General features: G+C 34.7%; 5 protein-coding genes and 1 long non-coding RNA gene across 21 annotated transcripts; 4 read left to right on the top strand and 2 right to left on the bottom strand.

Moving 5' to 3' along the window:
* Positions 1-745: 745 nt before the first annotated feature.
* Positions 746-53,069, bottom strand: LOC105219273 (muscle calcium channel subunit alpha-1). 6 transcript variants are annotated; one of them, XM_029044931.2, is made up of 32 exons: positions 52,383-53,067; positions 50,005-50,398; positions 47,841-49,279; positions 47,399-47,630; positions 47,168-47,273; positions 46,971-47,110; positions 46,716-46,822; positions 45,255-45,407; positions 45,005-45,186; positions 44,418-44,937; positions 44,132-44,357; positions 43,860-44,070; positions 43,431-43,756; positions 43,229-43,287; positions 37,991-38,108; positions 37,096-37,225; positions 36,762-36,928; positions 36,147-36,234; positions 24,965-25,072; positions 21,062-21,169; positions 18,545-18,597; positions 14,334-14,480; positions 13,680-14,151; positions 13,403-13,486; positions 11,694-11,753; positions 11,427-11,615; positions 11,123-11,368; positions 10,410-11,069; positions 9,670-10,100; positions 9,061-9,101; positions 3,434-3,552; positions 746-3,272 (listed from the first exon to the last, which is right to left on the bottom strand). In XM_029044931.2, exons 1-32 carry the CDS (start codon positions 52,390-52,392, stop codon positions 3,108-3,110), a joined length of 7,491 nt encoding a protein of 2,496 aa, XP_028900764.2. In that variant the 5' UTR covers positions 52,393-53,067; the 3' UTR covers positions 746-3,107. The 6 variants fall into 6 exon arrangements, with proteins under 6 accessions (XP_028900764.2, XP_054091485.1, XP_011193591.2 ...); XM_054235510.1 differs by lacking the exon at positions 37,991-38,108 and adding an exon at positions 42,758-42,884 and having other exon boundaries at positions 52,383-53,066; XM_011195289.3 differs by lacking the exons at positions 24,965-25,072; positions 37,991-38,108 and adding an exon at positions 42,758-42,884 and having other exon boundaries at positions 52,383-53,069.
* Positions 53,070-60,622: 7,553 nt separating this feature from the next.
* Harbi1_6 (uncharacterized) lies at positions 60,623-73,737 on the top strand. Of its 6 annotated transcripts, none has more exons than XM_054235525.1 (4): positions 60,632-60,760; positions 68,695-72,411; positions 72,467-72,692; positions 72,745-73,737. In XM_054235525.1, the coding sequence occupies exons 3-4, from the start codon at positions 72,662-72,664 to the stop codon at positions 73,653-73,655; spliced, it is 942 nt and encodes a 313-aa protein (XP_054091500.1). In that variant the 5' UTR covers positions 60,632-60,760; positions 68,695-72,411; positions 72,467-72,661; the 3' UTR covers positions 73,656-73,737. The 6 variants fall into 6 exon arrangements, with proteins under 6 accessions (XP_011193598.1, XP_054091500.1, XP_011193597.1 ...); XM_054235527.1 differs by having other exon boundaries at positions 60,635-60,760; positions 72,284-72,411; XM_054235526.1 differs by having other exon boundaries at positions 60,635-60,760; positions 72,257-72,411.
* Positions 73,612-74,675, bottom strand: LOC105219286 (uncharacterized). Its single transcript, XM_054235533.1, has 3 exons — positions 74,454-74,675; positions 74,174-74,393; positions 73,612-74,106 (listed from the first exon to the last, which is right to left on the bottom strand). Exons 2-3 carry the CDS (start codon positions 74,355-74,357, stop codon positions 73,763-73,765), a joined length of 528 nt encoding a protein of 175 aa, XP_054091508.1. The 5' UTR covers positions 74,358-74,393; positions 74,454-74,675; the 3' UTR covers positions 73,612-73,762.
* A 5,261-nt stretch (positions 74,676-79,936) lies between these two features.
* On the top strand, positions 79,937-117,795 carry Ephb2_1 (ephrin type-B receptor 1-B). Of its 6 annotated transcripts, none has more exons than XM_054235612.1 (17): positions 79,937-80,160; positions 80,242-80,457; positions 81,929-82,587; positions 82,652-82,731; positions 82,791-82,971; positions 83,022-83,126; positions 83,215-83,595; positions 83,661-84,605; positions 84,662-84,838; positions 90,969-91,016; positions 93,749-93,877; positions 93,932-94,027; positions 94,073-94,464; positions 94,519-94,665; positions 94,723-95,052; positions 96,718-114,509; positions 115,279-117,795. In XM_054235612.1, exons 3-16 carry the CDS (start codon positions 81,939-81,941, stop codon positions 96,820-96,822), a joined length of 3,765 nt encoding a protein of 1,254 aa, XP_054091587.1. In that variant the 5' UTR covers positions 79,937-80,160; positions 80,242-80,457; positions 81,929-81,938; the 3' UTR covers positions 96,823-114,509; positions 115,279-117,795. The 6 variants fall into 6 exon arrangements, with proteins under 6 accessions (XP_054091587.1, XP_054091591.1, XP_054091590.1 ...); XM_054235613.1 differs by having other exon boundaries at positions 79,957-80,046; XM_054235615.1 differs by having other exon boundaries at positions 79,938-80,457; positions 94,094-94,464.
* Positions 117,796-153,008: 35,213 nt separating this feature from the next.
* On the top strand, positions 153,009-155,479 carry LOC128923137 (uncharacterized). The gene is made up of 2 exons (XR_008472183.1): positions 153,009-153,915; positions 154,685-155,479. It is a non-coding gene; the product is annotated as an uncharacterized LOC128923137 (long non-coding RNA).
* Positions 155,480-237,327: 81,848 nt separating this feature from the next.
* Positions 237,328-239,067, top strand: LOC128923136 (putative nuclease HARBI1). Its single transcript, XM_054235618.1, has 3 exons — positions 237,328-237,446; positions 237,505-237,872; positions 237,929-239,067. The coding sequence occupies exons 1-3, from the start codon at positions 237,343-237,345 to the stop codon at positions 238,507-238,509; spliced, it is 1,053 nt and encodes a 350-aa protein (XP_054091593.1). The 5' UTR covers positions 237,328-237,342; the 3' UTR covers positions 238,510-239,067.
* Positions 239,068-243,793: the final 4,726 nt, after the last annotated feature.

The raw sequence follows: 243,793 nt of genomic DNA, 5'->3' as shown, positions 1-243,793 counted from the left end.
TTCATGCTAAAACAAAAGTTTCCATTAGGTGCGGTTGATGTAGTTCGGTAAATTTTAGCAGTTTTGCTTCTTCGGCTTCCACCAGCGGGTACTCCATGGAACACTTTAAAAACTGGAGAACACAGACGGATGTACTGACAAATATCCGAAAATCAAATCGTCTCGTTATCCCGATCGTTTTGATATACTTGTACATTACTCTATATCTGTGTATCTGTTCAATATGTTGCAAGAGTATAATAACTTACATATATAAGAAAATATGTATGTCTAAAAATATGAGAAAAAGCTTTGAAATGAATACTCTTAGTAATGATAGATGCACTTCGTAATTTGTTATATTTTTTCTAATCTTTAAAAAAATCCAAAGTATATAACAATATATAAATGTAACATATAATCATTTGCTGACGATTTTTACACTTTTTATTACGCAAAATAATGGTAAGACCTTACAAAAATATTAAGAACGAGTAGTGTAATGTGTGTTTAATGATCCCAACTGTTTACATATAGGTCGTTTCTGTCCTTTTCAAGTATGTTGAATTTCTTCATACATTTATATTATTTAATTTGCGTGCATATATAGCGTATGTATATATATATACAAAGACAATTGCAATGTTAAGTAATAATATTAGTTATTTGTTTTAAATTTCTCGTATTTAAATATAAGGTTCTCAAAAATTACAGTCAAAGTTATATTTATAGTCTTGTATATTATATTATATGTTTTTTAAATATATTTGCACATATACAGCTAAGATGGTTAAGGCCAAAAAGTTCAATGAGTAATTTAGTATTTACATGAATATATCGCTCATTTACTTGAATAGTGTCACAACTCAAAAAAGTCGATTTTTCAGAAGAGCGATTTAAAGTTTTCAATTGTCTCCAATTTAGCAAATATAGAATAATGTCATCAGTTTATTGACAAATCTAGTGGCGTGTAATATATTAAATAGAATGCTGAACATAAATGGACCAAATAGAGTGTACTAATAATTTTTCTTGGGCAAAACCGTGACCAACTTTGAAGTCAAATGTGTCGCTTTTGCTGAAAAAAAAAAAAAATAATTTAAAATTTAATTAATTTTTCACCAATATCGTTGTAATACAAAATGTTTCTGAAAAGAAAACCAAATTCACCAGAAATGATAACTAATTCGGGTAGAACTGAAAAGTGTCGTTATTGTGGTTACAAAATAATGCAACATAACAAGTTTAATAACGGCACATTCTTATTTCACGGTTTATTTTTCTACGCATCGGAATGGAATTTTTATACAATATGGACGATGAAATTGCGCACATTTCTGCATACTTAACTCAAAAATCGTGTTTTTTGAGTTATGACACTATTCATGTTAATGAGCGATATGTTCTTTTAGGTATATGAATGTGCAATGTGATACAAATAAGCTCTAAACTTAACGTACTTTTGTCATTATATTTTACGCTTTATTATGCTTCCGCGGGTAAATTGAAGAAAACGAGTTTTAGAGGAACTTTAATTAAGTATTTGAACTCACAAAAACATCTGTTTCCTTCGAAAATGAGTTGGGAAATTGGTGAGCTGAACAGTAATGTTTGATGTCCCAAAATCAAAATAAATAAGGTTTAAAAAATCAACTTTGAATATCCATATTACATACATACGTGATATTTACGTGCTAAAGAAAATGTCTTGTTTTTCAAGCTCGTACTACAAATATTGCAGACTAAAACTAAATGTTCTTTAAAAATATATTTTTCCAAATTTAATTATTTAATTTGCACATAAAAGCCTTATACATACACTGCCACTCATCATTTAGCACAAAGGAAAGGGAAATGATCACAGTTATCTTTGAATGAAAAAGCTACTTTTATTCTGAAAAATATGAAGCTAATGAAAAACTATATCAAGGTTTCTTCGCAATCAAGAAAACTATGGAAACACTTCAAAGCGGTAAAAGTGGGTGATTTTTTCTGCTGGTAGACGAATATTACTGAGAGATTTCTGACCGGTTTTTTTTTCCATGACCGTTTTAATTTGCGACTTACTGCTTCATACTTCTACCAGGCAGAATACCAGCCTCTTCAAAGTGCCAAGGAACATGTGTACCAAGTTTCATCAAGAGATCTCAAAATTGTGCTCAAATTATCACTTTCAACTACAGACGGGTGGGACTGACAGACACCCATCTGATTTTTTCGTCACGTCACCTTGATCATTTCAATATTGAAATTGACTATAAAAAAATAAAAAAGGGGAACATAATTGTGTACAATAGTTTATTGTTTCTTTCATCCATGTTCTTCTTCTTCCTTTCTTTCCTTTGTTTGTTGGTGTTTGTGCGCTAATTTGATTAGCAGTGTATGTAGTTTGCCTAACTATACAGACATTGTAATTATATTAGAATAATTGTACTAACATGATTGGGAAAGGTTTTCCTAATTAAAATTACGATTATGATTAAATTTTCTCTTTATGGTTAAATTTTCTTGTTTGTAATTCGCAAAATTTTCTATGAATATTTACGTGGAAAACTCCATCGAAATATGTCGATTTCTTACTATTACCAAAGACGTTTAACAGTGTCCAGTTATTTACATATATAAAATGTAATTTTTTCGCTTAAAAATGAATGTAATACAAATAATTTCATGTCTTATAATTTTAGTGTACTTCTACGTTTTTATGTTTAAACATTATACCAAAAAATTTAGGTCTAAACAAATTTAATTATTGTTTATTTGTTTTTTACATTTTTGTATATAAATACAATTACATTTGTTTATATACGGATGCGTTTTTCTGTACGAAAATACTTCGAAAGGAAAACAATCAAACAATAATTACGTATTTGCATTGTATAAGTAATAAAGGAAATTTAATTGTAAAATGTTTACCGTCGTTTATTGTAAAGTTAATATTTATCTGAAAAGTCAAAGGGTATTTTAGTAACTTGGCGAATGTATTCCTTTTGACTATGGGCTGTAGAATTTTCGATAGTTTAAGCTTCTGAAATTTCTTGGCACTGTTGGTTTTTCATTTTCCAAAATGTTCGTATAGGGTTAACTTATGTAATTTGTATTTATCTACATGTTGTGAAAATTTAAAATTATATAAATGATGACTGTCCAGTACTTCGTTCGCTTGCTAACAATTCTCGAGCAGCTAGATTCATTTCCTCCAACGTCATATCTAAAGCTTCTTGTATTTCTCGAGTTGCTTGACCAACAAATTCTGAGTCGCAATATTTTCCAAGTCCTTCCGCAACAAGTACCTGCAGGAATACATTATAGTTTTTGCTGAGTTAAATAATCTTCATACAAATATTCAGTAAAACAAATATTTGTTGCATTTCCTTGACAAAATGTATAACTGTTTTCTTATTGAATTAAGTATTCATTTCTATACCAATAAATATAAAATATCATTACACACCCCGCCAACAAGACTTTCTGCTGGACCGTTGACTTTAGATATAGTTGCTGAAGGACGGTGGTCATATGGGCTACCTATTTTTGTTAGCATCGCACGATCGCGGCCACGAATACCATTTGCTGCAATTTAATTAAATAGGTAACATATACGACTCTGTAGTAAATGTATATTTAAAATATATAAATATATATTTAAACACAATTTAGAGGATTAGTGTCGAACTCAACTCGAATATCTACTTGCAAGCTACAAACATATATCCATATTACGAGTATATTATCACATTATTAGTACAGCATTACAAATCATTGTAAATACAATTTTTTCAGATTCATTTCCAGGGTTTGCAATCAAATTAAGTATTGCCTCTACTATCGCATTTTATGATATCGAAGGTAGGTTACCTTTTCTACCCTTAACAAGTAACACAACTTATTTTCCTGTTTTCGGCAAAATTGAATTAATGCATAGAATGAATGAACTAATGGATTTGTATATTTTTTTTCTCTACTAATAATAATGTTTTAAATGCCAAATTTAACAAGTAAGGAAATACTAAGTTCGGGTGCGACCGAACATTTTATACTCTCGCAATTTATTTATGTAACTTTATTAAGATAACACACAATTTGACCCATATATTCGGCATAAAGTCCAATAATAATAACGAAAATCATCATATATGGTATATGAGGGCTGATGTAATTCCTAAACCGATTTCACTAATTTTCCCCACCAAGCTAACCTATATACAAGACTATATGCTCACTTAATTTTGCTAAGATATCTCACATATTAACTGATATATGCGGAATAATGCCCGCACATAATTAGGTATATGGGAGATAGAGGAAGTTCTGATCCGATTTTAATAATTTTTGGAAGCAACAGATGATATACGGTATTCGTATAAAGTTTTATTTCGCTATCTAAATCAGTTCCTTATATATATTATAAAGTGAACGAATCAGATGGAATTCAAAATGGATTTATATGGGAAGTTGGCGTGCTAGTGGACCGACTTCGCCTTCATCCGTGTTGTCAGGGTGTCAAGAAAATATTATGTACCGAATTTCATTGAAATCGGTCGAATAGTTCCTGAGATATGGTTTTTGACCCATAAATGGGCGACACCACGCCCATTTTCTATTTTGTAAAAAAAATCTGAGCGCAGCTTCCATCAAAATTTAGTGTTACTGACGTTTTTCATTAGTGAGTTAACTCACTTTTAGTAATTTTCAACATAATCTTTGTATGGGAGGTGGCGTGGTTAGTATCCGATTTCTTTCATATTTGGACTGTATAAGGAAGTGGCTAAAAGAAATGACTTCAGAATGCTTGGTTTATACAGTTTTTTTGGTTTGCAAGATATATATTAAAAAAACCGAATTGGGGGCGGGCCCACGCCCAAGTAAAAACAAACATCCAAATGTGCCCTCCCTAGTGCGATCCTTTGTACCAAATTTTACATTCATAACTTTATTTATGGCTTAGTTATGACACTTTATGTATTTTCGGTTTTCGCCATTTTGTGGGCGTAGCAGTGGACCGATTTTGCCCATCTTCGAAAGCAACCTCCTCAGGGTGGCAAGGAATATATGTTCCAAGTTTCATTTAGATATTTAAATTTTTACTCAAGTTATCGCTTGCACGGACAGACGGACATACAGACAGACGGACGGACAGACATATGGATTTCAACTTCACTCATCATCCTGATCATTTATATATATAACCCCATATCTAACTCTTTTATTTCTGGGTGATACAAACAACCGTTACGTGAACAAAACTATATGTTGCGAAAGTATAAAAATAGGTAGATGGTATATACAAATATATGATAGATTTGAAATTAAGACGCACACAATAATTATTTATTTCACTCAGTATAACACAATTCGTGAATTCCATAAATAATGTAAAACAATACAAATACAAATTAAATCAATTGCTCCAGAATTTATTGCGTTTTACAAAAAATGTGCTATTCATATGCCTACTAATTGTTAATAAAATGCTAGTTTATTCCACTGTTCGTAAAATAGGAATGTTAGTTAGTCTTACGAAAGCACATACACAGATATGGATATACAATAGTAAAAGTAATAAGCGCAAATCTCAATATATTCAATGCCAGTGCAAGCAGCTTAGCCAAGCCACAGGAGTGCCGCTGAACGATTTATCGCGGCTCGTATTAGTTTATTATTCTGCCTGTCTGATTATCTATTCTAATGGAAATTTTTTAATTTCTTACTAATAAATATCGTGAACTTAGGTTACTTTTATATGCACGAATTACTCAGCTCTATTGTGAGAAGGCATGGTTGGCAATGATATTGTCTTCCGTAGGACATGCTGTACAGATGTACATGTGCCTTTCAACTAATATTTAATTTATATTCCCTATATAAAAACACGTACAACTGTACCAGGTATGACCTTGGAAATCAAGATTTAGAATCTTCAGCAATGCAATAGCTCTTCATTGCTATAAAATTTAAAAAATAAGAAATTTCTTGTTCCCACGTAATATGTATAACCAAACATCATTCACCGGACAAAAATCTATTTAAATGCACACATACATTTATAAATACCATATTTAAAAGAGTTGCTTTTAATTTACAAAAATATGACATTTGAATTGAAATTCAATATACAATTCAGTTTATGAGTTACAAAGATTTGCATACAAAATGTTTTTACAATACCAAAAAATAATACAGTAATGTTTACGTTCTTACGGCATAACGGTTACGACCAACTTACGTTATTGCTAAAAACGAAATACTTTTATCCGAATATAGCATCTAAAACATCTGCTGACAATTATAGTGATAATATTGAAATCAAAACATTCGACGATGTAAAAAACCGATTAGATTTATTTAAGCGATTGCTATCGGCTTTTAACATTTACAGATGTACATAGTATGTATTTATATGTATCGTCCGCGATATTTATTTATAATAAAAAAATAACTAAATTAACATAACTGATTAAAAAATACATAATAAAATTTATTAACCTGAGTGTAAATTATATTTAAAAAAAATTGAAATTAATATGCAAATAAAGGTGAATAAAAAGTTTAAAATTAAAAAAAAAATATTGTTGGTAAAAAATTAATTGTGTTACAATTATATAACAGTCTTACCAAACGAATATATGTATTTTCGAACGATCACATGCATGTAAAGGAAATGTTGAAAATTATAAATTGTAATTTTTTCAAAAACATTATTTAGATTTATGAGGCATTGGAAATTAATAATGTGGTTATAAGAAATTATTACCGATTGTTTTGAAGCGATTTAGAGGTTATAGGCGTAGTCATAGTCACATACGAATACAATAGTTAGGTACAACATGTAAACGCGGTTTCCGAAAAAACATATACGAACAAAGATTTTCGATCCAAATAAGTTTTATTATGTACAACAGTTCGGATCGAAGGAAATTTTGTGGGAAACGGTTAAGAATAAAACATGTCATGTTTTAGTAATAAAATGTAATTTAAACCTGTTGAAATGCGTATGACGAACTTCCATATTTGTTAATGTTGAGAGTGTAGCGGCGTTATCACCGACGTTATTACTGCAGGTTTCGGATGCAAATATTGGCAAATACACTGAAATACTTATACAATTTTTGGCACCCTTTTCATTATTAACCTAACACAAATGAATTCTAATAACATTTCGTTTTCAAAATTTCAAATTCAATTAGTCGATTCTCTCGGAAATTAGAGTACGGAAAATTGTGATTTGTGGTTGAATATATATATATATATATATATATATATATATAAGTATTTCGAATGTATTAACGGTGGGTAATGCTACATTTGTTCCTGTTTATATATAAAATCATACAAATTAGTATATAAAGTTTTATATAAAATAATGTGTATATATTTTAATATATACGTTTGTAAGAATGTTTCCAATGCGATGGTTCAGCAATACGAGGTCCTTTGACTCAAACCATTGGAACTAGGAGAAAAAAAATTGTGGGGTTTATAAATTTGTATGTACTTTTCACATAAGATCATTGAGAATCGAGTATAAAATTTATTGAATCTATGAATTTATAAATCACTATACTTTACATTTGGCTACCTAATAAAACCTTTTTTGCTAAATCACTAGTTTTTAATTATGACACTCACATATAATGAATAAAGGCGAGTATTTTGCATATAAGAAATTATTCTTCAACGATTGCTGGTGTTAAAAATATTTGTTAGTGGAATTGTTGTGTTGGCAGATGCTATTGCAATGTTATCTAGTTTTATTGTGCGATATGAAAAATTTATTATTAACACTCGACATACCGCTCCACTTTGCGTATTTATAACCACCATATTATTTTTAATGAAAGTATAAAAAATTAAAGACCGCACTGATCTTCATAAAACTTAAGAAAAACGCCCGTAGCTTAAAAAAAAATCTAATTTTATGAAAGAGAAGTCCATGTCCAATAAAATAAATCGCTTGCAATGGTTTATTGTTGAGCAGGCTAGCTCTTTATGTTCAATGCAAGACAGAGAGAGATTTACGAAATCTTAATAATAATATTATTGTGGTTAATAGTGTCAGAAAAATTGTAAGAAGCTTAAATAAGAACGCCTTCTCGGATTACTGAGGCTCTTTGCCAATCAATACTACTATTATAAAGAGGAAAGATTTGTATGTATGTTTGTATTGAATAAACTCGAAAATTACTGTGCCGATAAAATTATTTCACTATTGGAAAGCTACATTCACCCCGAGTAACATAGGCTAGATAGTCGAGTAACGAGTGTTCGCAGCTGCTTGCTTAACACAATTTCAAAACCTGCCAAGTATGCGCTTGAGAGTCGAGTACGGAGCGACTTGAAGAACAAAACATTATATTAGAAATATACAAGCTCGCATTAGGGCTTCGAACTCTGAGCGTTCCCAACACCTTCATAATCAGAGAAAAAGACATCGGACACCAAAGATTATAGGTCGTAATCAAGTTTTAGCTCATTGCAAATAAAATATAATTTCATGTTCGAATTTTCCTTATTTTACTTTTTTTAAATGACCCCACGCAAGAAACGGCAAAGTACATACAGAACATTGTGTGTAAAATGGTTTGACTTTTGAAATGTTTGTTTAAACCTGTGCGAAGCCGGAGTGGTCCGCTAGTATCATCATATTTGAGCAAATGTTTTGAAGTGTCCAAGCTTCAATTGGTGCTTAATTATAGTCAAATCTTTTATCTGCTTAATTATAGTTAATATCTTCAGTAAGACCAAATTATAGTGCAATATTATTCTTCAAAGTATAAATGCTGTACTCAGTTTAAAATTGCACTGAAAGATAGTTCAAAAAGCAATTAATAAAGGGGTTAGAAAAGTAATTTTAATTGTATTTCATAAAACAAGTTAGTACAATTTTTTTATTATAACCATGGTACATAATTGGAAAGACCACAACAAATATTAGTAGAATTGTGGATTAGATGCAGTGTTACTGTATTAAAAATTAAGGGCTATAAAAAGAAACCATTAAAATTTCATTAGGAAGCAAAAAGGAAAGTCAACAATATAACAAACGGTTTTAACCAAAGGGTTGCCTTCCTATTATCTTACCATTATTGTAATGGTGCAATGAAACCCCGGTAGTAGAGCTGCTGAAATGGAATTCCGGTATAATCGTAAAAAAACATACTCAACATAAATCAAATAAAAATATCTTTAGAGAATGCGACCACAGCCTGTTTTACAAAAAATCTTATCTACTCGCATATTTATTAATTATCTTTGCAAGTATATGTGTATATAAATTATAATTAGTTAAAGATTAATAATCTAAGGATCCAGAAGGGGATTAATAATCCATAGTAGGCTATATTTTAGTATTTTTTTGGAGGTATTGATAATCACAATGTGCTTTACTTGTACAACATAAAAATCCGGTAATTCGAAGCCATACACAAATGAAAATATTAATATTTCCCGGAATAGATCGAAATAGAAACATAAAATATGCTAACTTGTAGTCTTTGTTGGATAAATATTATAAGATGAAATTTGAAATATAAAACTAGTATACTCTGTATCTACTTCACTCATATATGTTTCTAATTTAAAAATATAATTTGATTGTCTTAATTATTACGATTCTTCACATGGAGACTAATGAATGGAAAGATTTTTATTAATGCTCATTTGACAATTGCATACTTGGTTAATACTCACTCATAAGACTGTGTTGTCGCAAAAGGACTTTCCTGATTTGAGATACGCCCTGAATTAAGAGTAAGTGAGGTGTTACCATCGTTGCCGCTATTCATGACAAGTGGACGCATGGATATGCTCTCGCTAAATGTACGAATTTCACCAGGAGCGGTAAAATCATGGTATTCAGTGGAATTACTGCCCTCAGTCGGTTGAGAACCAAATCTTGCTTGCATGAGGCTTTTAGTAATATGATTTATACTATCAGATACATTACATCGGTTTGCGTCGTACATCGCATTTGTAGCGAACGAGTCAGCAACAGTAGGCGTAGATTCGGCACTACCAATATTGCCATTGAATTGCGATTTTTGATTTTTCCGATCATGTCTAAAGCTGTTACCGTGTCGTCGAAAAGATGACCACACTGTACCAAACAGGGTATGGTGTCTCTATAATGTATAAAAAAAACATTATGATATAAGCTAGTTTAGTAATATAAATGTAATTTTGGTGAAGCGCTTATTTCTGCTATAATTGACGGAATGGAGTTTTCGATATGTTTCAGTTCGACATACTCCTATCGTTTTTAGCCATGTCCATCTTGTATGACACTGTTAATCATATCTTGTAATTTACTGAATGCCATAATAACTTTTTTGATATAATTCATTCCCGTTTTCCAAAACTTACAAATCATTACATTCTCTTCAGAACCGCTAGTATACACCAAACCCGCGATATGAAAATAACATATTTACCCTGTGCATCGGCTCTGGCTCCTCAGACAGCTCGTCTAAGTTTCCGGAAATCGCCCGTTTCAATGCTGGCGATACTTCATGTAAAGTTCGCAATCCTGCTTGCAGTGTTATAGTAGCATTTTCAGATTGTCCTTCTTTACCTTCCTGTTCCTTTCGCTTTTTAAAGCGTCGGAAGTAATCCTGAATTAAATATGTGGCATAGAATTTCCCAACGGTAACCTCGTCATCATTTCCTGGTGGAGGTACTACCTGATCCAAAAGTTTTGGGCTTGTACGTTTCCAAATTTGTTTTATTGTTGCACGCAATTCGGCATTAGCTTCGTCAATATTTCCATCCGTTTTTATGCTTAGTGATGTTCTTACAACTGCAAACAGGGTTGCATTGAAAAGAACAGTACCGTCAGAGTTTAGAGGCATGTTCATAGAAACTAGTCGTTTGCAAGCCATTCGATGTGGACATAGTTTACCAAACCCTAGTGGAGGTGATATTTTACGGAGCAGCGTAACAACATCTAAATGTTTTATGCGACCTTTGGCATCCGGATCGTATTCACTCCAAAGGCGGATGAATTCATCCAGATGATGAGGTCCAAGAATCGACCAATCGCGTGTCAGATAGTCAAAATTATCCATAATGACAGCAACAAATAAATTTATAATCTGAAACAGTTTTAAATCATATAAGCAAATTATGATGAATATTAGCAACTTACAAGGAAGGAACAAAGTACGTAGAAGGATATGAAATATGGAAATGCTATACTTGATCCACAATCTTTAGTCTCAGAGGATCTCGGATCGCAATGTACATCTTTGTCGGTGGAGCAAGACATCATAATTTCTTGCCATCCTTCACCTGTTGCAGAACGAAAGAGAACTAGTACTGCCTGTGGAAATGTTTGGAAGTTATTATTCCGATGTATGGCGGTTTCGTCATTCAAGTTTATTTTTCCGAAAACCTAATGGGATACATTATTTTTACTTAGTCAGTCATTGTGTTATAAAGATTGTACATGCCTGCATTCCGATTACCGCATAAATAAAAAACAACATAATTATGAGCAATGCTACATAAGGAAGCGCTTGGAAAGATTTGATAAATGTCCACAGCAATGTTCGAATTCCTTCACCTTTACTTAATAATTTAACCAAGCGCATAACGCGGAATAAACGGAAAAAGTTGATTGATATCAAATTTGATCCCGTCTGTAAAAAACGGTTTAATCGCCATCATTAAGTAATAGTGGATATAGGTATCAACAACTATATAATAATTTGTCATACCTTGGCCTTAGCTTTGCATCCTTCTACAATATCGCAAGGCGCTGATGTATTGTCCTTATTCTAAAACCAAAATATGAAACATTTAGGTATTATATCTTTAATAAAGCAATTTAGTAAGGGCTAAGTTCGGGTACAACCGAACATTTTATACTCTCGCAATTTATTGATATATTTTTATTAAGATAACACACAATTTGACCCAATTTGAAAATCCTATAATTAGGTATATGAGACCCGATTTTAACCATTTCTTGTACAGAGACACACTATTAGAAGGAACATATTTCCTCTGAATTAAATTAAGATATCTGAGAGATTTACCGAAATTTTCCATGAAAAATTACCATGGGGCACTGAATTCTTCATATTCGATATCTGGGGCTGTGAAAAGTTATAGTCCGATTTCGACAATTTTTTCACAAGTGATGCCACAGATCATATACAGTATTTGTGTAATGTTTTATTTTGCTATCTTCATTGGTTCCTAATGTATATATTATAAAGTGAACGAATCAGATGGAATTCAAAATTGAGTTACATGGGAAGTTGTCGTGGTTGTGAACCGATTTCATCTATTTTCCACACGTGTCATCAGGGTGTCGAGAAAATATTATATACCGCATTACATTCGAATCGGTAAAATTTGAAATAAAGGATCGCACTAAGAAGAAGCATATTTGGATGTTATTTTTTTAGGAAAGTGGGCGTGGCCCCGCCCCCAAATCGGTTATTTGTATATATCTCGCAAACCAATGAAGCTATATAAACCAAATTTTCTGCAGTCGGTTCTATTACGTACCTCACCACACACCATGAAAATAGTTGAAATCGGATAATAACCACGCCCACCCATACAAAGGTTAGGTTGAAAACTACTAAAAGTGGGTTAACTCACTAACGAAAAACGCCAGAAACACTAACTTTCACATAAGAAATTGCTGATGGAAGCTGCACTCAGATTTTTTTACAAAATTGAAAATGGGCGTGGCATTGCCCACTTATGGGTCAAAAACCGTATCTCAAGAACTACTCGACCGATTTCAATGAAACTTGGGTTGTAATAGTTTCCTTACATCCCAATGATATGTTGTGAAAATAGGCGAAATCTCTTCACAACCCCGCCTACTTCCAATATACCAGAACTTTGAAGACGATCTGAATCGTTTACTTTACAATATATAAAGTAAGCACTAGTGAAGATATCGGTGCAGAACTTTGTACAAATACTATTTTTATAGTTTGGCAGCCCCATTCTAAAAATCGCCGAAATCGGACCATAGGTTTTCAAGGCCCCATATATCGAACATGAGGACATCGGGCTTCTAACCTAATATTAGGGTTTCCAACTTTCGATGGACTTTATACAATATATATGACGAATATGTGGGTCAAATTGTGTATTATTAATATTAATAAAGTTAAATAAATAAATTGCGAGAGTATAAAATGTTCGGTTGCACCCGAACTTAGCCCTTCCTTACTTGTTTTTAATTCGTTTAAACTTTTATGTAAACTAAAACTTTTATAAATCTTTTTGAAATTGAATAATAAATATAAGATTTATAATGTTATTGGCGCAACCATTTTTTCGTGCACATACTTTAACATATTGTTGTTACCTACATAGTTTTACTTCTATGAAAGTTTATTCAATACATCAAATGACAGTAAAAACGTGTGAATTAGTGTAAAATTACTTTTTATCTTACCTTAATTTCGGAATACACAATGTCAATAAAACTACCCAGTACTATTATGAAATCAAAAACATTCCAAGCATCTCCAAAGTAGTTCTAAAAGAAAATTTTATATAAAAAATATAATTTCGGAATATTATATTAATATTAAATTCTTATCCACTTATGGAAAAATAAAAAGTATATATTTAAACCTATTTGACTGGTTTTCTCTAATACTAATCCAGTTAGATATAGAGTTATATATTGTAAATAAAATTTACTTACTATGTTTTGAGATTTTACGTACCTTAAAACGAAAAGCTGCCAACTTGAACACGAATTCCAGCGCAAATACAGCAGTAAAAATCATATTTAGAGCATCTAAAAGCTCTGTATACCACGGTGGTTGATTATGATATTTCATTGCGAGAGTCACAGTATTAATCATAATTAAAATAAATATTGTGTATTCAAAAGATGATGACGTAACAAACCACCATACTTTATACTGAATGCCATGTTTTGGTATATAGCGCCTTACTGGTTTTGCTTTAAGCGCAAATTCTATGCAATTCCTTTGGTTTTTGTCCAAATCACAGTTTTTGTATTCTTGTTCACCTTCATTTTGAAATGTTACAATAACGAAGCCGACAAAGATATTTACCATAAAGAAGGCTATTACAATAATGTAAATTATGTAATATGCGGCAACAATTGGACGGAAATTATGTATTGGTCCACCATCTACTTCATTGGAATCAATCGATACATATAAAAGCCTGTAAAAAGAGAAAAAATAATATTAATATTACATGTTGCGGTAGTATAAAAATTCTAAAATCAAGCTATTATTATTAAAAAACGGCAGAAGCAAAGTTATAGACCTAATATAATAAACATTTGTTTACTATTCACTAAACAATAGTATTAGTGCAATTTAATCGCATACAACAGTACTTACGCTGGCCAACCTTCAAATGTTGACACCGTGAACAAGGTGAGCATTGCTTTTGCTACATCATCGAAATGAAATTTGTTTTTATCCCATGCACGCTCCATTAATCGCGGCTTGTGTACATCTCCATCTTCATAAATCAAGTAGGTACCACTATTTAAAGAAACAAATGTTAATATTAATGACACTCGTATGTTCGAAGACATACACATACAAACTATAGTGCATCTATGTATATTTGGGTTATATAACAAATATTGTTTTCTCATGTTACTCTTATATAGAGAGTGATGGCCAATTTTTTTTTGCAATCAAACTGATTTAACCTTATCAGTGTGGCCTTAGGCCTGGAAAATCCACAACTGACCAGATATTCATCATGCGCCAAATCTTGGAGAAGACCCGTGAAAAGAGGAAAAAAATTCAAACTCTACTAGTCGCTTATCATTCCCGTCCTGATTTATGGTGCAGAAGCGTGGAAGATGTCAACATCAGATGCAAGGAGTTTTCGAGGAAAGTTTTGCGCAAGATTTATGGTCTTCAGAACATTGGCAACGGCGAATACCGCAAACGATGGAACGATGAGCTGTACGAGTTATACAACGACATTGACATAGTTCAGCGAATAAAAAGACAGCGGCTACCCTGACTAGGTCATGTTGTCCGAATGGACGAAAACACTCCAGCTCTGAAAGTGTTCCATGCAATACCCGCCGGAGGAAGCCGAGGAAGGGGAAGGCCTCCACTCCGTTGGATGGACCAGGTGGAGAGCGACCTGGTTACACTTGGAATCTCTAACTGGCGTCGAACTGCGACGGAAAGAGAGGAGTGCGCGCTATCATCGATTCGGCTATAACCGGCTAAACGGTTTCCACGCCAATCACATACATACATATCTACTTTACTTATGAATATGTTGTATTCCCTCTGTATACGTAATCTTTGAAATATAATATAATCTTCCATTTATTCCATCCATCATGGATAGCCTATAAAACTAATTTTAAACAAGTAAGGAAAGGCTAAGTTCGGGTGCAACCGAACACTTTATACTCTCGCAATTTTTATACTCTCGCAACCTGTTGCACAGAGTATCACAGTTTTGTTCACATAACGGTTGTTTGTGTCACCAAGAAATATAAGAGTTAGATATGGGGTTATATATACATAAATGATCAGGATGACGAGTAGATTTGAAATCCGGATGTCTGTCCGTCCGTCTGTCCGTCTGTTCGTGCAAGCGATAACTTGAGTAAAAATTAAGATATCTTAATGAAACTTAAAATCCATGTTCCTTGGCACCCTGAGGAGGCTGCTTTCGAAAATGGGCAAAATCGGTCCACTGCCACGCCCACAAAATGGAGGAAACCGAAAACCTATACAGTGTCATAACTAAGCCATAAATAAAGTTATGAAAATGAAATTTGGAACATAAGATCCCATTAGGGAGGGGCACATTTGGATGTAATTTTTTTGGAAAAGTGGGCGTGACCCCGCCCCCAACTAAGTTTTTTGTATATAACTCGCAAACCAATAAAGCTATATATGCCAAACTTTCTGCAGTCGTTTCTTTTAGCCATTTCCTTATACAGAAAATGGAATGAAAGAAATCGGATAATAACCACGCCCACCTCCCATACAAAGGTTAGGTTGAAAATTACTAAAAGTGGGTTAACTCCCTAACGAAAAACGTCAGAAACACCAAATTTTACATAAGAAATGGCAGAAGAAAGCTGCACTGAGATTTTTTTACAAAATGGAAAATGGGCGTGGCGTCGCCCACTTATGGGCCAAAAACCATATCTCAAGAACTATTCGACCGATTTCAATGAAATTCGGTATATAACACTTTCTTGACACCCTGATGACACGGGTGGAATATGGGCGAAATCGGTTCACAACTACGTCTACTTCTTATATAACCCAATTTTGAATTCCATCTGATTCGTTCACTTTATAATGTAAGGAACCAATGAAGCTAGCGGAATAAAACTTTACACAAATACTGTATTTGAGCTGTGACATCACTTGTGGAAAAATTGTCAAAATCGAACCATGACTCTTCAAGGCCCCTGATATCAAACATGAAGAACTCAGTGCCTAAGGTTAATTTTTCACCGAAAATATAGGTAAATCCCTCAGATATTTTAATGTAATTCATTCCCTCTGAATTTTTTTCTTATAACAGTTTCTTTCTGTACCTGAAATGGTAAAAATCGGGTCATAACTTCCCCCAGATCCCATATACCTAATTATAAGTAATATTAAATTAAGTGAGCGTATAGTCTTCGATACATTGTATCTTGGTGGTGAAAACGAGTGAAATCGGTTTAGGAATTACCTCAGTCCCCATATACTATTTATGATGATTTTCGTTATTCTATTGAACTTTATGCCGAATATATGGGTCGAATTGTGTTGATTTTATAAAATTACATCAATAAATTGCGAGAGTATAAAATGTTCGGTTACACCCGAACTTAGCCCTTCCTTACTTGTTTAAAGAAATTTTATTTACATAACACACAAATTTACCCATAAATTCGGCATATAGTTTAAGAAAATAACGAAAATCAGCATATATGGTATATGATTATATACAATTATGTATATGGGAGCTAGGAGATGTTATGACCCGATTTTAATAAGTTTTGGAAGAAAACTATTTCCTCTGAATTACATTAAATTATCTGGCAAATACCCATATTTTCGGTTAAAATTTACTCTTAGGAGCTGAGTTCACCATGTTCGATATCCGGGGCATTGAAAAGTTATAGTCCGTTTTCGACAATTTTTTCACAAGTGAAGCCAGATATGATATGCACTATTTGTGTAAAGTTCTTTTCCGCTATCGTCATTCCTTATGTATACATTATAAAGTGTAGGAATTAGATGGAATTCAAAATTGAGTTATATGGGAAGTTGTCGTGGTTGTGAACCGATTTCATCCATTTTCTGAGTGCAGCTTCTTTCTACTATTTCATTGCATTACAAATTAGTGTTTCTGACGTTCTTCGTTAGTAAGTTAACGCACTTTTAGTAATTCAACCTAACCTTTGTATGGGAGGTGGGCGTGGTTATTATCCAATTTATAATTAACTAAGAAGCTATTAGAAGGTGGGGCCACGCCCACTTTCCCAAACAAATTACATCCAAATATACCCCTTCCTATCCTTTATTCCAAATTCTACTTTTATAACTATATTTATGGCTTACTTATGACACTTTATAGGTTTTTGGTTTCGCCATTTTGTGGCAATGGTCCGATTTTCCCCATCTTCGAAAGCAACCTCCTCTGGGTGCCAAGGAATACGTGTTCCAGGTTTCGTTAAGATATCTCAATTTTTACTCAAGTTATCCATTGCACGGACAGACGGACAGACTGACATTCGGATTTCAACTCGTCTCGTCATCCTGATCATTTTGATATATGTATATAACCCAATATCTAACCCGTTTAGTTTTATGACTTACAAACAACCGTTATGTGAACAAAACTATAATACTCTCTTGGCAACTTTTGTTGCGAGAGTATAAAAAATATTGTCAAACGCACATCTAAGTACCAGTGTTAATTCCACCTTCAGATCAGTTTCTTAACATCTAGTTATCAAAAGAAGCGAAGGGCTGTAAAATTAAACTTTGATCAGTGAAAACTAGGCTGACATAACTCAGGCTTAGAGCGCTACTACTTATCCGAAAGCGCTACATTACACTTTTTCTGTACCCTAACTACCCGGTCATATTCTTTCTGAAAGTTGATATTCCGGTCAAGTTGCTTTAGACCTCCATTGAACTCCTGGTCAATACAAATATAAAACTCATATATATTTCGATAAAATGTTACGCTTTGTTTTATTTATGTGAACGAGTATTTTTATTTTATTTTAGTGGCATAAAATTGGAAATTTTGATATAAAGTTCGTTCGTACTTTTACTTTTTAATAATTTACACTGGCTAATTAATAATAATTGTTCAAAACGAGACAAATTTCGTTAAATGGAGAAGTTGCGGTTTTGCTTACAACTCAAGCTCTAAAAACAGCGGCCGAGTGCAGATTGCCATCAAACATTAAACTCAACTTATGACAAGGATATATAATATATGTATATGTACTAAGTATATATATATTAAATATTTTTTATCATAGTAAAATATTATTAATATGTTTAAAATCAATTTTGAATGCTTTATATAACATAAATAATTTACTTACAAGCAGTCCTCTCTTTTCATTTTCGAGCCATCCGAACATAAACTGAATTTTCCCTAAATTTTTGGGAAGTAATGGAAAAATAATAATAATATAAATAGCGTAGTTTAGTAATTGTGGCTGCAAGCATTGAATGAGTTGCATAAGAAACCCTTTTGAGGTACATAAAAAATATAAAACATTAGGCAAACATTTGCAAGTCGAAAACAATACGAGAATTTCGATTAAACGTCGGGTGTCGCTAAATCTTCAAAATACAATACTAAAAATATAATGTACAAGGGCTTTTTATTTAAATTTGATGATATAAGTCCAATAAATGGCAATTCACATATATGTAATAGTTTTAGATACACGTTTACATAGACACACATATCACTTTGTTATTATATTGTTATTTTTTAATATTATTACATAAGATTTTGGCAACAGTGATTTATTTTCCATTCAAAATGCTTGTATGTATCTGTTTATGTACATATTAATGCATTTGCATGTTATACCAAACATTCGTTTAACGTTAAATTGAAAGCTGTGTTTAGTAGCGAAGGGGTTACAAAATGCAAGAGCAGCCAATTTCCTTTAATGCTATGGTATGAGCTAACGTAGCACAGCCCGCCTTTTACATACATATATAATATATGCGAGTACTACCGAAATGACGATTCTTCGACTAGTGCACAATGGACATTGGGCATAACTTAAAAGTAAAGTTTGCAGCAGAAAGTCCAAGTTTTATGAGTGATAAAATAATCGATCATCCCACTCTATTTCAACCTTTTGAATTAATAAAAAAATAATGCCTACTTGTTAATTAAGGAGCTAAATATTACTGAGGAAGGAATAATACTGTAAATATTGTGATAACAACGGTTACAACAACTATGTGAATGATGATTGTACGGGATATAATCAAATAAACAACTTCTTAATTTGTCTATTAATTGTTCAATTGAATCCGAGTTTAAGACAGTATTCTCATATTAAATCCATGTGGCCGAGATTCATGTCTACAACTGCCGTTTAGTACTTGATGAGTTGATAACATTATGCTAGGAGAAATTCGTTCGGTGGTAAATTGTTTATCTTGTTTAATTATACCATGATCCCACCATAGAAACTATAATTGACGTATTCGGAATATGGGAGAAAATACTATGGTTGCAGATACCTTATTAGTTGCCGAGGTAAAATATCACCTTCATCACTTTATAAGAACGGAGTTCTTATTATATGTACAGGGAAAAAATCTATTTTAAAAATACTATTTTCATTTCAAAATTTTGATAAATAAATAAATTGAAAAAAATTTCTACCATCGCAAAACTTATCTAGTTATATTTGCATTATATTTTACAGTGATACCCTTTGAGAAACGGTTCATTCAGTAGTGTCACTGTCATTCTAATAATAATGGTTACAGATTATACTTTAAACTTTTCAGCTTATTTGACTTTACAATTGCAAACACAAGCATTAAGAAATATATGGAAACATAACTTAAGAAAATGGTACCTCTCAATAATAATAACTAAAGAGCGAAATTAAGAGCGAATGGTCGAAACGGAGCATTATGGAAGCAGTATATATTGTAATGAGAGCAGGCGTTATTATAAGGTAAAATGGCATCTTACTTTCATAAAACTATCTCAGAAATTTATCGTTAATTTCGGTAGAAAGTCAACCATAAGCACTGAGGTTAATGTTCGGTATCTGGGGAAGAAAGGTAGATAATTATACACCTCTCTGTAATAGCGCACTCGAATTCGAGTAAAGTTTTTTTCTTAAAAACTAATTATTGACATCCTTCGTGAATGTTTTTAGACTCTGGACGTGCAAAAATTCAATAATTACTACAAAACAGTGGATAAATATGTATAAACCAATGCGATATGGCTATACTTTTAACACAAACGGAACAAGGGCAAATATGTGAAATTAATAATGTTTAAACTTCAAAACATAATATAAATGTTAAAAGTAGCGAGAATTTGAAGAAAATTGGTTAAATGTGGTATTAATCTCTCAAGATCTCGATACTTTTCAAAGAAAGTTTTTGTACAATGGTTATATGTATATTGTAAAGTCAAATAAGTTCATAGAACTGAAAATGATGTTTCTGCCGATTTTGCCCACTTTAACCTTATAATAAGGGGGTATTACGCTATGTATTTATTCATACAATCGAAGATGGAGTAATACCGTAGCCGTGAAACAAAACCTTATTATCTTATCTTGTAGTATTGAACCTTACATCTTTCTCGATAATTTATTGTATTGCAAATAGCGGAGCAAAACGCTTTACAAAATTTGATATCTAATGAATAACAATATACTCGGTACAAGCCCTTTAAAACGCATATGTATTTTTTAATTACAGAATGTTTACAAATATCAGATCATAAAATTAATCCACAGATGTTATTAGTTATTGCAACCACATATGTATGTACATTTGTACAAACAAAGGCCCGACTTCTCATCTATGCAAACAACAATTAAACGACCATAAAAATTTACCTTAAATAATTGCACTCCAATGACAGCAAACATAAATTGTAGCAAATAGGTAACTAGCATAATGTTACCAATTGTTTTTATCGCAACAACAACACATTTTACAACATACTGAATAAGTACGAGAGAAAATTAAAAAATATATATATATTTTTATATTTATACATTATATTATTTATGAATAATTTAATGAAGTATATTTTTTTAATAATTTAGAAAAATGTAAATCGATTAATTAAGTAATAGGCGCGGCGATGAAAGAGTTGATAATAAATAAAAAAGCCATAGGTAAATAAACCAAAAAAGGATAAAAACGATGGAAGGAAGAGGAGTCAGTAGCGTGGAAAATATATTTGTATGATGACATGTTCCGAACCAGCAAAACAATTGAATTTTCAGTATCATATTTGATAATATAATATTCATTATAGATTTTATATAAATATGTATTTATTTCATCGTAGTTGTTTGTTTCGTGGTTTATATTAAACATTATTATAAGTTGTAAGTGCATGTAAGTATATGGAAAGAAACGAAAAAAAGAAAAGAAAAAGGACGTTATAATTATGGAGAGGCATCATTACATACATATCTATGTCTAGAATTATTTAGGGTATTACAAATTATTTCAGAAATAATGATAAGTTAATTTTATATAAAATGCATATATTTCATAATACAAAAAAATGTATTCTAAGTAGTTTTATAACGCATAATACATATTATTTAAGGAATACTATTGATAATGACATAATTATTTTATCAAAAAATAATCAATGAAACCTTATATAAAATTAACTTTAGACCATTTTTGATAATTAGTTTATTCATATAATATTTATGTCACTTTTATTGTGGGAAAATCTACATAAATATTATGCTTGAAGTAAATATGTAATATAATCAATTCTTTTAACATTTGTGTTTGCGCATGCGCCATTATTAAATTTTCTTATTTCCATATGTTAAATAACTAATACAATATGAACATTTTAGTCTTCATTGCAACACAGTATTTGAATTGTAAATTTATTAATTTACAGTTAGTTTTTGGGAGCCACTAAGAGATATCGATAATAATACTATACGTAAGCACTCACCACAAAAGATATATTAAATATATGAATGCTCGAAAAGTGTAATGCAAAACACCTCTTTTAACAGTTACTTATGTCAATATCAATAATTAATTAAATATATATTATATTAAAATATAATTAATAGTAATAATTTTAATAAAATTAAGTAGTTTATAGTATTCGATATGATGTTTTGCTAAACTGAAAAAGAGGAGTGCGTGGGGCTAACTTGTGTGGATCAAATTTATTCAAACTATATACATATGTATATAAATTATTGCCCAACTACGTTTTTTATGTTATTTAAATGGTATTTATCACTGATATTAATCACTGTAGACTTTCATATACGATAATATTAGATATATACATATTCTATCTATAATTTCAAACATCAGGAACTCGATTGAAAGGCATTGGTCTAATTTTCTAACTGTAAATCCCTCTTCGGTTTCTAGTAACAGTATATGGTATTACTTATTATTATAATAATTCTTTTAACAAATACGTGTATATTAAGTCAGTATATTTAAATTTTTTTTCTTTTTACGAATAACATTCTTTAAATGTACACACGAGTGTCCAGAATTTGTCTAATGCTTTTAGATAAGGAATATCACATCGACTTCATCGCGATTTAGTGGTTTTGTTTTGTGATCCATAGTAAGCTCAGAGATCAAAATGGAGACTTATTTTCGGCGGAAGCCATATTTTTTCTAAAGGTTGTGGTAATTCTACAAACAAGTTATATTAGCTCAACTAGATCAATACTAGTTTTATTGAAAACGTAGGACGTGCTCTAAATTAGCTACAGTATTTCGGCTACTGAGTATCCGATTGACATTATTTGATAAATTATGTACGTATTACCACCATCAAATTTTATAGTATACAGAAATGTCCAATGTGTACAACCATTCAGCTCAAATTGTCTGTAGTATTTTGCAAATTAGCAGCATTAATAATTTAAATATTTTTAGAGAAAATGTCGATAGTATGTTTTTAATTTAGTTATGAACTTTTCCACTTGAATCAGAAGTTCATAGTACAAAGTTCAGAAACTACTAGTTTCACAGATGGATGGTAGTATGTCAAATACAATAAAGTAGTCTTAATGAATATGAGATGAAAATTCATTGCACATATGTACAAACTTACTACGAATACTTACAGAATTTTTAAACCTGTTTCTACTCACTTATTTTAACTTAACCACTATTTTTTCTAAAATTACTAAAAGGAATTAAATTATTATTACGGATATAACTACAATAGATTATAAATGAAAATCCAAAATTTAAATAATTTTACAAAACAATGACTTTATTTTTGTACCATTTAACTGCCAGTTTTATATTCAATCTGTAATATATATTGTTAGCATGCATTATCTAACTGTAAGCATAGTAAATAATAGTAAATTATTGGATAATTTTATTATATACTTGATTAAAAATTACTACTGCTGGTATTCTAGTGATTTACCTTTATAAATGACTTGGCGGTATTTACAATGAGTTAAATAACAGTTAACATTAAACATAGAGATAGTTTCTTTCACGTAAATATAGGTATATGTTGAGAAATACATATGTTGAATATTTATTTCATGTGATCTAAGTATCTAAATTGCATTTACAATCTTTCAAATACAAAAAGCTGTATATTTGTACACTTAATGGAAGGTATTTCACTTAAAAAATTTCAACTGAACGCTTTTACCCTTTTAATAAATACATAGGTATAAGATGATGATTTAAAGCAGCATATTATATTAATAAGCAAATCTTAAAAGAAGCTGTTAATAATTAATGTCAAAGTAAATAACATGGTTTTATTTAAAAAAGATAATAAACAAATGCAAACACATGTTAGTAGAATTAATATAACTCCTTGAAACATAAGCTAAAGAAAAAACGGATAGAGGTACATATGAGCCAGTATATACCTTATAACGAATAATAACTTCCTCTTCGTATACACTCAATAGTGTTTAGTCTCTACGTGAACGTGATTATGAAAATAGTTTTGGACTGATAATTAAAAAAAACATACACTTTCTGAGAATATGTAACCATAATTATTTACTCTGGTTAAACTTAGTACCTATCAAAGAAATCAGCTTCAGAGCTGGCCTTCATATTTGATGACGGAGAAGAAACATTTTACTACAATTTCCAGTTATAAAATGTTTTTGAAATTTAAAAACATACCGCATGATCTAAGGTAAACATAGTTATAATGAAAACTTCATTAACTTTTTAACTTATGACCAAATGAGTGTTTACGAAAAGTATGAAATTATTATTTTTACATATATGTGTATATACAATTGTCTTTAATATTGATATCAACTGTTATCAATCATTTTAACTACTTAAAAAAAAATATTCGTGTAATTTTGAAAGTGGTATTGATTGTTAATTTTGCTAATTATCAAATAATTTTTTTACAGCACGCAAAATCATTTTTAATGAATGTTACTTAATTCGTTTGGCCCAGTATTTAAGCCAGAATTATTCAACTGATATTACATCTTTTTAATAGTCGTCAGAAACTTTAAGATCTTTAATGAGAAAACCTAGATCGGCTTGATAGTTGCGTATATATATTATAGATAATAACTGTGTACTTTATGAGTACTTTGAGGCAATTACACGTCTCAGCTTTCAAAATCACATTCTTTAGTCGTTTGTTAATATAGTCAATTTCTTATTGTTTAATTTTCAGATGAACTCTTCAAAAGGATATATCTTTACAAACTCGAAAAAATTAAATCAATATAAAGAAAGGAACACAAAATATCAAATAACTCACAAAATCATACCTTAAATAACTGGACTCCTATTACGGCAAACATGAATTGCAGAAGGCAAGTCACTAAGACAATATTTCCGATTGTCTTGACAGCCACTATTACACATTGAACTACATGCTATAATAATATAATTTTATAAAGACAAAATAAAAATTGTATGTTTTAGTTCATATTCACTATCTCCATAATACTATGAACATAAATATGTATTTACATAAGCCTTACTTATGTATTTATGTACTTATTTTATTCTTGGTCCTTAATGCTCTATTCTTACTTTTATAAGTTAATAGCTTTATTTAATTAGCTCATTTTAATTTGTAATTTCATGATTGCCTGCCTAAAGAGGAGGATATGATACAAGTCTAATTTGTAGAATGTAGACAACTGCAATTGAACATTTTTATCCCAGGTGTACTTTATATTATTCTTCGATCATCTTATTTGAGAAATTTCTCATTTCTATCCCTTAGACAAACTGGACCTCACATATGATATACATACACTTATGAACAAAATAATAGATGTGCGCTTAGCTGTTGTTTTTGGCCAAATTTTATTCTAACTGTTACTTTTTTTATTCTTTTATATCCTTATGATGAAGGGGAAATAGTATAGTGGTTTTATAAACAAATTGCATTATTCATTTGAAAATTTTGCATTTTGGACATTAGTTATCATTGTTTCATTGAATTAGCTTGGCAAATAAAATAGGTGTAAGTACAATATTTAAACAAGTAAGGAAGGGCTAAGTTCGGGTGTAACCGAACATTTTATACTCTCGCAATTTATTTATTTAACTTTATTTATATTATATAATACACTATTTGACCCACATATTCGTCATATATATTGTATAAAGTCCATTGAAAATTGGAAACCCTAATATTAGGTTAGAAGCGCCGAGGTCCTCGTGTTCCTTAAAAACCTATGGTCCGATTTCGGCGATTTTTAGAATGGGGCTGCCACACTATAAACATAGTATTTGTGCAAAGTTCTGCATCGATATCTTCACTAGTGCTTACTTTATATATTGTAAAGTAAACGATTCAGATCGTCTTCAAAGTTCTGGTATATAGGAAGTAGGCGTGGTTGTGAAGCAAAACCCATAAGTGGGCGACGCCACGCCCATTTTCCATTTTGTAAAAAAATCCGAGTACAGCTTCCATCTGCCATTTCTTATGTGAAATTTAGTGTTTCTGACGTTTTTCTTTAGTGAATTAACCCACTTTTAGTAATTTTCAACCTAACTTTTGTATGGGAGGTGGGCGTGGTTATGATCCGATTTCTTTCATTTTTGGACTGTATTAGGAAGTGTCTAAAAAAACGACTGCAGAAAGTTTGGTTTATAAAGCTCTATTGGCTTCCGAGATATGTACAAAAAACTTAGTAGGGGGCGGGGCCACGCCCACTTCCCCAAAAAAATTACATCCAGATATGCCCCTTAATAGTACGATCCTTCATACCAAATTTTATTTCCATAGCTTTGTGTATGGCTAAGTTATGGCACTTTTTGTGTTTCGCCATTTTGTGGGCGTGGCAGTGGTCCGATTTTGCTCATTTTCGAAAGCAACCTTCCTATGGTGCCAAAAAATAAGTGTGCCAAGTTTCATCAAGATATCTTAATTTTTACTCAAGTTACAGCTTGCACAGACGGACGGACGGACGGACAGACAGACATTCGGATTTGAACTCCACTCTTCACCCTGATCACTTTGGTATATATAACCCTATATCTAACTCGTTTAGTTTTGGGTGTTACAAACAACCGTTATGTGAACAAAACTATAATACTCTCTTTAGCAACATTTGTTGCGAGAGTATAAAAATAAGTGGTTATTTCGAAGTATTTATCATGTCAATATAGTATTGGAGTATTTGCAATTTGATCTTCCTTTGAACACCATAAATTGAAAAGATGAAATAATTCAGAATGAGTCCTAGAAGCCACTGCACCGATATAAAGTATCGATTGGTAAAAAAGTTGCGTTATGAATGAAAAATGCACTAATTCACTGTCACTGATTCACACTCAGTATGTTAGGGCGATCGTAAAAAAAATCCAAGAAAAACAGACAAGATCGATGATCGCCGTATGCTTCTAATAGCAAGAAAGGACCCTTTTGCGACTTGACGAAAAGTTAAATTAGCTCGCGGACAATTTGGCATCCATTAGGGAATACAAGGATTCAAAGTACAACAATATTATTCTACGGATGGTTAATATACAGAAGAGGAAAGTTTTGTTGCTGAACACAAAAATTGATGGGGACCCACTGGAGGTGAATTATTATATCCAGGGTTAAAGCTAAGATTAATAATTATGGAAATGATGTGAAAGGACTCTTTGTCGGCCTAAAGAGAAAAAACACCACAAAGTAAATTAAGCTTGTGGGCGGAAACATAATGGTATGGGGATGTTTCCCCTGTCAAAGTGTTGGTCCGTTATTCTCTATAAAGGACATAATGATCTCCATTGAGTACAGGGATATTTTGCAAAATGTTAAGCTGTTTTTTCAGAAAATTACATGCCATAAGAAGGTGTTATCAACAAATTAACAACCAGAAACCCGGATTATTGCTAATTTCTGAGTGGTTTGTGGAGGAAAATGTGACCTTTATGGCAAATGTGACCTGTAATGGCCTATTAAATCCTCTGATCTAAACTTGATTGAGAACTTGTGGAGTGGCTTTAAGAGAAGATTGGCAGCCATTCCATTTGCAAATTTGAGGCAAAAGTGTTTGAAAGCAAAGGCATTAGCCCATTGGAAAACTACCAAAAAATTATATACATGATCCATGCTGAATAGAGTCGGAAAACTGGTGAAAAACCGTGGAGGATATACTGATTATTAAAAACCCTTAGGCCAAACTTAAATTTTTGGTTTTTATTTAGAAACAAATATTTCACACCTATTATTTTGATCAATGGTATTTCTTATTATGAAAAAAAAAATTCGACAAGAGTTGGAAACAAATATGTTACGATGAGTAAAACACAATTTTAGGGCAAATTGTATACTTACGCAATCAAAGGCGTCACAGATATTGGGACTGCTTTAGTTAAACAAGTTATTCTTTATTCGCCGAAATTGTAAATACATTGCAATCATACTTGGTATCTTATAATTTCGCCTAGTAGCCATTGACTCAGTAAGTTTCATGACTTCAGCTTACTTCATGTCCGAGGAATTTGTATTAAAACCAAATTTTCAATTGTTTATTCTCTAGGGAAGGTTTATACGCGAGAACATTTTTTTCACGCAATGTTATTAAGAGAGCTCTAAATTTCACCTCATTTAATATTTATTATGTAAGTTAACGTATCATCGATTAATAATCGATTTTGCTCCCAATTATCGTATGCTGGGTTATATTGGAGATCACTTTTGCTCCCCATTTCATATGCTGGGTTAAGTTAGTATTGATGCTTGGTGTTAAAATGCAGGCTGCCAGCAACCTTGCATTAACAACAAAGTAAATAGCATTGATGACCTTCGCATTCCTCAATTTGAAGACGCCAAACAACAAGACTCCAGCACCTTTGGTTGAATAATTGACATAACAGTAATGGCAATTTTCAATGGAAAAATACTGGCGCTTGTTGGCGAATGTCAGTGAAATATTGAATGCAACAAGCGATCATCAAGCATTCTCAAAGTGGACATCAACGAGAGGAGTCATATCCTCATAGTGTAATTAGTTTTAATTATTGAAATTAATAAATAATTAAAATTTAGAATAAAAGTGAAATTGAATAAAAATATATTTTACAATTTATTATGGAATAAATGTAAAAAATATAATTGGCGCCCAACTCGCAGCAATTAAAAGAAGGACCATATCATCCTGAGAAGCTGCTCTACCGAAAAGGATCATAGAATCCTGAAGCTGATCTACCGAAGAGGATCATAGAATCCAGAAGCTGATCTACAGAAAAGGATCATAGAATCCAGAAGCTAGATACAAAAAGGATCATAGTATCGAGAAGTTGTTTTACCAAAAGGATCATCGAATCCAGAACCTGTTCTACAGAAGTCAACAAGGATCATAGAATCCAGAAGCTGTCGAAGTCAAGAAGGACCATAGAATCCTGAAGCAATAAGGATCATTAGACGCTGTCCCGATGCACACAAATACCTAATATAGGATAACGAAAAACTGTAAGTGATTTTTTAAAATACGTTTAAAGTGGATTAAAGTAAAATAGTTAAACTTGATAATTAAACTGTGAAAAAGTTTAAAAACAAAAATTCGAATTAAAACACGTGTTTATAATTGAACATATTTTCGAAATTTAAAGTTAAAATTTTGCGACATTTTCTGTAAAAGCTAGTGAATTTGTGACAAAAAATGCTTAGTTTTTGTTTATAAATAATATTTGAAACTTTTCTAAAGTGCGGAATATTCAAACAATTTATTTCATTTTTTCTAAACATTTTTGTGAATAACTTTTGTCTTTCTGACATTTAAAGAAAGTATAAGCTTACTTTGAGAATTTGTATTGTATTGTGATTCCTTTTTCGCTGATAAAAAACTCGTGATTGTAATTTTGAATTTAAATCTTTTTCGATAATTTGAAGTGCCAATACTTTTACAGTGGCATTTTCAGGAAAATTTTGATGGACTGAAGAAATTCATACTTTATAAAATGAGTGTCAGTGAAGAGAAGGTCTTGCAAATTGTTGGTGAAACCATTGAGCGCACTAAGTTAGAATTTGCAGAACAGTTACGTCAATTAAACATAGCAGTTTACAAATTACATTCACCAAGCATAGAAACATACCAACCGGTTGCTATAAACCCTTTGGTTCAAGATAATGCCAGTTTGGACTTGATTAAGTCTTTACCTGAATTTAAAGGTGATTCCGTTTCATACCCAGGATGGCGAAGTTCAGCGCAATTCGCTATGAATTACTACAGAGAGGGTTCAGAGAGATATTATATTGCTACGGGCATTTTTAGAAATAAAATTATTGAATCCGCTAACTCCTCCCTCGCATCCTTTAACACTGTTCTAAACTTTAACGCAATAATCGCTCGGCTTGACCAGACTTATTCAGATAAAAGACCGCTATATGTATTAGAGAATGAGTTAAGCGTTTTAAGACAGGATAATTTGTCTATCACAGATTACTACAATAGAATAGACAAAATGTTATCTTTAATTATTAATAAGCAGATTATGACCTATAGTAATGACAATGAGCTCTTAGCTGCTTTGAACGAGCGGGCTAGAGATAACGCTTTACGTGTTTTCATATCTGGTCTTCGAAGACCGTTATGTGATGTCTTATTCTCGGCTAGACCAAAAGATCTTCCATCAGCCTTGGCAGTTGCGCAAGAGCTTCAAACCAGTCATATGCGTTATGAATTCGCAGAAGCATTTGCATTGGGTAACGCAAATAGGCCTCGTCGATCAAGACCATTTTTACAGCAATATTCGTCGGAAATAGCCAAAGGCCAGAATTTAAATAAACCAATCCCAATGGAAGTTGATAATGGTTCAAGCTTCTACGGGCAACATAATGATTTACGAAATGTATCTTTTCCGCAAAAGCCGTTTACCCCTAAATATAGCTTAGAAACACATAATCCCAATCCTTCTCCACCAGTAGCATTTAAACGTAGTAATAATCAATTACTATCTGATCGTTCGCCATTTCACAAGATACAGAAAGTAAATTTTATGCCAGAGGAAGAATTTCCTTTAAATGATTATGAACACCAAAGCATTGATAACGATTATAATCGCAATGAAGGAGCTCAGTATACTCATGATGAAGTTGTCACAGTATCAGAATGTGAGGATGAAATCAATTATTTAAACTGAATTCGCTCCTGCCTTTCATAACTAAAAAGGCTAGAAACGGTCAGGAGCTTCGCATTCTTATTGACACAGGTACGTCAAAAAATTATATTAAGCCATTACCATTTATTCAAGGAATTAAAACATTAGAAAACAGCTTTACACTAAAATCGATAAATGGTAAAAATATAATTAATAAAAAATGTCAAATAAACATATTGGAAAATACCTCAACGTTTTACTTATTACCAAGTCTTAGCACGTTTGACGGTATTATCGGGTACGATTTTTTGAAACAAATCGATGCGAAAATCGATACTGTTAGAGGCTATTTATTTTATCCACAAGGTAAAGTAAAATTACGTTTTCTTTCATGTGACCACGTAAATCTAGTTACCATAGAGGAAGATTCAGTACCAGTAAAATATCAGTTACAATTTCGTAAGATTATAAATAAAAATGTTAATGCTTTTGCTGATGCAGATAGAGCTTTACCATACAATACTAGAGTCCAGGCCCGAATTCGTACAACTACAGGTGATCCAATTTACACCAAAAGCTATCCCTATCCGATATCCGTAGTACCTTTCATTAACAATGAGATAAAATTGCTTCTTAAGGATGGTATCATTCAAGAATCTTGTTCGCCTTATATTTCCCCTGTGCATCGTTTCTAAAAAAGGTGTTGATGAAAATGGAAAGCCCAACTTACGTATGGTAATTGATTTTAGAATAATCAATGAAAAAACGATTCCTGACCGATACCCCATCCCAGATACGTCCGTGATATTAGCCAACCTAGGAAGTTCAAAGTTTTTTACAACTTTAGACCTAAAATCAGGATTTCACCAGATTATAATGTGTGAACAAGATAGGCAAAAAACTGCTTTCAGTATTAACAACGGGAAATACGAATTTTGTCGGCTACCTTTTGGCTTGAGGAATGCGCCCAGTATATTCCAAAGGACTATTGACGATGTTCTACGTGAGGTTATAGGAAAATTCTGTCATGTTTATGTCGATGACATAATCATATACTCCCCTGATGAAGAATCGCATTTGAAACATATCGATTATATTCTGCAAAAACTTGCAAATGCTGGAATGCGCGTGTCGCCGGAAAAGTCTAAATTTTTCAAAACGGAAGTGCAGTTTTTAGGGTTTCTTGTTTCCGAAAAAGGTATAAGAACTTGCGCAGATAAGGTCCGTGATATCATTAATTATGAAACTCCCAGAACGCTACGTGCCTTGCGTTCATTCCTTGGCCTGTCCGGCTATTATCGGCGTTTTGTAAAAGATTATGCCTCAATTGTCAAACCTTTAACTCTCTATCTTCGCGGTGAAAATGGTCGGGTTGGTACAAAAACTTCAAAACAGATAAAAATCAATCTAGACGACGAAGCCCTACGAGCTTTCGAAAAAATTAAGGATATTTTAGCATCCGAGGAAGTTTTACTCCAATATCCTGACTATAACCAAACATTTGAACTTATAACTGATGCCTCGTCCAAAGCACTAGGCGCGGTATTGTCACAAAAAGGTCGCCCAATAACTATGATATCGAGAACACTTTCGAAGAGTGAAGAAAATTATGCTGTAAATGAACGTGAATTACTTGCCATAGTGTGGTCATTGAAAACACTCCGCCATTATTTATACGGCATACAGGATATCAAAATTTTTACTGACCACCAGCCGCTAATATTTTCGATGTCAGAAAAAAATCCAAACAACAAAATGAAAAGATGGCGCGCGTTTATTGAAGAATTTTCGCCTAAGTTTTATTATAAACCCGAAAGTGAAAATAAAGTAGCGGATGCACTATCTAGGCAGTTTTCTCACAATTTAAATGAGACTGAATCTATTGAAACTGTGCACAGTGAAATATCGTCCAGTAATGTAATAAAGACAGTAAGGAGTTCCGTAAATCAGTTCAAAAACCAGCTATTGTTATCGAAATCAAGCTCATGCAGTAGAAGGACAAAGATTATTTTTCAAAAAATGATTTGACATACGATCACTTACAATTTAGTTGAAGAACTCATTCAGTGTTTAAAGTGCGCTGTTAACCCTAACGTTACCAACGGAATATACTGTAATCTTTCCATATTGGGTGAAGTACAAGGCTCTATATTATTAGCTTTTCCTGGTGTTAAATTTATTCATACTGAACTCCTCGTCATAGATTTAATCAATAAGGAAGACCAACTAGAAACTATGGCAACAGAGCACAATAGAGCCCACCGAGGGTTACATGAAAATGTTCAGCAAATATCTCGCGAGTACTTCTTTCCAAACATAAAAAAATTACTTAAAACACTGATTGGAAATTGCAAAATTTGTTTAGAAAATAAGTACCAACGTAAACCACCGGATCCAGTGATAGGGCGAACTCCTATTCCTAACAAACCAGGAGAAATCGTTCATATTGACGTATTTATAATTTCTAAACATTTATTTCTGATTTAGATAAATCTGATGTGTAGATAAATTTACTAAATTTGCTATAGTGAAGCCTATTGCGTCTAGAACCATGATAGATATCAGATATTCACTTTTAGAAACTTTGTTGGTATTTAAAAATACAAAAACTATCGTTTCCGACAATGAGAAAGCCTTAAAATCAACAACTATTATGACAATGCTTAGAGATAATTTTCCATTAGTCAGTTTTTCATACCAACGCTCCACAGTGAAAGCAATGGTCAGGTGGAAAGGTTTCATTCCACACTACTTGAAATTATTCGATGCATAAAGAAGCAGCAGCAACTTGATGATATTATTGAATTAGTACTATTAGCAACGCATAAGTATAATTGTAGTATCCATTCCGTAATTAACGCTAAGCCAATTGATGCGTTCCATGAGAGTTCAGAAGAATATTTAGAAAGTCTAAGAAAATTGTTAGTTGCAGCTCAAGAAAAAACTTTACAAAGGTGTAATGTAAATAAAACGTTAAGAACATATGATCCAGGTGAAAAGGTTTTCTTGAGGCGGAACAAAAGACTAGGCAACAAATTGGATAAAGTCTTTGTAGAGAAAATTATCGAGAAGGATATTGGTGCCGCAGTTTTAATAGACGGCAGAAGGATACACAAGAGCAATCTTCGATAAAGCATATAATTGCTGTAAACAATATAATAGAAATAAATTGACAAACTGAATTTAAAATATCAAAAAAATCTAACCACTTTTTTCATGTTTTGAAAGATCATATTTTTGTATCGCTGTAAAAACTATTAATTTAATAATCTAACATTGATCGTTATATAAAATTTACTGTACTTAACATAATTTAAGTTAATGCTCCCGCAAATATGTAGAATACTAATAACTGCACCAAAGTGCGCCAATCAACAGAAGCGTTCAACGTCAGCAATAGCCCGGTACAAAAGCAAATTTTACTTCGATCCGAGGACGTTCGATCTTAACAAGGGGGGTAGTTAACGTATCATCGATTAATAATCGATTTTGCTCCCAATTATCGTATGCTGGGTTATATTGGAGATCACTTTTGCTCCCCATTTCATATGCTGGGTTAAGTTAGTATTGATGATTGGTGTTAAAATGCAGGCTGCCAGCAACCTTGCATTAACAACAAAGTAAATAGCATTGATGACCTTCGCATTCCTCAATTTGAAGACGCCAAACAACAAGATTCCAGCACCTTTGGTTGAATAATTGACATAACAGTAATGGCAATTTTCAATGGAAAAATACTGGCGCTTGTTGGCGAATGTCAGTGAAATATTGAATGTAACAAGCGATCATCGAGCATTCTCAAAGTGGACATCAACGAGAGAAGTCATATCCTCATAGTGTAATTAGTTTTAATTATTGAAATTAATAAATAATTAAAATTTAGAATAAAAGTGAAATTGAATAAAAATATATGTTACAATTTATTATGGAATAAATGTAAAAAATATAATTTGTATAAGTTAGTATCCAAAATGGAAATATTATTATGACTAATATTATTATTTGAATGTTAATACAAAATTCATTCATATTGTTTAAATACACTTTCGTTATCTTTGGCACATTTGAATGTTTACGTGACGTATAAGAAATTAGTATGGTTTAAAATATCAATTCGAGGTTATATTTAAATATACAATACTTTAATGCTTAAGTTAACTATTCTTATTCTACAGAACATTTTATCATAAGTATGTTTGAATAATAAATAAAATAAAATTACAGCAATATGTACACGTTGTGTTTTAAAATACGCAATATTAAATATTAATTGCACTAAATTGAATTACTTAGATAAAAATACCTAACTACCGCAAAAATCTATTTGTTTAAAATATTGAAAAGTACATTGTTGGGCACATAATAATCATTTCTTTTGGTCAAGTAGCCCCTTGCAGAATTAAATACTTTGTATTCTCTTTACAAAAATAATTGTAATAAATAAATACAAATACAGTTGATCTCCTTTTTGCACGGTTAACTGGGACAGTAAATTACTCGTGTAAAAAAAAACCGTGCAAAAAAAATCAAATTTTTATATAAAACTCACTATTGGGACCAATTTAAGAAAAAAATCGTGCAAAAAATAGAAAACGTGTAAAAAATATCTAATTTTACATGAAATTCTATCTATTCGTTCAGTGAGAATTTTCACTGTTGTTGTTGTTATAGACTTTTCTGGTATTATATGTATGTACATATTACTGTTAGAAGGAACAAACAACAACTATTCTGGGAATAGTAAAAACATAATACTTTTCAAAGTTCCGTCATTAATCGCTGTGTCTTCTTTTTTCTTACTTCTTCATACAGCTTCATTTATTTGTTTACGTATTGAAATTGTTTCAACCTTTTCACTGGCTATCGAATCTAAGATTTGTATTTTTTAGTTTAAACCTAATTTAGAATTTATTAAATTCTATTAACAGCAATGGATTTGTGACGTATTGACGGACGGAATTTTGATTTTATTGCAAAAAAGTATACAATTAAAATAAAAAATCCGTGTAAAAAAATAAAACCGTGTAAAAATGGTAACTGGGAAGTGTTCAAAAACACCGTGTAAAAAAAACCGTGCAAAAAAAAACCGTGTAAAAAGGAGATCAACTGTATACATAAACGTATGTATGCGTTTACCGAAAAAATACACCAATCTTATATACATTTTTTTAATAATAATAACATCTGCGAAAGAAAATTCAAACCCCTACAGACGTATACAACTTATAAAAGAAATAAATATTTTATGAGTACCTAGTGTTGATTTCACACATTCCAGTTATATACTATTAATTTTTATAAATTATTTGTAAACTTGTAGGCATATTATTAGTTAAATATAACGTAAAGTTGTATAAAAAAATATAAAATATATTCATAAAATAGTCACTTTTTCCTTACCTTGAGTCCTTTGGCACGATTAATAGCACGCAGAGGCCTAAGAACGCGAAGTACTCTTAATATTTTCACGAATGAAATCGCATTCGAACTAAAATTAGAAAGGAAAAAAGAAAATTTGTAATGCTAATATATATAAGGGAAAATAATACTTAATGTAGAAGAAAATGCCATTTATAGTTATAATGCAAAAAAATTATTGCTTAAACGACCCTTTGGAATATTATGCTTTTATTTAATATTAACCTTATTTTAATTTAGTTTATATCACTAGGAAAGAATTCTTTGTCAAAAACCGAAATTTATTTTGTTTTATATTAAAAATAACGAACAGAGATACCGTCATTGGAGATCTATAACTCGAGAGACAGGAGTTTGGGTGAAATATCATACAAATGTTAATTTTAGAGCGATCGCTCAGTTATATCAAAGGCTTTTCAGCATATATAGTATGTATGTGTATATGAAACTTTATTTTAACTGCACAAATTCTACTCCCAATTTGAGTACCTAATGATCCTATTAATCCGAACTTAACCGTTTCTACGTTTATACAAAAATAGTGTACATAAGTATATAATTTCATTAAAGTTCAGTAAGTTATAGCGAAACACTTACCTGGACTGAATTGATATTAAGGAAACGCAGACTACAAGTAAATCAAGAAGATTAAATGCAGATCTACAAAAGGCTCCGTCGTGCAATACGAAGCCATATGAAATCAATTTTAGTAACAGTTCTATTGTGAAGACACCCGTGAAAAAAACATCAAATTTGTTAAGTACCTGTAAAATAAAAAATAAATTGATGATCAAGTGTGCAAGCGGTTATTCATTATTAAGAAGTACTTTGCAATCAAAAATAGAATTGAAACAAAAGGTACATCGTATTATGAACAAATTTAGATTAAAAAACAAATTTATTTTTAAATAGTTTAACTTTTTATTCATACTTTGTTGCGATCGGCATTTGGCCGTAATGGGTCCTCTGCTGCCAACATTGCCGATGAGAACATAATACAGCACAATATGACATTTCCAAAGTTACTATGATTACAGAGCCAGTGACAAAATACCCGAAACCTGTACAATTCAGAAAAGACAATCGGTAAGTTCACAGAATGTGAAACGGAATATTTGCAAAAATTGTGTTATAGAAATAAAACCCATACCAATAATTATAAACATGCAACTAACATGTGAGACCTTTCTAAGTGTTCTTTACATTGATTATATGCAAATTTTTGTATACTCTGTGCAACATTTTGCATAGTTTTTTTCACATATTTTTTTTTGTAACACCTAAAACTAGTCAGATATAGCGTTAAATATATAAAAATGTTCGGAAAGACTAGACGAGTTTAAATCCGAATGGCTGTCTGTTCGTCCGTCTGTGCGAGTAAACGATAACAAATCCGACGAAATCGAACTATAACTTTTCAAAGTTTTTTAGCGCCATTTTGAACAATAGCCCGATTTTGTCCATTTGCAATTATTGGATTGGATTGGGATAGTGCCAAAGACAGATAGACGGACATACCGCAATCAAGATTTTAACTCATCTCGTCATCATGAACCTTTTGATATATACAACCCTATATATGTACATATAACCGTTATGTAAACAAAACTGTTATACTCCCTGTACAATATGAGCGTAATAACCAATTTAGTAAGTAAGTTAAATGTCGTAAAAAAACGGAATCACTTGTTTATGTTTAATCGAAATATATGCCTAGCTAAGAAGACAATTTTTTTAAATTCTTCAACAGCTACAAGCTGCAAGCCTATACCTGTGTTAAAAACAACATAGCAACATAAACTAAAATCAATAAACAATTTAAAAACCTGTTCGTTTGAGACATTATGAAGAAAGATGAACCCTCTGGAATGGGCTGAATTTTTGTAGCTGTATTGACTTCAGACATACGTCTTGGTCTGGCTGTAATGACATCTTCATCGTCTTCTTTATATATATGTATATGGATTTAATTGATTTAGTTTTCGAAGTTTTAGGAGTTATTCCAAATGTTGTTTGAAATCAAACCATTTTTGAAAATAAAAAATATAATTTGAAATAGCATATAAATAAGGAATAAAAATGTAATAAACAATGCAGATATATATTTTGTTCTATTTAGAGAGAGAATAAAACTTTTACTGCTTAGGGAGCAATATTATGCAGACAAGCCAAATACTTCTTGTTTATGAAACTGGTAAAAGTATGTGGATTTTAGTTCTACGGACTTTAATTCTTTTTTTTTTTTGGTATTATTATATGCATATATATTCGAATGCGGGAACGTGTGAACAGACACTAAGGAATTGGAATATGAATTGAATGCAAAAATTATAGAAGAACAAATAACGACTGAGGTTTACCACTAGCTTTTGTTGTTCAAAACTACTAGTGCAGTAACTTCTTAACGGAAAACACCAGAGACACAAACTTCTATTATATGACCACTTATGGGTCAAATACCATATCTCAGGAACTGCTCAACCAATATCATCAATATTTTGTGGAAAGGGGATCTCTTACTCTAATAATGTAAAACTGTGCTAAAAATGGACAAAATCGAGTCAATACTTCCCCTAGTTCCCGTATACATATGAATGGTTCAATCAAATATGAATCCAACTATGTTTTATGAAGTAAACAGAGAAATTTATATTTCAAAATTTAATAAAATCAAAAAAGTGAAACAAATATACTTTAAGTGACAACGACGGACTAAATTTCAAAGGTGTAAAAGATAAATACAGTGACAGACATTCGTTTAAACGCAGCCTTATTTTTCATTTTATTCCTTCTTTCTCTTTTATTAATGTCCTGCTTAAAATAAATTCTTGCTAGGCTAACGTGAGTTTGTTTGTAGTGCAAAAACCTTGGTTCGTTGTTGTTGTTATATATAATGCAATTTTTTTAATAATATTGTGCTGAAAATATGGCGTGTAAAACTTTATATTCGCCAGATAAATCAAATTAAAAATCAAACCACTAAACAAATTTTGAACCGCATAAAAAGTAAAAGATTGTGTTTTCCGATAATCTTTGGTGGTGGCAGCGTTATGGTTTGGGAGGCATTTTAATCGAGAGGTAAAGAAAAATAATGCTTTATTGAACTGTATAAGAGCTCAAATTGGGCATTAATGGAATCTTAGGAATATTAAGATCATACGAAACTGAAACATTTAGTGAATTCGATGCCAAATCGTGAAGTTATTAATAACAAGTAAGAAAAGGCTAAGTTCGAGTGCAACCGAACATTTTATACTCTCGCAATTTATAGCTACATTTTTATTAAGATAACACACAATTAGACCCATATATTCGGTATAAAGTCCAATAGGAGAACGAAAATCATCATATATAGTATATAGGCTGAGGTAATGCCTGAACCGAATTCTCTCATTTTCTTCACCAACATACATTATATCTAAGATTATATGTTCATTTAATTTGGCTAAGATATTTCCTATATTAACCGATTTATAAGCTATTAAGCCCATCGTATTTTTAAAAATCCTTTAACTAGGTATATGAGAGCTAGGGGAAGTAGTGACCCGATTTTAACCATTTCTGGTACAGCGACACACTATTAGAAGAAAAAGACTTTCTCTGAATTAAATTAAGATATCTGAGAGATTTACCGATATTTTCTGTGAAAATTTTTATAAGGCATATTCGATATCAGGGGCATTGAAAAGTTATAGCCCAATTTCGTAAGTTTTTTCACAAGTAATGCCACAGATCATATACAGTATTTGTGTAAAGTTTTATTTTGCTATCTTCTTATGTATATATTATAAAGTGAAGGAATAAGATGGAATTCAAAATTGAGTTATATAACTCCCATATGGGAAGTTGTCGTGGTTGTGAACCGATTTCATCCATATTCCAAACGTGTCATCAAGGTGTCAAGATAATATTATGTACCGAATTTCATTGAAGTCTGTCTCGTAGTTCCTGCGATATGGGTTTTGCCCCATAAGTGGGCGATGCCACGCCCACATTTGTAAACAAATCTGAGTGTAGCTTATTGGGGGTCGGGATTACGCACACTTCCCCAAAAAAGTTACATCCAAATATGGCCCTTACAAGGACGATCCTTTGCACTAAATTTTACTTTTATAACTTTATTTGTGGCTTAGTTATGACACTTTATGTGTTTTCGGTTTTCACCATTTTGTGGGCGTGGCAGTGGTCCGATTTTGCTCATTTTCGAAAGCAACCCTCGCACGGTCCCAAGGAACATACCACCAAGTTTCGTAAAGACATCTCAATTTTTACTGAAGTTATCCGTTATACGGACGAACGGACGGACAGACAGACATTCGGATTTTGACTCGTCTCGTGACCCTGATTATTTTGATATATATAACCCTATATCTAACTCGTTTAGTTTTATGACTTACAAACAATTGTTATGTGAACAAAACTATAATACTTTCTTAGCAAATTTTGTTGCGAGAGTATAAAAATGCAATATCAATTAATTATTGAAAACTTAATAAATATGAAAATATGAGACATTTAATTGATGCGTTTAAACGAATGTCTGCCTCTTTTTTATCATATTACAGTAAAACCTGCAGTTCAGCACTTTTTGTCCAAGTTATGCGAGTGTCCATGTTATAAAGAAATGTTTTTTTTCTTATTTTATTGGCTTTATTTAAAAAACTGAGCAAAAACGAACATTGAACTCAATAAATATAAAAAAACACAAAAATTAACACAAATCAAATATGCGTAATTGTGTAATAGCTAATCCATAAAAATAAGAAAAATTGCATTAAATATAACAACAACAATTAACCTTGGTTTTTGCGCTACAAACAAACTCCCGTTAGCCTAGCAAGCAATACAACATATAATTTGTTTTAAGCAAGTCATTAATAAAAGAGAGAAAATGAAGCAAAATGAAAAATAAGGCTGCGTTTAAACGAATGTCTGTCACTGTAAATATGTCAATATAAATACAATCAAAATCTCTCTTTGGCTGTCTGCATAAGAATGTTTTAATAATAGTTTTGGCGCAATTCCTTGAGAAGGGCTGTCTATAAAAAGAAAATTAGTACTCACGGTTCGTTGCATTTTACACGTAATGTATGTATTTGATTATGAAAAGAATTATTTAAATTTGAACAATTTAATGTAATCGTTATAAGAGGGCCACTTATTTTCAATCGCTTTTGTTACGAGTTGATTAATTTTGTGGTAGTTGTTAAGATATACATATACATCTGAGATTCATAACGATATCTCAATTTTTGCAAAAATGGAATTTTATATACATAGATAGCCAGTCTAGTATCTTCCTTTTTGATGCTAACAAAAACCGTTACATGAACAAAATTAGTCTACTTTGTGCAACAATGTGAAAGAAATTCAAATGTGGCGACAATTGTATTATTTCCAGTAGATTATGTATTGTCCGAAATAAAAAAAATTAAAACACAATTTATGCATATTCTGGATACAGTTAGTACAACGTACTTAAGATACATTGTAAAATATTTTAAGTAGGTTTAATACCGTTCAGTTAACTAAAACATATCACGAACTGTGAGTACAATTTTCCCTTAGATACATAGATTTCAAATAATGTACATATTTATAGCTAACTTTTCATTAATGTAACTTAAATGTGAGTAAGGCTAGATGACATAATTTAATTAACTCAACATATAACACATTAATAACTTAGTTAATAATTACAAATTGAAATACATAAATAAACGAGTATGTGCAAATGTATGATGTAGTTCGCATCTGGTGAAAATTATACTACACAAGAGAAATAATAGTTTAAAACTGAAAGTCAACTGAAATCTAACTAGATGAAAAATATACACAATACAACAAATAAGTTGTGTTTAAGATGTAGAAATGATTCTGATCTAATAATTTTAACCGACCGCATAAACGGAAAACGGTTTTATTAACAAAAATAGTTATCCCCAAAAATAATTTTCCTTTAAAGTATACATATGTGCATAACCCCAACTGTATACGTGAAATGCCAAAAAATCACATTGCAGTAACATAATAATGATTCATTTAACGTCGCAATTATATAAATATGGCAATATAAGTTAAACGAGCGTTCTGCGACAATATTGCTATATGTCTAATATTTTATCATTAAAGATTTGTGCTGTTGATTTCTGAAACAAAACCGTGAAATGTAAAATAACACATACATATTTTAATATTACCTCAAATTATATTTTAATCTTATATTTTAAAACAAATAAACGCTTTGAATTATCACCTGATTGTGAATTGCGTAAACTTGCCATCGTTGCCACTGAAAAAGGTGCCGCATATTTGCAAGATTGTCGTCAAATAAAATGCATGTAAAAATGAACAGCTATTTTACAATATTGCTATTTCGTGATATTGCCATACGTTTGCGCGACGTTAAATGAGTACCACTAATTTTACAATGTTAAAATTATTCATACTGCAATTCTAAAACATTTCTATTATTTTGAATATACTAAAACTTTGCTTTCTTTTTTGCAACATATATTTTCATTAAAGTAATGTGTAACAGGTATGTTAAAGCACATGCACAAAAAAGCTGCTTGATGTCTTTGTTTAATTACCTGTTTGTGTTACTAAATATAAAAAATGAACTTCCTTGTGGCATTGGTTTTTTAGTCTTCTTAATGCTGATTTCAGAGAGACGTCGAGGTCGTGCAGTTGCTCGAGGTGTTACTTCGGAACGGGATTCTAAACATTGTTAATAAGGATTTTAATGATAATGAATATTACCCTAAGCGCTCAAATTTTATAAAAGTTAGTTGGAAAAGCATTTATGTTTATAAATTTCATAGGAATACATCTGACTGTGCAAATGCATGTACATAGCAATTTACATAATGAATGAATCTATAATTTGTAGACACACATATATTAAATAAAATAATTACTTAAAATTTATCTAAACAAAAGTAGTTTCAAAGGTCTTAAAGTCTCCTTTAGATTTTGCTTAATTATTAATTACTTAATTATTAAACGAAATACTTAAAATTTCCAACTTGTGTGGTTTAAGGTTTAAGGTACTGCAGTCTTACCTTCCTGATCCTCATCACATATTTCATCCTCTTCATCTTCAGAAGGAGTCTCCTCATCCCTGATATTACATATTCGGGAAATAAATATACATTGATTGGATAGAAAATAATGCATTTCTTGTTGTTAAAAACTCAAAAAAATATTTAGATTGCTATATGGGTATACCGTCGGTGGTGAATAATTCACCAAAAATGTACTTACAATTTTTCAATTTCAATACAATGTCCGTCCACATCGATTTCTATATTCATATTTTCCTCTTCCTCACCTTCAATAGTTGGAGTAGGGCTATGCGACTTGTTATTTTTACCATCATCGATTTCTTCTTCCTTTTCGATTGTTGTTAAAGAATCTGCATCAGCCAGATTATCAACAGCAATGGCCAAGAAAACGTTCAGCAATATATAATTGCCGCATATGAATAAAATTATAAAATATATGCATGCCAATGCTCCAAATGTCTTTATTCCTCCATAGGCAAGTATTCCGTCATACATGACAACGTTCCAGTCCTCACCAGTAAGAATCTAAAACGTAAATTTGACAAAAGATTAACGACTATTTTGCTTTCGAAGTCAATAATTCGGTATCTGGGCCTTGAAAAGTTGTGGTCAAGTATACAAATATTACCTGAAATACAGTTAATAAACTTTGCCAAAAGCAATCGAAATTCCAACGAGGTTTTTCTTCTGACGGTTTAAAGTTAAATTTTCCTCCAAAGACTTGCATACCCAAAAGAGCAAATATTACTATGAAAAGAAACAGCAATAGTAAAAGGGAAGCGATTGACTGTATTGAATTCAATAATGAAGCCACAAGATTAGAAAGAGATCGCCAATATCTGTAAAACAAATAGATAAAATTTACAAATCTTATCCGACAGACAGGCAATTTCAACTTACTTTGTGACCTTGAAAACTCTTAAAAGCCGAACACAACGTAATACTGATACTCCCAACGGTGGCATTATACCGGTGTTTGTTAGTATTGTTTCCGTTATACTACCAATCACAACAAAACAATCGAAACGATTAAACAACGACACAAAATAGCCTTGAAATCCCAAACTGTACATTTTAAGCATCATTTCACAAGTAAATAATCCAATGAAGAAAATATTTGTATACTCTGTAAGTCGAATTTTTTGATGATATGACGACTGAGAAGAAATGTAAATGAAATAAATACCTTGAAAGTTATCAAGCCAAATTGGTTGGTCGTAATGTTCGGTAGCAAGTACACCGGTATTTAAAAACACTAACATTATAATGAGCCAATAAAAAGCTTGAGATTTTACAGCTTTCCTACAGGACCGCCTCATTCTACGGTTCAGACGATCTATATCTTTTTTCTTCTTACGCCACCAAGATTCAGTTGTTTGAATTTCTTGACATTCTTCTTCCATTTGATCCATTGAATTTGTCTCATTGGCTTGTTTTGTTTTTCCATCTTGCATTAAACTTCCGTCGACATCTGGTTCAATATCTTCCGCTTGGGTAATCCAATCAAGATAGCCGCGCACATCCTCCTCGATCTGTTGTTTCTCCCTAAGTTTTTGAAAGTCTCCACGATTTTTTGCTTTTGTACGCTCTTTTGAAAATTCACCAGACAGCACACCAAGAATTAAGTTCATTACGAAAAAAGCACCTAATATAACCATTGAAACAAAATAAATCCATTGCCATGTACTGCCCATGGCATCTTGAATCTATTACATAAATATGAATACAATAAAGTTACAAAGGTTAAATCAATATGTGGATGGTCTATCTTACATTATATAGCACATCTGTCCAACCTTCTAAAGTAACACACTGAAACACGGTCAGCATAGCCAAACCAAAGTTGTCGAAATTAGTAATACCATAATTGGGGCCGTCCCATTTTTCATGGCATACATATCCTGCTGCACATTGAAATCCGTTTCCACAGGGGTGTTCATCTTTCATATATTCGCCTTTATTTGATAAAATAAATAATACAAATTATAATATTATTTATTACATCCTCATATAAATGACTAACCAGTGTCAGGACGAAGACAAGTTTTGTGCAATTTTCCAGAAAACAGTTCTAATCCAATGATTGCGTATATGATAATGACAAACAAAACTAGTAAAGCAATATGTAACAGCGGTATCATTGCTCGGAGGATCGAATTCAACACAACCTGTAAGCCTTTAATTAATGGCAGTTAGTTAAACATTTATTTATAAATAGAAATCGAAAAAAATAAAAAAATATATATTGATCTTTAATAATATAACAAAAAGCTAATACTTCCACAAAATATTTTAATATTATATTATTATATACATGTTGTAATATACACTTATGTATCTCATTTTTATTATTCGGCCCTATTCCCGTTGTCGTTGTCGTTTTAATAGTCGTTTCTAAGTCGTTGTCGTTCTTATCGTCGTTTCGTTCCTAAATTGGTATTCTTGAAGTATATCGTAACGCCTAAGAAAAGTTATCGAAATTTGTCTACATATTTTATATAGTATACTTTAAGGAGCTCTTTTCCCATATAAAAATTTCTTTCTTATGCAACGAGACACATTTTTAAAGCAGTCCTTAATGGATTTTATGCTATCTATATTGACTCTAAACAACGTTATCACTTTAATTATTTTACTTAAGTACAGCAATGTTAGTCTTCCATCTTTATTTGATTTTTTAAAAGAAGTAGTGGTGACATCTGCGTCCTCCAAACTTTTTTCTAAAACATGTTATACTTCCAGCGTCTCATGCTCCTTGCTTCTGGCTAATCCGACTACTCTAACTAGTGGTCCAGCCAAAGGAGACATGGGTATCTGTTTATTAACTCCTCCTCTTGTTGGAGTACTATTTTTTTCTTCGTTTTGAATTTTAAGATCTTTCATATCTTAAATATATTCTTAAATATTAAAAATGCAGTTTTATTAATGCCAACAATTTCCGACGAGAGATGGCGGTGGAATGGATTTATTTTTTTTTTTTAAGAAAAAAATATCCCTCCCAAAAAATCGAAATTTAAAGGATTTATCCCTTTTCTAAAGTCTTTGGCATATGCAGGATATTTTTCCATTTCAGAAATTAAAATTTCAAACTGTCCGATTTGGAATTTTCATCTTCACTTCAAATATTCCTTCAAACAACCGCGTCGTTTCTATGTCGCTCACAATTATAGCAACGACAAAAAACGACTGTTTCTATGTCGTTTCTATAGTCGTTTCAAATTGGGGAATCTCAATTTATTTTCGATAAATGTCGTTAACGCCAACCGGAATGCCAAATAGGCGTTTTTAAGTCGTTTTAAAACGATAACGACAACGGGAATAGGGGCGATTATCACAATTTCTACAAATGGAAAATTCTATTGGATTTATTTTTCCTCAATAAAAACAATAAAGTTTTACAAATTGAGTCTTAATTACGGCGAGTTTATATTGTACTATTCAATTTATGTGTTACCATATTAATAAAGTTCACGAAAAAACTTACTTGGGACACCAGAAACTAGTCGAAGAGGTCGTAAAACTCGAAAAGCTCTTAGAGCTTTTACATCGAAGCCTTCCTTCATAAGATTCGAAAGAACAGTACTTATCATGCTATCAAAAAAGTATTGGAAGCATTATTATCATTAAATTCTTTACTTCTACTACATATAGCAATGTATAAAAGAGTTAACAAAACATTAGCAATACATTTTTATCATATAATGCAATTTAACTGAACGAGTACACTACTACTACTTACCCTATAACCACAATAAAGAAATCTAAAATATTCCATCCATTTCGCAAATACGAGCCGCTATGTAGTAAAAATCCATACGCAATTATCTTCATTACACATTCTGCTGTAAATATTACTAAAAATATGTATTCTATCTTTTCCTGTAAGGAAATTTAAAAGGATAATAAACATTATTGTATTGAGATCATAAAACATACCAAAGCCTGATTGGTTACATTAGAATCGCTATATGGATACGGTGTATAAACTGCTAAAGCAACACAATTTGCAAAAATGGTTAATAATATCAAATACTCAAATGGTCTGTATTGATTGGAAATGTACGTTTTACAATTTAGGAAAATCGTATGAAATCTATATTCCGTATGCATGTACATTAGTAAATACGATTTATTTTTTAGCATAATATTAATATTTAAAAAGGATGCTTCCACTCGACTATACTGATACATAAGGCGCGAAGTGGGTTTTTTACCCCCAAACAAAATAAAACTCTTTGAGGGCGATCAGGTTGTGGTTTTCCTCCTCTTCTTTGTGGTCGCTTTTGCGTTGCATTAATCCCTGTCTTTTGCTGATTTATTCCACCTCCAATTATTGTGCCATTTATAGTTTCTGGAATGTTTGATGTCCCAAGATTCTCAGCTCCTATCGGTCCATTTGCTAAAAATTTAAACGACCACGTTTCAAAGCATAAAATAAATTAATGTCAATGTCAGCAATCGCTTAGGGTATTGAGTTTGACTTTGCTACTAGAATACTCAACTGAGAAACAATATAATATGATATATTATATAATATAATATATTAATATGTCTCAACGTATCCTTTGATAAACTTATTATTCATACTCATAATATTTTTCAAACATACCAATTGTGTGTTGCGTTGTTGGCTGTCCTTTATCATAACTTTCATTGCCTACTAAACCATTGTTGTTTGTCCGCTTAATTGCTCCTCCGTCAGATCCACCTAATTGCTCTCGATTACTTTCAAGATCCATGTTTCCATAAATATCTTTAGAATGTTGGTCAGATAAGAAAGTCTCTGATATATCAAAATAATTCTTGGCGTTGTCTTCGTTTACATAAAATTTTATTAATGGATGCGATAAACAATCAATTTGTTTGTTATGGCTCCAAGTCTGGAATTCTTTATTGCAAGAGTCTAATTTAGTGTTTAATTTTTCGATCCCTCCGCGCCCTATAAAGACGTCAACATTTGAATTTTCTGAAGTTAAATCGATTATATTATCTTCCAAACTCCCACATTCAGCATCGGAGTCAGCAAAATAATCCTTTGAACGCAATAATTGCAGTTCGCTGCAACTATCACAATCAGTGATATCATCTGAACCGTGTCTTAAAATCGTTTTAAGTTCCGATATAGGTGCTTGTGATTCTATCTCAACCAAAAAATTTGATTTACAGTCGGAATAACTTTTTTGGGTTAAAAAAGTCTGCTCAGGTACGTCCCAGCTTAGCCGTATAGTTTTATTATGTTGGCACTGGTCTTCAAGTTGAGAATGATGTAAAGCCGGTGGTTGAGCTTCCGCAATGTTACTTGAAGAGTCACAATCACCCAAAAAACTGCTTAATATGCCAACACCAAAACCATGCAATGTACTGTTATCACCTGTTATATCACAATTACAACTATTACTACTACTGCTACTCCTACTTCTACTCCTGCTTTTAACAATATTTCGTTTGTCGGTGCTACTACTGCTACTTTCACTGCTATTTACGTTTGCATTAATTGTGTTGCAGGCATTTTCTAAATTATCGCACTGATTATTATAGGATTTATGTCCTTTTCCATTGGTATTTGGTTTTATGTTATCGTTGCTATTCGTGTAGCTTTTTTTTGGCGAAGCTTTTGAAAGGTCTGTTATTTGTTGAGCTGACTGTGATTGCTTTCCTTCTTGTAGTGTCAAAAACTGCCTAGTAAAATCTTCATTACTACTTGAATTTATTGTTTTTACGATGTTATCACTAATTCTTTTTTTAGTTTGTTCGCTGCTAAACTTATTTTTTGACAAATCTGTGTCAGTGCTTGTTAATTTGTAAATTTGGCTAGAACTCTTGGGAATTACTGATATTGATGGTACTTGGGTTAAATATATCGCTGAGTTTGCGTTTGAGCGTCCATATAACTTCACTTCTTTGTTAGTATCGATTGATTTTCTTTTGCTTAATCTCCGATCATCATCGAAATTTCTATCTGTTTCATCCAGCCATAGATCAGTTGATTTACTGTTGACATCATCCGTTTCATATACTCCGTAGTTGGTAACCAAATATCGTGTTTGCCTAAAAATGCAGGATACAAGAGGATGGGTTGGTCTTTACCAATTTATTATAACTTAAAGATATCCCACACCAAAAGGAGCAGGATTGTACGAAATGGAATTCATTGATATGTTTGAACTGAACCTTAAATTATAAGTACATAGAGTGCTCAGAAAACAGACTGAATGAAATGTATGAATATCATTATAAATTATGCATGGTGAAACACGACAAATTACTGAATAATTCTTATTTCTTCTCTTTTTACTCAATACCAGCCATGGCCTTAAAACATTTCATCGACAGCGAATAAAGACGATCCATTCCCTTATTTCTAGAAATGTCACTAGGAGACAAGCCGAACCGATATTATATGTGAACACTCAGCAAACAACGCCGTTAGAAGCGATAAACTTTCAATGTTTATAAGGAAAATATACCCAACTTAATTTCATTAATACGAGTATATGCATTTTGCAAATTGGCTGATATTTTCGTTACAAAATTAATTGGACCAGTTAAGTAAAATAATCTGATGAAATCAAAAATGGTCTCATGTGGAAAATGTGCAGGTTTGGTTGTAAAATCTAAAACTATATCAAAAGGATGTCAAGTGAATGTTATTTACTGACTGACTACATTTTATGACATCTAGTTCGGAACTAAAGAAACATATGCTGGAAAAGTTAATTGACATTGCTACGCTTGGCTTAAATTAAGTATAGTGCTATATTTATTTTACTTACTTTGATGGAGATTCGGTATGATATTGTTCAGAAACCAAATCAATACTTTCTTGGGAAAAATGGTTTCTGACACAAAAGCTGTTATCATTGATTTTATTTCGCCCACTTTGTTTTAAAGTAAAATTTTGATTTCCGTAGATAAAAAGTGACCCACACGGTATATCGATTTCTTGACTGCTGTTCCTTATGTCGTTTTGTCTTTTAAAGCTATGTTGAGGTTGACGCTGATGGATTTCTAATTCCGAAGCTATTGTATTTATATTATTAGTTTGATTAAGGTTTTCAGTTTCTCGCCTACGTCGTATATTTGTATTACTACTATTATGTTTAAACTTTCGTTCGAACTCCTCTAACACTCCATTTGGACTCGGTTTATGTTGTCCACATATCTCGTCTGAAAACACGAAGTAAACATAATGTAATATTTTTAATGCATTGTCAGCCTATATATATATATATATATAATATATATATGTATATTCACGTTTGTACGTTCACTAATTTTGATACAATATCTTACATATTGACCGATATACAGTCATATATCCCACCGAATGTTGGAATTTAAGTATTTGAGTGTTAAGAGAAGTGTTGACCTGGTTTTATCAGGGAAATATACTCTCTTAATATCATAAAATGACTCATAAATGGACCGATAGTTTCTGTATAATGTCAGCCATAAGCACTGAGTTCCTCATATTCGTGGCAATGATCCGATTTCGCCTATCTGCAATACCAACCCTCTCACAAAGACAATTAACACGTGTACCAAGCTTCATTCAGTATTCAAATTTTTATTGATGTTAAAGGCTTGCGTATGGACAGACAGACATCCGAAATTCAACTCGTCCCTTCAAAAGACGAATTCGAAATTGGATAATAACTTCTCAAGACGCAAGATACCGAATATGACGACCTCAATATATTTAGCTTAAACTTAGAGGGCGTCTTCTTCTGATACTAATATGTCCTGGAGCTAAAATTAAATAAAATCGGATGAATACCGAATACAAGGATCAAGTTGGCTTTATTTCGTATGTTTCGGTGAAATATAGGTGTGGAGTGGGTAAAATGTTCTCATATACTAGCACCCATATACTATATATAATGATTTTCGCAATACTAGTGTAGTTTATGACGAATACATGGGTCAAATAGTGTGTTATCTTAATATAATTGCGTGACAAGTTCTCGCCATATAGACCATCCCTAGCCCTAATATAACCAATATAATGATGAGATCGATATATTAGCGTTCATACATACAATTATCTTGACTTCCTTATGTTGCTGGTTGAAAACAGACTACAACCTCGCCTATTTCTTGTATGACACCATTTTAAATTCAAAAAATTTTAATAAGAGACCGGAGCTTTGGTCACACTATCCTCCATTTTCAGAAAGGCTGGGGCATGGCTCATCAACAATCGACAATATTTATTTATATTTAAAAACTTGCAAACAGATTTACCTCCCTACTGTGATTTCCTGTGCAAAATCCAAGTTTTTTTGATGCAAAGCCAACGTTTTCAGAGTGCCAAAGGACTTCGGTAATATGTTTTGTTGAAATATCTTAATCTTTACTCAAGTTATAACAGTTAACCGACTGACAGACATCGTTTCGTTTCTCTGATTATTCTTATATAAATACATATATGATCCTTTATCTATTTAATTAGTAACTTTGGATATCATGGAATTTAAAATGGACTAGCACCGAACACTTCTGCGTTAAACTAGAGTGAATACCAGATGAAAAATAGATGAAATCGAATCATACTACTTAAACTTATATTTAATAAAGACATACTATATAACAAGAGTTGTAGAAATCAATTCGTTCGATTCGCAACTAGTTTTTATATTCACAAAGAGATCTGGTATTACTATTAAATTATTATATTTATACATTATTATGCTTATCATACATTAGTTATGATACTAATTGGGTGCACACACACTTAACACATACACAATATTGTAATCAGAAGCGTTGATTGCTAAATCCATTATAAACCGAAATTATCTTTATTGATTGTCTATACAGGTACATATGTTAATAACAATAATATCGCGTATAAATAACTTCAAAGGGCGAAAAAATATCAAACTCACGAATGACTTCAAATCTTCTTGTATAACCATTAACTTTAAAAACAAAGGGTGGTTTTCATGTATTCCTATTAGCTTTTTGGGTTGATATAATAATATTAATGTGAGTCATTTGAACAGTAAATCTCAATCATTGTTTATATATATATAATATATCAATGTACTTATTATCAAATAATTAAGAGGACCATTTACCCTCTTACCATTATAGAACAGGGACACACATTTTTTGATACAAAGAACTCATATTTTACAGCATAAAATACCTTTTTTCATAGCGTAGGTGGTTTAAATCGGTTTTAATCAATTGGTTCCAAAAGCACCAGCTATTTCTCGCCTTATCTGTGGCGTTTTGCTCTTACTATCGAACTGTATATAAAATGCTCAGTATCTACAGGAATAGGATGTATTAGCATGCAGCAAGCCGTTACTTATGTATGTGTATAAGTATACAGAATTTCCCTTCAACGCAAATTCACAACAAATGAGCCATAAGTAGATTTTCGTTTCGGTAAACTTCCGACGTTAATTACTTTACCGTATATGACTCACAAAGTTAGTAAAATATTTTTTTGTGCGTATTGATAATGAAACCATAAATGTATGTAGATATTGATTGCAAAATAAAATGGGGGAATCGTATTATATCAAAACTGGCACTTCCTATCACAATGCACTTCCTTTTAATTTTCTGAACAAATAGTATACAAATATTTATGTCGATTCTTTCCAAACTAGAAAACGTATCGAACATTCTTAGTTTTGCTTTTTTTTTTAATTTCTGTGAGCATATATTCCATTCTAAACTATTGTCGTTAAAAATGTTTTCGAGTTCGTTTTGTATATAGTTAAACTGAACGCTGAAAATTTTTATTTTATTATGAATTTAAGAGCAAAAAACTTATTGTGACTTGCACGCATTATCTTTTCCTTTACCACGCATGGGCAAAGATGCGTACGGAATATAAACAACGAAACACAGTTACACATACATCTGTATGTACGTTCACAAAATGTGCTAACGATAGGGTACTTCGAAACCAAAACGATGAATAATCGTTACTGTATATTTACAGGAAATTAACTAAAAACAAGTAAGGAAAGGCTAAGTTTGGGTGCAACCGAACATTTTATACCCTCGCAATTTATTGATATACTTTTATTAATAAAGTTCAATAGAAAAACGAAAATCACCATATATAGTATATAGGTATGAGGTAATGCCTGAACCGATTTCACTCATTTTCATCACCAACATACATTATATCTAATATAGACAGTCAGATCCGGATTTGAATTTTACTCGTCACCCTGATCACTTTGGTATATATAACCTTAATCTAACTCGTTTAGTTTTAGGACTTACAAGCAACCGTTATGTGAACAAAACTAGTATACTCTCGTAGCAACTTTGTTGCGAGAGTATAACAAGTAAGGACTGACTAAGTTCGAACATTTTATACACCACCAATTTAAAAGACTCTTGGCGATGAAATTTTTCCAGGTATTCACAAAACTTGAACAACACCCAATAAGGAAATGCCAAGTTCGGGTGTAACCGAACATTTTATATTCTCACAATTTAATTATTTAATGTCATTAAGGTAAATACACAGATCGTCCTGTATATTCGCTATAAAATCCACTAGAATAACGAAAATCATTATAGATAGTAAATGAGAACTGAAATAATTCCTGGATGGATTTCAACTATTTTTACCACCAATCTACATTTTATCCAAGATTTCACGTTAACCGAAATATACGGTATAAAGTCCACCTTAGGTTTGAAACAGGGACCGTAAATAATGAATATCGTTCCGTTTTTTAAGTAAAAAAATCAATCACTTAGAATCATTACACAAACAAAATGATAACGCCATTGTAATCGTTTTTGGACGATCTATCCATTTCCACCATGATTTTTTAAAATCCGATATAATGATTATTTGTGATTTTTATTTTTTTATTGCTCAAAAATAATGATTATTTATGATTTTTATTTTTTTACTCAAAAATTATGATTTTTTACAAATTACTCAAAATTAATCATTGTTTTGTGATTTTTATAATAAAACTTATAATGATTACGGTCCCTGGTTTGAAAAAACATACTTGAGTTATATGGGAGCTTGAAGAAGTATTGACCTTATTTTGCGGGTCCATGCACACTTTGGCAAAAAAAATTCACCCAAATAGGACCCTCCTTAGTGTTATTAACTGTACCAACTCCACTTTTTATACCTTTGTTTGTAGCACTTAACAGCGTTTCGGCTAACGCCATTTTGTGAGCGTGGCCCATCGCAATACCAACCCTCTCAACTGTTATACTCTGTGGAAAATGTTGCGACAGTATGAAATCGTATGATATCGATATTCGTTATTCGACAAACTAATGAATAAGTACAATCATATTTGATATCATATTAACTTATAATATAGGTCATGTACTCACTTAGTTTCATTACTATATTTTGGTGCACCAGGTCCAGAGATATTTGTATCAAAATCAATCTAACATCATGTTGGTTTATTCATGACTATATTGGGTTTTTTTGGAGTTAGAGGAAGGTCTATACTCGAAAACTCGTTGTAACGCAATTTAATCAACACAAATCACAATTTGCCACAAGTAATCGGAATAAAGTTCACAGGTATATCGAAAATTATTATTTATGGCAAATGGGACCTGAGGACCGTGGACCGATTTCATTATTTTTTACCACATGACTATAGTTTATCCGAACCTATAATGTTAACATAATTTTGTTAGCATACTGAAACTTAGAAGCACTAAACCCCTTATAACTATATGATATATAAGAGCAAAGCGAAGTAATGACCAAGTTTTACCCATTTGAAGTACCGATGAATATTATTATAACGAAAAGATATCTCAAAGGAGATTTAAAGTCACATTAGGCAGTATAGGTAACAGGGACAGTCGGGCATTTGAAACGTTACTCAAAGGCTGCTCTCTGTACTAGTACACAGATGGCTCTAAAACATCTGAAACCTCGTATGAAACTTGCAGTGCCAATGGGCATGTTCCCTAGCATATTCCAAGCAGAAGTCTATACTATCTACCGATGCGCCGAGGCTAAAATGGAGCGCAGATATCGGAATGAACGCATTGCTATTATGAGGGGCACTTAAAGCTATCTCTCCTTTTGAGACAAAGTCCCGCTTGGTCAAAGAGTGCATTGATAGGCTCAATACTCTATCTTTGAAAAACAGTGTTCACCTAATCTGGGTGCCGAGACACAAAAGGATAGCAGGGAACGAAGCGGCTGATGAACTAGCGCGATCGGCAGCCTCAACTAAGCTGTTTGGCCCACAATTCTTTATAGCAGAACGGCCACACACAATTGTTTACAAGAATGCAAAGCTCATGAGAAAATGGTCTAAAAAGGATGAATTAGTCCAAACCACCAAAAAAGGTTATGTTGTCTGTTTCGTGAATTTTAAAGGGAATTGTGATCACGAGTGATGCACTCAAACAGAACAGGTCAGAATTGGTAAATAGAAAAAGTGACGCCAAAGTTGCCATGTTGTATATTAGTTAAAATAATATTTATTATTGTTGCTTGACGTACAAAAATTTTAAGAAAAATTCATATATATTTTTCTTTTGAAATTTTGGAAAAAATTTAGTAGAAGGATTTAAAAAGGAGCGCGTTTCCAAAAAACCCGTATCAGTGCTATATGAACCCCTCGCAGCTGAGGATTGTTTACCTTTTTAAACTCATTCTTTAGAAATGTAATGAACATATCTGTCACGCAATCCTATTAATTAATAACATTATTTTACTATAAATTTCGTAAGAAAATCAGCATTGCGAAACTAGGCAAAGGCAATAAATACTTTAAATTGTTTAATAAACTATTTCTGTTCGGAATACGTACATATGAAGGCATATACATATATATTTTTTACATACCGCTACATACGTACATGTATGTATATATAGACACGTACATATTTAGATACACATTTACGTATAGTATTTTTGATGCAGTCAAATCAACCAGTTCTAAACTACTTCACAACTACTTAAATTATATCCACCAAACTTGATTTATGTATTAGGTTGTCAAATATCTCCCTTCCACCTTTTTGTCTTTTGAATTTCGTGGCTATGTATAAAGCACTACAGAGCTCGTATCTGGCAATACTATACATCTTTGAAAGGTCTTGACATAACCTACAAAACGACGCTATGCATGATTAGTTTGGATATTGCGTTCAACAGTTATAGACGTGTAAACATGGAGTTCACTAACGCGTGAAACTCGAGATATCACCCAGGAGATGGGAGTGAGTCACCAAACCATTTTAAACCCTTTGCAGAAGGCTGGATACACAAATCATCATCATGTTTTGGGTGCCGCATGATTTGATGCAAAAAAACCTTCTAGACCGAATCAACGCCTGCGATATGCTGCTGAAACGAAACGAATTCGACCTATTTTTGAAGCGAATAGTGACTGGCGACGAAAAATGGATCACATACGACAATATCAAGCGAAAACGGTCGTGGTCAAAGGCCGGTGAATCGTCCCAACCAGCGGCCAAGCCGTGTTTGGTGGGATTGGAAGGGAATCATCCACTATGAGCGGCTCCCCTATGGCAGAGACGCTTAATTCTATCATCTACTGCGAACAACTCGACCGCTTGAACCAGGCGATCGATCAGAAGCGTCCAGAATAGGAAGGGTGTAGTGTTCCACCAGGACAACGCCAGACCACACACTTCGTTGATGAAGCTACTGGAGCTCGGATGGGAGGTTTTATCGCATCCATCATATAGTCTGGACATAGCACCAAGTGATTACCACCTGTTACTGTCCATAGCGAACGCCCTTGGTGGTGTAAAGTTGAAGAAGCTTGTGAAAAGCGGCTGTCCGAGTTCTTCGCAAATAACGAGGAGGGTATTATGAAGTTGCCGTCTAGATTATCGAACAAAACGGCGCATATTTGAACTAAATCCGATCACTGTAACACTTTTTATAAATCATTGAATAAAGAACAAAAAGGGCGGAAGGGAGATATTTGACAGCCTGCGCCAATTACCGTGGGATCAGCCTCCTAAATATCGCATACAAGGTTCTATCGAGCGTACTGTGTGAAAGACTAAAGCCCACCGTCAACAAACTGATTGGACCTTATCAGTGTGGCTTTAGACCTGGAAAATCGACAACTGACCAGATATTCACCATGCGCCAAATCTTGGAGAAGACCCGTGAAAAGAGGATCGACATACCACCTTTTTGTCGATTTTAAAGCTGCTTTCGACAGCACGAAAAGGAGCTGCCTTTATGCCGCGATGTCTGAATTTGGTATCCCCGCAAAACTAATACGGCTGTGTAAGTTGACGTTGAGCAACACCAAAAGCTCCGTCATGATTGGGAAGGACCTCTCCGAGCCGTTCGATACCAAACGAGGTTTCAGACAAGGTGACTCACTATCGTGCGACTTCTTTAACCTGATGCTGGAAAATATTATAAGAGCTGCAGAGCTAAATAGAGAAGGTACAATCTTCTACAAGAGTGTACAGCTCCTGGCGTACGCCGATGATATTGATATCATCGGAAGCAACAACCGCGCCGTTTGTTCTGCTTTTTCCCGCATGGATAAGGAGGCGAAGCGAATGGGTCTGTAGGTGAATGAGGACAAGACGAAATATCTCCTGTCAGCAAGCCAACAGTCGGCGCATTCGCGTCTTGGCTCCCACGTCACTGTTGACAGTCATAACTTCGAGGTCGTAGATAATTTCGTATACCTGGGAACCAGCATCAACAACACGAACAATGCCAGCCTCGAAATCCAGCGCAGAATAAGTCTTGCCAACAGGTGCTACTTTGGACTGAGTAAGCAATTGAACAGTAAAGTCCTCTCTCGACGAACCAAAATCAAGCTCTGCAAGTCGCTTATCATTCCCGTCCTGCTTTACGGTGCAGAAGCTTGGACGATGTCAACATCAGATGAGACGACACTAGGAGTTTTTGAGAGGAAAATTTTGCGCAAGATTTATGGTCCTCAGAACATAGGCAACGGCGAATACCGCAGACGATGGAACGATGAGCTGTACGAGTTATACGACGCCATTGACATAGTTCAGCGAATAAAAAGACAGCGGCTACGCTGGCTAGGTCATGTTGTCCGAATGGACGAAAACGCTCCAGCCCTGAAAGTGTTCGATGCAGTACCCGCCGGAGGAAGCCGAGGAAGGGGAAGGCCTCCACTCCGTTGGAGGGACCAGGTGGAGAGCGACCTGGTTACACTTGGGATCCCCAACTGGCGCCGAACTGCGAAGGAGAGAGAGAGGTGGCGCACTGTCGTCGATTCGGCTATAACCGGCTAAACGGTTGCAACGCCAATCACATACATACAATATTTGACAGCAACCCTGCAGAAGTTGGTATTGCAATTGGGTAATATCGGAACACTGTCACGATAGCAGGATGTCGTTAAGCGAAAAGTTCAAAGCTGATATAACTTAACTACAAATTAAGCTGCAAAATGGAATTCGGTACAAAGGATCACAGCAGGGCATCTCGGGTTTAATTGGGGCGAAGCCCTCTAATAAATTTCATTTACATATCACACAAACTACTAAAGCTATCTCAAATGAATTTCCTGAAAGTACTTCCCTCTAGCACTTCATCATACAGTGTTGAGTTGAAATCAAATAATAACCACGCCTACTTCCTATATAATACCATTTGAAATTCTATCTGGTTGTTGACTTTACAATCGTATCATCATGATTCTCATCTAAAAGGGTTCGAAATTGGATTATTGAAATGCAAATGTCATTTTCTCCTGTTACTATTGTGTCCTGATGTCAAAAATGAATAGAATCCGGTATACATTACCCAAAAAACCCATATGAACTAGTGGACTTTGCACATCGATTTGTGAGTTATCTTGAGAAATTTGTTTTAAAATATGTTCTCCCGCATACTTTAACTTAATGCCAATGGTTAAGGCGCTATACCATTGTGACATTTTGAAAAAATCGATTTTATTTATTTTTTGCTTATTCGATAGTTAATACTTTCAAAATCCTGTGAAAGCGGTAAGGTCATATCTTGAATAAATTTTGAATGACAGAGTTCTAAATAGCGACCGCTCGCAGGCATAAGCCGCCATAGTCGAAATTTTAAAGCATTTTTCTCGAAACGACACTTCTCCAAACTGCTGACAGCTAACTCAGCAAGAAATTGACCGATCAACCGAAACTGAATGTTCTTGAATTTATTTACTATATAATGACCAACGATCTCTTTGATATATTGTCAATTTGGGATTAAAAAACTACCTTTTTTGCCTAAAAAACGAATTTTTTTTCAGAACTGCGCCATTTCGTTAATTTTTGATATTTTTTTGAAAAACAATAAGGTGGGGTAACATTAGTTATGTATGGAATCAAGCAACCTTTAGTCTACCACACATATTCCCAAAAAATTATATTTTGTCTTTTGATATTTGTCTATACTGTACTTACCTGAATAGAAGATATCGCGATATAATAAAGTGAGAATATTTCGATTAGCATTATGTCATCCCTTAATAAGGCTATCTTAAGGAACATATAATAAATTTAGTGATTTGTTTTGATATAAATATTCCGGACCTGGAATAAAATGTAGTAATATACTAACACTATATATATTGCAATCCATCCGTTTCATAGAATAATGAATATTGAATTCAAATGCAACATTTGTTATTATAAATTTTGCCAACTCCGTACAATATTCGGTTATACACGAACTTTGTGCCTTTTATATGTTAATAACGCATGAATTATGAATTCGGATTTCGATCAGAAATAACCAGTCATAACATGTCAAAACAGTTTTAGTCTTATAAATAAGATTTATAAAATGGTTCTGTAATTGATAAAAATCTAGTGTTAAGTTTTGTTGATTTTTATATAGGAATTTCCTTACTTTTGGATGTTTCACTGCAGAGTATTTATGGATCACCAAATAACGTCTAAACATATGGGCAATTTGGCATACATGTGTGTATATCTTGCCTCAAGAGGAAGTGGCACCCAAAATTATACACTCATGTGTTCTTTGCGTTTTTGTGCTCTTCGTTTCCTTATTCTCTATTAGAGCATCACTTTATCTGTTTTTAAAAACTACATGCTTTATTTTAGTACTTAACCGTTTTTATCACAGTATGACGTTTTTCTACCATATTCAGTATTTTCAACACTCTTTAGTATCACACAAAAATATTAACAAAGAATTTTTTAAGTACCGAATCTAGATATAAGTGAACGTTGCACAGGCGATCGTCAACTTCAACAAATATACTGACGAGCTAGAATAAACATGCCATCATTCCACCACACTACAGATACAATACGGTCACAACACACTTTAAATTTTCATCTATAACATTGCCGGGGCATTTACATATTTATATATAAATACATATGTAAATGTGTATATACATATAAAATTGAATACATACGGATATTTTTTCTCAGCTTTCCTTCAGTAGTATTACAACTTTAAAGAATTCTGAACAATTTTCTTAAGTAGTAGTAAAGTCAAAAAATTTCTACATAGGTATAGTGGATGGCTATCGACGCACCTAGGCCTTAGGAAGCCCAATGTGATAGGTAGAAAAATTACACAAAAATTAAATTCTACTATCTATAGCGTAAAAAATAGTGTATTAGTAATTTTTGTAATGCCCTAATTTTAACGTAGGTACGAAAATGAAACAATATTTGTATGCAGTTCATAGCAAATTTTGTGCCATCAAAACTTGCAAATTATAAGCAAAAATATAATATATTTGAAAACTGTGTAAACTCATTTCTGCAAGTTATGTATTTAAGTTTTGAAACATTAATTCAACATTACTTTGGTGTACGGTGTGTTGTGACTCTTGTTTAAATTCTCAACAAAACAATCTACGATTATACTATCGTAACATGTTGCGCAGATAATAACAGTTCTGTTAACATAAAGGTTGTTTGTAACACCTAAAACTAAACGAGTTAGATAAAGACTCGTCCGTGTGAGCGATAGCTTGAGTAAACTGTACTGTAAACAGTACTGGGGATCACTACAAAGAGGGACATCTAAAGACTTACTAACAAAAAGACGTCGGAAACACACATTGTTTTTAGAAAAGATGGTAGAAGAGGTACCCAAACTGGTATACAAAATTGGAAATGGGCAGAGCACCGCCACGTTTTTGCGTCAAAAAACCAAAGCATGGAAACTACTCAACCAATTACAACCAAATAGTGTACATGATATTTTCTCGACATCCTGATACATATTACGAATAGAAAATGCTCTATATAAGGAACACAGTGGCCGAAAATATCGGTAAATCCCTCAGATATTCTAAAGAAATTCCGAAGAAATATTTTAATTATAATAGTGTTTCTCTGTGCCAAGAACAGGGGAAATAAAGGCTTATAAAAAGTGTTTTTTAGATATAGAAAAAAAAACAAAATTTCAGAAAAGCACAGGTTTATCTTTTATAATATTGTTCAATTTTTGTTGCATTAATTTTTTGTCTTTTGGAAGTTAATTCCAAAAACTACTTTGTATCTTGCCTACGTGGTAATTGTGGAAGATTGTGTAGTTTGCCTTGGCTACTAAGACTAGATTTTATATTACGATAAGCTATCAGGCTCAGTAGCCGAGAATACGCACTTAAAAGCCCTGTACATATTTGACAATTATTTTGAAAGTACTTGGCAGCAATTTCTGCAGTAAAAAATACAAGTACGTGACAAAAAAAAAAATATTTTAATTAAAATATAAAAAAGAACTATGTTGAGTAGTTATGAATTATTTTCCATAAGTCGGTAAGGAAGCTTAAATGTCAAATTATTCGACGGCTAATTAGAGATCGTTCCAAACACTTGTGAAGTACGCTAAAAATTAAAATTTGTTGATTTGTTATGTTTACTATTTTTTTATAATTTAAAATAGTTTTGAAAGATATTTGGGTGTATGAAACAAAGCATTTTCATACTTGGTGGTCGTATTTTCAACCGATCAACTGCTGTTCTTTCAATTTTGAAGAATTACGCAGCGCTACGATTCTTTGCTGAAGGTAGCTATCAGAAAGGCCGAGGAAATGACTTCGGCATTGCACAACTTAAATACAATGTGCGATGTTACAGAAGTGACCACATTTATGCATAAATAAGTGTAGAAGAGCAAAATGTATGTATGTGATTGGCGTTGCAACCGTTTAGCCGGTTATAGCCGAATTGATGATAGTGCGCCACTTTTCTCTCTCCTTCACAGTTCGGCGCCAGTTAGAGATCCCAAGTGTAACCAGGTCGCTCTCCACATGGTCCCTCCAATGGAGTGGAGGCCTTGCACTTCTTCGGCTTCCTCCGGCGGGTACTGCATAGAACACTTTCAAGGATGGAGCGTTTTCGGCTATTCGGACTACATGACCTAGCCAGCGTAGCCGCTGTCTTTTTATTCGCTGAACTATGTCAATGTCGTCGTATTACTCGTACAGCTCTCGAAAACTTCTAGTGTCGTCTCATCTGATGTTGACATCGTCCAAGCTTCTGCACCATAAAGCAGGATGGGAATGATAAGCGACTTGTAGAGTTTGATTTTGGTTCGTCGAGAGAGGACTTTACTTTACAATTGCCTACTCAGTCCAAAGTAGCACCTATTGGCAAGAGTGATTCTGCGCTGGATTTCGAGGCTGACATTGTTCGTGTTGTTGATGCTGGTTCCCAGGTATACTAAACTATCTACTACTTCAAAGTTATGACTGACAACAGTGACGTGTGAGCCAAGACGCGAGTGCGCTGGCTGTTTGTTTGATGACAGGAGATATTTCGTCTTGTCCTCATTCACCCCCAGATCCATTCGCTTCGCTTCCTTATCTAGGCGGGAAAAAGCAGAACTAACGGCGCGGTTGTTGCTTCCAATGATATCAATATCATTGGCGTACGCCAGGAGCTGTACACTCTTATAAAAGATTGTACCTTCTCTATTTAGCTCTGCAGCTCGTATTAGTTTTTCCAGCATCAAGTAAAAAAAGTCACACGGTGTTGAGTCCAATCAGTTTGTTGACGGTGGGCTTCAATCTTTCACACAGTACGCTCGATAGAATCTTATATGCGATATTTAGGAGTCTTATCCCATGGAAATTGGCACAGATTGTGGGATCTCCATTTTTATGGATTGCGCAGAGCGCCCTGAGATTCCAATCGTCAGGCATGATTTATTCCGAGCATATTCTGCAAAGAAGCTGATGCATGCACCTAATCAGTTCTTCGCCGCCGTAATTGCTATTCGAATTTCTTCATGGTCGGGTAATGGAAAATCTGTTCCATCGTCATCGATTGGGGAATCGGGTTCGCCATCTCCTGGTGTTGTACTTTCACTGCCATTCAGCAGGTCGGAGAAGTGTTCCCCCCATAATCCCAGTATGCCCCGGACATCAGTTACCAGATTACCACCTTGGTATCTACATGAGGATGCTTCGGTCTTGAAACTTTCGTTAAGTCGCTTCATTGTTTTATAAAATTTTCCAGCATTACTTCTGTCTGCCAGCTTCTCAAGCTCTTCATACTTACGCATTTAGGCCTCTTTATTTTTTAGTCTGCAGATGCGTCTGGCTTCCCTCATCAGTTCTCGGTATCTATCCCATCCCGCACGTGTTGTGGTCGTTTGCAATCTTCATCGTACCAGCTCGTTTTTTGTCGTTGAGTTTGAGAAGCCGTTCCACAGTTCCCTTATACCGGGATGCTGATGAGTGCTCTCAGAGAGCAGGAGTGCAAGTCGAGTAGAGTATTTTGTGGCTGTCTGTTGCGATTGCAGCTTTTCGACGTCGAACCTTCCTTGTGTTTGTTGACGGGCGTTCTATGCTACACAGAGGAGGGTGCGTAACTTCGCTGCAACCAAATAATGGTCCGAGTCTATATTTGGTCCTCGGAGCGTACGCACGTCTAAAACACTGGAGACATGTCTTCCGTCTATTACAACATGATCGATTTGGTTACACGTGTTTCGATCAAGAGACAGCCATGTGGCTTGTTGAATTTTCTTGTGCTGGAATCTGGTACTACTGACGACCATATTTCGCGCTCCAGCGAAGTCGATCAGCCTCAGGCCGTTTGGCGATGTTTCGTCATAGAGGCTGAATTTTCCAACTGTTGTGCTAAAGACACCTTATTTACCCACCTTAGCGTTGAAGTCGATAAGCACGATTTTGAGCGTAGGTGCGTTCTAGGCGCTCATAGAAAGTATCTTTGGTCACATCGTCCTTCTCTTCCGTTGGGGCGTGGGCGCACATAACCGATATGTTGAAGAACCTCGCTTTTATGCGAATTGTGGCTAGACGTTCATCCACCAGGGTGAATGCCAGGACTCGGTGACGGAGTCTCTTTCCCACCACAAATCCAACACCAAATTTTTGCTCCTTTATATGGCCGCAGTAGTAGATGTCACAAGGATCCGCCTTCTTCCGTCCTTGTCCCGTCCATCGCATTTCTTGGATGGCGGTGATATCAGCCTTTTGTCGTATGAGGACATCAACCAGCTGGGCAGAGGCACCTTCCTAATTAAGGGTCCGGACATTCCAGGTGCATGTCCTTAAGTCATTATCTTTAAAACGTTTGCAGGGGTCATCAAAAGAGGGGTGTCTCATCCGAGGCTTTCGTCGATTTTTCATTGGTACTTCGTTTTTACGTGGTGGGTCCCAAGCCCTACGCACAACCGCAGAAGCGGGCTTCGCCTTCTCACTTTAGCTCACCTCCAAACGGCTGTTTGTTGGCTACCCAGAGGATACTTGGTCTAAAACCGGAAGTCGTGAGCTGCTTGAACCATGTGGAGAAGAATCGTTTCTGGCCACTGAAGTGAATGACAATCAAAAACTTTCCTCACTTACGTGAACTTCTACACATGATTTCATCATCCAAGAGCAAAATATTACTAAAATAATAAATAATAAGCAATCAAACAGAGCTTCCGGGTGTAATCCGATGTAGGAATGGAACAGATGTGCACATTTCAGCACCTAAAAAAGAACTGCAACATCTGTATATATCTATATCTGTATGTATGCATGTATGTGATTGGCGTTGCAACCGTTTAGCCGGTTATAGCCGAATCGACGATAGTGCGCCACCTCTCTCTCTCCTTCGTGTTCGGCGCCAGTTGGAGATCCCAAGTTTAACCAGGTCGCTCTCCACCTGGTCCCTCCAACGGAGTGGAGGCCTTCCCCTTCCTCGGCTTCCTCCGGCGGGTACTGCATCGAACACTTTCAGTGCTGGAGTGTTTTCGTCCATTCGGACAACATGACCTAGCCAGCGTAGCCGCTGTCTTTTTATTCGCTGAACTATGTCAATGTCGTCGTATAACTCGTACAGCTCATCGTTCCATCGTCTGCGGTATTCGCCGTTGCCAATGTTCTGAGGACCATAAATCTTGCGCAAAATTTTCCTCTCGAAAACTCCTAGTGTCGTCTCATCTGATGTTGACATCGTCCAAGCTTCTGCACCGTAGAGCAGGGCGGGAATGATCTATATCTACAGAAGTAAATAAAAATATTTGCCTCTACCATTATTTTCCAGTCGTATGTGGTGACCTGAATCTATTTCTTTCGACTGCAAAGCCATTCCATTGTACCTCCGGATGGTTTTGCATTTATTTTAAATACTATTTAAAAGAACTCATCCAATTATTATATATTAACAGGTGTAAATTAATAGAGTTTGTTTACATTTTTATCTGTCAAAATGGGGTTTATCGCTATTGCCAACTACTTGTTTTTGGGAAAAACCTAACTATTGTGAATGAAAAAAAGCGATGAACTGGCAATGCCTCTAGTTCAATATACAAGCTTTGTTAGCTTATGAGAAGCCAACATAATTATGTTGACTAAGTCTTCTAAGGGGGATGGGGTCATATGTAGTTCACGCACGTGAGGAAAGTTTCTGATTGCCATTCACTTGGGAGTGGCCAGGAACGATTCTTTTGCATATGACTCAAGCACCTCACGACTTCCGGTTTTTGACCAAGTATCCCCTGGGTAGCTAACAGACATCCGTTTGGAGGCGAGCTAAAGTGAGAAGGCGAAGCCCGCTTCTGCGGTTGTGCGTAGGGCTTGGGACCCACCACATAAAAAAATCTCCCCAATGAAAACAAACAACGAGCCTCAGATGAGAAACCCCCCTTTTGATTGGGGTTTTCGAGAGAAAGATTTTGCGCAAGATTTATGGTCCTCTAAACATTGGCAACGGCGAATACCGCAGACGATGGAACGATGAGCTGTACGATTTATATGACGACATTGACATAGTTCAGCGAATAAAAAGACAGCGGCTACGCTGGCCAGGTCATGTTGTACGAATGGAAGAAAACACTCCAGCTCTGAAAGTATTCGATGCAGTACCCGCTGGAGGAAGCCGCGGAAGAGGACGACCTCCACTCCGGTGGAAAGACCAAGTGCAAAGTGACCTGGCTTCACTTGGTGTTTCCAGTTGGCGCCAAAAAGCAAAAAGGAGGAATGAGTGGCGCGCTCTGGTGGATTCGGCTATAATCGCTTAAAGCGGTTCCTACGCCAAATATATATATATATATATATATATAAGTCTTCCATACAAAATAAGCTAATAGCTTAATTTGCTGGGCAAAGAAAACACGCCTAGTAAAGAAACTGGTCTTGATGAGTAGTCTGCTTTTGACATATTTCGCTACAATATTGAGGGTTGATAGTAATAGATAATATGCAAATAAATATAGTTTCTCAATTTGAGAAAAATATAATACAAAGCACCCACGCTTTTTACCCAAAAATACAAATATTTTTCGTTAATTATTTTTTTTAGCATATATTAAGAATTATTTTTAATTTTTTAGTTTGATGTGGTTTAAAAGCGTGTTTTTTAGTTTTTTTTTAAACTACAGTGGAACTTCTCTAACTCGAATCACCATATTTCACAAAAAAACTTCGAGTTATAGAATTTTTCATTAAAAAATTATTTTTTTTAAAAGCTTTAAAATATAGATTTATACACAGTCTTATTTATTTACTACCATAAAAATTGTATGTACATACGTTAAAACATGTATTCTGTAATTTTGTTGGAGTTTTTTTGTTTGAGTTATGTAAGGAAATTTGATATCTAAACGCTATTGCCAATTTAAAAGTTCGAGTTATGGAAGTTCCACTGTATATTTATTTTCAACTTTTTAGTTTGATGTTAAGCTGTAAGCAGTTCTGCTAAACGGGGAAATCTCAAAATCGATAAATAGGCGATATCCAGTTTTTACGCAGAACCTTCCTGTTACTAATTGGCTTTTATAGAGAAGTTTTGGAACATATGAACATATGTTATTCACATAACTTACAGGCGTTACATACTTTTAGGGCACTTCCTTACAGTGTCGCTCAAATATTTTAAGTACCACTAACAAACAGTTACAACCATTTAAAGATGGAAAAGCATATTAAAACGAGTTTTCTATTGCAGTTGCTTTTCGGAAGAGTTTAATGTAGGCCTTGTTTTAATGACCACCAAAAGTTCTTCCTATTATAAGCCTGGCTTTGCAATTACACAATTAAATTTTATTACCTGAAAGCCAAAGGTTTTGCATAATTTCATATTATTTCTCTTGGTGTGCTTTTATTTTTACATTTTTGTTATCACACATTTTTGTTAAGTGCGTCTTTGCATTTTAAATACCCTGCTATATAAGTATGCACAGCTTTTCTATAAAAGTATACTTTCATTAAGTATATGTATTTATATACATATGTTGCACACTTTTAAGCGCATCTTTTTGCTGAGTTGCTCTAACTTTTGATCGCCTCTTGCAGTGGATAATGTTACAAACATACATACATACATACAAGTGAAGCTAATAAAAGCGTATTAAAAATGGCGACTGGCGATCAGCAGCCTTTCATATTCGCCAGTGGCCTCTCTTAATGTATTTTTCTGGCTTCGAAGGCGACTGGACTCAGCCTATTATAGATACATAATATGGGTGTAAATGAAATTTGTTAGTACTATTTTCTTGACACCTAGTTGTTTCGGATGGATAATGGAACCAACCGCCATCCATATAATAATGTCAGATTGAATGAATGGTTCAAATTGTCGAAATCGGACTATAGCTTTTCAATGCCCAAGATATCAAAAATGCCAATGTATAATTTTTGTCGAAATAAACAAAAAAATATATATTTTATTGAAATTCAGCGAATCGTCTTCTAATAATGTTTCTCTGAGGTAAAAAAGGTTAATATCGGGTCATAACTTCCTCTAGCTCTCAAAATTTAGGTTTTTCAAATATCCGGTGGTCTTTATACCGTATCAATTTATATGTGAAATATCTTAGTAAAATTAATACAATATATATAATTCTAGAGGACTTTATAACCAATATATGGATGAAATCGCCACAATAACAAAATAACGTGTGATAAATGGGAATTGGGGTAATTCGAAACAGATTTGAAACATTGTCGCGACAAAAAATAATTAATTTTACATCACATTATAATTTATTTCGTTACTTTCATTGAGATTTTTGTACACCGTTCCAGAAATGCACGAGATGAGTGTCCAATCCCGGGGACTTGAAAAGTGTGAAAGAGTTCAAAGCCCAGGTAACGTGGCGTTTATCCATAAGAAGGTGAGATCCTTGAAGCTTGCCAAGGGATGCTCTTTTTGTTTATTGATTTCTTGGGAAATTAGCATCCCAAAGAAGCTCCAGCTGATTCTTGCCCTTTAAGTCCCTTCACCAGGTTCATTTCTCAAATAGCCAAAAGGAGTTAGGTTTTTAGCGAGGATGCACCGAAATCTCGAGGGCTCCTGGCAACGCTCCGCGCTTTCGCAGTAGGCTCACTAAGAAGACCGTTTTGACTTCGTAATCTCAGACGTAAAAATGGCAAGTCCCACCTTATACAAAGCCCAGTCGCCAAAGCTGATTTCCTAGCTGAAGCCGCAAAAGTGAGCGACACCTTACACCAAGCCGATCGCTGTGCTTTCGCCGAAATCACCAATGTAGTCATCTGGAGGAAGCAGAACCGTCTTCCAGGTGTATGAAAGGGTCATTGCTACAGTGGGTCGACGACATCGAATAATACTCCGACCAGGCAGACCCCTTCACACGTTCACAGTGGAGCAATTAACACTTTCTTTGACTCCCTCCCAGTGAATAGCGTCCTTGGAGTCAAACCACCGCCTATTGTAGACGACGAGCTCGAGTTGTATTGAGAAACAAGAGTGAAAACACAGACAAAATGCACACAGTATGAAAAAAATTATGTAAAACAAAAATTGTTAATCCCCAATCGAAAACAATTAACAATGTGTGTTTTCTTTTCAAGAATTTCACATTATTATATCAAAATTATTATATCGTGTACGAATAAGTACATATTCACATATTGCACATGTATCACAATGAAAGTGATTCTTAAAATCGCCATCTATAAAATGATCCATTATAATAATGCGTATTTTTAATTAAAATTTTTTGTTTTTTACAAAAAGTTTGCTATTTTTCCAACTTTTTTGTTGGTTGGAAGAGTGAAAAAACTCTTTATACACGATTGTTATATTGTTATTACAAGTTAATATTGTAACGGATTTCCAAAAATCTGTCGTTTACTCTAAAACTCTACCCTGAGTTCGATCACTAGATTGTCAAATAAAAGTCACACTTTATGGATATACACTAATCTTAATTTCCAATTCCTTATAACTTAACACTTTATTACTCAATACTCTACTTTACAACTCTAATTTATAACTTATTTACACTTTGCTCGACAACTCTCTCCTTAGAATTGTCCTCACTCGACAACTCTCTTATCAGAACTGTGTGTTGCTGCCAGTCCGACAGCCCTTATATAGTCGATTGCTAGCGATACATCGCCACTCGAACATTCTGGCAACTACGAGTATCGATGTCTAGATACATCTGGCAAGTTATCGATTTCGATAGTCAATTCTAGTTTGTTCTGGTGTCATTTTCGTTACACTGCCCTCCACTTAAGTCTGATCGTCCCGATTAGACATACTTCCAGAACCAAACGCTTAGCATTTCTTCCCCTAATTCGTCTTCTAGGACACTGTCGTCCTCCTTAACATTCCTATCTCCATTGGCGTTAATCCTAAACTTTAAATCATTCCGTAACCAAAAATTATACCCGCAGTCGTCTACCCCGATGATTCCTGGACAAGCCAGGTATATGGACATTCTCTGTACCTGTGGTAATACCTGTCCACCAGCTTTCTAAAATGCTCTTCCAAGTTTCGGCTGAATCTTTCCACCATGATATCGGATCGTGGATGTGATGCAGCTTCACATATTTTCCGGACACATTGCTTCTGGCACATCTCCCAACTTTTGATGACTATGTCCACCATCTCGTCAGTCTCTTGGCTTAGAATTGGATATTTCTCCGTCCTAGCCATCAAACCACTCCTGTTTCCCGATCTGCTGGTGGGTAATGGACCAGCTACAACCATGGCAAATTGCTCAAATGGCGTTCCCGAACTGTACTGCTTCATCTGACCATATCTCTTGAAACTCGACACCTCATTTGCAGTGCAATCTCTCATTGATTTACGACACTCAACCCAACAAAACTAATTCCTCAACCTTCCCAAGGTTTCCGTGATTCTTATGTGCACTTCACTTGGACCTTTGTGCATCTCGTAGCAAACTTTAGGTGATCTTTCGTTTCGAACAACCACTCGATATAAGCAACCAGCCACCAACTTAAAACTGTTCCACTGTGCCTTTGCGACTAGTGGTTCTGCAGACATTTCATCTTTTTTTGGACGTTTCACAACTGGAGCTTCATCTTGAGATTCTCGTTCCTTCATATCCCAATCTTTTATCCATGACACGTCCGTCTTCTCTGGGCTCACCTGCGTCAATATATGTGCCTCCTGCTCCTTCAATTGTGTAGACACCTGTGCTTAAACCTGCGATGGTACACACTCTCCATACACTTCCAGCTGTGTTGACACCTCTTTACTTTTTAAGGTCACCTCCATCGACTCCTTCTCTTTCAACTGTGAGGACACCCCATTCACTTCCAATTGTGTTAACAAAATATCTCCATGCACTTCATGCTCTTCAAGCTGTCTTAACATGTCTGCTCTATTTGAGGTCACATCCATTGACTCTTCCTCCTGTGTTGAGGAAATCTGCCCATGCGCTTCCCAAGGCTTTGACATACGCGCCTCATTCGCTTCAGTCTGTGTTAACAAAATTTCTTCATGCTTTTCCAGCTGTATTGACACATCCGCATTATTTGAAGTCTCATCCATTGATTCTTCCTTCTGCTTTCCCAACTGTGAAGATACGCATTCGCTTCCGACTTCCGCTCTTTTAACTGTGAAGAAAATTGAGCTGATATTTGCGTTGATAGCTCTGTTATTTGGTCCTTCATCTGTTGGGACAACTTTGTTGTTAAGCGTGTCTCCTGCACTTCAAACTGGGATTTCATCTCCGATGACATCTGGGACACTGCAGACATGCTCATGTCATCTTCAGTTAACTGAGCCATTATCTATTCTGAAAGTTTTATCTGGCAATCTCACTTCTGACACCAACTGTAACGGATTTCCAAAAATCTGTCGTTTACTCTAAAACTCTACCCTGAGTTCGATCACTGGATTGTCAAAATAAAGTCACACTTTATTGGCTATACACTAATCTTCATTTCCAATTCCTTATAACTTAACACTTTATTACTCAATACTCTACTTTACAACTCTAACTTATAACTTGTTTACACTTTGCTCGACAACTCTCTCCTTAGAATTGTACTCACTCGACAACTCTCTTATCAGAACTGTGTGTTGCTGCCAGTCCGACAGCACTTCTATAGTCGATTGTTAGCGATACATCGCCACTCGAACATTCTGGCAACTACGAGTATCGATGTCTACATACATCTGGCAAGTTATCGATTTCGATAGTCAAGTCTAGTTTGTTCTGGTGCCATTTTCGTTACAATAGGCGTGTTTTATTTGACCAGCAAATTAAGCTATTAGCTTATTTTGTATGGAAGACTTAGCCAACATAATTATGTTGGCTTGTCATAAGCTATTATAGCTTGTATATTGAACTAGAGGCATTGCCAGCTATTCGCGTTTTTTCATTCACAATAGTTAGGTTTTTTCCAAAAAAAAGTAGTTGGCAATAGCAATAAACCCCATTTTGACAGATGAAAATGTAAACAAACCAAAATTATAAATTCTGGTAAATGAGCGAAATGGCAAATTTAATAAAGGATGCGGTAAATATGTATATTAAATTAAAATAAAAATAAATAAAACCTGTTTTGTTTTCAGTTTTTTTGTACTGAATTATCAAGTTCAAATATAGAAGAAGATGAGGAAGTAGCAAATATATAAGCTGCTGTAGCGGCTGAATCCAGTTCATCATCAGAGGATTCAGAAGAAGAACATGTAGAGCATCCGAAATGTATTAATTTTGTAGATACCATCGAAAATTTTGAAAGTGATGATTTCCAGTCACATTTCCGGATGAATCGGAACACCTTAAACTATTTAATAGGTAAGAATGACTATAGTTTTGTAACTTTTCTATAGAAGTATTTTTTTTGCAGCGAGATATGAAGAAAGTGAACAGCATGTTGCAACAACGTCAGGAAAGACGAAAATCCCTGCGAAGACAATGGTGTACATGTATGTATGGTACCTAAGTAACACAATTACGTACCGGCAACTTGCCATATTGTTCGGTGTTACAAAATCTACTGCATGGCATATTGTTCGACGGGTTGTCGCATGGATTATTTCAATAGGACATGAATTCATTAAGTGGCCAACAGCAGAAGCATTGGAAGACACAACACAGAAATTTTTACAAAGGAAAAAAATTCCAGGTGTAATTGGTGCTATTGATTGTACTCATATAACAATTAATGCACCAGTTAAAGATAAACATATTTATTTTGATAGGAAAAGAAACTATAGCATTGTTCTACAGGGTATTGTTGACGCAGATCAAAAGTTTATAGATATATACTGTGGCGAACCCGGGTCTTATCATGACTGCAGAGTGCTTAAAAGGTCAGCATTTTATAGAAAAGCTGAGAGTAATATGGAAAATTTATTTCCAAATTCTACCTCCATTCTCGGAGACTCGGCATACCCTTGCAAAAATTATCTCATACCGGTGTTCAAGGACTATGGTTCGCTAACACGTGAGCAAATGTGTTTCAACAAAATGCATTCTTCTGCAAGAATTGTAGTGGAAAATGCATTTGGCGCACTTAAAGGACGTTTCCGAAGACTTCTTAAGTTTACAGAGCGCAGAGACTTATGTTCAATATCAAATTTAGTGGCAAGCGCATGTATTATCCACAACATATGTATTATGGTAAACGACGATACCACTATTAGTAATGATATTGAAAGTGCCGAAACAGAACCAGTCCCGGCAGCAGAAGGGGAGAGAGAAGCAAGTGGAGATCGTCGTAATCAGTTGCTTATGCTCTTAACTCAAAACAACTAAATGTTTTAAGTAGCATTTTATCTTTTAGACACATATGTACATACATGCATATATAAAACCATAATAAAACAATTTATTTTACTTTAAAAAAAGTTAAATGCTGTGTTTTATTCATTACTAAAACATTGTTGGAGAAGCTTAAGTTTCTCTTCTTCTATTTTTAGTTTTTTTTGTTCTATTTCCACTTGGACGTTTCGTTTATTAACTAAATCTTCCATCATTTTGTACATTTTAGCCTGGAATTTCTCTTTTTCTTCAACACTTCTTTTCTTTAGTTCGAGTTTTTTTACGAAGTATCGCTCTCTTGCACTTTTGCGATATCTAGGAGATGGACTAGCAATCACTGTGTGCGGCTCTTGAATTTGTCTGACATTCCTACTCTGCCTAGATGTACTTGGTTCGTCTTCAAGTGTTGGTGAAAACTCGATCAGCTCCGTTAACGACTTGTTAACTACGAACGAACAGAAAATTACGATTTAAATATGGGCAACACATAATAAATAAACATTTTAACTTACCATATGTTTCAGTTAGAGCCTCTTGGGGGTCTGTCCCGATGTTGATTGTATGATTGACGGATACCATAGAACTGTCGCCAAAAATATCGTCCATCTCCTGCATATATGGTACTGTGCACGGAGAAGTCCCGGTCTGCCTCTCATTATCTTTCGCGGATTTGTATGCACTCAAAAGTGTTCGCATTTTCGCGACGAGAGCAGCCGCATTGACCGTTGTATCCTGAAATACAAATATAATAAACATTTACTGAGCTGAAGGTGCAGCTAAAAGCAGCCTTACCGTAAATCATTGAAATATCATGTCTTCTAAAACATGCTCATATGCAAACTTTTTCTTTCGTGAGTGTACGAACTCCTCCTTCCTCTCGCTGTAGCACTTCAGGAAAAGTAGTGTCTCGTTTTTTGTCCAAACTTTTCTTTTTCTGTTTGTAAATATATAAAAATAAATTTATATTTATGTATATTAAAAATTCGTTAAAACATTTATAAATTCTAACTTACATTTTCTCCATCTCGTTTATTTTGAAATAAATTGAATTTCAGTTGACAGTTCGTGTCCGTATTGCCAACACAATTCATTTTTAAGCGAAGATATGAAATAAGCTAAATGCGTTTTATTTGTCCACGATTTAGCTATTAGCTTGTGGTGGTCAAATAAAACACGCCTAATATATTTTTCACTTAGAATTTAAAATAATAATGAAGCACTGCCGCTCACTTCCACCTTTTGGCTTGGTTCTATTTTTACGTACTACCGTGCACTGGGTCTTTATGACATCATGTGAAAAAGCTAACGGTAAACTAATGTCGTAATCTTGAACTCTATTATTCTTGGTGTTGCACCATTTTCTTTGGTGGAGAAATACTTAAATCTGCGAAAAAATATTTTTCGGATCGCACTATGAAGGGGCATATTTGTATGCAATTTTTTGGGGGAAGTGGGCGTGGCCCCGCCCCCGCCCCGCGAGTTATCTCGCAAACCAATTAAGCTATATAAACCAAACTTTCTGCGGTCAGTTCTCCTACGTACCCCACCATATACCATGAAAATAGTTGAAATGATAATAACCACGCCCATCTCCCATACAAAGGTTAGGTTGAAAATTACTAAAAGTGAGTTAACTCAGTAACGAAAAATGCCAGAAACACTAAATTTCACATAAGAAATGGCAGATGGAAGCTGCACTCAGATTTTTTTACAAAATGGCAAATAGGCGTGGCATCGCCCACTTCTGGGTCAAAAACCATATCTCAGGAACTACTCGGCCAATTTCAATGAAACTTGGTTTGTGATAGTTTCCTTACATCCAAATGATATGTTGTGAAAATAGGCCAATTCGCTTCACAACCACGCCTACTTCCTATATACCAGAACTTAGAAGACGATCTGAATCGTTTACATTACAATATATAAAGCAAGCACTAGTGAAGATATCGGTGCAGAACTTTGCACAAATACTATGTTTATAGTGTGGCAGCCCCATTCTAAAAATCGCCGAAATCGGACCATAGGTTTTCAAGGCCCCATATATCGAACATGAGGACTTCGGTGCTTCTAACCTAATATTATGGTTTCCAACTTTCAGTGGACTTTATACAATACATATGACGTCGTAGATAATTCGAGGTCGTAGATAATTTCGTATACCTGGGAACCAGCATCAACAACACGAACAATGTCAGCCTCGAAATCCAGCGCAGAATAACTCTTGCCAACAGGTGCTACTTTGGACTGAGTAGGCAATTGAACAGTAAAGTCCTCTCTCGACTAACCAAAATCAAGCTCTACAAGTCACTTATCATTCCCGTCCTGCTTTACGGTGCAGAAGCTTGGACGATGTCAACATCAGATGAGACGACACTAGGAGTTTTCGAGAGGAAAATTTTGCGCAAGATTTATGGTCCTCAGAACATTGGCAACGGCGAATACCGCAGACGATGGAACGATGAGCTGTACGAGTTATACGACGACATTGACATAGTTCAGCGAATAAAAAGACAGCGGCTACGCTGGCTAGGTCATGTTGTCCGAATGGACGAAAACACTCCAGCCCTGAAAGTGTTCGATGCAGTACCCGCCGGAGGAAGCCGAGGAAGGGGAAGGCCTCCACTCCGTTGGAGGGACCAGGTGGAGAGCGACCTGGTTACACTTGGGATCTCCAACTGGCGCCGAACTGCAAAGGAGAGAGACAGGTGGCGCACTATCGTCGATTCGGCTATAACCGGCTAAACGGTTGCAACGCCAATCACATACATACATGACGAATATGTGGGTCAAATTGTGTATAAAATAATATTAATAAAGTTAAATAAATAAATTGCGAGAGTATAAAATGTTCGATTACACCCGAACTAAGCCCTTCCTTACTTGTTATCATTGTCAATGGTCTAAATATATTAAACAAAATTTGGTAGCACTAAAGCTCTGGTGGATGGGATCATGTGTAGAAGTTCACGTAAGTGAAGAAAGTTTTTGATTGTTATTCACTTGGGAGTGACCAGAAACGATTCTTCTCCAAATGATTCAAGCAGCTCACGACTTCCGGTTTTAGACCAAGTATCCTCTGGGTAGCTAACAAACATCCGTTTGAAGGCGAGCTAAAGTGAGAAGGCGAATCCGCTTCTGCGGTTGTGCGTAGGGTTTGGGACCCACCACATAAAAACGAAGTACCAATGAAAAATCGAAGAAAGCCTAGGATAAGACACCCCCCTTTTGATGATAATGATTTAAGGGCATGCACCTGGAATGTCCGGACCAAATATAGACTCGGACCATTATCTGGTTGCAGCGAAGATACGCACTCGCCTCTGTGCAGCAAAGAACGCCCGTCAACATATACAAGGAAGGTTCGACGTCAAAAAGCTGCAATCGCTACAGACAGCCACGAAATACTCTACTTGACTTGCACTCCTGCTCTCTGAGAGCACTCATCAGCATCTCGGTATAAGGGAACTGTGGAACGGCATCTCAAACTCACTGCGTACCGCTGCGGCCGAAACAATTGGATTTCGGCAACGACAAAAAACAAGGTGGTACGATGAGGATTGCCGTCCCGCAGCGGAGTGAAAACAGACTGCCCATCTCGCAACGTTGTAAACGACCACAACACATGCGGGATGGGATAGATACCGAGAGCTGAGAAGGGAAGCGAGACGCATTTGCAGACAAAAAAAGAAAGAGGCCGAAATGCGTGAGTATGAAGAGCTTGAGAAGCTGGCAGACAGAGGTAATGCTCGAATATATTATGTAAAAATTAAGCGACTTAACGAAGGTTTCAAGACCGGAGCATCCTCATGTAGAGACCAAGGTGGTTATCTGGTAACCGATGTCCAGGGCATACTGGAATTATGGAGAGAACACTTTTCCGACCTGCTGAATGGCAGTGAAAGTACAAAACCAGGTGATGGCGAACCCGATTCCCCAATCGATGACGATGGAACAGATGTTCCATTACCCGACCATGAAGAAACTCGAATCGCAATTACCCGCCTGAAGAACAACAAAGTGGGGGTGTCCGATAGGTTACCGGCCGAGCTATTCAAATACGGCGGCGAAGAACTGATAAGATGCTTCTTTGCAGAATATGCTCGGAAGAAATCATGCCTGACGATTGGAATCTCAGGGCGCTCTGCCCAATCCATAGAAATGGAGATCCAACAATCTGTGCCAATTACCGAGGGATAAGCCTCCTAAACATCGCCTATAAGGTTCTGTTGAGCGTAATGTTTGAAAGACTAAAGCCCACCGTCAACAAACTGACTGAACCTTATCAGTGTGGCTTTAGACCTGGAAAATCCACAACTGACCAGATATTCACCATGCGCCAAATCTTGGAGAAGACCCGAGAGAGATGAATCGATACTCACCATCTTTTCATCGATTTTAAAGCTGCCTTCGATAGCACGAAAAGGAGCTGCCTTTATGCCGCGATGTCTGAATTTGGTATCCCTTCAATACTAATACGGCTATGTAAACTGATGTTGAGCAACTCCAAAAGCTCCGTCATGATTGGGAAGGACCCCTCCAAGTCGTTCGATACTAAACGAGGTTTCAGACAAGGTGACTCACCATCGTGTGACTTCTTTAACTTGATGCTGTAAAAATTTATACGAGCTGCAGAACTAAATAGAGAAGGTACAATCTTCTATAAGAGTGTACAGCTGCTAGCGTACGCCGATGATATTGATATCATCGGAGGCAACAACCGCGCCGTTAGTTCTGCTTTTTCCCGCATGAATAAGGAGGCGAAGCGAATGGGTCTGGAGGTCAATGAGGACAAGACGAAATATCTCCTGTCACCAAGCAAACAGTCGGCGCATTGCGTCTTTGCTCCCACGTCACTGTCGACAGTCATACCTTCGAAGTGGTAGATAATTTCGTATACCTGGGAACCAGTATCAGCAACACCAACAATGTCAGCCTTGAAATCCAGCGCAGAATCATTCTTGCCAACAGATGTTACTTTGGACTGAGTAGGCAATTGAAAAGTAAAGTTCTCTCTCGTCGAACCAAAATCAAACTCTACAAGTCGCTTATCATTCCCGTTCTGCTTTATGGTGCAGAAGCTTGGACGATGTCAACATGAGACGACACTAGGAGTTTTCGAGAGGAAAATTATACGCAAGATTTATGGTCCTCAGAACATTGGCAACGGCGAATACCGCAAACGATGGAACGATGAGCTGTAAGAGTTATACGACGACATTGACATAGTTCAGCGAAAAAAAAGACAGCGGCTACGCTGGCAGGTCATGTTATCCGAATGGACGAAAACACTCCAGCTATGAAGGTTTTCGATGCAGTACCCGCCGGAGGAAGCCGAGGAAGGGGAAGGCCTCCACTCCGTTCAAGGGACCAGGTGGAGAGCGACCTGCTTACACTTGGAATCTCCAACTGGCGCCGAACTGCGAAGGAAAGAGAGGAGTGGCGCGCTCTCATCGAATCGGCTATAACCGGCTAAACGGTTCAATGCCAATCACATACATACACTGCTCTGAACACAAAGCTGACGACACGACACGGCGTAGCGACGGCTGACTACAAATGTCGCTTTGAAGTCCGCGTCCTGAACTTTTTGAAGACGGCAGCGACATATGAAATTAAACATTTCTAATTTGGCTACAGCGACAACTACAAGCCTGTTGTCGCGAATTCGTGCTGTTGTCTAAAAAGCTTTGCGTATAAGAACGCGAGTATTTTAATTTTTGATAGATGTCGCTCGTCGCTTGTGATCGACTAAGTGTTCGTCACTTAACTCAAGCGGCGATAATTTTTAATGAGTTATCGTAGTACAACTTTTTTGTTGCTTTCACACAGATACAGTCTTCTTTTTCCTGTTGCTAGAACAAGAGTAACCAAGATGATAACAAGGAAATTACTGGTAGGCTATGGACCATATGATAACTAACTTTTACGCGTCTTGCAAAGCTGACATAATTTGTCAAGAAAATAGAGTATCTAATAATTTTATTATATTAGTTTTTTGTCTTAAAAAAGTATGATATGGATGAATTGCACTATGTACAAACTTATTACAGATATATTAAGAAAAATTGTTAAATAACATAAGTTTGTATTCTGGAGATTTTATTTAAAAAATCATGTAAATTAATATTTATTTCTATCATATGTTTTTTGTTCTTCAGTATCAGTTAGTCTTTATTATTCGTTTTTTTTTTATGTTCCAAAGTAACAAGTAGGTGCAGACGCCATGTAAGGCTTGCAAATTGTTTTAGAATACAGGCGCTTCATTAATTTTATTCACCGCCGATAGAAGTGAGTGTGCTCCGGTGGAGTGGTATTAGAAAGTTTAATTGTTTTCTTTTTGTGTATATGCAAAATCGGCTTTGGTTCTTTATATCATTAATTTAAGGTAACTTGCCGGCAATAAACTTGAAGTGATTAAATTATTGTTATAAAAAATGTACATTCAAAATTATATGTGGGGCTTTCGAAGAAGTACCTAAATATTGAAAATAAAATAAAGGTATAAAGAAGCAAAAAATGTGTATAATATGAAGACATTTTTCAAACAATGTAATGTGATCGATTATATGTAAATGTTTAGCATCTTCTTGGCACATATGTGGAAATGTAAATAATATAAACATTGTGAATGCAAAAGTATGCAGTATGAACTATACGTCTAACACATCATTTAAAGTCGAATTTCACATCGGAATAAGTGATTTATATTTATGATGGAAAGATTAAATATGGAGAGACATCTATAAAGAGTTATGTCGGTGACATGCAGCTAAAACCTCTTCTCTGTTAACACATGGTATGAAACATTTTATTACACCTTAATTAGTTTTAATACTTACTAATTAAGGTTTACCATAAACATTGATTTGATAATCTTATTAAGCGAAATCTTTTTAATTATACAGAGTGGTGTAAATATAATCTTAATCTTACTAATAAACCTCAGTTGGATTCGCTATAAAATATTGTTTTTCTATACTACCACCTGATACAAACAATACGAAATAAACAAATTATAACTTAATAAAAATCGTTATCTTAAGTGAAATAGTAATTCGGGTGTATTAACTGAAAGATAGTTGTTTCGGGATCGCGAAATGTAAACAAAAATTTTGTAAGCAAATATATATATCTTACTAGCCATTACTGTTTTCTTAATTTCTGAATTAAAGTTAGTGGTAGTAAGAAATTTCGGATCAAATATTTTACCATATATCATTGGATATAAATAAAATCTATTATTGAATATGAATTTATGATACGGAATATTGCTTTGCAGTTTTGTTTGGATATTTGTTAAATCATACCAGCGGAGGTGCTAATTTCCGACCTTAAGATAAAAATATTAAAATTCAAGATAATCCGCTTACTGCTAGGGTATCACATATAATGTTATTGCATGTGATACTACATAAGTTAAAATTACTTTGAACTATGAAGAATTAACTTTGTTGTACATTGCTAAGTAGTGTGAAATATACATAATTGACTTGAGTAAGTGTTTTATACTTATGGTATAAAGTTTATTGTGTAGATACATCTCCGTTAAAGAGGTATATCGGTGACTTTCAGCTAAATCCAATATTCTTTTTACTCATACCAAAAATCATTTTACTATACTTTATTTTAATTTAATATAAAGTTACTCTACTGTAAGCAATAAGTTTAATATCGCATACGTAGATTTTTTTCAATTAAGCAGAACTGTAGAAAATATTTCCAAAATATGCTTTAGTAATGCCGAGGTTGCTGTGCAACTAAAATGTTTATTGTTTTTCTGTACCACAATATCATATAAACAATTTTTTGAATACATTGTATTTAAAGATATTTACAATATCTAGTATGATACGATAAGTGATTTTAAATGAAATTAGTCAATTGAATTATGCTTCTTTTGTGATCTGTGGTAGGAATTCCAATTATTATTATAATCATATTTCCCGAAGAACAGCTACTATTTTACTTGTAAATTTTTTTGGAGCTAATACTTTTTTTCACGATATCTAAACATCGGTTTTTAGCATGGAATTCCGGAACAAAACAAAATATTAATGATAAGAATAATTGCTATTTTTACCATATTCTGGCCAAGAAATTAAGCAAATAAAATGTAAATCTGCGATGATACTAATGTAGTGCATAGTTTAATATATTGAGAGCTAAATTATTTTAAAAGTACATATTTCTTATATTATAAAGCAATTGCATCATTGATCACAACTTATAAACAAATCTGTCTACACTCATATTTTATTGATTTTCAGAATTTTATCAATGGATTGCGCGGAAATATTAGGCCTCCATTTTAAACCAACTTGTGTAACACTGCAATGTAATGAAAAAAGAAATGCAAACCACCAAGTTATAAGAAGTAGAGGAGTCGCAACATCAACGATTAAAACCTTTCCAGTTGAAAATATAAGAAGAACTTTCAATATAGAGACAACTGTACGTCATCCTATTTTCAAATTAAGAAGACTTCAATTAAAACAGTCATCCGTTGCTGAGACATGCTCGATACAATCACCGATTAACGACTGCTTAGGTAGTGCTAAATCGCATATAAGTACTTCCAGATCAAAGATAATTTCTTCCAATGTGACGTTGTTTACAAACAGTATGCCTTTTACATCAAAGGCAAATACTAATTTACCATCATATTTTGTAACCAACAACGCGTTATTATCACCTCCAAAGTTAGAAAGTTCCGGCCAGAAAATGCTGTTTATCAAAAGTATTGAAATTATAAAGAAAATATTGCTCATTCAAATTTTGACCAGAATAACAGCGACAGAGAGCACTTATGTAATAAATTCATCGAAACATCCATTAAAATTCCTGATAATGAAAGTACGCAAAGTATTATTTGCTTTCGCGTTTTTTACTTTTGTATTTCACTTTGATGTTGTTTTATCTGATCAAGGTAATCGCTTTTTTGTTAATTTTTTTCATATTCTAAATTTTATTATTTGTTTATGCATTTAAAGTTATTCTTCTGGATACAACAAGAGAAGCTACTTTGGAGTGGACTCGTTATCCTTATGGACCACAAGCTCAAACTCCAGGAGTATGTATTTGTTTTTTGTCTTTATGTGATGTAAATATCTCATTCTAATATTTTTGCAGTGGGTGGAGGAATCATTTACAGATTTTGTGAAGGGCATTAATTGGCGAAGCTATGTGGTTTGTGATGTTGCATATAACAATGTCAATAATTGGTTATGGTCTCCATTTATTGACCGGGGGCCTGCGAACCGACTATACATTGAAATTCAATTTACCATACGTGATTGTTCCCTATTTCCAGGTAAGATAAATACACATAATTTTGCGAAAATGACTTATTTTGCTTTTTAGGAAATGCACTGTCATGCAAAGAAACGTTTAGCCTTTTATTCTACGAATTTGATGCTGCCACTCGAGAACCTCCACCCTGGCAAACCGATAGTTATAAGTTAATCGGTATGTAATAATTATACTTAGTTGAAATTTTCGACTGACTAATTTAGAGCCAGTAACACGCAGATTAAACATATTCTTGATCTTCTAGCTCGAATAGCTGCTGGTGAAGGACGTTTCAATCAAAATTCTGATGTTGACATAAACACTGAAGTCAAAAGTATAGCCGTAACCAAGAAAGGTGTTTATTTTGCTTTCCGTGATCAAGGGGCTTGCATTAGTGTATTAGCCGTAAAGGTTTACTATATCACTTGTCCTGCAGTAACAGAAAATTTTGCTCATTTCAATGAAACGCCAACGGGCAGGGAAATCACAATAATTGAAAAACAAAATGGTACATGTGTTGAAAATGCGGAACCATATGAGACACCTACTTACTTGTGTAAAGGAGATGGTAAATGGACAATTCTAACTGGGGGGTGCCACTGTAAGGTTGGCTATGAACCAGATTTCTCCAATAAAACTTGTAATGGTAATTATTTTGTACTTATCCTAATTATATAAAAGCAAATATTCAATAATTTCTTTTTTTTTCAGAATGTCCAGTTGGAAAATTTCGTTCAAAAGAGGTTAACAAATGTGTACCATGCCCCCCTAATTCAAATGCACCGAAAGTTGGGGCAGGATTTTGTAAATGCCTTCCTGGTTATTATCGGCATCCACATGATGGAAAACATATGCCTTGTTATAAACCGCCTGGACCTCCCACAAATTTAACTTTATTATTTGTGGACCAAACAAGTGCGATTCTATCATGGAATGTGCCCACAAAAGAGTTTTCAGAATCACAACTTTCTTTGAAACAAACTAAATACCGCAGTGAAATTATGTACAAAGTGAGATGTCTATCGTGCTCATCCAATGTTGTGTACAACCCAGCATCGGACACATTTAATGAAACAAAATTAACCTTAACTAATTTAGAGCCAGTAACAACGTACACAATTCAAATTCATTCTCTAAATGGTCTTTCATATCTAATGGACGCGGACAATGGTAGCAATGATACTTCTGAAAATCATAATAATGCAGGCAACTTTGAATCTTTTGACGCAACGCCTGAAAATCCATTAATGTCTAGTAATGGAAAATCGGCGGTCAGTTTAGTAAACAGTCAGGCTTTCGACTTAAATCAAATAAAGACTGAATATGCTGATATTACATTCAAGACAGAGTCTGCTATTCTGTCCACAGTATTTAATGTTCGCATTGTTGCGACCACAAGTAGGGACGTAGATTTGGTATGGGACAAACCTGTGCAAAGCGATTCTCCTATTGAATTTTATGAGGTACGTTGGTTTCCCAAACCTGAGTTGGATTCAATCAATAAAACAGCGTTGAATACAAAAGAAACTAAAGCGCACATTGAAGGACTCGCTGAAAATACGGAATATGGGTTTCAAGTTCGTTGCAAGACATTAAATGGATATGGTACTTACAGTAACATAGTTTATGCGCAAACCCACCAGGGCGTGGATTCTGGTAAATAAACTACAGTATTATAGTCTAAAATACAGTGTATAACGTAATCTTTGTAGGATATGATGACTCTATACACATGCGTATTGTTGCGGGTGCTACTGTTGCTGTTGTTTTTATATTAGTTCTAGTGATTGTTGCAACAGTATTGTTCTTGCGGTCAAAGAATCAAGACGATCTTGATAAAAAGTCTAGCAATCACTTGCCATTGCCTCTAGATTACGCTAGCAATGAAGGTAATGTACAATATTATTTTTTTTATATTTATTTAAAAGTATATTTAATGTTTGTCCATTAATATGGCATATATAAATTCATAACCGAAAATTCATCGTTGTAGATTTTAAGGGGACCCCCTTTCTCGATTTAAAATTTTGACGATTTTCAATGGGCTGGTAAATGAACATAAATTATTTTTTAGGGTTGTAACTTTGCATACATTTATTTCAAGACTTATATAATTTTTTTATTGTTGTCTTTGTGATCGAACAAAAGCCCTTTTTTCCGGCGTCGCATGTGATTTCCGCACACTGGAACATCTGAAACAAAAAATTCCAACGGGATTAGATAGAGTTCATGTTTGACTCTGGTATGAACAAGGCGGACCTTTGATTTTTTTTTAATCGCCTTTTTTCAGCCACAAATCAAGCTGAAATGTAAAGAAGGTCTTCATCGATTTGATTTATCCTAGTTCATACCATAGCTATATATGTATAGAATAACTTATTAAAATTTGGAACCGATTGGATAAATAGGTTTGAGTAACCTCATGCGCCAGTCGTAAAAACACTGTTTAGAAAAACGCGTTTAAAGTTTTGAGAAGCAAATCCTTGGGTATAAACCTACCTACGTTCTCACGTAGCTGTGTATTTTCTTTCCTACTCTTTATTATTGTAAGTAGGGTGGACTAGAAGCAGATGTTTCAGGCAGGTGGTCACAAAATATGCCGAAGGGGAACACATGAAGGGGTAGGGGCACTAATGAGAACTAGGTACCTGCGAGGTGGCCCATGCGTAGGGATGCAAACATCGTGAAACATTTTTTCAAACATTTCTTCAAAACCCATCGAAATCAAAAACATCGGCCATTAAAACATCGATACATCGAAACGTCGATGTATTTTTGAACTTTTTAACCTATTTTAAATTAAGTGAGAAGCTAAGTGATACAGAAGCAGAAATAAGTAGCATAAATATATGAAATGTAGTAGGTCTTAAGCTGATACCTTTTATTTCACTTAGCATTATGTGTCTGATAAAGTTTTTTCCTCAATAAATAACAGAATTTCAAAACAACGACATGGAAAGTTTTTTCACTATCATTTCTTTTCGATTTTACTTCTGCGTGATAGTTGCCGGTCGTTTACTCGGCACTAAAGTGGCCACAATTGTAAATATTAATAAGCCTCAGGAAACACAGTATTCATGTCAACTCAAACTCTATTGGCTTCTGATTGGTAGGGGTAACAGCCGAGATACACTTTCTCTTCAACCTTCCGTCCCTGTAATTGTACATAAATTTGACAGCTTACATTTCACCTTTTGGTGGACCAAATGTTTATTCTGGTTCCAAATATCAAACGAGTATTCTGTTTCACACTCATCCGAAGATTCCGTTGTATCATCGCGCGATTCTTTGAATTTTTTATGAAACAAAAAAGTACTTCTTTTAGCCATAGCATCTTTAAAATGCAGTAATTTGAATCTCTGATCTAACGCAGTAGCCTACGCCATAATTAAATTGTATAAATAAATCATAAAAGTAACCGCAGTATTGTTCAAGCGCACATTCCCTTAACGAATTCTCCGAATTTTACAAAAATCGAATCCCAATGTAATAAAGCGTATCCAAATAGAGGGTTTCGAGTCAATACCTGAAAAAGTGTGAAGGTGCGAAGTCAAATTTTTATATAAAACATCGTTGAAAGTGACATCGATGCATCGATGTTTTTATATTCGAGACATCGATGCTTTTATTTATATTGACTCGGAATGTATCTGTGATCGTCAGTTGTGCATGTCTGACACAAATTTCCCATATATAATGTCTGTATTGGTAATTCCAAAATTATGATTTTATTTTTAAAATAATCTGGAATTAAAAACTAATAATGAAAATAAATCGTAACGAAACTTCACTTGAACTACGTCTAAAAATATACTTATAGCGTTTTCTCTACTCGATGAAAATGCTGCCTCATTGTATATATATATTTATATATATTTGGCGTAGAAACCGCTTTAAGCGATTATAGCCGAATCCACCAGAGCGCGCCACTCGTTCCTCCTTTTTGCTTTTTGGCGCCAACTGGAAACACCAAGTGAAGCCAGGTCACTTTGCACTTCGTCTTTCCACCGATGTGGAGGTCGTCCTCTTCCGCGGCTTCCCCCAGCGTGTACTGCGTCGAACACTTTCAGAGCTGGAGTGTTTTCATCCATTCGTACAACATGACCTAGCCAGCGTAGCCGCTGTCTTTTTATTCGCTGAACTATGTCAATGTCGGCGTATAACTCGTACAGCTCATTGTTTTATCGTTTGCGGTATTCGCCGTTGCCAATGTTCTGAGAACCATAAATCTTGCGCAAAATTTTCCTCTCGAAAACTTCTAGTGTCGTATCATCTGATGTTGACATCGTCCAAGCTTCTGCACCGTAAAGCAGGACGGGAATGATAAGCGACTTGTAGAGCTTGATTTTGGTTCGTCGAGAGAGGACTTTACTGTTCAATTGCTTACTCAGTCCAAAGTAGCACCTGTTGGCAAGAGTTATTCTGCGCTTGATTTCAAGGCTGACATTGTTGGTGTTGTTAACGCTGGTTCCCAAGTATACGAAACTATCTACTACTTCAAAGATATGACTGTCAACAGTGACGTGGGAGCCAAGACGCGAGTGCGCTGACTGTTTGATGACAGGAGATATTTCGTCTTGTCCTCATTCACCACCAGACCCATAAGCTTCGCTTCTTTATCTAGTCTGGAAAAAGCAGAACAAACGGCGCGGTTGTTGCTTCCGATGATATCAATATCATCGGCATACGCCAGCAGCTGTACACTCTTGTAGAAGATTGTACCTACTCTATTTAGCTCTGCAGCTCGTATTATTTTTTCCAGTAATAGATTGAAGTCGTCGCACGATAGTGAGTCACCCTGTTTGAAGCCTCGTATGGTATCGAACGGCTCGGAGAGGTCCTTCCCGATCCTGACGGAACTTTTGGTGTTGCTCAACATCAGTTTACATAGCCGTATTAGTTTTGCAGGGATACCAAATTCAGACATCGCGGCATAAAGGCAGCTCCTTTTCGTGCTATCGAAGGCAGCTTTAAAATCGATGAAAAGATGGTGAGTATCTATTCTTGTCTCTCGGGTCTTTTCCAAGATTTTGCGCATGGTGAATATCTGGTCCATTGTCGATTTTCCAGGTCTAAAGCCATGGTCATAAGGTCCAATCAGTTCGTTGACGGTGGGCTTTAGTTTTTCACACAATACGCTCGACAAATTGTCGTATATGTATTGTATACTTATGCTCAATTACATTCTGCAAAAATATTAAATTTGTTAAATTTTAATAGTACAAAAAATGATACCCTATCATGGGCAACTCTCACTCACACGTTTTGTGAAGAGTAGAAAATATTGCACTTAGAAAAGAAAACACTATTAGTTTGGCATATTCGTTTCGGCAGTATCGATAATTACATGTTTTCTGGACTCCGCTCTATTTAAACCAATTACAACGCCGATTGTGCCCTTTACTAATAATTCTTTGTCATTGGCATAGGCCACATATGTTACATTATAGGTGCTCAAGATTTTTACTAAGAGCTATATATAAGAGCAAATATATATATATATGATAATGTGCATCAATAACAATTCAGTGAAATGTAATCTTAGCTCTTTCAATCGCGACATAATCGATTGTTACCTCGTATCTGACCGCTAAACGTTCGTGGCGAGATGCGATATGTGATAATATACATATGTATATCTATACTAATATTATAAGGAGCAAAGATTTGTATGTATGTTTGTAATGAATAAACTCAAAAGCCACTGTACCGATTTCAAAAATTCTTTCACCATTAGAAAGTTACATTCACCCTGAGTAACATAGGCTATAATTTTTACTAAAAAGGATTAGGGATCCTTATTAAAACATAGATAAAACTATTGATAATAGAACAAAACTACGTTCTACAATATTAAATAACATATCAATATCTATTATAGTTATGTCACAATAAGTGTTTTACATAAAAAAAATACATTTAAATACCACCGCTATAGAAAATTCCTTTATTTATACTTTGGTATTAATCCTTATCAAAATAACTTACATAAAAAATACATTTAAATAGAACCGCTATAGAAAATTCCTTTATTTATACATTGGTATTAATCCTTATCAAAATAAATGACTTCGTATATAAGACTGCTTTAATTTCAATATATAAATTATTCAATTTAGTTATTCCATTACGGATTTAAAAATGTAAGTTATTTGAAAAATGGTGCGTAGTCCCCGCTTACGCCGATCGGATAGACGCCATCATAACGAGGCAACTCGACAAGCAAAAGTTTAAAGCTTACCAACCAATCGATAGCCAATGTTGTTGGGAAATTTTTTATATGGCCATTTGATATCTTGATCGTTCTGTTGCTGCTGAAGCGCATGTTCGAGCTCTTGAACCATTTAAAATTTTGAAGATCATGAAAAAAGTGTATATTATTGTAATTTATTCGATCTACTGCATTTTAAATACACAAATATTTTATCATTTTATATGATTTTTACAGAATATAGATTTCTATAATACAATTTTTCATTTCATTGGTTTATTTGAGATTTGATTTCAATGAAAAATATGTACAATATGTACATATGACGACAATTAAAAATTAACTATAAACATTCGTTCGGAATTTGTACGAAAAGGACTTTCATTGGTTGCGTACTAGGGCAATATTGTCACCCAGGAATGATAGCGTCAACGAAATAAACAATCTAATAATTCCAAAAGTTAAGGGATTGAAAGATAATTTAATTGCGACAACCGACACCGGCCCAGCAGCTGGTCAACTAGCTTATAGATTTCCAATCATATTTAAACTGCTTCAATTTCCAATGAAAACAAAAATTAATATAGAAATAATAGTGATAGTGACATTTTTTATTATTTGATTATTATAACAGACAATTTGACACACATATTCGACATATATATGGTATAAAGTCCAATTAAAGTTTGAAACCCCAAATATTAGGTATATGGAAGGTAGGGGAAGTTATGACCCGATTTCACGCATTTTTGGCATGGAGGCTTATTAGGAGAAAAATATTCCCACTCAAGTTTTTCAAAATATCTGAGAGGCTTTCTTATATTTTCAGTAAAAATTATTAGAAGTACTGAGACCCTCATGTTCGATATGTTCAATGGGGCCTTGAAAGCGTATGGTGCGAGGCGTGGTTGTGAACCGATTTGGCACATTTTCAAAATATATCATTGAGATACCATGCAAGTGTTATGAGCCGAATTTCATTAAAATTGGTAGAGTAGTTTCGGAGATAAGGAAAATGAGTGGAGCCATGCCTATTTAAAATTTTGTATACCAATTTGGGCTCTTCTGTACCACCTTTACGATGACATTTAAGGTTTTTGGTGTTTGTCCTTAATGAATTAAAGCAATTCTAGTAGTTTTCAATATAACCTTTGCATCATCGGATTATAACGATTTCTTCAATTTTTGGATTGTATAAAGAAGTGGCCAAAAGAAGAGAACTTAGAGTTTTTCTGTTATAGGTTTGAAAGTTTGCGAGATATGTACAAAAAACTTAATAGGGGACGGGGCCACGCTCACATAAAAAAAATACATCCACATATGCCCCTGCCTAGCGTGATCCCTTGTGCCAAATTTTACATTTGTAACTTTATGTATTGCTTAGTTATGACACTTTATAGGTTTTAGGTTTTCGCCATTTTGTGGGGGTTTCAGTGGTCCGATTTCGCTAATGCCAATCTTCTCATGGTGTCAAGGAATATGTGTACCAAGTTTCATTAAGATGTCTAAATTTTTACTCAAGTTATCGCTTGCACGGACAGACGGACGGACAGACTTCCAAATTGCAACTCCACTCGTCATCCTGATCATGTATATATATATAACCCTATCTCTAAGTGCTCAACATTTTAGAGGCAACTTTAGAAGAAGCTGAATGATGATGTTGATTGTTTAACAGCATTGCTATCAAATATAATCATCTACTTACAAAAGTATACCATCAAATCTGTTGAATTATATTTAATTATCCATGTTAATATTTAAATGGAGTTTTTATTTATCAAAAGATTTTTATATCTAAATTTTAGTTCATGCCATGGATACTACGCCAATCGTTAAAACCATTCAATCTAATGGTAATTTTTTAATATATTTTTATTATTTATTAATATTAGGTTTTTCTATTTTAACTTAAATGGTTAATACTAAATTACTTAAATAGACAACATTCTACCAATTACGCTTTTAAAATATTAAACTTTTGGGATAACTTAAGTTCGGTTAAAAAAGTATGTGCCATACTAATTTTACTCCTTTTATAATAATAGTGACCATAAATATTAACCACATAACATCACAATTAGTATACTAATATATCAAAAATACATGTTCAAAATATTGTATGTTAATTCAAAAGGGTATAATAATTGAGTGTATCTCTCCGAAGGCATTTTGTTCACCAGATATTTTAACCAAGGATCATACCTTTATACCTGGTTAAACTTTGAGAAGCGTCTCAAAATTAGTTTTTACAATGTGATTTTTTGCCAGATCAGACGACTTTCCGACATTTTCATTTTTGGACATTTAAATTAAATATTATTATTTTTTGAACTTTTGATATTAAAAGTACCATTTTAAATCTCTGTTAACGATATTATGGTTTATTAAAACCACCAGTTTTCGAATTTTCAGTTATAAAGTGAATTAATGCGTTTCAACATCCATTTTTTTATTATTTGTCCATGAAAAATTAATTTCTCTGTGCTGCAGTACATAAAACATATCTTAAAATATTTTTAAATTTCGCGTTTCCGTTTCCGTTTATATTTATTGTTTTATCATTTATTTCTATCCTTGCACGATGGTTAGAAATATATCTGTTATTATATTTTTTTTTGGCAGCATTTTAATTCAGAATTCGAGGAAATTGTACTAGCTTATAGATTCTTTGTACCGGAATACATTTTGTTGACAGTTTTTATTTTCGGTATTCACTACCTCTACCATGCACTCATCGCTTTTTTGCTAAGGCGTCAAAAAGCATGACGCACATCTTCCTAACCATACTTGTACATATTAACTAACTCTATACTAACTAACAATTGTTTTGCTTTGCCATGTTCCATAGAACTGTGAATACATTGGTGGTATATTTCAGCTCTTAAAGTAATAATAAATTAACAATTTTTTAATAAAAATGTTATCAGGCTTTTTACTACTATTCAATATATACTAGTGTGTTACAACGCTATATTTCTTAAGTACAATTCCAGAAAATATATTAAACTATAGCTACAGTGGCTCACAGCCAAAATGATGCAGCAACTAAATGAAATCACTTAGTAAAAAATCATGTTTATAATTCGAAATTAAAAACTTTAACTAATTTATTGATTAGGTACATATGTATATGTGTTATCTTTTAAATAAAAAAAATGCAAAAATTATTTATTTTTTACAAGCGTTAACTATAATAAATCGGCTGATAATAATAAATGTTTTATTACGAAAGTGACTCCCGTTGGATTGCACGGAAAATACGATAAAATCCCCATTTAAGTGCTCCAGCTAAAAGCAACGAAATTGAAAATATCCTTGGGAAGAACAGTCATCACAAAACCACAAGAAGAATGCTCAGAGAAGCTGATTTAAATGGGCGCACAGCCCGAAATAAACCATTGATGTATGCTGAAACTCAAAGTGCAAGGATGAAAGATGCAAACGAACAGTTATATAAGCCTGCAAGCTTCTGGAATACCGTAATTTTTGCAGATGAGAGTAATTTCAACCTCTTTAGATCGGATAGAAAAATATATGTATGGATAAAACCAATTGCTGAGCCACAACCTCAAAATCTACGTAGTAAACATGGTGGAGAACATGTTATAGTGTGGGGATGCATGTCGTCTTCTGGTGTCGGGAATGTGGAATTCATCGTTTGTAATATGTCCTAGAGTGTGTATCTGGACATTTTGAAACGAAATTTGCTACAAAATGCCTCGAAATTAAATACTTTTGATAACTTTCGGTACTAGCAAGATAAAGATACGAAGGACATATTCGCAGTTGTGCAAAGTTAGCTTATTTGGAACTGTTCACATAGTACAAACAGCAGGGCAATCTTCAGATTTGAATGCAATTGAGAATCTGTGGTCAGTTTTGGAACGAGACATTCGGAAATAAAAAAAACATTAGAAATAAAGCCGACCCCTGCAAACAGAACGGAATAAAACTGCTCTAAAATATAAAAAGGAATTGGTAGAATCCATGCTGAAACTAATGAAAGTACTTATTGATAGTAAGAGGCATCCCACAAAGTACTAATCGACCTAAAAATTTAGTTGTGTCCTTAAAAAATTGCAATATATTTTGTTTTTTTTTTTTTGTTACTGCATCATTTCGCTGTAAGGTGCAATATAAGTATAATATTTGATTTTGTTGTAGATAAATAAAATAACTATAAAATCTGATTTTTTAAAGCAAAGCATAAATTTAATGTGCACTTCTGCCACTGTAAAGTAGCATTTAAAGTTTTTGGAAAATGTATTTAGGTGTCAAGTAATACTTGCTTTAGTATTTCTTGTATGGTTGCATCACTTTGGCTGTGAGCCACTGTATATGCGTACATAAATATATATTACCGAATTGCTTATGGTGTTTTCGAAGTGAGGCGTTTTTCATTACATTCGTCATATTTCAAGTTCTATACATAAAAATCACCACAAAAATATGTTTTAGACACGGTTTTTCTAGAAAAAGTGCTCTTATTTAGAAAACACAATTAGCTTTTTGGATTATATTATTTATTGCTTAACTATTCCTTAATGTTTATGTAATTTCATATTTAACCGTGCCACTTTTTCAGTGACTACACCTTTATTTGGAAATAGTCGAAGTTATGTTGACCCTCATACATATGAAGATCCTAATCAAGCCATACGTGAATTTGCACGCGAAATCGACGCTAATTATATAACAATTGAAGCTATTATAGGTAAATAATAAAACATAAATTTTATGCAATGTAAACAACAAAAATTATTGTTAGGTGGAGGCGAGTTTGGTGATGTGTGTCGTGGACGTTTAAAAATCCCTCCTAATTTTGTTCAAGATATTGATGTTGCAATCAAAACTTTAAAACCAGGTACCTTAGCTTAAACATACACTTTAGCATACACGTTTACGTTAGTGGTAAATAACTCTGCTTTAGGTTCATCTGAAAAAGCTCGCTGTGACTTTTTAACAGAGGCTTCAATAATGGGTCAATTTGATCACCCTAACGTCATATATCTTCAAGGTGTGGTTACTCGTTCCAATCCCGTTATGATTATTACCGAGTATATGGAAAATGGTAGCCTCGATACGTTTTTACGGGTAAATGATGGGAAATTTCAAACTTTGCAGTTAATTGTCATGTTACGTGGCATAGCCAGTGGAATGGCGTATCTAAGTGACATGAATTACGTCCATCGCGACTTAGCAGCTCGAAATGTGCTAGTCAATGCTCAACTTATATGTAAAATTGCGGATTTCGGTTTATCGCGCGAAATAGAAAATGCTAGTGACGCGTACACAACTCGGGTATGTTAATAAAACTTTAAAACCTAGAAACAGTACTGATTTAAAATTCCATAGGGTGGTAAAATACCAGTTCGCTGGACAGCACCGGAAGCTATAGCTTTTCGTAAATTTACGTCGGCATCAGATGTATGGTCTTATGGCGTGGTTTTGTGGGAAGTTATGTCGTATGGGGAGCGGCCTTATTGGAACTGGTCAAATCAGGTGGGTTATATATCACGAAATAAAGAATTTGGAGTTCAAACAGTTCTGCTACTTTAGGATGTCATAAAGAGTATAGAAAAGGGTTACAGACTTCCGGCCCCTATGGACTGCCCGGAAGCATTATATCAATTAATGCTTGATTGCTGGCAAAAGCAACGTACTCACCGGCCTACGTTTTCAAGTATAGTTTCAACTTTGGATAATTTAGCCCGACAACCGCAGGCACTGCTAACAACAAGAAATTCACCCGAAAACGATGGTTCACATATCTTAGAAGGACAGCGTGGTCACAACATATTTATAAGTACAGACTTGTGGTTGGAAAACATTAAAATGTCCCGCTATTCACAACATTTCAAGGAAGCTAATTTGGTGACTGCCCAACAGGTATATATCTTAAACTGCACTGCATTTATTATTTTGAATTTGTTATAATTTCTTAAATTGGGTAGGTATAATATGTGAATTTGATTTTACAATTTTGACAGTTGATCAATTTCTGATCTGGACTATGTAGTTACGGAAAAGTAATACATCAACTGAAACCACAGCATAATTGACTCTAAAAATATTTGGTTTAACATTTCATCACTTTTTTATTTATTATTACTTTTGAACTAGACTTTAAATTTAATTTCAACCTTTTTTTTAACTAGACTTTGCATTTCATATATATGTTCTCTATTTATTATGCATATCAACACTTGTTACTTGAGATACATCTTCAGAAGCGAATTTATTGAGGCTCCCTGGAGCCTGAGAGAACTAGAATCGATAGTATTAGTATTTGAATTTGAAGGCAAAACTTCATTAACCTTAGAAGTCGACTTCGTAATTTTCACCGTTGTACTGCTAAAAGTATTATTTTAATCCTAAAAATTATTGTTTCTCTTTGTTTAGGGGAGTCCTAAAGGTTTTTCAAAAAATTTTCCTGAGAAGATTTCTAAATTTATTATTATACGAATTTGTTCACATATTTTGAAGCTGCTACAGCAGATCACCAGGAACCCCTCCCAAAATAGCATTTTGCGGTGACCACTATATCTCTGAAGTGGATCATCTGAAATGAAATAATCAAACGGATCGACTAGTCTTGTAATTAAAACTGATTTTTTTGTTTGACAAAATGGCGGCTTCTAAAAAAATCAATTTTTTTACCATAATTTTGGCCTTAAATTGTGTTAAAAGAATTTCATCGGTAATAAAAAGGCTTCGATTTAGTCCTAGAAAATATACTTCAGAATTTTTGTGTAAAATTTTGAAACTAATCGGTTCAGCCATTTCCGGCTTTCAAAACGCAGTTCGAAGCACAACACGCCACTCCGGCCTACTAATTTCAAATGCTGTGACCCGACGTTACAATTATGCGTGTAACTTCAAATATAACCGATTGATTCGAAAATTGCACAGTGTTTACTTGAATACTTGTACATTAAGAAAATTAAATAAAAAATCGATTTCGTAACCTCTTGCGATATTCTCGTATAAGTAAATTGCATATCAAAATGTTTTTTCTGACACGTCGTAAAATAACTGATATATTAAAACAAATGCTTCTTATATGCAACAATATTATTAATTCCATAGTTTCAAACAAAGTCGCATATGTGAATGTTTTGGCTAAAACAATATTTTATTGAATACTTTATTACAGCGAAGTAAACGAAAATGAAGGTCGTTGTTATAAGTTAATAATAAGGTTCCAATTCATAAGCGGTTATATATTTGGTTTAGAAAACATTTTTATTATTAGTGCTTGCCGCCATCTGATCTGTTTCCACGCTCTTATAAAATCATTTAACAAAAAATTCATGATATTCATCAGAGAAATTTCAGATACTTCACTTGTTCAACGTCATTTTAATTGTGCTTACTGCTATTACCTCCTACTTTGTAATCTTTATATTTGTAATGTAATTGCCACTGCTTTGTTGTGCCTGTTTTAACAGCAGGCGCTCGTGTAGCATTTATTCATATAAGTTACTAGTGTAATGCATTATTTATACATTTGTAGAATAACGGGTCGCATTAATAAAACATTTTTTCTTATAGATCTCTCGGTTAACGGCACAACAATTATCCGATATGGGTATAACTTTAGTAGGACATCAAAAAAAGATTTTACATCAAGCCAGACAGTTGGACACTATAATTTAGAAAAAAAAAGTATTTGTAGACTCATTCAGTGTATATATAACATTATTATTATTAAAAAATCGTTCAAAATAATAAGTATTATATTATCTGAATATGCGCGGATAAGCATAAGAAATTCGTTAAAACAACTATATCTTTTTATTTATTTTTAATATCACTCGTAGATATCTATAATCTACTACATCAACGTATTTTTTATAAATATTTGTACTCAAGGTTTGATTTCTAGACAATTAGCTCTTTAACCGAGATATTTTCTCAATGCCATGCCATGGAAATATAAAATTCTTGTATGATACATTTGAACACATCTGTCTAACTCCACTATTTAAACCTAAAATTTGGGTTATTATAGAAAATATGTAATAAGGTGTAAATAATGCAATTGAGATATTGATATAAAGGAATTACTTAAATTGCATGTATCCCGTACGAACATATGACAAGTGACCAGTTTTCCACTAGTATATTATTAGTCTGGGTTTCAAATGAAGAGAAGTGGAAGAAATTAAGTTTAATTTTTCAATACTTTACTGCTTTTGAATTATTCCCAAGAAGAGTTCAAGATGAATATTATCTAAATAAATTGTACAAATAACTTTTACCAAATTAACATTCCTGCTGCCAGTTTAGCATACCAATTACAAACTTGCTATTATTTTGCATAACATTTTTTAAATCATGCATTATTAAATTTGTCGCAAAATAGACAAAAATAATCGAAATTAATTTGTTGTGTTGAATACAATATTATAACGGGTAGAATAACTTTAATTACTATCGCTTCAATATTTTTCTTAGATTATTTATTTTTCAGAACTAAGAACGGTATATTGATAATAGGTAAAGGAGAAGTATATCTATAAATTTTCATTGACGTCCAAAATTATAATTTAATTATATTTCAGTTGAAGTAGATCTTTAATGTTTTTGTTGCTGTTGTAATGCCATGAACTAATAGTGTTGTTGTGGAATCAGAAATAGTTTTTAGTAGGTGTAATTAATTCTTATAAAATTGGTTTGAAGTGCGGATTAGAATACTTATTGCAAAAAGACAACAATGGAAATGCAGCGGATTATTACGATTCCGTAAAATTTTTGTTTTTTACTTTATTCACAATTTTTTCTTTGTATAAAGCTTTTGAGTTTGAAATTTATGAAATTCTTTAATTTTTATTTTGTGAGTTTTGTATCATTAATAAATAATGACATGGCACTCATTCGAATATTAATTTTGCTTATATTCCAAAAGTAAAAGAAAATTCAATCTACATTTGATTCCACTACAACCCTGAATAAAAACTCACTTATTCTAAGAGTAGCATTTATTGTGCAAATATTGGTTCTCTATTCCCCATCGACCTATCGGTAGATAATCTACAAAAGCTCTCTGAATTTCAATCGTTAGCCAAGATGTGACAATGTGTTGTGTTGCAACTATAATACACATTCCACAAGTTGGCAGTCCTTCGCCGGTTAAAATTTGCGGACCATTCCGATTAGCTAGACCCGAAACGGATTATTTAAACATTACTTCGTAGTGATTTATGTCCAATTTTCCTTTTAATTCAGCTTTGTTCTTTCATATCATTATTTGGTCTGTCTGTATTTAATTTATTTTTTCGATTTTGTTTTCAATTAGTATATTTTAGAAAGAGTGTGCAATCAAATTCTGGTATATTTCAATACTTTTGTTGATGATAACATTTATTAAGTTATTTTATTAAAGCGTCCATCTGATAATTGATACCTATAACGGTTTGGACAGCCATGAATTGGGATAAGTAAGCTGGACCTGTATCTTAATATGTATCATTCTTAAAAGATCTTGACATAATAAATAAATATATTTGAGTAAGTTTTTTAGTTATTTTAAAAATTATATATTAATAAAAAATTAAAATATGGTTAAGAAAAAAATAAGTTGCTTGAACGATTGAGAATTAGTGAGTTTTGATAATATATTATTGTATATGCTTAGAAGAAGGAAACTATTTGGTTTGGTATTATTTAACTATTCTTGTCAATATGGCTTGGTAGAAGCAATATATGGGCTTGCAACTTATAAGTGCAAAAGCAAAATACAAATTACTAAAACTATCATATAGAGGAATTAGTTACATAAGTATTTCGATATTTAATTCAACGCCTCTGAGTACCCGCTATAAAAATCAAAAATTAACTATAAAAACCAAAACTTAAAAGTCAAACGTTTATGTTTTGCAAGTAATGAAATAAATATTTACAATATCGAATAAACTTCAAGAAAGGGGAAGGCGTGTTACAAAGCAATATTTGAGTAGAGTATATTGAATCGTTAATTATAACTCTTCTTCAGTTTGAAATTTTTAAATCCTGTGCTATATATAGTATATAGTTCTATAATGACAGAAATACATATTGTACTCTTGCACTTGACTCTTGTAATTAATCGTTAGAGGATCGAAACGAAAATTGCTAATAAAATATATACAATAAAAGCAATACATTTTATATCATAAAACTAAAAGTGTTCATGTTTTTACAAAAATAAAAAATAAATTAAGTAAAAACGGTAATCGCAATAGTATCCAATTGTGATATACTGGGAAAAAAACTGAGGATCGCAAACTTAACCTGATCTACATTACGACCCGGGAATGAGATTTGTACGTCAGGTAACTACTGAATACAAACTTAGCCGTTGTTAATTTCAGTATATTCTCGCGCCGCAGCTAGTCGTTTTAAATGGTAAGATCACTCTTAATATTTTACTAAATATATATTATAAAACTATAAAACACGCTTTAAAAATAAATCAAACTGAAAAAATTAAAATAATTCTAGATATAAGCTGACAATAATAACGCTATCGACAAAATCGACTTTTTTCTGGAATGTATTTAGTTTTCAAATAATACTTACTTTAGTATTTCTTGTATGGTTACATCACTTGGGTGTAGTGATGAGCGATATTGCTATTTTTGAATCACTGTGATTTCAGTGATTGCTATTTTTAAATCACTGTGATTTTGTATTGCTATTGCGATCACAACAAAAAAAAACGAATTTATGAGAATTTATACTCCACATTTTTTTTTTTTTAATTTTTTACATTTACATTTTTATTAATTTTAACAAAATCCAAAATTTACCTGCTTTTGTAATAACAATTATTTAATTAATAAATTTTAGGTACATTTAACTGCTTTTGTAATCACCGTACCCAAAATTATCAAAATCACAACTAAAATTTCTACTGTGATCACCGAACAGTGATTGCTACTTTCGAACTGATATTGTTACTGGACAGTGATCGCTATTTTCGAACTGATATTGCTACTGAACAGTGACTGCTACTTTCGAACTGATATTGTTACTGAACCGTGATTGCTACTTTCGAACTGATATTGTTACCGAAAGCGATTGATACTTTCGAACTGCTATTGCTACTGAACAGTGATTGATACTTTCGAACTGGTATTGCTACTGAACTGTGATCAAAGAACGTATAATAATAAGAAGGAGCAAATGTTAGCTATGCCAAAATGTTATTTGACATTAGGGAACATCGAAAAAATTTCGAACACTATAAAGGCACACACCACTCAAAAGGGGAACAAATCGAATATGTTTACCACTCGATAAGGGAACCAAGCAAGTGTATACCACAATATAAAGGAACATGAGAACAGAGATTGCTTGCGCAGCTGATCTTGCTCATATGCATTAGGGAATATTAGATAAATTTGTAATAAAAAGCAATTGACTTATGGGAGAATGTAAAAATAATCAAGGTAATTCTGATTAATTTTAAAGTAAAATAAAATATAAAAAAACATAAAAATAAAATTGTAGAATTTCTGGCGGGATTTGAACTTCGGCAAAATATTTCATAAAGTTGTCCTATGCAGGAACAGTGATCACATTGATCTCTGGTTGTCTATGACAAACCAAATTCATTTAATTAAGTATGTATGTAAATTTATACTGAATTCCATATTTTTTCTAATGCCAACAGAGATGTACACGCATGCAAGCATACACACATACATATGTTCCTCACAATTCCTTCTAACGATTACTTGCAAAAAATGAATAAAAAACGCGCAAGTTACACAAACAACAACCAATCGTATGCGCAAGTGCTTTATGATTGGTCAATATTTGCGCTTGCGCTACATATGTATTCTAATTAGAACATTTGAATGTTTCTGCTACAACAAAAACAATTTCATTCATAAGGAACGCGCGTCTTCCAAAAAGTAAAGTGCGTGATCTCGCAACTCAGCGTCGCACTTCTTTTTATGGGCGCCTGGTAAAGCAAAAATCGTTTTAGTATGATGATAATGCGAAATCTTCTAACGAGGGATGACAAAAATTTATTTCAATTTTAAGAGTCAACCAACCATTGACCCCCGCATATTCAAGCCGCCCACAAGTTATTTCTTCACGACGATGCTAAAAATCAAGGTTGTTCACATCAGAAGTGAAAAGTGGCAACATAGCCCTTCCCAAATATAAAAGATTCTTCAATCAATTCTGTGGAGGCTTGCAAATCAATGTTCAGAAGAATGCATATCCCTTATCCTTTATTTTCGATTTAGCCTATTTTAGCTGAAACTCAGCGGCATGAAACGTAGGCAAATCGAACATTACATTACTATAAAAGTAGCGTATGCCACAATTCAAGAACAAAACCCTGCAAAAGAAACAAATGTGACAACATAGCCGACATTGCCTCTAGATTGTCGATTTGAAATATTTTTGTCAATTCCTAGTCGACTCGCACAATTCGACATCAATATGTATGTGAGCACATCTGTACGTTTGCGGGCAAAGTTGTCAGGGGTAAGGGAAGCGGTCATTTACTTATTTGCAACATTTTGCTACAACTCAACAACAGCACAATGTAGCGTCACGCCGCCTTCGCGCAAAATCGCCGTTACACCTTCGACACAACACCATGGGCAGAGGCGTTTCAACGGAGGGTTTTCTATAAATGCTAGATACCTATTTGTATTGCGAAGTATTGATATATTAAGGGGTCATTTAATTAAGAATATATGAATTCAAAATAATTCTTAAATTTTGTTCAATTCTGTATAATTTAATCCAGTAATAAATATATCAGTAGGATCATTAGGGGACCACTCCGCCTCGACCCCTCCTTGCCATCGACCATCAACTGTACTCGAGGAAAAGGCAAAAGTGACGACAAGCGTATGTGTATTGATTAATGTGTGCGTGAATCTGAATTGCGTTCATTGGCATAAACGTTTTGCTGGATTTTTGGCAGATGAGCAAATATTTTCATGAAATATTATAATTATTAAAATAAAGAAAATATGCTATTGAAATTACTATATAAAGGTAGATCTGCAAAAAATCCTTTAAAAAAAAGATGATTAAAAAAATTCAGTATTACAGAATTTGAACATAAATGCTCGGAATCGCATTTCGTTAACTCCTTCGCGTTTACAATCTGCGCTATAGCGAAAATGAAAATGCGCGCGCCTTAGTCAGTGTTTTGTTCAGATCACTTGCGTCTGTTTGTATCATTGTTCCCAGTTCGCTGATGCTGTGGTGTACTTTTTTCTTTCGAAGTGACGAGTTTTCGATGTTCCCTTATAATTTCGCACTCAAAAAGTTGAGAGTTAACATTTGCTCCTTCTTATTATTATACGTTCTTTGTCACTACTTGGGTGTGAGCCACTGTATATGCGTACATAAATATACTGAGGTAGTCAAAATTATTTACACATCGAACGTTTTTTACAAGTTTCACAGAATAAACTTTTGCTTGTTGTTGTCACAGGGCAACAAAAATATTTGTTGTTGTAAACCTTGATCTATTCCTGAGCGAATGAAGTCAGTTTGGCTAGCATAGCTAGAAATATGGCAGAGAAATACGCAAATGAACTGATGACTCGCAGTTGTCAAAAGTATTTACACATATTTTTTTTTGCGTCAAAAGTATTTACACACGAATTAAACTGTATTATCCTGTTCCTAATGAATGATCATTTTATAAATTTTAATGTTCAGTCAAAGTTCCAATTCTAAGACGATAAATTCATAATTGGTTACATTACCATTGGCATCTATAACAGCTTGCTTTATGGCCCGAATTGGTTCAACCCAATTGTGCGCAAAGTTAACAGTTAATTTAGACCAAATGTCGGTAATTTCAGCGTTTTCTGTTATTATATTTATTGTCCTCTGATATTTAACGAAATCTCAAATATTTTCAATAAGTTTTGGTCAAGCCTGTGCAGGAGGTCAACGTTGAACGTTTGAAACTTTTGTAGGTAAAGATCCTTTATGAAATGGAGCATTGTCCTGTTGTAAAATGTAGTAAATAGTTGGAAAAGGCCGAATAAGCACTACAATGGCATGGCCATGTGATTTCTGATATATCGGGATGATTTAGGGTCCCTAAATTACTAGCAAATGTCCAAAACTTATGTAAGGCCTAATCCGCATATTTCTTATTTTCACGTGATAAAAGCAAAATTCACATTATCTCCCCACGACAATCTCTTGGATCTAATTTAAGGCAAATTACTGGCATATCGCTTTTTTATTTTCGGAAACCACTTTCCACAAAACGTCAGTTATTTATGTTAACTTTTTTTAATTTCCTCAGCAGTGTAGCATCATTGACTGTTCATGCAATATGTTGATTCGATGCTGATGCAATATTAACAGGACTAATTGTGGGATTTTGTATGACAGTTCCTACTAATCTTCTGCATTTCCTTTGAGTTATCACAGGTTTCCGCCCAGTAATCTTTAAATTGCACTTGCAATATTTCGTATACTTTTTTTAATAACATTATGAACAGTATTCCATCAAATTCTATAAATTTTAACTAACTCCGAAGCCGAAACCCCAGTCTTAAACTTAGTACGATCTAGTTAAATATATACATACATATATAAAAATGAAACCCGTTTTCCGTTGTCACGACATAGCATGAAAACGGCTTGACCGATTTGGATGATTTTTTTTTTTTTTTGCTGGATTTTTGGCAGATGAGCAAATATTTTCATGAAATATTATAATTATTAAAATAAAGAAAATATGCTATTGAAATTACTATATAAAGGTAGATCTGCAAAAAATCCTTTAAAAAAAAGATGATTAAAAAAATTCAGTATTACAGAATTTGAACATAAATGCTCGGAATCGCATTTCGTTAACTCCTTCGCGTTTACAATCTGCGCTATAGCGAAAATGAAAATGCGCGCGCCTTAGTCAGTGTTTTGTTCAGATCACTTGCGTCTGTTTGTATCATTGTTCCCAGTTCGCTGATGCTGTGGTGTACTTTTTTCTTTCGAAGTGACGAGTTTTCGATGTTCCCTTATAATTTCGCACTCAAAAAGTTGAGAGTTAACATTTGCTCCTTCTTATTATTATACGTTCTTTGTCACTACTTGGGTGTGAGCCACTGTATATGCGTACATAAATATACTGAGGTAGTCAAAATTATTTACACATCGAACGTTTTTTACAAGTTTCACAGAATAAACTTTTGCTTGTTGTTGTCACAGGGCAACAAAAATATTTGTTGTTGTAAACCTTGATCTATTCCTGAGCGAATGAAGTCAGTTTGGCTAGCATAGCTAGAAATATGGCAGAGAAATACGCAAATGAACTGATGACTCGCAGTTGTCAAAAGTATTTACACATATTTTTTTTTGCGTCAAAAGTATTTACACACGAATTAAACTGTATTATCCTGTTCCTAATGAATGATCATTTTATAAATTTTAATGTTCAGTCAAAGTTCCAATTCTAAGACGATAAATTCATAATTGGTTACATTACCATTGGCATCTATAACAGCTTGCTTTATGGCCCGAATTGGTTCAACCCAATTGTGCGCAAAGTTAACAGTTAATTTAGACCAAATGTCGGTAATTTCAGCGTTTTCTGTTATTATATTTATTGTCCTCTGATATTTAACGAAATCTCAAATATTTTCAATAAGTTTTGGTCAAGCCTGTGCAGGAGGTCAACGTTGAACGTTTGAAACTTTTGTAGGTAAAGATCCTTTATGAAATGGAGCATTGTCCTGTTGTAAAATGTAGTAAATAGTTGGAAAAGGCCGAATAAGCACTACAATGGCATGGCCATGTGATTTCTGATATATCGGGATGATTTAGGGTCCCTAAATTACTAGCAAATGTCCAAAACTTATGTAAGGCCTAATCCGCATATTTCTTATTTTCACGTGATAAAAGCAAAATTCACATTATCTCCCCACGACAATCTCTTGGATCTAATTTAAGGCAAATTACTGGCATATCGCTTTTTTATTTTCGGAAACCACTTTCCACAAAACGTCAGTTATTTATGTTAACTTTTTTTAATTTCCTCAGCAGTGTAGCATCATTGACTGTTCATGCAATATGTTGATTCGATGCTGATGCAATATTAACAGGACTAATTGTGGGATTTTGTATGACAGTTCCTACTAATCTTCTGCATTTCCTTTGAGTTATCACAGGTTTCCGCCCAGTAATCTTTAAATTGCACTTGCAATATTTCGTATACTTTTTTTAATAACATTATGAACAGTATTCCATCAAATTCTATAAATTTTAACTAACTCCGAAGCCGAAACCCCAGTCTTAAACTTAGTACGATCTAGTTAAATATATACATACATATATAAAAATGAAACCCGTTTTCCGTTGTCACGACATAGCATGAAAACGGCTTGACCGATTTGGATGATTTTTTTTGTAGTTTTCTAATACTCTGTACAAGGCTCTTACGGAAAAATACAGTGGAACTTCCATAACTCGAACTTTTGAATAGGCAATAGCGCTTAGAAATCAAATTTCATACAAATTTCCTTCCATAACTCGAACTTCTATAACTCGAAGTTCTCCATAACTCGAACTCTTGAAATGGCAATAGAAGTAAAATTTCACACAAAATTCATTCCATAAATCGAACTTTTTGACCAGGGCATAATACAAAATTTAAAATTTTACTATCAAGGCATATTTTAAAAGAGCATCTCTATATCTTATGGAGGCAAAAAAAATATATGATATTATACTTATGGATTGCATAAATCAGGTAACAATGGTATGGGATACAGACGTCAAGAGCCAAACAATTGCAAAGTGCTACAAACAAAATTACAGAATAAATATTTTAACAGATGTACATATGTATGCTTTATGCGAAGTAAATAAATAAAACTGTGCATATACAGCTATATTTTACAGCTTTTTGAAAAATTTCATGTTTTAATGAAAATTCTATAACACGAAATCTCTCTAACCCGATGTATTTTTGTGATTCGAGTTGGAGCAGTTCCACTGTATTAAGAAAATCTCGCAAAAAGATTGAAAAATATACATTTAATCCTTATATAATCATTGAACTCCTCCCAAACGGCTGGACCGATTTCACTAATTCTTTTTTGTGTGTATCCCAGGGGAATTAAGGATGGTTCTTACGGAGAGAAAAATTAAAAAAAAATTGCCTGAAAAAGTATAAAATTCACATTTTTCTAATCTTCCATGCAAACAATTTGTATTCTATAGATAAACAAGTAAGGAAAGGCTAAGTTCGGGTGCAACCGAACATTTTATACTCTCGCAATTTATTGAAGAAATTTAACCAATACATATATGCGGAATAAAACTCACCTTATTTTTGAAAAACCTATAATTAGGTATATGGGAGCTAGGAGAAGATACTTTTGAAAAACCTACAATGAGGTATATGGAAATGTTATGACCCGATTTTAATAATTTTTGGAACAGAGACACACTATTAGAAGAAAACAATTTCCTCTGAATTAAATTGAGATATCTGAGAGATTTACCCATATTTTCGGTTAAAATTTATCCTTAGGCGCTGAGTTCAACATGTTCGATATCTGGGGCCTTGAAAAGTTATGGTCCGTTTTCGACAATTCCTTCACAAGTGAAGCCAGAGATTATATGCACTAATTGTGTAAAGTTTTATTCCGTTATCTTCATTGGTTCCTTATGTTTACATTATAAAGTGAAGGAATAAGATGGATTTCAAAATTGAGTTATAAGGAAAGTAGTAGTGGTTGTGAACCGATTCCCATTTTTTTGTCCAGGGTGTCAAGAAAATATTATATACCGAATTTCATTCGAATCGGTCGAGTAGTTCCTGAGATATGGTTTTTGACCCATAAGTGGGCGATGCCACGCCCATTTTCCATTTTGTAAAAAAATCTGAGTACAGCTCCCTTCTGCTATTTCTTTTGCAAAATTTAGTGTTTCTGACGTTTTTCGTTAGTTAGTTAACCCACTTTTAGTAATTTTCAACCTAACCTTTGTATGGGAGGTGGGTGTGGTTATTATCCGATTTCAACTATTTTCATGGTGTGTGGTGGGGTATGTAAGAGACCCGACTGCAGAAAGTTTGGTTTATATAGCTTTATTAGTTTGCGGGCTTTATTATTACAAATAACCGATTTGTGGGCGGGGCCACGCCCACTTCCCCAAAAAAATACATCCAAATATGCCTCCTCCTAGTGCGATCCTTTATTCCAAATTTTACTTTTATATCTTCATTTATATATTAGTTATGACTCTATGTGTTATTGGTTTTCGCCATTTTGTGGACGTGGCAATGGTCCGATTCTGCCCATTTTCGAACTTGATCTTATATTTGTGCCAAGTTTCGTCAAGATATCTTAATTTTTACTCAAGTTACAGCTTGAACCGACGGACAGACATCCGGATTTCAAATCTACTCGTCATCCTGATCACTTTGGTATATTTGACTCTATATCTAACTCTTTTAGTTTTAGGTGTTACAAACAACCGTTATGTGAACAAAACTATAATACTCTCGTAGCAACTTTTGTTGCGAGAGTATAAAAACGAATTGCTGTTCGTTAGTCTCGCAAAAAGTCGAGAACTTCCACACCGATCTGTCTAATTTTTGTCTTGAAATATTCGAGCATGGTCAAGAAAGGTTTAGAAAGTAAGTAAATATAGAAAATTTGCGCGGAAGATTGCAATAAGAGAACTTTATATGATTTGGCAACAAAGTTAAAAAAAAATTTAAAACAAATAATAATAATATTTTGAAGGTAGTCATTGTTGCTTTGTTAAAATATTTTTGTCAATGTTCAATTGTATAAGGTTGTGTCGATAGACCAAAACAATTTGTAACAAGTGAGGAAAGGCTAAGTTTGGGTGCAACCGAACATTTTATACTCTCGCAATTTAGTGATGTAATTTTATTAAGATAAGGTGCATGCATCAGCTTCTTTGTAGAATATGGTCGGAAGAAAGCATGCCTGACGATTGGAATCTTAGTGTGCTCTGCCCAATCCATAAGAAGGGAGACCCCACAATCTGCGCCAACTACCGTGGTATAAGTCTCCTCAATATCGCATATAAGGTTTTATCGAGCGTATTGTGTGAAAGACTAAAGCCCACCGTCAACGAACTGATTGGACCTTATCAGTGTGGCTTTAGACCTGGAAAATCCACAATGGACCAGATATTTACCATGCGCTCATGACTCACCATCTTTTTATCGATTTTTAAGCTGCCTTCGATAGCACGAAAAGGAGTTGCCTTTATGCCGCGATGTCTGAATTTGGTATCCCTGCAAAACTAATACGGCTATGTAAGCTGACGTTGAGCAACACCAAAAGCTCCGTCAGGATCGGGAAGGACCTCTCCGAGCCGTTCGATACCAAACGAGGCTTCAGACAGGGTGACTCACTATCGTGCGACTTCTTCAATCTATTGCTGGAAAAAATAATACGAGCTGCAGAACTAAATAGAGAGGGTACAATCTTCTACAAGAGTGTACAGCTCCTGGCGTATGCCGATGATATTGATATCATCGGAAGCAACAACCGCGCCGTTTGTTCTGCATTTTCCAGACTAGATAAAGAAGCGAAGCGTATGGGTCTGGTGGTGAATGAGGACAAGACGAAATATCTCCTGTCATCAAACAAACAGTCAGCGCACTCGCGTCTTGGCTCCCACGTCACTGTTGACAGTCATAACTTTGAAGTTGTAGATAATTTCGTTTATCTGGGAACCAGCATTAACAACACCAACAATGTCAGCCTTGAAATCCAACGCAGAATCACTCTTGCCAACAGGTGCTACTTTGGACTGAGTAGGCAATTGAAAAGTAAAGTCCTCTCTCGACGAACCAAAATCAAACTCTATAAGTCGCTCATTATTCCCGTCCTGATGTATGGCGCTGAAGCGTGGACGATGACAACATCCGATGAGACGACTCTTGGGGTTTTCGAGAGAAAGGTTTTGCGCAAGATTTATGGTCCTCTAAACATTGGCAACGGCGAATACCGCAGACGATGGAACGATGAGCTGTACGATTTATACGACGATATTGACATAGTTCAGCGAATAAAAAGACAGCGGCTACGCTGGCTAGGTCATGTTGTACGGATGGAAGAAAACACTCCAGCTCTGAAAGTATTCGATGCAGTACCCGCTGGAGGAAGCCGCGGAAGAGAACGACCTCCACTCCGGTGGAAAGACCAAGTGCAAAGTGACCTGGCTTCACTTGGTGTTTCCAGTTGGCGCCAAAAAGCAAAAAGGAGGAATGAGTGGCGCGCTCTGGTGGATTCGGCTATAATCGCTTAAAGCGGTTCCTACGCCAAATATATATATATATAACACACAATACTGACCCATATATTCATAAAGAAGAATATAATAACGAAAATCATCATATGTATATTGTATATGAAGACCGTGGTAATTCCTGAACTGATTTCACTCATTTTCACCATCAAAGCATAACGGGAATAAGGGCAAATTGGCAACCTGTTAGTCGGCTGTAGGCAAACTGTACATTCGGCATTGAAATTACTCCTTAATTGCAAATCAACGAAACCCCGGTTTGCAAAATCGCCAAAAATAGCGCTATAGCGAAGATTCTCCAAATATGCAAGTTGATAATTTGGGAAGTACGGCGCATAAAAAATCGCTTATTTATACATACAAGTGTTTTTGCAAAAAGATCAAACTGCGATTGTAGAAGCAGTTTTAGATATTGGAATTGGTAAAGTCACAGTTGACACCTCGATGGATTAATAACATTTCAAACAGATTTCTGTCTCTTTCCGGCCATAAAACAACAATATAATACCCATAATTGGCTGAGTGAACCCCATAATTGGCTGAGTGAACGACCAAGATTGATTGTATATCTTAGCCACAAAACGTGTGGCCGGGTCTGCTAGTAATCGATCATTCCTTTGTTTTCAGCGTTTTATTTACCAATTTTCATATTTTAAGGCTGAGTTAGGTTGTTATGAATGCAATAGAATCCAATTACTAGTCTTGCTCAAACCAAATCAAAACGTAAAGGCTAAATCGCCGTGTGTAAATACTTTTGACGCAAAAAAATGTGTGTAAATACTTTTGACTACTGCGAGTCTTCAGCTCATTTGCTTTTTTCTCTGATATATTTCTAGCTATTCTTCCCAAACCGACTTCATTCGCTCAGGCATACATACATAGATCAAGGTTTAGAACAACATAGCATTTTGCGATAACAACAACCAGCAAAAGCTTTTTCTGTGAAAGTTGTAAAAAAACATAAGAATCATCACAAAAATATGTTTTAGACATTGTTTCAAATATTTCTTAATTTTTATGTAATTTCATATTTAACCGTACCACTTTTTTAGTAACTACACCTTCATTAGGAAATCGTCGAAGTTATGTTGACCCTCATACATATGAAGATCCTAATCAAACAGTTGAAGCTATTATAGGTAAATAATAAAAACATAAATTTTATGCAATGTAAATAATAAAAATTATTGTTAGGTGGAGGCGAGTTTGGTGATGTGTGTCGTGAACGTTTAGAAATCTTATTTTGTTCAAGATATTCAGGGTTGTTGTGGAATCTGACAGTTGTCGGAATCAGAATTCAAACCGACAAAAAATTCTGGTTCTTGTCATGAATTCTGATATTAAATTCTATTGATTTTAGGTGTCATGGAAACCAATTTTAGCGGTTGAACTATCAGAAACAAACCAAGAGCTTTAGGGCTGACAGATTTGAGACATTTTGTTCAAATTTATTTTGATTTGCCGTTAAAACGCTTTGGAAAAAATATAATTATTATTAAAAAATAAGATAAGAACGCTAAATGATGTAATTATTTAATTCAACGGAAAAAATAAAATATTCTAAGACTTTTACAAAATAAGTAATTCAGATTAGATCATGGAAATATCTAACTTTTTATATAAAAGTTAAACAATATACAGTGGAACTTCCATAACTCGAAGATCTCCATTACTTGAACTTTTACATTGGCAATAGCGTTTAAAAATCAAATTTTCTTCCATAACTCGAACTCTTGAAGTGACATTGAAAGGCAATTCCATACAAATTTCCTAGAAGTTTTTTTGTGGATTATGGTGATTCGAGTTAGATAAGTTCCACTGTACATATACACTTAAATATGTACATTTTTACATACAATTTTTTTATGACTTTATTTTAAAGCGCCATTGCCAAATAAAATAAAAGCTGAAATAATTTCTCTTTTTAATTATATTTTTTTGGTTTAATGAATCTTTTGAACTAATTATATGATTATAATCCAAAAACATGTCTTGCTAATTTTTCCCCATGAATAAATAGCAGAACAGCTGATTCGAATATTGGTTTGCTTATATTCGAAAAGACGAAAATCCAATCAGATTCTGTGACACCAATGAAAATCAGAATTGGTTTGGCATTGTGACATTCAGCAAATCTGTCTTGGATTCCACAACACCCCTGATTGATGTTGCAATCAAAACTCTAAAACCAGGTACCGTAGCTTAAACATACACTTTAGCATACCACGTTTAGTGGTAAATTACCAAAGAACGTATAATAATAAGAAGGAGCAAATGTTAGCTATGCCAAAATGTTATTTGACATTAGGGAACATCGAAAAAATTTCGAACACTATAAAGGCACACACCACTCAAACGGGGAACAAATCGAATATGTTTACCACTCGATAAGGGAACCAAGCAAGTGTATACCACAATATAAAGGAACATGAGAACAGAGATTGCTTGCGCAGCTGATCTTGCTCATATGCATTAGGGAATATTAGATAAATTTGTAATAAAAAGCAATTAACTTATGGGAGAATGTAAAAATAATCAAGGTAATTCTGATTAATTTTAAAGTAAAATAAAATAAAAAAAACATAAAAATAAAATTGTGGAATTTCTGGCGGGATTTGAACTTCGGCAAAATATTTCATAAAGTTGTCCTATGCAGGAACAGTGATCACATTGATCTCTGGTTGTCTATGACAAACCAAATTCATTTAATTAAGTATGTATGTAAATTTATACTGAATTCCATATTTTTTCTAATGCCAACAGAGATGTACACGCATGCAAGCATACACACATACATATGTTCCTCACAATTCCTTCTAACGATTACTTGCAAAAAATGAATAAAAAACGCGCAAGTTACACAAACAACAACCAATCGTATGCGCAAGTGCTTTATGATTGGTCAATATTTGCGCTTGCGCTACATATGTATTCTAATTAGAACATTTGAATGTTTCTGCTACAACAAAAACAATTTCATTCATAAGGAACGCGCGTCTTCCAAAAAGTAAAGTGCGTGATCTCGCAACTCAGCGTCGCACTTCTTTTTATGGGCGCCTGGTAAAGCAAAAATCGTTTTAGTATGATGATAATGCGAAATCTTCTAACGAGGGATGACAAAAATTTATTTCAATTTTAAGAGTCAACCAACCATTGACCCCCGCATATTCAAGCCGCCCACAAGTTATTTCTTCACGACGATGCTAAAAATCAAGGTTGTTCACATCAGAAGTGAAAAGTGGCAACATAGCCCTTCCCAAATATAAAAGATTCTTCAATCAATTCTGTGGAGGCTTGCAAATCAATGTTCAGAAGAATGCATATCCCTTATCCTTTATTTTCGATTTAGCCTATTTTAGCTGAAACTCAGCGGCATGAAACGTAGGCAAATCGAACATTACATTACTATAAAAGTAGCGTATGCCACAATTCAAGAACAAAACCCTGCAAAAGAAACAAATGTGACAACAAAGCCGACATTGCCTCTAGATTGTCGATTTGAAATATTTTTGTCAATTCCTAGTCGACTCGCACAATTCGACATCAATATGTATGTGAGCACATCTGTACGTTTGCGGGCAAAGTTGTCAGGGGTAAGGGAAGCGGTCATTTACTTATTTGCAACATTTTGCTACAACTCAACAACAGCACAATGTAGCGTCACGCCGCCTTCGCGCAAAATCGCCGTTACACCTTCGACACAACACCATGGGCAGAGGCGTTTCAACGGAGGGTTTTCTATAAATGCTAGATACCTATTTGTATTGCGAAGTATTGATATATTAAGGGGTCATTTAATTAAGAATATATGAATTCAAAATAATTCTTAAATTTTGTTCAATTCTGTATAATTTAATCCAGTAATAAATCTATCAGTAGGATCATTAGGGGACCACTCCGCCTCGACCCCTCCTTGCCATCGACCATCAACTGTACTCGAGGAAAAGGCAAAAGTGACGACAAGCGTATGTGTACTGATTAATGTGTGCGTGAATCTGAATTGCGTTCATTGGCATAAACGTTTTGCTGGATTTTTGGCAGATGAGCAAATATTTTCATGAAATATTATAATTATTAAAATAAAGAAAATATGCTATTGAAATTACTATATAAAGGTAGATCTGCAAAAAATCCTTTAAAAAAAAAGATGATTAAAAAAATTCAGTATTACAGAATTTGAACATAAATGCTCGGAATCGCATTTCGTTAACTCCTTCGCGTTTACAATCTGCGCTATAGCGAAAATGAAAATGCGCGCGCCTTAGTGTTTTGTTCAGATCACTTGCGTCTGTTTGTATCATTGTTCCCAGTTCGCTGATGCTGTGGTGTACTTTTTTCTTTCGAAGTGGCGAGTTTTCGATGTTCCCTTATAATTTCGCACTCAAAAAGTTGAGAGTTAACATTTGCTCCTTCTTATTATTATACGTTCTTTGAAATTACTATGCTTTAGGTTCATCTGAAAAAGCTCGCTGTAACTTTTTAACAGAGGCTTCGATAGTGGGTCAATTTGATCACCCTATCTTCAAGGGGTGGTTACTCGTTCCAACGCCGTTATGGTTATTACCGAGTATATGGAAAATTGTATCCTCTATTCGTTTTTACGGGTAAATGATGGGAAATTTCAAACTTGGTACTTAATTGTCATGTTACGTGGCATAGCCAGTTGAATGTCGTATCTAAGTGACAAGAATTACGTCCATCGCGATTTAGCAGCTCGAAATGTGCTAGCCAATGCTCAACTTATATGTAGAATTGCGGGTTATAGACTTCCGGCCCCTATGGACTGCCCGGAAGCATTGTATCAATTAATGCTTGATTGCTGGCAAAAGCAACGTACTCACCGGCCTAAGTTTTCAAGTATAGTTTCAACTTTGGATACTTTAGCCCGACAACCGCAGGACCTGCTAACAACAAGAAATTCACCCGAAAACGATGGATAACATATCTTAGAAGGACAGCGTGCTCACAACATATTTATAAGTACAGAAATGTGGTTGGAAAACATTAAAATGTCCCGCTATTCACAACATTTCAAGGAAGCAAATTTGGTGACTGGCCAACAGGTATATATCTTAAACAGCACTGCATTTATTATTTTGAATTTGTTATAATTTCTTAAATTGGGTAGGTATAATATGTGAATTATGCGTGTAACTTCAAATATAACCGATTGATTCGAAAATTGCACAGTGTTTACTTGAATACTTGTACATTAAGAAAATTAAATAAAAAATCGATTTCGTAACCTCTTGCGATATTCTCGTATAAGTAAATTGCATATCAAAATGTTTTTTCTGACACGTCCTAAAATAACTGATATATTAAAACAAATGCTTCTTATATGCAACAATATTATTAATTCCATAGTTTCAAACAAAGTCGCATATATGAATGTTTTGGCTAAAATAATATTTTATTGAATACTTTATTACAGCGAAGTAAACGAAAATGAAGGTCGTTTTTATAAGTTAATAATAAGGTTCCAATTCATAAGCGGTTATATATTTGGTTTAGAAAATATTTTTATTATTAGTGCTTGCCGCCATCTGATCTGTTTCCACGCTCTTATAAAATCATTTAACAAAAAATTCATGATATTCATCAGAGAAATTTCAGATACTTCACTTGTTCAACGTCATTTTAATTGTGCTTACTGCTATTACCTCCAACTTTGTAATCTTTATATTTGTAATGTAATTGCCACTGCTTTGTTGTGCCTGTTTTAACAGCAGGCGCTCGTGTAGCATTTATTTATATAAGTTACTAGTGTAATGCATTATTTATACATTTGTAGAATAACGGGTCGCATTAATAAAACATTTTTTCTTATAGATCTCCCGGTTAACGGCACAACAATTATCCGATATGGGTATAACTTTAGTAGGACATCAAAAAAAGATTTTACATCAAGCCAGACAGTTGGACATTATAATTTAGGAAAAAAAAATTATTTGTAGACTCATTGCGTGTATATATAACATTATTATTATTAAAAAATCGTTCAAAATAATAAGTATTATATTTTCTGAATATGCGCGGATAAGCATAAGAAATTCGTTAAAACAACTATATCTTTTTATTTATTTTTAATATCACTCGTAGATATCTATAATCTACTACATCAACGTAATTTTTATAAATATTTATACTCAAGGTTTGATTTCTAGACAATTAGCTCTTTAACCGAGATATTTTCTCAATGCCTATAATACATGGAAATATAAAATTCTTGTATGATATATTTGAACACATCTGTCTAACTCCACTATTTAAACCTAAAATTTGGGTTATTATAGAAAATATGTAATAAGGTGTAAATAATGCAATTGAGATATTGATATAAAGGAATTACTTAAATTGCATGTATCCCGTACGAACATATGACAAGTGACCAGTTTTCCACTAGTAAATTATTAGTCTGGGTTTCAAATGAAGAGAAGGGGAAGAAATTAAGTTTAATTTTTCAATACTTTACTGCTTTTGAATTATTCCCAAGAAGAGTTCAAGATGAATATTATCTAAATAAATTGTACAAATAACTTTTACCAAATTAACATTCCTGCTGCCAGTTTAGCATACCAATTACAAACTTGCTATTATTTTGCATAACATTTTTTAAATCATGCATTATTAAATTTGTCGCAAAAAAAAAAAAAAAAATAATCGAAATTAATTTGTTGTGTTGAATACAATATTATAACGGGTAGAATAACTTTAATTACTATCGCTTCAATATTTTTCTTAGATTATTTATTTTTCAGAACTAAGAACGGTATATTGATAATAGGTAAAGGAGAAGTATATCTATAAATTTTCATTGACATCCAAAATTATAATTTAATTATATTTCAGTTGAAGTAGATCTTTAATGTTTTTGTTGCTTTTGTAATGCCATGAACTAATAGTGTTGTTGTGGAATCAGAAATAGTTTTTAGTAGGTGTAATTAATTCTTATAAAATTGGTTTGAAGTGCGGATTAGAATACTTATTGCAAAAAGACAACAATGGAAATGCAGCGGATTATTACGATTCCGTAAAATTTTTGTTTTTTACTTTATTCACAATTTTTTCTTTGTATAAAGCTTTTGAGTTTGAAATTTATGAAATTCTTTAATTTTTATTTTGTGAGTTTTGTATCATTAATAAATAATGACATGGCACTCATTCGAATATTAATTTTGCTTATATTCCAAAAGTAAAAGAAAATTCAATCTACATTTGATTCCACTACAACCCTGAATAAATACTCACTTATTCTAAGAGTAGCATTTATTGTGCAAATATTGATTCTCTATTCCCCATCGACCTATCGGTAGATAATCTACAAAAGCTCTCTGAATTTCAATCGTTAGCCAAGATGTGACAATGTGTTGTGTTGCAACTATAATACACATTCCACAAGTTGGCAGTCCTTCGCCGGTTGAAATTTGCGGACCATTCCGATTAGCTAGACCCGAAACGGATTATTTAAACATTACTTCGTAGTGATTTATGTCCAATTTTCTTTTTAATTCAGCTTTGTTCTTTCATATCATTATTTGGTCTGTCTGTATTTAATTTATTTTTTCGATTTTGTTTTCAATTAGTATATTTTAGAAAGAGTGTGCAATCAAATTCTGGTATATTTCAATACTTTTGTTGATGATAACATTTATTAAGTTATTTTATTAAAGCGTCCATCTGATAATTGATACCTATAACGGTTTGGACAGCCATGAATTGGGATAAGTAAGCTGGACCTGTATCTTAATATGTATCATTCTTAAAAGATCTTGACATAATAAATAAATATATTTGAGTAAGTTTTTTAGTTATTTTAAAAATTATATATTAATAAAAAATTAAAATATGGTTAAGAAAAAAATAAGTTGCTTGAACGATTGAGAATTAGTGAGTTTTGATAATATATTATTGTATATGCTTAGAACTATTTGGTTTGGTATTATTTAACTATTCTTGTCAATATGGCTTGGTAGAAGCAATATATGGGCTTGCAACTTATAAGTGCAAAAGCAAAATACAAATTACTAAAACTATCATATAGAGGAATTAGTTACATAAGTATTTCGATATTTAATTCAACGCCTCTGAGTACCCGCTATAAAAATCAAAAATTAACTATAAAAACCAAAACTTAAAAGTCAAACGTTTATGTTTTGCAAGTAATGAAATAAATATTTACAATATCGAATAAACTTCAAGAAAGGGGAAGGCGTGTTACAAAGCAATATTTGAGTAGAGTATATTGAATCGTTAATTATAACTCTTCTTCAGTTTGAAATTTTTAAATCCTGTGCTATATATAGTATATAGTTCTATAATGACAGAAATACATATTGTACTCTTGCACTTGACTCTTGTAATTAATCGTTAGAGGATCGAAACGAAAATTGCTAATAAAATATATACAATAAAAGCAATACATTTTATATCATAAAACTAAAAGTGTTCATGTTTTTACAAAAATAAAAATTAAATTAAGTAAAAACGGTAATCGCAATAGTATCCAATTGTGATATACTGGGAAAAAAACTGAGGATCGCAAACTTAACCTGATCTACATTACGACCCGGGAATGAGATTTGTACGTCAGGTAACTACTGAATACAAACTTAGCCGTTGTTAATTTCAGTATATTCTCGCGCCGCAGCTAGTCGTTTTAAATGGTAAGATCACTCTTAATATTTTACTAAATATAGATTATAAAACTATAAAACACGCTTTAAAAATAAATCAAACTGAAAAAATTAAAATAATTCTAGATATAAGCTGACAATAATAACGCTATCGACAAAATCGACTTTTTTCTGGAATGTATTTAGTTTTCAAATAATACTTACTTTAGTATTTCTTGTATGGTTACATCACTTGGGTGTAGTGATGAGCGATATTGCTATTTTTGAATCACTGTGATTTCAGTGATTGCTATTTTTAAATCACTGTGATTTTGTATTGCTATTGCGATCACAACAAAAAAAAACGAATTTATGAGAATTTATACTCCACATTTTTTTTTTTTTAATTTTTTACATTTACATTTTTATTAATTTTAACAAAATCCAAAATTTACCTGCTTTTGTAATAACAATTATTTAATTAATAAATTTTAGGTACATTTAACTGCTTTTGTAATCACCGTACCCAAAATTATCAAAATCACAACTAAAATTTCTACTGTGATCACCGAACAGTGATTGCTACTTTCGAACTGATATTGTTACTGGACAGTGATCGCTATTTTCGAACTGATATTGCTACTGAACAGTGACTGCTACTTTCGAACTGATATTGTTACTGAACCGTGATTGCTACTTTCGAACTGATATTGTTACCGAAAGCGATTGATACTTTCGAACTGCTATTGCTACTGAACAGTGATTGATACTTTCGAACTGGTATTGCTACTGAACTGTGATCAAAGAACGTATAATAATAAGAAGGAGCAAATGTTAGCTATGCCAAAATGTTATTTGACATTAGGGAACATCGAAAAAATTTCGAACACTATAAAGGCACACACCACTCAAAAGGGGAACAAATCGAATATGTTTACCACTCGATAAGGGAACCAAGCAAGTGTATACCACAATATAAAGGAACATGAGAACAGAGATTGCTTGCGCAGCTGATCTTGCTCATATGCATTAGGGAATATTAGATAAATTTGTAATAAAAAGCAATTGACTTATGGGAGAATGTAAAAATAATCAAGGTAATTCTGATTAATTTTAAAGTAAAATAAAATAAAAAAAACATAAAAATAAAATTGTAGAATTTCTGGCGGGATTTGAACTTCGGCAAAATATTTCATAAAGTTGTCCTATGCAGGAACAGTGATCACATTGATCTCTGGTTGTCTATGACAAACCAAATTCATTTAATTAAGTATGTATGTAAATTTATACTGAATTCCATATTTTTTCTAATGCCAACAGAGATGTACACGCATGCAAGCATACACACATACATATGTTCCTCACAATTCCTTCTAACGATTACTTGCAAAAAATGAATAAAAAACGCGCAAGTTACACAAACAACAACCAATCGTATGCGCAAGTGCTTTATGATTGGTCAATATTTGCGCTTGCGCTACATATGTATTCTAATTAGAACATTTGAATGTTTCTGCTACAACAAAAACAATTTCATTCATAAGGAACGCGCGTCTTCCAAAAAGTAAAGTGCGTGATCTCGCAACTCAGCGTCGCACTTCTTTTTATGGGCGCCTGGTAAAGCAAAAATCGTTTTAGTATGATGATAATGCGAAATCTTCTAACGAGGGATGACAAAAATTTATTTCAATTTTAAGAGTCAACCGACCATTGACCCAGGCATATTCAAGTTATTTCTTCACGACGATGCTAAAAATCAAGGTTGTTCACATCAGAAGTGAAAAGTGGCAACATAGCCCTTCCCAAATATAAAAGATTCTTCAATCAATTCTGTGGAGGCTTGCAAATCAATGTTCAGAAGAATGCATATCCCTTATCCTTTATTTTCGATTTAGCCTATTTTAGCTGAAACTCAGCGGCATGAAACGTAGGCAAATCGAACATTACATTACTATAAAAGTAGCGTATGCCACAATTCAAGAACAAAACCCTGCAAAAGAAACAAATGTGACAACAAAGCCGACATTGCCTCTAGATTGTCGATTTGAAATATTTTTGTCAATTCCTAGTCGACTCGCACAATTCGACATCAATATGTATGTGAGCACATCTGTACGTTTGCGGGCAAAGTTGTCAGGGGTAAGGGAAGCGGTCATTTACTTATTTGCAACATTTTGCTACAACTCAACAACAGCACAATGTAGCGTCACGCCGCCTTCGCGTAAAATCGCCGTTACACCTTCGACACAACACCATGGGCAGAGGCGTTTCAACGGAGGGTTTTCTATAAATGCTAGATACCTATTTGTATTGCGAAGTATTGATATATTAAGGGGTCATTTAATTAAGAATATATGAATTCAAAATAATTCTTAAATTTTGTTCAATTCTGTATAATTTAATCCAGTAATAAATATATCAGTAGGATCATTAGGGGACCACTCCGCCTCGACCCCTCCTTGCCATCGACCATCAACTGTACTCGAGGAAAAGGCAAAAGTGACGACAAGCGTATGTGTATTGATTAATGTGTGCGTGAATCTGAATTGCGTTCATTGGCATAAACGTTTTGCTGGATTTTTGGCAGATGAGCAAATATTTTCATGAAATATTATAATTATTAAAATAAAGAAAATATGCTATTGAAATTACTATATAAAGGTAGATCTGCAAAAAATCCTTTAAAAAAAAGATGATTAAAAAAAATTCAGTATTACAGAATTTGAACATAAATGCTCGGAATCGCATTTCGTTAACTCCTTCGCGTTTACAATCTGCGCTATAGCGAAAATGAAAATGCGCGCGCCTTAGTCAGTGTTTTGTTCAGATCACTTGTGTCTGTTTGTATCATTGTTCCCAGTTCGCTGATGCTGTGGTGTACTTTTTTCTTTCGAAGTGACGAGTTTTCGATGTTCCCTTATAATTTCGCACTCAAAAAGTTGAGAGTTAACATTTGCTCCTTCTTATTATTATACGTTCTTTGTCACTACTTGGGTGTGAGCCACTGTATATGCGTACATAAATATACTGAGGTAGTCAAAATTATTTACACATCGAACGTTTTTTACAAGTTTCACAGAATAAACTCTTGCTTGTTGTTGTCACAGGGCAACAAAAATATTTGTTGTTGTAAACCTTGATCTATTCCTGAGCGAATGAAGTCAGTTTGGCTAGCATAGCTAGAAATATGGCAGAGAAATACGCAAATGAACTGATGACTCGCAGTTGTCAAAAGTATTTACACATATTTTTTTTTGCGTCAAAAGTATTTACACACGAATTAAACTGTATTATCCTGTTCCTAATGAATGATCATTTTATAAATTTTAATGTTCAGTCAAAGTTCCAATTCTAAGACGATAAATTCATAATTGGTTACATTACCATTGGCATCTATAACAGCTTGCTTTATGGCCCGAATTGGTTCAACCCAATTGTGCGCAAAGTTAACAGTTAATTTAGACCAAATGTCGGTAATTTCAGCGTTTTCTGTTATTATATTTATTGTCCTCTGATATTTAACGAAATCTCAAATATTTTCAATAAGTTTTGGTCAAGCCTGTGCAGGAGGTCAACGTTGAACGTTTGAAACTTTTGTAGGTAAAGATCCTTTATGAAATGGAGCATTGTCCTGTTGTAAAATGTAGTAAATAGTTGGAAAAGGCCGAATAAGCACTACAATGGCATGGCCATGTGATTTCTGATATATCGGGATGATTTAGGGTCCCTAAATTACTAGCAAATGTCCAAAACTTATGTAAGGCCTAATCCGCATATTTCTTATTTTCACGTGATAAAAGCAAAATTCACATTATCTCCCCACGACAATCTCCTGGATCTAATTTAAGGCAAATTACTGGCATATCGCTTTTTTATTTTCGGAAACCATTTTCCACAAAACGTCAGTTATTTATGTTAACTTTTTTTAATTTCCTCAGCAGTGTAGCATCATTGACTGTTCATGCAATATGTTGATTCGATGCTGATGCAATATTAACAGGACTAATTGTGGGATTTTGTATGACAGTTCCTACTAATCTTCTGCATTTCCTTTGAGTTATCACAGGTTTCCGCCCAGTAATCTTTAAATTGCACTTGCAATATTTCGTGTACTTTTTTTAATAACATTATGAACAGTATTCCATCAAATTCTATAAATTTTAACTAACTCCGAAGCCGAAACCCCAGTCTTAAACTTAGTACGATCTAGTTAAATATATACATACATATATAAAAATGAAACCCGTTTTCCGTTGTCACGACATAGCATGAAAACGGCTTGACCGATTTGGATGATTTTTTTTGTAGTTTTCTAATACTCTGTACAAGGCTCTTACGGAAAAATACAGTGGAACTTCCATAACTCGAACTTTTGAATAGGCAATAGCGCTTAGAAATCAAATTTCATACAAATTTCCTTCCATAACTCGAACTTCTATAACTCGAAGTTCTCCATAACTCGAACTCTTGAAATGGCAATAGAAGTAAAATTTCACACAAAATTCATTCCATAAATCGAACTTTTTGACCAGGGCATAATACAAAATTTAAAATTTTACTATCAAGGCATATTTTAAAAGAGCATCTCTATATCTTATGGAGGCAAAAAAAAATATATGATATTATACTTATGGATTGCATAAATCAGGTAACAATGGTATGGGATACAGACGTCAAGAGCCAAACAATTGCAAAGTGCTACAAACCAAATTACAGAATAAATATTTTAACAGATGTACATATGTATGCTTTATGCGAAGTAAATAAATAAAACTGTGCATATACAGCTATATTTTACAGCTTTTTGAAAAATTTCATGTTTTAATGAAAATTCTATAACACGAAATCTCTCTAACCCGATGTATTTTTGTGATTCGAGTTAGAGCAGTTCCACTGTATTAAGAAAATCTCGCAAAAAGATTGAAAAATATACATTTAATCCTTATATAATCATTGAACTCCTCCCAAACGGCTGGACCGATTTCACTAATTCTTTTTTGTGTGTATCCCAGGGGAATTAAGGATGGTTCTTACGGAGAGAAAAATTAAAAAAAAATTGCCTGAAAAAGTATAAAATTCACATTTTTCTAATCTTCCATGCAAACAATTTGTATTCTATAGATAAACAAGTAAGGAAAGGCTAAGTTCGGGTGCAACCGAACATTTTATACTCTCGCAATTTATTGAAGAAATTTAACCAATACATATATGCGGAATAAAACTCACCTTATTTTTGAAAAACCTATAATTAGGTATATGGGAGCTAGGAGAAGATACTTTTGAAAAACCTACAATGAGGTATATGGAAATGTTATGACCCGATTTTAATAATTTTTGGAACAGAGACACACTATTAGAAGAAAACAATTTCCTCTGAATTAAATTGAGATATCTGAGAGATTTACCCATATTTTCGGTTAAAATTTATCCTTAGGCGCTGAGTTCAACATGTTCGATATCTGGGGCCTTGAAAAGTTATGGTCCGTTTTCGACAATTCCTTCACAAGTGAAGCCAGAGATTATATGCACTAATTGTGTAAAGTTTTATTCCGTTATCTTCATTGGTTCCTTATGTTTACATTATAAAGTGAAGGAATAAGATGGATTTCAAAATTGAGTTATAAGGAAAGTAGTAGTGGTTGTGAACCGATTCCCATTTTTTTGTCCAGGGTGTCAAGAAAATATTATATACCGAATTTCATTCGAATCGGTCGAGTAGTTCCTGAGATATGGTTTTTGACCCATAAGTGGGCGATGCCACGCCCATTTTCCATTTTGTAAAAAAATCTGAGTACAGCTCCCTTCTGCTATTTCTTTTGCAAAATTTAGTGTTTCTGACGTTTTTCGTTAGTTAGTTAACCCACTTTTAGTAATTTTCAACCTAACCTTTGTATGGGAGGTGGGTGTGGTTATTATCCGATTTCAACTATTTTCATGGTGTGTGGTGGGGTATGTAAGAGACCCGACTGCAGAAAGTTTGGTTTATATAGCTTTATTAGTTTGCGGGCTTTATTATTACAAATAACCGATTTGTGGGCGGGGCCACGCCCACTTCCCCAAAAAAATACATCCAAATATGCCTCCTCCTAGTGCGATCCTTTATTCCAAATTTTACTTTTATATCTTCATTTATATATTAGTTATGACTCTATGTGTTATTGGTTTTCGCCATTTTGTGGACGTGGCAATGGTCCGATTCTGCCCATTTTCGAACTTGATCTTATATTTGTGCCAAGTTTCGTCAAGATATCTTAATTTTTACTCAAGTTACAGCTTGAACCGACGGACAGACATCCGGATTTCAAATCTACTCGTCATCCTGATCACTTTGGTATATTTGACTCTATATCTAACTCTTTTAGTTTTAGGTGTTACAAACAACCGTTATGTGAACAAAACTATAATACTCTCGTAGCAACTTTTGTTGCGAGAGTATAAAAACGAATTGCTGTTCGTTAGTCTCGCAAAAAGTCGAGAACTTCCACACCGATCTGTCTAATTTTTGTCTTGAAATATTCGAGCATGGTCAAGAAAGGTTTAGAAAGTAAGTAAATATAGAAAATTTGCGCGGAAGATTGCAATAAGAGAACTTTATATGATTTGGCAACAAAGTTAAAAAAAAATTTAAAACAAATAATAATAATATTTTGAAGGTAGTCATTGTTGCTTTGTTAAAATATTTTTGTCAATGTTCAATTGTATAAGGTTGTGTCGATAGACCAAAACAATTTGTAACAAGTGAGGAAAGGCTAAGTTTGGGTGCAACCGAACATTTTATACTCTCGCAATTTAGTGATGTAATTTTATTAAGATAAGGTGCATGCATCAGCTTCTTTGTAGAATATGGTCGGAAGAAAGCATGCCTGACGATTGGAATCTTAGTGTGCTCTGCCCAATCCATAAGAAGGGAGACCCCACAATCTGCGCCAACTACCGTGGTATAAGTCTCCTCAATATCGCATATAAGGTTTTATCGAGCGTATTGTGTGAAAGACTAAAGCCCACCGTCAACGAACTGATTGGACCTTATCAGTGTGGCTTTAGACCTGGAAAATCCACAATGGACCAGATATTTACCATGCGCTCATGACTCACCATCTTTTTATCGATTTTTAAGCTGCCTTCGATAGCACGAAAAGGAGTTGCCTTTATGCCGCGATGTCTGAATTTGGTATCCCTGCAAAACTAATACGGCTATGTAAGCTGACGTTGAGCAACACCAAAAGCTCCGTCAGGATCGGGAAGGACCTCTCCGAGCCGTTCGATACCAAACGAGGCTTCAGACAGGGTGACTCACTATCGTGCGACTTCTTCAATCTATTGCTGGAAAAAATAATACGAGCTGCAGAACTAAATAGAGAGGGTACAATCTTCTACAAGAGTGTACAGCTCCTGGCGTATGCCGATGATATTGATATCATCGGAAGCAACAACCGCGCCGTTTGTTCTGCATTTTCCAGACTAGATAAAGAAGCGAAGCGTATGGGTCTGGTGGTGAATGAGGACAAGACGAAATATCTCCTGTCATCAAACAAACAGTCAGCGCACTCGCGTCTTGGCTCCCACGTCACTGTTGACAGTCATAACTTTGAAGTTGTAGATAATTTCGTTTATCTGGGAACCAGCATTAACAACACCAACAATGTCAGCCTTGAAATCCAACGCAGAATCACTCTTGCCAACAGGTGCTACTTTGGACTGAGTAGGCAATTGAAAAGTAAAGTCCTCTCTCGACGAACCAAAATCAAACTCTATAAGTCGCTCATTATTCCCGTCCTGATGTATGGCGCTGAAGCGTGGACGATGACAACATCCGATGAGACGACTCTTGGGGTTTTCGAGAGAAAGGTTTTGCGCAAGATTTATGGTCCTCTAAACATTGGCAACGGCGAATACCGCAGACGATGGAACGATGAGCTGTACGATTTATACGACGATATTGACATAGTTCAGCGAATAAAAAGACAGCGGCTACGCTGGCTAGGTCATGTTGTACGGATGGAAGAAAACACTCCAGCTCTGAAAGTATTCGATGCAGTACCCGCTGGAGGAAGCCGCGGAAGAGAACGACCTCCACTCCGGTGGAAAGACCAAGTGCAAAGTGACCTGGCTTCACTTGGTGTTTCCAGTTGGCGCCAAAAAGCAAAAAGGAGGAATGAGTGGCGCGCTCTGGTGGATTCGGCTATAATCGCTTAAAGCGGTTCCTACGCCAAATATATATATATATAACACACAATACTGACCCATATATTCATAAAGAATATAATAACGAAAATCATCATATGTATATTGTATATGAAGACCGTGGTAATTCCTGAACTGATTTCACTCATTTTCACCATCAAAGCATAACGGGAATAAGGGCAACTTGGCAACCTGTTAGTCGGCTGTAGGCAAACTGTACATTCGGCATTGAAATTACTCCTTAATTGCAAATCAACGAAACCCCGGTTTGCAAAATCGCCAAAAATAGCGCTATAGCGAAGATTCTCCAAATATGCAAGTTGATAATTTGGGAAGTACGGCGCATAAAAAATCGCTTATTTATACATACAAGTGTTTTTGCAAAAAGATCAAACTGCGATTGTAGAAGCAGTTTTAGATATTGGAATTGGTAAAGTCACAGTTGACACCTCGATGGATTAATAACATTTCAAACAGATTTCTGTCTCTTTCCGGCCATAAAACAACAATATAATACCCATAATTGGCTGAGTGAACCCCATAATTGGCTGAGTGAACGACCAAGATTGATTGTATATCTTAGCCACAAAACGTGTGGCCGGGTCTGCTAGTAATCGATCATTCCTTTGTTTTCAGCGTTTTATTTACCAATTTTCATATTTTAAGGCTGAGTTAGGTTGTTATGAATGCAATAGAATCCAATTACTAGTCTTGCTCAAACCAAATCAAAACGTAAAGGCTAAATCGCCGTGTGTAAATACTTTTGACGCAAAAAAATGTGTGTAAATACTTTTGACTACTGCGAGTCTTCAGCTCATTTGCTTTTTTCTCTGATATATTTCTAGCTATTCTTCCCAAACCGACTTCATTCGCTCAGGCATACATACATAGATCAAGGTTTAGAACAACATAGCATTTTGCGATAACAACAACCAGCAAAAGCTTTTTCTGTGAAAGTTGTAAAAAAACATAAGAATCATCACAAAAATATGTTTTAGACATTGTTTCAAATATTTCTTAATTTTTATGTAATTTCATATTTAACCGTACCACTTTTTTAGTAACTACACCTTCATTAGGAAATCGTCGAAGTTATGTTGACCCTCATACATATGAAGATCCTAATCAAACAGTTGAAGCTATTATAGGTAAATAATAAAAACATAAATTTTATGCAATGTAAATAATAAAAATTATTGTTAGGTGGAGGCGAGTTTGGTGATGTGTGTCGTGAACGTTTAGAAATCTTATTTTGTTCAAGATATTCAGGGTTGTTGTGGAATCTGACAGTTGTCGGAATCAGAATTCAAACCGACAAAAAATTCTGGTTCTTGTCATGAATTCTGATATTAAATTCTATTGATTTTAGGTGTCATGGAAACCAATTTTAGCGGTTGAACTATCAGAAACAAACCAAGAGCTTTAGGGCTGACAGATTTGAGACATTTTGTTCAAATTTATTTTGATTTGCCGTTAAAACGCTTTGGAAAAAATATAATTATTATTAAAAAATAAGATAAGAACGCTAAATGATGTAATTATTTAATTCAACGGAAAAAATAAAATATTCTAAGACTTTTACAAAATAAGTAATTCAGATTAGATCATGGAAATATCTAACTTTTTATATAAAAGTTAAACAATATACAGTGGAACTTCCATAACTCGAAGATCTCCATTACTTGAACTTTTACATTGGCAATAGCGTTTAAAAATCAAATTTTCTTCCATAACTCGAACTCTTGAAGTGACATTGAAAGGCAATTCCATACAAATTTCCTAGAAGTTTTTTTGTGGATTATGGTGATTCGAGTTAGATAAGTTCCACTGTACATATACACTTAAATATGTACATTTTTACATACAATTTTTTTATGACTTTATTTTAAAGCGCCATTGCCAAATAAAATAAAAGCTGAAATAATTTCTCTTTTTAATTATATTTTTTTGGTTTAATGAATCTTTTGAACTAATTATATGATTATAATCCAAAAACATGTCTTGCTAATTTTTCCCCATGAATAAATAGCAGAACAGCTGATTCGAATATTGGTTTGCTTATATTCGAAAAGACGAAAATCCAATCAGATTCTGTGACACCAATGAAAATCAGAATTGGTTTGGCATGCTGACATTCAGCAAATCTGTCTTGGATTCCACAACACCCCTGATTGATGTTGCAATCAAAACTCTAAAACCAGGTACCGTAGCTTAAACATACACTTTAGCATACCACGTTTAGTGGTAAATTACCAAAGAACGTATAATAATAAGAAGGAGCAAATGTTAGCTATGCCAAAATGTTATTTGACATTAGGGAACATCGAAAAAATTTCGAACACTATAAAGGCACACACCACTCAAACGGGGAACAAATCGAATATGTTTACCACTCGATAAGGGAACCAAGCAAGTGTATACCACAATATAAAGGAACATGAGAACAGAGATTGCTTGCGCAGCTGATCTTGCTCATATGCATTAGGGAATATTAGATAAATTTGTAATAAAAAGCAATTAACTTATGGGAGAATGTAAAAATAATCAAGGTAATTCTGATTAATTTTAAAGTAAAATAAAATAAAAAAAACATAAAAATAAAATTGTGGAATTTCTGGCGGGATTTGAACTTCGGCAAAATATTTCATAAAGTTGTCCTATGCAGGAACAGTGATCACATTGATCTCTGGTTGTCTATGACAAACCAAATTCATTTAATTAAGTATGTATGTAAATTTATACTGAATTCCATATTTTTTCTAATGCCAACAGAGATGTACACGCATGCAAGCATACACACATACATATGTTCCTCACAATTCCTTCTAACGATTACTTGCAAAAAATGAATAAAAAACGCGCAAGTTACACAAACAACAACCAATCGTATGCGCAAGTGCTTTATGATTGGTCAATATTTGCGCTTGCGCTACATATGTATTCTAATTAGAACATTTGAATGTTTCTGCTACAACAAAAACAATTTCATTCATAAGGAACGCGCGTCTTCCAAAAAGTAAAGTGCGTGATCTCGCAACTCAGCGTCGCACTTCTTTTTATGGGCGCCTGGTAAAGCAAAAATCGTTTTAGTATGATGATAATGCGAAATCTTCTAACGAGGGATGACAAAAATTTATTTCAATTTTAAGAGTCAACCAACCATTGACCCCCGCATATTCAAGCCGCCCACAAGTTATTTCTTCACGACGATGCTAAAAATCAAGGTTGTTCACATCAGAAGTGAAAAGTGGCAACATAGCCCTTCCCAAATATAAAAGATTCTTCAATCAATTCTGTGGAGGCTTGCAAATCAATGTTCAGAAGAATGCATATCCCTTATCCTTTATTTTCGATTTAGCCTATTTTAGCTGAAACTCAGCGGCATGAAACGTAGGCAAATCGAACATTACATTACTATAAAAGTAGCGTATGCCACAATTCAAGAACAAAACCCTGCAAAAGAAACAAATGTGACAACAAAGCCGACATTGCCTCTAGATTGTCGATTTGAAATATTTTTGTCAATTCCTAGTCGACTCGCACAATTCGACATCAATATGTATGTGAGCACATCTGTACGTTTGCGGGCAAAGTTGTCAGGGGTAAGGGAAGCGGTCATTTACTTATTTGCAACATTTTGCTACAACTCAACAACAGCACAATGTAGCGTCACGCCGCCTTCGCGCAAAATCGCCGTTACACCTTCGACACAACACCATGGGCAGAGGCGTTTCAACGGAGGGTTTTCTATAAATGCTAGATACCTATTTGTATTGCGAAGTATTGATATATTAAGGGGTCATTTAATTAAGAATATATGAATTCAAAATAATTCTTAAATTTTGTTCAATTCTGTATAATTTAATCCAGTAATAAATCTATCAGTAGGATCATTAGGGGACCACTCCGCCTCGACCCCTCCTTGCCATCGACCATCAACTGTACTCGAGGAAAAGGCAAAAGTGACGACAAGCGTATGTGTACTGATTAATGTGTGCGTGAATCTGAATTGCGTTCATTGGCATAAACGTTTTGCTGGATTTTTGGCAGATGAGCAAATATTTTCATGAAATATTATAATTATTAAAATAAAGAAAATATGCTATTGAAATTACTATATAAAGGTAGATCTGCAAAAAATCCTTTAAAAAAAAAGATGATTAAAAAAATTCAGTATTACAGAATTTGAACATAAATGCTCGGAATCGCATTTCGTTAACTCCTTCGCGTTTACAATCTGCGCTATAGCGAAAATGAAAATGCGCGCGCCTTAGTGTTTTGTTCAGATCACTTGCGTCTGTTTGTATCATTGTTCCCAGTTCGCTGATGCTGTGGTGTACTTTTTTCTTTCGAAGTGGCGAGTTTTCGATGTTCCCTTATAATTTCGCACTCAAAAAGTTGAGAGTTAACATTTGCTCCTTCTTATTATTATACGTTCTTTGAAATTACTATGCTTTAGGTTCATCTGAAAAAGCTCGCTGTAACTTTTTAACAGAGGCTTCGATAGTGGGTCAATTTGATCACCCTATCTTCAAGGGGTGGTTACTCGTTCCAACGCCGTTATGGTTATTACCGAGTATATGGAAAATTGTATCCTCTATTCGTTTTTACGGGTAAATGATGGGAAATTTCAAACTTGGTACTTAATTGTCATGTTACGTGGCATAGCCAGTTGAATGTCGTATCTAAGTGACAAGAATTACGTCCATCGCGATTTAGCAGCTCGAAATGTGCTAGCCAATGCTCAACTTATATGTAGAATTGCGGGTTATAGACTTCCGGCCCCTATGGACTGCCCGGAAGCATTGTATCAATTAATGCTTGATTGCTGGCAAAAGCAACGTACTCACCGGCCTAAGTTTTCAAGTATAGTTTCAACTTTGGATACTTTAGCCCGACAACCGCAGGACCTGCTAACAACAAGAAATTCACCCGAAAACGATGGATAACATATCTTAGAAGGACAGCGTGCTCACAACATATTTATAAGTACAGAAATGTGGTTGGAAAACATTAAAATGTCCCGCTATTCACAACATTTCAAGGAAGCAAATTTGGTGACTGGCCAACAGGTATATATCTTAAACAGCACTGCATTTATTATTTTGAATTTGTTATAATTTCTTAAATTGGGTAGGTATAATATGTGAATTATGCGTGTAACTTCAAATATAACCGATTGATTCGAAAATTGCACAGTGTTTACTTGAATACTTGTACATTAAGAAAATTAAATAAAAAATCGATTTCGTAACCTCTTGCGATATTCTCGTATAAGTAAATTGCATATCAAAATGTTTTTTCTGACACGTCCTAAAATAACTGATATATTAAAACAAATGCTTCTTATATGCAACAATATTATTAATTCCATAGTTTCAAACAAAGTCGCATATATGAATGTTTTGGCTAAAATAATATTTTATTGAATACTTTATTACAGCGAAGTAAACGAAAATGAAGGTCGTTGTTATAAGTTAATAATAAGGTTCCAATTCATAAGCGGTTATATATTTGGTTTAGAAAATATTTTTATTATTAGTGCTTGCCGCCATCTGATCTGTTTCCACGCTCTTATAAAATCATTTAACAAAAAATTCATGATATTCATCAGAGAAATTTCAGATACTTCACTTGTTCAACGTCATTTTAATTGTGCTTACTGCTATTACCTCCAACTTTGTAATCTTTATATTTGTAATGTAATTGCCACTGCTTTGTTGTGCCTGTTTTAACAGCAGGCGCTCGTGTAGCATTTATTTATATAAGTTACTAGTGTAATGCATTATTTATACATTTGTAGAATAACGGGTCGCATTAATAAAACATTTTTTCTTATAGATCTCCCGGTTAACGGCACAACAATTATCCGATATGGGTATAACTTTAGTAGGACATCAAAAAAAGATTTTACATCAAGCCAGACAGTTGGACATTATAATTTAGGAAAAAAAAATTATTTGTAGACTCATTGCGTGTATATATAACATTATTATTATTAAAAAATCGTTCAAAATAATAAGTATTATATTTTCTGAATATGCGCGGATAAGCATAAGAAATTCGTTAAAACAACTATATCTTTTTATTTATTTTTAATATCACTCGTAGATATCTATAATCTACTACATCAACGTAATTTTTATAAATATTTATACTCAAGGTTTGATTTCTAGACAATTAGCTCTTTAACCGAGATATTTTCTCAATGCCTATAATACATGGAAATATAAAATTCTTGTATGATATATTTGAACACATCTGTCTAACTCCACTATTTAAACCTAAAATTTGGGTTATTATAGAAAATATGTAATAAGGTGTAAATAATGCAATTGAGATATTGATATAAAGGAATTACTTAAATTGCATGTATCCCGTACGAACATATGACAAGTGACCAGTTTTCCACTAGTAAATTATTAGTCTGGGTTTCAAATGAAGAGAAGGGGAAGAAATTAAGTTTAATTTTTCAATACTTTACTGCTTTTGAATTATTCCCAAGAAGAGTTCAAGATGAATATTATCTAAATAAATTGTACAAATAACTTTTACCAAATTAACATTCCTGCTGCCAGTTTAGCATACCAATTACAAACTTGCTATTATTTTGCATAACATTTTTTAAATCATGCATTATTAAATTTGTCGCAAAAAAAAAAAAAAAATAATCGAAATTAATTTGTTGTGTTGAATACAATATTATAACGGGTAGAATAACTTTAATTACTATCGCTTCAATATTTTTCTTAGATTATTTATTTTTCAGAACTAAGAACGGTATATTGATAATAGGTAAAGGAGAAGTATATCTATAAATTTTCATTGACATCCAAAATTATAATTTAATTATATTTCAGTTGAAGTAGATCTTTAATGTTTTTGTTGCTTTTGTAATGCCATGAACTAATAGTGTTGTTGTGGAATCAGAAATAGTTTTTAGTAGGTGTAATTAATTCTTATAAAATTGGTTTGAAGTGCGGATTAGAATACTTATTGCAAAAAGACAACAATGGAAATGCAGCGGATTATTACGATTCCGTAAAATTTTTGTTTTTTACTTTATTCACAATTTTTTCTTTGTATAAAGCTTTTGAGTTTGAAATTTATGAAATTCTTTAATTTTTATTTTGTGAGTTTTGTATCATTAATAAATAATGACATGGCACTCATTCGAATATTAATTTTGCTTATATTCCAAAAGTAAAAGAAAATTCAATCTACATTTGATTCCACTACAACCCTGAATAAATACTCACTTATTCTAAGAGTAGCATTTATTGTGCAAATATTGATTCTCTATTCCCCATCGACCTATCGGTAGATAATCTACAAAAGCTCTCTGAATTTCAATCGTTAGCCAAGATGTGACAATGTGTTGTGTTGCAACTATAATACACATTCCACAAGTTGGCAGTCCTTCGCCGGTTGAAATTTGCGGACCATTCCGATTAGCTAGACCCGAAACGGATTATTTAAACATTACTTCGTAGTGATTTATGTCCAATTTTCTTTTTAATTCAGCTTTGTTCTTTCATATCATTATTTGGTCTGTCTGTATTTAATTTATTTTTTCGATTTTGTTTTCAATTAGTATATTTTAGAAAGAGTGTGCAATCAAATTCTGGTATATTTCAATACTTTTGTTGATGATAACATTTATTAAGTTATTTTATTAAAGCGTCCATCTGATAATTGATACCTATAACGGTTTGGACAGCCATGAATTGGGATAAGTAAGCTGGACCTGTATCTTAATATGTATCATTCTTAAAAGATCTTGACATAATAAATAAATATATTTGAGTAAGTTTTTTAGTTATTTTAAAAATTATATATTAATAAAAAATTAAAATATGGTTAAGAAAAAAATAAGTTGCTTGAACGATTGAGAATTAGTGAGTTTTGATAATATATTATTGTATATGCTTAGAACTATTTGGTTTGGTATTATTTAACTATTCTTGTCAATATGGCTTGGTAGAAGCAATATATGGGCTTGCAACTTATAAGTGCAAAAGCAAAATACAAATTACTAAAACTATCATATAGAGGAATTAGTTACATAAGTATTTCGATATTTAATTCAACGCCTCTGAGTACCCGCTATAAAAATCAAAAATTAACTATAAAAACCAAAACTTAAAAGTCAAACGTTTATGTTTTGCAAGTAATGAAATAAATATTTACAATATCGAATAAACTTCAAGAAAGGGGAAGGCGTGTTACAAAGCAATATTTGAGTAGAGTATATTGAATCGTTAATTATAACTCTTCTTCAGTTTGAAATTTTTAAATCCTGTGCTATATATAGTATATAGTTCTATAATGACAGAAATACATATTGTACTCTTGCACTTGACTCTTGTAATTAATCGTTAGAGGATCGAAACGAAAATTGCTAATAAAATATATACAATAAAAACAATACATTTTATATCATAAAACTAAAAGTGTTCATGTTTTTACAAAAATAAAAATTAAATTAAGTAAAAACGGTAATCGCAATAGTATCCAATTGTGATATACTGGGAAAAAAACTGAGGATCGCAAACTTAACCTGATCTACATTACGACCCGGGAATGAGATTTGTACGTCAGGTAACTACTGAATACAAACTTAGCCGTTGTTAATTTCAGTATATTCTCGCGCCGCAGCTAGTCGTTTTAAATGGTAAGATCACTCTTAATATTTTACTAAATATAGATTATAAAACTATAAAACACGCTTTAAAAATAAATCAAACTGAAAAAATTAAAATAATTCTAGATATAAGCTGACAATAATAACGCTATCGACAAAATCGACTTTTTTCTGGAATGTATTTAGTTTTCAAATAATACTTACTTTAGTATTTCTTGTATGGTTACATCACTTGGGTGTAGTGATGAGCGATATTGCTATTTTTGAATCACTGTGATTTCAGTGATTGCTATTTTTAAATCACTGTGATTTTGTATTGCTATTGCGATCACAACAAAAAAAAACGAATTTATGAGAATTTATACTCCACATTTTTTTTTTTTTAATTTTTTACATTTACATTTTTATTAATTTTAACAAAATCCAAAATTTACCTGCTTTTGTAATAACAATTATTTAATTAATAAATTTTAGGTACATTTAACTGCTTTTGTAATCACCGTACCCAAAATTATCAAAATCACAACTAAAATTTCTACTGTGATCACCGAACAGTGATTGCTACTTTCGAACTGATATTGTTACTGGACAGTGATCGCTATTTTCGAACTGATATTGCTACTGAACAGTGACTGCTACTTTCGAACTGATATTGTTACTGAACCGTGATTGCTACTTTCGAACTGATATTGTTACCGAAAGCGATTGATACTTTCGAACTGCTATTGCTACTGAACAGTGATTGATACTTTCGAACTGGTATTGCTACTGAACTGTGATCAAAGAACGTATAATAATAAGAAGGAGCAAATGTTAGCTATGCCAAAATGTTATTTGACATTAGGGAACATCGAAAAAATTTCGAACACTATAAAGGCACACACCACTCAAAAGGGGAACAAATCGAATATGTTTACCACTCGATAAGGGAACCAAGCAAGTGTATACCACAATATAAAGGAACATGAGAACAGAGATTGCTTGCGCAGCTGATCTTGCTCATATGCATTAGGGAATATTAGATAAATTTGTAATAAAAAGCAATTGACTTATGGGAGAATGTAAAAATAATCAAGGTAATTCTGATTAATTTTAAAGTAAAATAAAATAAAAAAAACATAAAAATAAAATTGTAGAATTTCTGGCGGGATTTGAACTTCGGCAAAATATTTCATAAAGTTGTCCTATGCAGGAACAGTGATCACATTGATCTCTGGTTGTCTATGACAAACCAAATTCATTTAATTAAGTATGTATGTAAATTTATACTGAATTCCATATTTTTTCTAATGCCAACAGAGATGTACACGCATGCAAGCATACACACATACATATGTTCCTCACAATTCCTTCTAACGATTACTTGCAAAAAATGAATAAAAAACGCGCAAGTTACACAAACAACAACCAATCGTATGCGCAAGTGCTTTATGATTGGTCAATATTTGCGCTTGCGCTACATATGTATTCTAATTAGAACATTTGAATGTTTCTGCTACAACAAAAACAATTTCATTCATAAGGAACGCGCGTCTTCCAAAAAGTAAAGTGCGTGATCTCGCAACTCAGCGTCGCACTTCTTTTTATGGGCGCCTGGTAAAGCAAAAATCGTTTTAGTATGATGATAATGCGAAATCTTCTAACGAGGGATGACAAAAATTTATTTCAATTTTAAGAGTCAACCGACCATTGACCCAGGCATATTCAAGTTATTTCTTCACGACGATGCTAAAAATCAAGGTTGTTCACATCAGAAGTGAAAAGTGGCAACATAGCCCTTCCCAAATATAAAAGATTCTTCAATCAATTCTGTGGAGGCTTGCAAATCAATGTTCAGAAGAATGCATATCCCTTATCCTTTATTTTCGATTTAGCCTATTTTAGCTGAAACTCAGCGGCATGAAACGTAGGCAAATCGAACATTACATTACTATAAAAGTAGCGTATGCCACAATTCAAGAACAAAACCCTGCAAAAGAAACAAATGTGACAACAAAGCCGACATTGCCTCTAGATTGTCGATTTGAAATATTTTTGTCAATTCCTAGTCGACTCGCACAATTCGACATCAATATGTATGTGAGCACATCTGTACGTTTGCGGGCAAAGTTGTCAGGGGTAAGGGAAGCGGTCATTTACTTATTTGCAACATTTTGCTACAACTCAACAACAGCACAATGTAGCGTCACGCCGCCTTCGCGTAAAATCGCCGTTACACCTTCGACACAACACCATGGGCAGAGGCGTTTCAACGGAGGGTTTTCTATAAATGCTAGATACCTATTTGTATTGCGAAGTATTGATATATTAAGGGGTCATTTAATTAAGAATATATGAATTCAAAATAATTCTTAAATTTTGTTCAATTCTGTATAATTTAATCCAGTAATAAATATATCAGTAGGATCATTAGGGGACCACTCCGCCTCGACCCCTCCTTGCCATCGACCATCAACTGTACTCGAGGAAAAGGCAAAAGTGACGACAAGCGTATGTGTATTGATTAATGTGTGCGTGAATCTGAATTGCGTTCATTGGCATAAACGTTTTGCTGGATTTTTGGCAGATGAGCAAATATTTTCATGAAATATTATAATTATTAAAATAAAGAAAATATGCTATTGAAATTACTATATAAAGGTAGATCTGCAAAAAATCCTTTAAAAAAAAGATGATTAAAAAAAATTCAGTATTACAGAATTTGAACATAAATGCTCGGAATCGCATTTCGTTAACTCCTTCGCGTTTACAATCTGCGCTATAGCGAAAATGAAAATGCGCGCGCCTTAGTCAGTGTTTTGTTCAGATCACTTGTGTCTGTTTGTATCATTGTTCCCAGTTCGCTGATGCTGTGGTGTACTTTTTTCTTTCGAAGTGACGAGTTTTCGATGTTCCCTTATAATTTCGCACTCAAAAAGTTGAGAGTTAACATTTGCTCCTTCTTATTATTATACGTTCTTTGTCACTACTTGGGTGTGAGCCACTGTATATGCGTACATAAATATACTGAGGTAGTCAAAATTATTTACACATCGAACGTTTTTTACAAGTTTCACAGAATAAACTTTTGCTTGTTGTTGTCACAGGGCAACAAAAATATTTGTTGTTGTAAACCTTGATCTATTCCTGAGCGAATGAAGTCAGTTTGGCTAGCATAGCTAGAAATATGGCAGAGAAATACGCAAATGAACTGATGACTCGCAGTTGTCAAAAGTATTTACACATATTTTTTTTTGCGTCAAAAGTATTTACACACGAATTAAACTGTATTATCCTGTTCCTAATGAATGATCATTTTATAAATTTTAATGTTCAGTCAAAGTTCCAATTCTAAGACGATAAATTCATAATTGGTTACATTACCATTGGCATCTATAACAGCTTGCTTTATGGCCCGAATTGGTTCAACCCAATTGTGCGCAAAGTTAACAGTTAATTTAGACCAAATGTCGGTAATTTCAGCGTTTTCTGTTATTATATTTATTGTCCTCTGATATTTAACGAAATCTCAAATATTTTCAATAAGTTTTGGTCAAGCCTGTGCAGGAGGTCAACGTTGAACGTTTGAAACTTTTGTAGGTAAAGATCCTTTATGAAATGGAGCATTGTCCTGTTGTAAAATGTAGTAAATAGTTGGAAAAGGCCGAATAAGCACTACAATGGCATGGCCATGTGATTTCTGATATATCGGGATGATTTAGGGTCCCTAAATTACTAGCAAATGTCCAAAACTTATGTAAGGCCTAATCCGCATATTTCTTATTTTCACGTGATAAAAGCAAAATTCACATTATCTCCCCACGACAATCTCCTGGATCTAATTTAAGGCAAATTACTGGCATATCGCTTTTTTATTTTCGGAAACCATTTTCCACAAAACGTCAGTTATTTATGTTAACTTTTTTTAATTTCCTCAGCAGTGTAGCATCATTGACTGTTCATGCAATATGTTGATTCGATGCTGATGCAATATTAACAGGACTAATTGTGGGATTTTGTATGACAGTTCCTACTAATCTTCTGCATTTCCTTTGAGTTATCACAGGTTTCCGCCCAGTAATCTTTAAATTGCACTTGCAATATTTCGTGTACTTTTTTTAATAACATTATGAACAGTATTCCATCAAATTCTATAAATTTTAACTAACTCCGAAGCCGAAACCCCAGTCTTAAACTTAGTACGATCTAGTTAAATATATACATACATATATAAAAATGAAACCCGTTTTCCGTTGTCACGACATAGCATGAAAACGGCTTGACCGATTTGGATGATTTTTTTTGTAGTTTTCTAATACTCTGTACAAGGCTCTTACGGAAAAATACAGTGGAACTTCCATAACTCGAACTTTTGAATAGGCAATAGCGCTTAGAAATCAAATTTCATACAAATTTCCTTCCATAACTCGAACTTCTATAACTCGAAGTTCTCCATAACTCGAACTCTTGAAATGGCAATAGAAGTAAAATTTCACACAAAATTCATTCCATAAATCGAACTTTTTGACCAGGGCATAATACAAAATTTAAAATTTTACTATCAAGGCATATTTTAAAAGAGCATCTCTATATCTTATGGAGGCAAAAAAAAATATATGATATTATACTTATGGATTGCATAAATCAGGTAACAATGGTATGGGATACAGACGTCAAGAGCCAAACAATTGCAAAGTGCTACAAACAAAATTACAGAATAAATATTTTAACAGATGTACATATGTATGCTTTATGCGAAGTAAATAAATAAAACTGTGCATATACAGCTATATTTTACAGCTTTTTGAAAAATTTCATGTTTTAATGAAAATTCTATAACACGAAATCTCTCTAACCCGATGTATTTTTGTGATTCGAGTTAGAGCAGTTCCACTGTATTAAGAAAATCTCGCAAAAAGATTGAAAAATATACATTTAATCCTTATATAATCATTGAACTCCTCCCAAACGGCTGGACCGATTTCACTAATTCTTTTTTGTGTGTATCCCAGGGGAATTAAGGATGGTTCTTACGGAGAGAAAAATTAAAAAAAAATTGCCTGAAAAAGTATAAAATTCACATTTTTCTAATCTTCCATGCAAACAATTTGTATTCTATAGATAAACAAGTAAGGAAAGGCTAAGTTCGGGTGCAACCGAACATTTTATACTCTCGCAATTTATTGAAGAAATTTAACCAATACATATATGCGGAATAAAACTCACCTTATTTTTGAAAAACCTATAATTAGGTATATGGGAGCTAGGAGAAGATACTTTTGAAAAACCTACAATGAGGTATATGGAAATGTTATGACCCGATTTTAATAATTTTTGGAACAGAGACACACTATTAGAAGAAAACAATTTCCTCTGAATTAAATTGAGATATCTGAGAGATTTACCCATATTTTCGGTTAAAATTTATCCTTAGGCGCTGAGTTCAACATGTTCGATATCTGGGGCCTTGAAAAGTTATGGTCCGTTTTCGACAATTCCTTCACAAGTGAAGCCAGAGATTATATGCACTAATTGTGTAAAGTTTTATTCCGTTATCTTCATTGGTTCCTTATGTTTACATTATAAAGTGAAGGAATAAGATGGATTTCAAAATTGAGTTATAAGGAAAGTAGTAGTGGTTGTGAACCGATTCCCATTTTTTTGTCCAGGGTGTCAAGAAAATATTATATACCGAATTTCATTCGAATCGGTCGAGTAGTTCCTGAGATATGGTTTTTGACCCATAAGTGGGCGATGCCACGCCCATTTTCCATTTTGTAAAAAAATCTGAGTACAGCTCCCTTCTGCTATTTCTTTTGCAAAATTTAGTGTTTCTGACGTTTTTCGTTAGTTAGTTAACCCACTTTTAGTAATTTTCAACCTAACCTTTGTATGGGAGGTGGGTGTGGTTATTATCCGATTTCAACTATTTTCATGGTGTGTGGTGGGGTATGTAAGAGACCCGACTGCAGAAAGTTTGGTTTATATAGCTTTATTAGTTTGCGGGCTTTATTATTACAAATAACCGATTTGTGGGCGGGGCCACGCCCACTTCCCCAAAAAAATACATCCAAATATGCCTCCTCCTAGTGCGATCCTTTATTCCAAATTTTACTTTTATATCTTCATTTATATATTAGTTATGACTCTATGTGTTATTGGTTTTCGCCATTTTGTGGACGTGGCAATGGTCCGATTCTGCCCATTTTCGAACTTGATCTTATATTTGTGCCAAGTTTCGTCAAGATATCTTAATTTTTACTCAAGTTACAGCTTGAACCGACGGACAGACATCCGGATTTCAAATCTACTCGTCATCCTGATCACTTTGGTATATTTGACTCTATATCTAACTCTTTTAGTTTTAGGTGTTACAAACAACCGTTATGTGAACAAAACTATAATACTCTCGTAGCAACTTTTGTTGCGAGAGTATAAAAACGAATTGCTGTTCGTTAGTCTCGCAAAAAGTCGAGAACTTCCACACCGATCTGTCTAATTTTTGTCTTGAAATATTCGAGCATGGTCAAGAAAGGTTTAGAAAGTAAGTAAATATAGAAAATTTGCGCGGAAGATTGCAATAAGAGAACTTTATATGATTTGGCAACAAAGTTAAAAAAAAATTTAAAACAAATAATAATAATATTTTGAAGGTAGTCATTGTTGCTTTGTTAAAATATTTTTGTCAATGTTCAATTGTATAAGGTTGTGTCGATAGACCAAAACAATTTGTAACAAGTGAGGAAAGGCTAAGTTTGGGTGCAACCGAACATTTTATACTCTCGCAATTTAGTGATGTAATTTTATTAAGATAAGGTGCATGCATCAGCTTCTTTGTAGAATATGGTCGGAAGAAAGCATGCCTGACGATTGGAATCTTAGTGTGCTCTGCCCAATCCATAAGAAGGGAGACCCCACAATCTGCGCCAACTACCGTGGTATAAGTCTCCTCAATATCGCATATAAGGTTTTATCGAGCGTATTGTGTGAAAGACTAAAGCCCACCGTCAACGAACTGGTTGGACCTTATCAGTGTGGCTTTAGACCTGGAAAATCCACAATGGACCAGATATTTACCATGCGCTCATGACTCACCATCTTTTTATCGATTTTAAAGCTGCCTTCGATAGCACGAAAAGGAGTTGCCTTTATGCCGCGATGTCTGAATTTGGTATCCCTGCAAAACTAATACGGCTATGTAAGCTGACGTTGAGCAACACCAAAAGCTCCGTCAGGATCGGGAAGGACCTCTCCGAGCCGTTCGATACCAAACGAGGCTTCAGACAGGGTGACTCACTATCGTGCGACTTCTTCAATCTATTGCTGGAAAAAATAATACGAGCTGCAGAACTAAATAGAGAGGGTACAATCTTCTACAAGAGTGTACAGCTCCTGGCGTATGCCGATGATATTGATATCATCGGAAGCAACAACCGCGCCGTTTGTTCTGCATTTTCCAGACTAGATAAAGAAGCGAAGCGTATGGGTCTGGTGGTGAATGAGGACAAGACGAAATATCTCCTGTCATCAAACAAACAGTCAGCGCACTCGCGTCTTGGCTCCCACGTCACTGTTGACTGTCATAACTTTGAAGTTGTAGATAATTTCGTTTATCTGGGAACCAGCATTAACAACACCAACAATGTCAGCCTTGAAATCCAACGCAGAATCACTCTTGCCAACAGGTGCTACTTTGGACTGAGTAGGCAATTGAAAAGTAAAGTCCTCTCTCGACGAACCAAAATCAAACTCTATAAGTCGCTCATTATTCCCGTCCTGATGTATGGCGCTGAAGCGTGGAAGATGACAACATCCGATGAAACGACTCTTGGGGTTTTCGAGAGAAAGGTTTTGCGCAAGATTTATGGTCCTCTAAACATTGGCAACGGCGAATACCGCAGACGATGGAACGATGAGCTGTACGATTTATACGACGACATTGACATAGTTCAGCGAATAAAAAGACAGCGGCTACGCTGGCTAGGTCATGTTGTACGGATGGAAGAAAACACTCCAGCTCTGAAAGTATTCGATGCAGTACCCGCTGGAGGAAGCCGCGGAAGAGGACGACCTCCACTCCGGTGGAAAGACCAAGTGCAAAGTGACCTGGCTTCACTTGGTGTTTCCAGTTGGCGCCAAAAAGCAAAAAGGAGGAATGAGTGGCGCGCTCTGGTGGATTCGGCTATAATCGCTTAAAGCGGTTCCTACGCCAAATATATATATATATAACACACAATACTGACCCATATATTCATAAAGAAGAATATAATAACGAAAATCATCATATGTATATTGTATATGAAGACCGTGGTAACTCCTGAACTGATTTCACTCATTTTCACCATCAAAGCATAACGGGAATAGGGGCAACTTGGCAACCTGTTAGTAGGCTGTAGGCAAACTGTACATTCGGCATTGAAATTACTCCTTAATTGCAAATCAACGAAACCCCGGTTTGCAAAATCGCCAAAAATAGCGCTATACCGAAGATTCTCCAAATATGCAAGTTGATAATTTGGGAAGTACGGCGCATAAAAAATCGCTTATTTATACATACAAGTGTTTTTGCAAAAAGATCAAACTGCGATTGTAGAAGCAGTTTTAGATATTGGAATTGGTAAAGTCACAGTTGACACCTCGATGGATTAATAACATTTCAAACAGATTTCTGTCTCTTTCCGGCCATAAAACAACAATATAATACCCATAATTGGCTGAGTGAACCCCATAATTGGCTGAGTGAACGACCAAGATTGATTGTATATCTTAGCCACAAAACGTGTGGCCGGGTCTGCTAGTAATCGATCATTCCTTTGTTTTCAGCGTTTTATTTACCAATTTTCATATTTTAAGGCTGAGTTAGGTTGTTATGAATGCAATAGAATCCAATTACTAGTCTTGCTCAAACCAAATCAAAACATAAAGGCTAAATCGCCGTGTGTAAATACTTTTGACGCAAAAAAATGTGTGTAAATACTTTTGACTACTGCGAGTCTTCAGTTCATTTGCTTTTTTCTCTGATATATTTCTAGCTATTCTTCCCAAACCGACTTCATTCGCTCAGGCATACATACATAGATCAAGGTTTAGAACAACATAGCATTTTGCGATAACAACAACCAGAAAAAGCTTTTTCTGTGAAAGTTGTAAAAAAACATAAGAATCATCACAAAAATATGTTTTAGACATTGTTTCAAATATTTCTTAATTATTATGTAATTTCATATTTAACCGTACCACTTTTTTAGTAACTACACCTTCATTAGGAAATCGTCGAAGTTATGTTGACCCTCATACATATGAAGATCCTAATCAAACAGTTGAAGCTATTATAGGTAAATAATAAAAACATAAATTTTATGCAATGTAAATAATAAAAATTATTGTTAGGTGGAGGCGAGTTTGGTGATGTGTGTCGTGAACGTTTAGAAATCTTATTTTGTTCAAGATATTCAGGGTTGTTGTGGAATCTGACAGTTGTCGGAATCAGAATTCAAACCGACAAAAAATTCTGGTTCTTGTCATGAATTCTGATATTAAATTCTATTGATTTTAGGTGTCATGGAAACCAATTTTAGCGGTTGAACTATCAGAAACAAACCAAGAGCTTTAGGGCTGACAGATTTGAGACATTTTGTTCAAATTTATTTTGATTTGCCGTTAAAACGCTTTGGAAAAAATATAATTATTATTAAAAAATAAGATAAGAACGCTAAATGATGTAATTATTTAATTCAACGGAAAAAATAAAATATTCTAAGACTTTTACAAAATAAGTAATTCAGATTAGATCATGGAAATATCTAACTTTTTATATAAAAGTTAAACAATATACAGTGGAACTTCCATAACTCGAAGATCTCCATTACTTGAACTTTTACATTGGCAATAGCGTTTAAAAATCAAATTTTCTTCCATAACTCGAACTCTTGAAGTGACATTGAAAGGCAATTCCATACAAATTTCCTAGAAGTTTTTTTGTGGATTATGGTGATTCGAGTTAGATAAGTTCCACTGTACATATACACTTAAATATGTACATTTTTACATACAATTTTTTTATGACTTTATTTTAAAGCGCCATTGCCAAATAAAATAAAAGCTGAAATAATTTCTCTTTTTAATTATATTTTTTTGGTTTAATGAATCTTTTGAACTAATTATATGATTATAATCCAAAAACATGTCTTGCTAATTTTTCCCCATGAATAAATAGCAGAACAGCTGATTCGAATATTGGTTTGCTTATATTCGAAAAGACGAAAATCCAATCAGATTCTGTGACACCAATGAAAATCAGAATTGGTTTGGCATGCTGACATTCAGCAAATCTGTCTTGGATTCCACAACACCCCTGATTGATGTTGCAATCAAAACTCTAAAACCAGGTACCGTAGCTTAAACATACACTTTAGCATACCACGTTTAGTGGTAAATTACTATGCTTTAGGTTCATCTGAAAAAGCTCGCTGTAACTTTTTAACAGAGGCTTCGATAGTGGGTCAATTTGATCACCCTATCTTCAAGGGGTGGTTACTCGTTCCAACGCCGTTATGGTTATTACCGAGTATATGGAAAATTGTATCCTCTATTCGTTTTTACGGGTAAATGATGGGAAATTTCAAACTTGGTACTTAATTGTCATGTTACGTGGCATAGCCAGTTGAATGTCGTATCTAAGTGACAAGAATTACGTCCATCGCGATTTAGCAGCTCGAAATGTGCTAGCCAATGCTCAACTTATATGTAGAATTGCGGGTTATAGACTTCCGGCCCCTATGGACTGCCCGGAAGCATTGTATCAATTAATGCTTGATTGCTGGCAAAAGCAACGTACTCACCGGCCTAAGTTTTCAAGTATAGTTTCAACTTTGGATACTTTAGCCCGACAACCGCAGGACCTGCTAACAACAAGAAATTCACCCGAAAACGATGGATAACATATCTTAGAAGGACAGCGTGCTCACAACATATTTATAAGTACAGAAATGTGGTTGGAAAACATTAAAATGTCCCGCTATTCACAACATTTCAAGGAAGCAAATTTGGTGACTGGCCAACAGGTATATATCTTAAACAGCACTGCATTTATTATTTTGAATTTGTTATAATTTCTTAAATTGGGTAGGTATAATATGTGAATTATGCGTGTAACTTCAAATATAACCGATTGATTCGAAAATTGCACAGTGTTTACTTGAATACTTGTACATTAAGAAAATTAAATAAAAAATCGATTTCGTAACCTCTTGCGATATTCTCGTATAAGTAAATTGCATATCAAAATGTTTTTTCTGACACGTCCTAAAATAACTGATATATTAAAACAAATGCTTCTTATATGCAACAATATTATTAATTCCATAGTTTCAAACAAAGTCGCATATGTGAATGTTTTGGCTAAAATAATATTTTATTGAATACTTTATTACAGCGAAGTAAACGAAAATGAAGGTCGTTGTTATAAGTTAATAATAAGGTTCCAATTCATAAGCGGTTATATATTTGGTTTAGAAAATATTTTTATTATTAGTGCTTGCCGCCATCTGATCTGTTTCCACGCTCTTATAAAATCATTTAACAAAAAATTCATGATATTCATCAGAGAAATTTCAGATACTTCACTTGTTCAACGTCATTTTAATTGTGCTTACTGCTATTACCTCCAACTTTGTAATCTTTATATTTGTAATGTAATTGCCACTGCTTTGTTGTGCCTGTTTTAACAGCAGGCGCTCGTGTAGCATTTATTTATATAAGTTACTAGTGTAATGCATTATTTATACATTTGTAGAATAACGGGTCGCATTAATAAAACATTTTTTCTTATAGATCTCCCGGTTAACGGCACAACAATTATCCGATATGGGTATAACTTTAGTAGGACATCAAAAAAAGATTTTACTTCAAGCCAGACAGTTGGACACTATAATTTAGAAAAAAAAAATTATTTGTAGACTCATTCCTTGTATATATAACATTATTATTATTAAAAAATCGTTCAAAATAATAAGTATTATATTTTCTGAATATGCGCGGATAAGCATAAGAAATTCGTTAAAACAACTATATCTTTTTATTTATTTTTAATATCACTCGTAGATATCTATAATCTACTACATCAACGTAATTTTTATAAATATTTATACTCAAGGTTTGATTTCTAGACAATTAGCTCTTTAACCGAGATATTTTCTCAATACCTATAATACATGGAAATATAAAATTCTTGTATGATATATTTGAACACATCTGTCTAACTCCACTATTTAAACCTAAAATTTGGGTTATTATAGAAAATATGTAATAAGGTGTAAATAATGCAATTGAGATATTGATATAAAGGAATTACTTAAATTGCATGTATCCCGTACGAACATATGACAAGTGACCAGTTTTCCACTAGTATATTATTAGTCTGGGTTTCAAATGAAGAGAAGGGGAAGAAATTAAGTTTAATTTTTCAATATGTGAATGTTTTGGCTAAAATAATATTTTATTGAATACTTTATTACAGCGAAGTAAACGAAAATGAAGGTCGTTGTTATAAGTTAATAATAAGGTTCCAATTCATAAGCGGTTATATATTTGGTTTAGAAAATATTTTTATTATTAGTGCTTGCCGCCATCTGATCTGTTTCCACGCTCTTATAAAATCATTTAACAAAAAATTCATGATATTCATCAGAGAAATTTCAGATACTTCACTTGTTCAACGTCATTTTAATTGTGCTTACTGCTATTACCTCCAACTTTGTAATCTTTATATTTGTAATGTAATTGCCACTGCTTTGTTGTGCCTGTTTTAACAGCAGGCGCTCGTGTAGCATTTATTTATATAAGTTACTAGTGTAATGCATTATTTATACATTTGTAGAATAACGGGTCGCATTAATAAAACATTTTTTCTTATAGATCTCCCGGTTAACGGCACAACAATTATCCGATATGGGTATAACTTTAGTAGGACATCAAAAAAAGATTTTACTTCAAGCCAGACAGTTGGACACTATAATATAGAAAAAAAAAATTATTTGTAGACTCATTCCTTGTATATATAACATTATTATTATTAAAAAATCGTTCAAAATAATAAGTATTATATTTTCTGAATATGCGCGGATAAGCATAAGAAATTCGTTAAAACAACTATATCTTTTTATTTATTTTTAATATCACTCGTAGATATCTATAATCTACTACATCAACGTAATTTTTATAAATATTTATACTCAAGGTTTGATTTCTAGACAATTAGCTCTTTAACCGAGATATTTTCTCAATGCCTATAATACATGGAAATATAAAATTCTTGTATGATATATTTGAACACATCTGTCTAACTCCACTATTTAAACCTAAAATTTGGGTTATTATAGAAAATATGTAATAAGGTGTAAATAATGCAATTGAGATATTGATATAAAGGAATTACTTAAATTGCATGTATCCCGTACGAACATATGACAAGTGACCAGTTTTCCACTAGTATATTATTAGTCTGGGTTTCAAATGAAGAGAAGGGGAAGAAATTAAGTTTAATTTTTCAATACTTTACTGCTTTTGAATTATTCCCAAGAAGAGTTCAAGATGAATATTATCTAAATAAATTGTACAAATAACTTTTACCAAATTAACATTCCTGCTGCCAGTTTAGCATACCAATTACAAACTTGCTATTATTTTGCATAACATTTTTTAAATCATGCATTATTAAATTTGTCGCAAAATAGACAAAAATAATCGAAATTAATTTGTTGTGTTGAATACAATATTATAACGGGTAGAATAACTTTAATTACTATCGCTTCAATATTTTTCTTAGATTATTTATTTTTCAGAACTAAGAACGGTATATTGATAATAGGTAAAGGAGAAGTATATCTATAAATTTTCATTGACATCCAAAATTATAATTTAATTATATTTCAGTTGAAGTAGATCTTTAATGTTTTTGTTGCTGTTGTAATGCCATGAACTAATAGTGTTGTTGTGGAATCAGAAATAGTTTTTAGTAGGTGTAATTAATTCTTATAAAATTGGTTTGAAGTGCGGATTAGAATACTTATTGCAAAAAGACAACAATGGAAATGCAGCGGATTATTACGATTCCGTAAAATTTTTGTTTTTTACTTTATTCACAATTTTTTCTTTGTATAAAGCTTTTGAGTTTGAAATTTATGAAATTCTTTAATTTTTATTTTGTGAGTTTTGTATCATTAATAAATAATGACATGGCACTCATTCGAATATTAATTTTGCTTATATTCCAAAAGTAAAAGAAAATTCAATCTACGTTTGATTCCACTACAACCCTGAATAAATACTCACTTATTCTAAGAGTAGCATTTATTGTGCAAATATTGGTCCTCTATTCCCCATCGACCTATCGGTAGATAATCTACAAAAGCTCTCTGAATTTCAATCTTTAGCCAAGATGTGACAATGTGTTGTGTTGCAACTATAATACACATTCCACAAGTTGGCAGTCCTTCGCCGGTTAAAATTTGCGGACCATTCCGATTAGATAGACCCGAAACGGATTATTTAAACATTACTTCGTAGTGATTTATGTCCAATTTTATTTTTAATTCAGCTTTGTTCTTTCATATAATTATTTGGTCTGTCTGTATTTAATTTTTTTTTTCTATTTTTTTTCAATTAGTTTATTTTAGAAAGAGTGTGCAATCAAATTCTGGTATATTTCAATACTTTTGTCGATGATAACATTTATTAAGTAATTTTATTAAAGCGTCCATCTGATAATTGATACCTATAACGGTTTGGACAGCCATGAATTCGGATAAGTAAGCTGGACCTGTATCTTAATATGTATCATTCTTAAAAGATCTTGACATAATAAATAAATATATTTGAGTAAGTTTTTTAGTTATTTTAAAAATTATATATTAATACAAAATTAAAATATGGTTAAGAAAAAAATAAGTTGCTTGAACGATTGAGAATTAGTGAGTTTTGATAACATATTATTGTATATGCTTAGAAGAAGGAAACTATTTGGTTTGGTATTATTTAACTATTCTTGTCAATATGGCTTGGTAGAAGCAATATATGGGCTTGCAACTTATAAGTGCAAAAGCAAAATATTTGTATTTTTAAAACTATCATATAGAGGAATTAGTTACATAAGTATTTCGATATTTAATTCAACGCCTCTGAGTACCCGCTATAAAAATCAAAAATTAACTATAAAAACCAAAACTTAAAAGTCAAACGTTTATGTTTTGCAAGTAATGAAATAAATATTTACAATATCGAATAAACTTCAAGAAAGGGGAAGGCGTGTTACAAAGCAATATTTGAGTAGAGTATATTGAATCGTTAATTATAACTCTTCTTCAGTTTGAAATTTTTAAATCCTGTGCTATATATAGTATGTATATAGTTCTATAATGACAGAAATACATATTGTACTCTTGCACTTGACTCTTGTAATTAATCGTTAGAGGATCGAAACGAAAATTTGCTAATAAAATATATACAATAAAAACAATACATTTTATATCATAAAACTAAAAGTGTTCATGTTTTTACAAAAATAAAAAATAAATTAAGTAAAAACGGTAATCGCAATAGTATCCTATTGTGATATACTGGGAAAAAAACTGAGGATCGCAAACTTAACCTGATCTACATTACGACCCGGGAATGAGATTTGTACGTCAGGTAACTACTGAATACAAACTTAGCCGTTGTTAATTTCAGTATATTCTCGCGCCGCAGCTAGTCGTTTTAAATGGTAAGATCACTCTTAATATTTTACTAAATATAGATTATAAAACTATAAAACACGCTTTAAAAATAAATCAAACTGAAAAAATTAAAATAATTCTAGATATAAGCTGACAATAATAACGCTATCGACAAAATCGACTTTTTTCTGGAATGTATTTAGTTTTCAAATAATACTTACTTTAGTATTTCTTGTATGGTTACATCACTTGGGTGTAGTGATGAGCGATATTGCTATTTTTGAATCACTGTGATTTCAGTGATTGCTATTTTTAAATCACTGTGATTTTGTATTGCTATTGCGATCACAACAAAAAAAAAAAAACGAATGTATGAGAATTTATACTCCACATTTTTTTTTTAATTTTTTACATTTACATTTTTATTAATTTTAACAAAATCCAAAATTTACCTGCTTTTGTAATCACAATTATTTAATTAATAAATTTTAGGTACATTTAACTGCTTTTGTAATCACCGTACCCAAAATTATCAAAATCACAACTAAAATTTCTACTGTGATCACCGAACAGTGATTGCTACTTTCGAACTGATATTGTTACTAAACAGTGATTGCTACTTTCGAACTGATATTGTTACTGAAGAGTGATTGCTACTTTCGAACTGATTTTGTTACTGGACAGTGATCGCTATTTTCGAACTGATATTGCTACTGAACAGTGACTGCTACTTTCGAACTGATATTGTTACTGAACCGTGATTACTACTTTCGAACTGATATTGTTACCGAAAGCGATTGATACTTTCGAACTGCTATTGCTACTGAACAGTGATTGATACTTTCGAACTGGTATTGCTACTGAACTGTGATCAAAGAACGTATAATAATAAGAAGGAGCAAATGTTAGCTATGCCAAAATGTTATTTGACATTAGGGAACATCGAAAAAATTTCGAACACTATAAAGGCACACACCACTCAAAAGGGGAACAAATCGAATATGTTTACCACTCGATAAGGGAACCAAGCAAGTGTATACCACAATATAAAGGAACATGAGAACAGAGATTGCTTGCGCAGCTGATCTTGCTCATATGCATTAGGGAATATAGATAAATTTGTAATAAAAAGCAATTAACTTATGGGAGAATGTAAAAATAATCAAGGTAATTCTGATTAATTTTAAAGTAAAATAAAATAAAAAAAACATAAAAATAAAATTGTGGAATTTCTGGCGGGATTTGAACTTCGGCAAAATATTTCATAAAGTTGTCCTATGCAGGAACAGTGATCACATTGATCTCTGGTTGTCTATGACAAACCAAATTCATTTAATTAAGTATGTATGTAAATTTATACTGAATTCCATATTTTTTCTAATGCCAACAGAGATGTACACGCATGCAAGCATACACACATACATATGTTCCTCACAATTCCTTCTAACGATTACTTGCAAAAAATGAATAAAAAACGCGCAAGTTACACAAACAACAACCAATCGTATGCGCAAGTGCTTTATGATTGGTCAATATTTGCGCTTGCGCTACTTATGTATTCTAATTAGAACATTTGAATGTTTCTGCTACAACAAAAACAATTTCATTCATAAGGAACGCGCGTCTTCCAAAAAGTAAAGTGCGTGATCTCGCAACTCAGCGTCGCACTTCTTTTTATGGGCCCCTGGTAAAGCAAATATTTGCAAAACCCTGCAAAAGAAACAAATGTGACAACATAGCCGACATTGCCTCTAGATTGTCGATTTGAAATATTTTTGTCAATTCCTAGTCGACTCGCACAATTCGACATCAATATGTATGTGAGCACATCTGTACGTTTGCGGGCAAAGTTGTCAGGGGTAAGGGAAGCGGTCATTTACTTATTTGCAACATTTTGCTACAACTCAACAACAGCACAATGTAGCGTCACGCCGCCTTCGCGCAAAATCGCCGTTACACCTTCGACACAACACCATGGGCAGAGGCGTTTCAACGGAGGGTTTTCTATAAATGCTAGATACCTATTTGTATTGCGAAGTATTGATATATTAAGGGGTCATTTAATTAAGAATATATGAATTCAAAATAATTCTTAACTTTTGTTCAATTCTGTATAATTTAATCCAGTAATAAATATATCAGTAGGATCATTAGGGGACCACTCCGCCTCGACCCCTCCTTGCCATCGACCATCAACTGTACTCGAGGAAAAGACAAAAGTGACGACAAGCGTATGTGTATTGATTAATGTGTGCGTGAATCTGAATTGCGTTCATTGGCATAAACGTTTTGCTGGATTTTTGGCAGATGAGCAAATATTTTCATGAAATATTATAATTATTAAAATAAAGAAAATATGCTATTGAAATTACTATATAAAGGTAGATCTGCAAAAAATCCTTTAAAAAAAAAGATGATTAAAAAAAATTCAGTATTACAGAATTTGAACATAAATGCTCGGAATCGCATTTCGTTAACTCCTTCGCGTTTACAATCTGCGCTATAGCGAAAATGAAAATGCGCGCGCCTTAGTCAGTGTTTTGTTCAGATCACTTGCGTCTGTTTGTATCATTGTTCCCAGTTCGCTGATGCTGTGGTGTACTTTTTTCTTTCGAAGTGGCGAGTTTTCGATGTTCCCTTATAATTTCGCACTCAAAAAGTTGAGAGTTAACATTTGCTCCTTCTTATTATTATACGTTCTTTGAAATTACTATGCTTTAGGTTCATCTGAAAAAGCTCGCTGTAACTTTTTAACAGAGGCTTCGATAGTGGGTCAATTTGATCACCCTATCTTCAAGGGGTGGTTACTCGTTCCAACGCCGTTATGGTTATTACCGAGTATATGGAAAATTGTATCCTCTATTCGTTTTTACGGGTAAATGATGGGAAATTTCAAACTTGGTACTTAATTGTCATGTTACGTGGCATAGCCAGTTGAATGTCGTATCTAAGTGACAAGAATTACGTCCATCGCGATTTAGCAGCTCGAAATGTGCTAGCCAATGCTCAACTTATATGTAGAATTGCGGGTTATAGACTTCCGGCCCCTATGGACTGCCCGGAAGCATTGTATCAATTAATGCTTGATTGCTGGCAAAAGCAACGTACTCACCGGCCTAAGTTTTCAAGTATAGTTTCAACTTTGGATACTTTAGCCCGACAACCGCAGGACCTGCTAACAACAAGAAATTCACCCGAAAACGATGGATAACATATCTTAGAAGGACAGCGTGCTCACAACATATTTATAAGTACAGAAATGTGGTTGGAAAACATTAAAATGTCCCGCTATTCACAACATTTCAAGGAAGCAAATTTGGTGACTGGCCAACAGGTATATATCTTAAACAGCACTGCATTTATTATTTTGAATTTGTTATAATTTCTTAAATTGGGTAGGTATAATATGTGAATTATGCGTGTAACTTCAAATATAACCGATTGATTCGAAAATTGCACAGTGTTTACTTGAATACTTGTACATTAAGAAAATTAAATAAAAAATCGATTTCGTAACCTCTTGCGATATTCTCGTATAAGTAAATTGCATATCAAAATGTTTTTTCTGACACGTCGTAAAATAACTGATATATTAAAACAAATGCTTCTTATATGCAACAATATTATTAATTCCATAGTTTCAAACAAAGTCGCATATGTGAATGTTTTGGCTAAAATAATATTTTATTGAATACTTTATTACAGCGAAGTAAACGAAAATGAAGGTCGTTGTTATAAGTTAATAATAAGGTTCCAATTCATAAGCGGTTATATATTTGGTTTAGAAAATATTTTTATTATTAGTGCTTGCCGCCATCTGATCTGTTTCCACGCTCTTATAAAATCATTTAACAAAAAATTCATGATATTCATCAGAGAAATTTCAGATACTTCACTTGTTCAACGTCATTTTAATTGTGCTTACTGCTATTACCTCCTACTTTGTAATCTTTATATTTGTAATGTAATTGCCACTGCTTTGTTGTGCCTGTTTTAACAGCAGGCGCTCGTGTAGCATTTATTTATATAAGTTACTAGTGTAATGCATTATTTATACATTTGTAGAATAACGGGTCGCATTAATAAAACATTTTTTCTTATAGATCTCCCGGTTAACGGCACAACAATTATCCGATATGGGTATAACTTTAGTAGGACATCAAAAAAAGATTTTACATCAAGCCAGACAGTTGGACATTATAATTTAGAAAAAAAAAATTATTTGTAGACTCATTCCGTGTATATATAACATTATTATTATTAAAAAATCGTTCAAAATAATAAGTATTATATTTTCTGAATATGCGCGGATAAGCATAAGAAATTCGTTAAAACAACTATATCTTTTTATTTATTTTTAATATCACTCGTAGATATCTATAATCTACTACATCAACGTAATTTTTATAAATATTTATACTCAAGGTTTGATTTCTAGACAATTAGCTCTTTACCCGAGATATTTTCTCAATGCCTATAATACATGGAAATATAAAATTCTTGTATGATATATTTGAACACATCTGTCTAACTCCACTATTTAAACCTAAAATTTGGGTTATTATAGAAAATATGTAATAAGGTGTAAATAATGCAATTGAGATATTGATATAAAGGAATTACTTAAATTGCATGTATCCCGTACGAACATATGACAAGTGACCAGTTTTCCACTAGTATATTATTAGTCTGGGTTTCAAATGAAGAGAAGGGGAAGAAATTAAGTTTAATTTTTCAATACTTTACTGCTTTTGAATTATTCCCAAGAAGAGTTCAAGATGAATATTATCTAAATAAATTGTACAAATAACTTTTACCAAATTAACATTCCTGCTGCCAGTTTAGCATACCAATTACAAACTTGCTATTATTTTGCATAACATTTTTTAAATCATGCATTATTAAATTTGTCGCAAAATAGACAAAAATAATCGAAATTAATTTGTTGTGTTGAATACAATATTATAACGGGTAGAATAACTTTAATTACTATCGCTTCAATATTTTTCTTAGATTATTTATTTTTCAGAACTAAGAACGGTATATTGATAATAGGTAAAGGAGAAGTATATCTATAAATTTTCATTGACATCCAAAATTATAATTTAATTATATTTCAGTTGAAGTAGATCTTTAATGTTTTTGCTGCTGTTGTAATGCCATGAACTTGTTGTTGTGGAATCAGAAATAGTTTTTAGTAGGTGTAATTAATTCTTATAAAATTGGTTTGAAGTGCGGATTAGAATACTTATTGCAAAAAGACAACAATGGAAATGCAGCGGATTATTACGATTCCGTAAAATTTTTGTTTTTTACTTTATTCACAATTTTTTCTTTGTATAAAGCTTTTGAGTTTGAAATTTATGAAATTCTTTAATTTTTATTTTGTGAGTTTTGTATCATTAATAAATAATGACATGGCACTCATTCGAATATTAATTTTGCTTATATTCCAAAAGTAAAAGAAAATTCAATCTACATTTGATTCCACTACAACCCTGAATAAATACTCACTTATTCTAAGAGTAGCATTTATTGTGCAAATATTGGTTCTCTATTCCCCATCGACCTATCGGTAGATAATCTACAAAAGCTCTCTGAATTTCAATCTTTAGCCAAGATGTGACAATGTGTTGTGTTGCAACTATAATACACATTCCACAAGTTGGCAGTCCTTCGCCGGTTAAAATTTGCGGACCATTCCGATTAGCTAGACCCGAAACGGATTATTTAAACATTACTTCGTAGTGATTTATGTCCAATTTTCTTTTTAATTCAGCTTTGTTCTTTCATATAATTATTTGGTCTGTCTGTATTTAATTTTTTTTTCGATTTTTTTTCAATTAGTTTATTTTAGAAAGAGTGTGCAATCAAATTCTGGTATATTTCAATACTTTTGTTGATGTTGACATTTATTAAGTAATTTTATTAAAGCGTCCATCTGATAATTGATACCTATAACGGTTTGGACAGCCATGAATTCGGATAAGTAAGCTGGACCTGTATCTTAATATGTATCATTCTTAAAAGATCTTGACATAATAAATAAATATATTTGAGTAAGTTTTTTAGTTATTTTAAAAATTATATATTAATAAAAAATTAAAATATGGTTAAGAAAAAAATAAGTTGCTTGAACGATTGAGAATTAGTGAGTTTTGATAACATATTATTGTATATGCTTAGAAGAAGGAAACTATTTGGTTTGGTATTATTTAACTATTCTTGTCAATATGGCTTGGTAGAAGCAATATATGGGCTTGCAACTTATAAGTGCAAAAGCAAAATATTTGTATTTTTAAAACTATCATATAGAGGAATTAGTTACATAAGTATTTCGATATTTAATTCAACGCCTCTGAGTACCCGCTATAAAAATCAAAAATTAACTATAAAAACCAAAACTTAAAAGTCAAACGTTTATGTTTTGCAAGTAATGAAATAAATATTTACAATATCGAATAAACTTCAAGAAAGGGGAAGGCGTGTTACAAAGCAATATTTGAGTAGAGTATATTGAATCGTTAATTATAACTCTTCTTCAGTTTGAAATTTTTAAATCCTGTGCTATATATAGTATGTATATAGTTCTATAATGACAGAAATACATATTGTACTCTTGCACTTGACTCTTGTAATTAATCGTTAGAGGATCGAAACGAAAATTTGCTAATAAAATATATACAATAAAAACAATACATTTTATATCATAAAACTAAAAGTGTTCATGTTTTTACAAAAATAAAAAATAAATTAAGTAAAAACGGTAATCGCAATAGTATCCTATTGTGATATACTGGGAAAAAAACTGAGGATCGCAAACTTAACCTGATCTACATTACGACCCGGGAATGAGATTTGTACGTCAGGTAACTACTGAATACAAACTTAGCCGTTGTTAATTTCAGTATATTCTCGCGCCGCAGCTAGTCGTTTTAAATGGTAAGATCACTCTTAATATTTTATTAAATATAGATTATAAAACTATAAAACACGCTTTAAAAATAAATCAAACTGAAAAAATTAAAATAATTCTAGATATAAGCTGACAATAATAACGCTATCGACAAAATCGACTTTTTTCTGGAATGTATTTAGTTTTCAAATAATACTTAATAATAGTATTTCTTGTATGGTTAGATCACTTGGGTGTAGTGATGAGCGATATTGCTATTTTTGAATCACTGTGATTTCAGTGATTGCTATTTTTAAATCACTGTGATTTTGTATTGCTATTGCGATCACAACAAAAAAAAAACGAATGTATGAGAATTTATACTCCACATTTTTTTTTTTTAATTTTTTACATTTACATTTTTATTAATTTTAACAAAATCCAAAATTTACCTGCTTTTGTAATCACAATTATTTAATTAATAAATTTTAGGTACATTTAACTGCTTTTGTAATCACCGTACCCAAAATTATCAAAATCACAACTAAAATTTCTACTGTGATCACCGAACAGTGATTGCTACTTTCGAACTGATATTGTTACTAAACAGTGATTGCTACTTTCGAACTGATATTGTTACTGAAGAGTGATTGCTACTTTCGAACTGATATTGTTACTGGACAGTGATCGCTATTTTCGAACTGATATTGCTACTGAACAGTGACTGCTACTTTCGAACTGATATTGTTACTGAACCGTGATTGCTACTTTCGAACTGATATTGTTACCGAAAGCGATTGATACTTTCGAACTGCTATTGCTACTGAACAGTGATTGATACTTTCGAACTGGTATTGCTACTGAACTGTGATCAAAGAACGTATAATAATAAGAAGGAGCAAATGTTAGCTATGCCAAAATGTTATTTGACATTAGGGAACATCGAAAAAATTTCGAACACTATAAAGGCACACACCACTCAAAAGGGGAACAAATCGAATATGTTTACCACTCGATAAGGGAACCAAGCAAGTGTATACCACAATATAAAGGAACATGAGAACAGAGATTGCTTGCGCAGCTGATCTTGCTCATATGCATTAGGGAATATAGATAAATTTGTAATAAAAAGCAATTAACTTATGGGAGAATGTAAAAATAATCAAGGTAATTCTGATTAATTTTAAAGTAAAATAAAATAAAAAAAACATAAAAATAAAATTGTGGAATTTCTGGCGGGATTTGAACTTCGGCAAAATATTTCATAAAGTTGTCCTATGCAGGAACAGTGATCACATTGATCTCTGGTTGTCTATGACAAACCAAATTCATTTAACACTAATCATACCAAGACTTAATATATACCTATTTCTACCATAGCGGGTCAAATGACCCGACTGTATGTTTCATGCTTGAATGTTTGAAATATGGATGTTTGGAAGGAAATAAAAATACAAATTAAATTTATTATGATTAAACAAAATAGTATGTTGAGCATTTCTATTACAAAAGCAAAAAATACAAATTTTTAATTCATAGTTCATCGCATTTTTTACATATAAGTGTACATTTGTACATTTTCCGCAAACATATTTTTTACATTTAGATTTTGTTGGTTTTATTTTCTTTACAGTATCCTATTTGACATCTCATACGTTTATAAGTATCGGTAGTAGACTTAGGCAACGATCCTTTCGTATTTTTTTCTTTTTTGGTTGTTCACGGGCTTCTCGAAAATCGGCGCCAAGTTCTTCTGATAGCTTGAGTAAAAACCTTGTCTCGAGATATTTTCTCCTGTCGTTTGCTTGTACAAAATCCAGGCATATATGCCAGCCTTGGAGAGGTCAACTGCAGGTGTGCCACCTATTTTTATTTCTTCCCAAACAGATCCATCAATTGTAACATTTTGTTCTTTATTTCTACTTCACTTTCTTCCGAACTTGAGAGTAATCTTATTCTTTTTCGGCCACTACATACATTCACAATATTTTCCTCTTCATCGTGAGTATCTGTAGAATCAAACTCATATTTATTTGCAACCAATATTTCTTCATTATCAGAAAATTTATCTTCACTAATTTCTGAAAACTCTTCGCCAATATTATTTATGTCTTATAAGAACTTGTACTGTCTTGTTTGCTTCGACATTTTTCTGGATAAAAAATTATCTGTATTCCTATAGCTATCAAAATAAAATATAAGCTAGGTACTTATCAAGACTTTCAATTTTTGCCACTTTTTATTACACTAAAAAGCTATTTTCAATCTAAAATTTGATATTTTCTTGAAATTATTTTGAGCTATTTTCGTTGAACTACTTTACGCAACAGTCTTTAGAAGAATGTGCAACTTACTGACTACAAATATGACTCGATAATCTCATAAAACAGAAAAATTCTCTCCGGGTCAAATGACCCGTTGTGGTAGATATCGGTATACAACAAGGATTACTCAGAATAAACAAAACAAAAACACAACAAAAATGTTTTTAGAACTGCACATTAATTACTTATAAAAAGTCATGAAGTCAAACTTGCAAACGCAATAAAATTATACGTGCATTTTCAATGCAAAAGTTCAAAATGGGTCATTTGACCCGTCATGGTATGTTTAGTGTTAATTAAGTATGTATGTAAATTTATACTGAATTCCATATTTTTTCTAATGCCAACAGAGATGTACACGCATGCAAGCATACACACATACATATGTTCCTCACAATTCCTTCTAACGATTACTTGCAAAAAATGAATAAAAAACGCGCAAGTTACACAAACAACAACCAATCGTATGCGCATTATACGTTCTTTGTCACTACTTGGGTGTGAGCCACTGTATATGCGTACATAAATATACTGAGGTAGTCAAAATTATTTACACATCGAACGTTTTTTACAAGTTTCACAGAATAAACTTTTGCTTGTTGTTGTCACAGGGCAACAAAAATATTTGTTGTTGTAAACCTTGATCTATTCCTGAGCGAATGAAGTCAGTTTGGCTAGCATAGCTAGAAATATGGCAGAGAAATACGCAAATGAACTGATGACTCGCAGTTGTCAAAAGTATTTACACATATTTTTTTTTGCGTCAAAAGTATTTACACACGAATTAAACTGTATTATCCTGTTCCTAATGAATGATCATTTTATAAATTTTAATGTTCAGTCAAAGTTCCAATTCTAAGACGATAAATTCATAATTGGTTACATTACCATTGGCATCTATAACAGCTTGCTTTATGGCCCGAATTGGTTCAACCCAATTGTGCGCAAAGTTAACAGTTAATTTAGACCAAATGTCGGTAATTTCAGCGTTTTCTGTTATTATATTTATTGTCCTCTGATATTTAACGAAATCTCAAATATTTTCAATAAGTTTTGGTCAAGCCTGTGCAGGAGGTCAACGTTGAACGTTTGAAACTTTTGTAGGTAAAGATCCTTTATGAAATGGAGCATTGTCCTGTTGTAAAATGTAGTAAATAGTTGGAAAAGGCCGAATAAGCACTACAATGGCAAGGCCATGTGATTTCTGATATATCGGGATGATTTAGGGTCCCTAAATTACTAGCAAATGTCCAAAACTTATGTAAGGCCTAATCCGCATATTTCTTATTTTCACGTGATAAAAGCAAAACTCACATTATCTCCCCACGACAATCTCCTGGATCTAATTTAAGGCAAATTACTGGCATATCGCTTTTTTATTTTCGGAAACCATTTTCCACAAAACGTCAGTTATTTATGTTAACTTTTTTTAATTTCCTCAGCATCATTGACTGTTCATGCAATATGTTGATTCGATGCTGATGCAATATTAACAGGACTAATTGTGGGATTTTGTATGACAGTTCCTACTAATCTTCTGCATTTCCTTTGAGTTATCACAGGTTTCCGCCCAGTAATCTTTAAATTGCACTTGCAATATTTCGTGTACTTTTTTTAATAACATTATGAACAGTATTCCATCAAATTCTATAAATTTTAACTAACTCCGAAGCCGAAACCCCAGTCTTAAACTTAGTACGATCTAGTTAAATATATACATACATATATAAAAATGAAACCCGTTTTCCGTTGTCACGACATAGCATGAAAACGGCTTGACCGATTTGGATGATTTTTTTTGTAGTTTTCTAATACTCTGTACAAGGCTCTTACGGAAAAATACAGTGGAACTTCCATAACTCGAACTTTTGAATAGGCAATAGCGCTTAGAAATCAAATTTCATACAAATTTCCTTCCATAACTCGAACTTCTATAACTCGAAGTTCTCCATAACTCGAACTCTTGAAATGGCAATAGAAGTAAAATTTCACACAAAATTCATTCCATAAATCGAACTTTTTGACCAGGGCATAATACAAAATTTAAAATTTTACTATCAAGGCATATTTTAAAAGAGCATCTCTATATCTTATGGAGGCAAAAAAAAATATATGATATTATACTTATGGATTGCATAAATCAGGTAACAATGGTATGGGATACAGACGTCAAGAGCCAAACAATTGCAAAGTGCTACAAACAAAATTACAGAATAAATATTTTAACAGATGTACATATGTATGCTTTATGCGAAGTAAATAAATAAAACTGTGCATATACAGCTATATTTTACAGCTTTTTGAAAAATTTCATGTTTTAATGAAAATTCTATAACACGAAATCTCTCTAACCCGATGTATTTTTGTGATTCGAGTTAGAGCAGTTCCACTGTATTAAGAAAATCTCGCAAAAAGATTGAAAAATATACATTTAATCCTTATATAATCATTGAACTCCTCCCAAACGGCTGGACCGATTTCACTAATTCTTTTTTGTGTGTATCCCAGGGGAATTAAGGATGGTTCTTACGGAGAGAAAAATTAAAAAAAAATTGCCTGAAAAAGTATAAAATTCACATTTTTCTAATCTTCCATGCAAACAATTTGTATTCTATAGATAAACAAGTAAGGAAAGGCTAAGTTCGGGTGCAACCGAACATTTTATACTCTCGCAATTTATTGAAGAAATTTAACCAATACATATATGCGGAATAAAACTCACCTTATTTTTGAAAAACCTATAATTAGGTATATGGGAGCTAGGAGAAGATACTTTTGAAAAACCTACAATGAGGTATATGGAAATGTTATGACCCGATTTTAATAATTTTTGGAACAGAGACACACTATTAGAAGAAAACAATTTCCTCTGAATTAAATTGAGATATCTGAGAGATTTACCCATATTTTCGGTTAAAATTTATCCTTAGGCGCTGAGTTCAACATGTTCGATATCTGGGGCCTTGAAAAGTTATGGTCCGTTTTCGACAATTCCTTCACAAGTGAAGCCAGAGATGATATGCACTAATTGTGTAAAGTTTTATTCCGTTATCTTCATTGGTTCCTTATGTTTACATTATAAAGTGAAGGAATAAGATGGATTTCAAAATAGAGTTATAAGGAAAGTAGTAGTGGTTGTGAACCGATTCCCATTTTTTTGTCCAGGGTGTCAAGAAAATATTATATACCGAATTTCATTCGAATCGGTCGAGTAGTTCCTGAGATATGGTTTTTGACCCATAAGTGGGCGATGCCACGCCCATTTTCCATTTTGTAAAAAATCTGAGTACAGCTCCCTTCTGCTATTTCTTTTGCAAAATTTAGTGTTTCTGACGTTTTTCGTTAGTTAGTTAACCCACTTTTAGTAATTTTCAACCTAACCTTTGTATGGGAGGTGGGTGTGGTTATTATCCGATTTCAACTATTTTCATGGTGTGTGGTGGGGTATGTAAGAGACCCGACTGCAGAAAGTTTGGTTTATATAGCTTTATTAGTTTGCGGGCTTTATTATTACAAATAACCGATTTGTGGGCGGGGCCACGCCCACTTCCCCAAAAAAAATACATCCAAATATGCCTCCTCCTAGTGCGATCCTTTATTCCAAATTTTACTTTTATATCTTCATTTATATATTAGTTATGACTCTTTATGTGTTATTGGTTTTCGCCATTTTGTGGACGTGGCAATGGTCCGATTCTGCCCATTTTCGAACTTGATCTTCTTATGGTGCCAAGGAATATTTGTGCCAAGTTTCGTCAAGATATCTTAATTTTTACTCAAGTTACAGCTTGAACCGACGGACAGACATCCGGATTTCAAATCTACTCGTCATCCTGATCATTTTGGTATATTTGACTCTATATCTAACTCTTTTAGTTTTAGGTGTTACAAACAACCGTTATGTGAACAAAACTATAATACTCTCGTAGCAACTTTTGTTGCGAGAGTATAAAAACGAATTGCTGTTCGTTAGTCTCGCAAAAAGTCGAGAACTTCCACACCGATCTGTCTAATTTTTGTCTTGAAATATTCGAGCATGGTCAAGAAAGGTTTAGAAAGTAAGTAAATATAGAAAATTTGCGCGGAAGATTGCAATAAGAGAACTTTATATGATTTGGCAACAAAGTTAAAAAAAAATTTAAAACAAATAATAATAATATTTTGAAGGTAGTCATTGTTGCTTTGTTAAAATATTTTTGTCAATGTTCAATTGTATAAGGTTGTGTCGATAGACCAAAACAATTTGTAACAAGTGAGGAAAGGCTAAGTTTGGGTGCAACCGAACATTTTATACTCTCGCAATTTAGTGATGTAATTTTATTAAGATAAGGTGCATGCATCAGCTTCTTTGTAGAATATGGTCGGAAGAAAGCATGCCTGACGATTGGAATCTTAGTGTGCTCTGCCCAATCCATAAGAAGGGAGACCCCACAATCTGCGCCAACTACCGTGGTATAAGTCTCCTCAATATCGCATATAAGGTTTTATCGAGCGTATTGTGTGAAAGACTAAAGCCCACCGTCAACGAACTGATTGGACCTTATCAGTGTGGCTTTAGACCTGGAAAATCCACAATGGACCAGATATTCACCATGCGCCAAATCTTGGAAAAGACCCGAGAGAGAAGAATCGATTCTCACCATCTTTTTATCGATTTTAAAGCTGCCTTCGATAGCACGAAAAGGAGCTGCCTTTATGCCGCGATGTCTGAATTTGGTATCCCTGCAAAACTAATACGGCTATGTAAGCTGACGTTGAGCAACACCAAAAGCTCCGTCAGGATCGGGAAGGACCTCTCCGAGCCGTTCGATACCAAACGAGGCTTCAGACAGGGTGACTCACTATCGTGCGACTTCTTCAATCTATTGCTGGAAAAAATAATACGAGCTGCAGAACTAAATAGAGAGGGTACAATCTTCTACAAGAGTGTACAGCTCCTGGCGTATGCCGATGATATTGATATCATCGGAAGCAACGACCGCGCCGTTTGTTCTGCATTTTCCAGACTAGATAAAGAAGCGAAGCGTATGGGTCTGGTGGTAAATGAGGACAAAACGAAATATCTCCTGTCATCAAACAAACAGTCAGCGCACTCGCGTCTTGGCTCCCACGTCACTGTTGACAGTCATAACTTTGAAGTTGTAGATAATTTCGTTTATCTGGGAACCAGCATTAACAACACCAACAATGTCAGCCTTGAAATCCAACGCAGAATCACTCTTGCCAACAGGTGCTACTTTGGACTGAGTAGGCAATTGAAAAGTAAAGTCCTCTCTCGACGAACCAACATCAAACTCTATAAGTCGCTCATTATTCCCGTCCTGATGTATGGCGCTGAAGCGTGGACGATGACAACATCCGATGAGACGACTCTTGGGGTTTTCGAGAGAAAGGTTTTGCGCAAGATTTATGGTCCTCTAAACATTGGCAACGGCGAATACCGCAGACGATGGAACGATGAGCTGTACGATTTATACGACGACATTGACATAGTTCAGCGAATAAAAAGACAGCGGCTACGCTGGCTAGGTCATGTTGTACGGATGGAAGAAAACACTCCAGCTCTGAAAGTATTCGATGCAGTACCCGCTGGAGGAAGCCGCGGAAGAGGACGACCTCCACTCCGGTGGAAAGACCAAGTGCAAAGTGACCTGGCTTCACTTGGTGTTTCCAGTTGGCGCCAAAAAGCAAAAAGGAGGAATGAGTGGCGCGCTCTGGTGGATTCGGCTATAATCGCTTAAAGCGGTTCCTACGCCAAATATATATATATATATATAACACACAATACTGACCCATATATTCATAAAGAAGAATATAATAACGAAAATCATCATATGTATATTGTATATGAAGACCGTGGTAATTCCTGAACTGATTTCACTCATTTTCACCATCAAAGCATAACGGGAATAGGGGCAACTTGGCAACCTGTTAGTAGGCTGTAGGCAAACTGTACATTCGGCATTGAAATTACTCCTTAATTGCAAATCAACGAAACCCCGGTTTGCAAAATCGCCAAAAAAAGCGCTATAGCGAAGATTCTCCAAATATGCAAGTTGATAATTTGGGGAAAAAAATCGCTTATTTATACATACAAGTGTTTTTGCAAAAAGATCAAACTGCGATTGTAGAAGCAGTTTTAGATATTGGAATTGGTAAAGACACAGTTGACACCTCGATGGATTAATAACATTTCAAACAGATTTCTGTCTCTTTCCGGCCATAAAACAACAATATAATACCCATAATTGGCTGAGTGAACCCCATAATTGGCTGAGTGAACGACCAAGATTGATTGTATATCTTAGCCACAAAACGTGTGGCCGGGTCTGCTAGTAATCGATCATTCCTTTGTTTTCAGCGTTTTATTTACCAATTTTCATATTTTAAAGCTGAGTTAGAATCCCATTACTAGTCTTGCTCAAACCAAATCAAAACATAAAGGCTAAATCGCCGTGTGTAAATACTTTTGACTACTGCGAGTCTTCAGTTCATTTGCTTTTTTCTCTGATATATTTCTAGCTATTCTTCCCAAACCGACTTCATTCGCTCAGGCATACATACATAGATCAAGGTTTAGAACAACATAGCATTTTGCGATAACAACAACCAGCAAAAGCTTTTTCTGTGAAAGTTGTAAAAAAAACATAAGAATCATCACAACAATATGTTTTAGACATAGTTTCAAATATTTCTTAATTTTTATGTAATTTCATATTTAACTGTACCACTTTTTTAGTAACTACACCTTCATTAGGAAATCGTCGAAGTTATGTTGACCCTCATACATATGAAGATCCTAATCAAACAGTTGAAGCTATTATAGGTAAGTAATAAAAACATAAATTTTATGCAATGTAAATAATAAAAATTATTGTTAGATGGAGGCGAGTTTGGTGATGTGTGTCGTGAACGTTTAAAAATCTTATTTTGTTCAAGATATTCAGGGTTGTTGTGGAATCTGACAGTTGTCGGAATCAGAATTCAAACCGACAAAAAATTCTGGTTCGTGTCATGAATTCTGATATTAAATTCTATTGATTTTAGGTGTCATGGAAACCAATTTTAGCGGTTGCACTATCAGAAACAAACCAAGAGCTTTAGGGCTGACAGATTTGAGACATTTTGTTCAAATTTATTTTGATTTGCCGTTAAAACGCTTTGGAAAAAATATAATTATTATTAAAAAATAAGATAAGAACGCTAAATGATGTAATTATTTAATTCAACGGAAAAAATAAAATATTCTAAGAATTTTACAAAATAAGTAATTCAGATTAGATCATGGAAATTTCTAACTTTTTATATAAAAGTTAAACAATATACAGTGGAACTTCCATAACTCGAAGATCTCCATTACTTGAACTTTTATATTGGCAATAGCGTTTAAAAATCAAATTTCCTTCCATAACTCGAACTCTTGAAGTGACATTGAAAGGCAATTCCATACAAATTTCCTAGAAGTTTTTTTGTGGATTATGGTGATTCGAGTTAGATAAGTTCCACTGTACATATACACTTAAATATGTACATTTTTACATAAAAATAATTACTATTTTTGACTTTATTTTAAAGCGCCATTGCCAAATAAAATAAAAGCTGAAATAATTTATCTTTTTAATTATATTTTTTTGGTTTAATGAATATTTTGAACTAATTATATCATTACAATCCAAAAACATGTCTTGCTAATTTTTCCCCATGAATAAATAGCAGAACAGCTGATTCGAATATTGGTTTGCTTATATTCGAAAAGACGAAAATCCAATCAGATTCTGTGACACCAATGAAAATCAGAATTGGTTTGGCATGCTGACATTCAGCAAATCTGTCTTGGATTCCACAACACCCCTGATTGATGTTGCAATCGAAACTCTAAAACCAGGTACCGTAGCTTAAACATACACTTTAGCATGCCACGTTTAGTGGAAAATTACTATGCTTTCGGTTCATATGGAAAAGCTCGCTGTAACTTTTTAACAGAGGCTTCGATAGTGGGTCAATTTGATCACCCTATCTTCAAGGGGTGGTTACTCGTTCCAACGCCGTTATGGTTATTACCGAGTATATGGAAAATTGTATCCTCTATTCGTTTTTACGGGTAAATGATGGGAAATTTCAAACTTGGTACTTAATTGTCATGTTACGTGGCATAGCCAGTTGAATGTCGTATCTAAGTGACAAGAATTACGTCCATCGCGATTTAGCAGCTCGAAATGTGCTAGCCAATGCTCAACTTATATGTAGAATTGCGGGTTATAGACTTCCGGCCCCTATGGACTGCCTGGAAGCATTGTATCAATTAATGCTTGATTGCTGGCAAAAGCAACGTACTCACCGGCCTAAGTTTTCAAGTATAGTTTCAACTTTGGATACTTTAGCCCGACAACCGCAGGACCTGCTAACAACAAGAAATTCACCCGAAAACGATGGATAACATATCTTAGAAGGACAGCGTGCTCACAACATATTTATAAGTACAGAAATGTGGTTGGAAAACATTAAAATGTCCCGCTATTCACAACATTTCAAGGAAGCAAATTTGGTGACTGGCCAACAGGTATATATCTTAAACAGCACTGCATTTATTATTTTGAATTTGTTATAATTTCTTAAATTGGGTAGGTATAATATGTGAATTTGATTTTACAATTTTGATAGTTGATCAATTTCTGATCTGGACTATGTAGTTACGGAAAAGTAATACATGAACTGAAACCACAGCATAATTGACTCTAAAAATATTTGGTTTAACATTTCATCACATTTTTATTTATTATTACTTTTGAACTAGACTTTAAATTTAATTTCAACCATTTTTAACTAGACTTTGCATTTCATTTCTATATGTTCTCTATTTATTATGCATATCAACACTTGTTACTTGAGATACATCTTCAGAAGCGAATTTATTGAGGCTCCCTGGAGCCTGAGAGAACTAGAATCGATAGTATTAGTATTTGAATTTGAAGGCAAAACTTCATTAACCTTAGAAGTCGACTTCGTAATTTTCACCGTTGTACTGCTAAAAGTATTATTTTAATCCTAAAAATTATTGTTTCTCTTTGTTTAGGGGAGTCCTAAAGGTTTTTCAAAAAATTTTCCTGAGAAGATTTCTAACTTTATTATTATACGAATTTGTACACATATTTTGAAGCTGCTACAGCAGATCTCCAGGAACCCCTCCCAAAAAAGGCGTTTTGCGGTGACCACTATATCTCTGAAGTGGATCATCTGAAATGAAATAATCAAACGGATCGACTAGTCTTGTAATTAAAACTGATTTTTTTGTTTGACAAAATGGCGGCTTCTAAAAAGATCAATTTTTTTACCATAATTTTGGCCTTAAATTGTGTTAAAAGAATTTCATCGGTAATAAAAAGGCTCGATTTAGTACTAGAAAATATACTTCAGAATTTTTGTGTAAAATTTTGAAACTAATCGGTTCAGCCATTTCCGACTTTCAAAACGCAGTTCGAAGCACAACACGCCACTCCGGCCTACTACTTTCAAATGCTGTGACCCGACGTTACAATTATGCGTGTAACTTCAAATATAACCGATTGATTCGAAAATTGCACAGTGTTTACTTGAATACTTGTACATTAAGAAAATTAAATAAAAAATCGATTTCGTAACCTCTTGCGATATTCTCGTATAAGTAAATTGCATATCAAAATGTTTTTTCTGACACGTCGTAAAATAACTGATATATTAAAACAAATGCTTCTTATATGCAACAATATTATTAATTCCATAGTTTCAAACAAAGTCGCATATGTGAATGTTTTGGCTAAAACAATATTTTATTGAATACTTTATTACAGCGAAGTAAACGAAAATGAAGGTCGTTGTTATAAGTTAATAATAAGGTTTCAATTCATAAGCGGTTATATATTTGGTTTAGAAAACATTTTTATTATTAGTGCTTGCCGCCATCTGATCTGTTTCCACGCTCTTATAAAATCATTTAACAAAAAATTCATGATATTCATCAGAGAAATTTCACATACTTCACTTGTTCAACGTCATTTTAATTGTGCTTACTGCTATTACCTCCTACTTTGTAATCTTTATATTTGTAATGTAATTGTCACTGCTTTGTTGTGCCTGTTTTAACAGCAGGCGCTCGTGTAGCATTTATTTATATAAGTTACTAGTGTAATGCATTATTTATACATTTGTAGAATAACGGGTCGCATTAATAAAACATTTTTTCTTATAGATCTCCCGGTTAACGGCACAACAATTATCCGATATGGGTATAACTTTAGTAGGACATCAAAAAAAGATTTTACATCAAGCCAGACAGTTGGACACTATAATTTAGAAAAAAAAAGTATTTGTAGACTCATTCAGTGTATATATAACATTATTATTATTAAAAAATCGTTCAAAATAATAAGTATTATATTTTCTGAATATGCGCGGATAAGCATAAGAAATTCGTTAAAACAACTATATCTTTTTATTTATTTTTAATATCACTCGTAGATATCTATAATCTACTACATCAATGTAATTTTTATAAATATTTGTACTCAAGGTTTGATTTCTAGACAATAATATTCTCTTTAACCGAGATATTTTCTCAATGCCTGTAATACATGGAAATATAAAATTCTTGTATGATACATTTGAACACATCTGTCTAACTCCACTATTTAAACCTAAAATTTGGGTTATTATAGAAAATATGTAATAAGGTGTAAATAATGCAATTGAGATATTGATATAAAGGAATTACTTAAATTGCATGTATCCCGTACGAACATATGACAAGTGACCAGTTTTCCATTAGTATATTATTAGTCTGGGTTTCAAATGAAGAGAAGGGGAAGAAATTAAGTTTAATTTTTCAATACTTTACTGCTTTTGAATTATTCCCAAGAAGAGTTCAAGATGAATATTATCTAAATAAATTGTACAAATAACTTTTACCAAATTAACATTCCTGCTGCCAGTTTAGCATACCAATTACAAACTTGCTATTATTTTGCATAACATTTTTTAAATCATGCATTATTAAATTTGTCGCAAAATAGACAAAAATAATCGAAATTAATTTGTTGTGTTGAATACAATATTATAACGGGTAGAATAACTTTAATTACTATCGCTTCAATATTTTTCTTAGATTATTTATTTTTCAGAACTAAGAACGGTATATTGATAATAGGTAAAGGAGAAGTATAGCTATAAATTTTCATTGACATCCAAAATTATAATTTAATTATATTTCAGTTGAAGTAGATCTTTAATGTTTTTGTTGCTGTTGTAATGCCATGAACTAATAGTGTTGTTGTGGAATCAGAAATAGTTTTTAGTAGGTGTAATTAATTCTTATAAAATTGGTTTGAAGTGCGGATTAGAATACTTATTGCAAAAAGACAACAATGGAAATGCAGCGGATTATTACGATTCCGTAAAATTTTTGTTTTTTACTTTATTCACAATTTTTTCTTTGTATAAAGCTTTTGAGTTTGAAATTTATGAAATTCTTTAATTTTTATTTTGTGAGTTTTGTATCATTAATAAATAATGACATGGCACTCATTCGAATATTAATTTTGCTTATATTCCAAAAGTAAAAGAAAATTCAATCTACATTTGATTCCACTACAACCCTGAATAAATACTCACTTATTCTAAGAGTAGCATTTATTGTGCAAATATTGGTTCTCTATTCCCCATCGACCTATCGGTAGATAATCTACAAAAGCTCTCTGAATTTCAATCTTTAGCCAAGATGTGACAATGTGTTGTGTTGCAACTATAATACACATTCCACAAGTTGGCAGTCCTTCGCCGGTTAAAATTTGCGGACCATTCCGATTAGCTAGACCTGAAACGGATTATTTAAACATTACTTCGTAGTGATTTATGTCCAATTTTCTTTTTAATTCAGCTTTGTTCTTTCATATCATTATTTGGTCTGTCTGTATTTAATTTTTTTTTTTCGATTTTTTTTCAATTAGTTTATTTTAGAAAGAGTGTGCAATCAAATTCTGGTATATTTCAATACTTTTGTCGATGATAACATTTATTAAGTTATTTTATTAAAGCGTCCATCTGATAATTGATACCTATAACGGTTTGGACAGCCATGAATTCGGATAAGTAAGCTGGACCTGTATCTTAATATGTATCATTCTTAAAAGATCTTGACATAATAAATAAATATATTTGAGTAAGTTTTTTTAGTTATTTTAAAAATTATATATTAATAAAAAATTAAAATATGGTTAAGAAAAAAATAAGTTGCTTGAACGATTGAGAATTAGTGAGTTTTGATAACATATTATTGTATATGCTTAGAAGAAGGAAACTATTTGGTTTGGTATTATTTAACTATTCTTGTCAATATGGCTTGGTAGAAGCAATATGTGGGCTTGCAACTTATAAGTGCAAAAGCAAAATACAAATTACTAAAACTATCATATAGAGGAATTAGTTACATAAGTATTTCGATATTTAATTCAACGCCTCTGAGTACCCGCTATAAAAATCAAAAATTAACTATAAAAACCAAAACTTAAAAGTCAAACGTTTATGTTTTGCAAGTAATGAAATAAATATTTACAATATCGAATAAACTTCAAGAAAGGGGAAGGCGTGTTACAAAGCAATATTTGAGTAGAGTATATTGAATCGTTAATTATAACTCTTCTTCAGTTTGAAATTTTTAAATCCTGTGCTATATATAGTATGTATATAGTTCTATAATGACAGAAATACATATTGTACTCCTGCACAAGACTCTTGTAATTAATCGTTAGAGGATCGAAACGAAAATTTGCTAATAAAATATATACAATAAAAGCAATACATTTTATTTCATAAAACTAAAAGTGTTCATGTTTTTACAAAAATAAAAAATAAATTAAGTAAAAACGGTAATCGCAATAGTATCCTATTGTGATATACTGGGAAAAAAACTGAGGATCGCAAACTTAACCTGATCTACATTACGACCCGGGAATGAGATTTGTACGTCAGGTAACTACTGAATACAAACTTAGCCGTTGTTAATTTCAGTATATTCTCGCGCCGCAGCTAGTCGTTTTAAATGGTAAGATCACTCTTAATATTTTACTAAATATAGATTATAAAACTATAAAACACGCTTTAAAAATAAATCAAACTGAAAAAATTAAAATAATTCTAGATATAAGCTGACAATAATAACGCTATCGACAAAATCGACTTTTTTCTGGAATGTATTTACTTTTCAAATAATACTTACTTTAGTATTTCTTGTATGGTTACATCACTTGGGTGTAGTGATGAGCGATATTGCTATTTTTAAATCACTGTGATTTTGTATTGCTATTGCGATCACAACAAAAAAAAAAACGAATGTATGAGAATTTATACTCCACATTTTTTTTTTTTTTTAATTTTTTACATTTACATTTTTATTAATTTTAACAAAATCCAAAATTTACCTGCTTTTGTAATCACAATTATTTAATTAATAAATTTTAGGTACATTTAACTGCTTTTGTAATCACCGTACCCAAAATTATCAAAATCACAACTAAAATTTCTACTGTGATCACCGAACAGTGATTGCTACTTTCGAACTGATATTGTTACTAAACAGTGATTGCTACTTTCGAACTGATATTGTTACTGAAGAGTGATTGCTACTTTCGAACTGATATTGTTACTGGACAGTGATCGCTATTTTCGAACTGATATTGCTACTGAACAGTGACTGCTACTTTCGAACTGATATTGTTACTGAACCGTGATTGCTACTTTCGAACTGATATTGTTACCGAAAGCGATTGATACTTTCGAACTGCTATTGCTACTGAACAGTGATTGATACTTTCGAACTGGTATTGCTACTGAACTGTGATCAAAGAACGTAAAATAATAAGAAGGAGCAAATGTTAGCTATGCCAAAATGTTATTTGACATTAGGGAACATCGAAAAAATTTCGAACACTATAAAGGCACACACCACTCAAAAGGGGAACAAATCGAATATGTTTACCACTCGATAAGGGAACCAAGCAAGTGTATACCACAATATAAAGGAACATGAGAACAGAGATTGCTTGCGCAGCTGATCTTGCTCATATGCATTAGGGAATATTAGATAAATTTGTAATAAAAAGCAATTAACTTATGGGAGAATGTAAAAATAATCAAGGTAATTCTGATTAATTTTAAAGTAAAATAAAATAAAAAAAAACATAAAAATAAAATTGTAGAATTTCTGGCGGGATTTGAACTTCGGCAAAATATTTCATAAAGTTGTCCTATGCAGGAACAGTGATCACATTGGTCTCTGGTTGTCTATGACAAACCAAATTCATTTAATTAAGTATGTATGTAAATTTATACTGAATTCCATATTTTTTCTAATGCCAACAGAGATGTACACGCATGCAAGCATACACACATACATATGTTCCTCACAATTCCTTCTAACGATTACTTGCAAAAAATGAATAAAAAACGCGCAAGTTACACAAACAACAACCAATCGTATGCGCAAGTGCTTTATGATTGGTCAATATTTGCGCTTGCGCTACATATGTATTCTAATTAGAACATTTGAATGTATGCCACAATTCAAGAACAAAACCCTGCAAAAGAAACAAATGTGACAACATAGCCGACATTGCCTCTAGATTGTCGATTTGAAATATTTTTGTCAATTCCTAGTCGACTCGCACAATTCGACATCAATATGTATGTGAGCACATCTGTACGTTTGCGGGCAAAGTTGTCAGGGGTAAGGGAAGCGGTCATTTACTTATTTGAAACATTTTGCTACAACTCAACAACAGCACAATGTAGCGTCACGCCGCCTTCGCGCAAAATCGCCGTTACACCTTCGACACAACACCATGGGCAGAGGCGTTTCAACGGAGGGTTTTCTATAAATGCTAGATACCTATTTGTATTGCGAAGTATTGATATATTAAGGGGTCATTTAATTAAGAATATATGAATTCAAAATAATTCTTAAATTTTGTTCAATTCTGTATAATTTAATCCAGTAATAAATATATCAGTAGGATCATTAGGGGACCACTCCGCCTCGACCCCTCCTTGCCATCGACCATCAACTGTACTCGAGGAAAAGACAAAAGTGACGACAAGCGTATGTGTATTGATTAATGTGTGCGTGAATCTGAATTGCGTTCATTGGCATAAACGTTTTGCTGGATTTTTGGCAGATGAGCAAATATTTTCATGAAATATTATAATTATTAAAATAAAGAAAATATGCTATTGAAATTACTATATAAAGGTAGATCTGCAAAAAATCCTTTAAAAAAAAAGATGATTAAAAAAAATTCAGTATTACAGAATTTGAACATAAATGCTCGGAATCGCATTTCGTTAACTCCTTCGCGTTTACAATCTGCGCTATAGCGAAAAAGAAAATGCGCGCGCCTTAGTCAGTGTTTTGTTCAGATCACTTGCGTCTGTTTGTATCATTGTTCCCAGTTCGCTGATGCTGTGGTGTACTTTTTTCTTTCGAAGTGGCGAGTTTTCGATGTTCCCTTATAATTTCGCACTCAAAAAGTTGAGAGTTAACATTTGCTCCTTCTTATTATTATACGTTCTTTGTCACTACTTGGGTTTGAGCCACTGTATATGCGTACATAAATATACTGAGGTAGTCAAAATTATTTACACATCGAACGTTTTTTACAAGTTTCACAGAATAAACTTTTGCTTGTTGTTGTCACAGGGCAACAAAAATATTTGTTGTTTTAAACCTTGATCTATTCCTGAGCGAATGAAGTCAGTTTGGCTAGCATAGCTAGAAATATGTCAGAGAAATACGCAAATGAACTGATGACTCGCAGTTGTCAAAAGTATTTACACATATTTTTTTTTGCGTCAAAAGTATTTACACACGAATTAAACTGTATTATCCTGTTCCTAATGAATGATCATTTTATAAATTTTAATGTTCAGTCAAAGTTCCAATTCTAAGACGATAAATTCATAATTGGTTACATTACCATTGGCATCTATAACAGCTTGCTTTATGGCCCGAATTGGTTCAACCCAATTGTGTGCAAAGTTAACAGTTAATTTAGACCAAATGTCGGTAATTTCAGCGTTTTCTGTTATTATATTTATTGTCCTCTGATATTTAACGAAATCTCAAATATTTTCAATAAGTTTTGGTCAAGCCTGTGCAGGAGGTCAACGTTGAACGTTTGAAAATTTTGTAGGTAAAGATCCTTTATGAAATGGAGCATTGTCCTGTTGTAAAATGTAGTAAATAGTTGGAAAAGGCCGAATAAGCACTACAATGGCATGGCCATGTGATTTCTGATATATCGGGATGATTTAGGGTCCCTAAATTACTAGCAAATGTCCAAAACTTATGTAAGGCCTAATCCGCATATTTCTTATTTTCACGTGATAAAAGCAAAATTCACATTATCTCCGCACGACAATCTCCTGGATCTAATTTAAGGCAAATTACTGGCATATCGCTTTTTTATTTTCGGAAACCATTTTCCACAAAACGTCAGTTATTTATGTTAACTTTTTTTAATTTCCTCAGCAGTGTAGCATCATTGACTGTTCATGCAATATGTTGATTCGATGCTGATGCAATATTAACAGGACTTAAATGGAGGATGGGATCATGTGTAGAAGTTCACGCAAGTGAGGAAAGTTTTTGATTGTCATTCACTTGGGAGTGGCCAGAAACGATTCTTCTCCACATGGTTCAAGCAGCTCACGACTTCCGGTTTTAGACCAAGTATCCTCTGGGTAGCCAACAGACATCCGTTTGAAGGCGAGCTAAAGTGAGAAGGCGAAGCCCGCTTATGCGGTTGTGCGTAGGGCTTGGGTCCCACCACATAAAAACGAAGTACCAATGAAAAATCTACGAAAGCCTCGGATGAGACACCCCCCTTTTGATGACGACCCCTGCAAACGTTTTAAGGATTATGATATAAGGGCATGCACCTGGAATGTCCGGACCCTTAATTGGGAAGGTGCCTCTGCCCAGCTTGTTGATGTCCTCATACGACTCAAGGCTGACATCACCGCCATCCAAGAAGTGCGATGGACGGGACAAGGACGGAAGAAGGTGGGTCCTTGTGACATCTACTACAGCGGCCATATAAAGGAGCGCAAATTTGGTGTTGGATTTGTGGTGGGAGAGAGACTCCGTCGCAGAGTCCTAGCATTCACCCCGGTGGATGAACGTCTTGCCACAATCCGCATCAAAGCGAGGTTCTTCAACATATCGCTGATTTGCGCCCACGCCCCAACGGAAGAGAAGGACGATGTGACCAAAGATGCTTTCTATGAGCGCCTAGAACGCACCTATGAGCGCTGCCCCCGCCACGATGTAAAAGTCGTGCTTGGCGATTTTAACGCCAGGGTGGGTAAAGAAGGTGTCTTTGGCACAACAGTCGGAAAATTCAGCCTCCATGACGAAACATCGCCAAACGGCCTGAGGCTGATCGACTTCGCTGGGGCCCGAAATATGGTCGTCTGTAGTACCAGATTCCAGCATAAGAAAATACATCAAGCTACTTGGATGTCTCCTGATCGAAACACGCGGAACCAAATCGATCACGTTGTGATAGACGGAAGACATGTCTCCTGTGTTTTAGACGTGCGTACGCTCCGAGGACCAAATATAGACTCGGACCATTATCTGGTCGCAGCGAAGATACGCACCCGCCTCTGTGCAGTAAAGAATGCCCGTCAACAAACACAAGGAAGGTTTGACGTCGAAAAGCTGCAATCGCAACAGACAGCCACGAAATACTCTACTCGGCTTGCACTCCTGCTCTCTGAGAGCACTCATCAGCATCTCGGTATAAGGGAACTGTGGAACGGCATCTCAAACTCACTGCGTACCGCTGCAGCCGAAACAATTGGTTTTCGGCAACGAAAAAAAACAAGCTGGTACGATGAGGAGTGCCGTCTCGCAGCGGAGAGAAAACAGAGTGCCTACCTCGCAACGTTGCAAACGACCACAACACGTGCGGGATGGGATAGATACCGAGAGCTGAAGAGGGAAGCGAGACGCATCTGCAGACAAAAAAAGAAAGAGGCCGAAATGCGTGAGTACGAAGAGCTTGAGAAGCTGGCAGACAGAGGGAATGCTCGAAAATTTTATGAAAAAATGAAGCGACTTAACGAAGGTTTCAAGACCGGAGCATCCTCATGTAGAGACCAAGGTGGTAATCTGGTAACCGATGTCCAGGGCATACTGGGATTATGGAGGGAACACTTCTCCGACCTGCTGAATGGTAGTGAGAGTACAACACCAGGAGATGGCGAACCCGATCCCCCAATCGATGACGATGGAACAGATGTTCCATTACCCGACCATGAAGAAATTCGAATAGCAATTACCCGCTTAAAGAACAACAAAGCAGCGGGGGCCGATAGATTACCGGCAGAACTATTCAAATACGGCGGCGAAGAACTGATAAGGTGCATGCATCAGCTTCTTTGCAGAATATGGTCGGAAGAAAGCATGCCTGACGATTGGAATCTCAGTGTGCTCTGCCCAAACCATAAAAAGGGAGATCCCACAATCTGCGCCAATTACCGTGGGATCCGCCTCCTAAATATCGCATACAAGGGTACTGTAGCGTACTGTGTGAAAGACTAAAGCCCACCGTCAACGAACTGATTGGGCCTTATCAGTGTGGCTTTAGACCTGGAAAATCGACAACTGACCAGATATTCACCATGCGCCAAATCTTGGAAAAGACCCGTGAAAAGAGGATCGACACACACCACCTTTTTGTCGATTTTAAAGCTGCTTTCGACAGCACGAAAAGGAGTTGCCTTTACGCCGCGATGTCTGAATTTGGTATCCCCGCAAAACTAATACGGCTGTGTAAATTGACGTTGAGCAACACCAAAAGCTCCGTCATGATTGGGAAGGACCTCTCCGAGCCGTTCGATACCAAACGAGGTTTCAGACAGGGTGACTCACTATCGTGCGACTTCTTTAACCTGATGCTGGAAAAAATTATAAGAGCTGCAGAGCTAAACCGAGAAGGTACAATCTTCTTCAAGAGTGTACAGCTGCTGGCGTACGCCGATGATATTGATATCATCGGAAGCAACAACCGCGCCGTTTGTTCTGCTTTTTCCCGCATGGATAAGGAGGCGAAGCGAATGGGTCTGGAGGTGAATGAGGACAAGACGAAATATCTGCTGTCATCAAACAAACAGTCGGCGCATTCGCGTCTTGGCTCCCACGTCACTGTTGACAGTCATAACTTCGAGGTCGTAGATAATTTCGTATACCTGGGAACCAGCATCAACAACACGAACAATGTCAGCCTCGAAATCCAGCGCAGAATAACTCTTGCCAACAGGTGCTACTTTGGACTGAGTAGGCAATTGAACAGTAAAGTCCTCTCTCGACGAACCAAAATCAAGCTCTACAAGTCGCTTATCATTCCCGTACTGCTTTACGGTGCAGAAGCTTGGACGATGTCAACATCAGATGAGACGACACTAGGAGTTTTCGAGAGGAAAATTTTGCGTAAGATTTATGGTCCTCAGAACATTGGCAACGGCGAATACCGCAGACGATGGAACGATGAGCTGTACGAGTTATACGACGACATTGACATAGTTCAGCGAATAAAAAGACAGCGGCAACGCTGTCTAGGTCATGTTGTCCGAATGGACGAAAACACTCCAGCCCTGAAAGTGTTCGATGCAGTACCCGCCGGAGGAAGCCGAGGAAGGGGAAGGCCTCCACTCCGTTGGAGGGACCAGGTGGAGAGCGACCTGGTTACACTTGGGATCTCCAACTGGCGCCGAACTGCGAAGGAGAGAGAGAGGTGGCGCACTATCGTCGATTCGGCTATAACCGGCTAAACGGTTGCAACGCCAATCACATACATCACAATTGTGGGATTTTGTATGACAGTTCCTACTAATCTTCTGCATTTCCTTTGAGTTATCACAGGTTTCCGCCCAGTTATCTTTAAATTGCACTTGCAATATTTCGTGTACTTTTTTTAATAACAGCATTCCATCAAATTCTATAAATTTTAACTAACTCCGAAGCCGAAACCCCAGTCTTAAACTTAGTACGATCTAGTTAAATATATACATACATATATAAAAATGAAACCCGTTTTCCGTTGTCACGACATAGCATGAAAACGGCTTGACCGATTTGGATGATTTTTTTGTAGTTTTCTAATACTCTGTACAAGGCTCTTACGGAAAAATACAGTGGAACTTCCATAACTCGAACTTTTGAATAGGCAATAGCGCTTAGAAATCAAATTTCATACAAATTTCCTTCCATAACTCGAACTTCTATAACTCGAAGTTCTCCATAACTCGAACTCTTGAAATGGCAATAGAAGTAAAATTTCACACAAAATTCATTCCATAAATCGAACTTTTTGACCAGGGCATAATACAAAATTTAAAATTTTACTATCAAGGCATATTTTAAAAGAGCATCTCTATATCTTATGGAGGCAAAAAAAAAATATATGATATTATACTTATGGATTGCATAAATCAGGTAACAATGGTATGGGATACAGACGTCAAGAGCCAAACAATTGCAAAGTGCTACAAACAAAATTACAGAATAAATATTTTAACAGATGTACATATGTATGCTTTCTGCGAAGTAAATAAATAAAACTGTGCATATACAGCTATATTTTACAGCTTTTTGAAAAATTTCATGTTTTAATGAAAATTCTATAACACGAAATCTCTCTAACCCGATGTATTTTTGTGATTCGAGTTAGAGCAGTTCCACTGTATTAAGAAAATCTCGCAAAAAGATTGAAAAATATACATTTAATCTTTATATAATCATTGAACTCCTCCCAAACGGCTGGACCGATTTCACTAATTCTTTTTTGTGTGTATCCCAGGGGAATTAAGGATGGTTCTTACGGAGAGAAAAATTAAAAAAAAATTGCCTGAAAAAGTATAAAATTCACATTTTTCTAATCTTCCATGCAAACAATTTGTATTCTATAGATTACCCATATTTTCGGTTAAAATTTATCCTTAGGCGCTGAGTTCAACATGTTCGATATCTGGGGCCTTGAAAAGTTATGGTCCGTTTTCGACAATTCCTTCACAAGTGAAGCCAGAGATGATATGCACTAATTGTGTAAAGTTTTATTCCGTTATCTTCATTGGTTCCTTATGTTTACATTATAAAGTGAAGGAATAAGATGGATTTCAAAATTGAGTTATAAGGAAAGTAGTAGTGGTTGTGAACCGATTTCGCCCATTTTTTTGTCCAGGGTGTCAAGAAAATATTATATACCGAATTTCATTCGAATCGGTCGAGTAGTTCTTGAGATATGGTTTTTGACCCATAAGTGGGCGATGCCACGCCCATTTTCCATTTTGTAAAAAAATCTGAGTACAGCTCCCTTCTGCTATTTCTTTTGCAAAATTTAGTGTTTCTGACGTTTTTCGTTAGTTCGTTAACCCACTTTTAGTAATTTTCAACCTAACCTTTGTATGGGAGGTGGGTGTGGTTATTATCCGATTTCAACTATTTTCATGGTGTGTGGTGGAATATGTAAGAGACCCGACTGCAGAAAGTTTGGTTTATATAGCTTTATTAGTTTGCGGGCTTTATTATTACAAATAACCGATTTGTGGGCTGGGCACGCCCACTTCCCCAAAAAAAAATACATCCAAATATGCCCCCTCCTAGTGCGATCCTTTATTCCAAATTTTACTTTTATATCTTCATTTATATCTCAGTTATGACTCTTTATGTGTTATTGGTTTTCGCCATTTTGTGGACGTGGCAATGGTCCGATTCTGCCCATTTTCGAACTTGATCTTCTTATGGTGCCAAGGAATATTTGTGCCAAGTTTCGTCAAGATATCTTAATTTTTACTCAAGTTACAGCTTGCACAGACGGACAGACATCCGGATTTCAAATCTACTCGTCATCCTGATCACTTTGGTATATATGACTCTATATCTAACTCTTTTAGTTTGAGGTGTTACAAACAACCGTTATGTGAACAAAACTATAATACTCTCGTAGCAACTTTTGTTGCGAGAGTATAAAAACGAATTGCTGTTCGTTAGTCTCGTAAAAAGTCGAGAACTGCCACACCGATCTGTCTAATTTTTGTCTTGAAATATTCGAGCATGGTCAAGAAAGGTTTAGAAAGTAAGTAAATATAGAAAAATTGCGCGGCAATAACAGAACTTTATATGATTTGGCAACAAAATTAAAAAAAAAATTTAAAACAAATAATAATAATATTTTGAAGGTAGTCATTATTGCTTTGTTAAAATATTTTTTTCAATGTTCAATTGTATAAGGTTGTGTCGATAGACCAAAACAATTTGTAACAAGTGAGGAAAGGCTAAGTTTGGGTGCAACCGAACATTTTATACTCTCGCAATTTAGTGATGTAATTTTATTAAGATAACACACAATACTGACCCATATATTCATAAAGAAGAATATAATAACGAAAATCATCATATGTATATTGTATATGAAGACCATGGTAATTCCTGAACTGATTTCACTCATTTTCACCATCAAAGCATAACGGGAATAGGGGCAACTTGGCAACCTGTTAGTAGGCTGTAGGCAAACTGTACATTCGGCATTGAAATTACTCCTTAATTGCAAATCAACGAAACCCCGGTTTGCAAAATCGCCAAAAATAGCGCTATACCGAAGATTCTCCAAATATGCAAGTTGATAATTTGGGAAGTACGGCGCATAAAAAATCGCTTATTTATACATACAAGTGTTTTTGCAAAAAGATCAAACTGCGATTGTAGAAGCAGTTTTAGATATTGGAATTGGTAAAGTCACAGTTGACACCTCGATGGATTAATAACATTTCAAACAGATTTCTGTCTCTTTCCGGCCATAAAACAACAATATAATACCCATAATTGGCTGAGTGAACGACCAAGATTGATTGTATATCTTAGCCACAAAACGTGTGGCCGGGTCTGCTAGTAATCGATCATTCCTTTGTTTTCAGCGTTTTATTTACCAATTTTCATATTTTAAGGCTGAATTAGGTTGTTATGAATGCAATAGAATCCAATTACTAGTCTTGCTCAAACCAAATCAAAACATAAAGGCTAAATCGCCGTGTGTAAATACTTTTGACGCAAAAAAATGTGTGTAAATACTTTTGACTACTGCGAGTCTTCAGTTCATTTGCTTTTTTCTCTGATATACTTCTAGCTATTCTTCCCAAACCGACTTCATTCGCTCAGGCGTACATACATAGATCAAGGTTTAGAACAACATAGCATTTTGCGATAACAACAACCAGCAAAAGCTTTTTCTGTGAAAGTTGTAAAAAACATAAGAATCATCACAAAAATATGTTTTAGACATAGTTTCAAATATTTCTTAATTTTTATGTAATTTCATATTTAACCGTACCACTTTTTTAGTAACTACACCTTCATTAGGAAATCGTCGAAGTTATGTTGACCCTCATACATATGAAGATCCTAATCAAACAGTTGAAGCTATTATAGGTAAATAATAAAAACATAAATTTTATGCAATGTAAATAATACAAATTATTGTTAGGTGGATGCGAGTTTGGTGATGTGTGTCGTGAACGTTTAGAAATCTTATTTTGTTCAAGATATTCAGGGTTGTTGTGGAATCTGACAGTTGTCGGAATCAGAATTCAAACCGACAAAAAATTCTGGTTCGTGTCATGAATTCTGATATTAAATTCTATTGATTTTAGGTGTCATGGAAACCAATTTTAGCGGTTGAACTATCAGAAACAAACCAAGAGCTTTAGGCAAAGAACGTATAATAATAAGAAGGAGCAAATGTTAACTCTCAACTTTTTGAGTGCGAAATTATAAGGGAACATCGAAAACTCGCCACTTCGAAAGAAAAAAGTACACCACAGCATCAGCGAACTGGGAACAATGATACAAACAGACGCAAGTGATCTGAACAAAACACTGACTAAGGCGCGCGCATTTTCATTTTCGCTATAGCGCAGATTGTAAACGCGAAGGAGTTAACGAAATGCGATTCCGAGCATTTATGTTCAAATTCTGTAATACTGAATTTTTTTTAATCATCTTTTTTTTTTAAAGGATTTTTTGCAGATCTACCTTTATATAGTAATTTCAATAGCATATTTTCTTTATTTTAATAATTATAATATTTCATGAAAATATTTGCTCATCTGCCAAAAATCCAGCAAAACGTTTATGCCAATGAATGCAATTCAGATTCACGCACACATTAATCAATACACATACGCTTGTCGTCACTTTTGTCTTTTCCTCGAGTACAGTTGATGATCGATGGCAAGGAGGGGTCGAGGCGGAGTGGTCCCCTAATGATCCTACTGATATATTTATTACTGGATTAAATTAATCAATACTTCGCAATACAAATAGGTATCTAGCATTTATAGAAAACCCTTCGTTGAAACGCCTCTGCCCATGGTGTTGTGTCGAAGGTGTAACGGCGATTTTGCGCGAAGGCGGCGTGACGCTACATTGTGCTGTTGTTGAGTTGTAGCAAAATGTTGCAAATAAGTAAATGACCGCTTCCCTTACCCCTGACAACTTTGCCCGCAAACGTACAGATGTGCTCACATACATATTGATGTCGAATTGTGCGAGTCGACTAGGAATTGACAAAAATATTTCAAATCGACAATCTAGAGGCAATGTCGGCTTTGTTGTCACATTTGTTTCTTTTGCAGGGTTTTGTTCTTGAATTGTGGCATACGCTACTTTTATAGTAATGTAATGTTCAATTTGCCTACGTTTCATGCCGCTGAGTTTCAGCTAAAATAGGCTAAATCGAAAATAAAGGATAAGGGATATGCATTCTTCTGAACATTGATTTGCAAGCCTCCACAGAATTGATTGAAGAATCTTTTATATTTGGGAAGGGCTATGTTGCTACTTTTCACTTCTGATGTGAACAACCTTGATTTTTAGCATCGTCGTGAAGAAATAACTTGAATATGCCTGGGTCAATGGTCGGTTGACTCTTAAAATTGAAATAAATTTTTGTCATCCCTCGTTAGAAGATTTCGCATTATCATCATACTAAAACGATTTTTGCTTTACCAGGCGCCCATAAAAAGAAGTGCGACGCTGAGTTGCGAGATTACGCACTTTACTTTTTGGAAGACGCGCGTTCCTTATGAATGAAATTGTTTTTGTTGTAGCAGAAACATTCAAATGTTCTAATTAGAATACATATGTAGCGCAAGCGCAAATATTGACCAATCATAAAGCACTTGCGCATACGATTGGTTGTTGTTTGTGTAACTTGCGCGTTTTTTATTCATTTTTTGCAAGTAATCGTTAGAAGGAATTGTGAGGAACATATGTATGTGTGTATGCTTGCATGCGTGTACATCTCTGTTGGCATTAGAAAAAATATGGAATTCAGTATAAATTTACATGCATACTTAATTATATGAATTTGGTTTGCCATAAACAACCAGAAATCAATGTGATCAGTGTTCCTGCATAGGACAACTTTATGAAATATTTTGCCGAAGTTCAAATCCCGCCAGAAATTCTACAATTTTATTTTTATGTTTTTTTTATTTTATTTTACTTTAAAATTAATCAGAATTACCTTGATTATTTTTACATTCTCCCATAAGTTAATTGCTTTTTATTACAAATTTATCTAATATTCCCTAATGCATATGAGCAAGATCAGCTGCGCAAGCAATCTCTGTTCTCATGTTCCTTTATATTGTGGTATACACTTGCTTGGTTCCCTTATCGAGTGGTAAACATATTCGATTTGTTCCCCTTTTGAGTGGTGTGTGCCTTTATAGTGTTCGAAATTTTTTCGATGTTCCCTAATGTCAAATAACATTTTGGCATAGCTAACATTTGCTCCTTCTTATTATTATACGTTCTTTGCTTTAGGGCTGACAGATTTGAGACATTTTGTTCAAATTTATTTTGATTTGCCGTTAAAACGCTTTGGAAAAAATATAATTATTATTAAAAAATAAGATAAGAACGCTAAATGATGTAATTATTTAATTCAACGGAAAAAATAAAATATTCTAAGAATTTTACAAAATAACTAATTCAGATTAGATCATGGAAATATCTAACTTTTTATATAAAAGTTAAACAATATACAGTGGAACTTCCATAACTCGAAGATCTCCATTACTTGAACTTTTATATTGGCAATAGCGTTTAAAAATCAAATTTCCTTCCATAACTCGAACTCTTGAAGTGACATTGAAAGGCAATTCCATACAAATTTCCTAGAAGTTTTTTTGTGGATTATGGTGATTCGAGTTAGATAAGTTCCACTGTACATATACACTTAAATATGTACATTTTTACATAAAAATAATTACTCTTTTTGACTTTATTTTAAAGCGCCATTGCCAAATAAAATAAAAGCTGAAATAATTTCTCTTTTTAATTATATTTTTTTGGTTTAATGAATATTTTGAACTAATTATATGATTATAATCCAAAAACATGTCTTGCTAATTTTTCCCCATGAATAAATAGCAGAACAGCTGATTCGAATATTGGTTTGCTTATATTCGAAAAGACGAAAATCCAATCAGATTATGTGACACCAATGAAAATCAGAATTGGTTTGGCATGCTGACATTCAGCAAATCTGTCTTGGATTCCACAACACCCCTGATTGATGTTACAATCAAAACTCTAAAACCAGGTACCGTAGCTTAAACATACACTTTAGCATACCACGTTTAGTGGTAAATTACTATGCTTTAGGTTCATCTGAAAAAGCTCGCTGTAACTTTTTAACAGAGGCTTCGATAGTGGGTCAATTTGATCACCCTATCTTCAAGGGGTGGTTACTCGTTCCAACGCCGTTATGGTTATTACCGAGTATATGGAAAATTGTATCCTCTATTCGTTTTTACGGGTAAATGATGGGAAATTTCAAACTTGGTACTTAATTGTCATGTTACGTGGCATAGCCAGTTGAATGTCGTATCTAAGTGACAAGAATTACGTCCATCGCGATTTAGCAGCTCGAAATGTGCTAGCCAATGCTCAACTTATATGTAGAATTGCGGGTTATAGACTTCCGGCCCCTATGGACTGCCTGGAAGCATTGTATCAATTAATGCTTGATTGCTGGCAAAAGCAACGTACTCACCGGCAAGTTTTCAAGTATAGTTTCAACTTTGGATACTTTAGCCCGACAACCGCAGGACCTGCTAACAACAAGAAATTCACCCGAAAACGATGGATAACATATCTTAGAAGGACAGCGTGCTCACAACATATTTATAAGTACAGAAATGTGGTTGGAAAACATTAAAATGTCCCGCTATTCACAACATTTCAAGGAAGCAAATTTGGTGACTGGCCAACAGGTATATATCTCAAACAGCACTGCATTTATTATTTTGAATTTGTTATAATTTCTTAAATTGGGTTTGTATAATATGTGAATTTGATTTTACAATTTTGATAGTTGATCAATTTCTGATCTGGACTATGTAGTTACGGAAAAGTAATACATGAACTGAAACCACAGCATAATTGACTCTAAAAATATTTGGTTTAACATTTCATCACATTTTTATTTATTATTACTTTTGAACTAGACTTTAAATTTAATTTCAACCTTTTTTAACTAGACTTTGCATTTCATTTCTATATGTTCTCTATTTATTATGCATATCAACACTTGTTACTTGAGATACATCTTCAGAAGCGAATTTATTGAGGCTCCCTGGAGCCTGAGAGAACTAGAATCGATAGTATTAGTATTTGAATTTGAAGGCAAAACTTCATTAACCTTAGAAGTCGACTTCGTAATTTTCACCGTTGTACTGCTACAAGTATTATTTTAATCCTAAAAATTATTGTTTCTCTTTGTTTAGGGGAGTCCTAAAGGTTTTTCAAAAAAATTCCTGAGAAGATTTCTAACTTTATTACTATACGAATTTGTACACATATTTTGAAGCTGCTACAGCAGATCTCCAGGAACCCCTCCCAAAAAAGGCGTTTTGCGGTGACCACTATATCTCTGAAGTGGATCATCTGAAATGAAAAAATCTAACGGATGGACTAATCTTGAAATTAAAACGGACTTTTTTGTTTGACAAAATGGCGGCTTCTAAAAAATTCGATTTTTTACCATAATTTTGGCCTTAAATTGTGTTAAAAAAATTTTATCGGTAATAAAAAAGCTTCGATTTAGTACTAGAAAATATACTTCAGAATTTTTGTGTAAAATTTTGAAACTAATCGGTTCAGCCATTTCCGACTTTCAAAACCCAGTTCGAAGCACAAGACGCCACACTGGCCTACTACTTTCAAATGCTGTGACCCGACGTTACAATTATGCGTTTAACTTCAAATATAACCGATTGACTCGAAAATTTCATAGTGTTTACTTGAATACATGTACATTAAGAAAATTAAATAAAAAATCGATTTAGTAACCTCTTGCGATATTCTCGTATAAGTAAATTGTATATAAAAATGTTTTTTTTTTCTGACACGTCGTAAAATAACTGATATATTAACCGTAGATCGAGCTTTAAAAAAACTTCATAATTCCAGCTATGTATCAATTTTGATACATACTACAGTTCATAGGAAAAAAGTAGTTATTACTTTAAAGTTTTAATTCATTTACTTTTATTCATTCCCTGGCAACCCTGGAGCGAAGTGAAGTGAATTAAAGTGTAATAGAAATAAACTTAAATAAATTAGAACAAATTAGAAGTTATAAAAGCTAAAATAAAAAGAGCTTGTTTCTATACGGAAGTGATTATTACGGAGATCACCTGTAAGTTGAAGTGAGGTGAAATAATCGAATAGGAAGGCTGCTGCACATGCTAAAAGTTTCTACAGTAGATGTAAGAAACGGATGAGGAAGAGCTTTCCCGTGAAACAGATTGGATTTTGAAGAAAAAAGACCCAGTAAAAAAAGAAAAGCTGAACTCTCTCCTCAGCTTATTGAGCCAACTACGTCAAATACCGCAAAAGCAGGCGTAATTGACAAAAAAGAAAAGAAAATCTTTCGGCCTCCACCAATAATGATATCGGGGGAATGTGAATACCAAAAAATTTATAATATTGCTAATAATGAAGCTAAACAAGGATTTTCTATTAAACTTCTAAATAATAATATCTATAAAATCAGTACATCAGACGCTGATGATTATAGAAAGATAACAAAGATGTTATCCAAAGAGAGTCTACCATGGTATTCTTACGAAAACAAGCAATCGCGACCAATTCAAGTAATGGTAAAAAATTTACATCATTCAAATAAGCCAGAGGCAATATTAATAGATCTTCATGAAAAAGGATTCAAAGCTATAAACGCAGTTAACAAATTGAAATGGAAAACGAAGGAGCCTCTAGATATGTTTCTTCTAACCTTCGAAGCAACTGAAAACATAAACAACATGTATGGAATAAAAACAATATTACATTCTGTTGTCGTTATTGAGGCTGTAAAGCAGTCAAAGCTCATACCACAATGTAAGTTGTGCCAATCTTATGGACATACTCACAATTATTGTGGCAAACAACCAAGATGTGTGAAATGTGCAGGAAAACATAAAACCATTGAGTGTCAGAAACCTGCTCAACATCAACCAAAATGTTGCAACTGTGGTGAGGCTCACCCTGCAAATTATAGAGGATGCGTAGTTGCAAAAGAATTGCAAAAGATTCGGGACCAAAGGACTGGTACAAAGAAAAACGACCCTCGCGCTAAAAATCTGGTTGAAAAAGATGCAAAAGATCTCTCAATAAACACAACACGCCAATTAATTGCAGCAAATAAAATTACATCATCAAACGGAATTAGTTACTCGCAAGCTGTGAAAGATAACACTTGCTCAAATGACGCTAGCATTCTTCAACAAATATTAGAAAAGCTTACAAAGCAGAATGAGTTTACCGTTTCAATCGAAAAGAGGCTTTGTAAGCTCGAAAAAGCAGTAGAAAAAAGAAAATAAATATGACTAAATTCTTAAAAATTATGCTATGGAATGCAAACGGCTTAATGAAACACAAAGATGAGCTAGAACTAACACTCAACACTGAACAAATTGACGTATGTTTAATATCGGAGACCCATTTCAGCAAGGAAACCCATATTAAATTCAGAAAATTTGAAACATATCACGCAATACACCCGGATAATTGTGCGCGAGGAGGAGCTGCAATTATAATAAGAAACAATATTAAACACTACCAAGAAAACTGTATATCTACAAATGAATTCCAAGCAACAACTGTAACGATAGTTAGTGGCAACAACATTTCCCTTCCAGCGGTTTACAGTCCTCCAAGACATCAAATAAAAAGCGATAAGTATATAGACCTGATCTGCAGCCACAAAAACCGATTTATAATGGGCGGTGACTTTAATGCGAAACATACCCATTGGGGCTCGAGACTTATAACCACAAAAGGCAGAGAGTTATTCAAAGCTATTCAAATGAGTGGGTGTAGTACTATGTCTACGGGGACACCAACTTACTGGCCAACAGATCCATTTAAAACACCAGATCTTATTGATTTCTTTATCATTAAACATATCTCACAAAACTATATGTTCATAGAAAACGGATTGGATATGACTTCTGATCATTCGCCTATATATTTAACACTACATGAAAGTGTTGTTATTAAGGAACCACCATTTACACTAACCAATAGAAACACGGACTGGGAATACTTTAAGGCAATGCTGTCCGATGTTGATAATCAACTCAAAATAAGTTGTAGTTCGGAGTTAGATAACGAAATTTTAAGATTGACAAACACAATACAATATGCAGCCTGGAGTAGTACACCGATTAAAAGAAGCGTCACAGCAGACCACAAGTATACCAAAGAGATTAAAGAAATGGTTGCAGAAAAACGCAGATTACGCCGGAAGTGGCAACAAACAAGATCTCCATCTGACAAAAGTTGTCTTAACAAAATAACTAAAAAACTTACCAATAAGATAAAGTCATTTAAAAATTTAACTCTTAGCTATTATCTGAAAGGTTTATCAAATGATGAGAGGAATGATTATTCACTCTGGAAGTGTACAAAAAACTTTTCGCGACCAGTGATGCAGAATAATCCAATCAGAAAAACAGATAATACATGGGCAAAAAGCGATATAGAGAAAGCAAACGTTTTTTCAGAATACCTTGAAAGTGTTTTTAAACCAGATAATACAACCAATGCAGATGAAATGGAACCTTATAATTATATCAACCACACAGAAATCCCTCTCGTAACTGACGATGATGTGTCTTCGGAAATAAAAAAATTGAAGCCAAAAAAATCACCTGGGTTTGACCTTATTACCAGTGAAATGTTAAAACAGCTACCACAAAATATTATAAGTAAAATTACTGATATAATGAACGCAACTTTTAATCTACAATACGTTTCTATTTACTGGAAAACCGCAGAGGTGATTATGTTCAACAAACCTGGAAAGCCAACACATGATGTAACTTCGTATCGGCCAATATCTCTACTGCCAATGCTTTCAAAGCTTATGGAAAAATTATTTGCTATTCGTCTTAACAAAATAATCGAAGAGAGGAAGCTGATACCGGCGCACCAGTTTGGATTTCGAAAAAATCACTCCACTATTGACCAAGTGCATAGAATCACACGAGTTATCGAAAATGCTTTTGAAGATAGAAAAGTATGCTCAGCCGTCTTCCTCGACGTTTCCAAAGCGTTTGATAAAGTCTGCCATGGCGGACTCCTAAACAAAATTAAGGTGTTTTTTCCAACAGCATATTATAATATTTTAAAATCATATCTTTCGGACCGATTTTTTCGAATTAAACATGGAGATATGTACTCTGACTTAAAGGAAATAAAAGCCGGTGTTCCTCAGGGTAGCGTGTTAGGTCCCATCCTCTACCTACTTTTTACGTGTGATCTACCTAACGAAGGCAATTGCACTACAGCAACATTTGCAGATGACACTGCTGTTTTGTCTGTCGGAAGAACGCAAACTGCATCAATTGTCAACTTGCAACAACATTTAAACAAAATATATGAATGGACATCCAAATGGCGAATAAAATTAAATGAAAATAAGTCAGTACATGTGGATTTCACTTACAATAATATTAGATATATGCCACTATACATAAATGGTGTACAAATACCATATCACAATACTGCGAAATATTTGGGTATGACATTAGATACAAAACTTAGATGGAGCGCACATGTTAAAAAGAAAAAAGAAGAATTAGAAATAAAATACAGAAACATGTATTGGCTATTGGGTAGAAACTCTGCTCTATCCATATTTAATAAACTCCTGCTTTACAAGCAAATACTCAAACCAGTTTGGACTTATGGTATTCAACTTTGGGGCTGCTCAAGTCCCAACACAGTTGCACAAATCCAACGATTTCAAAACAAAGTCCTAAGATGCGCCGTCAATGCACCATGGTACATTCGCAGCCATGACCTTGAACGCGATCTCGGAATTGATTCAGTTGCCGTAGCAATCCATAAATATGCCAAATCTCACATGGAAAGACTTTCACATCATGTGAACACTGAAGCCTCTGCTCTTGTCGCTCAAAGCGAATGGAAAGAAAGACTAAAACGCAAAAAGCCGCACCACCTCATGCAGTAGCCAGACTCTCCGCTATATACAAGTACAGAATCCTTAACTTGTATTTAATTATATGAAACAATAAGCAAAACAAATTGTTCGATAGTTTGTATTATATTAACTAGTTACAATGGCAAAATAAAAAAAAAAAAAAAAAAAAAAAAAAATTTACTTTTATTGATAAATTTCAGGCAAATATAATTAAAATAATTACATGTTTATGTGTTATGAATGCAATCTATGCAAATATTTTTGGCATGTCTGTCGTTGCAGCACGCCGTCAATGCACCATGGTACATTCGCAGCCATGACCTTGAACGCGATCTCGGAATTGATTCAGTTGCCGTAGCAATCCATAAATATGCCAAATCTCACATGGAAAGACTTTCACATCATGTGAACACTGAAGCCTCTGCTCTTGTCGCTCAAAGCGAATGGAAAGAAAGACTAAAACGCAAAAAGCCGCACCACCTCATGCAGTAGCCAGACTCTCCGCTATATACAAGTACAGAATCCTTAACTTGTATTTAATTATATGAAACAATAAGCAAAACAAATTGTTCGATAGTTTGTATTATATTAACTAGTTACAATGGCAAAATAAAAAAAAAAAAAAAAAAAAAAAAATTTACTTTTATTGATAAATTTCAGGCAAATATAATTAAAATAATTACATGTTTATGTGTTATGAATGCAATCTATGCAAATATTTTTGGCATGTCTGTCGTTGCAGCACAGCTTTTTACATAAGAAGCAGAATGACGATGTCCACTTATTTTTATGTTCTCCAGAATGATAGCATTTTTGACACCTTGCGCGGTTTTTTTCGGAGACTTATCATTCTTTTGTTTTTTTGATGGGTCAGCATCATTATCACTAGTGTCATGAATATTCTGGGATGACACTTTGGAAATCAGCGCCAAAGATAATTCGTTCCTTGGCCATTTTTTTCGTTTTTCCATATAGGACTTTGCCAATGAAATTGCTAACTCATGCAGGAAACATTTACGTTTTGTGTGCTTTTGAGTTTGCTTCCAATTCGGATCAATATCGTTATACAAAATATACGAATTCAAAGTAGAAATATCGATTATGTTGGAAAATACCGCCATAGTCCAACAATTATTTTTACGTTTGCAAGAGTAACAACTCAACATTTTGTCAACCGTGTTGACGCCTCCCTTCGTTGAGTTATAAAAAGAAATGATTTCGGGCAACTTTTTCGACTCATTCTCAATATTATGTGCGTGATGCAATGTGCTCATAACAACTGTACATTGGTTCTTATGACTGATATACGAAACGAGAGTGGTATCAGGAGTGAAAGCAAAAGTTGATTCATATCGTGGAACTTTCTTGCAATTCAGTAGCTTTGGAGGAATAGGCCTTTTATTTTTGCGCATAGTTCCAACCATTGTCATTTGCTTTTGTAAAAATTTTTGGCCAAGGCTGTGAGATGAAAAAAAGTTGTCCATGGTGACATTATGTCCTTTCAACCCATCAACTGAATCCAGAACGACTCGTTCTCCTTGATTCCTCTCAGTGTTTCCGGTTACGCCTTTCCCCAAGTATGGTTGTATTTTCCATACATAGCACGTGCGTGAATCAACAAGTAGCCAAAATTTCAAACCGTATCTCTCGGGTTTCGATGGAATATACTGGCGAAATTTACAACGACCATGAAATCCCAATAATTGTTCATCCACAGTAACGCAATCGTTAGGATTGTAGAATATAGGAAGCTGTTCAGACCACATTTCCCAAAGGTTTCTGATTGGTGCGAATTTGTCATCATTTCTTTGGCCACGTCGGGTGAGCACATCATCAAAACGAATGATTTTGTGGATATATAAAAATGTTCTCTCAGACATTATTGATTGAAATATAGGGCGTCCACAGTATTCCTCAAACAAATCATGCAAAGTTTCATTTTTGGATCTGATAAATATATAGTAAAAAGCATTTAAAATTTTTTTAAAGCTCTTCTATTGCAAAATTACTTATACACACCGGCCAGTAATAATATGCCTAAGTAGGCATGAAATAATTCCTCGTCAATTTCTAGGTGGTTGGATCCATGTAAATACTTTCCGTAGTTGTTCGAATTTTCAATTATAATTTTTGATAGTGAAGATGGAAAAAGTAGCAGAAATGAATCCCGAATGTTATTTACCCGGCTTGATGCAAATCTTGTTACACCTAAAAACCAAGTATCATAATTCTACAACAATTTGGTAAACAATTGTTACCAACCTGGGCGCAAATTGATAACATTTTCTCTCCCCAACCGACCAGTGGCGTAAGGTTCGCTGCGCCAAGTAGTACCATCTTTTGCAATATACAATGGATCATCAACTGAACTACTGACAATAGTGTCATCCGGTTCAGATAAACAGCTTTCAGACGAACTACTTTCAATTTCAGTATCAGGATCGGAAGCATCTTCATCTTCTTCACTCTCATCCAGTACCTCATTCACCATTTCTTCAAACGTCAAGAACCGTGGTGGTATATTCGAAAAGACGAAAATCCAATCAGATTCTGTGACACCAATGAAAATCAGAATTGGTTTGGCATGCTGACATTCAGCAAATCTGTCTTGGATTCCACAACACCCCTGATTGATGTTGCAATCAAAACTCTAAAACCAGGTACCGTAGCTTAAACATACACTTTAGCATACCACGTTTAGTGGTAAATTACTATGCTTTAGGTTCATCTGAAAAAGCTCGCTGTAACTTTTTAACAGAGGCTTCGATAGTGGGTCAATTTGATCACCCTATCTTCAAGGGGTGGTTACTCGTTCCAACGCCGTTATGGTTATTACCGAGTATATGGAAAATTGTATCCTCTATTCGTTTTTACGGGTAAATGATGGGAAATTTCAAACTTGGTACTTAATTGTCATGTTACGTGGCATAGCCAGTTGAATGTCGTATCTAAGTGACAAGAATTACGTCCATCGCGATTTAGCAGCTCGAAATGTGCTAGCCAATGCTCAACTTATATGTAGAATTGCGGGTTATAGACTTCCGGCCCCTATGGACTGCCCGGAAGCATTGTATCAATTAATGCTTGATTGCTGGCAAAAGCAACGTACTCACCGGCCTAAGTTTTCAAGTATAGTTTCAACTTTGGATACTTTAGCCCGACAACCGCAGGACCTGCTAACAACAAGAAATTCACCCGAAAACGATGGATAACATATCTTAGAAGGACATCGTGCTCACAACATATTTATAAGTACAGAAATGTGGTTGGAAAACATTAAAATGTCCCGCTATTCACAACATTTCAAGGAAGCAAATTTGGTGACTGGCCAACAGGTATATATCTTAAACAGCACTGCATTTATTATTTTGAATTTGTTATAATTTCTTAAATTGGGAAGGTATAATATGTGAATTTGATTTTACAATTTTGATAGTTGATCAATTTCTGATCTGGACTATGTAGTTACGGAAAAGTAATACATGAACTGAAACCACAGCATAATTGACTCTAAAAATATTTGGTTTAACATTTCATCACATTTTTATTTATTATTACTTTTGAACTAGACTTTAAATTTAATTTCAACCTTTTTTTAACTAGACTTTGCATTTCATTTCTATATGTTCTCTATTTATTATGCATATCAAGACTTGTTACTTGAGATACATCTTCAGAAGCGAATTTATTGAGACTCCCTGGAGCCTGAGAGAACTAGAATCGATAGTATTATACGAATTTGTACACATATTTTGAAGCTGCTACAGCAGATCTCCAGGAACCCCTCCCAAAAAAGGCGTTTTGCGGTGACCACTATATCTCTGAAGTGGATCATCTGAAATGGAAAAATCTAACGGATGGACTAATCTTGAAATTAAAACGGACTTTGTTGTTTGACAAAATGGCGGCTTCTAAAAAATTCGATTTTTTACCATAATTTTGGCCTTAAATTGTGTTAAAAAAATTTTATCGGTAATAAAAAAGCTTCGATTTAGTACTAGAAAATATACTTCAGAATTTTTGTGTAAAATTTTGAAACTAATCGGTTCAGCCATTTCCGACTTTCAAAACCCAGTTCGAAGCACAAGACGCCACACTGGCCTACTACTTTCAAATGCTGTGACCCGACGTTACAATTATGCGTTTAACTTCAAATATAACCGATTGACTCGAAAATTTCATAGTGTTTACTTGAATACATGTAAATTAAGAAAATTAAATAAAAAATCGATTTAGTAACCTCTTGCGATATTCTCGTATAAGTAAATTGTATATAAAAATGTTTTTTTTTCTGATACGTCGTAAAATAACTGATATATTAACCGTAGATCGAGCTTTAAAAAAACTTCATAATTCCAGCTATGTATCAATTTTGATACATACTACAGTTCATAGGAAAAAAGTAGTTATTACTTTAAAGTTTTAATTCATTTACTTTTATTGATAAATTTCAGGCAAATATAATTAAAATAATTACATGTTTATGTGTTATGAATGCAATCTATGCAAATATTTTTGGCATGTCTGTCGTTGCAGCACGGCTTTTTACATAAGGAGCAGAATGACGATGTCCACTTATTTTTATGTTCTCCAGAATGATAGCATTTTTGACACCTTGCGCGGTTTTTTTTCGGAAACTTATCATTCTTTTGTTTTTTTGATGGGTCAGCATCATTATCACTAGTGTCATGAATATTCTGGGATGACACTTTGGAAATCAGCGCCAAAGATAATTCGTTCCTTGGGCATTTTTTCGTTTTTCCATATAGGACTTTGCCAATGAAATTGCTAACTCATGCAGGAAACATTTATGTTTTGTGTGCTTTTGAGTTTGCTTCCAATTCGGATCAATATCGTTATACAAAATATACGAATTCAAAGTAGAAATATCGATTATGTTGGAAAATACCGCCATAGTCCAACAATTATTTTTACGTTTGCAAGAGTAACAACTCAACATTTTGTCAACCGTGTCGACGCCTCCCTTCGTTGAGTTATAAAAAGAGATGATTTCGGGCAACTTTTTCGACTCATTCTCAATATTAGGTGCGTGATGCAATGTGCTCATAACAACTGTACATTTGTTCTTATGACTGATATACGAAACGAGAGTGGTATCAGGAGTGAAAGCAAAAGTTGATTCATATCGTGGAACTTTCTTGCAATTCAGTAGCTTTGGAGGAATAGGCCTTTTATTTTTGCGCATAGTTCCAACCATTGTCATTTGCTTTTGTAAAAATTTTTGGCGAAGGCTGTGAGATGAAAAAAAGTTGTCCATGGTGATATTATGTCCTTTCAACCCATCAACTGAATCCAGAACGACTCGTTCTCCTTGATTCCTCTCAGTGTTTCCGGTTACGCCTTTCCACAAGTATGGTTGTATTTTCCATGCATAGCACGTGCGTGAATCAACAAGTAGCCAAAATTTCAAACCGTATCTCTCGGGTTTCGATGGAATATACTGGCGAAATTTACAACGACCATGAAATCCCAATAATTGTTCATCCACAGTAACGCAATCATTAGGATTGTAGAATATAGGAAGCTGTTCAGACCACTTTTCCCAAAGGTTTCTGATTGGTGCGAATTTGTCATCATTTCTTTGGCCACGTCGGGTGAGCACATCATCAAAACGAATGATTTTGTGGATATATAAATATGTTCTCTCAGACATTATTGACCGAAATATAGGGCGTCCACAGTATTCCTCAAACAAATCATGCAAAGTTTCATTTTTGGATCTGATAAATATATAGTAAGAAGCATTTAAAATTTTTTTAAAGCTCTTCTATTGCAAAATTACTTATACACACCGGCCAGTAATAATATGCCTAAGTAGGCATGAAATAATTCCTCGTCAATTTCTAGGTGGTTGGATCCATGTAAATACTTTCCGTAGTTGTTCGAATTTCAATTATAATTTTTGATAGTGAAGATGGAAAAAGTAGCAGAAATGAATCCCGAATGTTATTTACCCGGCTTGATGCAAATCTTGTTACACCTAAAAACCAAGTATCATAATTCTACAACAATTTGGTAAACAAGTGTTACCAACCTGGGCGCAAATTGATAACATTTTCTCTCCCCAACCGACCAGTGGCGTAAGGTTCGCTGCGCCAAGTAGTACCATCTTTTGCAATATACAATGGATCATCAACTGAACTACTGACAATAGTGTCATCCGGTTCAGATAAACAGCTTTCAGACAAACTACTTTCAATTTCAGTATCAGGATCGGAAGCATCTTCATCTTCTTCACTTTCATCCAGTACCTCATTCACCATTTCTTCAAACGTCAAGAACCGTGGACGAGCCATTTTTTCGAACGCGTACAAGTATTTAACGAAATGACTTAATATTCTAAAAAGAAGCACTTCACCTAATAAAACACAACACAATTATCAAAAATAGCGTCGCAAATGACGTGCACCGCAGCAAAAAACGTTTGAAATCTATATGTATACAAATTGATACATAGCTCGAATTATGTAGTTTTTGAATTTCTCATGGCCTACCTGCAAATTTTTTTCAAATTATGGCTTAAGATAACGACAATGCGAAAATAAAAAAAGTCACAAAGAAGGCGGTATCTAACTTTTTTCTTTCCACAAACATCGAAATGTATAATTTTTGATACAAAGGTCGATTAACGGTTAAAACAACTTCTTATATGCAACAATATTACTAATTCCATAATTCCAAACAAAGTCACATATGTGAATGTTTTGACTAAAACAACATTTTATTGAATACTTTGTTACAGCGAAGTAAATGAAAATTAAGGTCGTTGTTATAAGTTAATAATAAGGTTCCAATTCATAAGCGGTTATATATTTGGTTTAAGAAAACATTTTTATACTCTCGCAATATGTTGCACAGAGTATCATAGTTTTGTTCACAAAGCGGTTGTTTGTGTCACCAAGAAATAAAAGAGTTAGATATGGGGTTATATATATATAAATGATTAGGATGACGAGTGGATTTGAAATCCGGATGTCTGTCCGTCCCTCTGTCCGTATGTCCGTGCAAGCGATAACTTGAGTAAAAATTAAGATATCTTAATGAAACTTGGAACACATATTCTATGGCACCCTGAGGAGGTTGCTTTCGAAAATGGGCAAAATAGGTCCACTGCCACGTCCACAAAGTGGCGGAAACTGAAAACCTATACAGTGTCATAACTAAGCCATAAATAAAGTTATTAAAATAAAATTTGGAACACCGGATCGCATTAGGAAGGGGCACATTTGGATGTAATTTTTTTGAAGAAGTGGGCGTGGCCCCACTCTCAAATAGGTTTTTTGTATTTATCTCGCAAATCAATAAAGCGATATAAACCAAACTTTCTGCAGTCGTTTCTTTTAGACACACTTTAATGAAAGAAATCGGATAATAACCACGCCCACCTCCCATACAAAGGTTAGGTTGAAAATTACTAAAAGTGGGTTAACTCGCTAAGGAAAAACGTAAAAAACACTAAATTTCACATAAGCAATGGCAGATAAGAGCTGCACTCATATTTTTTACAAAATGGAAAATGGGCGTGACATCGCCCACTTATGGGTCAAAAACCATATCTGAGGAACTACTCGACCGATTTCAATGAAACTTGGTTTGTAATGGTTTCCTTACATCCCAATGATATGTTGTGAAAATAGGCCAAATCGGTTCACAACCACGCCTACTTCCTATATACCAGAACTTTGAAGACGATCTGAATCGTTTACTTTACAATATATAAAGTTAGCACTAGTGAAGATATCGGTGCAGAACTTTGCACAAATACTACGTTTATAGTGTGGCAGCCTCATTCTAAAAATCGCCGAAATCGGACCATAGGTTTTTAAGGCCCCATATATCGAACATGAGGACCTCGGTGCTTCTAACCTAATATTAGGGTTTCCAACTTTCAATGGACTTTATACAATATATATGACGAATATGTAGGTCAAATTGTTTATTACATAATAAGGCACAATTCCGACTACTATGGCGCCGAGATCTGATTACACCGTTGGAAATAGGACGTCCTCCCGATTCAAAAATATATAGGATAATAGGTACCGCAGACGCCTAGTTTTCGAGATATTCCGCTTTAAAGATAAAAGAAATCAAAATTTTCAACTAGCTATTTCAAACAATTTAACACACTTTAACACATTTTACGAACTTTTTTCACCTCAAATATATTAAATAAAACTGTAGGCGTTGCATAAAATGTAAATTTTACTTTTATTATATAATTTTAAAGTCAGAATTATATGTATCTAAAATCACTTTTCACTCTCAAATTTATGTGTTTACAATTATGCGGAAAACGAGCGTTGCCACATTGTAGAAACCATATATAAATTCATCCATAAATTCCTCTTTTTGCGAAAAGTCCTCTTTTTTGCCAAAATTCCTCTTCTTTTATTAAACAAAATAAATTTTTAAAAATCATATCGAGGACAGCCTTTTATTTTGCTAACACTTGTATTGGCTTGACCAGAAAGGAGTTCTACGCGAAAAAACTTCGAACACACCTGGTTTTGGCTCGACCAGGGTAATTTTTTTGAAGCGCGGCCGAAGGCCGCCAGTGCAGAGAGGAGTTCTACGCGAAAAAAAACTTTGGACATCCCTCGAAAGATTTTTTATATTCATCCTTGATGCAGAAGAGAGTTCTACAACAAAAAACTATGATATGCTAATACATAAATAAAACACAGTCTTTAAAAAATATATCATCTATGGTTTCTAACATGTGGCAACGCTCGTTTTCCACATAATTGTAAACACGGAAACCTTTTCAGCTATTAGTGTGGACTTTTAAACATGAATATTTTAAAAACTATAAGTCCAATCAAGAATATTTATGTATATTCCTGCTCTGGAGAGCCTTCTCTTTCACCCGATACCCCACTTATACCGATCGGAGTTGTCAAACCCCGACCTCCAAAGTAATCGGAATCGTGCCCATAATATAAATAAAGCCAAATAAAGAAATTGCGAGAGTATAAAATGTACGGTTACACCCGAACTTAGCCCTTCCTTACTTGTTATTATTAGTGCTTGCCGCCATCTGTTTCCATGCTCATATTAAATCATTTAACACAAAATTCATGATATTCATCAGAGAAATTTCAGATACTTCACTTTTTCAACGTCATTTTAATTGTGCTTACCTCCTGCTTTGTAATCTTATATTTGTAATGTAATTGCTACTGCTTTGTTGTGCCTGTTTTAACAGCAGGCGCTAGTTAAGGAAGATAACATTATTTATCATACTCACGAACCCAAATACATCAACAAATCCTTATCAGCTGTAAACATAACAAGTAAGGAAGGGCTAAGTTCGGGTGTAACCGAACATTTTATACTCTCGCAATTTATTTATTTGACTTTATTTATATTATGTAATACACAATTTGACCCACATATTCGTCATATATATTGTATAAAGTCCATTGAAAGTTGGAAACCATAATATTAGACTAGAAGCACCGTGGTCCTCGTGTTGGATATATGGGGCCTTAAAAACCTATGGTCCGATTTCGGCGATTTTTAGAATGAGGCTGCCACACTATAAACGTAGTATTTGTGCAAAGTTCTGCACCGATAACGTCACTAGTGCTTACTTTATATATTGTAAAGTAAACGATTCAGATCCACTTCAAAGTTCTGGTATATAGGAAGTAGGCGTGGTTGTGAACCGATTTTCACAACATCTCATTGAGATGTAAGGAAACTATTACAAACCAAGTTTCATTGAAATCGGCCCACTTTTAGTAATTTTCAACCTAACTTTTGTATGGGAGGTGGGCGTGGTTATGATCCGATTTCTTTCATTTTTGGACTGTATTAGGAAGTGGCTAAACAAAACGACTGCAGAAAGTTTGGTTTTAATAGCTCTATTGATTTCCGAGATATGTACAAATAACGTAGTAGGGAGCGGGCCACGCCCACTTCCCCAAAAAAATTACATCCCAATATGCCCCTTCATAGTGCGATCCTTCATACCAAATTTTATTTCCATAGCTTTATTTATGGCTTAGTTATGGCACTTTATGTGTTTTCGGTTTTCGCCATTTTGTGGGCGTGGCAGTGGTCCGATTTTGCTCATTTTCGAAAGCAACCTTCCTAAGGTGCCAAGAAATAAGTGTGCCAAGTTTCATCAAGATATCTTAAGTTTTACTCAAGTTACAGCTTGCACAGACGGACGGACGGACGGACGGACAGACAGACATTCGGATTTGAACTCCACTCTTCACCCTGATCACTTTGGTATATAAAACCCTATATCTAACTCGTTTAGTTTTGGGTGTTACAAACAACCGTTGTGTGAACAAAACTATAATACTCTCTTTAGCAACATTTGTTGCGAGAGTATAAAAATTATACAGTGTTGATTAGAAGATTAGTTTTTTCAACAATATTATTTGGTGGAATTAACCGGGGAAATTTAAAAGGAAAATGATTTTTGATGACATATATTTTGAACCAACTAAGCGGGAAAATCAATTAACCGAGTCCAATTATCCGAGAAAATTTACATGTACTTTCATATGCTATATTTTTTACCCGATAACACCGTTAAATTAAACGGGAAAACCAATTAACCATAGGGTCAATTAAACAAAAGTACTGTACCTTTAACTTCAAAATCCATTAAAAATAATCTTGATTCGTTAACCTGATCAATTACCAGAACAAATTAAAGTTTGTTGTTGCTCCGATATTAAACAAAAATTTGATGTGCTTTAAAAAAATACAGGTATTCATGCGTTTAACTCCATTTTTAGAAAGTACCGTTAGATTTTTAGGAAAAACCGGTTGGACAATTTAGAAGACATTTTGACAAAAAATCGTCAGATGGCTTTTTTGATTTTTGGCCTATGGCGGAACCGCTGTGCATTGGTTATAAAATTTTTCGATCGCCCTAACATACTGACAGTGAATCTGTGCGGTTCCATTCGGACAACATGACCTAGCCAACGTAGCCGCTGTCTTTTTATTCGCTGAACTATGTCAATGTCGTCGTATAACTCGTACAGCTCATCGTTCAATCGTCTGCGGTATTCACCGTTGCCAATGTTCTGAGGACCATAAATCTTGCGCATAATTTTCCTCTCGAAAACTCCTAGTGTCGTCTCATCTGATGTTGACATCGTCCAAGCTTCTGCACCATAAAGTAGGACAGGAATGATAAGCGACTTGTAGACTTTGATTTTGGTTCGTCGAGAGAGGACTTTACTGTTCAATTGCCTACTCAGTCCAAAGTAGCACCTGTTGGCAAGAGTGATTCTGCGCTGGATTTCGAGGCTGACATTGTTCGTGGTGTTGATGCTGGTTCCCAGATATACGAAACTATCTACTACTTCAAAGTTACGGCTGTCAACAGTGACGTTGGAGCCAAGTCGCGAATGCTCTGACTGTTTGTTTGATGAAAGGAGATATTTCGTCTTGTCCTCACTCACCTCCAGACCCATTCGCTTCGCTTCCTTATCCAGGCGGGGAAAAGCAGAACTAACGGCGCGGTTGTTGCTTCCGATGATATCAATATTACCGGCGTACGCCAGGAGCTGTACACTCTTGTAGAAGATTGTTCCTTCTCTATTTAGCTCTGCAGCTCTTATAATTTTTTCCAGCATCAAGTTAAAGAAGTCGCACGATAGTGAGTCACCTTGTCTGAAACCTCGTTTGATATCGAACGGCTCGGAGAGGTCCTTCCCAATCATGACGGAGCTTTTGGTGTTGCTCAACGTCAACTTACACACCCTCATTTGTTTTGCGGGGATATCAAATTCAGACATCGCGACGTAAAGTCAGCTCCTTTTCGTGCTGTCGAAAGCAGCTTTAAAATCGACAAAAAGGTGGTGTGTGTCGATCCTCTTTTCACGGTTCTTCTCCAAGATTTGGCGCATGGTGAATTTCTGGTCAGTTGTCGATTTTCCAGGTCTAAAGCCACACTGATAAGGTCCAATCAGTTTGTTGACGATGGGCTTTAGTCACAATACGCTCTATAGAACCTTGTATGCGATATTTAGGAGGCTTATCCCACGGTAATTGGCACAGATTGTGGGATCTCCCTTTTTGTGGATTGGGCAGAGCACTCTGAGATTCCAATCGTCAGGCATGCTTTTTTCCGACCATATTCTGCAAAGAAGCTAATGCATGCACCTTATCAGTTCTTCGCCGCCGTATTTGAATAGTTCTGCCGGTAATCTATCGGCCCCCGCTGCTTTGTTGTTCTTCAAGCGGGTAATTGCTATTCGAATTTCTTCATGGTCGTGTAATGGAACATCTGTTCCATCGTCATCGATTGGGGTATCGGGTTCGCCATCTCCTGGTGTTGTACTTTCACTGCCATTCAGCAGGTCGGAGAAGTGTTAATATGTGAGATATCTTAGCAAAATTAAGTGAGCGTATGGTCTTGGATATAGTGCATCTTGCTGGTGAAAATGAATGAAATCGGTTCAGGAATTACCTTAGCCCTCATATATTATATGTGACGATTTTCGTTATTCTATTAAACTTTATGCTGAATTTATGGGTAAATTTGTGTGTTATGTAAATAAAATTTCTTCGATAAATTGCGAGAGTATAAAATGTTCGGTTACATCCAAACTTAGCCCTTCCTTACTTGTTTAAATTATGCATTATTAAATTTGTCGAAAAATATACAATGATAATTGAAATTAATGTGTTGTTTTGAATAGAATCTTATAATAATATATCCACAATCAAAAGACAAGTACTGGTACAGAATTAATTATATTTCAGTTGAAGTAGATCTTTAATGTTTTTGTTGCTGCTGCAATGCCATGAACTAATAGGGGTGTTGTGGAATCAAAAACAGGTTTTAGTAGGTGTCATTAATTCTTATAAAATTGGTTTGAAGTGCGGATTAGAATATTTATTGCAGAAAGACCATTTAAGGTAAAATGTCGAACGAATCTATGAACAAAACACGAAACATGGTGATACTGACTTGAAATTTTTACATAAAAGCCAAGAGTTTTTGGATATGCAGCGGATTATTACGATTCCGTAAATTTTTTTTTTCCTTTATTCGCAATTTATTCTTTCAACAAAGCTTCTAATATCTGAAACTTTGTCTTTATTAAAGTAAAGCATTTGAGTTTGAAATTTATAAAATTCTGTAATTTTTATTTTGTGAGTTTTTTATCATTAATAAATAATCGCATGACACTGATTCGAATATTAATTTTGCTTATATTCCAAAAGAAAAAGAAAATTCAATCATACTGTGAAACTATTAAAGTCTGAATTGGTTTGAAATTCTGACGCAAATCTGCATTTGAGTCCTCTACAACTCTGAATAAATACTCATTAATTATAAGAGTAGCTTTTATTGTGCAAATATTGGTTCTCTCTTCCCCATCGATCAATCGGTAGATAATACACAAAAACTCTCTGAATTTCGATCGTTAGCCAAGATGTGACAATGTGTTGTGTTGCAACTATAATACACATTCTATATACAAGTTGACAGTCCTTCGTCGGTTAAAATTTTCAGACCATTCCGGTTAGCTAGACCCGATTGTGGTGGAAACGGGTTATTTAAATATTACTTCGTAGTGATTATGTCCATTTTTTTTTTAATTCAGCTTTGTTCTTTCATATCATTACTTGGTCTGTCTGTATTTTAAATTTTTTTTCGATTTTTTTTAAATTAGTTTATTTTAGAAAGATTGTGCAATGAAATGCTGATATATTTCAATGCTGTTGTTAATGGGGGATGGGGTCATATGTAGAAGTTCACGCAAGTGAGGAAAGTTTCTGATTGCCATTCACTTGGGAGTGGCCAGGAACGATTCTTTTGCATATGACTCAAGCAGCTCACGACTTCCGGTTTTAGACCAAGTATCCCCTGGGTAGCTAACAGACATCCGTTTGGAGGCGAGCTAAAGTGAGAAGACGAAGCCCGCTTGTGCGGTTGTGCGTAGGGCTTGGGACCCACCACATAAAAAAATCTCCCCAATGAAAACAAACACCGAGCCTCGGATGAGAAAACCCCCTTTTGATGACGACCCCTGCAAACGTACTAAGGATCATGATTTGAGGGCATGCACCTGGAATGTCCGGACTCTTAATTGGGAAGGTGCCTCTGCCCAGCTGGTTGATGTCCTCATACAACTAAAGGCTGACATCACCGCCGTCCAAGAAGTGCGATGGACGGGACAAGGACGGAAGAAGGTGGGTCCTTGTGACATCTACTACAGCGGCCATATAAAGGAGCGCAAATTCGGTGTTGGATTTGTGGTGGGAGAGAGACTACGTCGCCGAGTCCTGGCATTCACCCCGGTGGATGAACGTCTTGCCACAATCCGCATCAAAGCGAGGTTCTTCAACATATCGCTGATTTGCGCCCACGCCCCAACGGAAGAGAAGGACGATGTGACCAAAGATGCTTTCTATGAGCGCCTAGAACGCACCTATGAGCGCTGCCCCCGCCACGATGTCAAAATCGTGCTTGGCGATTTTAACGCCAGGGTGGGTAAAGAAGGTGTCTTTGGCACAACAGTCGGAAAATTCAGCCTCCATGACGAAACATCGCCAAACGGCCTGAGGCTGATCGACTTCGCTGGGGCCCGAAATATGGTTGTCTGTAGTACCAGATTCCAGCATAAAAAAATTCATCAAGCAACGTGGCTGTCCCCTGATCGAAACACGCGCAATCAAATCGATCACGTTGTGATAGACGGAAGACATGTCTCCAGTGTTTTAGACGTGCGTACGCTCCGAGGACCAAACATTGACTCGGACCATTATCTAGTAGCAGCAAAGATACGCACTCGCCTCTGTGCAGCAAAGAACGCCCGTCAACAAACACAAGGAAGGTTCGACGTCGAAAAGCTGCAATCACAACCGACAGCCGAACGATTTTCTACTCGACTTGCACTCCTGCTCTCTGAGAGCACTCATCAGCATCTCGATATAAGGGAGCTGTGGAACGGCATCTCAAACTCATTGCATACCGCTGCAGCCGAAACAATTGGTCTCCGGCAACGCAAAAAAACCAGTTGGTACGATGAGAATTGTCGTTCCGCAGTGGAGAGAAAACAGACTGCCTACCTCGCAACGTTGCGATCGACCACAACACGTTCGGGGTGGGATAGATATCGAGAACTGAAGAGGGAAGCGACAAGCATTTGCAGACGTAAAAAGAAAGAGGCCGAAATGCGTGAGTATGAAAAGCTTGAAAAGCTGGCCGACATGGGTAATGCTCGAAAATTTTATGAAAAGATGAGGCGATTAACAGAAGGTTTCAAGACCGGAGCATTATCATGTAGGGACCGAGAAGGTAATCTGGTAACGGATGTCCAGAGCACACTGGGATTATGGAGGGAACACTTCTCCGACCTGCTCAATGGCAGTGAAAGTACAACACCAGGAGATGGCGAACCCGATTCCCCAATCGATGACGATGGAATAGATGTTCCATTACCCGACCATGAAGAAATTCGAATAGCAATTACCCGCTTGAAGAACAACAAAGCGGCGGGGGCCGATGGATTACCGGCCGAGCTATTCAAATACGGCGGCGAAGAACTGATAAGGTGCATGCATCAGCTTCTTTGTAGAATATGGTCGGAAGAAAGCATGCCTGACGATTGGAATCTTAGTGTGCTCTGCCCAATCCATAAGAAGGGAGACCCTACAATCTGCGCCAACTACCGTGGTATAAGTCTCCTCAATATCGCATATAAGGTTTTGTCGAGCGTATTGTGTGAAAGACTAAAGCCCACCGTCAACGAACTGATTGGACCTTATCAGTGTGGCTTTAGACCTGGAAAATCCACAATGGACCAGATATTCACCATGCGCCAAATCTTGGAAAAGACCCGAGAGAGAAGAATCGATACTCACCATCTTTTTATCGATTTTAAAGCTGCCTTCGATAGCACGAAAAGGAGCTGCCTTTATGCCGCGATGTCTGAATTTGGTATCCCTGCAAAACTAATACGGCTATGTAAGCTGACGCTGAGCAACACCAAAAGCTCCGTCAGGATCGGGAAGGACCTCTCCGAGCCGTTCGATACCAAACGAGGCTTCAGACAGGGTGACTCACTATCGTGCGACTTCTTCAATCTATTGCTGGAAAAAATAATACGAGCTGCAGAACTAAATAGAGAGGGTACAATCTTCTATAAGAGTGTACAGCTCCTGGCGTATGCCGATGATATTGATATCATCGGAAGCAACAACCGCGCCGTTTGTTCTGCGTTTTCCAGACTAGATAAAGAAGCGAAGCGTATGGGTCTGGTGGTGAATGAGGACAAGACGAAATATCTCCTGTCATCAAACAAACAGTCGCGCACTTGCGTCTTGGCTCCCACGTCACTGTTGACAGTCATAACTTCGAAGTTGTAGATAATTTCGTATACCTGGGAACCAGTATCAATAACACCAACAATGTCAGCCTTGAAATCTAACGCAGAATCACTCTTGCCAACAGGTGCTACTTTGGACTGAGTAGGCAATTGAAAAGTAAAGTCCTCTCACGACGTACCAAAATCAAACTCTATAAGTCGCTCATTATTCCCGTCCTGATGTATGGCGCTGAAGCATGGACGATGACAACATCCGATGAGACGACTCTTGGGGTTTTCGAGAGAAAGGTTTTGCGCAAGATTTATGGTCCTCAGAACATTGGCAACGGCGAATACCGCAGACGATGGAACGATGAGCTGTACGATTTATACGACGACATTGACATAATTCAGCGAATAAAAAAACAGCGGCTACGCTGGCTAGGTCATGTTGTACGGATGGAAGAAAACACTCCAGCTCTGAAAGTATTCGATGCAGTACCCGCTGGAGGAAGCCGCGGAAGAGGACGACCTCCACTCCGGTGGAAAGACCAAGTGCAAAGTGACCTGGCTTCACTTGGTGTTTCCAGTTGGCGCCAAAAAGCAAAAAGGAGGAATGAGTGGCGCGCTCTGGTGGATTCGGCTATAATCGCTTAAAGCGGTTCCTACGCCAAATATATATCTATATATGTTAATGGTAACATTTATTAAGTTATTTTAATAAAACGTCCATCTGATAATTGATACCTATAACGGTTTGGACAGCCATGAATTCGGATAAGTAAGCTGGATCTGTATCTTAATATGTATCATTTTTAAAAGATCTTGACATTATAAATGAATATGTTTGAGTAAGTTTTTTAGTTATTTTAAAAATTATATATTAATAATATTAGTGAGTTTTGATAATATGACCACGCCCAGTTCTTCAAAAAAATTACATCCAAATGTGCCTCTTCCTAATGCGATCCGGTGTTCCAAATTTTATTTTAATAACTTTATTTATGGCTTAGTTATGACACTGTATAGGTTTTCAGTTTCCGCCACTTTGTGGACGTGGCAGTGGACCGATTTTGCCCATTTTCGAAAGCAACCTCCTCAGGGTGCCAAGGAACATGTGTTCCAAGTTTCATCAAGATATCTTAATTTTTACTCAAGTTACAGCTTGCACAGACGGACGGACGGACGGACAGACAGACATTCGGATTTGAACTCCACTCTTCACCCTGATCACTTTGGTATATATAACCCTATATCTAACTCGTTTAGTTTTGGGTGTTACAAACAACCGTTATGTGAACAAAACTATAATACTCTCTTTAGCAACATTTGTTGCGAGAGTATAAAAATTATACAGTGTTGATTAGAAGATTAGTTTTTTCAACAATATTATTTGGTGGAATTAACCGGGGAAATTTAAAAGGAAAATGATTTTTGATGACATATATTTTGAACCAACTAAGCGGGAAAATCAATTAACCGAGTCCAATTATCCGAGAAAATTTACATGTACTTTCATATGCTATATTTTTTACCCGATAACACCGTTAAATTAAACGGGAAAACCAATTAACCATAGGGTCAATTAAACAAAAGTACTGTACCTTTAACTTCAAAATCCATTAAAAATAATCTTGATTCGTTAACCTGATCAATTACCAGAACAAATTAAAGTTTGTTGTTGCTCCGATATTAAACAAAAATTTGATGTGCTTTAAAAAAATACAGGTATTCATGCGTTTAACTCCATTTTTAGAAAGTACCGTTAGATTTTTAGGAAAAACCGGTTGGACAATTTAGAAGACATTTTGACAAAAAATCGTCAGATGGCTTTTTTGATTTTTGGCCTATGGCGGAACCGCTGTGCATTGGTTATAAAATTTTTCGATCGCCCTAACATACTGACAGTGAATCTGTGCGGTTCCATTCGGACAACATGACCTAGCCAACGTAGCCGCTGTCTTTTTATTCGCTGAACTATGTCAATGTCGTCGTATAACTCGTACAGCTCATCGTTCAATCGTCTGCGGTATTCACCGTTGCCAATGTTCTGAGGACCATAAATCTTGCGCATAATTTTCCTCTCGAAAACTCCTAGTGTCGTCTCATCTGATGTTGACATCGTCCAAGCTTCTGCACCATAAAGTAGGACAGGAATGATAAGCGACTTGTAGACTTTGATTTTGGTTCGTCGAGAGAGGACTTTACTGTTCAATTGCCTACTCAGTCCAAAGTAGCACCTGTTGGCAAGAGTGATTCTGCGCTGGATTTCGAGGCTGACATTGTTCGTGGTGTTGATGCTGGTTCCCAGATATACGAAACTATCTACTACTTCAAAGTTACGGCTGTCAACAGTGACGTTGGAGCCAAGTCGCGAATGCTCTGACTGTTTGTTTGATGAAAGGAGATATTTCGTCTTGTCCTCACTCACCTCCAGACCCATTCGCTTCGCTTCCTTATCCAGGCGGGGAAAAGCAGAACTAACGGCGCGGTTGTTGCTTCCGATGATATCAATATTACCGGCGTACGCCAGGAGCTGTACACTCTTGTAGAAGATTGTTCCTTCTCTATTTAGCTCTGCAGCTCTTATAATTTTTTCCAGCATCAAGTTAAAGAAGTCGCACGATAGTGAGTCACCTTGTCTGAAACCTCGTTTGATATCGAACGGCTCGGAGAGGTCCTTCCCAATCATGACGGAGCTTTTGGTGTTGCTCAACGTCAACTTACACACCCTCATTTGTTTTGCGGGGATATCAAATTCAGACATCGCGACGTAAAGTCAGCTCCTTTTCGTGCTGTCGAAAGCAGCTTTAAAATCGACAAAAAGGTGGTGTGTGTCGATCCTCTTTTCACGGTTCTTCTCCAAGATTTGGCGCATGGTGAATTTCTGGTCAGTTGTCGATTTTCCAGGTCTAAAGCCACACTGATAAGGTCCAATCAGTTTGTTGACGGTGGGCTTTAGTCTTTCACACAATACGCTCGATAGAACCTTGTATGCGATATTTAGGAGGCTGATCCCACGGTAATTGGCGCAGATTGTGGGATCTCCCTTTTTATGGATTGGGCAGAGCACACTGAGATTCCAATCGTCAGGCATGCTTTCTTCCGACCATATTCTGCAAAGAAGCTGATGCATGCACTTTATCAGTTCTTCGCCGCCGTATTTGAATAGTTCTGCCGGTAATCTATCGGCCCCCGCTGCTTTGTTGTTCTTCAAGCGGGTAATTGCTATTCGAATTTCTTCATGGTCGGGTAATGGAACATCTGTTCCATCGTCATCGATTGGGGGATCGAGTTCACCATCTCCTGGAGTTGTACTCTCACTGCCATTCAGCAGGTCGGAGAAGTGTTCCCTCCATAATCCCAGTATGCCCTGGACATCGGTTACCAGATTACCACCTTGGTCTCTACATGAGGATGCTCCGGTCTTGAAACCTTCGTTAAGTCGCTTCATTTTTTCATAAAATTTTCGAGCATTCCCTCTGTCTGCCAGCTTCTCAAGCTCTTCGTACTCACGCATTTCGGCCTCTTTCTTTTTTTGTCTGCAAATGCGTCTCGCTTCCCTCTTCAGCTCTCGGTATCTATCCCATCCCGCACGTGTTGTGGTCGTTTGCAATGTTGCGAGGTAGGCAGTCTGTTTTCTCTCCGCTGCGAGACGGCACTCCTCATCGTACCAGCTTGTTTTTTGTCGTTGCCGAAAACCAATTGTTTCGGCTGCAGCGGTACGCAGTGAGTTTGAGATGCCGTTCCACAGTTCCCTTATACCGAGATGCTGATGAGTGCTCTCAGAGAGCAGGAGTGCAAGTCGAGTAGAGTATTTCGTGGCTGTCTGTTGCGATTGCAGCTTTTCGACGTCGAACCTTCCTTGTGTTTGTTGACGGGCATTCTTTGCTGCACAGAGGCGGGTGCGTATCTTCGCTGCGACCAGATAATGGTCCGAGTCTATATTTGGTCCTCGGAGCGTACGCACGTCTAAAACACAGGAGACATGTCTTCCGTCTATCACAACGTGATCGATTTGGTTCCGCGTGTTTCGATCAGGAGACAGCCAAGTAGCTTGATGTATTTTCTTATGCTGGAATCTGGTACTACAGACGACCATATTTCGGGCCCCAGCGAAGTCGATCAGCCTCAGGTCGTTTGGCGATATTTCGTCATGGAGGCTGAATTTTCCGACTGTTGTGCCAAAGACACCTTCTTTACCCACCCTGGCGTTAAAATCACCAAGCACGACTTTTACATCGTGGCGGGGGCAGCGCTCATAGGTGCGTTCTAGGCGCTCATAGAAAGCATCTTTGGTCACATCGTCCTTCTCTTCCGTTGGGGCGTGGGCGCAAATCAGCGATATGTTGAAGAACCTCGCTTTGATGCGGATTGTGGCTAGACGTTCATCCACCTTGGTGAATGCCAGGACTCTGCGACGGAGTCTCTCTCCCACCACAAATCCAACACCAAATTTGCGCTCCTTTATATGGCCGCTGTAGTAGATGTCACAAGGACCCACCTTCTTCCGTCCTTGTCCCGTCCATCGCACTTCTTGGATGGCGCTGATGTCAGCCTTAAGTCGTATGAGGACATCAACCAGCTGGGCAGAGGCACCTTCCCAATTAAGGGTCCGGACATTCCAGGTGCATGCCCTTATATCATTATCCTTAAAACGTTTGCAGGGGTCGTCATCAAAAGGGGGGTGTCTCATCCGAGGCTTTCGTAGATTTTTCATTGGGGGGTGTTTTTATGTGGTGGGTCCCAAACCCTACGCACAACCACATAAGCGGGCTTCGTCTTCTCACTTTAGCTCGCCTTCAAACGGATGTCTGTTGGCTACCCAGAGGATACTTGGTCTAAAACCGGAAGTCGTGAGCTGCTTGAACCATGTGGAGAAGAATCGTTTCTGGCCACTCCCAAGTGAGTGACAATCAAAAACTTTCCTCACTTGCGTGAACTTCTACACATGATCCCTTCCTCCAATTAAAATATGGTTAAGAAAAAATTAAGCTGCTTGAACGACGATTGAGAATTAGTGAATTTTGATAATATATTATTGTATATGCTTAGAAGAAAACTATTTGGTTTGGTATTATTTAAATATTCTTGCCAATATGACTTGGTAGAAGCAATATATGGGATTGCAACTTATAAGTGCAAAAGCAAAATACAAATTTCTAAAACTATCTTATAGAAGAATTTCAGTGGAACTTCCATAACTCGAAGATCTTCATAACTCGAACTTTTGAATTAGCAATTTTATTTATTTTTTTTTTTTCAATATTTCTTTATTTATTGAATCTGCTTTGTTTAAAGCCTAACAATAAGTATTAAAATCTTAAATCTATTTACAACTAAGTAAGCTCAAGAATGTGTTTGAGCTTTTTGGCAGAACGTTGCTCTTTAGTAGGCAGGTAGATCTCTTCTTTTTAAACGAGTTTGATTGGAATGTACCAAGGCGTTTGCCAATGGGTTTGGATGTTCACGAAGTTTAGAAATATATTTCTTTCTGCTGTCCTCTATTTCCTTCTTTACCATAGGAATATCAAGATCCTTATGGATATTTTCATTACGCATGTACCATGGTGAACCCGTTATTGTTCTAAGCATTTTAGATTGGAATCTCTGAATTATATCAATGTTGGTTGCACAGGTCGTACCCCACAGTTGAATACCATACATCCAAATCGGTTTTATGATTGCATTGTATAACAGGACTTTGTTGTCTAGGCTAAGTTTAGAATTTTTGTTTAGAAGCCAATTTAAATTTGCTGCTCTTAACTTCATGCAAGTTACTTTACTCGCTATATGTTTCCGCCACGTAAGCCTTCGATCCAGGTGAATCCCAAGATAAGTTACTTCATTCGCTTGGGGTACTAATACATTGTTTATTTTAATTGTCCGACATGTTTCTGGCCTTAGAGAAAATGTAACATGCTTGCATTTTTGCTCATTAATTTTTATACGCCAGTTGGCTAGCCATTCTTCGACACAAGTTAAGTGCTCCTCTAATACTCTTGATGCTCTAATGGGGCATTTGTTTCGGCTTACTCTGGCTGTGTCTGAAGGTCTGCTGTATATATTATGTACAGAGTGGGGCCTAATACACTGCCCTGAGGTACACCGGCCCTTATTGCTCGTTCTTCGGATATAAAATCTGCTACTTTAACCGTAAATTTCCTATTTCTTAAATATGACTCCAATGTTTTATGCAATTCGTAAGGTAAAACGTTTTTGATTTTCCATAAAAGGCCTTCATGCCAGACCTTATCGAACGCCTGAGCTACATCGAGAAAAATAGCTGAACAGTACTCTCTGTGCTCGAATGCTTTCCTGTATTATATTATTTTCGTGGAGGAAAGGAGACATTTTTGATAGTAAAACTTTTTCGAATATTTTGGAAAGACATGGTAAGAGACTTATTGGTCTGTAGGAAGATGGTTGTGTTAAGTCTTTTCCAGGTTTATCTATCATGATGATCTGCGACTTTTTCCACGAAATTGGATAGTACCCGAAACCAAGAATTGCATTAAAGAGCAAAGAGAGCACTGATATAGCAATATTTGGCAACTCAATTAACATTTTTGGAGTAATATTATCGTGTCCTGAAGACTTTTTCGGATTTAGCTCTTTTAGGATCTTGATAATTTCATAAGTAGACGTCCTAATAGACACGCTTGACTCGTTTGCAGTATTGGGCAAAGTTGGCAACTTAAAGTTGTTTTTTGGTACATTGGGTTGAAATACCTTTTCAAGGTGATTTGCAAAGCAATTTGCCTTTTCCTCATTACTGCGCGCCCAATTACCATTCGACTGTCTTATAGGCATCTTGGAATCTACTGGAGGCTTAAAATACTTTTGGGCTTTCCAAAGGGAGTTTTTCTTGCTAGAATTTGGACACAGGTGCTTTATATAATTTTCAGTATTGTATTCTTCATCGCGTTTAAGTGCTTTTTTTAACTTACGTGCAGCCGATTTCAGTTGACGCAGAGTTGAAGGGGAACGACTTAACTGCCATTCACGTCTCGCTTGCCTTTTCTCATTTACAAGCTTTTCTATTTCATTATTAGTCATGTTTCTAAAAACCTTAACTTTTCTTTTAGGTGTTGCCAAGACAGCAGCATTTGTTATTACATCATTGAATTCCATTACGCTTTCATCAATATCTCTTCCTGTACTTATTTTTAAATCGATATTAATGTGGCTACTGATATATTTTCTATATTTCAACCAGTTAGTTTTAAAAGATGTTAAAGATACTTTTGGCTCAACTATCATGGGCTGTTCGAATAACTTTATTAGTACAGGAGAATGATCTGAAGATAAGTCTGTACATGTATCTGCTGTTATTAGCGATCTATCTATATTTTTGACTACAGCAAAATCTATTAAGTCTGGTATTTTGTTTCTATCACTGGGCCAGTATGTCGGCTTACCAGGAGATATTATATCAAGGTTATTGTGCTTATTTATAATAGTGTAGTACAGCTGTCGTCCTTTCGGATTAATAAGACGTGAGCCCCAGTACATATGTTTTGCATTATAATCACCACCAGCTAGAAATCTTGGACCTAGCGTTCCAAAAAAATCTTTAAATTCGCAGTCTGTAATTTTAAAACGAGGTGGACAGTATATAGCCGTCAGATTGAGGTCAGAACCTCGATTTTTCAATGATATTGTTGTAGCTTGTAGCTGCGCTGTAGCATGTGGTTCTAAAGCATGGTGGTTTAGCCGATTTCTAACCAATACTGCTGTTCCACCGTGCGCCTTTCCATCTAGATGATTTGTAACATGAAGTCTATATCCCGCTATAAAGAAATTATTTTTATTTGTTAAATGAGTTTCTGATATCAGCATAACATCTATGTTTTTTTCAGTCAGAAATCGTATTAACTCCAGTTTGTGTTGGTTTACACCGTTGGCATTCCATATACAAATATTTAGTATACTCATATTTTAGATAATAAAGTTTGTAACATTTGATTTTGAGATTTGATCAAATCTTGGATCATGTTTTGCATCGTAGACATGAATTGTGTCATACATTGAGTCAGATTTAGAATCATATTTTCAATACCTCCACTTGGTGGATTTTGCGGTTGTTGCATTTGCACAGCGTTGCCTTTTACCACATTTGCATAGCTTCCCTGGACAAAGATATCCTTAGAATTACCAGGTTTCGAACTCTGGTCTGTAATTACTACATTTTCGTTACGAGGGATATTCAACATTTGGTTACGACGAGCTTGAATTCCCAGTGACAATTTTGATTTCAAGTCTTTATATACAGGGCAGCCCCTGTAGTTAGCAGTATGATTTCCTCCACAGTTACAGCATTTTTTATTTGTATCCTCTTTTTTAAGAGTGCATTTTGATGTTGGGTGCAAATCACCACATACCACACAAACACTGCGTAGAGTGCAATATGATTTGGTATGCCCATACTCTTGGCAGTTAGTGCATTGTACCGGACCATTTCTTTTATGAGGTTCTTCAACGGTAATTCTACGATGGAGTAAATATGTTAAATTGTATATTGGGTGTGTTTCATTCTTTTTTATTGGATTAGAGTTTGGCAACAATTCAATTTTAAACATTGGTTGTGGTACTTTATTTCTATTGAAGATATTTACCACATTTTTAATTCCAAAGCCGCATTCTTCAAGGGCTTCTTTGATATCATTAGATTCTACCGAAGACTCAATGCCTTTTACAACAACAACTAGGCCTTTTCTTGTTGTTATTTGACAAAAATTTCACTATATCCATAAAACTTTTCTCAGTGTAGGATTGTATTTTAGTTTCATCAATCTTGCCTTTTTTCAAAGGCACGATATGAAAATTGTTGGTACCTACAATTTCACTGAGTTTATCAACAAGTGCATTTGAGCTACGCTCACGTAAATATATTGGCGGCGGCTTAGCATTCGCGACTGTGGTGGCACCCTTCGCATCGTCGTCCAAACCATTGCTTAGTATGGCAAATCTGTTGCCATTTAAATTTCCAGGCTTATTTGTATTAAGCGTGGCGGGTTGAAACTTTTTGGCATTAACCGCTGTCTTGATAGGACTTGATTTCCTTTTTATGTTGACGTAGCGGTCAATGCCAGTCTGTACAGATTGTACTTTTCTCTTCGGTACATGCTCACCTTGCATTGTTTTTTCCATTGTTGTCCACTCGTTTGCTGATACCTGCTTGGTTGATGTTGCCTGCTGATTTGTTGTTGCGCACTTGCTGTTTTTTTCAGTTTCTGCTGATCCCTTCTGCTGCTCGGCTGAGCGCTTCGATGACTCATCTTTCTCACCGTTTGATTGTATATTTGAGAGAGCAGATTTTGCAGGCTCAACAAAGCTGAAGTAGGCGTTCAGAGAATGCCTACGACCTTGCTGTTGAGACTGCGCAGCGCTAGCGCTCATATTTGTTTTTTTATTTGTTTGTTTTGTTCACTTTTATATGTTGTTTGTTATTTATTGTTATTTTAAACTAATTTGTTTTGTTTATGTTTTGTGTTTTGATTTCAAATTTCGAATACACAAGTTATTGGTTGTTTATTTTTTTGTTTTGCTTTTATTATTAATTTATTATGAAAGTTTTCACGGAGCGCATTAAACACGTCCGTACTCTTTGAAAGCTCACACTCACTCACGAGCTCACACTCACTCAAGCTGCTTGAACGACGATTGAGAATTAGTGAATTTTGATAATATATTGTATATGCTTAGAAGAAAACTATTTGGTTTGGTATTATTTAAATATTCTTGCCAATATGACTTGGTAGAAGCAATATATGGGATTGCAACTTATAAGTGCAAAAGCAAAATACAAATTTCTAAAACTATCTTATAGAAGAATTTCAGTGGAACTTCCATAACTCGAAGATCTTCATAACTCGAACTTTTGAATTAGCAATAGCGTTTAGAAATTAAATTTGATACAAATTTGCTTTCATAACTCAAACTTTCTTAAATCGAAGTCCTCCATAACTCGAACTCATGAATGGGCAATAGAAGTCAAATCTCATACAAAATCCCTTCTATAAATTGAACTTTTCGCCCAGGGCATAATACAAAATTTAAAATTTTACTATCGCGGCAGAATTTTAAAAGTGAGTATGGAGTCGAACAAAAAATATGATATTGCACTTATGGATTGCGTAAATTGTGTAACAAAGGCATGGGATACGGACGGCAAGAGCTAAAAATAGCAAACTGCAACAAACAAAATTACAAAATACAAGTTTTAACGTATGTACATAAAACTTTATGCGAAGTAAATAAATAAAGTTGGTATAAATCTATATTTTACAGCTTTTTGAAAAATTGTATGTTTTAATTAAAATAACTCGAAGTCTCTCTAACTCGAAGTTTTTTGGTGGATTATGGTGATTCGAGTTAGAGAAGTCAAGCGTTCATTTTATGCAAATAATGAAATAAATATTTACAATATCGAATAAACGTCAAGAAAGGGGAAGGCGTGTTACAAAGCAATATTTGAGTAGAGTATATTGAATCGTTAATTATAACTATTCTTCAGTTTGAGTATTTTTAAATCCTGTGCTATATATAGTATATAGTTCTATGCTAGGTTAGGTTAGGTTATACTGGTAGGCCAATACGCCACACATAGACCATTTTTGGTCCTTTGCGATACAAGATGGAGTGCCGTCACGTTGTCCACGAGGAGATGTCATCTTTTAAGATGCCTGCGCTTGACACGAATTTGAAAAGATTTTATGGCTTCACTTTCGATACCTCTTCCAGATTCTCATATTGTGAGGCCCCAAGTAGCGAAGTCGTTGCCTTGACAATGCAGGGCAGGTGCACAGGAGATGCTTCATTGTTTCTATTGCACCTTGCTCCTGACATTTCCTGCTCATCTCGATCCGTAAGTCCCATTTTGTAGGCATGTGACAGTGGCCAATGAGCATTCCCACCAAACTCCTACTGTCACTCGATAAAAGGGCAACCGCTCTTGTCACATCTGTCCCAACGGGTTGCTGCGGTCAATGAGCGCAACGACCAAGTGTCGTTTCATAATCTCATTGACCGCCGCAGCTGCTTTGGACGTTGTCGCCTTCTCGTCCGTATGCTTCACGTCTAGCGTCTCAGCTGCGTCTTTGCATATTCGTCGGTGCCTTTGTTTCACCCTCTGTAGAACGCTGCCACTTTTCAGCAATATGACCAATATGAGCAATACGATTCGCAAACGGTGGATTTGAGGCATTGCACCAATTACGAGTGGCGAAGTAAGCCCGGCCGTTCTTTACCTCCTCTCTGGCCCAATCCAACCTTTTCTCTTCCTCATCTTTCAGTTTAGGCTTGTCTTCGTGTCGGCTGCAAATCCCGACCGCCGCCTTATATCGCGCTTTTGCCTGCAACCCCTCCTTGCTTGGCTCGCTGTGCCCGCCGGTGGTAGCCACCACGCCTCTCAGCGACGTTTGGGTTAATATCTTAGCTCGTTATTTTCCATATGTTTTGTCCTCCATGTTGAGTTCTTTAAAATTGGGGGGACTCTACCCCCAGCGTTATATATCTAAAGCCAGGTACCTCATTAGCAATGGCCAGTGTAGACCCTCATCCACCTCTTCATGGGGTTGCATGTGGAGCTGACCACCATGATGAGGTGGTTGAGGTGACGCCTGCCTGCATTGCAGTGGCTTAGCTCGTCCATGGACAGCTTGAGACCAGCACCGTACATGCAACGCCACCCATTGCCCAGTCGACAACCGCGCGGAGAGTATAGCTAAGAGGAATTCCGTCGTAGTTCTATAATGACAGAAATACATATTGTACTCTTGCACTTGACTCTTGTAATTAATCGTTAGAGGATCGAAACGAAAATTGCTAATAAAATATATACAACTAGCAGACCCGGCCACACGTTTTTGCGGCTAAGGTATACATTAAATTAAGTTGGTCCAATCTTGGCTTCGGCGACGATATTGATTACTCGAGGTTGACTCGCGTAACATAACGCACCATGATGACAACTCACACTTCTTTTAATTGCAAAGTGAGTGGTGATAGTACAGACAATTTTAAATAGTTTGGGATAATTGACTACGTCATCCTGGACCTCATGGACCGAAATTCTAAATTGTCGCATTAAGATCATCGATATCTTTTTTTTACCACCAATATAGGTCATTCAATCAGTCATTTATGGTTATCATATTGAGGTTTCATTTCTTCTCTTTCGAGTCAATGAAGTGAATGATTTTAGGCATGCGATTAGCCCGTCAGTAACAGTTGATGCAGGAATAATTGGAAAAGTCTGGCGTAAATCACCTGCTAACAGAATCCTGCCTCCACCAAAAACGTTCATCGACAATCAAGACCTTTTAGAGTCCTGTGCAGTACCTCCAGCGACTTCTTGAATATTCGGAATATCTTCGTTATAGCGCTATTTTTGGTGATTTTGCCTACTAACAGGTGCCAAGTTGCCTTGTTAACCTTGGTGGTGAAAATTAGTGAAATTTGATCTGGAATTACATCAGCCCTCATATACTATATATGATGATTTTCGTTATTCTATTGGAATTGCCGAATATATAGGGATGCAAACATCGTGAAATGAAACATCGATGGCTCGATGTATCGATGTTTCTTCAAAACCCATCGAAATCAAAAACATCGGTCATTAAAACATCGATACATCGATGTGTTTTTAAACTTTTTTAACTTATTTTGAATTAAGTGTGAAAAGCAAAGGAATAAGAAGCAGAAGCATAAATAAATGAAATGTAGTACGTCTTAAGTTGATACATTTTAGTTCACTTAGCATTATAACTATGTCTGTTAAAGTTTTTTCTCAATACATAACAGAATTTCAAAACAACGACATGGAAAGTTTTTTCACTGTCATTTCTTTTCGATTTTACTTCTGCGTGATAGTTGCCCTGGGTTTAGAAAACGGTCGTTTACTCGGCACTGAAGTGGCCACAATGTGTAAATATTAATAAGCCTATATGTACAACTCCGGAAACACAGTATTCATATCAACCCAAACTCTATTGGGTTCTGATTGGTAGGTAACAGCCGAGATACATTCTCCAACCAACCTTCCGGACCTGTAATTGTAGATAAATTCGACAGCTTACATTTCAAATGTTTATTCTGGTTCCAAATATCAAACGAGTATTCTATTTCACACTCATCCGAAGAATCCGTTGTATCAGCGCGATTCTTTGATTTTTTTTATGAAGCAAAAAAAAGTATTTATTCTTTAAAATGCAGTAATTTGAATCTCTGATCTAACGCAGTAGCCTACGCCAGAACTAAATTGTATAAATAAATCACAAAAGTAACCGCATTATTGTCCAAGCGCACATTCCCTTAACGAATTTTTCGTATTTTAAAAAAATCGATTTCCAATGTAATAAAGCGTATCCAAATAGAGGGTTTAGAGTTAATACCCGAAAAAGTGTGAACGTATGAAGTCAAATTTTTATATAAAACATCGACATAAAACATCGTTGAAAGTGACATCGATGCATCGATGTTTTTAGATTCGAGACATCGATGGCTAACATCGATGCTTTTTGACGAAAACATCGATGTTTCAAAAACATCGCTACATCGTTTGCATCCCTACGAATATATGGGGCAAATTGTGTGTTATCTTAATAAAATTTCATCAATAAATTGCGAGAGTATAAAATGTTTGGTTGGACCCGAACTTAGCCTTTCCTTATTTGTTAAAAATTTTTTTGGGCTATCGACACAACCTTATACCACTGAACAATAACAAAAATATATTGACAAAGCAACAATGACAACCTTCAAAATATTATTTTTTTGTTTTCTCTTTTTATATTTTTCTTGTCAACTCGAATAAAATTCTTTTATTATTATCTTTCTCGCAATTTTTCCATATTTACTCAGTTTCTAATCTTTTTCTGGCTTTCCACGAATATTTCAAGACTAAAATTAGCCAGATGAGTTTGGCCGTTCTCGACCTTTTGCGGGACAAACGAACAGCAATTCATTATACTCTCGCAACATGTTGCAAAGAGAGTAATATAGTTTTGTTCACATAACGGTTGTTTGTAACACCTAAAACTAAACGAGTTAGATATAGAGTCATATATACCAAAGTGATCAGAGTGACGAGTGGAGTTCAAATTCGAATGTCTGTCTGTCCGTCCGTCCGTCCGTCCGTCCGTCCGTCTGTGCAAGCTGTAACTTGAGTAAAAATTGAGATATCCTGATGAAATTTGGAACACGCGTTCCTTGGCACCAAAGGAAGGTTGCTTTCGAAAATGAGTTAAATCGGACCACTGCCACGCCCACAAAATGGCGGAAACCGATAACACATAAAGTGCCATAACTAAGCCATAAATAAAGCTATGAAAACAAAATTTGGTACAAAGGATCGCACTATGAAGGGGCATATTTGGATGTACTTTTTTTTGGATAAGTGGGCGTGGCCCCGCCCCCTACTAAGTTTTTTGTACATATCTCGTAAACTGCTTGAGCTATATCAACCAAACTTTCTGGAATCGTTTCTTTTAGGTACTGCCTTATACATTCAAAAATCGAAATCGGATCATAACCACGCCTACCTCCCATACAAAGGTTATATTGAAAACTACTAAAACAGCTTTAATTCAGTAAGGAAAAACACCAGAAATGTTAGATTTCATGGTAAAGATGGCACAGAAGGGCTACACTGAAATTAGTATACACATTTTTAAATGGGCGTGGCTCCGCCCCCTTATGGGCCAAAAACCATATCTCCGAAACCACTCGACCAATTTCAACAAAATTCAGTTTGTAACAATGTTTTGACATCCTGATGGTACAGCTTGAAAATTGGCCAAATCGTATTACAACTACGCCCATTTCCCATACAACAATTTTATAATCGAACTGGTTCTTTCACCTTAGATAATGCAAATGGAGATATCGGAACAAAATTTTATAAGCTATATACGTATATAGCATTTACAGTAATCGGATTATAACATTGCAGGTACCGAACCAGGTACCGAACATGAGGATCTCAGTACCTATGACGGTAATATCCATAAATAACCAAGATATCTCATTGAAATGCAAAGGGCACATTTTTCATCAAATATTAATAGGTTTTCTCCCATCTTATTTCTTTTACCTTAGAATACATTGAATTTTTCTAATGGATTGAGTTTATACTGCATATATCTCAATAGATAATGTCGAAATATAATTATGATGATTTATTTCGATAATAATTGTGCCTTTTAGAGTATATCAATCAAGTGAATCTATGCTTAATACGGTATGTTAATATGCTTCTTCTTCTTAACTGGCGTAGAAACCGCTTACGCGGTTATAGCCGAGTACACAACAGTGCGCCACGCATCTCTCCTTTTGGCGGTTTGGCGCCAATTGGTAATACCAAGTGAAGACAGGTCCTTCTCCACCTGGTCCTTCCACCGGAGTGGAGGTCTCCCTCTTCCTCGGCTTCCACCAGCGGGTACTGCATCGAAAACTTTCAGAGCTGGGGCACTTTTATCCATTCGAACAACATGACCCAGCCAGCGTAGCCGCTGTCTTTTTATTCGCTGGACTATGTCTATGTCGTCGAACAACACTTACAGCTCATCATTCCATCTTCTGCGGTATTCGCCGTTGCCAATGTTTAAGGGACCGTAAATCTTCCGCAAAACCTTTCTCTCGAAAACTCCTAGTGCCGTCTCATCGGATGTTGACACCGTCCACGCTTCTGCACCATAAAGTAGGACGGGAATGATGAGGGACTTGTAGAGTTTAGTTTTTGTTCGTCGAGAGGACTTTACTTTTCAATTGCCTACTCAGTCCATAGTAGCACCTGTTGGCAAGAGTGATTCTGCGTTGGATTTCAAGGCTGACATTATTATCGGTGTTAATGTTGGTTCCTAGGTATACGAAATTATCTACAACTTCAAAGTTATGACTGTCAACAGTGACGTGGGAGCCAAGACGCGCATGCGCTGACTGTTTGTTTGATGACAGGAGATATTTCGTCTTGTCCTCGTTCACCACCAGACCCATTCGCTTCGCTTCCTTATCCAGGCGGGAAAAAGCAGAACTAACGGCGCGGGTGTTGTTTCCGATGATATCAATATCATCGGCGTACGCCAGGAGCTGTACACTCTTGTAGAAGATTGTACCTTCTCTATTTAGCTCTGCAGCTCTTATAATTTTCTCCAGCATCACGTTAAAGAAGTCGCACGATAGCGAGTCACCTTGTCTGAAACCTCGTTTGGTATCGAACGGTTCGGAGAGGTCCTTCCCGATCCTGACGGAGCTTTTGGTGTTGCTCAACGTCAACTTACACAGCCGTATTAGTTTTGCAGGGATACCAAATTCAGACATCGCGGCATAAAGGCAGCTCCTTTTCGTGCTGTCGAAAGCAGCTTTAAAGTCGACAAATAGATGGTGTGTGTCGATCCTCTTTTCACGGTTCTTCTCCAAGATTTGGCGCATGGTGAATATCTGGTCAGTTGCTGATTTTCCAGGTCTAAAGCCACACTGATAAGGTCCAATCAGTTTGTTGACGGTGGGCTTTAGTCTTTCACACAGTACGCTCGATAGAACCTTATAAGCGATGTTAAGGAGGCTTATCCCACGATAGTTGGCGCAGATTGTGGGGTCTCCCTTTTTGTGGATTGGGCAGAGTACACTGAGATTCCAATCGTCGGGCATGCTTTCTTCCGACCATATTTCGCAAAGAAGCTAATGCATGCACCTTATCAGCTCTTCGCCGCCGTATTTGAATAGCTCGGCCGGCAATCCATCGGCCCCCGCCGCCTTGTTGTTCTTCAAGCGGGTAATTGCTATTCGAATTTCTTCATGGTCGGGTAATGGAACATCTATTCCATCGTCATCGATTGGGGAATCGGGTTCGCCATCTCCTGGTGTTGTACTTTCACTGCCATTGAGCAGGTCGGAGAAGTGTTCCCTCCATAATCCCAGTGTGCTCTGGACATCAACCACTAGATCACCGCTGGGGGTCCTACAGGAGTGTGCTCCGGTCTTGAAACCTTCAGTTAGTCGCCGGATCTTTTCGTAAAATTTTCGAGCATTACCCCTGTCGGCCAGCTTGTCAAGCTCTTCATACTCACGCATTTCTGCCTCTTTCTTTCTTTTTCTGCAAATGCGTCTCGCTTCCCTCTTCAGCTCTCGGTATCTTTCCCATCCCGCTCGTGTTGCGGTCGATCGCAACATTGCGAGGTAGGCAGTCTGTTTTCTCTCCACTGCGAGACGACAATCCTCATCATACCAGCTGTTTTTTTGGCTTTTTCGAAAGCCAATGGTTTCGGTTGCAACTGTACGTAAGGAGTTTGATATGCCGTCCCACAGCTCCCTTATACCGAGATGCTGATGAGTGCTCTCAGAGAGCAGGAGTGCAAGTCGAGTAGAAAATCGTTCGGCTGTCGGTTGTGATTGCAGCTTCTCGATGTCGAACCTTCCTTGTGTTTGTTGACGTGTGCGCTTTTCTACACAGAGGCGGGTGCGTATCTTAGCTGCTACAAGATAGTGGTCCGAGTCGATGTTGGGACCACGAAGCGTACGCACATCAAAAACACTGGAGACATGTCGTCCATCTATCACAACATGATCGATCTGGTTGCGAGTGATTCGATCCGGGGACAGCCAAGTAGCTTGATGGATTTTCTTATGCTGGAATCTAGTGCTACAGATGACCATATTTCGGGCCCCGGCGAAGTCGATCAGCCTCAGACCGTTTGGTGATGTTTCGTCATGGAGGCTGAATTTTCCGACTGTTGTGCCAAAGACACCTTCTTTACCCACCCTAGCGTTGAAATCGCGCTCATAGGTACGTTCTAGGCGCTCATAGAAGGTATCTTTGGTCACATCGTCCTTCTCTTCCGTCGGGGCGTGGGCGCAAATCAGCGATATGTTGAAGAACCTCGCTTTGATGCGGATATTGGCTAGACGTTCATCCACCGGAGTGAATGCCAGGACTCGACGACGGAGTCTCTCTCCCACCACAAATCCCACACCGAATTTGCGCTCCTTTATATGGCCGCTGTAGTAGATGTCACAAGGACCCACCTTCTTCCGTCCTTGTCCCGTCCATCGCATTTCTTGGATTGCGGTGATGTCAGCCTTTACTCTTACGAGGACATCAACCAGCTGGGCAGAGGCACCTTCCCAATTAAGGGTCCGGACATTCCAGGTGCATGCCCTTAAATCATAGTCCTTTATACGTTTGCCGTGGTCGTCATCAAAAGGGGGGTTTCTCATCCGAGGCCTGTGTTTCTTATTCACTGGTTATTCGTTTTTATGTGGTGGGTCCCAAGCCCTACGCACAAGCGCATAAGCGGGATTCGCCTTCTCACTTTAGCTCGCTTCCAGACGGATGTCTGTTGGCTACCCAGAGGATACTTGGTCTAAGACCGGAAGTTGTGAGCTGCTTGAGCCACATGTAAAAGAATCGTTCCTGGCCACTCCCAAGTGAATGGCAGTCAGAAACTTTCCTCACTTACGTGAACTTCTACATATGACTCCATCCTCCATGCTACCAAATATAATTATATCCATTCATATGCTACCAAATATAATTATATCCATTCACGGTTTCGCCGAATCAAGATTATTTATTTCCTTTGCATTATTTGTATACTCTAGCAACAAGTTGCACATAATATAATAGTTGTGTCCACCTAGCGGTTGTTTGTAACACTGAAATAAGTCTCTAACGTTTCAAGGCCCCAGATATCGAATGAGGACTTTAGTGCCCATGGCTATTTTTTCCTGAAAATATCCTAAATATATGCAAGCCAATTTTTTTCTTGTAATAACGTGTCTCTGTTCCAAAATGTATAATATTGAGTTACTACTTCTCCTATGTGCTTGGTTGGTCACTCGCATACGCAATATATTGCATTTTGCCTCTTCAATTGAATTTGTATCGATATTAGCATAATATACCACTATAAAATTTAACGACAACATTTCGATTAGACATAGTTCGGTTGTCAAAATAATTGTTATTGGTGATGAATATATTGATTTTTGTTGGTTAAGACTTGCAACATTTTTTTTGCCAGTTTTGCCAACATGTGAAACTATTTTTCCGCCTTTGATATTTAGAATTTTTATTATAATATAAAAACAGTTATATGCTTTTTAACGGTTTTTACGAAAAATGGGTTTTACCCAGAACACATCTGTTTAGGTAAAGAAAAGTATTTAACCATTCACTACATAAATTTACCGGTGCTGGGTAAAACCCATATCGCTTGTAAAAATAACATTATCCTTATCTTATCTACTTACACTAATATAATTACCAAAATTCCCGGAAGGTTTTTTGCAAATAAATTTATACTTTTGTGTTGAGTTCAGTTAATATAGATAACTTGTGCAGTGAAGAAGTAAATTTACATTATTTAATATTTTAAAACCACATTTTGTAATTCGTAAACATACGATACACATATACATAAATATACACATCAAAAGAAGCAGATAACCGAAAAGACAATAAAAAGGATTTAATTACACTGGAACTAGAGCGGAACTCAGGATCAAATCCCGGACGGACCCATATAATAATACACCTCTAAAGAAGCAGAAAACTGGAAGGTCAATAAAAAGGTTTTAATTACTTGAAACTGGAGCTGAACTCAGGATCACTCACTTAACTCCCGGACAGAGCCATAAAATTATAAGGTTTTAAATTATTATTTTCAATATTTTGGTAAGCAATTTTTATTGATTCATAATGCCTAGATTAAGTAGAAAATCTCTTGTACTTAGCCGCATTGAAAATAGAAGACGTATGCAACTTCTACGGTCAAATAATGCGTATAGAATTAGTGAGCAATCACAAGATACCGAAAGCCACGCTAATCGCAGATTAGATCCCGTGATACGGTCAGTTGAACAATATTTAAATACAGCTCAACGTAGAACTAGGCGGCAAAGCTCCCAAATTCGCTCTGAGGAGCAAAGTAGGAATACTCAAGAACGTAGGTCTCGCCGTGAAAACCCCCAGGTATGGTCCGTTGAAGAAAAAATATATAAATACTGATCAACACAGGACTAGGAGACAAAATCCTCAAATTCGCTCTGAAGAGCAAAGTAGAAATACTCGAGGACATAGATCTCGACGTAAAAACCCCGAGATACGGTCCGTTGAACAAAATATAAATACTGTTCAACACAGGACTAGGAGACAAAATCCTCAAATTCGCTCTGAAGAGCAAAGTAGAAATACTCGAGGACATAGATCTCGGCGTGAAAACCCAGAGGTACGGTCTGTTGAACAAAATATAAATACTGTTCAACATAGGACTAGGAGGCAAAATCCGCAAATTCGCTCTGAGGAGCAAAGTAGGAATACTCAAGAACGTAGGTCTCGCCGTGAAAACCCAGAGGTACGGTCCATTGAACAAAATATAAATACTGCTCAACACAGGACTAGGAGACAAAATCCTCAAATTCGCTCTGAAGAGCAAAGTAGAAATACTCGAGGACATAGATCTCGCCGTGAAAATCCTCAAATTCGCTCTGAAGAGCAAAATAGAAATACTCGAGGACATAGATCTCGGCGTGAAAATCCCGAGGTACGGAATTTAGAACGCATGCGTGACCAAATGCAAAGGCAGCGTGCAACAGAAGAAGTTTTGAATCAGAGACGTCATCGACATAATCAGATTCAACTTCATCGGGGTATCCTAGTCAATAGACAAATTCAAAACGAAAGGCAGTCCCAACGTGTTAGAATAAATAGAGAGAATAATCTTATAGAATCTGATGAAAATGTAAATGTTACCGGTTTTAAAAACATTTATTTTCAAAATATTAAGAAAGGTCATACCCTGATATGCATTTGCTGTGGGGGGTTATGGTTTTCATACCAAGTACGCAAGTTGAATTTCTCAACTATTGCTCAAAGTCATCCCAATGCTGCATCCGCCTTCTTTTTAATGCAAAGGTTTCCTTCTGAAGATGGAAATTACAATTTCTGTGCAACTTGCAAAAATGCAATTGCTAAAAATAAAATTCCCAAAATTTGTTTATCAAATGGACTGGACTTTCCTGAAATACCAGAATGTTTAAAAGATTTAACTCCAATTGAAGAACGGCTAATAATGCCTAGATTGCCTTTTATGATCATCCGTCCTTTGGGATATCAAGCACAAAGTTCACTTAAAGGTGCCGTTGTTAATATACCCATTTCTGTTAACAATATTGTGACATCTTTACCTCGGTCATTTGATGAAACTCATGTGATACAAATTCACTTGAGAAGGCGTTTGGAATACAATCATGATTATATGACTGATACAATACGTCCCCAAAAGATAAACACTCCTTTGTATCGTGAGAACAATATACGTGTTAATGAAAATTGGATTTCGACATTTAATAACCAAAAAGAAGTTCGGCATCTGCCGAAGATGCTAGATTAGTTCAATCTCTTTCCGCGGAACAGACTTCCCATAATACCCTCGCAGGCAACCGTAATCCCATAGTACCGTTACCTGTAGAGTTAAATCCAGGTGGTCAGAGACCCTTTTAGATAATATTCCTTTAGAAAATTTGGACTATAACCGTTTAGTTATAGCGCCAGGTGATGGGCAAAGACCAATTGACATAATTCAAGATAATAATTCAGAAGAATTGTCATTTGGAACAATATATGTTGCACAGAAACGTACATGCTCTGAAACATATAGCAAGATAGTACGTTCTGAAATTCGCCGTTATGACCGAAGAGCATGCACCATTCCAAAGTTGTTCTACAACTACAAAAAATTAGAGCTGTTGCAAATAAAGAATAGCACATCAATTTGCCTTAGAAAGTATTCTGGACGCAATCGAGTTACGGCTCAAAATCTTTTAAACGAAAACTTTGTACAGAATTTGATTCAACACGATGATGGTTACAAAGTTTTGAAAGGTGTAAGATCTTCTCCTGCGCACTGGGAAGCTGAGAAAAAAAGGCAATTGCAATGATTCGCCAATTTGGACTTCCAACTTTCTTTATAACTTTATCGGCTGCAGAATCTCAGTGGGTTGAACTATTAGTAATTCTTTCTAAAACTGTTGATTCTAAAGATATCTCGGAAGAGGAAGCCAACATTTTATCAACCCAAGATAGATATCGATTAATCCGCTCAGATGCGGTTACCCACCAATGCCTTCCACACAAATATTGCTTTCATTTTCTGAAGATATTGAAATTTTGGAAAGACATAAGGAAAACTTTTTAAGAATTCAAAATGTTTTAAATTCAAATCTGACTATAGAAGACATTTCGAATTTAAATGATTTTGAATATTTCCTGAGAGATAGTAGAATAGACATGTCTTTTGATGACTATTTGCTAGCACTGAGGTCAAGCTTATCAAAACCTAAAATTTTTCTAAAAAGAAAAATGCAGGATCGTTTTATTAATGCTTATAATCCTCTTATTTTGGAACTCCATCGAGCAAATATGGATATTCAATATATACTGGATGCATATGCTTGCTGTTCTTATATAATTAATTATATTAACAAATCGAACAGAGGAATTTCTAGGCTCTTAAATGAAGCCATTTCAGAAGTTAATGCTGGAAACTATACAGTAAAGCAAAAACTTAGGCATATAGGTCACAAATTCATATCTGGCACGGAGATATCTGCACAAGAAGCAGTTTATTGCTGCATTGGGCTCCCATCTTTCGGAAGCTAGTAATGCAGAAATATTTTTAAATACCTCACGACCGGAAGAACGTGTTCGAATAGTAAAATCTAGAGCGGAACTGCAGAACCTTCCTTCAGATTCTACTGAAATATTTGTAACTGGTATTTTAGACCGCTATGTGCAGCGGCCCGATCAGTTAGAAAATGTTTGCTTAGCAGATTTTGCATCAATGTTTAAATTTGTTAAATCAAATAGAAGAGTGCAAGAAAGTGGCCAAGAAGAAGAAGAGAGGGAAGATGATAACTTATTAGAAAGTGGCATTGCCTTTCGCCTTAGTGATGGTAGCGGTTTTGTTAAAAAACGAACCAAACCTTGTATTATTCGATACAGAACATTTAGTCCTGATGTGGCCAGGGTTGACTATTTCCGCGAAATGGTAATGCTTTTCTATCCATGGAGGAATGAGCAACAAGGTGTTATTCAAAAAGAGAACGAACAAATTTGCATAGCACATCGCATTCTAATTGAAGAAAATCGAAAAAAATATGATGTGTTTGAGCAGAGAGAACTTGAAAATGTTCTAGAAAATCTGTATAATGAAATAGATTTAGAAGAAGGTACACAAAATGAACTGCCCATTGTGGAAAATGAATTCATGGTATTAGCTCTTCCAGAAATAAACCCAAATATTAATTAGTTGGACTTGCATGGAGAAGATTCAACAAATAATGATACTGAATCTGATTGCAATATTAGACTAATTAAACTACCCCCTTTAATTCCAGTTGGGGAATTATTTTCCTTAGTTCAGAGTCTTAATATTAAGCAAAGAACATACTTGACTCATTTGATGCACCAGCTAAAAACAAATCGCCCATTTTATGAGTTCATTGGTGGCGGAGCAGGTGTAGGAAAGAGTCGTTTAATATCTTCCATATATCAAGCTCCTAATCATCGTTTTAATTCTACACCTGGATCCAATCCAAGCTCCTTGAAAGTTCTTCTTTGTGCACCTACAGGTAAAGCAGCCTTCGGAATAGGTGGACTGACGCTTCACTCAATATTTTCTTTACCTGTTAATCAGCTGAATAGAGAGTTGAGGCCACTTAGCAATGACGTAGTTAATTCATTATATTCCAGGCTTATCGATTTAAAATTAGTTGTAATTGCTGAAATATCAATGGTAGGCGCTCGGGTGTTTAGTTCTGTTGATGCCAGATTAAAACAAATTTTCAAAACAGAAAGACCCTTCGGTGGCATACCGATTATAGTGTTTGGTGATTTGAAGCAACTTTCACCTGTTGGAGATAGGTGGATATTCTCTTCTAATCCAAATGATGCATACAGCACTTTAGTTGGTTCCCCTTTGTGGGATTTATTCAAATACTTTGAATTAACCGAAATAATGAGGCAAAGAGAGGATCAGGCTTTTGCTATAGCATTAAACCGTATGGCATCCGGTACTATGACAAATAATGATATATCGCTAATTGAAATTCGTATAGTTAGTTCCGAAGAAGTACCCGATGATGCGATACATTTATTTTGGTCCAACGAGGAGACAAATCATTTTAATGCCCTTAAGCTTAGTCGAATTCCAACTGAGGCTACCCTTTCAACTGCTAAAGACTCAGTTAAAGGAATTGGTATAAGTGAGAATGAGAATATTTTGGAAAGAGTTAAACTTTTCAAAACTTCTGACACGCAGGGACTACCTTACGAATTAACATTGAAAACCACTGCCAAATATATGGTTACAGTGAATATAAACACTATTGATGGCTTGGTTAATGGGGCAACTGCACAACTAATGCAAATTGATTTTCATTGTAATTTTCCAGCAATTCTTTGGGTTAAATTCTTGGAACCTTCTGTTGGTTTGATAGCGCGATCAAAAAGGCCTCACCCTATAGAAGGTTCCTGGACACCAATTGAAAAAGTTCTGAGATCTTTTCAATATAAACGAAACGAACAAATTTCAATTGAAAGACATCAATTTCCAGTTGTTCCGGCTGAGGGAATAACTATTCATAAAAGTCAGGGTGCCACATATAGTAAAGTGGTAGTTCATACTCGACCCAGAATGCCTAGAGCTTCGATATATGTCGCTTGTAGTCGAGCTACAACCGCAGAAGGTCTCTTCATCGTCGGTAATTTTATTCCCCCTAATCAATTTTCTGAGTCAGATCCAGTATTTAGAGAACTGATGGAATTGAGCACAAACAAAGCTTTAACCACAAATTTCAATTTTATGATTTCTCGGGTATCAGCACTTCAAATTTTATTTCATAATGTTCAGAGTCTTCACTCTCACATTAACGATATAAAAGGCGACTGCCTGATGCTATCGTCAGATATTTTATGCTTCGTAGAAACCTGGAGTTTTCCTGATGAACATTTTGAGATACCAAGATTAACTTTAATCAACGAGCTGGGGATAGACAGCACTGAGACAAGTAACCGAAATAAACGGGGCCTTATAATTTATGCAAAGCATAGTATTGCTAGCCCTATAGAAGCAAAAATTGTAAAGAAAATTTAATCAGACCGCAAAGTTTTAGAAGCAGTTTTGTTTAAATGTTTCAATCATAATATACTAGTTCTTTACAGAAACTCAGCTTTTCCTCTCAGACATTTAATTGCAGAACTTCAAGAAATCCTTACTACTGAGTTGTGCAATCAAAATGTCATAATTGTTGGAGATTTTAACATTTGTTTAAAGTCTACAGGGAGTACAATAAGAAATCTTCTTCAAGAAAAAAACTTTAGTTCTTTGTTTAGTGTAGATTATTCAACTACTCCAGCGGGTACTCAAATTGATTGGGCATTTTCAAATATGGATCATTCCCGTGTTGATGCTATCACTTATGAGACAGTGCATAGCTATCATGATGGTATTTGCGTCTCCATTTCAGACTAAGGTTTAGTACAATATTTCTCTTTTTCACACATAATGGCATAAGAATAGCTTACCAATTTTTAAAACACTTTCTTAGAAAAAAATTATTTAAAATAAAATAAATATATACATATGTCAACAAAGAAAATTTAAATAATTTGTATTATTTGTTAAAATATAAGAAATTGTATAAATATAAGGTAGATTTAAATAGTTTAAGAATAAATTAAATGTAAGTATAAATGTTGCTAAATATAAAAATTTAAAGAAATTTTAAATATTATAATACATTTAATTAATAAAATTTATGATACCTATTATATTGATGTAAGAAATTTGCATTCAATGTGAAAAACGATTGTTTTTTTTCATATTCCTTAATATAGAAATAAATTAATCATTACGATTATTTCTTTACCATGCGAGAGTATAAAATGTTCGGTTGCACCCGAACTTAGCCTTCCTTACTTGTTTTTATATTATATTATTATCAAGCGACAATTTTTTTAAATTCCGCACACGACCATTCAGTAGGGAGCCGACCGTGCGAGTGATCTAAAGAAAGTTTTTTGGTATTTTTTTACATTATCGGAGTTTTGGTAAGGAACCCTATTTTTTAAACTAAATATAGCCTATGTCACTCAGGGATAGTATAGCTTTCCAACGGTGAAAATCGGTTTCAAATCGGTACAGTAGTTTCGGAGCCTATTCGAGACAAACAAACAAAAAACAAACCTTTCCTCTTTATAATATTAGTATAGATAAAAGCAATACATTTTATATCAAAAAACTAAAAGTGTTCATGTTTGTACAAAAATAAAAATAAAATTAAGTAAAAACGGTAGTCACAATAGTATCCAATTGTTATATACTGGTAAAAAACTGAGGATCGCTAACTTAACCTGATCTACATTACGACCCGGGAATGAGCTTTGTACGTCAGGTAACTACAGAATACAAACTTTGCCGTTGTTAATTATACCCTGAACAGGGTATATTAAGTTTGTCCCGAAGTTTGTAACACCCAGAAGGAAGCGTCGGAGACCCTATAAAGTATATATTATCAGTATGTTGAACTGAGTCGATTTAGCGATGTCCGTCTGTCTGTATATATACGAACTAGTCCTTCAGTTTTTAAGATATCGTTTTGAAATTTTGCAGATGTTATGTTCTCTTCAAGGAGCTGCTCATTTGTCGGAACTGCCGATATCGGACCGCTACATCATATATACAAACTGAACGATCGGAATCAAGGGCTTTTATGGAAAACTTCCGCATTTTACTACATATCTTCACGAAATTTGGTGTTAGTTATTGTTCATAGAAATAATTTAATCTCCGAAAAAATTGTTCAGATCGGTTCACTATAGCATATAGCTGCCATACAAACCGAACGATCGGATTCAATGGCTTGTATGGAAAATTTTCGCATTTGACGTGGTATCTTCAAGAAATTTGACATGGATTAATATAATGCTTAAGGTAATAATATAATCTCCGAAGAGATCAGATCGGTTAACTATATAACCTTAATGTTTCTAGCAAACAACCCGGCTAAAAAGAATTAGTAAAATGTTTTCTTTTTTTTTACTTACTTTATCTTACGTCTTTAGATTTGCTTAAACACATAGTTACTAAAAGAAATGCACCTGTGAAGGGTATATTAGCTTCGGTACAGCCGAAGTTAACGTTTTTTCTTGTTTCAGTATAAATTCGCGCGCCGCAGCTAGTCGTTACAACTTTGTCGGATGAATTTCCTCAAAATAAAATCCTACTATAGAATACAAAAAAGGTAACGGTAACTGTCTATAATGTCGACGTAGTAGGCAAACCACGTTCTGGAATTTAAGGGTTTTTAATGCCGCAATTTATGTTTTCTGATATTATTGTTGTTAGCAATACAAAAATGAATATAATTCTAACTTTTTATTTAGCTGCACGCAGTCTTATAATATTTACAAGTTTTTAGATTGTAGTATTGTCATTTGTAAAGTATATTTCAAAATGAGCCGCCAAACAAGTATTGAAGTACCCGAGTTAGTCCTAAGTATTATAAAGACGGAAAAAGTCAGCGCAAAGGCGCGTAAATGGTGAAACTGAGTCAAGGAACTATTCGGCATATCATTGAACGTTATGTTCGTGAAAATAGTGTAGCAAATAAAAAAAAATCGGCTCATAATAAAATATTTAACGAAAGTGATTCCCGTTGGATTGTACGGAAAATACGAGAAAATCAGCATATATACTCTTGGGCAAAATAATAGGTGTGTACAGTTTTTACTTAATAACTTTGAAGTTGTTGCATTTCAAACAATTTTGTTTTAGTTATATTAATGTTTTATGTAATTCAACTGAAATATATCAAAAATTTTTCGTTCTGAATTTTTAAACTGAAAATGTTTTCATAAGAAGAAATACCATTTATAAAAAATAATAAGTGTAAAATATTTGATTCTAAATAAAAACAAAAAATTGTAGTTTGGTGTATGGGTTTTTAATAACCAGTATATCCTCCATGGTTTTTCAGTAGTTTTCTGCTTCTATTTGGCAAGGATCGTATTAATCACCTTTTGTGTTCAGCGACAAAACTTTCCTCTTCTGTATATCGACTTTCCGTAGAAGTATATTTTTTCCCCTTGCGTCCTGGTATTCCCTAATGGATGCCAAAGTGTCCGCGAGCTATTTCTTAAGCTCCAGTTACCGATACTTGACTTGACTCAGCTTCGAAAAATTTGACTTGGAAAACTTAGATGCAGTTATACTAAACACAGCGCGTAGAAATCAGCTGTTTTTGAATGTTGAGAGAGCACACAAATGTGACATTTTAATTGATTTGTGAAGTTTGTGAAAATTTAATAAATAATAAAACAAATTGTTTTGCCGAATACCTTAACAATAATAATAAATTTTAATAATGGATAGTGATTTATTCCAAGAACTTGTTTATTTAAATATTCTTCGCCTTCAAAGAAGAAAAGTTTTGAGAAGACGTAAATGCCGCTGCTCCGTTCATCCAGCTAATCGGGATAGAAACCCAAATGGTTTCTTCTGGAAGAACTTTTTAAAATTAAAAGAAGACGACCAAAAACTATTTCTTTTAACACAGATGAATCACACAGTGTACAATATTCTTTTAAATATAATTAGTCCGTTTTTAAAAAAACCAAAACAACAAGTTGGCGTCGAGGAGCGAGTGGTTATAACATTAATGTAAGTTAAACAATCCTTGAAACATATTCATTTAATTGTATTCTCATATATTTTTTAGGTACCTCGCTTATGGAACACCTTTTGAGGTCATAGCCTCGATGCATAAGTTAGGCAAAACAACAGTGCGGAATATCGTACTTGAAACGTGTGAAATACTTTGGTTACATCTGTCCCCGATATACCTTAGCGAGCCAAGTACCGCACAATATAAAGATATTGCTGCAGATTTTTTAAAACTGTGGAATATACCCAACTGTGTCGGAGCAATTGACGGGAAGCATATAGCTATTGTTCGTCCACAAAATTCAGGCTCGTTATTTTATAACTATAAAAAGTTTTATAGTATAGTTTTAATGGCATCCTGCGACGCTAGGTATACGTTTACCTCTGCCAGCATTGGTAGCTATGGAGGACAAAGTGACGGAGGTACATTAAAAGATTTGCAATATATAGATATTTACTTATTTTTATTTTATTTCAAGGTGTCTTTCAGCAATCTAAATTTGGTAAAGCGCTCTTGGAAAACAAATTGCCACTACCACCAAGAGCTCCATTATGGAATGAATCCTCAACAGATTTTCCACATTTTTTTGTGGCCGACGCAGCGTTTCCGTTGAAGGAAAACTTAATGCGACCTTACCCCAGTGCACAGCTGCCACGAAACAAAGCAATTTTCAATTACCGGTTATCGCGAGCTCGTAGAGTAATCGAAAATAGCTTTGGTATTTTAACCGCTCGATGGCGTGTTCTACGAAAGGTCATAGACTTTAGCCCAAAGAACTGCGAAACAATTGTGTTAACCTGCTTGGTTCTTCACAATTTTGTAATGTTGAATGACCATGATCGTTGGTATTGTCCAGATACATTTGTAGACACAGACACCGCAGACCATGGAATATTGGAGGGAGAATGGCGTGAAGATTTAGAGAGTGTTGGAGGTGCATTACATTCAATAAGTTCAACTCGACGCAATGCATCTTGTATCGCATTCCGTGTAAGGGATTTTTTGGCAGAATATTTTATTAACCAGGGAGCAGTTTCATTTCAAGAAGATCGTATTTAGTGTATATTTATTTTATTTATATTTATATTTATTTATATCGTATTTAATGTGTAAAATTGTAATCCAAGTATGAAGTACTATACTTTTTGTTACGTTAACTTTTTTATGATATTTTATTAAACCATATGTTTACATGACTTAGTAACATATTTTTCCGCGCTTTGTATGTGTGTGGTGAATCTTAGTAACCCTCATTAATTTTATTAAACTTGTAACAAACCAATTGTATTTCATCAAAGAGAATTTCCATTTAATAAACCTAATAATAATTTTTATAACGTTTTACAAATATCGTGTGTTTGCCCCTTTCACATACTGGTTATAATTCCGCACGTAAGTATACCTGTGTCATACGTATACACCATAGATATATCTATAAATATTGTTTTATTTACTGAAAAAGATGGTAATTATCTGTATTAGGAAGATTACACAGGCATATGGCAAATGAATTCTGTATAGTAAAGTTTATTACGAAAATATATGTATATATTTTATTTACCGACAAAATCATAATTATGACGGTATCTAATTAGTAAATAAGACATAGGCTGTATAATCAAATAAATGTACATACAAAGTAGGATAATTTTTCCCAATCAAAACGCCATGATTCTTTAAAAAAATTGGTGAATGTTTTCTGCAACTACACAATGACAACAACCTTCCAATAACTAATCACTACCAACATAACTACATAACACACAAAAAATAAAAGACAAAGACACAAAATTAAAGAGTTATAAAAACAAATTGTTTTATTTTTTTTTCAAATACATTCTTAAAACTATTTTTGAAAAATGAGGTACATTGTTGTTTCTTACGTCTAGGTAACAAGCGTTTTAAACATTTTAAAACTATTTTTGAAAAATGAGATACATCGTTGTTTCTTACGTCTAGGTAACAAGCCTTTTAAACATTTTAAAACTATTTTGGAAAAATGAGATACATCGTTGTTTCTTACGTCTAGGTAACAAGCCTGTTAAACATTTTTACATATTAATTCAATATATGTATAAAACATCAAAGAAATGATTTAACAATTAAAAAAAATTATTCGGGTTCCGATTTAATAGCAAATAATGAATTTGTTAAAACTTGTATTGCTTTCATTTGTTTTATGTTATTATCGTTCATGATAGAGGCCAACATAACACCAAACGACCTCACCGCCTCGCTGCCTTTGCTCCTCTCTGCACACATGCTTTTGTATAGCTCGCACGCTTCTTTGAAGCAGCCGTCGTCATCGCTATTTGTTTTCTTTACTCTTTTCCGGATCGGAGTTGAAAACGACAACTCCGAAGGCGACGATAAATTTGTCTGAGAACATTCAAAACTAATTGGCTCCAACAGCTCCTGCGAAAACATATCATCTAAAATGTTTGTGGTGCAACGATTTCTGTAAAAGGGAAATAAATATTTAATACGTATAAAATATTAAAAAAATATTAACTTACGGTCTGGGCTGTATATATTGTTTGAAAAAGCTCATATTATCGAACAATGGCCAGGTTTCGGCGTTACTCGCCCCACTTCCTGATGGTGCCTCCATTTTCCTTACCTCCCTACTGAATCTTTCCCTTAGAGTCAGCCACCTCTTCGAGCACTGCTCTTCTGTAAAATAAACACAACTTAAACTATTAACATCTCTACATATATATATACAAAATATATTACAATCTAATAAATAAATTGTTAATAACAATTACTTACCAGTAGCACCTAGCTCCTTCGCCACGCTTACCCTTCCGGCTCGGCACTCGGTAGCCTACGCAGGCCTTGTTGTATAAAATTTCACGCGCCCGCACTTCTTCTATTAATTTTTCATCATTCATTGTGTTTATTCGGATTATTTATCAAATTGCAAATTAAATATAGAAAATTAAATGAGATTATGAAAATGAAATGATGAAAATGAAATGAAGCGTGCTATCAAAAAAGCGAGCGAAATAACTGAGCTGTCACTCTCTGAAATGTCAAAATAAAGGGAGAGAGCAAAGATGCCACTCTCTGAAATGTCAACTTAACTTGAAATTCTAAATTCAAATACATGCAAGGCCCATTAAACGGATCTTTTATGTGACAGTTATCAAGTCTCTCTAGGTCAAGTCAAGTATCGGTAACTGGAGCTTTAGTCCAACTTGTCGTCAAGTCACAAAAGGTCCTTTCTTGCTAGACGACTTATTGATCCGCACTCGCCTTTTAGTTGTACACTCACACCAACCAACGAAATAAAACGAGAATTCACTTCCCGACTTGGTTATTTTAAACTTATAATCTTTATTAAACGGATTTTAGATTAATTGGCAAATACAATTATTAGGATGAATAGAATAAGGGATATAAAATTGCGATTCCAATTATCGTCACGTGACAACTTGTGCTCGACGGCGTATCGAAAAGAAGAGGCGAGATCTCCTCTTGCGATCCCTTTTGTATGAAATTATGTGGCCGGTGTGGTGTCCTCGTGCGTGCTGTTATCGGTTTGATGTATGTGTGTATTGGTGTATTGGTGTATCGGTGTGTAGTATTGATTTGTAGCGCGCTCTTGAGTGTTGTATGATGTGGATGGTAAATGGTGATGTGGTGAGTGTGGTGAATGTAGCGTGTTAGCGATGTGTGTTTGCATGTGGAAATGGTGTGTGTCCAGGGTGATTAGAACCTCTCAGGTGTTGGTGTTGGTATGGTGTTTACGTGGAATGTGTTGTGTTGTTAGCCGATTGAGACTCATTTAGCCATCCCGGCCCCCCTAGGCGAATATTCAGCCTAGTAATCGCTGGAATTGCTGCAACGTAGCTACTACGGTGCTGAGGCCGCTTGGGCGGCGGCATGGTGACCTAGCTCGGTAAAGTCGGGTCTGTGACGAGTTGGGACGGTGCCTCGAACGGGGTTCCCCTATATGGGACACTTGCTTGCGCTGCCGCGGTCGCTGCGGTTGTACGTTACCCATCCGGGTACGTGGAGTAGGGTGTCGCCCGCCTTCGTGATTGGTGGTGCGGTGCAGCATCGTGTGATGGGGAAGCATACATATTTGGCACAGACGGCCGGACGTACACTCCTGTATTGTGTGTGTAGGTGCGAGGCAACTCAGACAATAGCCATGGGCCTGGGCGACCAGCTGACGTTGCGGAGGTGGCATCGCCTTAAAGATGCGACGGTGGGACAAACGGTGCGGGCAACAACAGAGAGTACATCGTATGCGAGGTGCTTCATTTGGTTGAGCTGCCGTAGTTGGACGTGTTATGTTTCGTTGAACGATTGGCTGCGGTGTCGCCGTGATGGTTCGGGGAGCTGGAGTAGAACCAGGTCGTGGCACAGTGATGGCCGAACGAATAGTTGGCATTGGTACTGCAGGCATATCCGCGTCCATATCAATCTGTACGGGAGAGAGTTATTAATATTATAAATTTCTGGCATGTATATGAATGCCTCGGAATGTTGCAAGAGTGGGTCGTCACATAGATTGATCACTTATGTTACTTTGTTGGTGTTAGCAGATTTCCAGTTTCGTTATTTATTTATTTTCTTTCGGTTTTTCTACGGTTTTTTTTTCTGGTGTTTTGTGCGGTTTATTTCTTGCGGTTTTACGTTTCGGTGTTATTGGCCGTCGGCAAAAAGCATAGTTTAACGAGCGGTCTCGTTAGTATTCCGGTTTGTGTACGCAGATCTACTACGCGAACCATTCTGTGGGGGGATGACAATCAATCAATGAACAAGACACAATCCCCAAGCTGAGGCACCTTTTGTGGTGTTTTCCACCGATACCTTCTGTGGAGGTCCTTTAAATAATCTTCTTTCCATCGGCGACTTAATTCATGATGGAGAATTTTAATTCTTTACCATCTGTTTGATAAAGAGAGCGTCTCCACGCCTGGCTCAGCTATGGCCAAGATGGGCGCTCCTTTAAGAAAATGCCCAGGAGAGAGGGCAGTGAAGTCTGAGGGATCTTGCGAGGGTGCAGCGAGAGGCCGTGAGTTAGAACGGCTTCAATTCTGGTTAACAATGTTGAGAATTTTTCAGAAATAAATTTGTAGTTGCCAGCCAGCTTCTTAAAATGAGATTTGAAGCTTTTTACAGCTAATTCCCATAGGCCACCCATATGAGGAGCGCTTGGAAGTATAAACTGCCAATTAATACCTTGTGGAGCGTATTTTTGCACAATATCGGATGAGACTTGTTTCATGAAATCCACAAATTGTCTTTCTGTCGCTCATGATTTTTGATGTCATTTCTTCCTCTCGCTTTAGGTGAGTTCTCATTCTCTTTTTTTTTCTTTACTCCCTTTTGTGTATGTATTTAATCCAATACTGCTAACTGCTTTTTGCAACAGAAGATCCCTTCTTGCCGTGAAGTGTTGCCAGTGGAACTTAATTTTTATTATTTTTATTTTTTTTTATGTATATATATCTAAAGCCTTAATATAAGCACTTATATGCAATTAATAAATAATATATATTAATATGTATTTAATAATATTATGTATATGTATATATATATATATATATATATATATATTAGCAGACCCGGCCACGGCTGTGGCTGAGTGATTTGAAAGACAAAATTTAACACAAATTAACATAACATTTTTATAACAAATTTAACCCTCTCATGTCAGAATTAAAATGGGCGGAGCTAACATTTTTTTAGGACAGATATATATTAGTCTTATCTCAAATATGAAGTGATAAAAATTTCAAAGTCCTATGTATCCTGGTTCATTAGTTACAGGATGTTGCTTATAGGCACAAATTAGATTATTATAAAAAAACTAAACACTTTTCTCGTGAATTTTTTTTTTTAATAACTCTTTTATCTTTACTTATTTATATAGTTCACTTTGTTTTAAAATAAAACAATTTTTTTTTGTTTTTGAGCACATTTTGTATAAACACTTCAGTAAAACTTTTTCGCGAAACCGATTTTGACAATTCCACTCTGCGGAGAAGGCCTACTGAATGAATACGTGCACAGCTCATTACAAAAAATGTAACTGTAAGCTTGCACAACACATAAGTCTACATAATTGAAAAAACCGCTGATCAAAAATATTTAAATAACGAGAGTTAGAAGCCGGTAAGTACAATGTTGACTATAGGCAACATTTGGCATGAAAGGGTTAATAACATCTATATATTTAAAAATGAAACCCGTTTTCCGTTGTCACGACATAGCATGAAAACGACTGGACCGATTTCACTCATTCTTTTTGTGTTCCAGGGTGTTTGAGGATGATTCTTACGGAGAGAAAAATTTAAAAAAATTGACTGAAAAATTCTAAAATTCA

Source organism: Zeugodacus cucurbitae, chromosome X, assembly GCF_028554725.1.
Source record: "Zeugodacus cucurbitae isolate PBARC_wt_2022May chromosome X, idZeuCucr1.2, whole genome shotgun sequence".
Classification (NCBI taxonomy): domain Eukaryota; kingdom Metazoa; phylum Arthropoda; class Insecta; order Diptera; family Tephritidae; genus Zeugodacus; species Zeugodacus cucurbitae.
The sequence above is the reverse complement of the archived record's forward strand: the minus strand, read 5'-3'. Positions and strand labels throughout refer to the sequence as shown.

Excerpts from the sequence above, each read along its gene's own strand:
- Harbi1_6 (XM_011195296.3), top strand. The coding sequence starts at position 72,662 with ATGAATCGGAACACCTTAAACTATTTAATAG. Across the intron at positions 72,693-72,744 it reads CACCTTAAACTATTTAATAG|CGAGATATGAAGAAAGTGAA; the intron begins GTAAGAATGACT and ends TTTTTTTTGCAG.
- LOC128923136 (XM_054235618.1), top strand. The coding sequence starts at position 237,343 with ATGAATCACACAGTGTACAATATTCTTTTAAATATAATTAGTCCGTTT. Across the intron at positions 237,447-237,504 it reads CGAGTGGTTATAACATTAAT|GTACCTCGCTTATGGAACAC; the intron begins GTAAGTTAAACA and ends TATATTTTTTAG. Across the intron at positions 237,873-237,928 it reads TGGAGGACAAAGTGACGGAG|GTGTCTTTCAGCAATCTAAA; the intron begins GTACATTAAAAG and ends TTTTATTTCAAG.
- Ephb2_1 (XM_054235612.1), top strand. The coding sequence starts at position 81,939 with ATGGATTGCGCGGAAATATTAGGCCTCCATTTTAAACCAACTTGTGTA. Across the intron at positions 82,972-83,021 it reads TGATTGTTCCCTATTTCCAG|GAAATGCACTGTCATGCAAA; the intron begins GTAAGATAAATA and ends TTTGCTTTTTAG. Across the intron at positions 91,017-93,748 it reads TAAAACCATTCAATCTAATG|TGACTACACCTTTATTTGGA; the intron begins GTAATTTTTTAA and ends CCACTTTTTCAG.
- LOC105219286 (XM_054235533.1), bottom strand. The coding sequence starts at position 74,357 with ATGCGAACACTTTTGAGTGCATACAAATCCGCGAAAGATAATGAGAGG. Across the intron at positions 74,107-74,173 it reads GGCTCTAACTGAAACATATG|TTAACAAGTCGTTAACGGAG; the intron begins GTAAGTTAAAAT and ends GTTCGTTCGTAG.
- LOC105219273 (XM_054235510.1), bottom strand. Across the intron at positions 44,938-45,004 it reads GGACAGATGTGCTATATAAT|ATTCAAGATGCCATGGGCAG; the intron begins GTAAGATAGACC and ends TTTATGTAATAG. Across the intron at positions 9,102-9,669 it reads GCGACAACACAGTCTTATGA|CAGCTCTACTACCGGGGTTT; the intron begins GTGAGTATTAAC and ends ATTCCATTTCAG.